This window comes from Strigops habroptila, chromosome 3 (assembly GCF_004027225.2).
Source record: "Strigops habroptila isolate Jane chromosome 3, bStrHab1.2.pri, whole genome shotgun sequence".
Classification (NCBI taxonomy): domain Eukaryota; kingdom Metazoa; phylum Chordata; class Aves; order Psittaciformes; family Psittacidae; genus Strigops; species Strigops habroptila.
This window is the reverse complement of record NC_044279.2, coordinates 52,365,129-52,586,931: the sequence shown is the minus strand read 5'-3', so window position 1 is coordinate 52,586,931 and position 221,803 is coordinate 52,365,129. Positions and strand designations below refer to the sequence as shown.

Here is a 221,803-nt window from a genome sequence, read left to right as displayed (position 1 = left end):
TAAAGTTCTTTGTGCACAAACAATACTGGTTATGGCTCAGGCAACCAAATATCTTTCTATGATGCATATACATGTTCCTCCTGAAGCCAAATGCAAAGAAACTCTGTGCCAAGGGCAGGCTGTGTAACTTCTGCAAGTCCTTAGTACTTGTAATTGGGGCTGAGACCTATTTACTTCAGCACTTCCGCAGACCAACTTGAAGAGAAAGCTCATCAGTACTCTCTCTTATTCCCAGATACCAGAACTTCATCTGCTGCATTAGCTACAAAAGTTAGAGTTCTTTCAAATGCAGAATTGTCAGTGGTATGTTTAATTTAGTTACTGCTGCCAGGATAAAGTTAGCAGGATTTAAATTCTGCTGGGTCTGGTCAGACCATGGAAGAGAAAAGATTTTCCATAAGGTTGTTGATCCTGGTGGGATCTAGTGCCAGTCAAGCAGTTTCACTGGGAAGTACTAATTTCTCAAAAGTATGAGAGAGGGAAAACTGTTCATTCAATTTCATCTTGTGAAAGACAAGAAATCTTTAAACTTCTCATTGAAGTAACCCTTGTTAAAAAAAAAAAGAAGATAATATATATGTAAATCAGATATAGGAGTTGTATTTAAAAAAAAAAAAAGCAGCACCCCCAAACTTTCCATGTGTTTGTGATGGAATCACTGAGGCTTAGGAATAGGTTATGGGTGAAAAAAAAATAATCATAGTTTGTCCAGCTCTAGCATAAGTGTTCTTAAACTAGTGAAAAGCATATATGGAAGTTACGAGGGGTAGGAGTGCTCCTGAGAAGCCTAGCAGAAAAAATCAGAATATCAGGTTATTCTTGTGCAGTTTTAAGGCTGGCATCTGTAGAAATGGAGAGCATTTCAGAGGACATTGTCACCACTGCCCTGGGTCACAGGGAGGAAAGTTTTGAGGTGAAGAGCTATTGCTCCTCACATGAATGCCAATGTCGCATGATTAAACTGGTCAAAACACCTCACCATCTGCATGAATGGCTCACTTTGGGAGCAAACAAAAACTCCCTCTGTGCTTTCAACTAAAAGGCAAATTGTATTCCTTTTTGAGAGGAACCAGGCAGTTCTCTGCTGCTTCTCTTTTGCCATTCAGCTATGGATTCAACACAGTGAATTGTGGGCCCTTTTTTTCCTTTATTACTCATTCAAGACATCTCTTATTGCTGGACAGTGCTGGGAGAAGTGGAGGCATTCTATGCATCTCTGTTTCTTCTGCTACGGGACCACAATAACCCTAGGGAGAGAAACCAAGTTTTAATTAGCACCAGCCTCACTTACTGCAGTAGGCCTCTGTCACCAGTTTTCCTCATCCTCACTTTAATTCCTTATTGTAGCTGGCTCCAGATATTAAGTTCACTGATAGACGGATTTGGGTCACCCAGGTAATCAACTGTACAGCAGCTTACCTGAAGCTGCAAATTACCATCTGCTGGAAGAACAGCTTGCAATATCAGAGTGGACCAGAGAAAAAGAGTGGAGAGAGGATAAAAGGCAATGTCTTCCTCTTCCCTTTACCATCACTGGACTGCCCCTTATTTGGTGCCCTCAGTCAGACTGACCTTTCGTAGCTGATGAAAGCTGACCCGATTGCAGCCTAAGGCTTCACAGCTGCAGACAGGTCTTCTAATCAGATAATTGAATGAGGCAGGCACTAGCTTATCAGGATGGGGAGGACACGCAAGAGCATCCACAGGGAGCCACAGTTTTCTGGAACTTCTGAAAAGCAGACACATATGACTAGTATTTTCCACTGGCAATGATGTGGATGAAGAAATCTGTTCAACAAGCAGGCAAGCATTCCTGCTTTCATCTCTTCCACCTCAAGTAACAAGAAAAAACTTGTGGATCTAAGTGTCTCAAGAAAGAAAGAGGCTTAACATAAATACGCTGGCTTTCAGACTAGAGCAATTAGTATTTTTTTGCTAACGAGCTCCAGATTATTTATTGGAAAACTGCTTGGTTATGGGATCAAACTCATAGCACAGGTATCTCAGTGGAATTGAATAAACAGAACTGTAGTAAGACTTTACATCAATTCAAGAATATGTCTCATACTATGTGGCTTTTTTTCACCTCTCTTGCTTGTAATTTTGCTTTCAGGCATTCATGCCAGTGTACGGACTAAAGTAGGTACATAATACATCCCATGAGAGCTTATTGGTTTTTCTTACAGAATATAGTTATATGTACTTCTGTATGGTCTATATGTTATTATTCAGGCCTGGCTAGTACCTGTGTATTCCAAGCAAAGACAAGGCCCTTTTTACTCAAGGCCAGAAGGAGCTTCTTCCTTGAAAATCCTATCATGGAAACAGAGAAGCAGGAAAGAACAAGAGGAAGGGAATATTATAATGCCTCCCTTAATAGATTGATGGGTACATAAAGTTTTGGCCTTTACCTGCTGGCACATGAGAACCAAACTTTTTCAGGCAGGCTGCTCCAAAAGAGCTGTCTTTTGTGTAAGGCTATAGTAGTGCCAGTAAGGCAACAGGCTCAGACTTCCTCCATGCAGGTTTCAATGGCGTTTCTCACAGCTCAGTTTCATTTAGTGCAATTTAGAAAAATTTTTCCCTGGCAGAAGAGCCTTATCAAGCCTATAATTAAATACCTGCTTAGAAAAGAGTTGTATACTCTAAGAGTAGTAGTGTGACAGCACATCAGACAGCGCTGTACATCAGACTTTTGCATTGACATTCACCAGCAGCATCCAGGCTTCCAGGATCATTGTTTTTCAACTTCTACATACCACTTGTAAGTCTCGATGGTTTAGAGCTACCTTCGCCTTTCCACCAGTTGATTCGGAATGCATCCCACCACTTCAGAAGACCGGCTGGATCACGGAGCATGCTACAGGATAGATATACAGAAACAAATGGATTTGGGGAGGAGTCTTCTTAATTATTAAAAGAATCTAATCTCTCTGATAACTTTTACAGACTTGCATGCAGCACTCCTCTACAACAAGTGAAACACAATCTGGCATATTTATATTATTATATTATTTGTCGCAGCTCTGCATGATCAACTAACACAATAGCCAGGTACCCCAGGAAACACAGTGATGCCAAGATATGATGGCCAAGATATAACTATTGGAAAATGTCCTTAAAATAGATTACAGACCCAGTTCCATTTTAGCCAGCTGGGTACTGCTTCCTATCATATTGCCTCTGGCGTATATTATTTACTACCTGTGCTAACTGTATTAGCTGTAATGGACCCATCCTTATGGCTTATAGGAGCTAGTAATTTGAACCCATGCAAGTAGAGCTTTGTGTCGACAGGGATCCCGGCAGGACCTGGCTCTACATTCCTATACTATTCCACAATTACTGGGTATGCCTTTCTGTGTTAGCATGTAGTTGGTGCAGCATATAATGTGGATATAAAATAGCATAATTTTCAGCAAGTTTTCTGCTCTCTGTCCAGATTAATTCATTATAAAATATCAAGGCAAAAATCAGTTCAAGAATTCCCTTGGAGTATTCTCTGATCCTACTTTGTTAGCAAAAAGTTGCCAGGAGCTCTATGTGATTGCACCATTGCCCTGTACCAGGTAAGCATGAACTACATTGAGATCTGTGCTAACATGGACATTTGATCAAACAGATCAAGCAAAACACAATTAATTTGTTCAAATGGATGGTTTGGTAGTGGAATAAAAAAATTGCAGGCACACCACCCAAAAACTCTTATGCATGGGCTAGTGCACAAACAAAAATCTATATGAAGTAGCATCCCTCCTGCTAGAAAGCTTACACACAGCAGCTGAGAACACCTTTTTATATTATTATTTTTTTACCAATTTCTACAATCTAGTAGTTTTCAGATTAGTCAGTTCAGAAGCTACAGCACCTAGGATGTTCTCTGTTTTGTAACTGAAGTCAGTTTCTAAATGGAGTTCTGTGATTAGCATAAAATACTAGCAGGGTGAGAAGAACAAGTATTTGAGTGGGGTGATTTAACTTTTCCTATCTGAAGACATTATTCTATGTAAATACTAAAATAAGCATTGAAAAAGTATTCTGTCACATTTAATGTACTTTTCTTCCCTGTATGCATGAAGAAAGACCCTAATCATTACTTTTCCTCTTTTGTCAGGGGTAAATTATAGTGCAGAAAAATTCCACAGTATAAAGCTGCTCAGGATGGAGTCAGAGGTCCTGACCACTCTCCCTTTTAAGTAAAATAAGCTACATAACATTAGTGTAGGTTACACGTAAAATTCCTTCTATGTCACTTCAGTTCAGCCAAAGTAAACAGATGAACAGAGTCACCTAATTTAATCTCATTCTCTTTGGTCTGCCCATAGCTGATTCACTAAAAGGGTAACTATCTAGTGGCAATCTGTCTAGAGTTTAAAGCTGCATGTATATTTCTTAGCCTTTCTGGGAAAGTTTTACAGCACCCAGCCCAAGTTTTAGGACACAAAAGCCTCACTGCTCCCTGTATAAACTCGATATCTTTGATAACATAGCCACAGTGCATCAGTACATCTCTCTGTGATATAGACAACTATATCTTGCTATTCTTGTCGGTCATGACGTGCACAATCCTAATTCACAAGCTAGTAGAAGCACTGTACTTTATTCCGTTATTGAATAAATCCGTTTCCCCCTCTCACACTAGATAAACTGTCATAGTGTCATAAATAGGCTAAAAGAAGAAAAACATTTGAACTCCAAATAATCACACATCCCACCAATTATCAATAGCAAATAAAAGTCCCTTTTCCAATTATCAGTAGCAAATAAAAGTACTTTCTCAGATGGTATTAGTCATCAACAACTTTTCTTCCCAATACATTGCTTAAATTGTAAGATTGAAGGCTAAGCAGGATCTGTCACCTGCTCTGATTAGGCAGTTGATTGATTACAAGATAATCCACTGAATATTTCATGCAAGAATGACAGTGTTGCATCCAGGCAGTAAGGTAACTTGAGTAATTGAGGTAGAGCCTTATAAAAAGGTTTCTGCACTTACCTCCTAGCTGGAAGCACTGTAAAGCTGTGCAGATATAAAGACACTCTTCCCCACAGAAACCACCTCCAAGATAGTCTAATCCTTGAATAACGTTTTTTTTTAACAAAGCTGGCTCTGTTGTAGAGCCCTGGTTTTGCATTAGCTTTTTTTCTTCCTCTCCTCCACTTCCTCTCCACTGCCTTCTGGGGAGTTAAGACAAAATGTGCTGCTTGTTACATTGCTTGTTGAGGCATTATGGAGCATGAAGACAAGATGTCGAAGTTACAGCAGAGAATTGCTATGGCCTCTCAGGTCATGGGAGTTTTGCCTTTTCCCCTGTCATGATGATAATCACCAAAACAGAAGGTCTTGCTAATAAGCTTCAGTCTGTGGTTCGTGTAAAGCAGGATCAAGCCAGGGTGGAAATAGCTGCTAGTGCTGTTCACTACTTAAGCCAGTGCAGAAGCAGATTGTGCACATGATCAGCATAGCCACACCCTATTAGCACTGGTGCAACTTCCAGCCAAACCTCCAGGCAACATGGAAACACACACACCCGGTAAGTTTATTCTCTGCTTTATTGTTAATTGCTGCCTATGAAGTTGAATAGGTGGAAAGGGGGTGGGGAACAGAGAAAGGAATACTTTGAAAGGACTTCTCTGTCTTCTTTCAGGATATTTTCAGAAAAAAAAAAGAAAAAAAAAAAAGAAAAATCTGTGGCCCAGGTTACGTACAGACAGCTCAAAGACAAAACACGTAGAGTTCACTTCTCCTGAAGCCTCAGGAGTGCAGCTGTGGGTCATTGTTGTGGTCCATGTGGAAAAGACAATAACTAGGTAAATGCCTTGTGCTGGACTTCTGCAGTTTCCATCTGCATTTGCCTTATTGCAGTGTAATGGGGGGAGTGAGCAATATCCTTTTTCAGGAGACAATATACAGCAAGGAGCTTTCAGTTCCCATACACAAAGAACAAATCCGCTCAGTGCATAAAACCTTTTTGTTTGAGTTCCCAGTTTACAAATTTAGAATAATGCCCAGTGTTGATATTGTGTCACTATTGTTCTACTGCTGCAGTCAAAAGCTCTGTAGTTATTTCCATTGTTATCTCATTGTTTCTGGAGCTGTAGCTCTGCTGTGAACTCTGAACTGTGAACTTCCTAAAATTACTTGTATAGCAGACCACAGTGTGCAAAGAGACATTAGATTTAATGCCTACTGCTGATCTTTATTGAATTATTACAGTGTCCTTTTCCTATCTTGGGTCCTTCATTGTCTATATATACTTTATTTCAGAAAAATCAGGTGTTTTCTGTAATCTTTACATGTAGAGTAAGATTTTAAAAAAACCAAAACCCGACAGGAGGGGAGTCTGTAAAGTTATACACACAGTTGCATTATATAGATACAGCTCCATTAAGTTTCCAGGTAATGCAAACATTCATAAGGAGGCTCAGGTTTTTTTTTTATACCATGTGGCTCCCACATCTATCTCCACAACTGTACTCTGTTTCCTTCACTCTTGACTCTTAAGGTTAAGGATTTCACCCTTTAAGAGACCCTTTGGCTAATAGTATGTGCCAGAGGTGAATGAGCATCTCTATTAACTCAGGTGCACTCCTCCTGCTCCTAACGCTGGAGGTGACAGCTCCTGTGCACAAGAGGCTACTACAGGAGCACAACCACAGATTTTTACATTAGTGCCTGTGACCATAGCTATTCAGGTCAGTCAAAGCCAGCAAAGAGCCATGCTTCCTCTTCCCTGCCCCTGTCTGAGGTGCTGCAATGATGTTTTTCTGGCGGCAGATCAGGGGCAGACTGTCCGGGCTGAGAGCTCATCTTCCTTCTAGGCATTTAGTAGCTGAGTCCAAGGCCAGCTTCTTCACCAACTGGAGCTGTTGTGAAGAAAGCTGGAAGTAAGGGCCTGCCCTCCTTTCCTCTGGGAACTGCTTTCAAGCTGAGGCTTTATGGCTCACCCCTGCCTGTGCTACATCTTGCTGGGGGATCACTGAGCTGTGTCTGACCCTGATCGCTGTCTCCAGCCCTGATCCTGACCTGGACTTGCTGCTCTGCATCTGGGGCTCCCTGTCAGCAGGGTCACTCACTGCTCTGTCCTATCATGGTCTGCTCCAGGCTCACCTTTCCCCATGGAGCAGATAGCCATAGGCCTCCTTTTCCTTAAAATGACTGCAAGAGTATTGTTGTGTATCATCTGCATCAGGAATTCTTACTTTAAAGAATCAGTGAATATGCATTCAATTAAAAGGCCAGAGGGTTATGGACAAGTTGTTTTGTTTACTGCATATTAACAGCTTCCTGACTCATTGCAGTCTCAAAGGGCATGGTGATATAGGAAGAAGCTCAGCTTGTGCCAGAACTACTTCTTGTGCACAGCTCTACCAAACTCAACACAGCTACAGTAGAGTGTGGTTTCCTTCGCTGTGTCTTCAAGACTGCTATTAGTGCCTTTTAAGTATCATAGGAATTAAAGACAGACAAGGCTTTTTGGATTTGTCTCTAATGCAGCATGGTACATTGTACAATATATTAAAGCAAATTTCAGATTAGAGGGTATGAAGCCAACCATGAATAGGTGGAACTTAGAGGAAGCTTCTGGAAAATGAAACTGTAGGTGTGGCTTGAAGGAAGTAACAAGGGTTAAGACAAAGTCAGAGGTGGAACAGTCCTGCTAAGGCTTAAAGCAGGCAGCACAGCCCCACACAATTCACTGTCTCCCTTCCATCTTCAGCACATTGTCCCAGTCATATGCCCTATGCTAGCAGACTACTGGGGAATAACATTGGGGATGCAGCCAAAGGGAAGAAGAAGTAGAGCTAGAAACAGAAAACATAATTTTTCAGGTTTGCCACTTTCCACAACTGAGTTTCCACCAGAAGATATAAGATCCAAATTTGCAGCCTGTGGTTTGAGTGCTCCTATAGTACCTCTCAGACTGCAGATGGGAAGGACAAAACCGCTTATGACAAATGCTTACTAATACCTTTGACAACCTGGATGCACCTACCTGTTTGAACCCCGTTCCAAAATTCAGTTTGAAATGCCACATCCTGAGCCTCCAGGGCACTCAGCAAGGGGAATCTCTTGGGCAGGAATCAATATCTCAGTCATGTCCCTTTACATTTGGCTACACATAACACTGTTTCCCCTTTCCTTCCCAGCCTCCAGAATATGATCAGAGAAGAAATACTCTTTATAGAGAGAACTGTCTAATGCTGAGTTTAGTTATGGGACTGATTTTAGTAGAAGCAATTAGGTAGTAGGGAACTAAACAGCTAAATAGTTCTTAAACCATCCCAAAGAAAGAAATGTCAGATATCTGAAATTTAATGGTTAAGTTCTATCCTTCTTTTATTCAAATAAGGAGTCCAAGAACACTGCATTAATCTAAATTATCTTTACTAAAACCTACTGCACCTCTTCCTGCAAGTAATACTGAATAAGAAATGGATTTCCTATGTAAAAGTTTATTCCTAGACATTTTCTCTGGTGGCCTGTTTCCTTTAAGCTGGACCAAGGCTTATTTAATTAACAGGCATTCACTTGTGTCTGAAACTCTTTAATTGAAATATTAAATAATAAGTAGTATTTTAAAGATAGATACAAGGGGTGGCAGCTTAAAAAAGAAAACTGCAGTGTGATGAAAGTACTTGCATACTTGTACAGTGTGCCTAGCTGTACTGAAATCAGTAACTCTAGATATGCATGTCCAGAACTAAGAAGTCATTATCTTAGCGGGGACCTAGAGAACACATGTATAACCACGGGACATCTTATTTACATATACTTCTTTCAAAGAAGATACGTTTAAGGCAAGCTACATAGAAACAGTAAATTGAAGTAGTTCCTTTTCATACCTGTATGGAGGGTAGAAGGAATAACAAGTTTGTCAATAATGCTCCTAAATTGCAGACAGTTCAAAAATTCTCGCAGAGGAGTCTTGTGCGAACACAAGTATACTTCTGTGGTGTCCCATTTCTGATACTTCACTGCAAAAAGAGGAAGATAAATGAAAGCAGCCCAGTGCCTGTGTCCTTCGTGGCCAAACCATTGAGAACGTATTCTGCAAGCAGTTGTGCCTGTGATAATCTGATCATCTGGACCACTCAGATCAGATAATTGGCTGTTACTCAGGATTTGATACAGAGCTCCTAATTAGGTAAACTCCCTTACTTCATATTTTCCCAGCAGTGTGGTCCTTTAATACACCCTCTCAGGCTTGAAAGACTTTTGGCAATATAGTACGTGCAGCTTCTTCATCACTGCACTTGAGACAGGGAACTGGAAGCTCAAATGGTGAGGTCAGTTGGTGCACATGCGACCAGCCTTTAAGTTCACAAAGAACTGAAGCAACAGAGTGTGGGGAGACTGAGTGAACAAGTAGATGATTACTGGCTGTGAATTGGTGCTGGAACTAGACCTGGTCACTGATCTCTGTCCTGGAGGTACCTTGTCTTTGGAAGACATTTACAACATAATGAAGTTTGACTGCAGGGATGCCTCCCGGGCTGTTTTTCTAGAATGAGTGTAGTTCTTGAACGTTTGCTTTCCAGGTTGAATTCAAGATTCACTCACTGCTGTTCTCTGGGGAGATATATATATACACCAAAGCTATGCATGTGACATGTATAAAAATTTATGTATATGTGCACATACAGATGCACACAGCTTGTTTCTATCAATACTAATTCCTCTAGAATATTTACAGAATGAGAACATGTAAGGCCAGATGTTGTAAAGGCTTACAGGGTAGAATGAGGTCAGGCAGCATCTGAAGCAGAAGCCCCTGAGGCGCTGCAGTACCACAGGCAAGCAGTGTCAGATGTGGAACTCATTCAGAACAAAACATTTTGGTTCAGTCAGTTTGATTTGGGAAGATGAAAAGCTTTTGGGAGAACAGGAGTCTTCCAAATACAGATATGGACATTGTATTTCCATCAAAAAACATATTCTGCCTGGAAGAGCCTGACTGCCTCACCAGTAAAACTCAGGTTTGTGATACAGTTTCTGAAGGTTGGGAAACATAATGGAAATGAAATAATTTCATTATAAATTAACTGCAGATTTTTTTATATATATATATATTTCCCCCCCCCCCCCCCCCCAGGCCTAGTTAAAAGGACTGGGGAGAAAAAAAGGTCTTTAATTGGCTGTGCAAAGGTCTTGTGAGATATCCCAGGCTCAGGCTGAAAATACTGGAGAAACATTATGTGTAGCCGTTGGGAATGAAACCTTCACTTATTAATTATTTTCCTTGGAGTTTCCCATGTGGCATCATTATGTGATTCATTAAAGTAAACCACGTGTGAGTCTCCTTCAGAGATCAGAAAAGGAAGACTGGTGAGTCAATCTACTGTACTGCTCAAGTGCTGCAGGACCTAATCTATAACTGATGGGAAACAGAAGAATAATCATAACATTTAGGGGTCAGGTCACCCTCTCTCCAAGCACTTTCCTCTTTAGCATTTTAGTGGCTTCTCTCTTAGCACATGATTGCGTGTAAGTAGATTCAGCCTGTGTGGAGGGCATAGAAGGGCTTCAGTTAAATAAGGGGTAAATATGACTTCCAGATTTTAGCAATACCTTATGGATGTAGTGTCTCCCTGGATATACGGGAGCCATTGAATGTTCCAGTTATTTCTTCTTCCTGGGGAAGTCCAAAGTCCTGACCAGAGAGGCGTGCTGCTCTGTCTCTTTAGTGGAAATGAGACTAACTACCTGGGCAGATGACTCTGCTACATGTCTTCTCCCTGTTAGAAAACTCTAATGCCTGAAGGACCAAGGCATAGTTTTCCTCCTCCATAAGCTTCCCAAAAAACCTATGGGTAAAGATCAATCAATCCCATTTCAGTTATGGCACCACTAGAGGGGGAAAGAGTATGAAACATTTGTACGTCAAAACAGTTTCTGTACCTATTGCTTTTTATCATAATTTTTTCACTGGGCTGCTGCCTATGTTGGATTGACTTTTTTCACTTCCTACCCGCGACCAAGCATTCTTCTCATACTCTGTTATTTCTGTACCCTACTCTATGGCAGAGATATAGCTTACCAGTGGTGGTGGTGAACAGGGAGTGGCGTGTAACTCCCCACTCCCTTCAGACTCTCCATTATGCTGCATTGTGACCATGTAATTTGTCAATATAAGAGATGAGGAACAGGATCACGTCTAAAACTAAAGGGTTCAAGACATTAGTCCCTCAAGCCAAAACATGTAGGTATAAACTTGGATGTATTTTATGAGAATTTCACTCCATTACATGGTCAAAACTTAAGAGTTCTTAGTGGAGAATGACTGTTAACCAGAAGTTTGTACCTGTACTTGATGCCACTAGATTTGCTCACATCATACTAGAACTGACACACACTCTATTTCAGGCCTAGTTGTAAGCCATAAGCAAATGTGACTCAATTAATTTCCAGTCACTTGGCTTCCATCTGGCACAAATGCTGCACCCAGAGAACCAGCGTGCAGTCACTGAAGACACACAGCTTGCTCATGTCTTGCAAGGTGCTTAGGTAGCTGCAAAGCTCCTAACTTTCCAGCTCCTAACCTTGTGACTGAAGTGCAGGAGTCCAAATGCTGTTGACTAACCAGCGTAGTGCTGAGCTAAGTGTGGTGCTGTATCATTGTTCTCCCTTCCCCAGCAGTTCACACAGGTAAGTTAAGTACCTGTTGTTCCTCTGCAGCTGTATGCACCCCTATACATTTACTGAAGCACATTAACTGAAGTTAGATAGTGTCTATTAACTGCACTATTTCCTGTTCTTTTAAGAAACTACCTGCACAAAACCTGCTTTATATAACAATACTTACATCTTATTCTCAGACCTTCCTCTAACCTCCTCACACCCAACTCTGAATGGACAGAAGAAAGCAAGCTCAGCGAGGGACTCTTTTTCAGCATACAACAGTAAATACCTCACAGTTCCTCAAAACCGGACTTCCTTGCACAGCAGCAGGATCAACGGAGCTTTTGAAGCATCGAGCTGTATGGAGCCCTTCAGCAGTTCTGTAAGTGTTACTTTATGTTCATTGGCTTACCTCTAAGGCCTCTGAGGTAAAGAAAAGACTTGGAGGAGGGTGAGCAAATCCATGATGTACTGGGAAAAGTGACTATGCAAGTAAACTGATCCTACAACCTTAGGTAGTTCAGTAGCTCTCTTAGTGTACAGCAAGAATGAATTACTACTGTAGTAGTCTCACCAGGCTTTTCTTAATCATTTACTTTATTCCAAATTTTTCAGAGTAGGAATGGGGGGGTTGCTGTTACTTCTAGGGTAGGAAAAGATGTGCGGGTTGTTGATTAAATTGGTTATCGCTATGAAAAACCCTGTTCAGGTTTTAGTGCGGGCTGGATTGGAAGGTGGAAGTGTGTGTCTGCAGCGTTCAGAGCAGAGCTGTTGTTAGAGGAGACACCTCTTGGGATACGCTTGTAGTGATAAATTTACCATTAGAGGACTAGAATAAAATTGTCATGAAATGCCGATCCTACCTTCCCCGTTTTCGTATTGCTTGGTGTGCTGGCTACTTGTCTTGGAAATTTCAAGAAGCAATGAATGTGGGACTGAAGATGGTAATTTAAATCACTGATTCTGACTTTTACAGTGGCTGTGAGAGGGAAAGAAATATCTCGATAGTTCCTTCAATGACATTTTGGAAATAGCAATTTATTTGTGTTCCTCCCTAGTATGGTCTTGTGCCAGAATGTCATGTACTGAAGAAAGCAGGTGAAACATAGGGACAGAAAATGTCCTCACTGAAATCTGTGGGAATTTTTATTTGTTTTCTGTGCAATAGATGTCCATAAAAGGTGGATAGCACTTTGATGCTGAGAGTGAAGAAAAGATCTAACAGAGAGGGAGAGAGATAGGCGTTGTTGTATCTCCTCATCCTATTATTCTGTGTAACTCCAGTAACATCAAATGTTGCTATGGTGCTCTCTCGGGTGGCCAGGATGCAGCAGCTGACTACACAGCGTAATAAACAGGAAAACCTCGTAGTGACTTTTCATGTTTTCCATCCTCCTTGTTTCCTCTCCTGTGTTTTGTTTGGGCTTTTCTTTTCTGCCCATGGTCTCCAATAAGGGAGGAGTGGATGCTTAGAGCTCACCTTCTCTAGAGTCAGCTACTGCATTGTGCTGTGCCAGTGACCTAGTGGTGGTGACATCATTACTTCTGTGCTGTATAGCGTGAAACTCTCGGGAAGAGAGACTAGAAATCCTCAACGGGTTTTTCTTCACTGTGACAGAGATGGATCCAGGAGGTTTGCATGGACTGCCTGTGAGTACTACATGAAAATGTATCTAACTGGGAAATAGGGAATTGCAATAAAATGCTGTCTCCCAAGCAGTTTTATATTCTGCCAGAATGTAGTGCTGAGTGTAAGTTTAGATATGCCTAAAGGGACTACATATACAGTTTACACATAAAGTGTGTGATAACTGTAATGTGCAGAACAAATTATTTGGTGATAATTTCGTGAAAGAATGAAGGATAAACCAAGAATTATTTAGCGATATGGTGACTGAAGGCTGCTTTGTGGGAAACTAAATGAAGCAAAGCAATGAAAACCAAGAATCTGGGAGATGTTTGGGTATATAATAATACACACATTTATATAATACCTTCAGAAATTTGTATTGTGTTAACAAACAAGAAAATTGCCATACAGCATGCTTGATTCATTTTGCATCCAGGACTACTAGTACATGTAATGGAAGAGGACTTAGGCAGAGAAAAAAATCTGTAACTTGTACCTGTCAAGATTTTGCTTGTTTAGTCACCTATGAGAACCATAAATGTCTGGAATTTGGTTATGGGCTGATTGCCTGTTTGTTTGTTTGTATCTTGTTCCCCAATCACTGGAGGGCTAGTGTCACTCTAATGAATGACACTGTAGAGAGCTCTGTGAAGGGCTTCAAACTACAATATTGAGCTGGAAATGGTTGGTAACAGTTTTGGAACAACTAGTTTGGCTATTTTAGTGAATGAGAAGTGAAAGTGAGCACCTTACATGTGGTATCAGAATTAAACATCAGTGCTGCAGAATTGCTGTTCAGGCTGGGGCACATTGGTGGGGTTAGCACAGGAATGGCTTCACCCTGGAAGGATTTGGAGAGTGGAGACAGGGAGGCAAGGGCAGTCCAAGGGGGTGGCGGAGGGCAACATAGGCAATTTGGATGATTTTAGTCATTGGTTTCCTTTTGCAGTGCTACTGGTCATTCACATAGTCTTTTCATAATATGTTAAAATACAGTTCAACTAGCACTGTTAGCCATCCATTGGGTGTATCCTTTCTAATCCTTGGTATTTGCCAAAGTTTTTCTGTCCAGTGCTATCCTTCTTGCCCTTGTACTAGATTGAGGATATTTCTCCTGTTCCAGTTCAGATTTGTTTCTTCCCTTTCTTCCCGCACAGTTTTGTGCTTCCTTCCCCTGCCCAGATTTGCTTCACAGCACATCCTTTCTCATACCCTGTTATGTGATTCTTATTCTCACTTCTCCATCCTACTTCAAAATGCAGGTGTCTTCTCCTGTATGTTCGGTGTACGTGCAGGACAGAGGCACAGCATTGGTGTGTGCCTCTGTACCTGCTGGTCAGGTAGGTATCCCATGCACTGGGATAAGGCCACTATCTTCAGCCACTCTATTTTTCTTATGGTCGGAGGAGTCAGTGTGACCTAATTTGGCCAGCAGAGTGCAGGTTTGTAGGTCATAGCTACCCCTGGCTGACCTCCAATTCTAACTCCATATGTCTTTATGGGCTTGTGTGGAGACAGACCTTGGGTCTGCCTTCTTCTTGAGCTTGTTATCTTTCATGTCTGTGAGACTCATGTGTTTCTCTTCCAGATTATAAACAATTACCTGGATGGGACACAGGGAGGGTCCATGGACAAGGCATTCCCAAGCGGCATGCATTTCAGGGACAGCAAGAGAAAGGTTGACTACGTGTTAGCCTACCACTACCGAAAACGCCTCACTCAGCACCTGCTTGGTGTGGGCTCACCAGAGCCAACACGTGCATCTGCCTTTATGGCCATGGTTTTGAATGGAGGGAATGGGAAGGGCCGTGCTGAGCCGCAGCGGCAGGATGGTGGCCAGTGTGCTCTGCAGGAGCGGCCAGAGCCACTGGGCATGGAGGTGATCGAGCTTGGTTCACTGGACACTGTGGAGGAGGAGAAGCGGCTGCAGCGGGAAGAGTACGAACGCAACCTGGTGGAAGCAGGGCTGGAGATAGAGAAAGACCCGGAGGTAAGAGGGGAAATGTGCTCCTCACATGCAGCACTGGGTGCCCTAACGGGTAGTGGCCACTTTGATGTTGGAGGTGGCTATGTGCAGGGTGTAACCATGGCTGTGCTGTGCTGCACTGATGGGGCAGCCTGGTAGTGACTGGGTGCCCAGAGCACGGCTGATGCTCTCCCTGCTAGCAGGGAGGCCAGGAGCCTGGCTGTGGCCATGTGTTAGGTCTCAGCCTGAACTGCCTTCATTCCCGCCTGCATTAATTTTAACTGAGAGGCAAATCACATCAATGCCATCTCATAAAAGTGTGCAGCTTTCCAACTCAGCATTTCTGAGCGCCCCACTATCGCTTCTGCAGTTGCAGCTAGTGTAGTATGTCCTGGAGGTATGTCTCATGGCCAGCTTGAGTTGCTAATCCTGAAGACAGCATGTTACTGTTTGTCGTGGTTTGAGCCCAGCCGGTAACTCAGAACCACGCAGCCGCTCGCTCACTCCCCCCCTTCTTCGTCCCCTCCGCTCCCAGAGGGATGGGGAGGAGAATCAGAAGAATGTAACTCCCACGGGTTGAGAGAAGAGCAGTCCCGTAACTAAGGTATAATACAAAACCACTACTGCTACCACCAATGATAATAATGATTAGTGAAATAACAAGGGGAGAGGATACAATTGCTCACCACCCACCGACCGATACCCAGCCTGACCCGAGCAGTGATCTCAGCCTTCCGGGTAACTCCCCCCCATTTATATACTGGCCATGATGTGCTGTGGTATGGAATACCCCTTTGGCTAGTTTGGGTCAGGTGTCCTGTCTCTGCTTCCTCCCGGCTTCCCCTCCTCCCCGGCAAAGCATGAGACTGAGAAAGTCCTTGATTGGAATAAACATTACTTAGCAACAACTGAAAACATCAGTGTTATCAGCGTTGTTCCCAGGCTGAAAGTTAAAAAACACAGCACTGCACCAGCTACTAAGAAGGAGAAAAATGACTGCTATAGCTGAACCCAGGACACTGTTGAACAGTAGTTCAGTATTGAACAGCCCCTGGTCAAATGCTGCCTCTGCGGCAAGCTCCTATTAGGCATCTGCAGAAATATGTTGTACAAGCTATTTTATACGTGTCTAAAATATGGTGGAAAGCCATGAAGAAGATGGCAGAGGTGTTTCTATGTTGCTTGGTCCTTACTGCCTGGAGAATACGTAGTTGTTATTGTTCAATGCACTATTAAGTAGCAATTTCAATCTTACTTCAGCAGCAAACATGTTTCTTTATCTAAGTGTTCTTATGGCATACAGCGAACACACTTTTCTTACAAGAATTATTTACATTTTAATATTGTTAAAATGAAGAAAGGCAGTCAAATAATCTGCTGGAATACAAAGCACTGTTAAGACATTTCATATTTCCTCAGAATAACACGATTTTCAGTATGATTCTTAGCTTTCTTCCCAGCAATATGTAAGTTTTGTGTTATTTCTGCATTTCAGCCACAAAATGAACAGCTCCTACAGTGCAACAGGAGAACCTCCAGCCTTTAATGTATCTATTATCACTACATGTGTGTGATGTTGAATAGTGCTGTGGTTGTGTCGGCTGGGAGCTGTGGTTAGGTTACTTGACTGCAGCCAGTTGGGCAACTGAGCACGAGTCTTCCAAATCCCTTTTTGATGCACTGAGCACTGTGCTATCTCTCTGGACCTCTTTGAAAACCACAGATATTTATATCCGTTGAAAGAAAGTCCCTGCTGGGTTCTTATTTTAGGTGTTTTGTTGTTTTTGACACTAAATTTAAGAAACTCAGGGCTTCTTTTCAGAGGTGCTGAGAACTTGCAGCTCATATTGCTTTCAGTGCAACCAGTTAGCACTTCCGAAACGTGGACCAAATCAGAGATTGCATCTGAGAATTTGAGTCTAGTTGACTTGGCATAGCATATGTACGTTAAATTGCTGGCAGGAATAGAAAGAAATAGAAGGACCTTTTGACTCTTAACATTTCCTTGCTCAGTTTGCTAAGTTGCAGGTGGTTATGGGTTGTATTTCACTGCACAGCCTGGCTGAGCCATGCTTGCACTGACCAGAAAAAAGTGATCTCAAATCCTGATTCTTTTATGCTAAGCATTGGTTCAATTAGGATTCAATACTGCTAACACATGACTACCTTACTGCTATGACTTTTATAACCAAATTGCATAAAACCCATGAGAACAGCCTTTTCTTTTTTTTTTTTTTTTTTTTTTGAGGCTTCTTTCAGCTCTGAATTTCATCAGAACCTGAAAAGTCTAACAGGAGATTTGGATTTGATTATTTGACTCATTACTTATCCAAAGCCCAGCTGGATTCCAGTTCTGGTTTGGGCTGCTTCCAAGTGATGATGTGTGGTCTTAAATAATATTCAAAGTAATAAATGATGTCAAGAAAAATTTTTTGTTATGGTTTTACATCTGAAGAAGAAAAGGCTTTTTGTAGATGAACTGGAAAGTGCTGAGGAAATTGTTTGGTGACCAGTTCTTCTATGAGAAAAATGAATTGATTTTGAAAATACAAAAAAATGCGATCCCATCACCTCTCCATCTGTATATGGGTATGTATGTAGTCACTTCTGCCCCCCCCACCCCAAGCTGTCTAATCAAAAAGGGAAAGTTTTCCCTCTAGAGTCTCATGAGAAACTGAAAGGGACTAAAAACCCTGTAGATGAGGCCCTCAGTGACATGGTTTAGTGGTGGTCTTGGCAGTCCTGGGGTAATAGTTGGACTTGATGATCTTAAAAGTTTTTTCCAAACTAGTTGATTCCATGGTTCTATGATTCTATGATTATCCTTTTTCTTTCCTGCCCAAGACATGTGATTTTTACTTCTTTGTATTTTTCTCACTTCAGTATTTGTTTGTTTTTTTTTTTTTGTTAACTCCTGATAAATCATACTGAAGCTGCTGTCTGGTATCTTGCTGTGAATTTCATAGATCATGCTGATCAGGCATATACGCAGGGTACAGCTGGCCTTATACATCGATTAAAATTGTATGTTGAGCTGATATGAGAACAGCTTCTGAATTTAGTCCTGGGAAAAATATCTGTCTATAGGTCCATTAAACTCAGAACAGTCTTAGTCACAGTATGCTGTATTTTTGGTGTGTAACACAATGGACTTTCAACTACTACATTTGTAGTGGTTTATGCTGAACGTGCATGTTTTGTTGTGTTTTTGTTTTTGTTTTTCCCCCTTTCTTTCAGTGCTAGTAGGACAAGTGGGTCTTTCTCATATAGTATTACTGGAAGTTGAAACATTTTCTAATTCATATCTCACTCTTGCCATATGTTCTGGACCAGGTCCTGAGACGAGGGTGATCTCCTGCTCAGAGAGCTGGCTGCAAAGGTAACTCGTAACAGTACTCCATTCTGCAGCTTCTGTGTAAGGGATTCCACTTTCAGAACCTTGGGTTAGAGCTGGCCGCAATTTCTTTACTTTATGTCACCTGTACATACAGTCTCGCAAAGACAATTATTCATATAAGAACAATAGGATATCCTGAACACAATCTTTTTCCTGAAATAACATCCAGTTTTACTTGAAGCAGTAGCAATAGATCGGTAGAGAGCAAAAGGGTATCTGCTGTGTCTGTGGTCTTCAATGAACAACTCTGCACTGTCCTTTCTACCTACTATAGGTGGCCTATAGTAGCTATACAGGTAAAAAAAATTATCTTTGATAGGGCCTATATTATAGTTCTGGTTCTTATTAACCTTATTGCCTGAATTAAAAAACCGTAAAGAACCCCAAACCAAAACAAAACAAAAAAGGGATCGAGCCATTGTCTTGTTTAATGATATTGTGGGAGTCATGACAGATATATTCATTGAGTAATACAGCTGATTCAGCATTTAAAGAGTTCTAAGGACATCAGTCTTTTTGTGACTGGAAAGTTGCTTAATCTATGATCTCAGTTAACCCTACTTTGTAAAGACTGTAAGCTTGATTAGCCTAAGTGAACTCAGTACAACATCTTTTGCATTGGTCTACTCAGTCTACTAACCTCACAGTTAGAAGTTCCTCTAGAAGCTGCTTTTGTAGGCTAAAACTATTTAGACGTCGGGAAGTTCATGTCTAAGAACACAGGATAGCATTATGACAATATAAAAGCCTTTATTTCTACAACTATGTTTTTGAATAAATGGGAATTTCCATGATATTAATATGCTTGTTAACATATGATGTTAATATGTTTGTTATATGCTGAATAACTAGGGACAAACATGTTTCTCATTAGTATTGTCAAATTGTGTGTAAAAGAATAAAGACAAGAAAATAAATGAAGATATATGATTTGTATGTGGACATGGGAATATTACTGCTTTTAAATATTTGGAAAATAAGTAGGCAAGATTATGGTCTGTCTTCGTATCCACACAGTTATTATTTGTGAATTAAGGAATTTTTTACTAGTGTTTGGCTTCCTTAAAATTTCTATCATTTGTTATTGCTGCCCTGCAGAGAATGTTTGTTCTTTCTTAATATAACCTTAATTTTTTTTATGTTTTCCTATTTTTAAACTGAGATATTGTTTTGCATGTCCAAGACAAAGTGCACAATCACAACGGACATGAGTTGTACCATGCTTCCTGGTAAAGTCGTACCTGATCCATAGCATGTATTCATGTGTTATAACAAATACTGCCACCATCAAATTTTAGTCTTGATGTTTTGTGTGTCAGAGACCATAAGTGTCAGATCAAGTCTGATGAGCTCTTTGGCTGGATATCTTTTCTTCAAATCAAAATATTTGGGTGGTCCAGTATAGCTTGTGACTATGAAAACAACTGAATTAACATAATTTAGGGTTACGTGAAAGTAGTATTTGGCGGAAAGAATAGGACAGAAGAGGAGACTCCCTCTTCACATCTGATGACAGCAGCATGGCAACACAGAACTACTGTTTTGCATAGTTTGCTATAAGTAAAAATAATGTTTGCATCTGTGTCTGCCCTGTTTGATCAGTCTAAGAAGTTAGATAAAATAAGCCTGGTCCTGACGCTTGCATGCGTATGTAGAATTAAGTATCTTGTACGTTACAATATTGTAAAGTGATAATGTAGACCCCACTAATACAGATCCTGTAAACACTTCTGCTAATCTGCATAGTGTTAAGCATTTGCAGAATTTGCTTCTTCTGCTCCAAAGAAACACAGTTAAAAGTACAATAAAGGTCTTTTTCCAGGATGTCCATGCCAGAAGCCAGATTCTTTGGCATGTCTTTGTAAACTGCAGAGGAATGCCAGCAAGTCACATTTATTCTTGTGAGCTAGCTGCCAAATCCCTGATAGTCATCTCCAAATAAACCCTATTTAACGCTAGTGACATAAATCAAATTTTGCATCAGATGATACACAAAAAATTTCCTGGGATAGGACCATATTAAAAGTACCCTCTTGCATACCCTTAAATATTCCATCTTTATTCCCAGGAAAGGAAGTATATACCATTGACATTGCAGGCAGTTCTTGGGATTAAATTTGAGTTGTACTGCTGCTTTAATGATGACAAATGCAACATGTACTGTATTCAATTAGTATTATGTATGGCAAAGCATATTAGGAGTAGAATAAGAAGACACTGGAGATGCGCCTTGGCATTCTGACAAAATAGGCTCATTTTTGAGCACATTGGAAATGAAATGTACTTAATAACATTTAGGAGATGAAAATATCTTTTAAGGGGAAGATGATGACAGTTATAAACCAAGTGTAAATTCCCTTCCAAGAAGTTCATCTAACTTGATTTTTAGAGCTAGGATAATTTTAAGGATGTCTTATTAAAAACTCTTGGTTACATTACACTTTGAGGTAAGGAAGTCCTTAAGGTCCTCAATGTATCAGCCTTTGCAGTACTATTGATAACTACACTACTGATGACGGTGGTTATGACTGGAATTTTCTGCTTGATATTCCAAGGCATGGGTTTAGGTTTTTTTTGTGAAGAAGAAAAAAAAACCCCCAAACTCAAAATCCCACCAAAAACCAACCACAAAACCCTAGAAACTCAACCAACCAAGCCTTCTGCCCAAAGTCAAACAGCCCCTAACCAACCAACCACCTCCATCCCTAAAAATCCTGAACCAAAGAAAGGCTTATAGTGTTTCAGCTATATATTATCTATGGGATTAAATTGCAATGGTTTGTCACATTAAAATGCTGCCCATTTTCCAGAGAGAGAAGGCTTTATCTTTTATCTTCGGTCAGTTTTAAAGGACAAGAGTAGTCAAAAAATGTAAGGGTAAATTATTCAATGTAGAGGGGCCTTTTCTTTCTCTGTCTGCTCCTATCCCCACCTCTAGCTGAGGATGTTTCTGTTGAGCACTGCTATCAGTGTTCTTACTATATGAGTTATTTTCTCGAGTCTGCTATATTCCCTAACATATGTAGATTATTTAAATGTTAATATTTTTCATTGTGAAAAAGTGGAATTCCAGTGGCCAAGAGTTTAATTTATTTGGATAGACCTTTTTTTCTTGACAACTTTTTTTTGGTATAAAATATTTCAACTTTTAGTTACAAGGTTATGGATAGTGCTTAATTTAGTAGTAATTAAGAGCCTGAAAAAAATGATGTCTTTTTACAAAATCTATCAATATGTGAGTTGCAGATAATTCCAAGAAAAATGTCTTGTGCTGTTATTACAGTGTGAGACATCTTGCTGGTACTCAGTGTAAATGTTATAGTTGCCTCAAAATGTTCATTCATCTAAAGTGCAGAGGAAAGCTTAATAGTAGCTAACATTAATTTTAAAAGGATAGTGAAATTTAATATAAGTCCAAGACCCTTATCCATGTTAATGAATGCCTCCTGAAGCCAATGAGAATGAATATAGAGTAATGTAGTATTGGAAGCAGACTGGGGTCTTTTGTGCTCTAGGTCTTTGGACTTTTTATTTCACTCTGACTTAGTACAGTACTTGGAATAAGGCAGTACTTCTTTGGAGGCCTCTTAGTCTACCAGTTGTATAAATATTTGATGGCTATTTTTCAACGACTCTAGTTACAGAAGCATTAATTAGCTAAAATGTGTTCTGCTCCTGTATGTTACTTATATGGGGCTGAAATTTAATACACAGCTCTTATAAAATTAGAGTTGAATGGGCAAGGCAAGGTTTTCAGTGATAGTGAAGTGGATGTGATGAAAATATTGGCAAGTTGATTATTTAAGGGGAAATTATGTCTTCATTTTAGAGAGGATTTTGGAGCGGCCCCATGGGAGTCAGGTGTGGTTCAATCAGTATTGAAATAATGATCCATGATAACAGGTGGCTAGATAGAATGGCTAGGCTGTCAAAGCTGAGAAGTCCATACTATGAATTCTGTTTTTTAATGATTGTGTTGTGACTTGCATAAATGGGAAGACACATTCATTCTGTATATTTTAATTAACATCCAGACACTTAACACTAGTCAAAATGGCTTCTAAGAGATTTAGAGAAAATTGAAGACAGATACAAAAATGGGCCTATATATATTTCTACAGCTCTTGGGCCAGCAGTGATAAATCTCATCAATCATCTGGAAGTTGGGAAATGATGACATCAGTATCCTGAATTTCAGATGGTGGCAGATTTGGGGTGATATTTACAGTTTCCTATTCTACCAGAATTACCTGGTAGAAATAGCAAATAGCCTCCCACATTTTTCTTCATTTCACTGTGTCCTGTGTCAAGCTCTGTCTCCTGCTGGAGGAACAATTTCCATTTTTACAAACTGATGTACAGATGAAAAGTCCACAGAACTGGCTATACGTATCTGCTATGGCATAGCAGAAAGACAGCTGGACACTTGTAGGAGAGGGGATGGGGAGTAACAAAATCAGCTGCTTGGCTTCTTCACAGATGAATTTGTGAAAACATTTTTTAATTATCAGTGGTCTTGTTTGCAGCAGAAATTTTAATCTGCAAATTAAATCCATGGAGACAGTTTGAAGAGCAATACAGGAAGTCCTGGAGGGATGCCACACTGCACTGATGATGCTGCAGTAGCTGGAGTGCCTGCAGAGGAGACTTGGAGGCTGAAGTAGTGAGAAGCTGTTTAGGCCAGTGCAGCCTGAATAGCAATTTCATGAAATTAAAGTAGTAAAACATAAGATAGTTTGGGATTTTGGTACTGGGTTTTGGTGCTCTTCTGTCCTTCTAAAGGACAGAAGTCATGCTGCTGTTAATTGGTATGAGGAATCATCTCCTCCACGTTGGGTGAGGACTGCCCCAACTGTAGTACCTGCTGCATCTCCACTATTCTTTGGCAGAAGCATTAATCCTGAATTTCAGAGATTCTTTTGGAGGGAAAATGGGACTGACTTTGTTTTGGTGCCTCCAGGCAATGCCCTACTTTGTCTATGGCAAAAAACAGACCTACAGGTATCTCTGATACCAAAGCAGTGATCACTTCTACATTTCTGCTGATTGAATAGTTGCTGTATGATATTGTTATTTTTTGGAGCATTGCTTCTTGGTCATGATTTCCTACCTCATTCAGAGGATGCAGGGAGGTCTGCCTGCAACTCCTTTGTGTAAGTGAGTGACATTGAGAATTCTACAAGGAGTGGATACAATACGGAGTTCTTTTTCATATGTTTTGGACTCTTCTAGTTTAAAAAATGTTGAGCACCTAATTGCTCTTAGCAGTGGAAACTGTTAGGAACTGTTGGATATATACCAACAGTTGTATGTACCTGGAACACTTCAGCACTTCATGTTTCTAAAAGTAGTTTCAAGAAACTTCTTTTTCAACCTGGCAAGAGTCGCATTTATGTTTTCCATTTTTAAGAACAAATAGAAAAATTTCGATATACTGTCATAATTCATAGCCACCCTGATGGCATCTGCATTCTTGCAACATTATGATGCATTCAGGCAACTGCTCACAGAAGCTTCTCTCTCCCTTTCAGAATGACCCAGCAAGTCTATGTAGATGAAGGCAGAGTTCTTGTTGTTCTGCACTAATCAAGATCACTTCCCTCTCTCCAAGTGTGGTCTGGACTATAGAATCACAGAATCATAGAACAGTTTGGGTTGGAAAGGACCTTAAGATCCTCCAGTTCCAACCCCCCTGCCATGGCTGGGGACACCTTCCACAAAACCAGGTTGCTCAAGGCCCTGCCAAACGTACTGCTGTGTAGGACCATGTACCATGTAACTATTATGTACTGTAGCAGACTGTCCTTCAAAGGGGCTTGGCTTGATAAGTATTTTAACATACCACTGATTGGGACTTCTGGAGGAGAAAAGACCTTCAGCTGCAGCTTAGTTAAACTGAGATTGGTTCTCTGTATAAACCATGTGTCTTTTAATGCCTGCCTCCTGGAAAAAGGGAAACTGCAATACATAGCCATATAGAAAGTTGTAATCAAATTGTTTTCAGCTAGAAGTATCTTAGCCAGTCATTGTAAGGCCTTTTAAATCATAGGACAAGGCAAATAACTCAAAACTTCATTACGTATTTATTTCTGTTTTTACAGATCATCAATTACTTCGGCCTGAATAGAATAACAAGGGAAAAAAAATAGCAGAGTGGCATCAGACTGCACAATTCCCATTAACGTTAATGGGACTTAGGTGACTAAATCCCCATGCACAGCACGGAAAATTTACCCTTCAGGGTGAATTATCTTCTTGATACACAGGGCTGATAACTGTGTGCACTCTAGTAAGTCTCCCTTATGAGTATGGGTAGGTGCTCATGGTGACAGGCCAAAGAAAAAATCATGTAAGAGTAGGTATTTATTTCTGTGCAGTTATTCCAGATTAGAATAAATGTAACAATGATTTCATCACCTGAAACAACAGTTGGACAAAATTATTTATTTTGAACAGGTGTATGGATTTTTAGTTGTTATTTTTGTGAGGCTTCTCTTTTTTCGTTGTGTTTTGGGTTTTGTGTTTTTTGGTGGTTTTTTTTTCTTTTCATGGAGATGAATATGTTTGCTGTAGCTCCATACTCAAGCTCTGTCATCTAGGAATTAATTCATCAGTTCATTGCTGGCTTATCCCTTCAATTCCTTGATCTTGGTAATAATTTTGGAGCGTTATTAAATTCACTAGAAGGATTGAGCCCTGCATATTATACATTCAAGGAAGTTCTTCAGGTGGAGTTATAAAATTCCAAGGTCATCTCCCTAAGACTCATAAAAAAATTCATAATTTCATAAGTGGTAAAATTTCATAAGCGGTAAAGCAAATAAAATGTATTTGAGAGAGGATGAGCTACTGATAGGGAAAAAATGAAGCTATGTAGACTGGTATTCCTTCTTATCTTTGGAAATAGCAACCTTTCTAAGGGAAACATGAAGACACCCCTTAGAAACATTCTCCTGAAAATGTAGAGGTAGCCATTACTTTCTGTAGGTTAGTGCCAACATTGAGTACACTGGAAGAACACTAATGTCTTTCTTTTCCAGAGGAGTGCAGTGCTCTTCCCTTAGTCATGGCATTACTTTATCAGCGGGGAGATGAGGAATTGTCTGCAGGCTTTGTCTACATGTTCACCAAAGTGAGTCATGGTTTACCTGGAGTAATTTAGTAATACAAAGAAAATTTAGCATCTCAAAGATAGAGAATATATTCAAGGTCTTGCAAATACTTAAAACGAACTGCAAGCTGGCACCTCTAAAGTGCTAGTTCAAGCTACTATTATTGTTCCTCAATCACTTCAAATGGGGAAGGATATCCCTGCCTATCATATTCTTAGGAGTCCAAATCACCCAGAGTCCTAACTCTACTCTCATTGAAACTAGCCACAGGATGTGAAGGATTACTTATCCTTTGTTATGCTTTGAAGTCAAGTTTTAACTCCATTGCAGGTCTCCAGGTCATCTTTATTTTTCTGGATTTATGTGTAATTGTCTCTATCCCTTTCTCACCTTACTCATCTCCCATTATCTTCACTTATTTGTAAGCTGTCAACCCCTGATGCCCCTCTGGAAAACTTCTGATGTTCCTTTTCTTTTTTCAACTCTCATATTCCATACTTTATTTTACAGGCTTTGAATAATCATTCTCTATTTCCTTCTTAACACATGCTCAAGTGCCACTGAACCGTGTTAGGTAATCAAGACAAAGTAACATCCTAAAGATCATATAGCTATGGAAGGTCACTGGAAGGCTACTGCATCCTTTCATTGTCCACATTCTGGATAGTGGGACCTAGGAAATTTGACATTATATTCTTTTTACATAGATGTATTTTTAGGTCTTTACTGAACAGGTCAATATACTGTGGTGTCCTGTACCTCTGGCAAGCCTATTTGCTTATGACAGGTCTCTATGAGTTCACTGGATAATGTTTACTCCCTACCTCCAGTGGCACCACTCAGCTTTCACAGGTCAACACATGGTAACTGCTTTACCTCACCAGTGCTTGACCTGCTCACCTATCTCTTTGTGTATTCACCTTTGTATCTTCACACCAGATTTCTGCAGGACTGCTCACCTATCCTCCACAGACCACTACCCTTTCCAGAATTCTCCATTTCTGTCCATGATGTTCTTTCATCTTCATATCCTATACTGGTAGCAATCCCACCACTTCTCAGTACGACTGTGTATCTTTCTTTGGTTTCCATGAAGTCAGCCCTTCACCCTTCCCTGCTGCCCATCAACAACCAGTCAGGCCTACGTGAAGGCATAATGTCCAAGACATCTGCTCGTTTGTGAAAATCTGGGGACTGCTACATGCATGAGGACTTCATACTTCATGACTGCTTATATCTCAAAGGCTTCTCTGCAAAGTTTTGTTTCTCCCTTATTCTTCCCTGTTTTAAAGTAACACTGTCCCTAAAAAACTGCTCACCCAAAGACGGCAAAGCTCAGCTTCAGTCAGCACCAAAGCTTGATCGAGGGCTTGCTTTACTTTTGAACTGATCTGTTGCAGGAGGCATTTGAGTGTGCCATGGTAACAGCGTAAGTCATAGCTTGCACCACAAGGGATCCCAGTTTGTTTTTCACCTGTAAGCCACAGTTCACGAGTGACTCTCCTGGAAAGTATTTGTTGGTTTAGGGGTGTTATTTCACATCTAGCCACCAACTGGCAAGTTTCTGTAAACAAAAGTCAGCTCAAAGAGGGTTTTTAAATGCTCCAAGATCCTTCCTCAATGCTGTAGTGGCATCAGACTCACTCCTTGGCAGGACAAAACCCACATATCAGGAGACCTGCTGGATTATGTTATTAAAGAGAGCTGATCTTAGTATTAAAAAATTAGTGTCGTTTATAATATACTGATTGGTAACCCTGCCAGTATCTGTATAGCTATTTTGTAGTAGTGTACTTTGCTTCTTGTAATGAAGTCTCGATTTCCATTATTTCATAAAAGATTTAAATATAATGATAATATAAACCAAATCTTGTTAATATTGTAGACTTTTAAGTACCACAAAAGATTGATAGGTAGCTCTAAAATATATTCCTTCACTTGCATGTGTCAGTGGTAATTATATATATATAAAAAAAAAAAGGCATATAATTACAAAGCGCACCAGTGTAATTAAAATCACAAAAATAAAAGTAGCCAAGGAACTATACAGCAAAAGCTGTAGGCCAAATCCAGGAAGTGAGGCAATGGGCATTTTCCTGCTACCTGAAACCTTGAAAAACAAATGGGAATGTGGAAGAAATGAAGGAGCAAGAAGGACATTTCCTTAGTACAAATCTAAGTGCTCTTTCAAGTAGAAACAGGACAGGGTAAATTCATGTTGCCTAACACTCTGCTTATCTAAAGTGCCATATTCAACTATGTGCTCATATAATCAATATGGAGGGATAAGCAGCTTTGAAAACCAAAGTTCATCCTGGCTCCCAGCTGCCTGCTCAGCTCCAGCACTTCGTTCAGAAATGCCAGGACCTTAAGGAGCTGCTGTTCCCTCCTACATGTGAACTGCTCCTGCAGCTTCCCTCCTTTTGGTTGCCTAAAGTGGTAGCACTTGTGAAGACTGGCTTGTAGGCTGAAAATCTGGCAAGATTCATACCTGTGTCTTTGTGCCAAAAATGTTATGAAAGGTCAAACTTTTCGAAGAATAAGTATTTATTTAAAGGAAATACATCTCCCATGCCACTAAATATATAAAGATAGAGAAAGGAATAAAACATAATTATCCCAAAGCTGTCACAGGTCTGAAGATAGGGACAGAACCTTCTGTTCCTGGGTTCCCTGGCATGCTGTTTGGGTTCCTAATATTTCTGGTTTCCAGTTTTCATGTCCTTTATTGTTCAACAGAATACAACAGAAAAGTAGAGGTGAGAATAAGGAGAATGCTAACTTTTCACCAGCAAACAGGTTTTCAAATGTATGAAAACATTCTTATGAAGGGGAATGAGAATGAAAAATGGGAAGTTGTATCTCAGCAGCATGTCTGTCCTTACAGTTAATTTTCACAACTGAAAATATGCTTCCTATGGCTTCTGTCTTCAACATGATTTTTTTTTTTTACCTGCACACACCTTTTGTACTTCAGCTTTTCCTCTTCTCAGTGAATTTGTGTCTTTTTTCTTACTTTTCTCTAAACAGCATTTTGGCAAACGTATCATGATAAGACATTGATGTATGCTTGTTAACTGCAGGCAGGCAAATTGTACTGGAGTAAGATTTTAATGGAAAATACATTTATGATTGATCAAAAGTATTTGGGGATTCATACCAATTCAATTATTAATTTGAGGGAAAAAACCCCAAAGTTAAAAAACCTCCCACACTGTATGCTGTATCCTTTTTCATAGACTGCATTTCTGGTCTGTTTCAAAATGCTATTTCAAGAGGAGGTTTGCCTAAAAACAGATATTAAAATAGAAAAAAAAAAAAATTAAAAAAAATTGGACATTAAATTGGAATCAAACAAATGTTTTTCTTCCTGCTGTTGTTCTAATTTTTTCAAGCATCCTGGAGGCACAGGGCAGGCTGATCTGAGTTAGGGATTCTATGAATCTGCCCTTTTCTGCCCTGAACAATGTGTCTTGCACGTTCCTCTGTCTTGCAGTGCTGACAGGAGTTGATTACTTGAAATGTGGATCCAGCTGAAATCTAATTGCTCTTTAAAACTAAGATTTAGTTTACTGGGAACTGATCTGGCTAAAGAAACTCACTACCCAGTTACATAAATGTGACTACTGGCTCAGGGGGGTGGAGTGGTGGGTGTATGTCCACATGGCTAACGGCAGGGAAGAATTTGGGACTACAACCTTGTAATTTACACCAGCCTGAATTAATGTGAAATGGCAACCTACCAACTGCCTGTGTGCGTTGTGAGCCTGCTAGATGAGGTGCTTAGATGGATCACAGAGAGGGGAGCAGCAGAGCCTGCCTTAGAGAATAACAAAGTATGATGCTCCTGCTCAGGACTCACTCTCAGTGCTATTCTCTGTATTTACACACTGATCTGTGGGAAGCCCGGATACTGCTTTTTCTTTTGGTGGGGCAGGGGAAGAAGGTTTGAACAGCAAGGCTGTCTCTCTGGAGGGTCAAAGTTCAAGTAGGGGTTACTAATTTGGATGTATATATATATATATAAAAAACTCTGTAGATGTATACTGCGCATGTGTATATATATCGTCTATACTAATGTGTGGACTTAAGGGGAATTAAGGCACATTTTAGACTTTCAGTTATATAAACTTGCATATGTGTGTTTGTGCTTCTAGTCAAAAGGAAGCATTGCAATTAGTTGTTTGGGGTTTTTTTTTAAGCCATCTCTATAAATATTTGAAAAGAACTAACACATGTTGCAAATATTTAGTTAATGGTCTTTGTTGAAACAAAACTTAAGAAAGCTCTAAAATCATAATATCCTATCAGTATTAAGAGGTCATTTTGTGTACACGTGAATGCAAAAACACCTGTTAAGTTACCTGGGATTGATACGTGATTCTTTTGGCAAAAGGCCTACTCAATATTTTTAATTGTGAATGATAAACTCAAATTCATATTTTTAACATTTTAAAATCATGTGCAAATGTTATATAACCAGATGCGTGGCTGTGTGGTTACTTCTATTTATACTACTGTTGCGGCATACCACAGATGATAATCTGGTGGTGTTCTGAATAAACACAGAAGAAGATGGATCCTTCCATCTTGGAAAATGTATTACCAAGATTCTCATGTAAGTGTAAGAAAATAGAACAGAGTAGCCAAGATAAATTGCAATGGGAATACAAAGAATCAGTAGTATCTGCTATCCTTTAAAACTCAATCCGACCAAGGAACTTTATGGTTAAAAATATTACAACGCATTAACCATAAACGCATTATTTTGCAATATAAATGCCAGTAAGCATACATGGTAATGGAAGGCAAAGACACAGTTTTCTGTATTGTTTCTTTAGTAAGCCAAAATATGTAGTTAATTTATTGCCATGCCTTAGTCTGCTCATTTGTTATTGTTTGCCAATTACTGCTTATATCTGCTAAGCTTATTTTTGCTTGTCTGTTTTTCTCGCTCCCAGTTTTGTTGAATAACTCTGAGTCTCTCAGGATACTCTTCCTACTGCATACCAAGAACAAAAAGCGTCTTGTGATCAGTATTAAACAGACAGATTTGGTGATGCCCCCTGCAAACGGACCAGTTTTGCTTGAGAGTTTTGCTTCATCTATTTTTACTGAAAACTGCCAAAGCAAGTAAAAAAAAAAGGCAAAACATGCCCCTTTTTTATTTTTCTTTTGATCTCTGTGCTGATATATACTCCCCGTAGTATGGGGAACAAGCAAGAGGAATGAGAGATGTGTGCAAGGCTACAGGGATATGATGTCATTGGTATCACAGAAACATGGTGGGATGGTTCCTATGACTGGAGTCTTGGAATGGAAGGTTACAGGCTGTTTAGAAAAGACAGGCCAGGCAGATGTGGAGGGGGTGTTGCTATTTGTGTCAGTGATAGGCTGGAGAGTATGGAACTCTGTCTGGGGATGGGTGGTGAGTTAATAGAGTGTTTGTGGGTCAGGATCGAAGGGAGAACAGCAATGGGGGACATTATGGTGGGGATCTGTTGCAGGCGGCCTGATCAAGAGGACTCTGTGGATGAAGCGCTCTACAGACAGATAGCAGCAGCCTCACGCTCGCAGGCCCTTGTCTTCATGGGGAACTTCAACCATCCTGACATCTGTTGGAGGGACGGTACGGCCTGGCAGAAGCAATCCAGGAGGTTCCTCGATTGTGTGGAAGACAACTTCCTCTTTCAAGCAATAGAGGAGCTGACGAGGAGAGGTGCCATGCTGGACCTTGTGCTCACCAACCGGAAGGGACTGGTTGGAAATGTGATGCTCCAGGGCAGCCTTGGCTCTAGTGATCACGAGATAGTTGAGTTTGAGATCCTCAGGACAGTGAGAAGAGCATGCAGCAAGCTCACTGCCCTGGACATCAGGAGAGCAGACTTTGGCCTCTTCAGGAACCTGCTGAGTAAGGTTCCATGGGATATAGTCCTGGAGGGCAGGGGGGCCCAAGACTGCTGGTCGATATTCAAGGATCACCTGCTACGTGCTCAGGAGTGTTGCATCCCGACTAGAAGAAAGTGCAGCAGGAGGGCCAGGAGACCTCCATGGATGGACAAGGAGCTGCTGAGGAAACTTAGAGGGGAAAAAGAAGCTTATAGAAGGTGGAAGCGAGGACAGGCAGCTTGGGAAGAATATAGGAGCATTGCCCGGGAAGCTAGGGACCAGGTTAGGAAAGCTAAGGCCCAGCTAGAATTAAGTTTGGCAGGGGATGTGAAAGATAACAGGAAAGGATTCTATAGGTACGTAGCAAATAAAAGACAGACTAGGGACAACGTGGGCCCTCTCCGGAAGCTGTTGAGAGAACTGGCTACCATGGATTTCGAGAAGATTGAGGTTCTTAATGACTTCTTTGCCTCAGTCTTCACCAGCAAATGCTCTGACCACACCACGAAAGTCTTGGAAAGCAGATGCAGGGACAGTGAAAATGAAGACCTTAGGCCCGCTGTAGGAGAGGATCAGGTTCCAGACCATCTTAAGAACCTGAACGTGCACAAGTCCATGGGACCTGATGAAATCCATCCACGGGTCCTGAAGGAGCTGGCGAATGAAGTTGCTAAATCACTGTCCATCATATTTGAAAAATCCTGGCAGTCAGGTGAAGTTCCTGATGACTGGAAGAAGGGTAATATAACCCCCATTTTCAAGAAGGGGAAGGTGGAAGACCCGGGAAACTACAGACCAGTCAGCCTCACCTCTGTACCTGGCAAAATCTTGGAGCAGTTTCTCCTGGAAAACGTGCTAAGGCACATGAGAAACAACGAGGTGGTTGGTGACAGCCAACATGGCTTCACTAAGGGGAAATCCTTCCTGACCAATTTGGTGGCCTTCTATGGTGGAGCCACGGAACTGATGGACAGGGGCAGAGCAGTTGACGTCATCTACCTGGACTTGCGCAAAGCGTTCGATGCTGTCCCGCACAACATCCTTGTCTCTAAATTGGAGAGACATCAATTTGATAGATGGACCACTCCGTGGATAAAGAACTGGCTTGATGGCCACATGCAAAGAGTTGTGGTAAACGGCTCGATGTCCAGTTGGAAACCTGTAACCAGTGGTGTCCCTCAGGGATCGGTGTTGGGACCGGTCCTGTTCAACATCTTTGTCGGCGACATGGACAGTGGGATTGAGTGCACCCTCAGCAAGTTTGCTGACGACACCAAGCTGTGTGGTTCGGTTGATATGCTGGAGGGAAGGGATGCCATCCAGAGGGACCTTGACACACTTGTGAGGTGGGCCAATGCCAACCTTATGAAGTTTAACCAAGCCAAGAGTAAGGTCCTACACCTGGGTCAGGGCAATCCCAGGCACAGCTACAGGTTGGGTGGAGAAGAGATTCAGAGCAGCCCTGCAGAGAAGGACTTGGGGGTGTTGGTTGATGGGAAGCTTAACATGAGCCGGCAGTGTGCGCTTGCAGCCCAGAAAGCCAACCGCATCCTGGGCTGCAACAAAAGAAGCGTGACCAGCAGGTCGAAGGAGGTGATCCTGCCCCTCTGCTCTGCTCTCGTGAGGCCTCACTTGGAGTATTGTGTACAGTTCTGGTGTCCTCAACATAAAAAGAACATGGAGCTGTTGGAGCAAGCCCAGAGGAGGGCCCCGAGGATGATAAGAGGGCTAGAGCACCTCCCGTATGAAGACATGCTGAGAGAGTTGGGGCTGTTCAGCCTGGACAAGAAAAGGCTGCGTGGAGACCTCATAGCATCCTTCCATTATCTGAAGGGGGCCTATAAGGATGCTGGGGAGGGACTGTTCATTAGGGACTGTAGTGGTAGGACAAGGGGTAATGGCTTCAAACTTAAACAGGGGAAGTTTAGATTAGATGTAAGGAAGAAGTTCTTTATAGTGAGGGTGGTGAGGCACTGGAATGGGTTGCCCAGGGGGGTTGTGGATGCTCCATCCCTGGCGGTGTTCAAGGCCAGGTTGGACAGAGCCTTGGGCGACATGGTTTAGGGCAAGGTGTCCCTGCCCATGGCAGGGGGGTTGGAACTAGATGATCTTAAGGTCCTTTCCAACCCTAACTATTCTGTGATTCTATGATATCCTTTCTGATAAACTTAGTTAATGAAATCACTTGAAATGTGGTCACCTCTGAACTCTACATGTATGTTAACGCTAATCCAGCAATGTCAGCCATGTGAGGACAGTGAAGGCTGTGCCATCTTCTGTTATAAGACTGTGTCCTGAGGTTCCTTGTCAAGCAAGCAGTGACTGAAGTCCTTAGGAGCACACCCTACTGAGGCACTCAAAACTTAGCATAATATGAGGGTTTGCTCCAGCAATGACATCCTGTATGTTCAGTTTGGGAATGCTCTTAAAGTAGCCACTTAAAATGCAAGCTAAGTGTGTAACTCTAATCAGGGCTTTAAAAATGACGACTAGATTCTGCAGGCCTTAATAAGACTAGTATAAAGAGATTTTTTTTTTCTCCCATTTATTTCAGAAAGCTTTGACTTAGCATCTATGAGTAGCTATCAAGGAAATACATTGCAGAGTAAATGCATTACAAGACATGTCTAAGGATTGCAGTGCCTAATTTACAGGAAGGGTTTGCCTTAGTCTGTGAGCAATAGGCAAACCTCACAGAACTCTCTTGAGAGTAGCTGGCTTTTGCTATGCAAGATTTGGGTATTCTGTTTCTGAACATGTCTTGCTGTTATTGTCGCAGTCTAGCAGAGTGTGTATGTGGCTTTGTTACATAGTCTCCATTTTCTGAATTTTTAACGTTTATTGGAAAATAATAATACTTACTAATACTATTCAGTGTGGCAGAAGTATAGGAAAAATACAGGAGCATGCCAAAGCAAAGGTACAAAAATGTTCAAGGTGTTACTATATATATATATTTAAAGGCTGTCTAGACAGAGATACTATGTGATTTTCTTAGAGTGTGCTGACGTAAAACAAGCAAAAAGATTTATGAAAATGACAAAATCAGGATTAGTTCTAATGAGGCATAAAATGGATTTTAAGATGTGAATGAAACTACTTACTGCTATCAGTGTATAGCACCATATTTATCTGGTAGTGATTACCTGTAAATTTCAAATTATGTGATACCACCAGGGTTGGAATAACAAGTCTTACATGTTTGCTTTACTAATTCATTTCTCTTGAGGCACAAAAAACTTCATCATTGTATCATGTTGAAAGTTGAAAGTGAATGGCCCACCTGACCCTTACATCTCTAGAAGTGATTTGTTCAGCTTTCTACATAAATCTTCATATTCCACTGTCAACCCCAAAATAAAGTCTTACTAACATACAGTTTTTTTGAATCCTGTTGTGAAATGTGTTGGAGAACCTATAACTTTATAATGTGTTAAGCTTTACCAAACCTTGTTAGAATAACATTTGCTGGCATTTTATTCTTAGAATTGTAATAGAAATTGAAACTCACATTTCAGTTACAATGATTTGGCAACTGTTTTGTTTTTATTTATGTTTCTTTTTACCTGACAGACATCTGGTCAAATAAGCAATATAGCTGATGTCTAAAACCTCCTTAATTTCTGTGTTACAACGGAGCAAACTGACACTTGTAAATCCTGACTGGCTGCTGCCTTCTTTTCTTCTGCAGTGACTCCAAATTTATGATGATGGAAATGGGAGCTAAATCTGGCCAACAAAGCTTATGGCATGTACAAAGCAGCACTGTGATGGATGAATGCAGTATGTGTTGTGATAGCTGTTCTACTAATATCTACTGAGTGATTGCCTTTTGGACAATAATTTTTTGGGGACCTGAGATGATCAGTATAGATGGGAGAGATGCCTGATGTAGTAATAGAGTGTATTGAGGGCTAATTTTCAAAACTGTTGATAGTTCAGCACATCCTATAGAAATCATGAGAAAGTGCTGGCGAATTAGATTTCTGAAAATCTAATGTTGTCCACCACTGGCTGATTTCAGTAGTGATCATCATGCCCTTGTGCGAAGATATTATTTCCAGTGTAGGTACCATGTTAGCTGAGAGAGCTGGGTGTCTTAGAGCTCCAGAAATAGTTCAATACTGCGCTTTCCATCTATGAATGAAGTATTTCTTGGACATTGATTCCCAGGCTGTTTGCCAAGCTTCTCATGTTAGGCTCAGCTGCAGTGTTTCAAGCAATTACTTTTCTTTGCTTGATGATTTGCTCAGATTGCGGGGCTGCTGCCTTCTAACCATCTGCAGAGCCTGCAAGCATCCAGCAGAGCTTATCAGCTTGGCCTTCACGCTTCATCTGAAGCTTGCTTATGCTTCACTGGCGAGGTACTCCTTCTCTAGAAAGTCCTTGGATACAAGAAACTTGTCCCAGAGTCAGTCTGGCTCTTTTATACCCCTGTTGATGCCGGGCAGTTGGAAATGTAGTCTGGTTCCTTGCATTATGTGTGTTTAGTAGAAAAAAAAAAAGGAGACGTTCCTACCTGAATTTAGTTGTCTCGTTTGCTGAAGAGGTACAAGAAATGCCATTGTACTTTTTTGCAATCTATCTTTGCTTTTTGAAGGTGAGTAGTATGTCAGGATTGTAACTGACTTTTAATTCTTTCTGAATGGACATTCTGGATTTAAAAATTAGTACATTATCCTGGTTATTTTCCAAATATTTATCTATGGTGACTATTTAATACAGCATGGAAAATGTGACTTTCAAATGTAAAGCAAAATTTTCCCAGTTTCTTTATATTAACTTCATCAGCATTCGTTTTGCTACAAAAGCATATCACAATTACAGGACATCTTCTGAGACTGAAGAACACCAGAAATAATAATAAAATGCACTGTACAACCTAAAATGAATAGCACCAGGACTGTAAATACAACCTAACAGTAATCAAAACTGTATCATTGTTACAACTAACCATAGTCAAATGCTGTAGTCTGGAGACGGGATGAACTCCCTTGAAGAGCACATGCTTTGAAGAAATTTAAATGATAACATTGTCAACATAGGTAAGGTTATTGGTTATACTCAATGTTGTAATTTTTTAGTGCCAAAATGTAGGAAAAGGAGATATACTGATAGTGACCTTTTACAGCACTCACTTTCCCCATCTAAAGTTAAATCCCATGTTTTCTAATTACACCTAGTAGGTAGACAGTAGCTCACTAGTCTTTGTAGCCCTCAAATAGTTTTTTAAGCACTGATGTATCTTTACTCACCCAGTCTGAGATCTTTTGGTTCAAAAGAGAAATGACTTTTGAAAGCAGGCATGGAGTATGCTGTACTTCAAGTCTTGCTCCTGCTTATTCCTGTTGACAGGTACAAAGAATAGGACAACTTCCCTGGTACTGTGCAGAAGAGAAGTGTTTTTTTCTCAAGTAACCTGAGTACTGTAACGAAACATCATTAGCTTTCCTTTGGTTGATTGATGAAGATGAAAAGATTTCTGACCCTTAAGTCCAGAGGACCAGAAATCCTTTGGGCCTCTGGACTTAAAGGCCAGAAAATTTATTTAATTTAAAAATAAAATTAAATTCTTTTTCCTGTGTTAAGTTTTGTCTGGACTTGTTCTTCCTTCAGTCAGTGATTCCAAACTCCAAATTATATTTGATCTCGTCCCCTTGCTGATAAACCTGCACGAGTCCAGACTCACGTGTGTTCAATTTTCAGGTCATAAGATTTAATGATGCCTGCCTAAATAGCTGTGTTAATTAGGTGTAGCTGTGCCAAATTATATCATCTGATAGCCTAGCCTTATAGTCTCATTAAAACATCAGAAGGAAAGCAATTGCATCATAATCTGTATGATTTATTATAAACTACCCACCAGATTGTAGTATAACCTGAAGAGACAGGAACTGCTCAGGGCGAGATTATGAACTAATGACAGCTCTTGAGTCCCCATTACTCTCTAGCCTTGAGATGCTGTAGAGTGTGATATGGTAGGGAACCCAGGCATAGTATGAGCACCTAGTGAGACACCTGCACCAATCAGGTTCTGCTCCACCACAGAAGAGAGAGCTGTTAACCAACCTCTTTTTTAACTGGCATTGAGGTGACCCGTGTGACAATAATAAGTCGTAGCAACCTATAATCTGTCCAAGGGTGAGGCAGTTATATTGTTTACTGTGTATTTTTTTTTGTCTATGCAGTTAATTGAAAAAGAAATGATAGTGGAAGTAGGAAGTCAGATACTGGGGAGAAAGAAAAGCATAAAGTCCCAACTAGATGTGGCATAATTAACATAAAATGATCTTGTCGTTTGAGACAGTCCATCAATGCAGTACTGTATATCTAACAGTTGCAATGGTAAAATGTGTAGGAAAACATAGGAATTGTACAAACTTTTATGACACTTTTGCTCTAATGTTCTCCTGAAGACAGCTACTTTCAGTTCAGGTAATTTCCCCTACTTGATGTAGTTGCCTATCTAGTAAGCTTCTGTGGATCTCTATTCCAAAATCTGATATAGTTTCTTCTTGAAACATTATACAGTTTTTGCACCCACAAAGTCTTTTGGCAAAACAGAGGTAATACCCATTGCGTCAATACCTGTGTTCTCTTGTTTATTTTGAGTCTGACTCCCAGTAGCTTAGTCTGGCTTTCTCTGAGGCCCTTTAGCGCTTGCCCTGAAAAAGGCCATAGGGAGTCCATCCACATCCCGTCTCCTTATCATGCATGATTTTACAGACTTCTACAGTGTCTTCCTTAAGATTGCTCTTTTCCAGAAGGTAGGGTCTCAGTCTATGCAGTGATTCCTACATAGCTGTCATAGCAAGGCTGTTATGGTGTTTGTTGCCCAACTCTGAACCCATTTTTGGTCCAATTTATCTGTTTGGAAGTGCGGCAACAGGGACTGTGCATTGAGTTCAAGATGCAGATAGAGCATGGATTGCTATGTTCAAATAGTGTTTTTTCTTAGTCTCTATGCCTTTCCTAATGGAACGCGATGTTTGCTTTATTTCTTGGCTTTTACAAGATATTGAGCTGGTATTTTCAAGGATCTTTCTGTTGCAAACCCAAGATGTCATTACTGGCTGGTTTAGGTCAATTCAGAGCCCTATATGTGAAACTAGTTTTAACCCATGGATATTGCTTTATGTTTATTCACATTGAAAGCCATTTGCCATTTTTCAGGCTCCTACTCTCAGAAAGATTTTCTACAATTTCTCACAATCTGCTTCCTACACTAAAAAACTTCATCAGTGCAGTTTGTCTTCTCACTGCTTATTTCGTTTTCGAGGCCACTTATGATGGTGCTGCACAGTGCAGAGTCTGCAAAACCCCTTCAGCGACTTTTTTTTCATCAGTGCAGGATCTCCTCCTACCCAGTTTCCTCTTGTTCAACCAATTATTTATCCACCCCAGGACCTGTTGCCTTATCCAAAATGTGTCACATGATGTTACTGTGCAACTGCCAGTGCTTCTTCCCCTTCTCTCCCTGTTTACACTGAGGCTGGAACTGTCCAGGGAGATTTTGAATTCCTTGCCAGCAAACAAGCCAACCAGAATACTTTTATTATCTTCATCTTAATCCCCTCCCAAATCAAGCATCTGCAAATACAGCCAACCTTCCTTTTACTGCAACTGATCTTTGGTGAGAGACCTCAAAGGGAGTCACCATCCTGGAAAAGCTTGTAGCATATGATTGGAAGAACATACTTGGTAACGAAATACATTTGTACCATCTGCTAACACTTTTAAATTAAAGTAAACCCAACAAAATATTTTTCCTAAGAATGAATTGAAATTAAAATCTTTCAACACAAAATTGAATCATCCCTTTATGTGTTTATTTGTTAATATCCCAGATCAAGTATTGAGTGATGAAGCAGTATTTTAAGGTGGCATTCCTCTGTTTTTCAGTTTGGTATCCTAAACACTTTATTTTTTTTTCTCCATTTTTTTATTGCGATACTGAGATTGAATCTGCTAGAGTGGGGATTCAGTCTCTATTTCATTAATCCCCCTACTGGTAACAATCATGTTATCTGGTCTAAAGGTTGACTTCCATGATCATGCTGCTTCATCTGGAAAATTGTGTAGGGTATAAATCTCTGTGCAGATTAGTGCGTCTCGTTTCCTCAAGAGGAATTACATTTTGCCCTTTATAATGTTAACTCTTTGACCTCAAGAAGTTTGTTGATTTTATTGTTGATAATCAAGTTTGATATGATGTATTTTACAGAATATTGGCTTATTTGCTAGCTAATTTGGCACCGAATGTAGCCAGGCCACCTGATTACGTGTTTTTCCATGGACGCTGACAAAATATAGGAGGTGGTAGAGCAGACACACTCCTCCCTTCCTCTTTGAGGAAGTCTGATTTGGGTGTCGTTTTTTCAGTTTTGCATTTTATTATTATTTCTGGTGTTCTTCAGTCTCAGAAGATGTCCTGTAATTGTGATATGCTTTTGTAGCAAAACGAATGCTGATGAAGTTAATATAAAGAAACTGGGAAAATTTTGCTTTACATTTGAAAATCACATTTTCCATGCTGTATTAAATAGTCACCATAGATAAATATTTGGAAAATAACCAGGATAATGTACTAATTTTTAAATCCAGAATGTCCATTCAGAAAGAATTAAAAGTCAGTTACAATCCTGACATACTACTCACCTTCACTGAGTACTGCAGTAATGCAGAGGTCTGTGCATTTTGTTATTTGGCAGACTTAACAATCTATTCTACATTTGTGCTTGAGTTTCTAACAGCTCATTTTCATCCTATTGTGTGCCATTAAATATTTCCATCTTATTCAGGGGAAGCATGCCTGTGTTTTTAGGCTTCCTGTATCATCCTCCATTCAGAGGCACTTTCTGCCTATAGATGAACAGGAAGATTTTGGTTGGAAAGGTAGCAGTGCCATAAAGAAACACTGCAAAAGATGTGCAAAGTCAACTGTTTCATTCCACAGTGCTTTATCTAAGGAATTAAGGTTATATAGTTTCTTTTAAGGTGTTTTGGCCAGATCTTTCATTCCAAGGTGTTCTGTTCTTTGCTTATACACACTAGTATGTTCTTTAACTGTTGATGTTCAGAGGTGGGAGTAAGAAAGTAAAATAAACAGGACATTAACACCATCACTGTTGGTAGAAATGAAGAAAGAGAAAGGCAAACTGTCAAAATGTGTAAATTATTGCAGCTTTGCTTAAGGTCTGAAATTTGAACTTAAGTGAGTCTGCTTCTTATATTGTTGAGCAGCTAAAAACCTAACTCTGTTAACTAGATGGAATTTACTGTTGTCATCAGTGAACAAGCCTGTGCTTTGCATCTTTTCACTTGTGCTATGTGCTACTGGTTGTCAGGACTGGACAACTTCTTGGAGCTGTTGGGAAGTGCTGCTAGTTATTTGTAATATTTCTGCAAGGGAATATGCAGTCATTAATGAGGATCTTGCTATGCTAGGCACTATGCAGCCATACAGTAAGGTAAATCTGTATCCCAGAGAAATAATGAAAATAGAAAAGGGGAAGTTTGGCAAAAGGTAAAAGGACTATATTTTTTAAAGGAAAATGTGAAAATCATAAGATGTGTAGTATGGCTACTCTTACTTGTTTACTGTATTATTTGAGCACTTCTCAATCTGCAACAAATGTATCTTCACTAATGTCTTTTGATTGAGGGAAGTTCCATTATCTTCACTGACAGAAAGTGACAAAAAGAATTAAATTAGTTGCCTACATTTGGATGGATAACATGAGTAGGGAATTGTTCTGGGCTGGCCTCTCTATGTCAAGATATCCTGGGTCTTGATATCTCACCCAGACCAGTGCACTGCTCTTCCTTTTTATAACATTACTGACATACCTTTTGATATCCATGCTTGTGATAAAACTGATGTTGCATCTTGGATACAAAACATTAAGATCAGCAAAATGCCAATCCTTTTGAAGATAGAGATTCAATACATTTGGCACTAAACATAGACAGCTTTCACGGTCACTGTCTGAATCTGGCAATGCCATGTCATTCTATCATGTGCTATCCATGTAGGGGCCAACAGCTCAGAATTTGGCTCAGCTTTTGTAGAACATATGTGATCAGAGTTCTGAGATAGTGACAAAATATTGCATTTTATTTGCACTATCACATCACATTGTTATTTGCCTCAATTTGCAGGGCTGGTATCAGGAGAGAAGACAATTTTGAACAATTGCATTTGCAGACGTGACTGATCCATTTGGTGATGGAATAAAGGGGAAGATTACTTTTACTGAGCTACTAGGGCCCTTTTTTTTTTCCCTCTCTACAAGCTCTCTCACTGTTGCTTTCCTAGTATGGCTGGTATTTCCAATGTCAGCAAAAGACATCTGATTATATTAACTGAAGCCATTAGAAACTTGCTCTCTGTATGTGTCTGGTATTTTTCTGTCTACTCAATAATCACAGAAGGATAAAATGTTTAAGGCCCAGGTGATTTGTCTTTTTAAGAAGGAAGTTTACATGCTTCAGGTTTTATAATTTATGCCTTTCCATCCCCTATGTGTATTTTTTTTTAAATCATAGGAAAGATTAGCAGTTCCCTCAGACTCCCTTAGACAGCAGTTAATCACTTCTGTTCAGCTTCTTTCTACCCTTCAGTGTTTCTCTCTTCTTCCTATTAAGATACACAGCAGAAATCTATTTCTTTGAACAAGTATTTTAAAATAACTTAATTGCTTTAATATATATCTTATATGTAAATATATTCCTTTAGTATAGTATGAGTGATGAATGATTTAATGATGAGGAAATAATGAGAAAGACTTACTAAAAAGTTGCATTTAGTAGTAAATTTTGTATTTACAGAGTTGCTAGAAGCAGTATGCCAACCACAAAGAAGCCTGAGGTTCTCCCAGAGTATAATTATTGGGTTTGCCCTTTTTGTTGTCTTGACTGTGACTGATAAATACAATGCCTTTAGCATCATATGCTTTAGCTCATATTAATGGTGTCCAAATAAACTGTTGAGAACACTTCAACTTGAGGTGACATGGCTGACACATGACAAATGGGTTGTCTGAATGAGGTAAGGTGGGAGTCAAGTTGACCTGAAGAAATAATGGCACTATGAGAGATCTTTGAGCTGGACATGCAGTATTCCATCCTTTACATGCTGTGCTCTTATGGAGCAACAGGACTCCTCCACAAACTCCTGCTGTAACAGAGAATGCTTCATGGTACATCTCCTTAATCTGTGACCTGTTCCTGCAAGGGCTTGAATTGAGAAACTGTGAACTGGAAGAGGCCAATAAAAGCATGATAATTGTGTTATAGTGGTTAAAAAATATTTCATGTTATGGTTGGACAACTGTAACTGTCAAAGTAGGTGAGAAATACGGATATACCACTAACTTTGGAATGCCAGAATTCTCACTTAATATCTGATTTTTGTAGAAACATAAATTCAATGACAAATCTAAATTTTGGGGCAGAGAAAGCTTTTCTACTTAGTCTAGCTATTATGCTTGTCTAGCCATGTTTCAGAACATTCAGCTTTTAGTTAAAAAGAATAATAATTTTTGGAGTTATCACTAGTCAAATTATAACCAATAGGAGTACATCTATGTGAGAGCTTTCATACTTATCATACAATTTTTTCTGCTATGGCCCTGATGATGATAAATCTGCAATAAATCTTAGGCTTGCAGTCGATGCAGGTACTAATGTATTTTACTGTTAAGGCATGAAAGATAGAAAAAGTCTCCTTGGAGAAATTTGAATTTTATTCAGACTCTACATTTCCACTATGAGACAGAGAAAGATGCAATATAGACTGGTCTTAAAGTCCTGCTTTAAACTACTTGGAATACATGATAGACTGAAGGAAAATTGTGATATATTTTTCTTCATGTGCTGATTGAAAAGCAAACCAGACCTTCCAGATTTTCTTCCATTTGACTTCAATGTTGAGTTTTCCTATTGAAATGGGAAGGCCCAATTCAACTTTACAAAGTGAAGCCAAGATATATATATATCTTGAATAATTCATAACCAACTTATTGAAAAACTTCCACTCTTGAAACTTACTTGAAGAACTCTGAAATATGGAATATAGATTTCATGAAAAAGGGATCATGAGAGCAACAAATCTGTTTGTCATCTGCATAGCAATACTTAGTCATTTGAGCAATATAATCAGGGAGTGCAATGATATAGACATAGAACAATGCATGGCCAAGAATAAAGTCCTGTGGGATGTCAGCTGTAAGTAAAAAAGGACTTGATTAAGGATGGCTGTATTAAGTAACAAGTGAATGGTCAAACAAAAATAATGTTAGCCAGCACATGTTAGCTTTAGTAATACATCTAAAGTACTATGAATAAGCAATAGTGATTGATTGTGAGTATTCAAAATAGAAGACTGACAGCATTTCATTAGAGCAAATATTAAATCATATTTACAAACACATGTACCTTAATAATTTCAGGTCATTAACCAAATGACACCATTTAGTAGATGTCTCCATTAGGTAGTTATAAATCCTCTCTGGCAATGGCAAAAACAAGTTCTAACTTTTGGTAGTGTTTACAATACAATAAGCACCCTGGGAATAAGTTAGTTGAACACATCTTCACCAGCCATCATAACGATAATGACAAAAAGGGCATGCAAAGATACAACTGGAACTACTGCAGGTGAAGGCTTGAAAAGTGGGGAAAGTAGCCTTACCAGAGGAGTAGCGGTATAGGTTTTTATCTAGGTGGCTCAATAGAAAACTAGGTAGACGGTTCATCCCTTGAGATACAATATGAGATTGATGATTTAATTTTTGTTAAATTTCTTTGGTTAACGTTAGGAAAACAGGTAGATGTGGGAAACGTGGTTCTAGTAATCACAAGATAAATATTCAGCAGTCCATTGTTCTGCACTTTTTGTTTAACATGCAACAGGAATCACCTAGTCCTGTTTTCCCTACTTTATTTACTTTGCATTAGTCTTTATTAAAAGGATCTCAATTTCCTATCATGGGGTGATTTTTAGGGCTTTTAAAGATTTTTAAGTCTCTGATTCCTCTGCATCTGATATCACTTAATGAACAGCACAACTTTCCAACATATTTTTGTTCAAATATGCAAAGGTCATATTCTTCATCTGGTCTTTTCTCCCAAATTATCTGACTGATTTTATTTGCAATCTGTGTAGTCATATGAGCCTGAGCTGGAAACAACCAATCAGATCAGACTGTCCTTTCTCTTGCCAATGCGGAATATAGTCCCCCAGACAGAGGACACATGCTTGATTTTGGCCAAAAGCTGAGAAGAAACCTCCTGATCTTCACCCACTGAAATTTAAACTCTCATCTGTTATTAATCTATTTTCAGGAAATGATTACCAGAACATCTGCTCATGCCCAGTGAATTTTTACTTCCTTCTCTTAAAGCATACTTCCCCAGTGGACTGATGGAAGAGTTATTCTGCAGCTCATTCTGCTCTTTAAAATAACATTGGTCCACTGAAGAAATGTTAGCTGAAAGTGATGTAGTGATCTTTGTAGTTCATGTTGCAGCTATCAGGGAAATAAGAGCAAAATAATTACAGCAAGAATAGTAGGATTTCCATCTAACAATTTATTTTATTTTTAAATCAGAAAGCATTATGAAACATTCAGCAAATGCATGTTTGGTGTTCACATGAAGTTGTAAACATGTATAAACTTTGAAAATATTAAATACTGGTTCTAAAATGCTGATGCCAATGTGATATGAGAGGAGAGCCTTTTCTGGGGTAAATGTGCTACACCAGTCTTTAAGATTTAGACATACATTTAGATTGTGACTCTGTTCAAAAATTTTCTTAAAGCTTTTGAGAAAGATAATTTTCTTGGAGTCAATTTCCAGCAGAAAATGCTAAGTTTCCATGGATATGGCATGTGTTCCCAGCTTTGTAGTTATGCTGCTGGTTGATTGAAATTAATATATAGTGACATTAAGCTATGTCTATTAGCTTTCTTTCTCTAGACATGTACAACTCTTTGTACATATAACAGACAGCTACTCACAGGTGGGACAGCTGAACATGTAACCCAGCTATGTTTCTCATCAAGTTGGACACCCTACTTCAGTTTTCTTGTCTCACTTCTAAATTTCAGGATATATGAGGAGGATATACGAGGGAGTCAAAGAGGTTCATGCTCCCCTGAAGTGAGGGGACTGTCCTGATCCTTACACATGTATGGGAGGGAAAATACAAAGTGACAATATGCCCTAGCACTACAGCCCAGCATGCACACAGCTACACAAAGATCATTAATCTTAGCATTAATGAAGCCTTTAAAGTCTCCTTCTCCACTTCCATGTCTTTCCCAAAATATGTCCTCATATCCTCTTTCTAATCTCCATCCCAACTTCCATTCATTTCCAGAGTAAGCATTCATCTGTATAATTTACAGATACAGTTAATTTTTGTGCATTGAGGAAAATTCTCTATCAACATGCCTGCATTTAATTTTCACGGTTTTGTCGGGGTGCTGCTTTCTGATCTTAGAGCGCCTTTGTGTAGCTCAGATGTGCTACCAAGACAGCACCTTCTCAACAGTGCAGATCGCAGCAAATTGGCTGCATGAGGCTTTCTTGTGTAGTATTCTGCCTCTGCACAGCATAGCCAGTTATTTACATAAACATTAGGCTTGTGACTCTCTGCAGAAGTTAAATTTGAATGCTTTGTTCAGGGTCGTTACTCCAACTGCAGATATTTAGGGCACTAAATGTTGGGCCTGTTCCCCTGTAACGAACTACTAATCTGATGGAGTGTCCAGGAAATAAGCAAAGCTGAAAATGGGAGCCTAAAGCAATGTCCACTCAGAGATGAAGAAATGTTTTTAGTTTGTTGGTTCAGATGGGCAAAACCCTCCACTAATTAAGTCAAATTACTTAGAAAATATCTGAGCATGGAAGCTGTAGCTTTAAGGTTTCTGGTTCACATGATTGCAAAATCTGAAATTGTAGTCTTCTGTCTTCATGGTTCACGCAAGCTACACTTTAGGCAGCAGACTGATTGATTTTAGAGCATTAGAAGATCCAGTTTTTAAAGAAAAGGTCACTTGTAAGCCCAGATATAACAGCAGTTGGTTATTCACTGTGATTGACTACTGTTGCATGATTTAGTTGGAGCTGACATCATGAAACCTTTATACTGTCTTCTGTTAATAATATTGAAATGCATTGTTTTCATTATTTGTGCTTCAGAATAAGAGCCAAGGATTGAGTTTTGTCCGTATACATGCACCCTGGCAAGTACTTAGTCGAGAAGCGGAACTCCTTAAAATAAAAATGCCCACTAAAAAGGTAATTATCTTCTATTTTCTATCAACTAGTTGTATGACTAAAGGAGGGGGAATCAGAATGTATAGAAGCCTACGGATTTACTTTATTTTTAAACCAGAGCAAATTAATGGTCAGGTTTATTCTTTCATATTACTAATTATTTTGAGATTATTTAGTATTCAGAATCATAGTTAAGATGGGATTTTCAAAGGGGTTTTCAAAGGCCTCAAAGGCAGCTAGCTGACAGTCTGTGTTCAGAAGAGTGATGTCAGACGTGAGTTTTAAGGAGGGCTTTGAAAGTTGAGAAGGCAGTAGCTAGTTGGATTTTTGTCAAAGAACTTTCCTCAAAGGTGAGGTGCAGTCTTAATATATGATATTATACTAGCTGGGCATTGCCTTAAGATTTCTCTAAAGTCGAGGAATGTCAAGAGAGTCTGTTTTGATGGTATCAATGACTTCATGAATTCAGATTTGCCTAATGTCATTAAAACTTTGACTCACTATCTTCTTTACAATCTTTACAGGCTGCTTTCAGCAATGTTGCTGGAAAACATTGTAAATTCTCAGTAGCAGCTCTCAAAATTCATAGCCCTGCAATGATTTAGCATGTTGGCTAAGAACTTCCACTGAAGTCAATGGAAGTGCCTTATGCTTTCAGTTAGAGATACTCATCAATGGCATTACTGAACACTTATTTCATGGCATTGTCATTAGACTTTAAGGACAGACTGATTTTATTTTCTTCCACGGGGTTGTTTGGGTTTTCTTGGGATTGTTGGGTTTTTTTTTCATATTTCACCCAGCACCAGCTTCAGTGTTATTCACACCCCCTGCTGTTACAATCTGTCACTGTTTGTTAGAAGCTTAGCTAAGCCAATCTTGTATACTCTTACTGTATTGTGTTTGCATCTCAAGAGAAAAAAACAAAAACCACAAACCCAAGTCTGGTTACTTCTCATCAGTCTTTGAAAATTAACATGTTTTGGTATGTTTTGGAGAGCTACAGTACCTTTGTCCTTTCTGGCATATTGATGGATGTTTAGGCCCTTTCTAGAAATGGACCTATATATTCACCTTCACTCTTTTATCCCTTCCCAGCTTCATTTTTTTTGCGCATTTTTAGTGCCTGCTTATTTATCACTCCTTCCCTCTTGGGAATTTTCTCCTCCTAGCTTTTTACAGACACATTGAAGCAAATTTTACACTATTTTAATTGATGAATATTGACATTCTATTCTGAACTAAGGTCTGTCCAGGATCTGATAGTCTCCAATGACTGCCTTAGTCATTCACAAACAGTTAAGCATTCCATTTTCTTCTCTCAATGGGAAAAAAAAGCACTGTATATCATAAGACCCTAAAGACACAGAATCATTTGGTGTAAAAGACATCTAAAAATATTGACAAATTATTTCATTTAACCACTATACATTATTTATAGCATCCTTTCCTTTGAAGCAACAGATTTCAATGAACATATCAGATCTGCGCAGGTTTCATGTTGAATGAGATAGCCTTATAACAGACATTTGTTGAGTAGTATGATAAATATTCTAAGAGTAAATGAACATGCAGTAATTGATTAGGCAGTTATGAAAACAGCATTTAGGTTTGTACTTTTATTTTGGTGTGTAGAGGAAGACAAAACTGAAATATGTATACCATCAAGGAAACAAGATCTCAATTTTCCTGAGAATTCATCCTAGGATAATAGATTATTTTCTGTAACTTAAAAGCAATATGACATTTTTAAAGAGAAGATTGCTGACAGCTCTTGTTGACTACATTATTTTTCTATTATCTCAACTGCAGAAATAGAGCACTACCAGAAAGCAAGAATGACAGGAAAACTATGTTCATGTCTTACCTTCTTTTGCAATTAAGGACAGTTAAAAAAAGAATTTCCTGTGAAGAAAACAAAAATCCACTTTGAAAACCTGAAATTTTATATTTTGGGGATTTGGCAATACAAACTGAAATATTCAGCCAGTAACCACTAAAAAGAAAATTCCATTTTTGTTCAGAAAGACAAAACATTGTTTTCAAAGCACATAAGGTATTTTGTGTGATGCTATTTTTATTTATTCAAACACCCAATGAAACCATAAACAAAGCATTTTCAGTGGAAAGTATTCATCCACCTCTAAACATGATGAATTGGTTGCAAAAACTTTTTTTTCTTTCTTCCCTGCCAAATGTTGAGTCTTAAATCATCTTTCAGGACAAATTACATTCTGTGAAAAGGTATTTTTTGAGCAATTTTATCGATATGATTACTTATGGGTGTGACAATAAAGTTATTTTTGAGGAGTGAGAATGGCCCACACTCACGTATGAGTATGAGAAACAATCAGGACCAGCTGGAAGCAGTGGTCCATTCCCAGAACTATGATGTCTTAGTGAGAATTGGTGGATTGAGTCCCATGACTGGAGTGATGGGATGAAGAGCTATAGGCTCTTCAGGAGGGATAGGCAGGGCGTGCAAGGTGGAGGAGTTGTACTGTGTATGTAAGGGAGAAGTTTGACTGTAGAGCCCTTGCAGTTAGGGATGATATGGTTGAGACCCTCTGGGTGAGGGGATTAGGGAGATGAAAAGCAAAGCAGTTGTTGTGGGTGTCTACTATTGATTGCCAAGCCAGGATGGCAGGACTGATGAATTATTCTATAGGCAATTAGGAGAAATTTTTGATCAGTTAGCCTGTTAGGGTTTACCAGTTAGGGTAAACACCCCTCCTGCATTGACTGATCCCTCTATTCCCAGTTACAAATTCAAAATTATTGCTCTTCCTTTCTGCCATTTCTCTTCAGCTCCCGGTTTAATTAGTAAGGGTGTTTCTTGTATTAGCAATTTGGCACTGAGTTTTCTTCTGGAAGTAGCTTGTGAAGGACAAGAACTTTTTGGAACTGAAACCCATACGGATTCAGGTGCTTGCTGTTATATGGGACTGTAACTTGAGAGAAGGTGCTTATTTTAATTACAGATTTAAATGTGTATAGCAAATTTTTTTTTTTTTTAATTGAATTTTTGGACATGCTAACATACAATATTTATTCAGATGTATGAAATCACAGAAGAAGGGGGAATACTCAAAAAGTTTAATGAAATATGGTGCAAATTGACGGAACCTCTGCAACCCCGGGTGCCACGACAAGAAAATACCAACATGAAAAGCCTGTTTTACCCGTTTTCCAGAGAGAAATTATATTTGTGAGTATTTTAAATTGTGAAGAACAATGAAGAGAGCTATGACTTATCATTTTAGTGTTGTCATTTTTTTCTACCAATATTTCAATCAAAATACAGAAATTTATTGAGTATTTCTGGAAATCCTGAGGAAATATACAAGTTGCTAGATTATTCCTGGATAATATTTCCAAGTGATAAAAGCATATGTCTGCATAAAATTAAATTTATTGAATGCCAAACAGATCTAAAGTAAACGAACATGCATCGGTACTGAATTCAGCATCAGTGGATTAACAGAAATCTAAATTGCAGAGACTTTCTGCCAGTGTTTTAGTTCCTTCTGCTGGATAACAGAAGTGCAACAAATAAAATCTTTATGTTTTTAACTTAAACTGTAAAAATCCTACCACCAAAATCCTGATTATTTGGTTAAGAATATTACTGCCTTGAATTGGAAAAAGAAAGAGCTAGTAGAAATCTGATAATAATTTTCCTCTTTGTAGATTTATTATAGTAATTGAAACTTGACTAATAATATGCAGGTAAGAAATTCTTGACATCTGGCCTTTCGCTCAGAATAATACTTTTGGCCCAGTTTGACATTAAACACTCCTTTTCTCCTCATGGGTGTCTCCTTGTATTTATGTCTGATAAATAAAATTTGGTAATAAATATAATGAGCCATCATATCATTTATTGTCCTCTCTGACAATTTTAATTAATACTGAATACAAGCCAAATTGATTGAGGGGAATAAACTGGGAAGCTAATTTCACATATGATGATTCTAAGGTTTAAGGGAATGCATATTTCCAACGGAATGGTTATTTGAAAACAAGTGAAATGCTGACTGGTTAGTTGCCTGGAAAAGAATTAGGTCAGTTGAAACCTAATAACATAACCTTAGAATATTATAGTGTTGACGGTACGTTATAAGGAAAATATTAAAAGGTCGTGTTGTGTAAACAGTATACAAGCTCTCCTTACCCAAAAGGCACTTTACAATAGTCAATATTTTTGCATTTTTATGCCCACCACCCTTGCAATCCAGGGAGAGCTCTGAACGACTACATCTTAAATAGCACAGTCTATTATGCTGTACTATTTAATCTAGATTTCGTTTAAACCTCTGTTTTTCTTACTTGCTGTGGTTTCTAAATGACTTGTAAATCACAATCTTATATGTTATCTTAGGTTTTACTACCACATCTGAAAACATAACTTTATTATTTTTCTCTTTCAATGTTTTAGGTATAACATTAAAGACAAAGACACATTTTTTGACAACGCTACCCGCAGCCGAATAGTAAGTAAACAAAAGTAACGTATCATTCACTTTTGGCGCTGAATGGGATTTACTTTAAGAGTGAGTATTGTTAACCACGTTACTAATTTCATCAGGTTATGCATTTCTCTGTACCTGCAAAACAGAGGCAGCAAGAAGTATGTAAAAAATACCCTTCTGGAGCTGCCCAGTGGTCCAGGAGTAGCATGTATCATGTTCCTTGTATCGTGTTCCTGAGATCCTGCTAGGTCTCCAGCGGGTTGGAAAGGCAAGATTTCTCTTTACATACGCAGTGCCAATTCCTCCCTAACATGCTATCTTCATCCATACACGGTTGAGTTTCATAGATAATAGCACACCCACTGATCACTTTATGTGTGTCTTGATGTTATACTTCCAAATGTGAAAGATAGACATTTTTTTTTACAAAGTCAGATTTTGCTGTAATTTTTTTAGTGTAAAATTCCCATTTTACCTGAAGTCCTTATGTTTCACATAGTATTATAAGGATGTGACAAAGCAGGATTTAGACTACAAATGTTAGGGGAGTAATCCACTATTAAGACTCGCCATAGCATTCTTAAATGTTATCTAGTGGCCTCAAGTCATGCATTTATATGAGTGAAATATATGGTTTAAACATATGTGCAAATGAACTCTACAGAAGTCTCTTATTTTAAAGCTTTGTTTTATTGCTACCTCCATGATGAAAATAATGATAAAAGACAATTTTTATGTTATATCATTGTTCCACAGGTACGTGAAATTTTGAAACGCACATCTACAAAGGCAAGAAACAGCATGGGTAAGAAGGAGGGAAGATAATTATATATATTGTTTTGAAAGGAATTGTTTAGGTGTCTCACAGGATGTTTATTTTTTTAGCAGAGCACAGAAGTATGCTGGCACATTTTCACAAAAAAAGTAGAGATTGAAACAACTGTTTTTTCTGAGAAATAAAATTGAACTTTCTGTACCATGGTTAGGATAGAACATGGTAATGGGAGCTTGCTTTTCATTTCTACAGGTGCAGTATCTGGCACATAACTTGCATTTCATGAGTTGTTATAAAATTTGATTTGATTATTATATGATCTGCTTTTGAAAACTCAGATGTCAACTACAATATGTGGTATTATTTCTTCCAGAAGCAGATTTTTCTTGCCATTTCAACGTAATAACACATTTTTCCAGGTTATTTTTATCACTGCTGCCTTAAAAATGTTGCCCATAAACGGCATAATGGAATATATGACTTAACTATGACTGTTTTGAAGATTTTGTGTGATACTTTTGGGGTAACTCTGAAATATGTGGAGCTTTTGATTTCTTGAGGTTCAGAACACATACAGGTGTCCTTATTCTCTTTTTTCTTTCATCCACTGTGATGGGTGCCACATATCTCCCTGGTGGCAAAGAACTGATAGTGCTCCTTGTCTGGCACGTTTTCTGGAAGTCCTTCTGAAAGCTTGACCTCTTATGTGCAGATCACATAATGTAATGTACTTGAAAATAGTAACATTCATTAAAAAACTGAAAAGATGGTTGAGAAAATGTCAGGCATTCTCAATTTCTAAACCATTATTCAGCTGGTGTTTTTCTATATTGTGTTTTTCTATGTTTTGATCTGCTCAAAGGCTCTGGTGGGACACTAGAGAGGAAGGCTACTTCATTTCCAGAGAACCCTTTTTGTGACTAGAGAGACCGTTCTTTCTTTGGGAGCTGTGGAGCCTGTGCAAGTAGATATCTTTGAGTGCAGGATTTTAGAGACAAGGTGTTGTAAGGTTTGTAAAACAAGAAGCCTGAAGTGCAGCAGGGACACTAAGCCTGTTGATATAAAAGACAGCCACCAGAGCTGACACTTTCCCAAGGGATCCAGAGAGAATGTATTGAATCCTTTGAATCTTTGTAAGTTATTGGGCTGACAGAAAGCTTGAAAGAAGCAGTCCTGCAAGGACACAGTATGAAGGGAAAGAGCACTTTACCAGTGGGGTTCTCTTTGCCTCTTACTTCAAATATTTTTCTATATTAATAGGTTGTTCTGGTTTATAATGTAATAAAAGCCATCATTAGAGTTCAAAGCACTAGTAGTGATTTTTCACGCTTTTTTGACACTCCAAGGTGAAAATAAAGGCTTATCCACTTCAAGCTCTGGTCAGCTCAAGATCCCATTTGACATGAAACAAATATTTTAATCTTCCCATCTTTCTTATCTTTCTGGCTCATAGCCAAAACGTGAATATGCATCATGTTTGACATAAGTTCACTAATCGTTTTGGTCTTCTGAGATCGTCTCCCAAAAGTCCTGTGCTTCATATGTTGCTTAGGTTTTCTATCTCACTGGTCTTAAGACTTCAAACTACTCATCATAAGTGGTTCAAAAGATGCCTTTAAGCTTTTTAGTGTGTTTGTTTGCTTGGGGTTTTTTTTAAGATTCCATTGCTTATTTTGCAGAGGAGGTGGGACAGTGATGTTGGAAATACTTACAGCAGTCTTTGATTTCCATAAACATATGATTCATAGTATAGTAGGAAGAAAATAGCAACACTTCAAACATTTCCTCATTGATTTTTACACCTGTGTAAGGCTGAATCTGATTTCAGCTCCATGGCATTATACAAGGTAGGCATATTTTCTTCTAGTAAATCTCTGAACCATTGTAAATTTCCAAACATGGAATTCTTTCAGTAGAAGCCCATCTAGGGTGACGTTATTCAAACATGAAGATTTCCCAATTCTATTAATGCATGTAGTGGTAAGGGTTTTCTCTTCTTACCAAGGAATAAATTTATTGGTAATGCCTATCTAGCATCTCTGACCAAAGGTTTTTTCCCAAACATTTCAGAATGATCGTTGTGTAATTTGACTGTGGAATTTTTTCATCCCTAAAGACAAGCTAGCTAGTTACTTTTTACTGGGAATTGAAAGCAATACCTTTTACTGGTCACTGAAAGTCTGGAATAAGCCACTAATCGTAGCTTTAATTGTCATCTTATGGAACAATCACCTGCAGAGACTGAAGACAGAATGGCTCTAAGATTCGTAGATATTGAGAGCCAGTAGTGATCTTGTGTATGTCTGTAGGTGCTGCAGTAGTTACCTTGGGGATTCAGTCGCTAAATCCCTGGAAGTAAGCAGTCAATGAATAGTGCCATGTCTCTGTATCTTCCTGTACCTTTCACCAGACTTCCTGTACCTTTCACCAGACTTCCTGTACCTTTCACCAGACTTCCTGTTTCTTTAGGACTCAACAGTTTTTGTCCTTGTGCATCCAGGATTTCAGCATAATGGTGGACTTCGTGAGCACAAACTGATTTAGATCCTACAAACCAGGGTTGTTTCAGACTCAGAAGGATGGCCTTATGTATTGATATGAGCAAGGGTAGAAAACCCAGCATTTGGTTCAGTGAGAACGAGACCTCATCTAATATTAGTCAATAGAGAATAAGGGTTTCTTCAATCACAAATTTACTTGAAAAAGGAGTTTTTTTATGCATTTTTTTTTTTTGGTGTGTCAGTGGGGATCCATGGTTCTGATCATTGTCAAGCTTCAAGAAGGACTTCCCAGATGCTTTCCTCCTCAGCCACATGCCTCTTTGCTATCAAGATGATAAAGTGGTCAAAACAGTCTTTGCACCACACTAGTTCACTCAAGAAAAAGCACTATATGGAAACAACCCTTTCTGTGAAAACAAGTTTTCCACACCAGGTACCTCTAGGTTGGTATATGCTCATCTTGACATGATTTTGACTAGTTTCCGTAATACAGCTCAGTCCCCTTTGTAATGTCATTAAATGAAATCTGTAAGAATTTTTTCTGTTTACCTGTGCCTAGCTGTTGGCCATTTTAATTTTTTTTTCTTTTAGGTATTGGCACATTAATAGCAAACAATGTTTATGATGCAGCATACCCACTTCATGATGTACGTATATACTATTAAAAATCTAGTTCCCTGATGGTATCACTCAATAGTACGGAGAGATTAGTGTTTATTGTCTGTGACAACGATAATATATTCCAAGTGTGTGATTTTAATATGAAAACTCTTACACTTAAGTACTTATTTCAAGTTGTGACCTAAAAGTAAAATCAACAATGTAGGAACAGCTGAGCAATTTTTTTATTGAATTTGATCTATCTTTACATCATTTATTAAAGCATTTTCTTTCTATAGGGTGAATATGAAGGCCAAAATGATTACATGAATGAAAGAAAGGTAAAATATATTACAAAATTAGTTTCATGTTAGATTGAATGTGACAAATGTGACTTAATCTCGTAAATGTTACTAAAGTGTTAGCCAGTGTTCAATCAAGTAAATGTTTTTACAAATGCATATATTTTTTGCAATGTTTATTTTCCTGCATTTCTGCATGTAAAAGATATGTTGTAAGCCTTTTTATAAAGTCTTCTTATGAAGTATTTCAGTGAATTTAATTTGATATTTACATCTTGAAATGCTTCAGGTTTCCCTCCACATGCATAGACAATATTTTTCAATATGTCAGGAAGCAAAAGTTGTAAAATAACTTCGATGATTATTTTCTTTCCGTAACCAGATGGTACTATAGAACAATGGTTACTAGAATAAAACATAGTTGTATTTTTTGTTTGATTGTGCATTCAATTAAATTACATGCGATATCTATAAAATCTGCTTCCAATTATTTTGCATGTAAAAAGTTTCTAGCTATCAAAAGACTTTTGGAAATATATCACCCACCAACACTCTCCACAAGAGAAATGGAAGCATAATCAAAGACTACGTGAAGTCAGATTGGTTTTATTACGTACGCTTACTATTAGAAATGAGCAAAAACCATTTAATTACTGTAATCCTCTAAGATCCATTCCATATTGTTCTCTAATGTTTGCTCTTTTTCTTTTTTTCCCTTGATATACAAATGGTAGGAAATAAAGAGGGAAAAGTGTGGGAATAGAAAGGGGAGGGGGAGAAGACAATGGAGAAAAAGAGAATGTTTGGATGCCTAAAATATTTACTATACTAGAAATTAAATTGCATATGTTCTTGGTGACTTGTGAATTATTTCATAAATGCTTTTAACTCAGCAGTATCATATGTTGATATGTGCCTTTTGTTGCTTGAAAGAGAGGTAAGAAAATGTCATTAATTTGGCAAAACACAGTGCGGTTCTCAAGAGTGTAATTGACACAAATGATGGTTATTTAAGCATTTGGAATGAAGACAAAATTCATAGGTCATACAAATGAATTTGATTTCTTCAATGCTGGGTTAGTAAAAATCTGAAAATATAATCTTCTTTGTAGTTTTGGTAAATAGTGTTAACATTCTGCCACTAGATGTCTTCGTGTGCCGCAAACAATTTAGTTTAGTATATGGAACTTGTAAGCAGAAGAGACAAAGCTGGAAAAAAAAACTATAAAGAAGCTTGTATATTTATGTCTGTTACTTTGAATGGTTTGTTAATGAAGAAATTGTCTGCACTTGCAGAATTTTCTCTGAGTAAGTGGTAATAATGATACAGTAATGGACTCTGAAAATCAGCTACATAGTTTACTGACTTATAAGGTTAGCAAATTTGTAGAGAAGAAAGGTAAATGAACATTAGTCAACGGAGGAAGATTGGATGCTGTGGAATAGGGTGGAAGAGGGCCTAAAAGGACTAGTGTCTGGAAAAATATTCACCCCACTAGTTGTCTGTTGTGCTGCCTTCTTTTTATTCTGCCTATTAGGCTCAGTTATGAAGTGTTAAGTATTAAAAACATAAAAGCTTCTTTCCAGAAATACATTATTGATTATTCACATATGTCTCTGCTGCCTAGCCATTGAATCTGCTGTAGTATTTCTATGCATAACATCATCTGCTTTCTATCTGAATCTAATAGTCTCAGTGTTTAATTTCCTGAAAAGACCTGATCAAGTTTAAACGAAAAGGGGGCATTTCTGAGCTTTTTTTTTTTACTTTGCCCATTTTTATTTCGTCCATTTTAACTTCTCTGTAGCTTCCATTTCAATTGTCTGTTGTATAACACTGAAAAATTATGAACTGAGCCCATCTAGGGTGCTTATGCCACTAAGGCAGCACAAGTAATTCAGAGTTATGTACCAGTTCATAATATAAAAGATTAATCCTTATTAACACGCTTTAGGATTTTCTTGGAAAAAACGCACAGGGAAACAATACTTTTGTCACATCCTATGAGAATTAGAAATCTGCAGTCAATGAAATCCGCTCTTTTCCTAAGACTGTTGATTGGAGTAAAGGAGTAAAGGAATTTCCTTCTTTCAGTGTAATTTCTGCTCTAGAATTTCAAATTTTTTTTTAATTTACTTTTTTTTTTTTAAAGAAAGCTATTGCACAGCAGCATGTTAATAACTCATCATGAGTATAAATACTGCCTTGGTCTTCTTTAAGCTTCTAGCCCACTGGCAACTTGTAACCCTACATTGCTAGCAATATGTTTGACATTGAGAAATACACGAGGGCTTTGTTACCTACCTGGTAAATACACTGTTGCCATATACTACAGCAACATCCCTAGAATATTAGAAGCAGATTGGAAAGTGTTGCTATAAACTTACAGAAAGTACTTCTTTTAAATAAAGCTGATAAAATACAATAAACTATATTAAGGAACTCTTCCTATAATTCATTTCAATTGAACAAATATCATGAACGGAAGCACATTCCAGTTTCCAGATTAAGCTTAATCTTTTAAAATTGCAGTGTTGACACTGAGGCTTAGTGTGGGCAACACATGTGAATGCCATAAACTAACCTTTGGTGCTATGGCTTTTGGAATCAGAATAACCAGTGTGAACCTGTAGTCTGACATAATCCCATAGCAACCTGTTCCTGAACTGACTGCAATTTTAGAAAGACCTTTGGTTTTGCTCTTCCAATTCCATTCTTTAGCTACGTTCAAAACAGCCTTTAAGTAGTTTTAAGAATTTAATAGCTTTAACTTCCTTGCTTTGCATATTTCAGTGAATGCATGTACCAGTATCATTTATGGAAATAAATAAAATTGTAGGTAATGCTGTGGGGTAATGGCAAGGGGTGATTTTGAATAAATGACCACAAGTATTCATATGAAAATATCAATATGACAGCCAGGGCAATCCTCTTCAACTTCTGTTGAAGCCAAAGAATATCAAACATAGTCTCATCATTTCTTTCCACAAGCATGTGATACTTTGCAAGACTGTGCTCTGTAAGAGCAATATTCTGAAAGCTAAGGCTCTACACTCCTTCAATCTCATTGTCAAATTCTCAGTTGCTTCAGTAGTGTAGGATTTACTTCCTGATCTATGAACAGAAAATACTTTATGCTGTATCTTTAATGAGGATGCAATGGCATAGCTTTGTTCACTTAAATAGTTGCAAACCAGTTTCCATATTTTGAACAACAATACTTAATTGGGTGCACATTTGCAGGACCCAGGTCTGAATTGCTCACTTGATATTTATTTAGTTCTTTCATATAGCATCTGCAGGAGAAGAGGCATTATAAATAGTAGAAAAATGTGATTGGAAAAGCTCAAAATATGTCAAGGTAACTTTGCAGTTACAGTATCTGAAATTTCTCTACACTTATTTTAATTGTGCTGTTAACTTCATAAGGTAGTATAGCATGCCACTACCTGTCAAAATGGACATGCGACAGATGCAGCTACTGGTAATTGCAAAACCTATATGTACATACTCTCCAGCTCCTGCTGGCTGTGTATTCGTGTGTATGTGTTTCTTGGCCTTGCAGCCGTTTCACTTGCAACTTTAAAATTTATTGTCCAATCCCAAGTTTACAGAAGGATAGAAGTCTCCAAGATATCAACTGAGCAATTACTCGCTTCACATTAATTAAAATTTCCATGAGACAGGTGAGAGACGGTCAGTTAGTGCTCACAGCAAGAGAGGAACTGAAGTATGGAGTCATCTCCTGGAGCCAGCAGGTATTCCATGCAGAAGCTTGTTCTTAAAACAATTTCATCACTACTCTTATTTTATTGTGAACGATACGCCTTATTCTAAAGGAGCGAACCTTACCTGTCATATGCTACTCTTTTTCTGGACCCTCTCACTTCTTTTTTGAAAAGAGGGATAAAAGGCTTGACACCTGTCTTTTGAGGTGATACAGATTTATAATGGATAAGTAATGATGTGGTTAATTTAGTTTCATTTATCATCATATTCTGGTTATTTGTTTAATATTTTTGATGCAGTCTGTCCTTCAAGAAACAGTTTTCAATGAGCATGTTGTCTTAGACTGTCTTCAGTCTTTACGTAGCATAAAACTGTGAAAAGAATATAAACAACTCAGGTGGTTCCACAGAAAATCTTACTCTTTTGCATGGGACTGCCCTGATTTTTATTTTCCTTTGAAGATAAAATATGGTGAACAGTCATCTAAAAAAAGATCATGCTGACGTTTCCTCTGAGCTTCATTTGGTCTTCACATAATTCTGGAAGGCTTCACTTTTTCATGTCTTTTCTAATGGATTAGTAATAAATTCATAAATGGTTATAAGATGTACTGCTATGAAATTCACTCTTTTACCACATTGTTAATTGCATTGTAATTTCTATCCAGCTGTTGGCTTTTATTTCAGAACAGTGTGATGCCTTTCACACTGTAATTATCAGTTTCCTTCACAGCCTTTTGTAAAAGAGTGTCACGGGTTTCTTTTTTCTTTTTTGAAAGTTGAACAAAGTTGTGTCACATAGATCACAGCAATGAAAGAGGGAATGAGGAAGACTATCTGGGGTCCCTTGCCTATTGCATTTCAGTGTATTGTAGTTAACATGCTACAGGTCCTGAAATATTTCCTTTTATTCCTGACTTCCCACTAGATTCCTCCCATTGGAAGAAGTTTATATAGGATCTGTGCCTTCCTTTGACATGTCTGTAAGCTGTGGGTGAATTTGCATTTCCAACAGTAAACATCTTGTGTGTCCATGTGCAGTGTGGGGAGAAGAGGGGCTTTTATTTACGATCTACTGGGTATGGTAGCCTTGGGAGCTGAGCAGAAGAGCAGACTGATTTTGGCACCACTACTCTTGGTATGTTTTTACATACCAGCTTACCAGTTTCTAACTCTTACCTCAGTTCACTTCACCTTGGACCTTGAAACACTGGTCAGTACTTCCTGTGGTGTGATTCCAGACATTAAATTAATAGCATCATAGAAGAATTTCACTCTGTAAAGAAGATTATTTCTAGCATCTTTCCAATGATTTCCACAAGACTACAGCATCTTTTGTGTTTCCTTTTGAGCATTCTACTCTAACATCATTATCTAATAAATGTGGTCGGGAGGGGGTAGGCATATGGAGAAAGATGTGTGTTCACCATACTTGCATTGCTGACTTGGTTGGAGTCTTCCATAACTGTCTGAAAAATGTATTTGGAAGTATTTATTGAAGTATGGGAAACTTCTTTTTTTGGTGCATGTATTTCTAACTCTTAAAAGATTTTTGTAAAAACAGATGGGATCACTTTTTTAAATTTAATTTTCTGTTTTGTTTGTTTGTTTTTCTAGTTGCTGTATCGAGAATGGGCAAGATACGGAGTATTTTACAAGTTTCAGCCTATTGACCTCATAAGGTAATACAGACTTGCACAACACTAAGGGACCTGGTTCTTAGCTGATGCACATTAAGTTCCTTCCAGTTACTTCAGCAAATGAAATCTTGGATTAATCAGAGCATTAAAAAGAATGTTCTTATTGCTTTTCTGTAGCTCTGATGATAATTTACTGTAACAAAAATACACTAAACAATAATGTACCTTTGGTTTTGTATGGTGTTTATTCCTGGAAGAATGTCATACTTTAGGTTTTTTTTGGTTTTTTTGTTTTTTTTTAAAGTGTTAATTCCTTCAAAAAAGAGAGGAATTTCCATTTACATTGATGATTTTTTGTTGGAGAGTATGGTCACAATATCTGGTGAATAATTAGAATCTGGTGTTCACATCATGAATCAGTGTGAAAGTATTCGATATTGATTTTTTTTACTCCTGGTTTTACAAGGTTTTATTCATCCATATGTGTTCCCCGTGTTTTTGGTAAATCTTGAATTTTGACATTACAAACACAGAAGCTGGGCTTAAAATAGGACAAAACCACATGCTTTTTAAGGAATTTCCATAATATATGTACAAGAAAGTCAAACCAAAACAAAACAATTTTTGTTGTGTACTATAAATACTGAGTAAAGTAAATGTTTGTGAAAACTGCTGGCATGAAATACTCTTACATAACATATCTGTCTAGGAATAAACAAACTATGATACTAACAAATAAATGACTAGGAAAAAATAATTCTGGATAATCTGCATACATAAGAAAGATGACATTTGTTAGTGTTTATCTTAGTAATAGTCAAACTTCAACTAGCTTTTATTATACGATCTGCCCCTAAGTGATGACCTGGTGCAAGTAATACGGATAATCAATAACCTTCTTAAAATGTATCTATTGTATTTTGAATTAAGGTTTAAATGCTGCAGATGATAGTTTTTCAAAGATTTAACCACTAACTTGTAACTTGAGCAGAATTGCTCTTTATTGGAGAGAGACTTTTCAAATTGCCAAATGGTCATGAGACTGTCAAATCTTACTGAGGTTCTGCAAGGCTTTGAAATGTCCTCTTTTCTTTCCTTCATATTTTTGTTCAGGATTAATGTACATTTTGAATAACAGTTATTCCAGGCCAGGCTACTCTATGAAATCGGTAAACTCATAACAAGAATACAGCACTTGGTATGTTCTTAGTAAATATTACAAATGTTAAGTTAAACTGACTGGCTAGAGGAATTCTCAAGTTTTACCAGACCTGACAGCTCAGCTGAATTAAAAATAGAGGTACATCTGCTTACACTCCATCTTAATTTGTATTTTGCTGTCTCCATTATAATGTTGCACTATACTGATATGATTTCATAGAAATTATGTGGTTTAAACTTCTGTGAGAAAAAAAAAGGACCAGACATGTGCAATTGATTCTCTGTTCTCAGAGATTATTTTTCTTGCTTTTATCTTCCATACTTCACTTGACTGCAAGTTTGACTGTTTCCACTAAAATAAATGTGGTTTTTATTTTCTGGGTAAGGTTAGAGCTTTAGAATATATATACCTGAAGAATTACCACCTTTTTCTTTCTGCAACTGGAATAGGTTTTTGCACTTCTGTACCGTGGGGGGTATTTGAGCTCAGTCTCAGTGTGGATGCTTATTCCCTTGGCAAACATCAGCAACACTTTGTGAATTTTGATAATTTACTGTGATCCCTCTTTCTTAGATTGAGCAGATTATACTCAACTTTTTCCTCATTACGTAGACTGTGTAACTGAACAAGTCTATATTCAGACTTCAATGGACAGAAGCAGCGTTTATTTTGCCTTATGCTCAAAGCCCGTTTTGACTGATGTTTTCAAATACTCTGTTTTGAAACTCTGTTGAAGTATGTTGCTTACATAATATTCACATCCCCAAGCTAATTAGACTTTGTAGTCTAATTTTTAATACAACTTGCAACAGTGTAAATCTTTTAAATTATTCCTATTTCATCTTTATTCCGTAAGAATGCAAATTGAAAGTCATTCTTCAACTGAAGTTCCTATGCTGGAACACTAGGTATGGCGCTGTAGAATTATTATAAATCATGCCTGGTGCCTCAGTACCTTGCTTCTGGCAATACTGTTGTTCCCAGTTTCCAAATGATTGTACACCAAAGCTAGGAATCACATTATTTCTTATGCTCACTCTTGGCACAGACCAGGGATTTTGTGAGGTCTCTTCTATTATCTGATATCCTGAGGGAATGCTAACTGCATAGCCAGTCTTAGACTATTTTCGACTTCTTAGTAACATAAAACCAAATAAAGGACCATCATGATATTCACTGACAGTTCCATTCACCCCTGTGTCTTAATCTGTAAAAGTATTCTGCTATGCTTTATGCACCTCTTTGGGCTATAGAGAAAAGCTATTTTTGTTTTTTGTAAATTAGGAAATGCAGTTGTGAATGAGGAGGCTTTCACCAAATAAGAATATGGTGGGTGTTATGTCATCTTTTTAGAATCCTAGAATCATAGAATGGTTTGGATTGGAAAGGACCATGTAGATTGGATCATGTGGTTCCAACACCCCTGCCATAAGCAGAGATGCCTCACCCTAGACCATGTTTGATGATGATCATCTCTGTGGCCCTTAAGCAAGTCCAGAGGAGGGTCATAAAGATGATGAGAGGGCTGGAGCACCTCTGCTGTGAAGACAGGCTGAGAGAGTTGGGTTTGTTCAGCCTGGAGAAGAGGAGGTTCCAGGGAGACCTTATAACAGTCTTCCAGTACCTAAAGAGAGGCTACAACAAATCTGGAAAGGGAGTTTTTACAAAGGCATGTAGTGACAAGACAAGGGGGAAAGGGTTTAAACTGAAAAAGGGTAGATTTATATTAGATATTAGGAAAAAAATTCTTCACTGAGAGGGTTGTGAGACAGTAGCATAGGCTGCCCAAAGAAGCTGTGGCTGCCCCATACCTGACAGTGTCCAAGGCCAGGTTGAACGGGGCTTGGAGCAACCTGGTCCAGTGGAAGGTGTCCCTGCCCATGGCAGGGGATTGGAACTGGATGAGCTTTAATGTCACTTCCAACTCTAATCATTCCATGATTCTATGATTCTATGTATTTCTATTCTACAGCAAAACAATTTCCATTAAAAACTTTAAAGGAATATATAGTGCGGACCATGCAGATAGTACAGTGTAAACTGAAGGTTGATTTGTAAGGATACTCCCTAGGAGTTCCATGAACCTGTGTAAAGAAAACAGGTTTTTATGATTTTTAAATAAATATTAGAGTATGTTAATCAGAGTTTTAATAATGTGATTTTGGAATTAATAGATTTTCTTTAGACCTACTCTCTGCTCAAAGCAGGGCTGGCTTGAAAGCTAGATCAAATTGCTCATGAGTTTTGAAACCTCTAAGAATGGAGATCACCCAGCTTCCCTGGGCACACTTTCCAGCACTGCACCACTCTCAGGAGGAAGAAATTTTTCCTTCTGTCCAGACCAAGTTTTCCTCAGTACAACATACAGCCATTGCCTCTTGTGTCTTAGCAGTGCACTTCTAATGAATTATGGCAAGTCAAGAAAATACACAGCAATTATAAGTAAAATAAAATTTATAAAACCCCCTATTTCTTGTTGAATGCAACCTTTATCACTTAGGAGCTCTAAATTAATTATGGAGTGTCTATGCTAAGGTTACTGATGTCAAAAAGAGGTGATTATCCTTCTGAGACAAAACCTTATTTACCTCCTGGAAAACTGGCAAGTTATTATCTTCTTAATGGACATCTTGAAACACCTGCAGATGGGAACACATGTATGAACTGAATTTCTGGATAGGGGACCATCATCATAGAGGGGAGGTCCGCTTTTGTTATTACTATGAGATTACCTTTTCCTAGGGAACTCAAGCAGAGCTAGCTCATTTTTAATTGTGGTGGAGGTTATTTTAACATTGGTGCTTCTAAAAGCTTCCAGCTCATCAGCTCCTTCTAACCCATCTAATTTTTCATGTTTTCATTTCTGTTTCCTATTGCTAGGATTTCACCTAACTTCTTAATAGTTAACAGGCTACATTATCTATAACACGATTATTTTCAAAGCTCCAAATGCATGTATATGCTTATCTTGCTGTTAAGCCTAAAACTGGGGAGACATGGTCATTGTAAAGATTAAGACTATGTATATAATAACTCTTCTTGCAAGAGTAAGTTGAAAAGTGTGTTAACCAAAATATTATTTATAGTGTATAACATGTAAATCAAAACTTGGGAGTTTCTGTTACTCAAACTGTCTGCCTAATATACTTCCTCCTTCCTTTTTTTAACTATGTTTTTCTTTGGGATGGAAAATTGTTTCAACTTTGTAAGTAATGAATTCTGGACCCTCATTGCAGTGTGCCTGTGTTGAACCAGTCACCCATTTCCCCCTGATCCTGCACTTGAATGCTCTCTTCCTAAAACATAGCAGCCTGTAGCTTTCTTTTCCTGGCAGTTTTTAAGGCACTAACAGACCTCCAATGTTCTGGAGTTTGGCTGTCTCAGCTCTATATACGGTTGCCTTCACTTTCAGTGTCTTGGGGCCTGTATAGTGCAGTGCTTAAGATAGTCTATCAGGCCCCAGAAGTGTTATTTCTGGTTTGCCATTTTACCTTTTTTCTTCTTTCACCAATCTTCACCACAAAAACCCAAAACTGAGTATATCTGCTTACCCTACTTAGGATAGGGCAGTTTTAAAGAGGCAGTAAAATAAGAAAAAGGAGGTTCTGTTGAAATGGCATTTTTATTGTCTTTCGAGATAAGTTTTTCTTCCTTAGCAAAAGTGTGGTTGAGATCAATTTCTGCTACAGCATTTCCCTAACTTTAGCCATCTATCCTGCTTAATACATTAGCAAATCACTGCCTCTTTCACCACAGTGCTTTGTAGCCACATCTTCACCTCCTGAGAGAGAACATTTTCCTCCGAATACTGTCTAGAACTCTAAGAACTTAAAAATAAAGTCTGTGGTACCCTTCCTAATTCCAGAGGTACGCTGAAATGTTTAATAATTTTCTTATGTTAACACTAGGGTTATTGATCCTCAAAGTGCAGATTCACCTGTATGTTTTAATGCCTCTGCTTCCCTGACACTCTTCTGTTATTATTACAAACTAACCTAACCACAGGTCTGATCTTTATTTTTTATGTAATGTAACCACTTTGGCAGAAAACAGCCTTGTAATATGTGGTTGTGTCACAGGGGTTGAACAAACCTCTTGAATGCTTCGCTCAGAGCTGAGCCTAATCATTCCAGAGTAATAGTTTGAAAGAACCTGGTCTAGTGGAAAGTTTCCCTGCCCATGGCAGGGGGATTGAAACTAGATGATCTTAAGGTCCTTTCCAACACAAACCATTCTGGATTCTCTGATACAGCACCCCACTCTGTGGCGGGCTGACTGACCCAGCAGGTCAGTGTTATACTTCCCTGATTCATGGGATGCTGGAGAGGGTCCCCTTATGCTAGGTGGCTAATGACAGTAAAGAAAACAGTTCTTCTTGGTAAATAACTAAATGACTCAGTTCCCATACAGAAATATGAGAAGACCATGCAATTCTTCCCTGACTGTCTTTAGCAGGTCTGTCTTCAACATTTACAAAGATTCTGAGGCTATATGCAAGGCATTCTTTGTTAGGAAAAAGAGGAAGCTTTAAGCCTGGGAAAGTGCAGTAATTGAACAAACATAACATTAAGTAGAAAAATGCCCATGAGCTCTACCAGTAACTTTGGCAGTAGTCCACCTAGCTCCTTTCCAAACCTCTGCTGAGAACGTGCTTGAAGCAATAATCTGAGCATATCTTCTCACTATAACCCTTTTGCACTTTGAGTCCAAGATCTTTTTATAGTTCCAAGGAACTCTATAACAAAGATTCATTCCCAACATGAGGTGCATTCAACTTACAGTTCATCATCCTTAAAGCACTAGCTACAGTGGGTAGTGCTATGCCAGCATCCACTCAGCCTTGGTGTTGTCTTTTGTGCCAGTTTTTACAGCAGAGAGCTTCCTGGAAAGAGCCAGAAGCAGGTGGGACGAACTCCTAGCTGTTGAGAAAGGAACACTTTCTCCACCATTATAATTCTTTCCCCTTTCCAGTGTCTATGTGATCTCATTATCCCTCACAACCCCAGTTTATTTATGAAAGAATTTTTGTATCATGTCATATATCCATTAAATGGACTGTGTATTAGACGCTAGATGCTAGGACTGTACTTTTCATATGCAGTTTTAGGGAATTTCCCTTCCACCTCTGGGACTTCTCATCACAGGACTTACATGAGTGCTCCAGGTTGTGTTTATTTCAAAGCAGAGGGGTTTTGCTAATGGTACGTAAATCAGTGAAGAATTTATATTGAATTTTCTGCTGGATGCAGGCCTGTGACTGGAGTGTGATGATTTACTTACAGCTCTGCATTTCATAGACTTTGCCAGTCCTGTAGGAAGTGGTTCTCTCTCTGTCTGTTTTGGCAAGAGCTTGGTCTTATTTATCGGTGCTTGTATGAGAGATGGTATTTTAAACCAGTGGGCTTGCATTGCAGTGGTGAGGAAAACCAGATACCTGCTTTCTGATAAACATAATTCCCTGGCTTCAGGTCACTGTCTGAGGACTAAGATTCCTTACTCCTTTGGTGGGATTTTCAAAAGCTACATCCAGCAATGGATGTATGCACCTACATCAGGATTTATGCAAAGCCAAAGCTCTGAAGACTGAAGTTACTGTGCAGCTTCCTGGTGGCTCCCCCTTGGACTGTGTGGTTTTGTAGGCAGCTAGAGTTCATTTTTATCTATGTGCAGAATTGTCTCAGGCCAAGTTCCATAGTGCCTGTATGATAACTAAAATTCACAGCCAGGAACTTGTATTTCTTAATAGACTAGAGTGATAGGTCCCAATCCAACAGTTATCTTTGGAGATGTATCAGTGTATTTTGATAGGAAATGAAGCTTGTTCTTTTAAAATGGAGAAACAAAAGCCAGAAGTGGGAATCCACAGGTGGAAACAAAAGAGAAAGTCCTGCACATTTTTATATGCATGCATACAAATACTGCACATTTTTATATGCATGCATACAAATATTTGTAGGCATTTAAAGGTATGTATAGCTGGGAACTGCAGGGAGTAGAAAACAGTTGCTGCATTTGGATGGTTACAGGTCTGCTTCTCTTTCCTTTAAAAGTGCTCTTGATGTCTTAATCACTGTAGAATGTTCTGGCTATGGCATGGGGGGGTGAGAGGATGTCCTTTTCTGACTCCTTGAGCACTGACAAGGGATTGAGACCAACCCCTGTCAGCACTGTACTAGTCAATACTAGTGCATGGGGTTGTTCTTCCCCAGATGCAGGACTTTGCCCTTCTCCTTGTTGAACTTCATAATGTTCCTGTCAGCTCATTTCTTTAGCCTCTTGAGGTCCCTCTGAATGGCAGCATGACCTTCTGGCATATCAGCCACTCCTCCCAGTTTTGTGTCATCTGCAAACTTGCTGAGGGTGCATTGTGCCCCATCATCCAGATCATTAATAAAGGTGTTAAAAGAGGCCTGGACCCAGTATTGACCCCTGGGGTACACTGCGAGTCACCAGCCTCTAACAAAACTTTGTGCCACTGACCACTACCCTCTGGCCTGGCCACTCAACCAGTTTTCAATGCACCTCACTATCTGTTCATTCCACCCATACATCAACAGTAGTTCTATGAAGATCTCCTGAAAAACAGTGCCAAGTGCCTTATTGAAATCCACATAGACAATACTCACTGCTCTTCTGTCATCTACCAGGTCAATCACTTCATCATAGAAGTTTATCAAGTTGTTCAAGCATGACTTGCCTTTGGTGAAGCCATGCTGACTACTTCTGATGATTTGCTCAGCTTTAATGTGTCTGGAAATGGATTCCAGGATTAGCTGCTCCATCACCTTCCTTATGACTGAGGTGAGGCAGAACCTGTAGTTCCTTAGGTCCTCGTTCTTGCCTTTCTTGAAGATGGTGGATGACACGTGTTTTCCTCCAGTCTTTGGGTACTTCTCCCAGTTATCACCATCAAGCAAAGATTATCAAGAGTGGCCTTGAAATGACATCTGCCAGCTCCCTCAGCACTTACGTATGTCCAGTCTGCTGAAGTATTCCCTGACCTGATCGCCTTCTACCAAGGCTGCATCTTCCTTTCTCCAACCTTTCCCTCTGATCCCTGGGACCTGGGATTCCTGAAGGCTTGAAAGGTAATGAACCAGAAACTCTTGCATGCCTTTAATTTACAGGATGCATTTGAATGTGTTTTGTTTGCCATTTGTCACAGTCTCAGAAGTCTTGAGCACTTGCAGTTTAAATTTTAATTAAACATGTTCTGTATCTCTCTTAGTGTCTCAAAATGACAAGAGGCAAGTCTTGCTATCTCAAGGTGTGCAGTAATACTGTGACTAAAAAGAATTTATTACACTTGGCTTTTATTGGAAATTATACATCTCTTTATTAGCCACTAGATGGAGTCTGTCTGACAGTAGTAATACAGTGCAAATACTACAAGTACTTACTGAAGCAAATGCATGAAATTAATTCAGTCTCTGTAGTAAGGCTCAGCTATATTAACTCGAAAAGCAAGAGAGCTTTCATGAAATATTAGTTATTATAAATCAAAGTTATTTGTGAGAATTCAGTATTTGAGCTTCAAACTCCGTTAACCTAGGTGAAGAAAATTGTGCAAATTATCTTGTGAAAAATAAAGATTAGGAAAGTGAGAATATAAGAGTGAACCTCACCTTTGTTCAAGGTAAAAACTTGGGGAAACATCTCATTCGCAAGTAAAGAACGGCCAGAAAAGCAAGTCTTAATAGGTGTTAAAAACATAGGAAGAAAAAGACTAGGTAACCACCCTGACAGTCTAAAATAAAGGCAGATTCACTGTATCATATTAAATAGCTTATTCCTTATTTGTAGGAGCTTTTAGAGTTATTATGACAGAAAATGTTGTATGTACAACTGAATGAATTATTTGTTTCTTACATAGGGTGTCTCTTGGTGTGCTTAGGTGTTTATAGAGTAAAACTGTACTCCTTTCCTCATAGGTAACCTGTATTAACTTACATTAGTATTGACTCAGCCTCAGGTAGCCAGGCTGCCTTCTGTGGATTTTTAATTTGCCAGGTTTGGAGGATTACTGACATTTTAATACTAAAGTGTGCTAGAGAATAAAGTAAAGAAAGGTAAAGAGAGACACTGAGTGTATCACCTAGTCTCAGAGACACAGAACATTTGCAGGCAAAGATCATGACATCAACAGAATAATATAATCAGGCACTTAATACTTTCAGACGCTAAGGACTGCTTAAGGTTAAGGACTGCTATCACTGTACCTAAAGTGCTATGTATGAGTACGTTATTATTTTTATATTCCAGCATGTCATATTCTCTTTGTGTCTAGCTGCCTGATAAGAGGTCTCTTTAACTGTGGGAATCTGGACACTTTATGAAGGCCATGCGCTAATCAAATAATGCTCTGTAGAAGCACTGAAGCATTCTCCTGTAATGGAGAGAAGAATGCAGTTATAGTGCTTCTGACTAACCAGCATCAAGTTGCTTGCTTATGCAATTGGTAGGTAGTCAGCCTTGATTTCTCTCTCAGTCACATTACATGTCTATTTATTATGCTTCAATTGCTCCTTGAATTACTGTCAGTAAACAAAGGCTTTTTAATTTAATAATTCACCACCACAGACTATGCCCTTTCAGTTGTATTCTGACAATTTCTTGGAGTGGAAGCCATAAAGTTTGTGAGTCTCAAGCTCAGTGAGTGGCTAGTCCTGGTTTTCTTTATAGGGTAAGGTTTCATCTTTTGCTATTTTAAATTGCAGTTAATATACAAATTCTGTGATTCTATTCTAGATATTTTTCTCAGGTTTTTGAATACATTAGAATTTGAGAAACTAAATATTCCCTTTCTCCATACACATCACCTTCTCCATAAACAGTACCTTGTTACTGTATTGATAGCACTTATTTCTTAAGAGCCAAGAGACTAGGGGAAAGCATAGCTTTACATCTAAAAAAATTTCTGTTCTCTAAGGAGTTGCAATATTTTGACAGTGTTTTTTTGTCCTATAATGGTTCACAAGTAATGTTTCACAGTGTCCTGGAAGAAAATATATCTTGGTTGATACAATCTGTAACTTAGGTGGGTTTCGCTCCAGACTTCCCATACCACTGGAGGACACAGCAAGTATTTGTTAACTAATGTTTTCGAACAAGAACTTCAACTAAAAGGGATTAAAAGGCCCTTTTGGCAGTTTGCTTCGTTCTGCTTTCAGGCAAAAAGGGTCAGATTTGTAGTTTCTCTGTTGGTCTTTGGTGAATGCTCCTTGTCAAAAACACTGCAGATGACTCAGTGCATTACTTGCTAGAGAAAATACACAGGGTATGAAGTCTTTCATAGATATCAAAAACCAGGATGTGGCTCTGAACATTTTTCCAGGTCTTACTGATCTGGTACCAAGTGTTCCAGAGTGAGTGAGCGACATTTGCAGATGTGGTCACAATCATGAATTTTAGAACTAGCTTTCAGCATTTGCGTTTGGTTTAGAGTTCTTGTACAGGCTTATCCACTATTTTCACAAACCCTCAGAATCACTCTCTACTGCACAGTCTTGGTCTCCATCTCCAGTTTAGGGAAAACCACATGCTCTTACCTTGGACAGAGGCTCCTTTCTTTGCTATATGCAGAACCAGTTGACCTTCCTAATGAACTTTTTCTTTCCTGCCTTGGACTCAGCTGTATTGTAATTTAACTGAGGTTCTGTGATTGTTTTTTTTTCCCTCCTCTTAAAATTTTAATGAAAAAAGTTTTTCAGTCTCTTGGCAAGTTGTTCCAAGGGGTGTTGTCTTCTGCCAGGAGCCTTTCTTGGCTTCCATATTGCTCCATTTGGTGCACTCTTTGTATATCTGGATTTAGCACTGATACATTTCTTCTTGGGACTGTCTGCACAGAATATGTGCATATATGCTGTCAAGCACAAACACGGTAGAAATCTCTAGGATCTCTGGATGCACAGCAGCCTCAGTGCTGCTGCTGAGCAGTAATTCCACCCAGGTGTCCCAGATGGTTGTAATAAATGCTTGAATCCTGCCCTGAGAAAATTTTCAAGTGGAGAAAAAATGACAAATCCAGGAAAGCTTGTACATAGGCAACTCTACTTGGAGTGAAACGGTGTGGTATATGGAGGTATTATGTCCTGTTCCTGGTTCAGTTATAATGACTGGCCTTTTTTCTATACTTCAGCAGTCTTTCTGAAATAAATCTACAGTTTTGAGATGGAAATTTCAATTTGTTGGTAACTGTTATTTCAGAAACAAGGAAAAATATCCTATGTTCTGAACTTAATAAGTGCTAGAGATTAGTTCTATGCTCGTAAGGGTATTCATTATTCTGCTTTTGGTTTAATGGTAGATTTTCTTTTGGTGACAAAGCCCCCTGAAAGAATTAATTGTATTCCTCTTCAACAGGTTGCTGTTTTCTCCACCGTTTTGCCACAGCTGTTCATAGACCTACACTGTGAACTGGCTTGCTGTGGGTCAGAGAGGGAATGCACACCTGTGCTGGAAGCTGGGGAGGGAAAGAAAGTTTTTAAATTGGCTCTGGTAGCAGAGATGTTCTGACATGAAACTGTACTTTGAGAAGACTGCTTGTCATTTCTTCTGACAGCAGAAACACCAGAACTATGCCCAAAATCTGTGTGAATATGTTTATTTTGAAAGCATAAGTAATACATGTGACTTGTTTGACCATTTGTACAGGGGAAAGCCTACCCAATAAGTAACTGTAAATTAGTTTGGTTTTGCATAGAAACTATTCCACCGCTGTAAGTGTGATGGAATGAATTGTGGCAACCATGAAAAATCAGCTGGCCTAGAATGGCATGTGGAAATGCAAAAACTGAAAAGTTTTGAACAGATTTCCCAGTTAGGTGACTCAATATCAACAGTGTCTTTTCCTTGCTTTTTTTACTTTGTTCCTGAACAGCTCCAGAGTTCTTTCCAGTGTGTGTCACGCACCACATGCTTTATTCACATTCCAGGTATCCCACACTTGTTTTCACAGAGTCAAATATAGGGGTTTTTTAGTTCTCTCTTTCTCCCCCCTTCCCCAAATCTTAGTCAATTTATAAATTGCACAACTTGGCATGGAAGCACTGTGACCAACACGCAAACATGGCATTTAATTATCAGTTATTCTTTTTGATGTTGGTTTGGCAACCGGACAGACAGAAGTGCATTGCAGATGTCTGGTTCAAGTGTTATATGAGTGAAGCAGAGGGAACTGAGTAAACATTTTTGCTGTGTCCTTCTCAATACTTATTCTAATTCTGCTATGAGAGAGAATACACTTCCTATAGGTGGTTGTTATATTTTTTAATGCTGTTTCTGATCACTTGCTCGAAGTACAACTTTTGTTCAGCTTCTGAAGGAGTTAGGATGATTTGGCTAAATCTTTCCTAAAATACACAATTCTTACTCTAGAGAACATAGTGCTTGATAGGTGGCCATTTTACCAGTGTTCGAAAAGTCTTGGAAAGTGAAAGGCACAAAATTTTGCCTTGTACTGTAACAACATACAGAAAAAAATTCTTGGCTGCTGCTTCTGATAGGTGCAGCACACGTTTATTATCAAAGCCTTTTACCCCTTGCTTTGGATGAGAACTGCTGTCCTCATTGCATATGTATATATAGAGGGACATTTCTCTACCTTAGCATACACCTGATGTGGAAATAAAGCTCATGCAATACAGAGGGCATACTTTTTTTTTTTTTTTGTGGCACTCTGCAGTGGGCCATCCATGAGCATACTTTGGAAAGTCCTTAACTTTGTCTGGATATATGTGATCTTGGTGTGAGTTAGCTACTGAGCCAAAACTCCTGTCTCAATTCTCCCCTTTTTGCATGGCAACATAAATCATTAGTAATTCCTTGAGGATAATAAAGTAAAACTGGATTTATCCCAATGTAAATGAGAGAAGATGGCAAGATCTTGGTGTAAAACTTGTAAAACTTCCTTTTCTTGATGTACATCTTACTCTACCCTTAGAGAAAACATTTTCTTCCCTTCATTCACTGCAGTCATTCTATTTTTTTTTCCTTTTTGTGTGAAAATATATAGGGTTACTATGTTCATATTTGAGAAAACTTATAATTTTGTTTTTTAAGTGAAATAGCATTGCAATTTGCTAACATGAAACTATTAACTTGAGTAGGGGTGGAATGCCTTCAAACTTTGTGAAAAATATGCCAGTGCAACTTTCTTATGAGATTTTTAGAGGGGTGCTACAAAGAAAACCACTACATGGTACTAAAGTCTAAGCCCAAAATTGCTGTGTGTAGTTGTTGTTACAGGTGGTCACAGGTGTCTACAGAGACTTGACTCCTATTCAGAGCAATGGGAGAACAATTCTTAGGATATGTCAAAAAAGGAAGGAACATATCCACGTTCTGTTTTTCTGGCTTGATAACTCAAGATAAATTCAGATTTAAATTTATCATCATGTTTCCAAATAACATCATTGTTTCTCCTTAGATTATTTCACTTTCTGACACATTGGTGGACTGAGCTTGGGCACAGCAATCTTAATTATTTTTCTTTTTTAAAACAGTTAAGCCACAGAACGTTGTGCAGTTTTCTTGGCAACTGCTTTTTTCCATGCTGCCAGGATATTGTTGAGCTTCTCTCACTTTCTCTTGGCATGGATGCAAAGACCAACCTTGTCTTTATAGGTTGCAGATTGAATTTATCACTGGAAGGCTTAAAAATTCTAGAGGAAGCCTCATGAGCCATAAGCTTCAACTTCATGGACCCTAGTCAACTGCTCTTCACTCTAAAGTTTCTGGCGTCTAATTCACTTTAATTCATTTTCAGTGGTAATTTGTGTCCCTTTGTCAAAAGAAATAGAACAGCTTAGATGATTGTGAATTATTTTCATGTCTGCTTTGACCTATTTGGAACACTTTACTAGCTATGCATGTTGCCTAACTCTACAAATAAGGAAGCAGTAAGAAGATAATCAGAATATTTCCCCCTCTCCTTCTTGTTCCGTGTTGTTAGGATGCATTCAGTAATGTTTGCCTTACTGGCAAATGCAAAGTGTCACTTCCCAATCAGGAGGAAACTGGAGAGCAAATCGATTTGCCCTCTGCCACTTCAAGGCCATTGCTGTTATATGTTGACTCATTCGTTCTGCCACCATAGCGTGAACGTATGTCTCTCTGATTCAAATGCAATGAGTGCTCTCTGTATAGTTGTTTTCTGTCTAGCATTCCTCCATATTATTTTATGGCTTGGATATGCTTCTAGCTGTGTTGCTTTTTATGTATATTTAGTTTTATTTTAGTGATAGTGAGGTTTTGAGCTCTTCGAAACTCTCGATGTTTTGCAATATTTGTAATAACTCCTAACACTACTTTGGAATGATCAGTGAGTTTCATCTATGTTTAGTTTACTTCTTGCAGTGTGATTCATGCAGATGTTGGGCTGAGTACTAACACAAATTTATCAACATCTACAATAAACTTTTCTTCAGAGAAGAAGCTGGTTGTTTGGTGTGGTTTCTTTTTTTTTCCAAACTGGCTGTCCAAAGACTATTAATTAGTCAAAAATACTATTTCTGAAAAGCCAGTGCTTAGTGTGCAAGTAAAACTTCCTTCTTTAACAGGAACTCAAGGTTGCTAGTCTTTTAAGATACCAAAGGATGTTGTCAATATGCTCCCATAAATGTAATTTCCATGGCTCTTACCAATTGATTCCAGAACTACAGAGGCAAGGAATGATGGCATATCTAGATACTCTTCTGAAGAGACAAATCCTTTCCAATGTTTTCAACTAAACATTTGGTTGAAATTCTGCTATTCTTAATGGAAGTGAGGGATATTTCACTGACTTCACTTAAGAGATGCAATAGCTGTGATCCTTCACAGGCAGGTATTAAATGTATATCACAATGATACAGGACCGTCTTTAATTTCTCAGAATGGAGAACCTCAAACTACCTGAATCACCCCCTTCATTTGGTGATACTGACTTCAAGATACTTAAGGTTTTCATCCATGTCTTTCTTTGACAATTAGTATTTTGACTTTCAGTGTTTATTTAGAATCTGTAAAACACATTTGAAAATTATACAATTATACCCTTGACACGTAATTTTTTTTTTTTTCTTTTTTTTCAGAAAGTATTTTGGAGAAAAGATAGGACTTTATTTTGCATGGCTGGGTTTATATACAGAATTCCTCATTCCATCTTCAGTAGTCGGGATTATTGTATTCCTTTATGGATGTATAACCATTGAGAGTGACATTCCTAGGTAACCTTCTCTGTGATCAATAATCTGTTACTTGAAAATTACAAGACTGTGCTTTTTGTTTGTAATCCTTAGCGAGAATAACGGCTTCTAACATGTCTGAAGAGCGGTGATGTATCATTAACAACCCTGTGAGCATAAGAAATACACATGCATTAGGTAGATGAGACATTTGAATGACACACGTTTATTTGGCTCTTTGGTTTTGCAGCTCCTGAAACAGAAATGTTCAGTTTATTGCATTATTGTAAGTTCTTTTTTATGACATCCATTTGTGTTTTTATGAATGCTCATATCAGAAACATTCATTATGAATGCTCACCCAGTAAGACATTGTGCAGAACTCACTGAAGTTACTACAAATACGTTGTCCGGATTACTTTGTTCTTGGTAAAATCAGGGTATTTACACAAGTAAGATGAACAAAAGTTAGCAGATTTAGCATATTTGGTATCCACAGCATTCTCCTTGACAGTTACAAAGAATTGTTGACTTTTGTGCCATGTCCTGAGGGTGTTATATACTAAACAAAACCTGCCAAATTGACACAGTGATGTTAATGCTAATTAAAATGCATTAAAATGCTATTTAATGATGGTCAATATAGGAACAATCATAATCACAGTCTGCTTCTCAGTGAGAAAAACTCAACACTTCCTCTGTTATCTGTCTCTGGTTCTTATGGAGGCAAGGTTCTGGATTACCAGTATTGCTGGTCACACTCGCTGTGGCAGTTCTTGCATTCTCTCAAATGAATTGGCAACTTTTAAAGTTAAAATTGGCAACTTACTGAAGTAAGACATTATTACTGATAGGTAAATGAGTAACAACACATCTGAGTCAGGGTTTGTTTTTTTTAGCTTGAACTCAGTGAGTCTTGGTGGGCTGTGGGAAAGCTTGTGCTAACATTTAAACTTAAGTGAGATTTATGGCTAAGATGCATCTGCAGCACCCTCTACTGCCTTTTGAAATAGAAGAGAACATTACTTTAATGATATGATAGCTGGAAACAGCTGTATGCCTTTCAAAGGATATAATATTAAACATACTGATACTACAGTTCGAATAATTCTTTTTTTCATTTGATGTCATAGAAAAATGCTATTTAATGCTAGCCAATATAGGAACAATCATAATCACAATATGCTATCAATGAAGCAATGTTAGAAGTCTTTCTTTCGCTTACAGTCGTGGCAAGGACTCTTGAGCTTTGCACCACTTACTTCACTTGAATAAGACTGTACAGCTATGAAGGTCTTCCACATGCAAACCTTGTGAAAAAACTGGAAAGCATAGTCAGCAGTGTCAAGCAGGCTTATTAAAGAGATAGTGATGATGATTTTTTAAAGATTTTTAGAAACTGTGTAAATACAGAGCAAATAAGACTAAGAATTAAAATAACAACCTTAAAGTAAGGTCTGTAAGAATCTCTTATCTCACATTTTCCAGAGGACAGCAGAACAAATGCTGTAAACTGAGGGAAAGGAAATACAATTTAACATCTGAATATATGAGGCAGAAGTGGAAGCTTTCTAGTTTTTATAAGATTTACTGTTGGGGAGGGGGAATTTCTCCCCCCTTTTTTTTTTTTTTTAAGTTTTGAAAATTAGGTTAGCACTCTGTGCTAGAAAGACAAGGAGCTATGAAGACCAAGAATACCACATCCATATTCAACATTCAAAGTTGAGAATCCTGAAAAGTAAAGGTATCTGATTTCTTGAAACCACTGTGCACACAATATCTGAACACCCCTAAAACATATCAGTATGGGTGTCTAAAATAACTCCTTACACTTGAAGAATTTAGCCAAAACCTAGTGATATAGTTGAGAATTGGTGTTAAAGTCCTATGCTGGGAAAACAACCATTGCTCTTATAAACGCCTCACAAATAAAATGCAGGGTAGAGGTGAATCTCAAAGAAAATGTTGTGAAATATAACATCCCTGCTAAGAATGAGATGGTTGGCTGGTGTAAGTCTTTAAAATTCAGTACACGTCAGTTTACATCAAAACCTAGCATATCTTGCAAATGATGTTGCAGATCTATTCTGTCTGTGACACAGACCAACCAACATGCCTGGGTGCTGGTTCTGGCTTTTATGCAGACTCATATGGCCAGTCCTGATACACAAAGTAGCACAGTATTTGACATGGATTTTTGTGCCAACATGTTAGAAATAAGTGTTTTATCAAGGGCACAGAATTCCTTTTACTGTGGTTCATCTCAGTCTTCAGTGATGCAGTCTTCTGTAATTCACTAGTACAGTGTAGTGATTAGATTGGTTGCTGTGTTGCACTGGTTTTCTGCTAGTAAATTGCCTATAAGTATTTTAATATTCCAGGGCATGGCAATGTGCTTTGAAGAAACACACAGCTTCTGTTCTCTACAAGTGCAAGCCACATATTCTGCAAAGAGCTTGTAATAGCTATGATATGCTGCTTGATATCATTACTGTATATCACCCTTTTCTGAGTCATAATACTCAATTTGTGCACTTGTCATTCATAGTAATGAAATGTGCGACCAGCGCAATGCCTTCACCATGTGCCCCCTATGTGAAAAGTTCTGTGATTATTGGAACCTCAGCTCTGCTTGTGCTACTGCTCGAGCTAGCCACTTGTTTGACAACCCCGCCACAGTCTTCTTCTCCATCTTCATGGCTCTTTGGGGTGAGTATTGCTTTGCATGTTAACAGTGTCATTTGATCTTTGGACTCCTGTCAGAAGTGAAAGCTGCAATGCACAGCAGTAGAACAAATAGTAGCCTTACGTATAATGAAGTGCTATTAGATTAAATGTGATACCTATGGCTTTATGAAACTGATAAGCCTCAGAAGGCCAGTGCAGGGCTGTCTGTGCTGATACTGGAGAAAACAACATTACGAGACTTTCCGCTGTCAACAGCAAGCTTGCGAGTAAGTGGAGAGGAGTTGGGTAGTTCAGTAAAGAAAAATGTGTCCTTTCTGTCTCTACTGGCTTGTTTAATGGCACTTCTAATCCTTGCTATGTTTTTTCTTTATTTTTCTTCATTTTCTGTCCACATAGAATCATAGAATCATAGAATAGGTAGGGTTGGAAAGGACCTTAAGATCATCTAGTTCCAACCCCCCTGCCATGGGCAGGGACACGTCACATTAAACCATGTTGCCCAAGGCTCTGTCCAACCTGGCCTTGAACACTGCCAGGGATGCAGCATTCACAGCTTCCTTGGGCAACCCATTCCAGTGCCTCACCACCCTTACTGTAAAGAACTTCTTCCTTATATCTAATCTAAACTTCCCCTGTTTAAGTTGGAATCCGTTACCCCTTGTCCTACCACTACAGTCCCTAATGAACAGTCCCTCCCCAGCATCATTATAGGCCCCCTTCAGATAATGGAAGGCTGCATGACAAGCCCCTTTAACATCTTCTGCATTTGGGGCCAGAATGTATTTGGGGATTGGTATGGTGGAGGCAGCTGAAAGGGTTTAATTTAAGCACAGAGTGCATTTCCATGTGGGACAACTTAGTCACATAATTTTATAAAAACTTTATGGGATTCCAAGAACAATGGGAGTATTATTGTTTTAATTATACTATGTTCTAAAGTATTCCATTTAAACAAGCTTGGTTTTCTTCAATGGCAAATATACCCTGTTTTACTGAGGATATCAAAACACTTCATAAACACTAATGAGTGCATTGTAATATTATTCTTATTGTTCTGGCCTCAGCTCTGCCCTGAAAAATGCTTGTGTGTATTATTGCTGGTGTTATGCCCTCATTCACTCTAATCTTGTTTATTCTGAAAGTTAAAGATGTTATTATTGCTACTGTAAAATGATTTTTTATTTCACTATACATTGTTCACAAAATGAAATTTTAATTCTTCATATGAAATTGAACAAATATATTATTTTATCACAGCCATTCCTCTGCAATCAGTGTGTTATGCTTTGCATTGAAATATACATGCATTGAAATTCATATACTTTGAAATTTCACAGCTTGTTTTAGAAATAACTGGTTGGTAGCTTGGTGTTAGGTACGGATAGCATAGGGTTTTAAGGAACTTGCAGGCAGAACAGAACATAGAAGGAAGAGGTTTTTGTTTACAGTTCCTGGAAACCCTTCAGCAGGAGTTAGAAAATATGTAAGTGCTATCACTGAGAGAAATGACAAAAGATGATAAATTCATAGACTCTCACAATGACTTATTTTCTTACTTCAGATTGCTGCCAATTACAGAGTAGACTGGCAGAATAAGATTAGCAGTTTACCTGCTGCCATAAAGCATGCAATACACTGCCTTGTCCAAGTTTCAATGTGGCTGTTTGGACAGTGTGTGTATGAATGACAATTTATGTACTCTTTCATAGGCAAATAATATTTTCCTGACAGAGAATCTGTACTGTAAACTTGCATCCATGCAAATGATCATTTCCATGCAGCCTCATCCAAAACAATCGTATTTTAGTATCAGCAATGCAATGTGCAAAGCAAAATGTTGATATATTATTGCACTAAAACAAATTAGTAGAATCTGTCAAGTAACAGAAAGGAACAAAAAGTTCCGTATGCATTGCTTTTCAAAGAAGGCATGAAAGAAAAACAAAATTCTTTCTGAGCTGTAGCCCCCCTTCAAAAATATTTCAAATAGATTGGAAAAGTCTGTTCTTGGGACCACGATAACTGAGCTTGTCAGTGAAAGAAAATTCAGCCATCACACACAAAGAACAGAAAAGTGAAATAAAGTATCCTTTACTAACTCTGCCCAGCTTGCCTATTAAGTATTAGATTACACCCAATTTGTTTCCTTACTACTAGAAAACTGTACTGGTTATATCTAGACCTCATTCTGCTGAATGACAGATCTCATTCACGCACCTAACCAGCTTGCCTTAGTATCTTGAGTAAATGTCTAATTCTACACTGAATAAATGTTGCCTGAATGTTTTGTTGTAGGATATAGTATAGTGATGTGTAATCTGGCGTGTCTTATGACTTAGAATTGTATACTTGGAAAGCAAAGTGTGTTAGTTTGAGCTGGCTTAATTTCGTGACACTGTTGGGCACAAGAAGGGTTTCATCCTGCTAGCCTTCTCCCGTTCAGTAAAAGGCAGATGACACTATATGTTAATATCTTGAAATGAATCATGCTTCTACTAACTGATTGTGATGCCTCATAAAGTATCTTTGTGATTCCAGAAACATTGTTTGCAAATGACCATATTCACAAATGACAGAGTAATGCCTAGTTAATTGCATTTAATATCACTGGTGTTCTGGGAAGCTGAATTTCAGCTGTCAGATGCATTTATTAGAAGAACAGTTGAATATAATGGAACTGTTTTTCTGCTAGTGTAAGTCAGTGCAATCTTGTTGATTTCAGAACAGCTACTGCATCTAGCCAAATAAATTCTTACATAGCTAAATGTGGAACTGACTTTTTCAATAATAGAAAAAGTGGAATGAGTAATAGCATCCTATAAAATAATCAAATGTTTTTTGTATTTAGGGTATCTAAAAATCCTTGAGTTTTCAGAACATGCTAAATATAGCTTTTATATGTCCTCTGTAAGGAAGGAGCAGAGACTTAATTGCTTAATGTCTGGATTTACTTTCAGTGTTCTGCCAGTCGTGTGTTTAAATGATATTTATTTCTTGCATTGTAGGAGGATATCTGTGCAGAAAATATTGGCAGCTAACTGTAGAAATAAATTCTGCCCTGTAAGAGTCAGGTGATTTTAATAGTAGTCTAACTTTTCCAACTGTTATCTTACAGCTCACACCAAGTGCAGGTGCAGACAAAGGAAGCTGGATCTAATTCTACACTTTTGTGTGTCTTGTAGAACTATCTACAAGATGTTCAAAATGATAGAAACACTGCTATGACCTAACAAGATTTTTACAATCCCCTTTTCACCAGCTGAAAAGGTGAAGCATAAGAAAAATATGTTTATAGATACAGCTTTTATTAGTATAGTGGGTGGTTTTGGTTGGTATATACTGGTTTAGTATTGATATAGTCATCAAAAATAGGTGTCCATGAGTCAAAAGTAAGAAGCGTGATTTCTAATAAATCTGTAAGTTGATAAATTATGAACAGCTAGGCAAAGGGCTATCTGGAAGATAGTTATGAAAGGAAAATCAGGAGACTGTAAATATGAGACAACAGTACAACATTTTTTCCTTCATATGAATGAAAAAGGAAAAGTAGGAGACTGAGGTACTGGCCAGTTCCTTAGAACAAAACCACTCTGTCTATGCAGTAGAAAAACATTCAACTGTACCACTATAACATATTTCAAAAGAAAAGTTTTTTTCTACATATTACTGAGGGTCTTAGTTTACATATAGGTATCAGTGATTTACTTCAGTAGAAGGCTACACCTACCTTATTCATTTGTTTCTGATTGATTAGAAACACTGAAACAGCAAAATCTGTTTGGCCAGTTAAGGGTGTCACAGATTAACACTTAGACCTAATTTTCTTTCATTGTATGCTTTATACTCATGAATTATAGAATGACTCTTGGTAAATTGAGATGATGTTCTTGGGGTGGATAGCAACAAATATGGGATCAGTTCCATTGTCTGACAAGAATTTACTGGTACCTGTGGGCAATCCATATTGTATCTTTCTGTATTTTATTTGTAAAAAGAGAGTCATTATCGCTTCCATGATTTGCTGGTATTCTTTCTTTAAAATTGGGCCAGAGTTTGTTTCTTAGTGCTTATTTATAAAGGGCTGAGCATAATGGGATTCAAATGTCATATTGAATTTATTGAATATATCAAATATTCAAATATAAGTAACACCCTAGTGCATTTGGTTAATAATTTTAGGGTTTTTTTTTTTTGGTTTTTTGTTTTTTTAAGCTACTATGTTCCTTGAACAATGGAAACGTTTGCAGATGAGATTGAGTTACTTCTGGGATCTAACTGGACTGGAGGAAGAAGAAGTAAGTTTCCTCTCCCTGTGCTGATTTGCTATATACATTTTTCTATATCTGAATATATGCATTAATATTTAGATTTATCATGAGCATCCTCCAGCCCAGTGCAATTTGTAGCTAGGTTTTTTCCTAAATTACTATAGTTTATACAGTTTTGAGTACCAATATACCATTAAAAAAATCATCACCTATGTCTTACTGGTCAGCACTCTAATTTTAATAACCAATGTTGAAAAGGGCTGTATGATAACAGTAGATCATTCTTTGCTGAGAAGGCTCATATGCTGTTGCACAGAAGGCAGTAACAGAATGATACAGAATAAATTCTTCATCATATAGATGCTACTTCATTATGCATAACAAAAATTGTGACTATGATTGCAATGTGTCAGGGTAACATAAATAATATTTGCATCCAGGTCTGTGGTGCATCTGTGGTACCTTAGGCCCAAATATCCTGAGCTCTAGGTACTCACCTATAGAGCTGTTGCGAACAACAACAGATGGAGTTAGTTTCTCAAGAATAGTTTTTACGTGCTTTGCAATGAGCCCGTGGGGCTTCTTGTTGTACCTAAATTGACCAAAAATTGCTGGTCAATTAGCATTTACAATGTCTCTATATTTTTTTTTTAGTTCTGCCATAAATATCATACGAAGAACAGGACCCTCCGTTACATATCCTCTAGCAATAGATGTGGCTCTAAAACAGGGTCATATCCAGTAATTCAGATTTGCAGCAATTAGATTCTCTTTTATCATTAATGGTGAGCTGAGCACCTGTATGGAACAATTCAGTGTGCTTTGCTCTCTTCATTGACTTAATAAAATGTGGTCAGGAAGGTGAGTTGCTGGCCTATCTTGATTTTCTGGGAAGATTCATATCCATTTCTTTGTGTTCCAGCACAGTTCCTTAAACAACAGACCATCTACAACCCTCCAGTTCTGCTACTTGAGCTCAGCTCAAACAGGATGTAGAGTGCAAATAACATAGAAAAAAGTAACCTGACATCATGAACTCCATGATGTAGCATGGTCATAAAGTTATTCCACTTTTGCCTATTCCTCAGATAAGAATCATTGGATAAAATGAAAAAATAATCCTGAGAACAAACAGCAGACTCCAGTGTTCCTTTTATTGCATCATGATGCCATAATACAGCCTTTAGCAATGTCTTTAGTGTAAGGGAGACCTCCCAAATATTCCTTCACTGATGGCTTGAATACAATCTCTTCTATTTTGCCTCTGGTTTCTCAGCTTTTTCACTGCTGTCCATCCAGTTATGATGTGGGTGATGCTCACAGTATAAACCAGTACGCACAGTTTGTAAGTTGTCATACAAACCAAATGCATCAGCACATAGGAAGTTGCTGCTTGTCCTGTATGGAATGTCATACTGCTCCCTGGGAGAACAGAAATTTTGTACTAATTGCAGGCTGGAGAGCAAACTCTTGCCTCTGCACCATACTTGATGAACCCGCCAGATTTTATTGAATTTCAATTTCATCACTTCCAAAACGCAATCCTAAGATTTAGCTTGATATTTGCAAAATGCTGTGAAATAATCTGTAGATTTGTGAGATCCTGTGATGAAGAGCTCTGAAGTGGTAAGAGTTTGTGGGCAGGAACTGTGGGATCAGCAAGAATCCTCTGTTTATGACAAGTGAAGGAGTGCCAGACACATCTCAGCACAAGTTGAAGAATTAGGAATATAGTATAAAAATAAGGCTGGAATGGACCTTGAGGGGCCATCCCTCGTGCATGGTAGGATCAACTCTACTTAAATCATTATGAGAAGATATTTGTCTAATTTGTTCTTAAATAAAGCCATAAGTGGAGATTTCACTTCCTCCCTAGGCAATCTATTCTAATACTGATCTATCTGTACTGCTAACAAGCTTTTCCTAGTGTCTTAAATCTCCCTGCTAAATGTTCATTTTTTTTCTTGTTCTTTCTTTCAAAGATAAAAAGTTTACCTCTGTCCTCTTCATAAAATTAAACATAATATTGTATCTGCCTGTCAGCCTTTTTTTTTTCTTTAATATGAACTGGCTTCTGTTTTTTTAGTCTTTGTTCTTAAAACAATTTCCTAGGCATCTGTTTATTCTTGCTCCTTTCTGGACATTTTCTAATTGATCCAACTCTTTCTTCAAGAATAATACTCAAAATGGATGTGTCTCTTGACCTGACATCTTAAGCAAAAAACCATGCTTTGTATCATCTTCTGTCAGCTCTTGGTACTTCATGAAAAGTACAAAAGTTAAATTAGGTTTTGTTCAGCTTGTATCCATTAGATTCATAAATATGAGAATAAATTTGTAAGACAGACACTGGCACCATGTTTCAGTGGTGGTGAAGTCTTTCCAAGTGTTGAAAATTATGTTGGAAAATGGAAAATTGTGTCTAATTAGGTTAGGCCAAAAGGAACTAGAAGTGGAATGCACAGGATCATTTAACAGAGAGCAAGAAGGAAAGGAATAAGGAAGAAATTCAGAGGGCTTAACAGTTTTAAGACTAGACGGAGTTAAGTCATTTACTATTATCATTTTGTTTAGAAAGGGAAGTTATGGAACCAAAACAGGAAGGAAAACAACCATAAATGTTGAAGAGCTGTGAAGTACATTGTGAGAGTTATATGGAAATAAATGTCTTCAGTGTAATTTTTGCAGACTCTTGACTGTAAAGTTTTCAGTAAAATTACTTTCTTTAAACACACTGGGTCAAAACTTTTGCTTCAAAAGATTCACACGAAAGATTAATTTAGTTCCCTTATTTGTAAATATCTTGGCAACAGCAGTATGAGAAAGCAGACTCCCTAAGGCTTGCATGCATATTTGACTGTACAGACTGGCAGCTGTACAGACTTAGAGCATTTGCTTTTAAATCCACAAAAATAATAGGTAGCATTGGGTACTAACTGTTAAATAGATAATTATGTAGAAAAGCAATTGAATGACTGATAACTAGATGGCAGAGGGAAAGAACAACCCAGACCAGAACCATGAAAACACAAAAAGCCTTGGAAATACCATGCATAAACCACACAATATGTCATGCAAGATGTGTGTTTGTTTAACCTGATCAAACAGGTTGTGCATTTGTTAATTTTTCAGGTTGTGTCATAAGGAATGTAGGCATCAATAAAGCAGGGGTAGCGGCGGAAGAATTCATCCGCTCTTCTACTTGTAAAGGAGCTGATGAAGAAATACTAAGCGGATTCTAATTAATGATGTGGAGAGTAGAAACTATTGGCCTCCCTTGAATCTTCAGAAATTGTATTTCTACCACCTAGGATGTTCCTGCTTTAGGTTTTCTGGGTGGAAGAGATTTTACCCCACTTTGCCAAAGTCCTGTGTAACTAGGAATAGAAATGCAATTATAAAAGATGAAATCTTAGAATGTGGACCATAACTTGGAAGAATAAATGGACAGAAAGTCCACACCTAACTCAAATGACAGCGAGTGGACATCTTGTTGTTGTTCAAATAGTCATGGTATTACACTGTTTCAGTACAGCAGGAAGGAACTTGGGTGTCTGTCTTCAGTAGAAACATGTTTGGTAAGTTACAATTTTAAGTTAAAATCCTGCTCTCTGTAAAATGTTAGCAAACTTTTTTTGCAAACTCCAATTCCCAAAGTTCCTCTTGTTCCTCCTTTTGGTATTTGATGACTTTAAAAAAAAACCCAAAACAACAAAATATTGAACCCTTAAAGAAAGACTTTAAGATACCCTGTGGATTATTACTGAGTTAAGATAAAATAATAAAGAAGGTAGATTGGGTAAAACAGAATTGGATAGCAGGCAGAGTTGGTGACATTAAATATGTTTACAGATACATCCCATTCACAGTTTAATCTCAGATTAACTCGATCTTCCCTACTACATTTCAAAATTGGTTCTGATCTGATTAATTTGATGTTTTCACTTTGTCTTCCACCTTGCAAATTATAGGAGCAGACTCCTGTTCTGAAGTTCTAATAGCGTCTACTAAAACCGGAAGTATAAGACATTTTTGTTTGCTTAAAAAATGAAGGGATGACATTAATAAAATGTCTGCTTACAGCTTAGTCCTCTTGGGGAAAAAGTGTTCAGTAATGGAAAAAGGAGAATGTGTAGCTGCAATATTTTGTGTTATCTCAAATCTGTCCTTTCATCCTCCCTATATTCTGAGGTTTCTTGTTCCAATGAGATCTTCGTTTTGGGTTATTTTCCCAGGTGCATTGTCTTACATTTTCCCCATGCCTATTCTGATCATCCTGTTGAGTCCATGTTTCCAAGTATTTTTTATCTCTTTGTATGTTTTTTACTACCTTTTCTTGGGTTTCATCACTCTTTCCAATGTATCTTCTGTCACATTCTTAAATTCTTGTTAACATTATTTATTTAATGATCCTAGGATAGCCCCAATCTTCTGAACAAGTCCTTTCAACATTAGATTTAAGTGCTGTGTTTAGGAGAATGAGAGTTTTATTAAGATAGTTGGGAAAGAGATGTTGAAAAATGGATGTTATCCCGCAGGCCTTAGAGGAAACTATTTAGTACCAGCTGTTGCTCCATTAAAAAATTACACATGAAGGCACACTGTAAACATGTTTTAATTTATAAACTAAAAGAACCGAAGCATGTGATAATTTTTTGCTTGCCAAGAAGTTGGTAAAGATATATTATTACTTTTTTTTTTTATTTCCAAGACTGTTGATCCAGAGATGTGTCACAATATGCGGGGGCTTAGGCTGATCTTCCTCGTTTATTATTTCTTCTGCCAGACATATCAGCATGCTTTTGTTTTCCTTCTTGTATTCCTTTTCCATTATATTTGCCTCCTGTGTGCTTTCCAGGATTGAATTTTCTACAAACCTCAAAGCTGTTGTGGATGTGATTCTCTCGCTTCTAAAATTCAGGGTTTTTTGGCGAAGATTATTATCTATGGATTTATTTACCTCAGTTTATAGAATTAAGAGTCTGGGTTGGTTTTGTTTGTTTGTTTTTTAAATATGTTGGCCATGTTATTCTCTGAAATCTCTGTTTGAAAGATCTAGTCTCACAGGGTGAAGCTGCATAAAATGCTTCAATATTTCACTGATACCATGAGGTAGAGATTCCCTCCCTACTTTCATACTACTAATTCTAGTGTCTCACCCATCACCTGAAACTACTGACTAAACCTGTGGAGAAGTAATTCCAGAAATAAAGTAGACAGTGTTTGTGGTGAAGGGGACCAATTAATTAGGTACGTTTTCACATAGTATAATCAGGGCATTGGGCAGGGAAAGAGAAGAATATGTGGGTTAGGAAGTCCCTTTTAGCAATGATGAGCCATTAAATCACCTCATCTGTAGCGTGCAACTTCATTTATAGGTTGCAGCTGCATAGCAGCTTAAGCCAATCTATCTCCACACTACCACGGTGTTACTATCCCAGCCATGCAATCTTATTCTTCCTTTTACAGGCATGCTGGCAATCATACAGCTGAGTGGTAAACAGTTCAGACAGCTGATACAGCTGAAGGGTAGCTGGGACTATGAGGAGTTTTTATCCTGGTCATACCATGCAGCTGTAAATGCACTGGTGTTGCTGTAAGGACAGAAATGGAAATGTGTGGCTTGTGCAAGGTGAATTTGAGTCTGTGAAGATGGCAGCCCAGGCTTAGATTGGCATATGCTGCAGTGAAACTCAAGCCATTAAACTCAAGCATCAAATATAAAAGCTTTTGACTACAGTTCAAGCTACAAATTCAACATTTGTGTTTGCTTCAAGTAAGGTATATTCATGGACATTCCTGGCTGTAAATCCAGTCATTCGGATGCCGCGATTGAGAGACGGGATGCAGCTTGATGCAAGCAAGATGTCGTTTTATTACAGTTATCCATATACATTTATACTTGTCTCTACCTAGCATGTCTCATACTGATTGGTCTATCTTTTACAGAAGGCCTGCAATCCTAAGAAACACTCTAGGCTTCAGATTAGAAATTTTTGGAAATTCTTCCCCAAGTCTTTTCCAGCAAAAGTAGCTTCAACAGTCTGTATCATTTTACTCTGCTTGACATAAGCATTATTGTCTTTAAGCATCCAATCAGAATAGGAATGTTGTTAGGAACTCTGAGAGGTCATCTTCCACTTCTTAAGTGTTCAATCATAATGAAGGCTCTTCAGTGTTCCTCCTCCAAACCTCTTCCTTTCAGAGAAGCCAGGAATCTGATTGCCATCTCTTAAGAAGTATCTCTTCTCTATGACCTTATCAAAAAACCTGCTTAGTTTGACAGCATTGGATGAACCTGCAGCCAGGTAACGAGGATTGGTGTAATCCAAATTAATCTCTTCAGCGTTGAAATCCTCAGCCAAGAAAGCTGTTCTGGTCAAAACTTCATTCCGCTTAGTTTCTGGGATCTGATCCAGCTTAGTTTCTATTACCAGCAGTGGAATCTGGTTATCAGCAAACTGTTCACGGTCATAGTCCCCATTTGCCACAAGAACTCCTGTTGGAGCGACATCTCTGTTGAGTGCTTCCAAAGACCAGCGGTACAAATTCTGCAATGATTTCTTATTGGTTAAGTCATGCACTAAAATTATCCCATTCAGCAAGTTATAAAACACTGTTCGTGTGCTTTTCACACTAGTGGCACTACCCACTGAACCTCCAACGTCCCACAGCTCAATGTAGTAGGTCTTCTCTTCTGGAGTCCCCTCTTTGTAGTCATGGATTCGAACATCCACCGAGCAGCCCACCGTCCAGGATGGGTTTCCCAGCACTTGGTTTTGACATAAGAGGTGAACAAGCAAAGACTTTCCGACACCAGAGTCGCCCAACACCAACACCTTGACCCTGTCCAAGGCCGCCATCTTACCCCCGGCTAGCTAGCATAAGACAAACTATTAATCAAGCATTTACCTTCCTCCAGCAACATCTTTTCTTACACAAAGAGTTAGCTCCTCTCCATCAAGGTCGGCTACTCCCTTCTCCCTCAACCTTTCCAACCCGTGATTGATAAATAAACACTGGGCCATTCTTTTTCAGCCAAGCTTTTATCCTTATCTTATTCCTCCCATGGTTTACGACCGACAAGCTCCAACACGTCTCCTTCTATCAGCTGAACAGCACTGGGAGTCCTGCTGAGAGTAGCCAAATCCTGTCCCACATTTGGATATTTATGGAAAACAATTAAAAGAGGCACTGGTGTGGCTGAAACAAATTAATAAAGGCTGAATAAATATTTATGGTCAAAGAGATTGTTAGGTCAGATTAGCTAAAGTATACCTATTTCTTGACATTAGAGGGAAGACAATGCTCTAATCTGGATCATCGGTTAACTTGCAAAATCCACTAAAGTTTAGAAAGAGAGTGGTTGGTCAGAATATACATCTTCTGGAACCAGGCAATTCTAGGTATTATAAAGCTTTTGTTATCTTGCCTCTGATATATGTGTTTTAAGATGTTTTAGGAAGTGTACCTATAAGTAGTACATAGCGTCCTATTGCTTTTACCTAGTAAGACAGGTTGCCTGTAAGCCATGGGTTCCAGGTGCACAGAGCCTGAAATGAAGAAAACTCCATGGAAATAAAAATTCCAGAAATATCATAAATAGCTAGTGCCGAGATAATACTATTTCATAAACAAAAATCACTTAAAAATCTGAGGCCATATTGCAAAATTTAGGTTTGCAGGTAATTCTCCAAAGCACTCCTACTGTTCTTGCTCAATGGGAGCAAACAAAGGCATTATATCTATCTATTTATCCATCTGGCAAATATATTTCCTTAATAGACCCTATGGGTTATTTTGGTTTAACTACTTCAGATTTATGTTGCTTTAGAATACCTTTGATAGCCATGTTCCTTTCTTATACAATGGATTTCATCTTTTAATGTCCCTAAACTTGGAAAAACGTTAGATGACTTATTCAAGCTTTTGTTTTAATTTTACATAAATCAAACTTACTGTGCAAGTGATCTGAGTTAAAAAGATTGCGAACATCTACCAGTGATCCCTTCATATGTGCTGAAATATAAAAGTACTTTTCCTTGGCTGAGCATCCCATTACTAGGAGAGTCTAAAACAGATCATTGGTGTGAATGACAATCTCTTCTTTAGACTTCTCACCCACTACCCACTGTTGCCATCATCATAAGAAATAATTAAGAAATAATGTTTTGCAATAATTAACCCTCTTGCAGCAGAGAAGAGCTAGGGTCTCTGTTTTACTCATTCCAAGTTTCCATCTTGATCTGGGTCAGCAGCTGGGTCATTCCAGTTCTCGTTTGTGGAAGTCTACCTTCCTACTGGTGCCCACTGCTTTGCTGCTCCGCATGTGTTCAGCATATCAGGACAAGGCTGCTCAGTGAATTTGCAGTGTTTTTTTGACTTTCCTTAAAGTGTAAAAATGAAGCAGTAGGTTGGCTTAATTTTTGCTTTTAACTCCTCTGGTCTGTTAATTTGGGATAGTTTCTAATGTTCTATTTTTTTCTTAGCAATCATAGAATAGGAAGGGTTGGAAAGGACCTTAAGATCATATAATTTCAACCCCCCAGCCAAGGACAGGGACGCCTCACACTAGACCATGTCACCCAAGACTTCATCCAGCCTGGCCTTAAACACTGCCAGGGATGGAGCATCTATCACTTCTTTGGACAAATCCAGATGTGTTTGTCATGCATGCTTTGTGAAATTCCGTTATCACTTTCTTCCTAAATCAAAGAAAAATTAAAGAGAGATCAGCTTGCATTATATATTCTTATCAAACTGAATCATAACCTACACAGTATTAATTTGTAATGTATAATGGATACACATTGTGTGTTTGAGGCAAATCTTGGAGAACATTCTCAGGGAAAACTCCCACTGACGTCAATATGAGTTTTGTCTAAGTAAAAGTTTCATGATTTGGCTCTTTGTTTTCAGGATGGGAATTATCGTTTTCTACTCTGAGCACTCATTTGGCCTCAAAGTACCTTGGCTCACATGGTTTTCAATAAGTGTCTGGCAGCTGTACTGGCAAACTTCCAGCATCATGGGATTCATATTTATCCCTACATGGACATTTGGTCTTCAAGTCATCACAACTATTTCTAGCTTATTGTCCTAACTGTTGAACTCTTCCCATTTTCAGACAAAGAATTGATTCTGAATCACACTCTCTTTACAGCAGAGTGGAATTGTTCCTTCACATCCACGTATATATGATCAGGATCAAGCATCTCTAAATCTGTATTGTAAAGAAATGCTTCATGCAATATACTCATAAAAGGAATATATAGATAAATACATTCCAGGAGGCACTGTGGTTTGTTCAGTCTAGGGTAAGATGACTTGGCAGATTCAGTGAAGACAGATCAACTAATTTTCCCAATCCAGATGTAGGTATATGAAATGCAGTTAAAAGGACATTGAAATGTCTTACTAAAAAAACTAAACATAACTTGACCAAATTTGAACATGACATGCACTCAAAGCAAAACTATCAATAGCAAAAATGTAAGTTACAGTACAATGTTTTGCTTGGCATTTTATTTTCTCACCGTGTTTCCTTTCAAGCCAATTTTCAAAAGTTGCTCTGACCTCTGGCAGCTGCTCCTGGTGTCCCAGAATGCTTTGCTAAGCAGAAAATAAGAAAAAAGAAAGCAAGCCAATTCAGCTCTGCAGGTGCTCCCATAGTGTGATTTGATCTCAGTTTCTTACAGCTTCATTTATCTCATTTCTCTACTTTCATCAGGCTGTCTCTCTCATGTAGCCATCCATGGCTGATGCCTTTATCCTTTCTTATCATTTAAGTCTAAAGATGTTTCTTCCATCTGACCTCTGAACCTTAAACACGATACAAATTAATGCAAATCAACAAGCTAGGGAAAACTTACAAAACATCGAGGTACAGGCATTGACCACAGCATCTTTGAACACTTATTGTTGTATTGTTGCACTGTATGTTTGTTTTTCCCTTTCCCATCCTGCTCACCACCATTTTTGCTGCTAATGAACTTTAGTAATGTCAGAGATTTCCCGTGCCTCATTATTTCTTGGAGTTCCACATGCACACATAGCACTTTGTAAGCAATAACAACAGTGACCCTTGTGACGAGAAGTGTTATAATTGTTTCTGAACTTCATTCATTGCAGTATTGATTTTTACATGAGGCATGAGTAATGTAAAAGAACTCTGTGATGCGAAGAGTGTCACACTTGCACCCTCAGAACATGTTTTATTAATTTGAATAGTACATGAAATTACTAGTGTAAAACAAACTGTTATGCTAGCAGTTTTGTTATAGTTGGTGTAGCATCATAGTGCAAGAGTCTCAGAGACATAGCAATACCTGAGCTTTAGAGAAAAAAAGTTCCCTCAAGCCTCCCATGTTAGTACCAGACTCCCTGGAAGCAGTAGGATACATTTCTGTATCTGCTTTTAGGACAGACATACATGTGATTTGTTCATAGAGTTCAAAAAGGTAAATATTCATTTAGGGCAGTTATTTAAATGATAGTGTGCTCACATACCTATTCAATGTTTCAGGAAAATCTCATGATCAGGATAAAAAATACATTGGAAGTCTCATTATGTCTATATACTAGTGTGCAGCAGCAAATACTCAGGATGGTGTCTGGTGTAGTGAAAATGTTACAGAGAACAGAAAATGACAGCATGCTTATCCCCCCAAGGAAGACTGCTGCAACCCCTGTTTTATTGTCCATAAGGATTAATTACTTTTAAAAAATAGTTTTTATATTCTCTTCACTGCCATCGGATTCGTTAAAAAGGGTTAGTAAGTTAGTTTAGTGACTGGACTGATAAGCATATGTTCTAATCATAGTAAGATTGGACGGTATGACCAATGCTGTAAGAATAGCCCTTTTGTGAGAGGCATAAAATCCAAATTCCAGGCTCTGAATGAATTCAGAACTAGGTGGAATGAGGAAATACATGTCATTTGTCTTTTTTATGAACTGCTCTCTTTAAAATCGTGGTAGGTTTATTTGATTTATGCTCTAATTTGGAAAATAAAAATATAATTTGCAAGGAAACCTTGAAAGGTTATTAAGAGGGGAAGCTGCGCCAGATCCAACAGCCCAAGAGAGGCAAGGCAGCCACAGCTCCGTGCCCCCAACCTGTAGTTAGGCTAAGCAGTATTCCCAGTAAGCATGTGTACACACAACATACGTATACACCACATACATACATTGCCAGCCACACAGCCACACATGCAGCAGCCACACAAGCACAGACAGCACAACCTCCTTATCCTGCTCCTCTCCCTGTCTGAGCAGGATGGAGGTCTGTTAGTGATAACATAATGTATGCACATCTGTGCAATGAAGATCCCTCCAACAGCTGGGCTCCCTGTGTTCCCAGTAGCTGCCAGTCTCCCCAGTTGCTGGCACCCAGAGGTATAAACCCACAATGCTACAGCCTCTCTCTAGTTGCTCACATATATATCCTGCTCCATCAGAGCTGGCTGGGACTCCCCTGGTCTCTCAGCAGCCAACCCATCCTGGTCATGAGCTTGAAGACGCACACACAGACATGTACATATACACTCCAGTGGGTCACACTCCTGGAGACCTGCATACCCTGTGGTCTATTTAGCAATTGGTTGGTACTCCCTTGGTCCTTCTGATAGCCAACTCCACTATGGCCTCACCTTTAGAGAGTCTCACCTCCCTGGCTCCTGGCAACTTCACCTGCTTGCTAGATACTCCAGCTTTATCTCCACTAGCACTTACATACTCAGTCTCATACCTGCACTTGCTCCAGTTGCTGGTGGGCAGCACCCCCATACAGACCAGCAAACTATTTAGATGTGACCGGCCCTTTTTATCCCCTTACCCTTCTATTTTTCCACAGCTGGTCCTGCCCAAGTGGTCTAGACCCCTCCCTTCTCCACTTTTATTTCCTTCCCTAAGGACGACTAATAAGTACTGTGCAACGCATGAATGCTCTTCCCCTGCATTCCACAATGTCCAAAAAATGCTGTGGTGTTGAGTCGTCTTGATGGCTTGTGTTATGAATAAGTGACCAGAATTTTTTTTTTTTTTCTTTTTCCCTCTTCTTTTCTCTTAATCATAATCACACATTTGGTTGGTTTTCTTGTCTTTCAGGAGCATCCCAGACCAGAGTATGAAACCAAGCTGCTTCAGAAAAAGCTGAGAAATAAAAACATCACAATAGAAAATTCAAATGAAGTAAGGTGCAACTTATTCTTTTCACTTATAGATGTGAGTTTCGTTATACTGTGATTATCTTTGTCTCTGATGGATAGTTTGCAAAAGGTACTTTTTGGTCCTCTTTATCAGCTTTATAAGTTACTTGCTAGGGGTCTGGTGTTATGCAGCCCTACAGTGCCACCGCAATGTTTTGAGGTCATCACTTTGTTAGCTCTGCAAAGTAAAGCAGTTTGCTAGGAATGTGGTTGACAGATCATTCAGGATCTAATCTGCAGAGTGAATGATTAGGAAGATAATCACCACAGGGATTCATTGCTATGATCTAGAATTTCAGTACTACTTTGACAATAAAGAAAACTGCTTTTATTGTAGTGATTTCCTTTGCTTAGATAACAATGGCATCTTTAGTCATGGTGCAGTTACACAGTTGTGACCTTTTGATAGCGTTTCCAGTATAAGTGGAAAAATAATAATTGGTTTATCATTCTTAGATTGAAGTGTGTCAGGGTTTTCTATGACTATTTCAAACTTAAGAACAAACACTATTTTTTTTCCCAGTCCCCTCTTGTAAAATGCTGATAAAGATCTATTTCCTAAACACTCATAAGTTCCTGTAGACTTGGTCCATTAGGCTTGGTCAGCCACTGATTTTTCCCTGTATATCACATGCACCAGCAAAGCCAAAGTATTCCAAAACCATGTCCAGTTCCAGGTAGGAGGAAACAGTTTAGTTTGTTTAAACATTTAGAGTATCTGAAGTGGAGAATACTCCAGTTTTCAGGTTTGGTCCAACAAATTTAGCCCTGCAGCTTATGAAAGAACTGAACTATCCCTTTCTTCTGCTGATGACCATCAAGATTGTTAAGTGTTTCCAGTGGATCTTCCATCTCGATGAGACTTCATTTCACCTGCTGGTCCCAACCAAACTCCACAGATGACAATAGAGATTCTAAATTACTTTAATGGGCTTTGGATCTTACCCAATACGAGCAGGGACTCTCACATGGTAGTATGTAGAGGTCTTCCTTTAGACATTAAGGAGTTCTCTAGGCCTTCCAAGAGAGATATCAAAGGCTGTAAAAGATGGGCAAAGCAGCTGCTGCTGTTCAGCTTTTTCTGACTTAAAGTAAATGAAATCTGGAAACAAGTCAGCAGTTAATGTTGTAGCATATTAGACTTTTGTAGTCATGAGGCAGTGATTACCTTGCTTAAATGAGACACAAATTACAACATTAAAAATTAGAAATTAATGCAAAAGAAGCAACGAAAAATGTGAAGTGTAGGGGGAAAATGGGAAAGAATTAAAGATCAAGCACTCTAAACATGGGAAGAAGCCCTTTCAGACACCAAGAAGGGAAAGGCTTTCCTAGAGTATTTTTTTCTCCAATTACTGTTTGTGCCCATGTGGATGGAAAAATAACACTCAGAAAAATATATTTGTTTTGAATTTTTGGGGCATCTGCATGCTGACTTTCTCCAATGTCCTTACCAGAGACAAAATCCTATTTTGGAAATTGATATAGGCATTTTGATCTGAAAAACTCCCAATTTTCAGTAATATTTAATTCTGAAGTAATTTTGGAAACATAAAATAGTTCATTATTTCATTATATAGTCGTTAAAGTATTTTCTGGTAAAGTTTCCCAGAGTCACCTCAATCTCTTTTCTAAACTTCATTAAAAATTAAATTACTTTGACATTTGCTATCTTACAGTTACTCATAGAGAGCAAACAGTTCTGCATATGTCAGAAGGATTCATTTGGGTTGATTAAGGTAAAATTCAAATAAATGCATTCATCCTACAACTTACTGACTATCATATCTCCCTGAATTACTGAAATATAGTCAAAACATCTGAGCAGTTTTCCATCAGTCAATATTTTGCTTACTAATTCTGTTGCAATCGCTTTTTTTGATTTGTGTCAAATTTTTTCCAGCAAACAGCACATTAGTCTGGGTTTGGAAGATGTGTTGTGCTGTGGTTTGTACCTCAATATTATAAGGGTAATGTTTGTGTGTGAACTATCAAAGAGGGAACAGGCCAGTTCTTTAACTGAACTGTTGAGTTAAAGGTAACTGTGGAAATGTACCATTACATTTTGCTTTGGAAGATCCTGAAAAATTAGACATTAAAAGTGAGTATTTAAGACTCTAATAGTTCTTCTGACTAATTTTTAGAGGTTTTAATCTTTTTCCTCCTTCAGATGGCTATATGTTATACTCATTGCAAGGCCATTAGCTTAGGAGTTTTGCATGGCAGGTTAATATTAAGGCACAGGTTTCTGTGAGGTCTCTGGCTCAGTACTTCTGTCTTGTTGGGTAGAAGCCAAGGGTACAGGACTTTTATTATATTAATAGTGCAGATCTAATGTTTGGACAGGCATCAAAGTAGAGGTCTCTCTGTAGTTAAAGATTAAGTCGTCCTAATTTCTTGGGTTTGTATGAATACACAGATTCCTGTGAGGTCTCAGTCTCATCGTATCTTGGTTGACAGTCTAATGTCATGGCACAAGTCTCTGTGAAGTTCCTGCCTGAATATTTTTAGCTAACTAGTATAATTTAGTGGCATGTCTTTTGGCTGTAGCTGGTCAACAACTGTAGTGTACTGTGTTGATATCAAAGGACAGGCTCTGGCACCACTGCTTAAAACTTCTCATTACTTATCTAATATGAAGTCAGAAGTCTCTAGTTCAGCAGCTGTGGCTTGTTGGGATAGAAATGATGCCAAAGCTGTGGCTATTGTGAGAATACTGATTTAGAGCTTGCTTAAAGGCATATATTTCTATAAGATAACTGGCTTTTTTCCAGTATGTTAATTCCTCTGTTCCGGTTAGGATGTGACTAGTTTTATGGCAAGAAACTGAACTTTTATGTGGAAAGCTCTGGGTACAGTGCATTTTTCTTTTTTACTTGCCTTAAACAATGAGTTTCTGTGAAGCTAATTGGGTTGTTTTTGAAATGAAAGGATAGGGAGTTGGTTATGGGCTGGTTTTGTGATTGCAGAAGAAAACTGACACCACTTACATAGTCTCTTAAATGATAACTTGGGAATACCTGTTAAGAGGAAACGTACTTCAACATACATTTTCCCCTGTCTGCTGTTGAAGTCATTAACTTTAATGAGTGTGGAAGATGCCCAGCACCTGTCAGTAAACATATGAGTCACTCTACCCAGGCAACAAATTCCAAATCAACTTGATGAGACTGGCAATAGAAAGTATTACAGATCTAATGTATTACTTGCCTAATGGGGTTTGTGTTATAGAAGATAGCTCTCATACAAATACTACTTGGGGTATTTATGCTACTGTAATAAGCAAAGAACAAAATTTCAGCCTACACCAAACTGAGTGGTTCAGGCTGTTTTAATAAATATTTTATTGGTTATTTTGAGAGTGGGAAGGAAACTGTGTGGCCTCTGAGCCCTTCACAAAAGATTGGTGTGAAGTTACTATTACAATAACACCCTAAGCTTCTAGTATTTCAGAAGAGAAATCATTTAAAGCTAAAGGAGTTGAAACATTTACATGAAATGCCTCAGGTTAGGTAGGGAATGCATAAACAGACAGTCCTTATGAAATATGACATTCATTAAAAAAAAATGACAAGTTCTAAGGGAATTATTCTGGAAACCTCTAATGATCTAGCTTATAATCAGTAGCATTATCTGATTCTTTAGAGTCATATAAATAAACACTTACAACGTAGAGCTTCTTGATTCATGTACATTAAAAAGCTTCTTCATCCTTACAGCAGAGATGAAGGCTTATTTGTGCATGCATGAATGCCTGTCTGATAATACATTCATGCAAATATGGCAGATGCAACTTTCGTAATAAAAAAAATTAATACTATTTTTTTGTTCTTCTTGCTTCATACACTATAACGCTGAAGATGTGGATAGAAATATTTAACAAATAGTGTAAAGTTGCTGCATCTGCAGAATGTTAACTAAAAAAGGTGTTGGATATTTGTAATCTTCTGATAAGTAGTTCCTCTCTCTGTGCAATACTAATGTTCGCAACGGAAATACACGCAGGTCAGGAAATGAAAATTGGTCTTGTGCCTGAAAACATGCAGATGGGTCTAGATCCAAATCTCACTGGTGCTGATAGAAAGAAAGCCTTCCAATCATTTCTGGGAGAGATGGATCAGGCCCTGACTCTTTTTCATTAAATGTTCAGCTGATCTGGCAAACATGATGCAACATCATATATATTCTTATCATTTCTATTTGGCAGGAAACTGAATAACTCATTCTACATATTTCTGAAGGAAAATTTTCTTTATAGAAAAAAAAAGGTTTGTCTCTTGGCTCATATTCTTACTTGGAGTAAACCCTGGGAATAATAGAATCTGGCATTCTATCTTGCCTTTAATTCATTGCCTTTAATTCATTTTAAATAGGAAAGTGGCAGAATAAGTTATTTAAATTGTTCATTCAGCTGATAATTGAAACAAAAGAAAGAAATCTTTCTGAATCATTGTTTCAGTTGACAACTGAATTAAAGCAGGATGATTTGAACAGGACGATCTCTAGTGTTAGGATGATACAGGAAAATATAAAATAGAATCGTATATTGATGATAAATACTTCATATATATACTTTTAGATTTCAGCACTGTGAAACATGAAATAGTAATTCTTGCTACTAGTTGGTTCCTTACCCAGTTTTTCATAAGCAAGTCTCCCACAAGGCCTAAGAAACACTTCAGATGTTGGAGTTCACCTCTTTATTAAGCAAATCCTTGATAAGATTAACTAAAGAAAAAAAAATATATATATATTTTTATATATTAGCTGTAACTCTGTAGAAGAAACCAAGATAATTGGTCATAAACACTAATTTGAATAATCAGAACTGTGAAAGTACTATGAATAAACGCAGAGTTCCTTAATCACTAATATTGAGATAATTTTTTAGCATTTATTGGGCCTTATTATTAATGTGATAAACCCAGCAATTTTGATTGATAGAGTATTTCTTAAATTGGCCAGTGTCTTTCCATCCTCTTTCGTTACTTTATTTTGAAAAGTAACTTCTATGCCCGAGATTATGGAATGGTAAGAGGAGTATGTAATAACTGATGTTTGGTTTTGGTTTTTTTTTCTTTTCAACTTATTCCTTGCATCATTAACTTTTTTAAATAAAAAAGGAGAATAACTGAAGATAAATGGGGACACTATGATGGATAATCTTAGGGAGAGATCTCCTTCTCTTTATTGTAACTTATTGTAGTGTATCTTTATTTGGTTGTCTAATTGGATCAAGTCACATTTGAAGGGTAAATAATAGAATGGTTTGGGTTGGAAGAGACCTTAAAGATCCTCTAATTTCACCTCCCCCCCGCCATGGGCAGGGGCACATTCCACTAGACCAGATTGCGCAAAGCCCTATTCAATCTGGCCTTGAACACTGCCAGAGATGGGGCATCCTGTTCCAAAGTCTCACCACCCTTACAGTAAAGAATTTTTTCACAGGAATGTTATAATTTTGATTATTTTGAAGTTTGAGTTCTGGGTTACACCAGTTTTATACCAGAGTATTCATAAGCAGTATTTGTGTCTTCAAAAGACTGTTGACATAGTCTTTCAGTGTGTTCTTATATAGACGTGTGGATTCTTTGAATGTAGGGTATACGATGTCTGTTCAAACCCCTCTTCCCTATTGTTGTCTTGGACTTCGGTTATCTTTTTATGGAGCAGTGTAAAAAATGCTAAAAATGTCCCACTTGGCCCTTGTGTCTCTGAAAATCTCAGGTGGTTTTTGTCATTTTTTATCAAATAAATGAACCCAGGGTATAACCACATTCTGTGCTCCAGTATTCAGAATTTTATTCCAGTCAACATTCAGAAAGAGGTAGCTCTTCCAATACTCTTGATATGAAAAAAGAAAATGCTTAGAAATATACCATCATAGAATAATTTCAGTTGGAAAGGTCTTCAGGACTTATCTAGTCCAAAATCCTTCACCCAAAAGAGTGTCAGCTATGATATCAAACCAGGTTGCTCATGGTCCAGTCTTATCCAGTCAGGTCTTGAAAACCCCCAAGGATGGAAATGGTAAAATTCTCTGAACGCTGCCTGACTGTCCTCATGGTGTAAAAGCTTCTCATTATACCCAGCCTAAACATCTCTTCTTTCAACTTATGCCCATTGTCTGTCATCCTCCCAGCACACACCACTGTGAAGAGCCTTGCTTTGCTTTCCTGATGACCTCCTTAAACAAGCTGAGCAGGTCTTATTCCTTAGCCTTTCTTCATGGGACAAGTGCTTCAGGGCTCCCTGCTAGACTCACATAAGTTGAGCAATTTTTATTTTTTTTTTCTAACTCGATGAGGAAGCAATCCGTCACCTCCTCCATGTCCTTCTTTAAAGATGTTAAACAGGGAGTCCTAGTATTGACCCAAGCAGTACCCCAGCTGTTACAGGTCTCCATGTAGAGCATGATTCATTAGCTAATACCCTCTGAGCAAGACCACCAAACTTGTATGTTGCTGAATTCAAGGCTAATGGCATTGACAAGTCTCCTCTTGTCTACAGGTCTAGTTATTTTCACACAGAAAGCAATCAGGTTGGTACGCATGATTCACCTTTTGTAAATCCATAATGCCTGTTTGCAATCACCTACTTTACGCACTCAGAAAAGGATTTTAAAACCACTTTCCAAGACACCAATGCAAGGGTGACTCCTTGATTATCCTCTTGTGCTTTCTGTAAAGATGGATACAAAATTGTTTTTTCTTCAGTTGTCAGGCCCCTTCCCTGATCTCAGTGTCCTTTCAGAGATGATAGAGATCAGCCCTGCAATAACATTGGCCTGCTTCTCTAGCTTCCATTCCTTTTCTCCAAAGTTACAGGTAGACAAAATCAGTGCTTATCTTTTCTAAAGGAATAAATCATCACTGTTTTGCCTAGGCACCAATATGGTGTTTAACCAGGAATACTGAATGCTTTTTTATTCAACTGTTGGAGACTGAACAGGGCAGATCAGAGCCAGGATTTTAAGATAAAGGTATCTTATCCTTGTAAGATTCTTTCTGCCAAAATAAAAATTAGTGGTCTTTATCAGAGGAAAGCTTTGAACCTAGAAACAAGAGAAGACAGGGGTGCTGCTTGTTGGTCTAATTTGTGTTACTTATTAAGAATTTGGCTCAAGAAAGCCTTTTTTCTAGGGCATTAAACAACTATAGCTTGCGTTGTTTAATCATGTAACTGGGACTCAAGCATACGATTAAAGTTAAGCACATGCCTCAGCATCCTGAATTTGGATAGAATTAAGTGCTTTTTTGAATTCAGGCCTAAGCTTCTTATTGACAGCATTAAAGATGATGCAGGTCTCTTTCCTGTTAAACTGAATGGAGAGACTCATTCCTACAGATTCTATTCATCAGTACTTGAAATTAATTGGAGTTCTGTCCGAGTAAGTAATAAAGTGTTAGTCTTTAAGTCTGCAGTTACTACAGATGACTTACTATCGCATTGTACCCAGTCAAAGACTATAATAATAGGTTAGAGCATTACAGCAAAGTATCAGGTTAAAAAATAAATCTCCAGAAGTCTGCTGTGTTTTAATTTAATGCAGATACTTGAACTTAAGAAAACTAGAGTATTTTCCCTTTCCTGTGTGCTGGTGACAAACTCCTATATCTTGGAGTATATTTTCTACCTTCTGTTGAGAATATTTATAGGGTAAATTTCAAGCTATTTATCTCCAAGGTCAAAACAGAAGCCCAGATTTGGGACAAAATTTACACAGATTGGCTGTGGAAACAACAGTCAGTTAAGTTAGTTGCCAAGAAGTTTTTGTTTGATGCATACTGCAATCCTGTCTGCAATTTTAAAGAAATAAACTGCGTTTACATTAAAATCCTTTGGGTATCCAATGCATGAAGATTGAAATTCCACATACTCCAAGCTTAAAGAGCTAAAGAAGTCAGCTTGAACTGCTCAACTTTTGCAGCTATTACCATGCTTCATTGGAAAACACTGGCCCACTGATCTTCTGATTTTCACAATTCTCTAAATTTAGGGATAAGATAGCATTGTGCTTGGAAGCTCATTCACACCATGGCATTTGATGCAGTAGATATAAACTTGAATGCTTATCAAGTTATTCAAGGCAACTTTTTCTCCTATTGATGTCATCTGGGTAGTGTACAACTGAATTTAATGAGAGTAGACTTCTAATTATTAATACCCGATGTCAGATTCATTTCTTCTTCAAATCTCTATTATTCATTTAGTCAAAATATAAAGCTTGTTTGCATGCATGGACTAATGTAACAATACCATACTCCAATTCTAGCCTCAAACACTGGTGCATAGCTAATGATATAAATAAAGGTGGAATATTACCTTTTCAAACAGTGAAAATAAACCCCTAGTGCATCTTCTCTTCCATTAAGGATTCCACTGAAAGATAATGGAGTGGTATGCCTTTACTATTATTACAGCTATTCCTTCGTAGGTAAGCATAACTATTCAAAATTCGGTCCTCCACATGGTTGTCTTCTATTGTTAAAGTTCCCTGAAATCAAACCAGAAAATCAAAGGAGGACTTTAAAAAGCTTTTACAACTGTCTGATACCAAAGTGCAAGAACAGTTTTAAAGATCTGCTATCTTTGCCCCAATTGCCAGCTTTAGCTAAAATCTTATGATTAAAATTAGTCATGTTTAAAATGGCCACCTTATTGGTGTAGCAGTCCAGGCGTTTTTAACTCCCCTAAAGGCCCTCTCCCTCCCAAACAACAGTGAAGATAATCCTAATTGGTTTAAAATGGGATGGTCCTTCGAACATCAGTCTGGAATCCTCCCTAACCCATAGACACCAGTTGCCATCCTTTCTTGGATAATAAATTACAGTGGCTTAGAGAAAGCATAGACAACATAGCGGACCAGGTGTTGCACTCTGTTTTGCTTCTTTGGACTTAACTTCTCTGTTCTATGCGTGGTTTTCTTATTGAGATTAATTGCCTGGAAAATAGGTTGGACCTCTTTCCACCTGTCTCTCACACAGCAAATGGATCTTTAAAATTTAACCTACTGTAATATTTAAAAATATTTAACATCTCAGATTCTTTTGTTTTACAAATGGTGTACCAAAAATACAGCTTCAGTTCTGTCTTCCTCTTGAAGCATTACAAAACCCATCCTTTAGTTAGGTGTCTTTTTTTTTTTTCTTTTCAGAATTCAGAGTCCACCCAGTGAATTAACTTTTTTCATCTGTTTCAGCCTCTTCTGTCACACCCTCACTGTTTGGTTTCAGCCCTTCCGTTTTCCCCTTCAATTCCTATTTTCAGCAGCTCCTAATCATGGCCTCATCTAGTCATATTCTCCTCCTCCCCCAGATCCTTTTCTTCTACTCCATCTCTAGAAGTGTGTCTTTATTTTTCCATCCTCATTTTGCATCGCATAGCTTCCTGCACGACATCCTTGTCTCTAAGTTGGAGAGACATCAATTTGATAGGTGGACCACTCCGTGGATAAAGAACTGGCTTGATGGCCACACGCAAAGAGTTGTGGTAAACGGCTCGATGTCCAGTTGGGAACCTGGAACGGGTGGTGTCCCTCAGGGATCTGTGTTGGGACCGGTCCTGTTCAACATCTTTGTCGGCGACATGGACAGTGGGATGGAGTGCGCTCTCAGCAAGTTTGCCGACGACACCAAGCTGTGTGGTTCGGTTGATACGCTGGAGGGAAGGGATGCCATCCAGAGGAACCTTGACATGTTTGTGAGGTGGGCCGATGCCAACCTTATGAGGTTTAACCAAGCCAAGTGCAAGGTCCTACACCTGGGTCGGGGCAATCCCAGGCACAGCTACAGGTTGGGTGGAGAAGAGATTCAGAGCAGCCCTGCAGAGAAGGACTTGGGGGTGTTGGTTGATGGGAAGCTTAACATGAGCCGGCAGTGTGCGCTTGCAGCCCAGAAAGCCAACCGTATCCTGGGCTGCATCAAAAGAAGCGTGACCAGCAGGTCGAAGGAGGTGATCCTGCCCCTCTGCTCTGCTCTCGTGAGGCCTCACTTGGAGTATTGTGTACAGTTCTGGTGTCCTCAACATAAAAAGAACATGGAGCTGTTGGAGCAAGCCCAGAGGAGGGCCCCGAGGATGATAAGAGGGCTAGAGCACCTCCCGTATGAAGACATGCTGAGAGAGTTGGGGCTGTTCAGCCTGGACAAGAAAAGGCTGCGTGGAGACCTCATAGCATCCTTCCATTATCTGAAGGGGGCCTATAAGGATGCTGGGGAGGGACTGTTCATTAGGGACTGTAGTGGTAGGACAAGGGGTAATGGCTTCAAACTTAAACTGGGGAAGTTTAGATTAGATATAAGGAAGAAGTTCTTTACAGTGAGGGTGGTGAGGCACTGGAATGGGTTGCCCAAGGAAGTTGTGAATGCTCTATCCGGGGCAGTGTTCAAGGCCAGGTTGGACAGAGCCTTGGGCGACGTGGTTTAGTGCGAGGTGTCCCTGCCCATGGCAGGGGGGTTGGAACTGGGTGATCTTAAGGTCCTTTCCAAACCTAACTATTCTATGATTCTTTGACTCTAACCATAATTAATGACCTCAAAAAAGATCAGATGTTATAAGGCAGCTTACAATTATAAAATATTTTTGTACATGTAAAGTTGAAATAAAAAGTTGCAAAAAAAGAATTCTGAATGAGGCTTTTAAAAAGAATGTTAAAACAATTGAAAGGTCTTTAAACATACTGATAAAAACCGCCACAAAATAGATGATGTATCTATGGAGTAAAAATGGGATTCTAATTGCCAAAGACAGTACTTTTTCTCCAGTGTGCTGATGATTTTAACACAATAGACAAAGGCAGGAAATCTAGTTGGAAAAACAGAATGGGAGGATATCAGCTGTATAATCTGTATTTAAATTTGCACCAGCACAAGCTAAGGAATGAATGACTGGAAAATGGTTTTCCTAAAAACGGACTTGGATGCTCTGGTGAACAAGTTGAACATGAGCCAGCAATGCGCCCTTGCAGCAATGGCCCGCATCTTCTTAGTAGGCATATTGAAGTGTGTTGCCAGCAGATTAAGAGAGGGCAACCTTCCTCTTTACTCAGTTGAGGTAATACCACTTCTGGAGTGTTCGCAATTTTGCATCTCCCTGTACAAGAGAAACGTGCGCGTACTGGAGTGAGTCCAGTGAAGAGTCACTAAGCTGATTTAAGTATTGAAGCATCAGGCATACCTTTGTATGAGCCTTTGTGAGTCTGAGGGGTGAGATTATTGAATCTCGGGAATAAAACCACCAATGTGTTCAAAAACCTGAATGAGAGGGATTAAAGCAGATGGGGCTAGACTCATCTCAGGGATGTCCAGTGGGAGGCAAGAGGTAATGGGCACCAACTGAAATACAGGAAGTTCCATTAAACATAAGAAAAAGCTCTCTTACTGTGGCTGGTCAAACACTGGAACAGGTGACCAGATAGTTTGTGGAGTCTCCACCCCTGGATATCATTAAAACCTAACTGGACAAAGGCCTGAGAAACCTGCTAAGAGTATTGGATTAAGATGATCTCCAGAGACCCCTTCCAACTCCATCTGTTGTGCAATTCTGTGAAATGCAGAAAATAAATGATCCAAGCAAGTGCAGACAAATTGGTTTCACCATAATAGGCACATTTTGGAAAAAATTTAATTTGAGGTTTACTAGAAATACTCGAGAAATGGTTCAAAATGTAACGTGGGTTTACTAATGGCAAATTAATAACCATGCCATCTAAACTGGTGTCTTTCTTTAATAATATAATTGATTCCTTAAGGAAATGAAATATAATGTACTTCAGTAAGCCCACATAGTGTTTTGCCACAAGGGGAATATCACATATTTGATAGGTTATAAATCAGTATATTTCACTGGAACTGACTGGAAAAACAATTATTGGAATTTTCATTAAAAAGAAAAAAAAAGACTGATTTTAAAATGATTAATTTGGCAATGCAACTACAGTGCCTTCCAGCCACTGCTGTTTGGTGCTTTGTGCCTATTCTTCTCTGCTCTCATTCATGGGATGATTTCCATCACCCCTTTTATTCTTTTTTTTTTTTTTGTTTAATGCACCAACCTTAGAGCACAGTGTGCTGTGAGTAAGGAGGGCAGCTGCTTACGACTCCAAGGAAAGAGAAGAGCATCTCTCTGTGGGTATCTGAAGAAGGGATGTCCTACGTGCTGTATGCCTTCCTACTCCTGTTCCTGGCAGATGGCGAGGGGTTCATTGCATATCATTAACGCTGCAGGGCTAAAGGAGATAATTTCATTGTTTTTAAAGTTTACAGGACTACCTGTGAAAGAGATGGGATTAGAACTCAGGCCATGTCCATGTGTTCTTCTCTAGTTTATTTCTGTTATTGATTTTTCATTGTTTTCATTTCAGGGGGTGTACCATAGGACTTTTTCCCCTTTATCAGTGTTGTCCCTTCTGGTCCTAATATTTCTCTTCCCCCAACCCCATCTCCTTTTCCATACAAACCTGCAGCTAAGTCTTTCTAAGCGTATAGCACAGCTTCTTTTTCTTTCTGTGCTTCGTCTTTCCAAGTGTTTAGGTGCATACCTGTTGATTCGTCCAGGTGAAATGAGATAAACTATCAGGCTGTGTAGTGAGTGGAAAAGGTGTTATTTTGAATTTGTCTGTATGAGCTTCACATATTTCCCCTCCTCTGAATCTGTAAAGGGACTTAAAGGTGCTATTCAAGCCAGAATTCTCTGAACAGATTTTAGGAATTCACAACTTTTGAATATCCAAATTTTCAACTTTAACGTTGAATTACTTTTTGATGTAATTCATTGTACGGAAGCATAGAAGCTGCTTATATGGAACAATCTCTGTCTTAAAAATGCATATGCTGAGTCTTCTGCTGCCTAATTCTTATAAAGCATAAGTTCACCTTAACTCTTTCTTTACCATTGCTGCAACATAGGCTGGTACTGGACTGTGTTTGCCATGTGTCTTTTAACAGTGTGAGACACAATTTTTTTGTTTCATAACATTTATAATAGCTGCAAACTAGAAAGCAGAAATGAGACTTTTAAAAAATGCAGTTCTAGCTTGTCTGCTGGTGAAAAATTGATCTACCTTTGCAGTTCCAAACGTTTCAAAAGTATTTAAAATGTTTGACCAAAAATTTTTGTTCCTAAGACATTACCAAATGTCAAGTAACGTATTGGTTCCTTCTACTCTGCTAGATCCTAGTGTGGCCAGTCAGTAGAAATAGGAGTATTGGAATAGTTTGTGTAGGCTCGAATTGTTAGAGCTGAACTTTTGATTCTCTGGTGAATTTTAACAGCACTATTTGTATCTGCTCATTTTTACCGTTTTAAACAAATGTATAATTCACATTCTTGTTTCTTTCTAGTGGCCCAAATAAACACTTCATTGAAATATTGTTTTCAAAATCTGTGTCTCACAGAAGGCTACAAGTTCAGTGTAGTACTACCTTCCATTAAAGGCTAGATTGTGTAATTGTAAATGAAGTCTTTTAAGGTTTTCTGATGAGTTTAGAAGCACAGCTTAGACCCTTGCTTTGAAGTGATTCTGAACATCCTGCTGCCTCACTCTTGCATCACTTATGACTGAGTTTTGGGGCAATCATTGCAGGAAAACAAAGGTAATGGGGTGTGGTATTTAAATGCATTTCAGTTACATGTGCAACTGCATTGCCTGTAATGTTAGGTGGACTGATGTGATGAGTCACTTCTATTTGTCTAAATATTTTAGGGTTTGGAAGCAGCAGTTATGACATCCTAGAAGTGTAAGACAGAAAGGGCTTCAGTGGTTGAATTGTTAATGGTACACAACTAGTCTACCTGATATTCACATAAAGGTATGCCCAAGAGAGTACTGGGCATTAGTACAGCTTTCATGCTTCCTAACTGTTCAACAGAGCCATCAAGATTGTAAGAAACTGCTGGCTGCTGGCAAGGATAGCTATCATTTTTCATATGATACCTAATGGCAAGATCATTTTGAATGGGAAGCGGGTCAGCCAGCTGCCTTCAGAAGTGTTTGGTAGTGAAAATGACCATACTGAGGTGAGGAGACTGCTTTAAATCCCTGGATGGCTTTTGATGAAGGTATAGGAGGTAGAAATTTCAGGTAAGCAAAGTAAAACCCAGCCAGCCACATGAAACTTAAACAAGAAACGCTGGCAAGCCTACCCTGAAAACCTGGAGCGTCCCACATTTACAGCAAGCAAGTTCCTCCAGGTTTCCCATTTTGCTCCTGGAGCTTTATACAGACACGGTACTCTTCTGCATGCACTCAAGCTAAATGTGAAACAGCCCTTAGGAGTGTCTCAGTGCAATAATTTAGCAGCATGCAATGAAATGCACTAAGGGTTATGCTCTATTTCAACTGAAGAATAATTGGAGTCCATACAGCATGCCAAAGCATTTCACTGCCAAGCCAGCCAAGTGTGTTGCCTGCAGTTTTATAACGAAGAGAAACCATGAGTCACTCACTACCAGATGCACTGTGCTGATGCTGGTGGAACCCAGGTATTCGGCAGAGGTGGCTGCTAAGAGATGATGGCACATTCCTCCTTCAGTTTCAGAGGGTCTACATCTGAGCTGTTCTCAGGGAGGGATGTTGCTCATGATCGACAAGCTTGAGGTATAACGCTCTAATCCCAGCTGTCAGGAATGCAGGCCAGAGCATAAATTGAATACAATTAGTTTTAATTTTATATATGTCTACGTTTTCAAAAGGGCTTAACAGCTGATAGCTCCCACTGAGAATAGAAAAAGCTGTTGGGAGCTGAGCACTTCTGAAAATCTAGCCAGCTGTACCTTTTCAAAAAGCATCTCTTATTTTTTCTTTTGCAAGAACTGAAATGGTGAGCTCTTCTCAAAATTTGGACCTGAGAGGCAACATCTGGAGCAGGACCATTTTAGGGTGCCTTGGCTTTTTTTTTGGATGGCTCTGTAAGGTGAAGACGTACCCACATCATAGCCAGGCTCCAGATCCATTGAGAAGAGGTGATTGGGATATTTCCAGAGATGAAGTATCAGGTCTCCTGTGCCCATAGGTAGGTGTAATGCTCAAAGCTTATACAGACAGCCCTAATGTATCCCTTCCAGACATATTTCAGGGTTCTGTTATATCCACTAAGAACATACAGGGAGGATAAACTATGGGATTGAGTGCTCCTCTCTATAGAAACAGAAGGATGGAGGAAGGCCATGTTGTCTCTCTGCCTTAGATACCTCATAAAAAGAAGAGAAAATTATTTCCTTTGAGAGACATTTTAGGGAGCACTGTTTGAAGAGCTATTCTTTGACTGTAAATAACCTAGGAAGCAAGCAACAAGTATTAACACTCCACCAGAGCCTGTAGAAATCTAGGGGTCTGATGTGAGATGCTAGTCTCCCAGCATTACTAGCCATGCTAGATTTCTTGTTTGTTTTTACCTCTTGCTTTGAGTGTTTGATGGACAGAAATTGCAGGTGCTCAAAGTGAATAATTGCTTTTAGAAATACTGCCCCAGGGTAAATGTTCTGTTGTTTTCAAAATGAGTATAGTTATCAGTTGAAAATTGAGTTAACAAAGAGAATGCAGCTATGACTAAGCCAGCTGAGTACCATGTATATAATTCTGGTGAGACATAGTGATAAAATGGATTATCTATCAAACAGGAGGCAGATATGGATGAATGGCAAGGTAGTACTGCGAAACACCTGGGGTTTAACATGTTCTCTTGTCTTGTCAAACTTGCAATAGGTATTGTGTCCCAGGTGGGAATTAGGAATTCAGGAAACATTGTGTTATTTATATACACATGCTATCTACTGCAACAGTAGTATCAAAATATCTAGGCATGAGACAATGAAGCTTCTTACTCCCTGCTCTTCTTCTGTCTGTGTGTCATGGTTTGAGCCCAGCTGGTAACTCAGAACTACACAGCCGCTCGCTCACTCCCCCCCCTTCTTCCTCCCCCCGCTCCCGGAGGGATGGGGAGGAGAATGGGAAGAATGTAACTCCCACGGGTTGAGATAAGAGCAGTCCCGCAACTAAGGTATAATGCAAACCACTACTGCTACCACCAATGATAATAATGATTAGTGAAATAACAAGGGGAGAGGATACAATTGCTCACCACCCACCGACCGATACCCAGCCCGACCCGAGCAGTGATCTGGGCCTTCCGGGTAACTCCCCCCGGTTTATATACTGGGCATGACGTGCTGTGGTATGGAATACCCCTTTGGCTAGTTTGGGTCAGGTGTCCTGTCTCTGCTTCCTCCCGGCTTCACCTCCTCTCTGGCAAAGCATGAGACTGAGAAAGTCCTTGATTGGAATAAACATTACTTAGCAACAACTGAAAACATCAGTGTTATCAGCGTTGTTCCCAGGCTGAAAGTTAAAAAACACAGCACTGCACCAGCTACTAAGAAGGAGAAAAATGACTGCTATAGCTGAACCCAGGACACTGTGATACTGCATCTTCTCTCAGATCTGCTGAGAATCTGCTGCTGTAGATAACTCGGCTGAAGAGAATACTGATTTTAAAGAAATACTTCAGTAGTTATGCTCTTCAGTCTTGAACTTCTTGATTATGTTTGCAGGGAGAATATCTCACATTTAAAATTCAGTCTTCTGTGTGGATTTGCCTTATTGATGTTTCCTGAGAGTGGGATTTATATTTTATTTTTTGTTTGTTTGTATGTTTGCTTTTTAATTGGGTAGTGTAAAGAATATTCATCGTGCCTCCCAGCTACTGTGCTCTGCTTCTTTTGTTCTGTTTTGTTTGAGCCTGGAGAAAGGTGCTGAAAGACCTTCTGAGGAAGAATTAGCAATGAACAGTCAAAGCAGTGCACCACAGTACCAGGCAAGCAATAATTCACAGAAAAAAAAGGAAACCCATAAACTTATTTGGTTTGGGGGTATTTTTTTTTGTTTTGTTTGTTTTGGTTTGTTTTGGTTTAGATTATGAGTTGCTAGATTTTGCTTTTAGTTTATTATATTTTGTCATATGCTGACCTCTAACATCAGAAGAAACGGGCCGAGCAGGTGCTATCTAACACTTCTGGGATGAAAGGCATTTTTTGTTTAAAAAAAAAACCAACAAAAGCCAACAAAATCTGCTTGCATTTTGGCCTTTCAGTGAATGAATAAGGAACATTTTACAAAGAGGTAGATCAGACCAACTAGAACTTAGAAGAAATCCCAATGATAACAGCAAGGCTGTTCAGCTTCACAACAGCTTGATAAGATCTTTAACCCCTTGCTGTTCTGCATAGAAAGTCTCCCCAAGTATAAGCATGTTCAAAACAGCCCAATCATCCTAACATCAGAGCAAGCTTTTGGTTTTTTTTTGCTTTCTTGAACTTGCATAGTTTTTCTATGGACTCCAACTGATAGTAATTAGAAATATTGTCAGATAAACCAGTGAAAAGACAGGGAGCTATGGTGCTGTTTTGTTCTAAATTATGAAATGATTTGCTTACGGAAAAGGTTGGACAATACTGGCTTAAGGGTTACTCCTTACCTTTGTTTAAATATAAATGATGCACTTCAGAATCTTTTTTAGTTAGATAAGAGTAGAAACCTGTATCAAGGAACAAATATTATTTTGGAACGCTTGGCAATGAAAGTTTCTGGAATTCTTTTTTTTTCCTGCAAATATAGAAGCTCAGATTTTTGAAACAATAGCACAATAAGACATTTTTCTCTACAAGAAAATGTTATAGACCATGTAAGGATTGGTATGATCCGCAAGCTGATGCCAGGCATCTTTGCAAAAGGTAAACACAGCCTAAAGGTTACATAAGCCTTCAAAAGTATTGGCAGGATCAGGAAATGCATAGTCTGATGGTTTGGAAAAAGGAAAGGATGCTGTCTATATGCAGAAAAAAAAAAAAGCAATAGTGCCATTCCAGTCATCCATTGCACAATGATTTCTTTGTCACAACAGGACAGTATTATCTAAGGAAGATTCTGGAGAAAGAAAAGATTGCATGGGAAAAGAACTGCAACAACTACTTACTGTCTGTCCAGTAGCTAATTGTCATAAAAAATTACTCAGGTTACAGATTTTTTTTTTTATTTTTACTTTTTAACTTACCTTTACTTATTGGATTGTTGTTCACCTGGAAAAGCTGCCATTCTTTGCTTATCCGTCTAGGTAGGTATTACTTCTCTACTTCCTGTCCATTTCTTTCAGACTTTCGTGCTGTGTAAGAGTTATAACCCCATAACTCTCTTGATGGCTCAACTTGTCCCAGTATATATATGTCTTCCTTTTACTGAGGAGTCGAAAACAAGATATAGGTCTTTAGATGCAGTTCCAGCAGAGCTAAATAGTTGGAGAATTATCTTCCTTGACCTGCTGGTTATTCTTTTGCTAATACAGCCCGCTCTGTGATTGGCTTTCTTTGCAGCAAGGGTGCACTACTCATCTTTCCTGTTTGATATCATACAGGAAACTTCAAAACAGGTGGAAATACATTTACCACTTGAGGGAAGTACTGTACCAGCAAATGAGATAAGGAAGAGCCTATTTTTAGAAGCCGGCATATCATGATATTGCTGGGGTTTTCTCAGTGTGGCTAATAGCATGATGGAAAGTTGCTCGAAAGTTCTTCAGCTAATTAGCATTATCTTTTCATTATTAAATCAGCAATAGCTTGTAGATTTAATTACCCCATTTTCATTTCTAAGGCTAGTACTTCATATTGACAGATGGCAATGCATACAGTAAGTTTTATGTGGTGAGGAAGAAAATGGTTCGTAGTGAATGTAAAAAGCTCTTGTGGAATGGAGAGGTATTCCTTAATTGGGTTGTATATCATCAGGATTTTAATAAATTTGATTAAGAGTGTGATTATGCTATTCCTTTCTCCAGAGACCTTACTGAAGTCAAAGGGAGAGCTACAAATGGAAATCTTGCAAGACAAGGTCCTGGCATGAGAGACCATTAAGGAAAGTTTTATCCTAGAAAGCAGACACATAACATCTGTATTTATCACAGTGTTAAAGTTAGGTGTGTATAAAGATTTTTCAGGGTATTAAATACATCCTTATCTGTAAAGTAAAAATTACTGGCTTTACCTTAATTGTTCAGTAGGAATTACTCTGTAGCTGAAGTCCATTGAAGTGAGTGGGTATTTTTTCATTTCACCTGACTTAGAGTCAGGTTGTTAGAGAGGGTGATGGGACAGCTGCTATAACTCTTACAGATTTTCATCAAAAATAGCTTATGAACAAAGAACATAAAAGTAGAAGATTTTCAAAAGGCTTTTGCATGTACATGATTTTACCACCAGAACTAACCTTGCCAACTGGGGACTAGTCACAGTAGTAAAATTAACCAGATATAGAAGGAATTAGATCTGTGAATCTTAAGTATTGTGTCAAAACTCGAGTGTTTCATGTAATTTACTGAGCCAGTTTATTTTTGAAAAGGAAAATGACAAAATCAGTATGTATTTTATTTCAAATGTATTGATTTCAAATTTTTGTTTAAAAGTTAGTTAAGTAAGCTTTTTACTCAATGGCCTTCAATTCATTTCTGAGGATGTGGAATTTTTCAGAAGTAGAAGGGAAGAAATAGTTCTTATTAGTATTTAATGTGTATATTTTAAAACATTTTATGTGAAAAATGTGCTGGCAGTGAATTATCTTGGAGTTAAAGTGCATAATTAACTTTTTCTGTATGTGAACATTAATGAACAAGTTTGTAAGGATCATAGTCCATTAAGATCATACAACTGAACACTAAAAAGAAGCCAAGTAATGCCTAATGTCCTAATGAGTCTTGGTTTTCTTTTCTGTACTGAAATCTCCTTTAGATGATTCTACTGTTTGAAAGGTTAGGCAGTGTTATGTTTGCAGCACTGACATTCTCACACTGCTGCACAATCCATGCTTAAAAACTAGCAAAGAAAGAACAAGATGAATTTGGCTTACAGTTAGGGGTGATGATAGGAAGACTGAAAGACAAGATATGAATGAGCCAAAAAATGACAAAGCTGTAGTCAGGTGTGACTTCAAAATGTCATTTTTAGAAACAAGAGTGTGTTTTCATACAGCTCTAATTTACTTGTGTTATTGTGAATTAAACAGCAGAGAAATGATGATGAAAACAGTTGGAATTCCATTCATGACTCAGTCTGCCCTTTACATTCTACAAGTTTCTATAAGAAGGAAGTTTTCATTTAACATTGAGGAAAACAGTTCCTTTTAATTTCCTTAAGTCCATGGATGATTTCAATGTGAGCTGAGCCTCAGGTGACAAGTATTCAAGATTTTATTGTGAAATTTCATGTCTGATAGACAGAGTAAACTTATTTAATTTAGAAGGAATATAGAGTGAAATGTAAATATGAGAGGCAGAGCTCAGATCTAGGAAAAGTATGATCTGCCTATTGCAATGAAAGTCATAAAAATTGTCTACTGTCAAATCGCAACTATAGAAATAACTTTGATACCCCAAAGCTCTTTCAGGCAAAGTATAGTTTATCATAGAAATGGCTACTAATAAGCTTACAGCTCTATTTTCATAAACAGATATGAGGAAGATAAAAATTACAGTTATTTGTACAACCTTGATTATCTTGTGAGTAGGAATAGTGTTTATTCACATTGCCTTCTGCAAACAGCAAGAACAGAGCTCTCACCTTTCTGGAAACATGCTTCTGGCCTGCTATTTGACCTCTTCTAGTTGTTGGAAATACATATCAGATAATTGGCGGATCACAATTGCCTACGCTCTTAGGCACTCTCTTTTACTAGTAGAAGATGCAAGCAAAATCACTTACTATGCTATGGTATGAAAGTCAGCACTGGAGAAACTGAGTATAAAAACATTCCTTCTTCATTGAAATGCTTTTTTATGCTGCATGTAAAGCCCAATTTAAAAAGAGCCTTGCTATCATATCTTAACAGCATTGGGATACCTTTAGATATATGCTCGTATATATGCGGTCATGTCTGAATGTTTGTGCATGTGCGTGTTTGTAGGAGGAGAATACGCACTTTTAAAATAGTTCTTGCCTAAGAAGAAGATTTGGGAGAAGATCCTCTTTTTTAAATGTTCATTTGTTACCTTGAGATTAAGACCATCTTGCTGGCCCACATGTGCTGGTCTGAATCTAGATGCTGTCTCCAGATCCCTGCTTCTGGCAAATGGAGTTTGTATTTTGCACATATTCAAGCACATACTTATGTTTCTGCTTAAACATTTTCTGCATACCATTAGCCTCACTCTGCTTGTCAAAAACGTGATCATTTCACTGCAAAGTTCTCCGCTGAACATAAACTGAAATAGTAATGAAGGTTAGAATTATGTCAAAAATACATGGGCTTTCCTGAAATTTCAGTTTCCTATCAATCATCATAGATAATATATGTGCATACAAACTGTAATTGTCCCATTAATTGTAATTGTCCCAGCCTGTTCCTGACTGATACAAGTCACCACTTCTGAACAAGACATTGATCTCTGCTAAACTACTATAAATCAGGAGTAATTCACAAGCCATAACTGAAAGTCCTTCTAATTTATATATGTGGACCTGAAATCAAAGTCTGACCCACTGCATATGTTGAAGTATAAGAAAAGCAAGCAAATCAAACAAAGCAAAATCAGTAGTGAATAATGAAGATTTCTTTCACATATGAACTTTACAGTTTATGCCTTATATTTTTCAGTTTTCATGTTCTTGGTGATGAATTTTCTTTATAGAAGTCAAAATCAAAAAAAACCCCCATGATTCTGAATTTCCAGAATTGTTTAAACATGTGGAAGTGAAGACTTTAAATTTTGATGTCTTGTTAATATAATATTGTAATAGCTTAAATTAAATATTTTTTTATTTCTTAATTAAGCTGATATTATCCATATTAACTCTTTCACTGCTAAAAATCTAGTCAAGTTAGCAAGTTATGCAGTTACTAATCCAAAGCTCCACAGAAGATATTTCTGATTCACGTGCTATGTTTCAATGATACATTTTATTTTTGCATCCAATTAGCAGGCATTTGCCAAATACAGATATGTCAGTAATTCTCTACTAAACAGGGACAAGATTGTCATATGTAATCCTGGAAAGTTAAAAAAAAAAAATATTTCACTTGAGTAATTGTTTCTTAATGCATTAAATTAATGTAGAAGCAGAGGTGTATGAGATAGATTGAAATACTTCACTTATAACCAGACTTTTCTGTATTGATTAGGCAGAGGAATATCAGATTGCTGGTCAATTCCTAAATCTTCTTTCTGAAGCATATTCTCTCAGAGAGATAACTGCTGTGCAGAGAAACACAAGATTATTCCATCAATTCTTAATCATGAGCAGTTATGACAGAAGGGGTCAGCTCAGAAACATGCACCGGTTTATTCTTCAGTCCATTTTTCTAGCTAACTACTGTGCTTCATTTTGTGTGTTGGGTATGCTTTTCTTCTTCTAAAATGGGTAAATGTTTGGTTACTTCCACTAGAAAGTACATTTAGCTAGTAGACCAAAGTCTCCAAACAATCTGACTACGTGGTAGCTCCTTGAGTGTTTTTTGTACCAGGACCTTTTTTTTTTTCTTAACTAAATGTGCGTTTTGTCTTATTTGGTCACATTAGTGGAAATCAAGGAGTACATATACACTTTGATAGGTATTAGCATATGTCTGCATTTCTGTAACATAATGATGCACTCTAAATCAATTAATGTCACACAATACAGTAAAATATGATCAATGTCAGTGACAGGTTTTTTATTTTCACACAGTAACTGTATGTATTGTGAAATCATGCCCTTCAATTCTTTCTTTGTAAGAAAGGACCCATTGTTTTATATGGAACTTTATTTCTGATGATCTTATATGTATAAAAAGTCTCATATTGCTGATCCCTTTATACTGCTAACAGATTTATTTGGCTGCAGCATTAGACTGGATAGTTATTTTTCCACAGGGCATCTGGACCTCCTGAATAAGTCATGCTTTGATGTGATCCTGTTGTTGAAAAGTGATTCTGTTGGAAAGCATTCTCTGTGCTATGCCTCCTCATTTGGGAGAAAGATTATCATTGACTGCTCTGTATTATATAAAATCGTATATTTGCAAAAGTTTCTGTAGCAAGTATCACATCTGAATAGATGACTGAGAATAGGGACTGAATGATTTCTATTACCATTAAGCAGCTCCTTGCAGTTACAGTTACACTGAGTCATCTTGGGGAGAATCATTATTTCTTTCTCTGAATTTATAACCAATAGAACGTAAGTTCAAGGGTCAGAAATAGTTTCGCCCTTAGAGGTATATAGAGAAATGTCCATTCTGTCAGCACTAGAATATACATGCATGTGCTTTAAAGATGATTTTTTAAATTTTCTTTTTTTTTTGTCCAAGCAGGATAAAACAGCTTTGAACAAAAACCGAGGGCCTTCTTTTATTCTATGTTTTCACTTTCAGTACTGTTTTCAAATACTCAAGGAGAAGCACAGACCAACTCTAGCTCCATATTCAACAGCATTCAGCTCCAGTTTCAGCACATAGCCAAACAAAGCTTATGCTTATGATAAGTTGGAATAATTCAAATTTCCTCCCAAGTCCTGATGCATTTAAATCTAAATGAATATTATTAAATTGTACATTTTGGCATGAAAATGACATATGAAATGCCAAAATATATTTTCTATTCTCTTTTGTTATATACTCACAAAGAAAATGTAAACTTAGAGTAGTTGGATCTTGCTGTAACAAAGATAACAAAGATTTTGCCAGCAGCCTTTGGCAAAATGGAAGCTAGGGAAAAGAGAGCACACATAGCCCAGATTTTTTTCAATCAGGAAAGGAATATTAAAGAATAATTTTAATTTCTCGTGTGCTATTGTCCTTTATTAAATCTGAAAAAGTGAACATACTCAGAACAAATCGATGTGTATTTAGAAGCATGGTGTCACCCTTTGGCCCACATGTGGAAAAGCATCAGAACTCTTTACCCTTTGTTCATAATTCAGGGGAGTATGTACTAATCTGAGTATTGAACTGGAAGTTCAAGGAACTGAAGTTCCAGCAATCTCTGAGCTAATTTCTCTTCTGTCCAAGTGTGTGAATGCAGGGTGAGAGAAAGAAACTAGAATGAAACTTTCCCTGCTCTTGAACTTTGATATAAGTTGACAGCTGTAATTCCTTCATCTGTATTCCCAAAGCTTTTACATAGTTCTATATGGAAGAAGGAGAAACAAATCTAGCACAATTGAAAAGTGTAATCATTAGCCAGATGGATGAGCAAGTAGCTGATACTGTAAAAAGAGACTTATTACAATTAACATTTTGCTGACTCTACACCTTTCCTATGTCAACCATTAGGCATAGGGCACATTTCTATATTAATACAAGTGTTATCAAACTATTAAGCATGGACTAAAGGTTTGCTTCAGATGAGGTATGATGTCATAGTTCACAGTGCTGTTTCCAGAAGGTTATGAAATACATCAATAGTTATGATATGTATGAGACCTACAACAGAGGTTCTTCAGAGGGTTAATTGTTACTTTAGGCTACAGATTCCGCTAACTATGAAAACATTAAAAAAAAAATTAAGTAGGTGCTTTCAGATGAGTAATATTATTCTGTGGCTATCCATCTACATAATGGCTAAATGGTGAACAGAGACTAGGTAAAGTGTGGATCCTCCTGTATGTAGGGAATCCAATAGGAATCCAGATAGCACAGACAGTATCAGGAGATGATCTGGTAACCAAGTATGCAAGAGAATGAAAGCACCAGTCAGATTAATTGCTGTGTCTTTCTGCTTTTCCGTATTGTAGCACATGGGAAAGAACACAACTGTGTTACAACTGAGTTTACTGCATATCTGCTTGTGCAGAAAACTCAGTTGCAGAAAAATCAGGTATAGCATATTGTGTCCCTGCAGGTAAAGGATTTGCTTCAGTGTACTCCTTTTGAGTTTTGTCAGTGATCGTCATTGAACATAACTATCTTTGTCTAAGCTACTGAATGTTCAGGACCCTGAATTCAGTTACAACTTGCTTTAGCAGAATGAGAATGCTGAAGTATTGAATAGTACATGTTATATGAAACAGATATCAATTTAAAGCAACTGAAGTTAAAGAAAGAAGTTCCAGTTCTCTCAGAACAGTGTTACAGTTTGGAATTTGAATGTAATGACTGGGGTCCTCTATTCCAGAGCATGATAATTAATTTCAGCCACAGTGGGGCCTTAGCGGTACCATTGTTAATATGACATAGAATTTTGAATCCACAGAACTTACAGATCAGCTTTATCACTGTATGTTCCTTCTCTGTAATTACATTCATTTGGCAAGCTATTTCTTCTTACTATAGTTATGATAAAAACGTAGTACTTGATCTTTCATTACTATTCCATGAGGTAGACTTTTGCTGTTTTTCTCTCTCTAGCTTCTTTATACAAATATAGACATAGATTGTGGTGGTACAGAGAGTACTTTTCTATTCTGCTAAAAACTGAAAAAGATTTTCTGAGAAATTATGTCTGCATTTGAAAATGATGAATTTTTGCTCAGTATGATGCCACCATATATGCACAGGTTTGGTAGAAAGTCTTTGCAAGTTTTCCTTCTCTTCCTCTTACCCATTCTCTGCTTACCAAACAGTCTCTTCAAGGCAAACAGGCATCAAGAAGCAACTGACACATCTGAACAGCATTCCATAGTGTTTCATCACTTTTCTGTCCAGATATAAACACCAGAATTGATACAACTCAGGGTCGTACTACTACATTTTGGAGACCTAGTCAAGGGCAAGACAGTCTTTCACAAATCCACAAGGTATGAAAGGCTATAGTACAGCACCAGTGAGTTTTGGCCTGGGATTCAGGTAAGAACTACCTTGGATGCAGTGGTCCTCACAGTTCCTCATTGCTTTTTGAAGTGGTTATTTCATCAGCAGCTATTGAAGTGGTTGGAATATGTTGAGTGCAGTACCTCTGCATGAAGAAAGCACAGAGTGCAGGTCTGTCAAACCATTTTTGCAAGGTCAAATGAGCTGAAGTATTTTTTTTCTGTCTTCAATCCCAAGAAGTATATACTATATGGAATCTTACTATTACCAGTAGGCATTATTTGACATGACAACACATGACGTGCGTGGTAAGCATTAAGAGCAGGGCAGAGCATGAAACTTTGAAATCTCCCTGTGACATTTTCTTTCTATAGACACCTGTTAGTACTGTGTTGGAAGAAAACTGAGAGCAGAGCTGTTAAAAAAATATGTAGAGTTGAAACCCATCTCCACTGGAAAATATTATTTACTGAAGCTATTTTTATGTAAAACATGTCTTTATTATAATGAAATATCTTAGTTCAATTTTTATAGAGTGTGGAGTTTCCAACTGCTGTTATTAAATGACTCTTTCTTTCAAAATGCAATTTATGTTAAAGGGTTTTTAAAAATAGAATAAATTAAAACAAAGTATTTTATGTTGTTGACGTAAAACATTTGGTTCACAGTAATTAAAAACACTTTTGAAAACAAACACTTTAGCTTTTCATCCTAATTTAGGACATATCTCCTGTGTTCTTTTTAATTTTTCTGAAACACTATAAAGCTTTCATTGGAGAAAAAAAAAATCACTTTTTGCCCATTTTAACTTGCTTAAGTGCCTATGAAGCCTAACTTTATACTGCCACCTGTTCAGAACAGATCTTTTGATTCCTTTTCTAGATTGAGGTTGACCGTTTGGTCTATATCTACTTCATTATTCATATCCTTACTCATCCAGGTTAGAAGAGAAGAAAAGGAATAGTTTTGCTACCATCATTAAGATACATTTTAACGGACATTTTGGAAATTAATGGAATATTCTACAGAACTCTGTGCCAAATTACCATCCCTATCAATGAGAGATTCCAGTCTAAGATGAATGCTTGAAGAGAGCAGGTGAACAACATGGACATGTGAAGAGGAACAGTGAAAAAAAAAGTAGGAGGTGAATGCATGTGTCGTAATGGAACCACTCATTCTGTGATTCTGCAAATACAGTAGTAAGGCTGGGAAAAAGAGGGAGCAAAGACAGAGACTTTGCAAAGAGAGGCAGAGGCTGATGTCTCCGAATGAAATAGGATTTGATATGGAAGAGTGAGGTCTGTGCTGGAGGTTCTTTAAGAGGAGGCCACATAATGTATATAGAGAAATGGGACTAAAAGAGTTGTAAGAAAGGAATGATGAAGACAAAGTCATTGGTAGGATTTCTGGGAGGCACCACTGCATAGATTCCTGTTCCTCATTCCAGAGGAGTCTTCTGGTGGGAGGCAGGGCAGAGGAAATACCTGTCTTGCTAAAGAATAAGGCAAGAATGAAAAAATGTGCACTCCAGAAGTTCTGTGACAAAGGGGCTTTGTGGTGTCTGGCTTATTTCTAGAGTAGCAGAATTCCACAGGGCTAGAGATTATGACAAAGCTTCTTTTGTAATTGCTGGGGAAACATCCCACCCACTCATTGTCCCCAGAGTACATTCTGGATTCAAAGACTGGCAATCCATACTGATCAGCATTTCTGAATAACTTGCTTTGCCTGAAGAATAGCCACCTGCCATCCCTGGAGGTACTGACAATAGGATAACTCAGCAAAAGAGAAAGAGGCAGGTGTGGGTGGTGCTTATGAAATTTCTCTGAAAAGCATGTACCTCAGACATGCCAGGTTCCATGTCTTATAATAGTAGTAGGAAAGTGGGAGATGAAATTCCTTGCTGGGCCTCTGAAGGCCCCAAGGTGCGATCTTGGAAATTTGGATGTGGAAGATTTTGTTCACTGAGCTCACTAGTCTCCTTTGAACCTGTCAGGGTTGTATCACTTCCAGACCTTTGTAAACCAGATTTCAGGGTTCAGTTGACCAACCACACACAGGCCATGCCTGGCAGGATTAACACAGTGTTAGTTTTCACCTTCTTTAAAATACAGAACAAACAGTTCATTTATTGAGCAAACAACTAAACTGTTTTCTTTTGGCTGTTTCCCCTGCTGCCTGATGAAGCTCATCTGTGGTGAAATAAATATTAGACTTAAATCCCAACAGAAGAAAATACATCTTTTCTTAATAATCCGGCACATTTAGTCAAATTATTTAAAGGTTCCAGATGCTTAATCTGTTGCTAATTTGTTCATTCTTATTTGGACTTAAATTCAATTGCTTTATTTCTGAAGGCATGATTCCATCGTACTATTCACATGAATATTAGTTCTGTTATAACCCTATAGGTTGAGTTAGACTTTTCTACAAGCAAGAAAAATGACATTGATGCATTTTAAGCAATAGGCGATGCAATTAGAATACCTCCATCTATTTGCAGTTAGTGAAATTTGCCCAGTGCCAATCGCATGAACTGTGTAAACTGGTAGTAGCACAGGTTCACAAAAAAAAAGAAAACAATAGTGCATCTAATATCTATCTCCTCAGGACTTCAGGAAACTTGAATTACTTGTAGTAGTAGATTCAGCTTATCTAAAGTATCTGGGGCAAGGATACTACATTATCTTGCATAAAAGGACCAGCGAACAAGCTCTAAAAGTTGGAAAGAATACATTTCCAACTAGAAACCATAGACCACCAATTAAACTCATTGACTTGCATATATGTGTGTGTATTTGTGTGTGTATTTAGTTTGTGGAACTCAATGGGAAGTCTCCATTCTCATAAAGCCTCTAGGTGAGCATCACCTCCTTCAGCATATCTGTCCTACAGTTCCTGAGGAGTCATGGACTAGTGAAAATACAATGGGATGAAAGGAGAATTCAACTCCCTTAGAAGAATAAGAACACAACTCCTAAAGCAGGAGCTAATGTCTGAGAAAGCAGATATTTCCTTTATTCCCTCAACCCATGCCGGTTAAGAAAGTTTTGTAATCTTGCTGATTTGGATGGACTGTAGCTTGTTGGGCTGATATTACTAGATCTGAACCTCTGGGTAGTCATGATTTTGTCTGGGACATGGAGCTCTGAGGCCCTTGAGCAATCATTTCATTAGAGTGGTGTCTAGGTTGCATAACTTTGTAGACTTAGCACTTCTGGGTTTTGGCATGATACCACGTGACAGGATGCCTTAGATCATTGATTCAGGATCTTGGCTTATTAGAAAGCATATTTTCTTGCCTGTAAAGTCTACAGGTTAGGTCCCTTTGCTTCATCTGTTGGTGTTAAGGACACAAGTTATGTTATCTGTTGACTGAGGAAGTCATGCTTCCAAGTTGAAAGGAACCCACCACTGTTGGATTTGCTACTTAGGTCATGTGAAGATAGAAGATTTTGTTGGGAATGTGGGGTTTAGCAGCTCTGTTGGGTTGCCTTGCTATCGACAAGTGAAACCAGCTTTGTGAGGTGCTGTCTCAGCTTGTCTCTCTAGCATCTTTTCTTTGTGTCAGGTGGTGGCTGCTGTGGAAGCCATTGGTCTGGTATATCCAAATTTCCTGGTTATATTCCAGGTATTGATTTCTCTGAGGTAGCCATCATGTAATAAATAACCTCTTTCATTTAATAAGAGGCACGTCTTCAGGGCCATTGTTCCTCTGAAATGATGCAAAGATTGTTGTATGTGCTCACAGGAGTTAGTGTGTGATAGTACCTCTACTTATATTCTACCAGTAACCACAGGCAACAACTTCAATTTCTAATTTCTCTTACTGATAATTCAAGGAAAATGCATGAGATTTACCAGCATTTGTGATTTTTTTTATGAAGAACCAGAAAAAGAATTAGAAAAAGTTCTCAGTAACTTAAATGAGTTTATGACCACAAAGTTCATAGGCGTGACATAAAAAACAAAAGGCAGGAATTAAGCTTAGAACAAAACCCATGAAGACATGTAGTTGCCTCGCTGTTCTCCAAAGTAGGACCATGTATACCCAGTGCCATGTCTGCTAGATGTTTCTTTAACCTATTCTTAAAAATCTTCAGTAATGAAGATGCCACAGCATCCTTAGGGAACTTGTACCTATGCCTTTTTGAAGGATTGAAGGATTTACTGTTCCAAAAACTTACTTCATGTTCAATCTGAGCCTTCCTGGTAGTAATTTAAGCCCCTACTTACTTTTTACCCATATTAGCAATAGACATGAAGACTGTTCATCCATTTCCTTTACATAAATTTATTTTAGAACACTTTTTTGCTTCAATTTTTGTATAATTTGATTTCCTCTATTACCCAAGTTATGGAATTTCACTAACCGAATCCTGTAACAAATCCATAACAACTGATGGAATTAAAGCAAATAGAAAATTATAGAAAAGCATATGGCCTTGATTTCAAAACTGTAAATAATGGACAATTCCTCAGTATTTCTAAATTCCAAAGATCTTTTTTCCTTCTTCCCTTGTTTCTGCAGGTGTACCAGTGAACAATGCATGTTCTATCAAGGGTGAAAAACAAACATGCCCTTTGCATTTTAAAAGAGGTCAGGCACTTCGAATGAAGCACGAGTGTGAAGTCTCTACACAAGTTCTCTCTGCCCCTGTACTGCCTTTCCTCCCATTAACTCATGGTTGAAGGGGAAGTTTAGAGACTGTACTACACAATGAATCAATCTGGGGAGACTTTGTTTATTTTGGTACTGTTTTGTCTCATTGGGCAACACAACTGTGTTTTGTGTGTGTATGTAAAGACAATATGGAGCTCTGACATTTCAGCGAATGCCTGTCAGAGGTCTGGTTGCCCAAATCACAGGCTACTTAACTGAAACTTCACCCAAAAGCAAACCAGTAATGTAGGTGGTGGCCTAGGCCATATCTGTAACCTTCATTTCAGCCACATATCATATGCTAGTCAGAGGAACAGGATATGTAATTAAATCCTTTATATCAGATTTGTGTGAACAGAGCATTCCCAACCAATCCCTGCAATTTTCGCTTGGACAGAGTCTACCTTGAAAGCCTTCCAACAGTCCAGTGCAAAGCAGTTGCAGAAAATGAGAAAAAATATCAGCCTGCATATTTCCAGGAATCCATCAGTGACTTCAGACTGAAAGCTGTTTTCTAGAAGAAACTATTTTTCTTCACTTTTGTTGAAATTTCATTATGACATAAGGTATAAATGCAAGACTCCACATCACTATAAATGTTTTGTGGTCTTCAGAATGTAGTGAGGATGGTGTCAGAATAAAAAGAGATGTAGATAATCACTGTTTACATGGAAGTAATACACTCTTCTGTGCTCTGCAGTAGGAGCTCTGAATCTTCTGCACAGGCCAGTGCAGTGGATGGTGATGCTCCAGCATGGAAAAGATATTTCAGTAGTATAAAACCACAGAAGATGCATGGCAATAAAATGCTGCACAAGTGGCCTCCCTTGATTGGCAGGTGTCTATTTCTCTGAAGTATTTCTGTTCCTGTTCCCACAGCTTAGCTAAATGACCTGATTTATGAATAATCTTAGTAACAAGATCTTGTCCACTTTCTGTGACAACACCAGAAGCTCAGAAAATCTTCAGCTTGGTATAGAGACTTTGAGTAAGTCTCTAGGGGGAAATGGAGCATCCCAAATCACCCTATTCAACTCATGACTCTTTCCAGAGGTCCTTTTGGTGGCCTCATATCCAGATATCTTGGGGATCCTTTCTCTAGTTCTAGAAATATCACAGGTAGGGTCAGCTGAGATCTGTGCTTACGCACTGGTATTTATATACCCATGCTGTTCTGTCTCTCTCCTACGTGTAAACAACTGCCATAAATGTAGCCTCATCCCTCATTATATATGAATGCCAGAGGGGTTTTTAATGCAATTCATTAGAAGGCTGATTTTTTTTGCACACCGCTCACTTAGTTCCCTCTGTAGAATTCAAATATGTTCAATTTGCTCCCATGCAGATTGTGCATGTTTTAAAACATTCATCTCTCTGCTACCTGTGAGGATGACCCAAGTATAAATTATCACCATTTCTATTCTCTCCAGATTAATTTTCATGTAGTAACTCATTGCTTTCCAAGAATCTATTTAATAACACTTTTTTCTTAGCTAAACATTATTGCAGTTTCTAATTATCTTCCTAGTTGTATCAGCCTTAACTTCTCCTATCTGAATCTCATTATGTTCAATGCTTGTATTTCTGACTTCTCAACAGCCCAGTATTTAAATCTCTGTCCTCTTTACCTCTCCTAATTCAGTGTCATCTGCAGATTCAATTGACATGACTTTTAGAGTCATTGTGTGTTAAATACAGGACAAACAGTATACTGATCTCTGACTAGATACCATATTGCAGGTTCACGTATAGGTTGCCAATATTTCCACATTTTTCTGGTATGGCACCACAGAAATTTATTTTGTTGATATACCTACTCCATTTTTTTTTAAACAATAAGAAAGAATCAGACAAGCATTTTCAAGAGAATGAAATGTGAAACATTGATTCCCATGTTTCAAATCTTGCTAAATTGTTTTATATTAAGTCCAACTGGGGCATTTTAAGGCAACTTTCAGCATAACTACATTTTGCTGCCAACTACCAACACAACAATTTCTTAAATAAAAAAAAAGATGAATGATCTTGAATGCTGGTGGGAAGGAGCTCCCTGGAGATCTTTGTGTGATTTCTGTACAGTTTTAGCACATATATACAACTTCAATAAATATTACCTAATTCAGCCTAGTCTGTGAGTAGTTATTATTTCCCTGTTTGGAAATCAGAAAGGATTTGGAATTAGAGTGCTAGCAACTTTTGCTCTCCATCTTATATTTAGATATGGGAGTTCTAAAAAACTTTCTATGAAATTGTCGGCTTAATGGAAAGCAGTTAAGATGTGCTTGTCAGTCACTTTGGTCTAATATCTCTATCCCCCTGTGTTGAAGAAAAAGAAACAAACCACAACTCAAAAAACCAAAACCCCCAAACACCAAAAAGTTGAGTGACCAGGCATTGTGATTTGGTGGTTTGAAATTACAACTTTAGGAGTGCTGGGAAGTATTGTATTTCATGAGAAGTGACTGCCAATTTTATTGTGTCAAAAATGTATGTAATTTACAAAAATAAATTTATCATTGAATTTACATTTTGGAAAATTTTAACTTGATACAGACACTGGTGGTTGTAATTCCCCGAAATCTCCCATTTGCTGACTGTTTACTCAGAACTCTTCTTTGCACGTCATCTTTATACTATTGGCAAAAGTTTGCCTTTGTACTTTGTGTTCTACAATCTAGCATTAATTTTTATAGCATATTCAAATGTTAGAATGCAAACTTAATAAACATTTTACAGTTGGTAATAAATGCTCTGGAGTCAGGGAAAGAATTTAGCGTAGCCACATCCCCTTTTAATTCTTTCCCTACTTCTCAAACATTTCATTACTAACTTAAAAATGTTACTAAAATTTATACCATTACGCTCTCCTCTGCTGCTGGTATGATCATTCACAGTTTGTGTAAGCTAAATTTGAAATTGCAACCAAAGGAAACCGATAATGTGTTGCATGCTTTTTTCTCCCACTTTGTGTGGGGGATAAGTGGCTTCACATGGCGTAAGAAAATGGAGAATCTGGTTTCAAGTGGGCAATGCCAAAGCCTTGGGATGAGATTCTGCTTCACTGAAGTCACTGGGAATTTTGATATTGAATTCATAGATGCAATAATTTCAGCATAGATGCTTCAGCCTCAGACACTGGCCCAGAGTTGGGCCAGACAAGCTTCAAGGAAACATAGAAAGGGCATCTTTCCTTGGAGTCTAGCACTAAATGCATCTTATGCAGAACTGAAATCATATGCTTAGTTAAATTTTTTAATTGTGTTCCCTTCACATTAAGGGAAGTAATATATGCAGTTTAGAAAAGCAACAAGACTATGAAATGTTGCAAAGAGACTCCCACATAAAGAATTGTAATTTGAGCTTTGCAAATTGCAAAATTGCCAGCTGGCTTAGTTCCACTGGGCCCAAGTTGCTTATATTAAAGTGTGTAATGGTGACTGAAAGAGTGGTTTTACAGATAAATTTCAGGTAAACTGTTATCTATCTGAGGCAAATAGACATGAAGTTACAAAAGATAACTTCATTTTGGACCTTTTTATATTCTAGGGAGAGATACTGCAAGTAGCTGCGTGTCTGATTGTGCAAAAGGACTTAAACAGAGAAGACAGTTCTATAGCTAAAACAATTTAGAGAGAGAAACTTTTAAAATCACTGCCAGTATTAAAATGGTACTGAATTATTGGAACTAGTAAAAGGCCATTTTTTTTTTGTTGAAAAATTATACTGGATGAATTGTTTTAAAATGTGCTGTGTTTAATATTCCATTAATGTCTCCATGAGATGTTCACAGTTTACACAAGAAAGTGTGAAACCAGCTTAGGGTTATGGTGCTCTGGATTTCAGGGTACAAAGTGGTTGAAAATCCAGTTAACCCCAGGACAATGTAAGGTAGTATTACTGATAATTGATTTTTTTTTCTACAGCCACTCTTTGAAACTGACCTTGTTCTCCCTTTGTTTTACATGCCCGATAGGTCCATGTCTAGTTAATATCAAAGCGTATTAAATTGATCTAATCATGCAAATTAAAGTATATATGTTTGGCTTAGAATCTGCCTTTCTGATGCATGAGTATATGTATATAAATATATTTTAAAGTCATGTGTGGCACATTCGTTACCTTCTTTCAGAAACTTCGGCAGTTACACCAAAAAAACCCCAACAACTGAGCAGGTGACATGCCGTGAACTTAATTTGTGGCATTCCGCTACCATCTTCCCTACTATGACAGCCCTGTGTACCACTGTTAGTCAGTTCCTTTGGAAATCCCACCAGATGTCTAAATGTATTTGTACATCTGTCCCTTTTCCTTCTCAGGATCAGACACATTATGATTTATTAATCATCTACAAAGAACATTGATAAACAATGAATATTTATGACTACAGATGTAACCCTATTGTTTGTGTAAATTATAGTGTTTTTCTGGTAATGTTCTGAATGGCTTCAAGTTTACATAAAAAATTCATACTTTTAAAGCCATATGTTAAACTGTCATTGTAAAAAAAGAAGTGCTGCCAGTTTTCACTTGAACCATATGTAAGTATCAAGAAGTTGATTTTAAAGTGATATAAAGACTAAACACCTTAATGCCGTTTACACAATAATGATTGCAATATGCTACAGTGCACTAGATGCATTAAGATGAATGTCAAAGGCAAAATAATTTTCAAATACAGCAGAGAAAGGAATAATTTTTATTTCTGAATAAACTACAATATATGAAATTAACCAAGTCTATCTTTACAAGTTTAAATTACAGTGATAGCAGACCTCCAGCCTTTTGTCCATATTTCTAAATGAATGAAGCAGCTTGGAATACTTTTCTGAAATTACTGCAAGACCATTAATTTTTTGTCTTTGGAATTTCAGTAACACTGTCATATGCGTGTGTGATTTTGAGATCTTCTGAGCCTACCTGCCTACATACATAGTTATCTCCTGATATAGTCTAGGTCCATGCTGTTGCTGCAGAGGGAAAATTAATAAGAAATCTAGTTAGCATGTTGCAGCTAACCCTTATTCCAGCAGTACTGACACGGTTGAGCAAATGGCCCCATTCACCATGCCTTGGAGAACTTTATCAATGTATTTCATCTATGAACTCTAGCTCATATCTCAGTTCTAATTTAATAATCAGAACTGGTTTTTATCAAGGTATTCATTGCATGCATGTGATGTACATACACAAACACACACATTTAACTATGTGTATATATATATGTCAAGTGGTTTATATATACACATACACATATGTATTTCCTTGGAGAAAGTTCAGAATATAACATTAAGAGTGATAAGGACTAGAAAGTACTTGGATTAGCAGAGCCTTTTCACCATTCCACCAGAGCCTCTGTTGACAGGGAAGAAGCTGGTGTCTTCTTTTCTGTCAGGCTTTCTTGTGCTCCATGGCTGGAAGTATGACCCTGACCTGACACAATAACCATCACATCATATATTTGGTCCTGTGGAAGGGATGTGTGTATCTTGAGGCAAAGGGGCTTGACTACTCACACGTGCTTTCATAAGACTTCTGTGAAAGGCCAAGAGAGTGGCCCATGTCAAGGCTGTAGCCTGTGGGAGGTTTGTTTCCAATCATTTTGAAGGGGAAGAAACACAGCTGTGGGCTTGACTGATTGCTCCCATTCTGAGTGAGTGGTCTAGGCTAGCAGAAAAGCCAAGAAGTGATCTGATCACAGTTTGTAAGAACCTATAGCAAAAACCCGAAATCTGCCAGTAGATGCTCTTAACTGACAAAGTTGCAGCTGAATGCCAAGGCTGTAAGATGCAGATAGGCAAATTCAGCTTGGAAATAAGCCATACATTTTCAGCAGCTCGGATAATTAGCAATTGGGATGACCTAATAAGGCTTGTGACTGACTGTTCATCACATAAATGCTCAAGCTGTCATTAGAGGTTTCTCTAAGAAGAAAAAAAAAAAAAGGTTAGTTAAAACACATTTATTATCCTTGTAGCAAAAATAATCTCAAGGAAGTTCTGTGTCTGCAGAGAAGACCAAGACTGGATAGTTAATGTTGCTTAGCCTTAATTTCCGTGATCCTAGTAATGAGCCTGCACACACTTCTCGTAGCTCTCTATTCTTCATTGCTTCTACAAATGATTTAGAGTGTGTCCATTAAGCTCCACTGAAAGCTATTCTGTGCTATTTTGCATGTTTCAAAGATAGTAGAAAGTTTTTAGTTTCAGGTTTTGCAGTCTTTCAACTGCCCCAAATGAGTTTTGGCAGTTTATTTTCCATGTGCAAGTCAGAAACAGAACATTGCTTACAAAACAGAGCCATCTATACTGTTAAGATGCACTTATTGCTTACTAAGTGAGAAGAGTAGAAAATGTTGATCTCTCTTTTGATGGGTCTTTAACTAAAAGCTCCTTCAGCTTCTGTGGAAGTGTTAAGGTAGAACTCCTAGGGACAGATTCAGACTGGGATAGACACAGGCATTGGCAGATACCCAGCGTGGCAGCAGTTTTGTCTTTCCTCTCAGAAATTTGAGGGCTAATGGTCCCTAATACAAGCTGGAACAGTCCCGTAAACTTATCTGGAGTTTCTTAGCTGTAATTACCACTGTGGGTCACTGCAGGGCCCCAGAAATGCTGATGTACCTTGATTGTGACTCCTTTTATGTTGCCACCCTCGAATCAACTGTCTTCCAAAACTGTCTGTGCAGAAGGCTTTTTCTGGCTCTTAACTTCTTTCAACCTCCAAATAGCTCCAAAATATCCTTTTCTCCTTGCTTTTATCTTCTTTCATGCCTAAAGTGAAGTTATAGGGGCCCTTTATTTCAGAAGAAGCTTATTTCATTCATTGTCTTAAGCCTGCAATACACATGCAATATTTTGGGTGTTATACAAATACAATAGAGCTGTATTTGATACCACGATCCTAATTTCTAGATGCTCATTTGGACAGCACAATTTTTACACAAATTAAAGCTTTTCTTTTCTACTAAGAAAACTGCCATTATAAACATGATATTTATTTGTCTGAGGCTTCTGGGAATATTTAGATGTGAACTTCTGGATTTTGTAATCAGAAACATAATTCATAGAATCATAGAATCATAGAATGGTTAGGGTTGGAAAGGACCTTAAGATCATCCAGTTCCAACCCCCCTGCCATGGGCAGGGACACCTGCAGCTTTTTGCTCTTGCTAGCTGTTCAAGACCTTAGGAAGGCAAGAGAGAGGGGTCCTGGATTCTGTTCTTCCCTGAGCATCTTTAACGAAGTTCCAGTCAATTATTGCAGCTCTGTGCAGAACCAGTGAAGTCATTGGGGTTGCTCGAGTGCAACCACACTTGAAGAGCCTGAATTTCAAAACTGGAGTTACAAAGCTGGATGCAGAAGAGAGAAAGTATGTTGCTTTACTCCCCAAGTGCAGGTTGAGCTGGCAAGGCTGATGGTTAGAAACACCTGTTTTGAGGAGGTGTTCTCTTGTGGGAAAGTATAAATAAATAACTGAAATACTTGTGATCCAAGCAAACTGGCTGTGGTTTGATTCACAGAGAACCATAGAACTGTTTTCACAAAACTGCCTGGTGCTGTCCAAGTGCAGTATATTTCCAGGTTTCCACAGATCACAGGCCCATCTAAGGATGCAGAGCTGCACGTGTTGGATCTTTGCCATGTTAGGTAACTCATAAGGAAATAAACCACCTAGCATAAATTAGATGGTGTTTAATTTTGCTTTAAAAATATATTTTATTTTTAATTTTCTAATAGGAAAGAATTGTTTTCCTGCAAGGAACACATTCAACACCACATTAAACATTAAAACAGGACAGCATCACTACACCCACATCAACTATTTTTTTCCTCCAATACAATTGCATCACTGTATTTAAAGAAACTGAAAGAAAAATTTTGAAATAATCTGTTATTCTGTCTAGTTCGTCATAAAAATATAATCTCTATTGTGAGATTTTCTGTCTGCATATAAATATTTTCCTGCAATACAGTTTCCCTTAGGGAATATTCCACAGTGTAACATGCCTGTTATTGAAATGGTTCTTCAGATGATCAGTTTCATCTTGTTATATCTACAAATGCATACACCTCTTGGACTGCTCCAGAAGATTCCTTGCTTGCTTGGCTGAGTTTACACCAACCTTGAGTAAAGCTTTCCTACCCCTGTCTAAAATCGAGGTAATCTTCTGTAACGTGTGTTATTGATTTGAATGGAGCATGTGCTATCTCTTATGAGAAATCTATACGTGAATTACACTAATTAAAATAAACCACACTTGCTGCAGTGTGCAAATCTGGTATTTTGATTGAAGACAAGGTGTTCTTGATACCTCACAGTACAGTCTTTTAGCGGCTAGATGGCACTATTGCCAGAGTGTAGAATCAGGTACTACAGAAAATACCAAATGAATTTACAGATTTGTTTTTCTTAGCAAAAGCTGTAACAGAAAATACCTTTCAGCTGCCTACTATATTGATTTAAATGTCAAGATTTTGTTTGTGCCATGTATGCTGTCTAAGTAACTCAGTAATATTTTCATCCAGCTTTTTTTTTCTTCTCACAATGACCTAGCAACTCAGGCATGATGTTCAGATCTCCCTTTGGCTAAGGGCTACAGTGAATGGCAAACTCATGGCAAAGTCAGTTAAGGTTAAAGGAAGCACATACATAAAAGAGAAAGCTGACTAGATAGCATATTGATCTCCTCTTCCCTCTTCTATCCACTTGTCCTTTCCCGTGTACACACTCTCCTTTCTCCTCTTCCTAATTTCCCCCTTTGTGTCATTCATTGCAAGAAGAGACTGGGAAAGCACTGCCAGAGTGTCTATCACTCCACTGAGCTCAACCTGCGCTACCTTGTTCAGTGTTCAAAAGCAAACGTGATTTTCCTTATGCCATTGCATCATCACCATAGATGTACTTGGGTGCTGGTGCCCAGGCACTGGCAGTGGTGGCTGCAGGGGTGGCTTCTGTGAGGAAAGGCTGGGGCCACTCCCATGGACCCATTACAGGACACAGCTGAGCCCTGAGGCACGTGGTGGCACCTCTGTGACTGCCTGTGTAAGAAAGGATAAAATGCTGCCTGACAGTGAGAAGAGAGAGGGGAAAGTGTGAGAAACAGCCCTGGAAGCACTAAAGTGAGAGTAGGAGGTGGGCAGGAGAACTCCAGGTGCCTGAACAGGGATTCTGCTGCAGCTCCTGGAGAGACCATGGTGGAACAGGTATTTCCCTTTAGCCCATGGAGAGCCACGATGGAGCATCTACCCACCCTGCAGCCTGTGGAGGACCCCATGCCAGAGCAGATGGGTATTTCCTGAAGAAATTGCAGTCCCTTGAGACCCTGCAGTGCAGCAGGCTTATCCAGAAGGACTGCAGCCTGCGGAAGGACCCAACCAGGAGCAGAGAAACAGCGTAAGGAAGAAGGAGGAGCAGGGAGGAGCTGTTATGGACTGACCCCATAACCCACCATTCCCCATCCTCCTGCACCACCTGGGGAAGGAAGTAGAGGAGTCAGGAATGAAGGGCTGAACTTGGTGGTGAGAAGAAGCTGGGAGGAGGGTGAAGTGGAAGGAGTTTTTGGTTTTGTTTCAATTTCTCACCATCCGAATCTGCTTTAAATAGTGGTAAATTAAATTAATTTTTCCCAAGTCATTCTCGTTTGCCCATGATAACAATTGATAAGTTATCTTCCTGTCTTTACTTCAATCCAAAATCTTTTTTATCTTCATTTATCCCCTGATCTTGTTGAAGACAGAGAATGAGAAAGAGGCTGGGTGGGCATCTGACAGCCAGCTAAGGTCAACACACCACAAGAGAAAATATTATTTTTGTCCTGTTTAGCAAGGTAATTTGTTTTTGAGACAGCTCATATTTCATTTAGTTGTTCCCAGTAATAAACTGAAATTTTAAGAATCGGATATGCTTCTAAATCTTTATTCCAGGAACTTATTTAATTTAACTCATCAGACACAAAGTGCTTTTGAAAAGTAATGATTTATGTAAAACAAGTATTCAGGTGCTAAACCTAGGGTCCAAAATGACTGGTGATAACAGATGCCTGTGTGTTTTTAATACACATGATGAAATTAAAGAGGGCAAACACTCTAATAAATGCAGTCCTTAAACTCTCCTGAAGCTGAGACCCTTAAATGGATTAATCCTAATGTCTCTTAATGCCTGAAATTGTAGGCTTAAGCACACCTTAGCCTCTGATATTCATCTCTAAAGTACATGTCAATCATTGCTCAATTTTCCTGTTTTTTCTTCTTCTTTCCTGCAACTATTCAGCTCTATTTTATAAAAATAAAAAAGAAAAAAAAAAAAGGGGCGGGGGGGAGAAGGGAGTACGGCAAACAGGGCAAAATTGCTATTTCTTTGTCATAATGGACAACTGTTTCTTAAGGTATTCCCTGATTTCTCAGGGAATTTTAAAATTGCTAAGGTGTTATCAGGAGTCTTCCGGCAAGTGATGATTTGGTTTCTTTTAACTTGGAAAGCCAGTGGGTCGTGTCAGAATCCTGGCTGATGTTTCAAAATACAGTAAATGTCTTACATCATCAGAAATATTGAACAAAAGACCCCAAAACATGAAAAATCTTAGTCAGTTTGCCACTCAGGATTTGACGAGCATGGTTCATGATATGTGAAAGTTTGATCTTGATATTATGATGTTTTGTTTTCCAAAATTCTTACTGCTAAAGATATTTGAAATAATTTTCTTAGGTATTTTTACCTCTTCCTGGCCCTTTTGTATAAATCACAATTTTCTTTCCACCTCAGTGTGGTTATAAAAAAATTTATGTTTTCCTTTAACTGCTTTGGCTAGTGTTAACTCATTCTGCTGTTTTGCTTCTTTAGTGTTTTTCCCTCAGTGGAATTTTTAGACATGGTGTCCTTCAGGCCGCCTTGGAGTATAATCACTTAGACCTTCTTTATGTCCTGTATAATTGCTGAGTGGTAAAAGCCAAAATGAAATGAAATGCATCTGTGCTTTCACAGAAATGCTATTTAAAGTAGCCTTCCAGCTAAATGATGGACTCCATTTATGTACTGTATGGAATATTTATGTACTGCATACATTGGGCCAAATTATTTGTGCTTCTGCTCGGGTTTGCTATGACCCAGTCCTGCCAGCATTCTCCCAAAGGAGACTTGCTTAACTTGTCTGTTCGAACAGCTGAGCTGAGAAGAGGGAATGCTGAGTAATATTACTTCCCACAGTGTTTGAGGCACCACCACAATGGCCATGGATGTGTAGACAGGATCATATCTTAGGTCTAATTCCACATCCCGGTAAACTCTGTGAGAAAATTCATGGCTGTATTTCTGCATGTGGAGTATATACTGGATTCCTAGTGATACTTTGGGAAAGCCTGCTACAAAGGCATAATACTCCCAGATTTTTATCTGAGGATGATTGTGCCTTAAAAATGATTTGTTTAAAACCTTTGACCTGAATTCTAATCTGATTTAAATTCATTTAAATTTGGAATAACTCTGGGTTAAGTCCAATGTAAGTGAAGTACTAGTCCATGGGATAGCAATGGTGCTTCACAGAAATGGAAACAGCAGCTGGCTCTGTGTCCTTAGTTAATTTGATTATATAGTTTTAGTTTAACTTACACAAAATAATGACCTTATTATTATTTTAAGAAACCTATTTTGAGAGTAGGGAATGGTATTTCTTATATAAATCCATCTTCAAATATCTTCTTTAGATGTACACATTGCTAAAAATGGAGTTGAGTTTGTTTGGTGAGAGTAAACGTATACTAGAATTCACTGATTGCAGTTGCTTTAAATTATGCAATGAAGAGAGAGATGCTGTTTGCACATGAAGAAAACAAATTTGGCAGCAGAGATCACAGAGGGGGCTTGCCTTTGTAATTTCTCTGTAGAGCAACTAAGAGGAGAAGGTTTGGGGTATGTTTGAAAAAACTATCTTAGGGCTACACTTAGCTAAGGTAACCATTAGGCAAAAAATCTGGGTTCAATGGTAATAAGCATTCTTTTGATGATTTCTGTCTCAAGCTCTATTTTTCTCATGTTTTCCAAGAAACAATTCAAAATAAATGGTTGAATCTTGCTTTGCCTAAATGTAAATAAAGGTGAATCTCAGGGCTATCTCCTGATATTATGAAATTTAGTAAGAGCTGAATACATTTTTTCAAAAGCTAAAATCGTAGTTACGTCTATTTTCTGATTTTTGCAGACATTCTCTATAAGTCCCATTTACCCTCTTACCCTCTTTTCTCTCAAAGTAAAATCTGCTTTAAAATATCAGTGTTCTAAATCTTATCATTATCTTCAAAATTATAAGAGGATTAGAACAATTGAGAAGTTTTTTCAATAACACATCTTCCTAACTCTAATATTTGTTGTTGTATAGTTCTGTAATGTCTTATTTTATCTTTGTGTTTTGTCACAGGATGAGAAGGAGAAGCTGACATGGAATGACCGTATGCCTGGATATGCAGCAAACTTTGGATTGATTTTATTTATGGTAACATAATCTACATTTCTGCACGTTTATTAGGTGTGAGAAACTTTGCAATGAGCATCTAGAGTGGAATCACAAATTAGTGTTCTCACAGATGCTAAAGATCTGAAGAAAGCTAGGGTTATAACCTCCAGTTAGTGAGAAATATGTGTCCTACTAGGGAGATTCATAGAGCTCAATGCCTACCTCCAACTTTATTCTCTTTTTCCAAAACCTGCTTATGAGAGGGCTGTTGGCTGGATGACTTGCTGTAATGGCAGCAGCTTGTTACTAGAGGCTGCCTCTCCCACAGGGTTTTTGCTCCATCCTCTATTATCTGGTGAAGGGAAGCCCACTGTTTATTTGCTTGTGCACCCAGTATGCTCTGTCAGAATGTGCGCCCAGTATGCTCTGTCAGAATGACATTCAGGAGTGTTGAGTTTACTGAACAGGCGACATATAGGTGAAACAAATCTGTTGCTGATAAGTATTTGTCCAACACTCAGGGATGAACTATACTGTAGTCAAGGAAGACCATGGTATACAATCCTCACTTGAGAACAAAAATAAGGTGTGCAGGTCAGTCAGCTGTAAAGTGTGGACACCACTCTCCTAGCAAAGTTTCCAACAGATCATAAACACATCATCAAGATGCTAGACTTTGTAAACAGCAATAGGAAAGCCTGGCTAACAAACCTTAAGTTACATTGTTAAAGATCCCATTATCCCTCTGGTTGCAGAAATTACTGAATGAAAGCATGTACTGACACCTACAGCCTGTATAAAATGTCAATAAAATATGCCAGTTTACACCACAGGAGCATCTAACATGGGAAATTTACTTAGGGACTAAGTATTTACATTTTTTTATTAATTTTTTAATTTTTTAATTTTAATTTTTTAATTTTATTAAATTATTTAAATTATTTTAAAATACTTAAATGATTTCTAATTTGCTCAAATTTGCATATACTACAGCAGGTGTCCTGTGAAGATTTAATTTCCTTTAGTGACAATCAAAACCATTTTATATTCACATTGAAGTCAAATTAATGTCTGCAGTTTTATAAATGCATGTGTATATGGAGATAAGTATTGTATAGTAAGTATATTTTCTGTACTTATTAGGTGTGTCATTCATATATATATGTATGCACTTATAACATTTTGAGTGAGTTTACAATCCTGAGGTCATAGCAAGCATTTGCATTTACAACCTCTCAACAGCATCAGTTGAGACTTTGCTTAAAGCAGAGTATACTGACTAAGCATATAGCCCTGATTTAGCTTTTACAAGCCATCCTTTTGCAGACAAGGCGCTTGCATGTGCTCTTGACTTTAACCACATGTTTAAATCTCCCTTAAGCATGAGCTTAAAGTACTTTCCGGAGTCATGGCTTATGCATTACACTTCCTGCTTACTGTAACGCCTCAGAGAGATTTATAAAGATAAAATGTAGAGCTTCAATCCTTCAACTTCTGTTAGTGCCTAGTGGTACTATTCTGGCTTTCACCATTTGGCCATGATGATTTTTTTAGAATATTTTGAGCTTTACTAAGTTGTAAGCACCTACAGAGACACCTTACAAACCATGCATGAAATTCAAGTCAGCTCTTGATGAGAGAAAGCCAACACCCCTTTCCAACATGGAGATTGCAATCTGCTCTTTACTGTATGTGGTTTTCTTTTTTTTTCTGCTAGATTAGTTAAACAGGGATTGGAAATACCAGACTTAAGTTTACTGTCAGTCTGTGCAATAAAATTGCACTGAGAAAACTACCTCTGTTATTCACACAGGCGAATATTTTCGCTGTATGCGCTACATACATAATAAGTAATGAAATCTTGAATTTAAGTGCGCATGTGCACATATACAGCACACAGACATAGAAGACTGACACAAATATGCACATACATGCACTGCAATTTCTAGTGCTGCAGAAGTGATTGTCGAATTATTAATACTACCTTTCCCAGGCCCAAAGGATCTGGTAACACAAACCTGTAGGCATTTTCCGTTAGGATGTCTACATTGCTATAGAATGATTCTGTTGTGTTCTGTCCCTCCTTCCTCCAGCTTTACATGCCATAGTTGCCCTGATGATTCTTGGAGCTGCTAACAGTTTTCTTATTGTAAAACCTTTTCTCTTTATTTTTCATTTGTGTACTTCTTTTGTGTACTTCACTTTCATCAATCCTCTTTCAAGAACTGTGTTCTGGTGTTTTATTTGTTGTTTGGTTTGTTGGGTTTTTTTATTGATTTTTTTTTTTCTCTTTCTGGCTTTTCTTTTGTCTTTATTAAGCTAGGCATGCTGTTCGTTTCTTTAAAAGTGCCGGTTGAATAAAATGTTGGATTTGGTTCTCTTGCCCAGTTGGTCTTGGTCGTTTACACCACCAAATAATTCCAAAGATCATTTTACATATTTACGGCTGCTTTAAAATCTGGTCACAGTTCTTTTGTTGTACACAAAGCCGCACTTGACTGCAGAGGGGGCAGAAGATCCAACTTAGATTTAAGCAATGTCTTTTGCAAGCATTTTAGAACCGAAAGTCACAAGTCTTATTTTTCCCAGTAAAACCAGTGGAAGCAGGAGGTCTAAGCTTAGCTGGGCATATACATGTTTGCTTTGTCTGTGACTATAATAACATACATCACAATTTAGAAACTCCGCATTTAGAAAGTTCATGTTGTAGCAAAGGTTTCTGAGTATGGGGTGAAAACATTGGTAGCTGTTGGAAGAGAGCAGGATGACATGGAGCAATGCCATCACTGGAGCCCTTCCTTGTGTTCATTGCATTTGGCTCAGAGGAAGAAGAAAACAAATTAGTGTCATGGTACAAGAGTTTAGCCATTTCCTTCTTTTGGACCTTGTTACCCTATTCTTATTCACATGGCATAATACTTGACTTTAGAATAGCCCTACTGGGAATAATTCAACAAAGAACTATTTGGACATTAAATTGTTACCCTACTTGGATGAAGGTAGCAGTCTAGCCCATAGGGATTTACAGCTTCCTTCTCAGATCTAGTATGCTTTCCTGTTTGTTTTCGTTCATACCAGGCTTAGTAGGTGACCTTTTCTGCAGCCAATTTTCACATCTGTTTCGAAGCAATTCAGTCCTTGACAGACTAGTTTAGATCATAGAATCATAGAATAGTTTGGATTGGAAGGGACCTTCAAATGTCATCTAGTCCAACCCCCCTGCAATGAGCAGGGACATCTTCATCTAGATCAGGTCGCCCAGAAACACATCTAGCCTGGCCTTAAATGTCTCTAGGGATGGTGCATCCACCACCTCTCTGGGCAACTTGTGCCAGTGTTTTACCATCCTCATTGTAAAGAATTTTTTTCTCACATCCAGTCTGAATCTTCCTTCGCATTTAAAACCATCACCCCTCTTCCTGTCGCAACAGGCCCTGATAAAGTCTTTTCCCATCTTTCTTATAGTCCCCTCTTAAGAACTGAAAGGCCACAATAAGGTCTCCTTGGAGTCTTCTCTTCTCCAGGCTGAGCAATCCCAACTCTCTCAGCCTTTCCTCACAGGAGAGGTGCTCCAGTCCTCTGACCATTTTTGTGGCCCTTCTCTGGACCCTCTCCAACTGGTCCATGTCTTTCCTGTACTGAGGACTCCAGAGCTGGATGCAGGACTGCAGAGGGTTCTCACCGGAGCAGAGTAGAGGGATAGAATCACTTCCCTTGACCTACTGGTCATGCTTCTTTTGATGCAGCCCAGGATATGATTGCCCTTCTGGGCCACAAGCTCATACTGCCTGCTCATGTCCAATCTTTCATCCGCCAGTACCCCCAAGTCCTTCTCCTCAATCCCTTTGTCCTCCAGCCTGTATTGATACTGGGGGTTGCCCTGACCCAGATGCAGGACCCTGTACTTGGCCGTGTTGAACCTCATGAGGTTCACATGGGCCCATGTCTCGAGCCTGCCCAAGTCCCTCTGGATAGCTTCCCATCCCTCCGGCATGTCAACTGCACCACTCAGCTTGACGTCATCTGCATGTTTAGTGAAGAAACTGTCTGCTGTAGTAGTGGATAGAACTGGCCAGGTGAAATGTTGGCAATGACAACAAAATCTAAAGTAGGCACCTGAACAAAAGGTGGCTGTCTAATCTGGAATTTGGGCAAAAGGTATTTTTAGGAATGAGAGAAATGCTGTGAAGATACAGGAACCATTCCCTCTCAGTGACTATCTGGGGAGTATGAAGTATACTCTCAGTTACTGTGCAGTCCTACAAGCCCTTCTCAATTTTCTCTTTTGTTGGATGCACAGATAGTGAAGAGTCCTGAAAGAATATTTTTCCTTTTGTGTCTAAGCAGATATTTAAAAATGTTTCGGTGACTGAGGAGTTTCTGAAGCCCTGGTACTTTTGCAAAACAAGTATCTTTGTTCTTTAAACAAATAAAACATATTTTGGGGTAACTTTGTATACCTTGCTACGGCGCTGCATGAACTAAAAAGGCTGTGATAGTGGAGCCTCCTATAGTATCTCATCCTCCACTAATCTTTCTCATCGCTATAGTTCCCTGATATCCTTTGATCAGGTTTAAGAGTTTGCTATTCAACTTCTATGACCTAAAATTTCCTCTTTCTCTATTTAGTGATGACTGTCCTTGATGACTCTTCTTCCTGTACTGTTAAGACACAATTTCTAAGTGATGTGTGGAGATAGGTGTCTATGGGAGCCCAGAGAGCTCATCATCCCCGGAATGATGATACAAGTTTACTTTGCTGGTTTTCCTTGTCCACCACAGAGAAAGGAAACAGAAGAAGAGTATTTGGAAGGTGAATAAGAGGAAACAAACTTTGACCCAAACTAAGAAAAAGAAAAAAGCTTAAGGTGACTGTAGAGGTGGAAGGTGAATTAGATTACTCTCAGGCAGTGCTGTTTTGTTTTCTCTCTTTAATGGGGATATTACTCGCTAATGTAGTGATTGCTTCTGCAAAGGGCAAGTTAGGAAAAAGTCCTGATCTTTGTGTTCCTGTACCACTTCTGTCATCGTAAGAGCTGAGCAGATAGCTCTAAATGAATCAGATTTTTGTCTGCATGTTTCGTAGCTAAGTCAAAAGAAAAAAAGAGAAAAATAGGCACAAAAATTAGAACGGTTTTCTCGACACAATAAAAACTATAAAAGGAAAGGAAATAATATTTTATGTCCTTTGAAATGTTTTCAAGTGTTTTATGTTTAGACTTTTTTCTTTAGACCAATATTTGAATTAAAAATATTAGCATGAAGGAAAAACTTATCATTGATCTACATTTAATTTAAAATTAATGAAGCAGTTCTTTAAAAAATTAAAATTAGATGTTTTATTAGATCTAACATTTTGTTACTATTTTCTCACAAAATGTATTTGCGAATTTCATATGATATGTCCAGGAGTTTCTCTAAATCATTATTTTTTAGTATGTTTACTAGTTCTCCATTGAAACAAAATGTGTCTAGGCTTCATCTTCAACCTTTAGTATAGCTCTGATTCTTGTTCTGGTTCTTCTGCAATAAGAATTTTCCATGAGACAAGCTTCCTTTGTATAAAGGACTTCAACAAGCTATTGCTGGGTCGTTAAAATGAACTATTAAGCTTCCTTAAGTGTGTGTTGTGTATCTGGGCCCCTAGGCTCATTGAAATAATTGCAATAGCCTAATCTTTCACATTTAGATAGTCTCTTTCATCTGAAGATCTCAAGATGTTTTACCTAAAATAATGAAGGTACACTGGAATTCTTGCCAAAGGCAAAAATGAAAGAGAAAAATGTACCCTCTCCTCCTTTCCTGCTATGCCTATGAAAATTTGTTAATTTTTATTGTTATTTTATTGATTATTTTTTCATTGTGGGGTGATGGGGTTTTGTTGAAACCAGAATACCACAGCCCTGTGAAATTCAAATTCTTCTTGTGGGAACTTGACCTTAAGTAGCAGGACTGACTTTCCTCATACCATGGGTCAAAGCCAACCCATGAAGGCTGCCAGGATACCAGCTGATTTCTGGGACAGAAATGTAAAGTGAAGCCCTAGTAGCCCTGTTTAGGTCAGTCTTAGAATAATAACAAAGCAAACACAACTGGAGGGTAAGGTGCCGCTTCTGCTATGCAGAGGTGAAGCTGTTATCAGCCAGTACAGTCCACTTACTTGACTGCACACACATGTAGGCCCTACAGTCCAAGACACCTATTGCCAGATAAAAGTACTTAATATCTGCATTTGAACCTGAAATACCTGAATTTCGCTAGTACTGCACGAATAATGTGTGGAAATTCAATCTGAGAGGACATGCACATCTTCAGGAACTGTACCAGTTCAGAGTTCAGAACCGCTTTTCATCATTATATCCCTGTTAGAAAGCTTTGAATTCTCACATTTTAATTGGATTATCCTTGTATTATTGTGTTGCTCTAAGAAATAACCACACAATGACAATTCCTGGAACAAACCCAACATATCAGTCAAAGCTTCTGTTTAAATGCTAGTATCAAACTTGAACTAATCTATCTGTACATTTGTTTGCAGATTATGCTGACATTTTCAGCAGTGTTTGGTGTGATCGTATACCGAATTACTACAGCAGCAGCTTTGTCATTCAGCACAAATGAGACAACCAGGTCAAACGTTCGAGTGACTGTGACCGCAACTGCTGTCATCATTAACCTCGTTGTGATACTGATACTTGATGAAATTTATGGAGCTGTTGCCAAATGGCTGACAGAAATTGGTAAAACTATCTCACCATGTTCCTCATTAGTATATTACATGCATTGACATGAGAATATGCAAGGAGGTTCTAATAGGAATAATTCCCACTGAAGAGTGACAGTGAAAATATTCAGGCCTATGGAGTAAGATGCTCAGACATGCGTCTGTGAACTAGGGGTCTAAGCCGCAACATGCAGTGTGCCACTAATAGGACTAACTAGCCTGGCCAAAATGCCATGTTAACACAGCTGTGCTATTTCCAGCATCTCAGCTGGTATTTCTGCATTACACTGGCTCTGAGCCAAGATCCACTTATCTAGAGCTGGTTGAGAATTTTTGACCTGGTATGTATTTTGTTGTATATCTTTACCTCTAGGAGCTGGGTTTACTGAAGGGCATTGGGTTATTTCAAAATGCTGGTCGCTCTGGCAAAGCTACAGTGGCAAATGTTTACTATGTTGTTTTGCTGATGTGATTTTTACCAGGTCCTTACCATTCAAAGGACTTTTTTTGCCATTATAGGAGCATGCCTGTGCTGGACATTTTTATAGTAATATCTATTTCAGTTAGAGGTTGGATTTTTTTTTTCTTTTAATGTCATATTGTTACAAACCTGGCAATGTATTTAAGTCTTTTAAAGGAGATTCATTCCTTTGACTACTAGTAAAAGGCTTTTAGGCTAGAGTTTTGTTTTGTTATACACATTAGGCTAAAGGTATTTACTAATAGGAGTTTAGGCTGGGGTTTTGTTTTGTCATATACATTAAGCCAAAGCTGTTTACTGATAGGTCTCTAACATGAGATTCTTGTAGCTGTCATTAGATATTCTTTCCCACATTTTTATACATCTCTAATTCTAGATCCTTCAAAATCTAGGAACATAATGTCAATTATTCAAAACACTGAAAACCAATTTGCAACCTCAGATGCCCTTAACTGTAGCAAGTGCTCTACCTGTCAATTTTGGGTATCTAAACTTAGGCATTCAAGTTAGAAACTTTTTGACACCTAGATCCTGACTCAGTCATTTTAAATTCAGATTCCCTACTTGTAAAACCTACAGTGATGTGAAGCTGGCTGGAAGTAGCAGACTTCAGATTGAAATCTTAGGAACTCTTAGGCTTGTGTTTCTTATTCTCTCTTTCTCAGGACACTTTCAAAGTCACAAACGAAAACATCTCTTTTAGTCCTATTTTTTGAAGAACATCATAAACTAAAGTTTTGTAGCTGTCAAAATAGAGGTCTAATCCTGAATTTTTAAAATACAGTCCTGTGGTTTTACCAGTAAGGATAGCCTGTTAGATTAGATTAAATTCATAAATTATTTGAAAGAAATGGAGACAAAGCAATTAATTTTCACAAAATGCCACTATATGGGGTTAATTTATTTGTTTTTTTGTTTACATCAGGCTTTGAGCAGAATATGGCAGGGTTACACAAATTAACTCTGTTCTAGTGTCATAAGGAAGCTCGGGCTTAATGTCCAGGCCAAAACTCTACCCAGATTTTCAGCTCTCATATAACTGACAAGATGCTAACTCTGTGTGACCTGATCATTTCTGTCCACTGCACCTGCCCAGGTAAGAAAGGGCACAATTGTTAAGGCATGGCAGGGCTGTGTATAAAGAGTAGGAAGAGATGAAGGTGAGGCTTCTCCTTTCTGGCAGTTTCTAGGCAAAATTTGGGAAGTGCAAAGCACTGCCATTGCCTCTCTGAGGGAAGCATAGGAGGAAAATCTCTCCCTTTGAAACATACATCCTTCTAAACTGTAAAAGAAACAAACATTTCTTACTTACAGCTCTTGTCAGCATAGGTTTTTATTCCAACATAAAGTAGACTTGAATCTCTGTTCAAGTGAAAATTTGCAACTGTATGCACAAGAGTAGTACCACTGATAGCAATTCCATTCATCATAGGACCAAAGTAATGGATCTGCCTCAATACCCACTGAATCAGTGCTTGGGGGTAAAATGGCAGCGGTTTTGTTGTAATCAATACAGAGAGCTCACACAGCAGTTACTAGGGCTCCACACACCTCTTATGGACCCAGCAAAGTGGAGCACTGATGCCCCCTTATCGCAGATCAGACTAGCAAAAGTTCATATTATACCCTGGTATTGACAGGTTGAATAGGTCATCTTCAGTAATCAGGTGGTGTCAGACTTAACCTACAGCTTATTTGCTCACCAATAACTCCACTCAGGTCAAGGAAAAACCAGTCAAATGGGAACAAAATCAAAACTGCTTGTGTTTGTGTCTTAGAAAGGCAGCAAATCTTTCAGTGAGCTAAGGCCCATGCCACAGATATTTCAGCTCATTCGCTACCTGGAAAGCTTCAGCTGCCCAATTTTGATGTAACATGCTGCACAAACGACGACATATTATGAGTGTATCAGTTTTTGGGGGAAAGTTTTCTCTCTTCTTAATGCACCTATTCTGGCTGGATGCATTTCTTGTGTAGCAGACTCCACTAGCTAGAGGACAAATTCTGTGCATGCCTCAGTATGGTATAGTATATCTGAGTATGGGGAGGGATTGAAGTGCTGAGTGAGTCTCTGGAACCATATATGGTGTGCAAATTTTCATCCAGAGTCTGAGCTCATCTTAGTGGGAGCTCTCCATAAGGCAAAGGCTAGGATTTTTCTCCCTCAAATTAAAAGCTGCACCACTGTTGTTCAATATTCCTGTTGCCCTGAGCTGTTGTCCAGCATTTGGGATCAACTACAAATTGTTCAAATCCTTTGAACGTTTAATTCAGATTTTTGATACATATAGCTGAATGATGGCTTACAGCTCATCAGATTGTATGTTGATATTTTATGAAAATATGGTTGAAAGTATCATAAATAAAGTTCATCAGTGGGGACTCATTAGAGTTTTGCTATTCTTTAGTGCCCAAATTAACACCATGCTTCTTTCAAACAAAACAAAACAAAACAAAACAAAACAAAACAAAACAAAACAAAACAAAAATCCAACAAAACTACAAAGTAACTAAAATACCCAAACTGTGCCCCAAAACAAAACTGTACAAGTACAGCAGTATTTTTAATGAAGTCCTTAAAGCCACAGCTCTGGAGCTATGTTTTCACTTCACACTTCGATTGTGCTACAGAAATTCAGTCAATAACATACCACAATAAAATTATTTGCTCTCACATTAGTTAATGGCTCAGGATAAACATGGCAATACAAGAGTTTAACCTATATAGAATCTTTAAGAGTATCCTACCGTCAGTTTGAAAAGCTCCTGTCTTACACCTGTGTGTTCTGTGCTAGAAAATTTCTGTGGAAATTGGAAATAAATCTGGGAACAGAGTAATGAATACTCAAAATATTTAAGACACTTTTTTACAGGTTATCTAAAAAAGTCTAGAAATGTAGAATATAGCGTGAATAGAGAAGCATTAGCAAAAATGTGCATTTAATTTTGCATGGCAATTAACAATTCACATGATGCTTTATTCAGAAATGTAGTCTTGTGTTTAGTGTTAAGTGCATTAACAATCTCATTATAGGAAAATGGCTTGTGCACACAAAATTAAGAAGGCTTTTAGGGTGTCTTTGTACGTTGCTTTCATCATTCATGAATTAAGAATATTAATGCTTTGTTATTTCAGTTGTGTAACTGATATATATGTTAGTAGATATATGCTTATATACAGTTAAAGCTGTTTGTATTGCTTAAGTTTTGTACAATTGAATATCAAAATTCAATTATTTTTTCCTTCAAACTCCAGATAGCTAGGAGGAGAACCATATAAATATGTAATAATTTTTTGCCTATAATTATTATTAATAATATTTACATTATATTAAAATACACTTAATGCTATTATATATTTAATAATATAATAGATGTCAGAGTAAATGACAGAAGTCTGTGCTAAGATTTCACAGATGCGGCCTGAAGCAGAGAAAGGTGATGTGGTCTGCCCAAGTATCTCAGTAAGGCAATGAAAGAGACTGGAATAGTGAGATATCGTCAGGTCCAGGCCAGGTGTCAGGATTTGTTGGCTTTTTTGCCATCGGGTTATTCGATGGACAGCCAAGAGCATCTTGGGATAAGCTGTCAGAGGCTTATCAGATAATCAAGTTCTTTAATGTTTCTATTAATGAATCTTCAATTTCCATCTGGAAATGTGGGAAGACTGGAAATCAGAAATCAGTGACAGAGCTAGTGTGCATTGGTACAAATTAAAAGTAGAAAAGCAAAAATAGTATTAGCTCAAAGTTTGCAGTTTGGGTTTGTATTTGGGGATATCAGGGATGTTTACATATTTACTAATTGATTTCTCTGCTTTGTTCCCACTTCCTTCTCCCAGAGGTACCCAAAACAGAGAAGAACTTTGAGGAGAGACTGATTTTGAAGGCATTCCTATTGAAGTTTGTGAATTCTTATGCACCAATTTTTTATGTTGCCTTTTTTAAAGGAAGGTAGGTTAAATGTTTTTTAGGTACAGATATTTACGTATATAGATATTTATGTATATATATGTCTATATTAGTGGATCTGTGTTTAAAAATAGGCACAAAAGGCTACCAGTCTGGGACTGGTCACCTTCACCAGCTATGAAAAAATATCATAAACAGGGTTGTCTAAAGCTTGCTTTTTAATGGTGGGGCGTGATGAGTACTGTTCTGTCTCTGTTCTAAGTAGAGCATTGTTCTGAAATGCAACAGTTTTAGTTTTCTTTCTAAAATAGGAATAATCCACACCTCAGAAAATAATACTTTTTAGTTAAAAAAAGTGTTGCACTTATGAGTGAATGGTAGTGCATACAGGTCTTCACTTTCCACATTTTAGCAAATCTTTCTTGAAGCATCATTTAGCAAAGAAAAATTTTCCTGATTAATTTTGAATTGTAGAACTACATTATTACTTTCTGAACATTTTGCACTATTTGCCTATATCAAGTTAAATTAAGAAATAGTTATAGTCAACTGGAAGTTGCATGTTTTGGCAAAGGAACTGATTGACCAAAAACCTAATTCAGCTGTCCTGCTAAATAAGTGTGACTTCCTATGGGTTCAGGATCATTGTCTTTTGGGACCCACTTATCCACAGTATAACACATGCTTTTGAATGGGAAGTTTAAAATTATTGTTTGCTAAAACTGTGACCAAAATGTTTGAAGTATCCTCTGGATTCTGTTTCATGCCATTTTTCTGTTCTTTTTGGGGGCTGTAAAGTTTGTTAATCTATACTCTTCAATAATCCTACTCAGCATCATTGATTAAAGAATTGACACATTTTACTAGCAGTTGTAAATGTTCTAAAACATTAATGAAAAATATTGCTAATTTCTTTCTTTTTTAACCATATTTTTGTGTTGTATGATTATAATAAAATCAACCTCACTGTTTCTCCCTGTGTAGTTGGGAGAGCCTTGACTGTGAATAAATGTGTAAATAATTCCATTCAAGGCATTACTCAGATGCAATAGAATGTGAGGTAGGATATGTATTCACAGTTTTCTTTGTGATCTCAATCAAGAGAGGGATATTATTATTATTCTTCAGCATAGAAAAATATTTCATTAAGATTATTTCATCAAATAATGTAGAGAAAAAACATTTGTAGAGTACTACTACTTCAAAATAATTTTAAATAATTGAAGGTGAATAGGTGTTGAGTCAAAATTCATGTGAAGTAACTATTTGTGAAACTTATTTTAGCTAATATGTTTGAACAGTTTTGTTGTTAAAGTTAACTTTGTCCTATTTTTATATTATTTCATATATTGTTATTGCTTTCAGATTTGTTGGCCGTCCTGGTCGTTATGTATATGTGTTTGATAGTTATCGAATGGAAGAGGTAAGTACATATGAAATTCAAGAGGAAAAATCCTTAACAAAAAGATGTGTACAGTGCGTTTCACTAAAGTCCAGACAATAAGGAGAAAAAATAGAAAAACATATTAAGACAAGATGCTAAATCTTCAACATAAATAGAAAACCCTCAAATTTTCCACCTGAGGCACTTCTATGTTCTTTCTTTCTGCAGTTTTGGATAATTCATGATCTTTCTTAGGTGAAGCTTCACCATTTCTATACTTTAAAACTGGGCACAGAGGCACAAACATTACATGATTTGAATGATGCCCGTGGGAAACCTATGGCAGAGCTGGAACTTGAATCTGGCTTATCATACTGTAGATCACTAGAAGCCTAGCAATTTAATAGCCTAAAAAGCTATAGCCATTTTGTGCTAAATCTGTAAACACTTCTTTTTTTTTCTTTTTTTCTTTTTTTTTTTCCCCCCAAAATTCCTTCTAACTGCTGTGGGTATTCCCTTGAAAATCGATAGACATACTAAAGGCTTTACAATAAAGCTTATGCATAAGTCTTTGCAAGATTGAAGACTTTCTTCTCTCATGGGAGACATCAGGTTGGAAGAGTATTGGTGATACTGCATTATGTTTATTACATTGATTATGTAGTAAATATTTAAAAGGAAATATACTAGCCCCAGGGCACAGCAAGTTATTTCAGAGCTCTGCACATTTTCTGTAATGCAGTTTTATGAGTAGAGATGAAATACCTTGTTAAGCATGGAATTGAAATGATCGACAAGCTCCATGCTCCTGTGCAAGGGCGTTGGGCACATATAGACATCAGTATGTCTCCCAAGTGGGTACTTTTAAATTAATATTTTTAATCCCTTCACACTTTATGGTTTTGTGTAATTACAGTGTGCTCCAGGAGGATGTTTGATGGAACTCTGTATTCAGCTGAGCATCATTATGCTTGGAAAACAACTGATTCAAAACAATCTGTTTGAAATTGGAATCCCGTATGTATCCCAACTTCTCCATTACCATGCATTACTCCTGTGACACAGTAAATTAAAGGCTTGATCCTTATTCAACTGGATGGGACTTTTGCCACTGCCTTCAGTGGGTTCTAATTGAATGTGATGATAAATCACATTTTTGGTTGTAGTGAAATGATCTAGCTGTATTTTATGTTGACTAATTGGCTATATCTGCAGTAAATGGCTTGAAGAAAGTGATTGAATATATTAAATAATGGATCTAAATTATTTTTAGAAACCTGGGAAAACAGGCAAGGTATCCTAGATCTCTTGGGAAGTTTTAGAGAAGCTTTCAGGGTAGCAGTATCAAATACAAATTATTATAAAGTGAAGGAGAGATGGCATGGAGAAAAGCAATAGTTCTTAAAAGATGTCAAAATGATCACTTGGTTTATGACTATGCTATGGGTTTACATATGAAGTCCACACATTTCTAAGGTCCCTGTATGTCAGTATGTCACTGTATGATGCAGGAGCTAGAGTATGGGAAAGACGCTGACATGCTGCTCAGAGCCTGTTTGCCACAGGATGCACTGCGCAATGTCCTCTGCTCCTTCTTCCCAACAGGAAGAAATCTCTCTTGGTCTGTCTTCAGTGTCAAGGAAATCTTCAGGCACTGAGAATCCACTGAGAATGCCCTGTTCTCCTGCCTCTTGGGAGGTTTGCTCTTGTTTCTGTTAACTGAATCATCCTTGCTGGTGGCAGTGGTCTGTGAAATGTTGTACTAGATGAAGTCTCTGGCTTAGACACAAGCCTCGGCTTCACTGAAGTTAGTCAGAGTCTTTCAGCTCTGGTGGCAGTAGCTTTTGGATTATATCCCTAAGGAAGGCCTTGAAGATACTAACTAGAAACAAAGATGAGTGATGCTTGAAAGATTATGAAATATTTTTATATAAGCCTTTTTCCTCCCTTTTCCTAGCAAGAAGTAATTTAAATAGAGAGCAAAATTTCCCAAACAAATCAAATGTGGGTTATGGATGGTTTCATTATTCTTGTGTCAAAGTTCAATAGGGAGGCCTGTTTTCTGTCTGCATCTCGTTGAGTTTACAGTTTGTTTTGAGAAAAGGGTGGTAAATCATTCCCAAAATATCTGACATGTTGAAGGCTTAAAGCTTTCTCAGTGTAAACCTGGTGTGATTTTTTCCTCCGTCTTCCAAAAACTTACTGCTACTAGCCTTTTTTAACTGTGATTTTATGATGTTAGAAATACTGTATGTATTATTTTTGACTCGTGAAAGCAGAGGCTGATCCAGTCCAAACAGAAAATTCCTGTCACATTATTTCTCAGTTCCCTCACTACAACTCTTGGTGCAAGAATGTGACAATTTCATCCCATTTTTCTCCATCATTTCTGCTCCCCTACTCTTCTGCCAACAACCTATGGTGGCCGCAATTTTTAAAACTGAATAACTGTTTAAAAGCAAACATACTTTCATTCTCTCCTTCCCAGTGAAATACCTCATTTTAGTTACAATGCTATCTTGTCATCTTGAACTCCTTTTTTTGTTTGCATTATAAGAAAATCACATGCATGTCTGTAGGGTTCACTGGACCTGTTAGCACCAGAAGAAGCACTGTGCTTTACTGAACACTTAAGTTAATTAATTCAGAGTTAGCCATCTATTTCTGTATGGCCACTCTACTGGTTTGGACTAGACCCTTAATGGTACTCATCTGCCCCACATACACAGGCACACAGGCACACTGATCAGTCAGATTTTCAGAAGGTTGTGCATAGGTCTGCCGGACACACATGATTCCAGACCAGTAGGGACTCCAAACATGCATGTGTTGCACAAGTAGTAGTTCTGTGTCTCACACATAATCTACTATGTCTATACATGCTGTTATTAGGTGATGTGACAGATGTATGGATAAAGATACCCTCACTCTCTGCCTTCCAGCCTTCTTGTCCGGCTTGTTGTCTGGCTTCTTTTCTGGCAGTGGTGAATGCTCCTTCCCTGGTGGTGTTCAAGGCCAGGTTGGACAGAATCTTGGGTGACATGGTCTAGTGTGAGGCATCCCTGCCCATGACAGGGGGGTTGGAACTAGATGATCTTAAAGTCCTTTCCAACCCAAACCATTCTATGATTCTATGATTCCTACTGCATCCTATTCTCTCTGTTCTGCTACCTGTTTTCCTTGGTAATCTCCTACAGTCCACTCATCTCCTCTGTAAGATCATCCTGTTTCTACCAGTAAGTTTTTATTTTCCTTTCCAGGATATCTCTGTCTTCATCAGGCCCCTGTTGTATTTTTCAGTGTCTACTTCTGTAGAGGCTATGCACTGTGATGAACAGTCCTCCGGTGACAGAAAGACAGATCAAGCTTTTCTATGTCCAGTTTCAGCAGCTGCACATTTTCTCTCCTCTTGCCTTGTGTCTCTTTGGAGAGAATGAAAGAGTGAATAACACAGATTCTTCCACTGGCTCCCTGTATATTCACTGAGGGCAGAGTACAAGTGCTGCAATCAACCTTAGCCATATGGAGAGGCAGAAGGGACAATCATAAATGGTGATTTCTTCTTCAGAATCTGAACTGTCCTCTATATGCCTGTAACATGGAAGTATCTCTCTGCTAAATTATATGATGACCCAGATTGAAAGAGTTTTTTGCCTTCTTGAAATCTTGGGATTTCAGGATTACTTTCAGAAAACCTTCTGACTTCATTCACCAAAAAAACAAAGGAATTTGAATTGCTTTGCAGAACATCACAAAACCTTCCTCCCATTTGCTGTCTCTTTCCCTGAAAAACATACTACTAAGTAGATGGGAAACTGAGTTTATAAGCAACTGCCATCCATTATGTCTCTAGCACCCTATTGTTGCAGCAATTGGGAACCATCACTCAGTGTCTTTGTTTTGGATTATTCATGGTCAATGCTAGTTGAGGAATTACAGAGTTAAACTTCAGAGGGCAGCCCTGCATTGTTTGGCATCATGGGGACACATACTATTTTCTTTGCTGTTTCCTTCAACATTTCTGAAGAAACTGCTGCATAGCTATGACGGATGTGATTTGCTGGTCTTCTAAACCTTTCTGTGATTTCTTTTTCAATTTCTGCACCCAGGAATATCAAAACAGCTAGGTAAATGCAACACCATTTGAATTATGGAAAACTAAGCCTTCTTAAATTGAAATGTGTGTTTTGTGGGGCTGGAATTCATAAGTTTAACAGATGTAAATATGCCACAGTTCACTCAGATGTGTCACATACCGTAATTCTCTTACTGTTGCCACAGGAACTGACCCTAAAAGGCTGCAGGGCTTGAGAGCCTTAACCTTTTTTTCAGTTCTGTTTTTCTGAACTTATTGAAAAAATTCCATGTGGTTATTTTATTACTCTCTGTCTTCGACTTTGGTGCTAAACCCTCAGGGTGAAATCCTGGCCCTATAGAAGTCAATGGCAAAACTCCCATTGACTTTTGTGGAGACATGAATTTGGCCTTTTTATTCAGCACTACTTAGTTCAAAATGCATTTGACTATGCTGGATGAGAATACCAAGAGTTAAAAAAATCAGTTTAAAGACACCCTTTCATGGCTACGATCCTCTATGCCACTTTTCACCTTTAATATATTGCTGTTAATTAATGGGGTGGGGGGGTTTCAGAGTTTGTTGGTTTTGTTTTTTCTTCCCTGTTTTTTGGTTATTGTTTTCTTCTGTTAGAGAAATTGAAAATCCCAAACACAACTTAAACTCCTATAGAACCCAGGAAGCCTGAATGTGCCAGCAAAGCATGACTATACCGTAAACTGTGGAATCAAATGAGAGATTAAAGTCCTTTCATTCTCCCCCTGAATCCTTCTTGTACCACCTACGTGTGAATATGAGGCCTCTCCTTATGTGAAGAGACTGTAGGAATATGACTGAAGAAAAGCCTGGACCTTCAGTACTCCATTCACAGCAAACAAAAATATGGGCAAGAACACAAGAGTCTGAGCCACTGCACTTCCTTTTCTCTAGGTACAAGTGTTCAGCTATTCAGTCTTTTCAGTCTAGCTTTCTCCCTTTACCCTTTTCTATCACGCTACAAAGGCAAAAATGCCAACAGGAAGGACAGCCTTAAAACCCACTTGATATAAATCATTCATCCCCAGCAGCTGGATTTTAGGGGTTTTCTGTCTTTTCGTATAGTCTATTTGCATCTCTTTCTAGCAAGTATTGCCTTGCAGTACTTCAAATCCAGCCCTTGGTGACTGTCACAGGTGATCTGCCTTGCAGTACCCAAGAGCATTTGGTAACTGAGAGTTTTGAGAAACTGGTAGGCTGATCCTCAGTTCCAGTCTTTCTGGCAGCCTGTGGTGGAGATGCACCATGAGGACTGCATAGCCACTGAAGACACAGACTTGTGCCTCTGTCCTATTCCAACCTGCCCGCTGCTGCCCTGCCTCTCCAGCCTCTATGCTTTCCACTCTGTCTCACTGAACAAATTTCTCATTTTTCTCAGGTCATCATCATGTCTTCCCCTAGATTCCCCAAATCCTGGTACTCCTTTTTGCTGTATAAACAGAGCAACTGTTCAGTCATCTTTCTGATTTTTTTTTTAAAGGAGGCTAGTGCTAGTGCACCATGTTCTTGCAGCCCAGCCAGGATCACATCGATTTTGATGTCTCTCTGCTTTTCCTCATCTTTTTCAACAAAATCTCGTGGATTCTTCAGGGGCGGGGCATTTTCCTGTAGCAATTTTATGCTCTCTTCAGATGCTGGTTACTTTGCACAATACCATGCTTAGTGGTTATATTAGGAATTATGAACAGCACAATTAAACCACGTTCCCACCTCCTATTTAACACAAGGGTTTGGTGCCAATCCCTTGTGAGAAACTTCAGAGTCATTTTTAAATGCTCTAGGCATAGCCTTCTGACAAAAAACTGTTCATTTTCTTTCTCCCTGATCCTACACCCATTATTTTCCATACTATTCAGTCTCCTTAAGAATGTATGTTGCTTTTTAATATTCACTGGCAAAACGACCAGAAATAATGGCTAATCTATAGTATTCTCTGTCCAGATTCATACGGCTACCTGTGAGGTCATGAAACCTTGCTGCATGTGCTTCTTCAGCACAAAGCTTCTTGGAGACTCATCCTGAATGAGCAAATCTACCTCTTTCTCACTGCTGCCTGGCATGCAGAAAGCAGAAGCTAAAATAGCTCTTGATTATCATTGTCTGTCAACTTCGTTTAAAAATGTTGATCTGAGGAATTAAAAAGCAGGTTTCACAAAACTGCATTTAAAAAGCTTACTCAGTTTTAATAACACAATCATATGTGCAGCTATAGAATTCTGCAAAACTCATTTTCATTGCTCTACTGCTGTATAGTTGGAGAATAACACTGTGCAAATCCCTATTTTCTGTTCCTTTAACTTTCTGACACATTTCTGTTTGGTCTCAAACTTCACATGCTTGGATATGACACAAAGGTACATTTTTTTTTTTTTGGTGGAATATTTGAAAGAAATAGTTTGGCTTGTTTTCAGCTAGTTGATCCTTTTAAAAAATGACACAGACATAAAAAAAAGAATACTCTTCAAAGCTTAACTCAAAATGGTTAAAGGTGCCACTCCTGATGCCTGACTTATAGATGGGCAGATGAGAAATTAAAAATTATTACAGAACCCTGGATTTAGTGTATTCCCAAATAAACACGAAAAACAACAACTATTGTTTTAGTTACTGGGTTCTCAAGGGAGTTAAATATATGCATTAAGCTCCGTAACTTGACTCCATGGTGCTCTAACCAGAGTATTAGATCACACATATGCAGACTTCACATCTAAACACACCCAAATTTTATCTCAGCTGCTGCACAGTGACAGCGAGATGCACCTCAATCTCATCTAGCCATGGAAATGTGAGCGACATTTATAGCACATGTCCTTTTATTGGAACAGAAATCAGAATCAGCACTGTCTTTAACTCATTGTTCATTGTCCTCTGAGAGTCCCTCACATTAGGAAATTAATTGGGATATGCTGGAAGAGCATCCTGGGAATTCTTTGGTTGTTTTAAATCCTGCTCCCAGTCTCCCACCCTCTGAATACTATATCACCTCTGTCATGGACAAGTTCCCTTGATTGCCATAAAAGGGGGGAGGGTGGGGAGGGGAATTTTAATGTCTTGAAATGGCTGAATTTGAATGATATAAGAGGTAAATGTCTTTGTAAGGATCCGTCTAATTCCTTCTTGTGGAGTATTTTAAAACTCCCCACCCTTTTATTAAAACTGTGTAAACTGAATATTCTGGGTACTGAAAGTATTTGGTTAGCCTCATTGTACCTGGGTATTGACAAAGTACTGAGAATATTACTATATCGTATATGCTTTAGCTGCACCTGGAATAAAATCTGGAGTTGATCTCTTAATTTGTGCAGGTTTGTGATCCTGGCACTGACAGTACCTGATGCAATCTAGGTCGAAGTGTCTGCAGATCCCCATTTCCTCCATACAAGTGATGAAATTGAATTGGTCCTGTAAACACTGGTCGGTGTAGAATTTCTGCAGCCACTGTGTTCATTTCCAGGCTGCTATAGAGCCTTGTGCTATGTGGTGACACAGTGTTCCTGTGTGGCTCAGTGTGTATTCAGGAACCAAGCAATAAACCTACGCAGAAAAGCCTTTAGTGTGTTTGCCAGCTAGCCTTGCCCTGCTACTTAAGTTAGGGTCTGAGAAAGTGGTTCTGCTTAGCTGGAAGCACAAATGAAAACCACTACCCCATACAATCCTGTCTCCAGGCCACACACCTCTAGTTCAAAGGATTTATCACAAGCTGTGGGGAAAATGTTTGTGGGAGAGCCCCGCTTAGACTGTTGGCAAAACATCACTGGGATTAGTCTGGATTTTCACTCATATGGCACATATGTGAAGAACTATAAAATAATGTCATACATATTTGAGAAAGATAAATTTAATCTGCAAAAGGAAGACGTGCAGTAAGTATAAATATTGATGTTTTATGCTAATTTACTATATTTCACTTCCTTGATTTTGAAGAAATATCTCAATCTATTGCATTTCTTTCCATGGGAATTTCTTAATGTGTAAAATAGCATGAAGTTATTGATGCATATGCATTTAAAATGTCATTTCTGGGAGGGCACTGGGAATACTTTACTCTTCTTTCAAAGATAGATTCATTCTGCTCTAGGATTTTACTACTTAAGAAATTCATGTATATGTCAGCATTGTGAAATATGTATCCCCATTTCAGTGAGACAGTGGTTCATACTACTATTCATGCTGAGATCCAAAGGAATACTTGCACAAATAATTGCTCACTCATGTGGGTAATTGATAGTCTGGCCAAAATGAACTATGTTATTGTAAAATGCGGTCAAAATGAGAAACTCTGATACAGCCTCTTCTGATCTAAAGAAGGTGAGAGACATAACTGATCTGTATTTACTTAAATGTTTTTGCTTTTCTGCTTCAGAGGCAGTGAAAACTCACCAGCAGAGTTGGACTTGCAAGATAATCAGGGGTTTCCAAGTCTCACAATACAGTGAGACTTGGTTATCTGGTAGCTCAGTGTTCCACCTTTATACACACTGGGACACGTCTGAAGGAAAATTCAGAACCTCTAAAACTCTTATGAGAAATCTCTGAAGGAAGATTATATGATTGTGCAAGTAAAGCATCTAACTCACAGTGAAGTACATTTTTCAGGGTCTATGTAGATGTGCATAATTTGCCTTATATATGATTGGTATGCTCTCAGGAAAAATAATTCAGAAATTTCACATAAGCATTCAACAAATGTTTCAGGTTTTATGTTAGGAGTTATAGAATTATGTAGTTTCCAGTGGCTTCCAGTGAATTCCAGTTCTTCCCCAGTGAGTTTTAGTGAGGGCTGCATTGTGGAGTATTAAAGAGGTTGTTACCACATATATCCCAAGTGACACTTTTCTAGCACTAATTTGTTACTGAATCCAAAGTGACTAAGGTAAGGTTTCTGTTTGTGCTGACAGGAATAGTATACCTCTCTGAGACCAAATTCTGCCGACCTTGCTGAAACTGTCTTGTGAATCTGATTCTTTCTGTTACTTTAAACCCTGTTTGCATGTTATGTAGAAGCAAGGAGATTGCATTTCTCCAGGATGAAAGGCCATTAGTAAAATTAAGACATTGCTTATACTTAACATTTCATTGGTACATATTTTATTGTCTTTATTAGCTGTAACATCATTTTAATTAAAGAGTGCTTCCCCTTTAAGATTCCGCAAGCAACATTTTTTTTTTGTCTATTTAGATAAACTTAGGTATATGTGCTTGTGATAGGAGAGCACTGGAATTGAAGAGCTGCAGGTGTTTTCTGGTGGTCACAGGGCTGGCTTTAAGTCAATAATATTCTTTTTTGGAGCCCTGAGAGGCTTGAGACCTATCAGTATCTTGGAGACACTTCTTTTTTTGGTGCTGCAGATTTATTAGCAGAGGTGCTTTTTTCTTTTTGCTTTGAACAACAAGCAGGTTTCGTGCTTAAAATATTCAGAAGTCCCCAGGTTTAGGAATGAGCACATTATTCCAGCACCCTCTTTGGAAAAATGTCTGGTCATTTTGACCTTAAAATTATACTATATTGGAAATTCCCAAGCTTCATGGTGAGAGAAACATTTGCCTGTCTTAGATATGTGTTATGAAGATATCACATTACCTTCTGGTATATTGTTTGTTTCTTCCTTTCTTTCTTAAGGGAGAAATGATTAGTGAGTTGTTTTTGAATGTATTATTTATTATCAATATTTAGGCCCAAGGTGCCTGAGCTTCAGGAAGATGTCCATTCAACATGTATCTAGAGAGAAAGTTATTAAGAAGTACTGGGTTCAACACCATTATGCTGTTGTAACTTTCTTCTTGTCACAGGAACATAGGAACTGCTTACTCCAGCAGCCTGTTGCCTGGCAATTAGCAATATCAGAAATTTAGAGGATGGTGTAGACTAAGCCTATGGGACACCAAAGTAACATGATACATATTTTGTGCTGCTGTGCAAAGACTTGGGCCAAATCTTGTAGGGTTAGAAAATAAAAGGACTTGTTTCAGTCTGAACTTTTGTTTGTCAGGAAGCTAAAGAAGCTCTTCAGGAAGCTGAAGGACGAAAGAACTGAGCCAAAAGAAATGGACACCAACCGGTCAAAGGACCCTCAGCAGTGGGATCTCGATTACACTTTGGAACCTTTCACTGGGCTGACTCCGGAATACATGGAAATGAGTAAGTTTTCCAAATTCCCTTTCCCTTTCTGCAATAGCCATAGCTTTACATAAGACCAATCACCATATATCATACAACTGCATGTCATAAATTGGCATGATAAAGGGGGAAAAATAACAAAATACTTTAGTTTGCAGAAATTATATGCAAGGTAGCAGGGCTGTGAGACTACCACATCACCAGCATAGCAGCAATGATGAGTCCTGGTATCTGTTTAATACTTATACTGTGAGAGTTCAGTGTTCCCGGCTGAGAAAAGAGCATAGAAATCATTCAGCCACGGAAGGACAGGATAGCTAAGGTTGGAAGGGACGTCTGGATATCATCTAGTCCAATCCCTTGCTCAAAGCAGGTTCAGCCAGAGCAGGTTGCTCAGGGACTTGTCCAGTTGAGTTTTAAATATTTCCAGGGATGGAGACTCTACAACCGTTCTGTACATCCTGCTCCAATATTTGTTCACCCTTACAGTAAAAAATGTTTTTCTTACATTAAATTGCATTTCCTATATTTCAGTTTGTGCCCTTTGCCTCTTGTCCTTTCAACAGACACCCGTGAGAAGAGTCTAACTCTGTCTTCTTTAATCCACCCTAGATTGGTAAAATCCCCCTGAGTCTTCTCTTCTTGTAGTACAACAATCCCAACTTTCTCAGCTTCTCCTTGCACATCAGATCCTCCAATTCCTTAATCTTCTTAGTGGCTCTTCACTAGATTCACTGCAGTATGTCCATGTCTTTCTTTTACTGGGGAGCATAGAACTGGAAAGAGCACTCCAGGTGTGGTCACAGTAGTGCTGAGTAGAGAGGAAGGAATTCCTCTCTTGGCCTGCTGTCAGTGCTCTTCCTAATGCACCCCAGAAGGCCATTGGGCTTTGTAGCTATGGCGTATTGCTCATTCATATTCAACATGCTATCCAACAGGACACCAGTCATTTCCCTCTCAATTGTTTTAACTCACCTTAGGATCTGGCTGTGTGTTGCAGCCTCTACTACTTTATCCCCTTCTGCACATGATGATACTTTGTTGAAAAATTCTCCTTTAGGTTTGATTTTTTTCCACACATTACTTCAGCCTGAGATTATTTTTCCTTCTGGAGACTTTAAGCAAGATTCTTTGCAATTTTTGAGTTAAACAATGATGAAAAATTATAGATATTTCCCCTTGTAAACATTTTCATGTGTTTTTATGCTCAGGCATAACTCAAAAACATCTACACTTTAACATCCAAAATTTCCTGGTTAGCTAGTTCTCTCTAAGGACAAGGACCTTTAGTTATTGGTAATAAACAAACGGAATAAATACAACCATTTATAAATATTTAATTTCTTGACCTTGCACATCTGTGGTAGTTGATCTTATTAATTCTGGGAACTAGACCACATGATCAGTTGCAGCAGGAATGGCTAATTGCAGCGAAAGCCACTGGTAGGTTAAGGAGGAATCAGACTTCTTCCCAGTATACAACGGGCCAGAGACTGCTGAGTATGCTCTGTGATAACTGAGAGATGTGGCTGACTGATACAGAAGCATGAGGGAGCCTTGAATGTGTTATGAACTAAAATATTCCACCTTCCAAATATTACATGCTGGTGCTTTCTTCTAATTGTAGTTGGACCTAATTAAAGTGTTCAGGTGTGGGAGGAAACTCCCATTGCATCTGAGATGATTCCGCCACCCTGATTTGAGATCTCTGTAGGAGATTACCCTTGATTCATTGACAAGGACACCACTTAGATGCAAATGCTTGTCTTGTTGGAATAACTTGTAGTATCAGGGTCTAAGCTACTGATGTTATAAATCACTGGACACTAAGCCTGTATTTTAGATTAGTCCCTTGTGCCTAGATCATAAACAATGTCGAGTGCCTCAATCTGCAGTCATTCAGGGATAATGAGATAGATGCCCTACAAATGAATGGATGAATTACTAATCTAAACGTTTGTTTACAACAGGAGAATTAGCTTCTCAAGTGAAGAGACTAGCTCACTGTAGAGCCTTGTAGTGTGCCACAGCAAGCTATGCCCTACCCGTGGGATAAAAGACAAATGTGCAGCAAATGAAACCCAAGCTGCACCTCCCCAACCTGCTTGTTGCCCCATGTCCATATCACTGCACTCAGCTGTCAGATTCACTGTGGAGTGACTCAGACCACCCACGCTGGCAGGAAGCACTTTGTACAGCTCAGCACTGAACCTGTCAGCTGAGATTGTTGTGAAGGGCATCAAACTGAAATGGTGAGGCAAGAGGCAGTTACACAGCTTATTTACCTATTTTTCTAAATTTGATTTGAGAGGGGGAGGGAAGGGAAACAATGCAGCAAGTGCAAAGGAGGCTATTTTTTTTCCACTGAATTGCTTAAAAAGGCAGAGTGACTAGAATGTAAGAAGAGGTATGATGCTAAGGAGGAGAAATCTGACTGCTGTTTCAGAACTTAGTTCTGAATCTTCACACTGATTTAGTCAGGCATGCTCCCACTGGTATCAGTGGCTATCTGCTCAACCAGGAATGAAGCAGCTGAATAAGAAACTGCAGACTGGGCTTACTGTAGCCTTTGGGTTCCCCAATCCAGATGATGATGGGTTTTCATGCAGAAACAGGCATAGATCTGTGTGTGAATATTCACTACATTTAGGTTTGTCCTGCCGGGTGCTCCTCCTTTTAAGGATGGGTGGCATCTTTAAGACTACAGAGAAAACCTCTGGCCAAGCTGAGACTTTTGACTCTGGGTCTACCATTCTCTAAGCTGTAACCTAATCACAGGCAGTCCTTGCCTTTTGTACCTATACAGAGTCTTGTAGACTGATTTCTATCAAAAGTGTTGACATGTGTCCTTTCTGATGGAAACCTGAAGTCTGGCCCACTCTTCAAGTGGCAAATCGTATTTTCTCTTTGCATTAAGCAGATTAGCCCTGGTAAGTCACCACTTGTCTGAGGGATAGTGTTTGGACTGATCTCAGGATGTGTTCTGCAGTATGTATATCTGCTACAATTTAAGGAGTTTTTGATGATAACTATCCTACTTCAGTCTTGGAATGGCCATTTGGGGATTGGAACTAGACGAAATTGAGGTCCTTTCCACCCCTAATTATTCTATGATTCTATGATTTCCAAGCTGCTGAGATTTCCGTTAGTTCTGATTTCTTATACTAGGAAGCCTGAAGCCTTGGAAAGATCAGAAAGGCCGACCATCTGTGTCATGACCACCCCCATACGGAAGCAAAGATGGGTTATAGTTGTAGGTGACTCCCTTCTGCAGGGACCAAGGGTCCAATATACTGGAGAGAGCCCCCTCTTAGGAATGTCTCCTCCCTCCTTGGGGCCTGGGTTAAGGATATCACTAGGAAACTTCTTAAACAGGTATGACCCTTAGACTATTATCCATTACTGCTCAAGGGTGGTGATGAAACTAAAATGCATAGTCCAAAGTGATCAAAAGAGGGCCTTGGGACGTTTGGTAAGGGAATCTGGAGCATAGGTTATTTTTCCTTTTACCCTTCCAGTTGCAGGTAGTGACATTGAAAGAAACAGATGGACACAGTCTTTTAATACACATTAATAACACTAGCCACGTCTCTGTGGCTGGTGTCACCACTGCGCTTTTGGGTTTTTCAATAATGGGATGGCCTAGATAGCACCAGGCTTGCTGGCATCAGATCAGATTCACCTTTCTCAAAGGGGGAAGACAGTCTTTGCTGATGAGCTAGTGGGGCTCCTTGGCAGACCTTTAAACTAGCCTTTGACAGGCTGTGGGATAAAACGCCAAGGTTAGAGGGAAGAGGTGTTAATAAGATCCCTTAGCCTGTTGCTCTGAGATGTACTGGCTACACCAGAGCACACTTGAAGTCTTATGGAGATGAGCCAGGGACTCCTGAAATAATAGGAGCCTACAGGGAAACATCAGTGAAATACCTCAAAGGAATTAAGAGGTGTTCCTCTAAGAAGGTGACTTGGCTGACAGCCCTTCTGAAGTGCCTTTACACCAACATGTGCAGCATGAGCAACAAACAGGAGGAGTTGGAGGCCACCATGCTGCTAGAAAGCTATGACCTAGTTACCGAAACTCGGCGAGATGAATCCCATGACTGGAGTGTGGCTATTAATGGCTACAGGCTGTTCTGTAGGGATGGGTGAGGAAGGAGGGGTGGAAGGGTTATCCCCTACATCAAGAAATGGATAGAGAGTGAAAAGCTGCTTCTGAAGAATAGCCACAAGCAGGTTGAAAGCTTATGGATAAGAATTAGAGATGGAGCCAACGAAGGGAACCTTGAGATTGATGTCCACTACAGGCCACCTGATCAAGGGAAGCCTCTTGATGAAGCCTTCTTACTCCAGCTACAAAATGCATCACATTTACATGCTCTTGTCTTGCTGGGGGATATCATCCACCCTGATATCTGCTGGAAAAGTAGCACAGTGAGCTGTAGGCAATCCAGAAGACTCCTGGAAAGCATTGAGGATAACTTCTTAAGCCAGGTTGCCCACAGAGGTGGTAGTTGCCCCATCCCTGGAAACATTCAAGGTCAGGTTAGACAGGGCTCTGAGCAACCTGATCTAGTTGAAGATGTCCCTGCTCATTGCAGGGGAGTTGGACTAGATGACTCCAAAGGTTACTTCCAACCTAAACAATTCTATGGCTCTATGATTCTATGATTTAGTTTTAAAAAACCCAAAGCCGGCAAGTCAGGCAGACTTCCATTGACTTCAATATCATTTTACAGATGCCAGTAGTGTGGGAGGAAGAGGCTAACACTCCACCATGGCAAATAAACCCTCAAGTTTTCTTTTGGGGAAAGATTTTGTGGGTCATTTCTTCAGTGAGCTGAACTCTGAATGTGATTTTAGTCAGCAGACTGTGCTGAACTTCTTTCTTGAATGGGCCTTGTCAGTCAATAGCATGTCTGCACATAGTGTTGCTTTGCACCAGTGAAATTTCTGATGACTGTTTGTTTTGATATTATTGACTGATATATATATATTTGTATTTTTTAGCAGACACTCTTCAGCAAAGACACTCTTAATGTTTCTGCATGATCAGAAAATTTGGTTCAAGGAATCCTGAAACATAAATTGTCGTTGTTAACATGTGTCAGATTTGTCATTAGTACTTCCTGTTTCTAAAACTGTGCAATGACTTTTGACCCAGCCTAATATATCAGACCACATGCATTCCCAACGTAGGTAGCATGTATAGCAATTTCCTCATCCAGCTGGTAGTAAGGTTGCAACATGTGTAACTAGCCTGCAATGATAGAGTTGTCAAGGAATTGGTGTTTAGAGTAGCAATAAATATTGCTAATTAAACAAACTTTACGAAATTGGCTCCAAAACCAGATAAATTATGCATGTGGATGTCTGAAATTTATACCACTACTGTTTTCTTGAAAACAAACTGACATCAGCAATGACTTTTAGTTTCTTATTTCATTCGGTCTTCCCTTCTCCAGACTAACCGGTCTAAAAGTCTAAAGTTCATGTGGCAATTAATTGGAAACATTAATTTCTCAAAGAGAGATAATATTAATAAAGTGTTTCATCATCCAACTTATGTTAAAAATCAATGGCAAAACTCCCATTTGAATTTGAAGAAGAAAATGATCAGATCCAATATTTGTAGCTACCAACTACTGTAAGGATTAATCTCAGAAGTTTGGAAGAATTTCCCCTAAAGCAGGAAAAGCCATCAAAAAGGCAATGTGTGAGGCAGAAAAAGGAAAAAAAAAAAAGGAATAATTGAAGAGAAACCTGCATTTTTCTATAATCTTTATAATGAGGATGGATTTGAAAATACCAACTCAGCCTGTTGTGTGTAGGCTTGTTGTATATATTTATTACCAAAAAGTAAAGTAGTAAATTATAGATTTTCTTGGTTTCTCAGGTAGGTCTGGTTGTATATTGAATAGTTCCTTCTTAGGACTTGGGAAAATGCTTGGCACAGGAGTGATTCTTCCATCGTTTACTTCCAGTAACAATGGAAGTAAATCCTATGACAATCCTATGACAAATATTACTGATAAAGAAGTAAGACACAAGTGCAAGAGAATCATAAAAAATTACCTTCCCTTATGTTAGATTTGATGTTAAAAGTGCTAGGGTTATTCACACTACTCAGAGTGTAAATCTGGTAGAACCCGAATGATACTGCCCATGGAAGGATTTATGCTGCAGACTGATTCTGTATCCCTTACACAAACACAAGAGCACTAGCCAGCACTCTCCAGATCCATAATTTAAAAGCCTTGATCTGTGCTCTTATTAGTAATTTGGAGGCCAGAGTTAGAGGGACAGCGTGTGCTATGTCTTTGTTGGGGTTGGGTTCTGTTCAGACCCTGTGCACAGAACAGCTTCTGTGAAAGGTGGACTTTTGAGAAATGCTGTGGTCCAAGAGACTTCTTTTGATGCTTTTTGTTTTTTATAGTTTTTGTCTCAAGGCCAAGCAGCCTAAGCCTGGATGAGATGTTGCAGATGTGACATCAGCTGTTGAGGACCTCATGGGCTGGTTTTGCCTTGCCTCTTGCCTGCTTAAGTCAGACAGTAAGGGTAACTTGTCCTGAGCACAAATAGTATGTGGTTTGGTTGTTTTCTGTCATTGGAAATAGAGTCTGTGTCACTGACAGCACATCTGGTGTCCTGCTTTGATGCCCAAGGAGAAGGAATGATTTCCCATGTCCTTCTCTTCCCCATATACACAACCTGCAATCATTTTGTTCACTAGCTTGTGCCATGAGGCTGGGTGATGCTCACCTCTGTTGTCTCCAGGCTAGCCTACTAGGCAAGTAAGAAAGCTATGAAAGAGGCTGGTTGTCCAGAGGTTTAACTCTTGTCAAAGTTCTCTTTAGCCTTTTGTCTCCAATAATCACCCAATTCAGGTAGGCTCCTATATGGAGTCATAGCGTTATACATGAACACTAAAAGAGCTTTGTATAGAGACCTTGTGGTATGAGAGTGAATGTAAAAAAAAGTATTCCAGAGTTGCCATCATGTCTTCCAGCCAAAAATAGGATGTCTTAGTGTCAGCTGTCCTTGATGGAACAGTCTTTGTGAACACCCAAAAAGTACTTTAAATGTTTCCACTGTGATGGGAAAGGTGCCCACAGAACTCCAGGATGCTATGACTAGATTACTTCTGGGACCTGAATTGTACAGCTGAGATTCACTTTGTAATCAATACAGATTTATTTCTACAAATACTGACCAAACTAAACAAGTACCTTTAAATTGTTGAGAGTTTTCACAGGCTGCTTGTTTTGAATGATTGTTTGCTAGTTTACTACTCAAGACCACCTAAATTATGACATGCTTGGGTTTGTTTTCGTGGGGTTTTTGCCTGCTTTTTGCATCATGCATCATTCATACTTTCATAAAAAGGAGGCTAGAAGACTGAAGAGATTTCAAGGTGGCCACACAAACACTTCTGGCATAGAGTTTTCTATGAAGACGTATTTACAAAATTGTCCAGAAGTCCTTTGCATACCTTGAACATTCTTTCATGAACTTGAAAAAAATTAAACTGCATTTTTCCAGGCAATGAATAAAGGGGCTGCAAACAGCATCAAAGCAAATGTGTGAGTGGTTTATACTTAAAGCATTGCAAATACCTTTTTTTTTTTTTAACAGAATCCTCCCAACTCTTTTCCTGCTAAATTCACTTAAAACAAATAAGGCATATTTTGGTGCTATGTATTTTTTTAAGCATTTCACAGATTTTTGGGACATTAACATCTGCTTTTATTTCCTTGTTAATTCCTTTTCCTGACTCTGAACATAAAATATACAGGAAAGTATTATTTCAAGGATAGGATGTTTGTATGCTTTGAAATAGCTCCATCTTAGTGTATGTTAGGATATACGCTTCATCTTGAAGCAAAAAAATGAGAATGAAAATCAAAAGGCCTTTTACATAATACAGAGATAACACTTTACTGTGAAAATATATTGTCAACAAGAAGAGAAAAGCAGGAATGTCAGTCAGAAGACTTGCAATCTGCACACAAAAAAAGATGCATGCAAGACAAGATCCTGGAGAAATCTGTTTTGTCAGTTAGTTGTAGGCTGTGACAGCACCGCCTAAGGAAATTTTAAAGTAAACAGTTGTTCTATGTTAGCTTCCGATTTTCACAAAAAGTGCAACAGATTCCTCCCAATAGTGGAGAGAGAACTTGTACAGGGATTTGCCTAAAAAAGAAACCACAATGAATAGGGCCTCAAACACATCAACCTTTTTTTTTCTATACTACTACTTATTTAATTGCGAACTATAAATCACATTTAGATTTATTAGTTTAATCTTATTGGGATTACTGTCTTTGTGTTTGGGCAGCATGATTTTGATTTCTTTCCTCTTCTTCTACTTAGTTTTCTGGGGTAATAAACCTCTCCCACTTCCCTGAAGTATTACTTTAAATAAGGCAGCATTTTTAAAAGGAAATGGTCCAGTCTCATAAATGACATTCACTGCTGCTTCCTCCTGCTTTCCATGGAAGACACAGCCTTTTCAGACTCTAATTATACCTAAACGAGATTTACCCAGATGAGGTAGATACTGAAGTGCCACTGAAAGAAGGTAGAATTAAGGATACTCTGCCCACCCCTAAACTGAAGAAGCTTGTTTAGAGTGACTTGGGTTTCTGCTACATTATTCCAAGCATCTCTAGAGCACTGAGACTTTCCAGAAAAACAATTGTGTCAGCATTGTGCTTTTGCAGGGTAGCATTGGTTCCTTAGCGCCTTAACAGATAATTTGTTTGCATGAAGGCAGGTCATCCTATGCCCTAGAAAACAGCCATAATTCACTCAGAAAACAATGTGGTCTTTTTGTTTATGTGTATATTATACAATAAGTGCAGAGCTAAACTTTGTCATGCTAATAGTCTAGTACTGGGAACCAGATGATGTAAAATGTACCACCCACTTCACAGTGAGAGGGTTTTCTTTGGGTGGGTGGTTGGTTGGTTGGGTTTTTTCCACTGTGGAAAAAGCCAAGCTTGTTAGCTGTGTATCTGTTCTAGGAAGCATAGGGAACTCAGGCCTGTGCTGCATTGCAGTACTACTTGTCCTTTAGCACCAATGGGCTAGTGTTTCTTTCTCCCAAGCTACTTTACCCACATTGAAAACCCAGCAATAAAAAAACCTGACAATAGCATTTAAGTCCCCTAGGACTTAAAGAGGGAGATTTCTAACTCTGGAGCGTATAACTGACATAAGGAGGGATGAAAATGCTATATGACACCAAAGGCTTATGCATCCACAAAGATACTTTGCCTGTTACTGCTCTTGACAGATTGCCACCAACTTTTCCAAGGGAAGCTGGAAGAAACAGTGACAATTTGTATATTTTCTCCTCTTGCTTGCTTGTGTATCGTTTTACTTACAGGCAAAAGGGCAGGGAAGAACAGCATAGTCTTAATCAGTTAATTATGTATAAATGCAGAAGAATACACCCCAAACTCTTTGTCCTTTATTAGATTTATTATTTACTTTGGTTTGTGATTGTGCTGGAGACTGGAAGCACTATTAGAAACATGAATAAAGCATACTGACAAGCCTTTCTCTCTTTCATAGTCTTGTTTTCTGATATTTGTTACTGGGACCAAGTTGTGAAGTGGTTTTACGGGTTTTGTAATCCATAAAGCTCATCAATGATTTGCTGTCAGCTGCATTTGCCAGATTCCGTTAGAAGATATAAAAAAAACCATTGCGCGTTTCTCTTCCAGTTATCCAGTTTGGCTTTGTCACACTCTTTGTTGCCTCCTTTCCTCTGGCACCTCTCTTTGCTCTCCTGAACAACATCATAGAAGTCCGTCTTGATGCAAAAAAGTTTGTTACTGAACTGAGGAGGCCAGACACAGTAAGAGAAAAAGATATAGGTAAGTAATTAAAAAAAAACCAAAACAAAAAAACAAAGCAGTGAAGATAACACCAAAAATTCAATAAGATAGAGCAAAAATGATGAATCCATTAATAAGTTCTGTTTTCACTTACAGGAATTTGGTATAACATTTTGAGTTGTATTGGAAAGCTTTCAGTTATCATTAATGTAAGTATTCTGTTACATCAGTTTCTAAACATAATCTTGGGAGCTTATACTGTCCTCAGCATGATTTAAAAGTAAAGTCTCGATTGCTACAAAATACAGTAAAATTTAAATTATCTGGTTCATTCTTGTGGAAGTGTAAAATATGATCTAATTACCAACAAGATGACCATTCACTCATCTCATTCTTTCCTTGTGTTACGTAGAACAGGAAGCCTAATTCATATAAGAACAACCAGTGAAGGGGATGTAAGCAGGCGACAGTCCAGATAATTGACAAAGATCAACTTCTTTCATACCTGTGCCTTTTTCTGTTACTTTGCTAGCGTAACTGCTGGTATGAATAAAAAGGATGTAAATATATCATGTCCTAGATTCTAGGAGCAGAAATTCCTTAACCAGATAGCACTAATATTTGTTCTGATTTATACAAGTATGGTTATACCCCTAAACATAATTTCTACCAGAGTGAGTATTTCTGTAAGAGTAGCTTTTTTTTTTTTTTCTTTTGAGTTGGGTTACACCCTCCCCGAGATACAACATCTTAATGGAAAAATGTATTCTTTCCTTGAACATGAATGATTTCATGAACGTAATGCGTGTCTGGTATACAGATATACTACGTTTATTGTATTCCTTAAGTAAGATCTTTCTGTATTTGATTTAAGATAAAAAAGACTCCTGCCCTAGAAGTTCAACTATAATACTGTCTAGTGGGTTTTGACCCACAGATCATAAACTCATAGAATTTAGTTTGGAAAAGACCTTTAGGAACAATGAGTCCAACCATAAAATATCAAAGGTATCAAAGCATGTTAGAAAAGCAGATGATTTTCATTATTGAAGGGGAAACTTGTACAGAGGTGTTACACAGTTTATTTAGTACAATAGCTTGCAGCAGAACAGCACTCTGTAGCAGTATGTAAGCTATCATTACAACTGGGATAACTATAATACCTCCAGAGCAGCAGTGGTTTTGATTCGGGTAGAGCATTCTTCACTTACGGTTCAGCAGTTTCCAGGATTTAAGGTAGGAAATGTGTGCAGCCCTGCACATACCCATAATTTTGCTGTCAGGCATAGATTTGATGTTTCCAGCACTGGTCTGTGTTGCAGTCTCTTGGTCTTATTTGAATATAGTTTGCAGATTTATGATCCTTGATTATTTTCTGTGTCAAACAAACTCTGAATATCTTTATTTCCTGGGGATTCCATTAAAATATCAGTTAGATGCTTTTTCTTGACAGAAATATAAATACCTGTATACCCAATTTAAAAAAAAATACTGAATGCCCAGGTCTGCTTCTGCATCTGAATAAGACTGATGCAGAGGAACTGTTTAGCAAAATGTAGTTTTAAATGAATCTAATGAACTCCTATTGATATGAACTAGATACTTCAGTGTCTGGTTCACTTCACAATAATACCAGTTTTATACCTGCATGTCAGATGTGTGGTGCAGAGGGGGAAATGGAGGGTAACTACCTTACACTCAGTTGGTTTCTCTCAGATAACATTTTGTATCTACATCAAATTATAACAGCCAGCTATTATGTCCTGTTGTAGTTTTTTTAAACTAGTGATAAACCTTCTGATGGCCCCAGGGATGGAAAGAGTTGGAGAAATGCACATTACATTAGTTGCATGGGCTACTCTACGCTCTAAGAAATGCTGCACTTCCTAACTACTACTTTCACCTAGAGATACAGAGCAGGTTACTGTGTGTTTATATATGTTCTGTACCAGGTCTGGCTATTTAAGTCGCACTTCACTACTCTAAACTTAATTTAATGTGAAAATTAAAATCTGAATTAGCTTAATCAGAAGCACATTAGACATAGATTCATGACACTGTTGTTTGGTTGGGGTTTTTTTGTCTCTCAGGCTTTTGTAATTGCTGTCACATCCGATTTCATTCCACGCCTCATGTATCAATATGCATACAGTCAAAATGGAACCATGCATGGCTTCATCAATCACACGCTCTCATACTTCAATGTCAGTCATCTCAAGGCGGGAACACAGCCAGAAAACTCCCCATTTGCACAGGATGTTTTATTCTGCAGGTAAAGTACTTCTAATAAGAGTTTGCATAGTTGGAGGGTCTTTTGTCAGACAAAAATTTTCCAAATGAGAACTGATGATATTTGTGGATTTAAACAGGTTGTTTTAATAGTACAGCTTTTAGAATATTAACACTATGTTAGAAGTCTCTTAGAACGTTTTTCCCAGTGCATTGAAAGTCCAAATAAACAATTTAGGCAGACTTACACGAATAAAAATATCCTTTGTTTATTGAAAGACATAACTTTCATTAAAAAAAATGACTTTTTAAAATGGACGCCCACTGATTAGAACCAGGCTGTCTTTTTCTTTATTAAGTTCAGTGCTTACTTTACTGAATTTTCAATATGTTCTGCCCATCTTTAAAACCTGCAGCATTCCCCATCTACATGTTTTATATGTCAGATTCATCTTTCTTGGACTGGGGAAACAAGGCTTGACTTCCTTTAAAATATGATCAAAGTGTCTAGCCTGCTGCTCCTGTAGTACAGGTAACTAATGAGTACTTCAAGTTTGCATGAGAAATCACTAACATGGTTCCAGGGCTCTGAAAGTAACCTTACTTTTTAATAAAAATATGCAGAAATTCAAAGAGCTGTTTTAAGGCTGCACAACTGCCTAAAACTGAGCTCCTCGGGTCAGTTATATTTACCAGCCTGCCCCACCTTCTCTTTAGACTTCCTTGAAATCACACTCTTAGCCCCTGCAAAGGCAAGAAATCATCACAAAACTTGCTCTATTTTCTTCGGAAGGACAGCCTTCATTTGTATGGTTTTTATTACACACAGGTCTTTAATTGGTCTCCCTTGTTTTGATGCACAATATATTTGCATGTATTTGCTGTCCTTTTCTGATGTGTGGCAAGGTTTTTAAATCTAGTACTCCTGATAGTTGCCATCTGAACCTGTCCTGGTTCTAAAACTAGTTTCACCTCTTTCTTTCCCAGCCTCCTTTCTCAAACTCAGGTGTTCGCTCTCATGCTTTCATTCTGTGGTTTTACTCTGGTAACAAATTTTGGCTAAGGTGCCAAAGGTGGGATTCCTGAAATCTATCATCATATCCTCTCATCCTCCGAGCAAGGGCACAAAATCAGTTACCAAGCAGAGCAGAATGATGAGACAAATCTTACAGCTGATATTCCCATACAATCTAGCATCAGATTGACCTTTTCTTGCAATACTGGCTAATGAATACTCAGATACTGGCAGAAAATACTGCTAGTATTGTAGATATGGTAAATATGAAGTAGTGTTTTCTGGTTAGAGCTGCAGAATTCTTTTTTCTTTTCTCCAATTCACTTGAATTTGTTGTCCTTGATAAATCTGTATTTAAAATTCAGATAGATTTCTTCATTATCACTTCCAATGAGCCCTACTTTTCTGCATATCTGACATTCAAAGTTTCTAAAGAATTTGTATTTACAGAGTAGATAAAGATAGGTAAGGCAGCTGGAAAGTTTTTATATGGTTACCATTAAGTCATAACTATTAGTCTCTTCCATAAATGAGCAAGAACAGCACTCAGCTTGACATATAAGGCTTGTAACTAATGCTACTTAGGATGCACATTTTTGTTCTACCAAAATCTTTGTCTTCATGTTAAAGTTGGGGAGAGAAAATATTTCAAGTAAATCAATCTTTCTGATTAAAAAAAGAGCCCTACATAATTCTAAATATTTGCTGATTTTACCCTTATAGAAATAAATTAATTTAGAAACAAGCAGTGACTTAAAAGCAAAGAGAGAAATTGACTTTGTCATTATCTAACAGGTGTTGTAGATCGCCCTTCAGAACAGGTCACTTCTTTTCACTCATTATTTAAGGGATCATATTCTAGCTAGGTTCCTGAAATAGGCAAAAACTTCCCTTGCTTCTAAATGACTGCACATTTCTAAATGTAGACTACATACCTATCTCCCATGAAATCAGGGGTTTTTTCCATTCTGATTTTATTAGGGAATAAGATGTTTTGCTCAAGTAGCTTGAGAAAAGGTAGATGGAAGTTCATGAGGCCTACAAATCAATACCAATCTTAGAGAATATGTTAAATATTGTAATGTAATAATTTTCAAGAAAGAAGTCCTAAAGTAGGCTTTATTCAGTGTAGCTTGCACATGTTTATCTTCTGCCGCTGTGCAAGCACACTTTAATCATACTTTGGATCCCACTGATTTTAAGCAGGGTGTTTATCTCATCCAACTATAACCCACAAAAATTATTCATCTCAGTTCCTTCACTGGAAGAAGCAGAGTAAATGTGGAGAGAAATCTGGCCCTCTAATTCAGGCACTGCTCTTAAGATTGCCTTTGGGGTGTACCTACCTTTTCACTTTGAATACAACGGAGGCTAGGTGCACACATAAGATTCCTAACTTTGAAGCAGGTAAAGAGAGAGCATGTTGGCTGGGTCATCACACTCAAAGAGTTGGGTCAACTGCCTGATGTCCATGTGGAGACCAGTAATGAGTGACAGATATGGTAAAGCACCTTAAACCTGGGGCATGTCCTCTTGTCTCAAAATGTTATTTCCTGGGAGCTCTGCTATTCTCCATTTCAGTAGGTTGCTAGGAGTTTTTTTAGCATAATCTTAGATGTGAGAGTATGCAGCACCTCTGTACTTTTTAATAGACTTATAAAAAAGTCTGTGAAATGATTTTCTCTTTTCAGTTCCCAGCAATTTTTACTTTGTATCCCCAAATTAGTGTTTTCCTTCAAGAATCATGATCTTTATGGTTCTCCTACTTCACTGTGATTTGGCTACTTTCACTTTGCTGCTCTTTACCTGGTCTCAGCCTCTGGCCTCTATTTATGATGTATGACTGCCAGTGTATTTTGAAATATATTCAATCCCAACAGTGATGAAATGCCCTCCTCAGATTGACATGGATTCAACAGAGCCAAAATAAAAGGAGAAGGGAATAATCTACACTAGATATAAAAGTCATCCCTGCCTGATAATATCAAGTCTATGCCACTGAGGAAAAAAAAAAAGAATAAAATTGATTGCAAAGAAGGGGCATATCCTAAAATTTGACCATGGAATAGTCTGAATGAGAAACGACTATGAGAGCATTTCTGTTCCATTATCCTGAAACAATTGAGAAAAGATGTCAGCATCCATATTCGCTGTTTCTCATTATCACCAGCCTCATTTGAATTTTATCAAAATCTCAGTTTTGGCCAGAGCCATCACTATGATAAAATATGGGTTATCTAGCTTCTGCCCCAAGAGACAGGGAACAAACACTGTCCCTTAAGCTGGAAATAAAATCTGTTTTTCTGTTTCTGGCAAATATGTTGGGAACAAGCTGACCTCTTTTATTCTTAGATTTCTGTGACCTCTGGAGATAAACGTGGTTACCACAAGCCCGCATTTTGCTCCTTACGGGCATTGCGGGAGATTAAGGTATCTTAAAAATAACCATAACAAGCCAGAAACAACTCTCCCACCAAACATCCAGAAAACATTCTTTGAATATTTTGAGCAGCATTTTCTAACAATGCTGTGAACTCTTTGACATTGCTTCCAAATAAACATTGCTGTAACACCATTCTGATGCATAGCATTAGTTGTAATGTTGTTTTTCAGAAAAAACAACATTTGTGTAGCTGAAGGAAAATTAAAAGCAAACCTTGCTAGGTTATGTGACATTTTTATTGGTTTAGCCCTTTTAATCTTTATAATCTGGTATGGTATTGGAGTATATGAAAGCATGCTGATCACACTGAAAAGAAGAAAGCAGCAGATAGATACAGAAGCATTAAAGGGACTTTTCCCTTAACACAAGTCTGCTCCAATATTCAGCAAATATATAGAATGTCTTTGAATGAATTAATTTTCCTAATGCCCTGGGGCCTGTCCTCTTTCTTTTCTCAAAATGTTGTTCCCTGTGGGCTCTGCTACTCCATCTCATCTACTCCCAGTGATCAGTTGTGGATTCTAATGTTTTCCCCTGAGCAATTCTTATATGCTCCTGCATTGCTGAAGCACTACTTCCTTCTGATTCAGTCACGTTTTCTTCAATTTCTTGTAAAAAAACAGCTGAAAAAGTATATCAAACAGATCAGCTTATTTGGACTGTTTTGCATTTCCACCTACATATACATTTTGACTTTTTCCACCAGTCTTTCCCCACGTAATATACTTGGGAAATATACTAGCAGAATTCTCCTAGCTCTGGCTTCAGTTCTGTTTTGTCTAAGTCTTGTGTGGTCCTCTCCATCCATTCCCTATCATTTCTGTGCTTTCAGTATGCATTTTTTTTTTTCCCTCAGAACTTTCCTGTGCTCTATTCTTAAAGCACATTGACTACTTCCTATTCTTGTCCTTTTTCAATGGAAGTAGAGTCGATTGCTATTTTTGAATCACAGTAATCTATGCAGCGTGGGCAATTTGCTGTTCCTGGCATACCTGCTGAATCAAATGTTTAAAGAATGAAGAATTGAAAATGTGAGGGAAAAGATGGCCTTTTTAAAAAAATAAACTATACATTGGTTAGAAAGGGCCCGGATTATTGCACTTTGAAGTCCCATGTGTCATAGAATGATTAAAAAAGGAGGTGGGGAGGAGGCCCAACTACCTTGTCTGTAGCTCTGAAAACACATCTCCCTTCACCATAAATCATTTGCTAGTGTTCTGTTGAATGTAGATTTCGGCATCATAAGCAGTGTGATTTCCAGCTGAGCCAGGTGAATTTTCCTTGGAGTCTGATGTCCTGCAACACTTACATAGTTTGTGAAGCTCAGAGTACATTAAATGGAAATCCCACCACAGTTGGTGACCCTTCCAGGTGAACCTGGGACCCGTTTCAAGACTGGGACTGATTTACAGTGCTAGGCAAAATCCACACCAAACTCAGTGGTTTTCCTTGGCCTTGATGTTCAAGCACATTAAATTCAAGGGATCTGACTCTGGCCCTTGCTGCAGCTCCTGTACACAGATCTGAGCAGCATGCAGGAGTCCACACTGTACAGGAAGGTATCAGAGGGGGAGTGTCACAGGACAGGCACAGCACAGGACCAAACAGGAATCCTATGTAAGACAGGACAGAGGGCTCAGCCACTGTGCATGCACCATTGAACAAAACAAATAATCTAGGATCTAATGCATCAAAATAGTGCTTCCATAAATTAATACAGCCTCAAATTTAAAGGGGCTGTATCATCCCTCTCCCCATCATGAGTTGTACCTTGTGCCCTTTGTCTCCAGAAGGTGCAGCACAGCATTACATCCAGCATTTCAGACTGAATTTCTTGGGAGGGAGAGTGCGGGATGTAGGGGCTGTGTGATTGGAAATGTGTAATTTAACATGCAAAACCATGCGGATAGAACCTGAAGGTAATTTTGGTAAGCGCACCTGCAAACTGGAACTGACAGATTTTATATATGAACCTTCTTCATTATCCCCCAACGGAGGCTTTTCCACAGTCTAATGAATCTTACTGTCAGGACGGGTTTTGTGGTATTCAAAACAGATTTTCCCTCTCTTAATTTCATCCCATTACTCCTAGTCAAACACTGTGAACAGCACTAAATTATCCCTTTCAGTCCTAAGGGCACAATTTGTGCATGGTTATCATGTCCAACTGTGGCTGTTCCTTACCAAAATGTGCCCTTCTTTAATCCTTTCTGGTGAGTCAGTCTCCTCAGCCCCTGGATTGTTTTGCTGAACTTCCTTCAATTTGTTGCTACCTTTTTCTTTTTCCTTTTTTTTCTGTCTGAAATGCCCGCAGCTGAATGCCTGAATGCAGCATTCCAGGTGTGGTTTTACCTGAGCTGTTCAGAGAAGGGCTAATTCCCCCCAGCACCATTATGCCTTTTGTTTACACATCCACAAGTCATACTGTCCTGCTGCCATATTTCAGACTTGTGTTAACTTGCTGGCTACTGTAAGCTCCAGGCTATTTTCACGGCATTTTCTTTCAAACTCTATCCTTTCAAAGATCCTTCAATTATTTTATTTTTAATTATTTTCCATTTCCCCAGATTATTCTCATTGTGTTTCCTGTCTGTATTTCTTATTGCTTTCCATGTTTCCTGCTATTTGCAAAACTTTCCAATTTAGGAGCATCTGTGACTTTTATTAGCCTGTTGTTTACTTCCAAATGATTAATGATAATGCTAAAATCATCAGTCTTTACACCAAACCACTAAGGCTCTGCTTTATCCCGTCTAAGGCTAGACAGTTAATTTAGGAAGTGCCCTTCCCATGGCTCCCTCTGTCGTTAATGCAATGACAAGAACCACCAAAGTGTGAGTCAGATTTTATGTGGGCTGAATTATAACCAATATTAATCAAGGTTTAGGTGAGACGAATGCAGGCTTGTCTCCCTTAGTGTGAAAATGCCTTGAACTACCTCTGTGCTTTAATTTCAACACTTTATTCCCTCTACACTGAGATCAATTTAACATTAAGGAAAAAAAAAGGAGACACTTGTAAATCCAGGAAAATCTAGATGTTCCCAGCATTAGAACAATGTTCTGATTTTGGTTACAACTGTGAAAACCAGATGAATCTTACTAAATTCAGTGGAGATGATAGTCCAGCTCTAATTCTGGAATTGTATTTCATAAGGGTTGAAGTAGGAACATCTGGAGGATTTGATTCTTTAGGTTTTGTGACTGGAAAATCATGTTAATCAAAGCAATTGGTGCAGGAGGAGAGCACTGGAACTGTGTGATAACTGAGCTGTCTCCATCAACAGGTTCAAAGACTACAGAGAACCACCTTGGTCTCCAAATCAGTACGAGTTTTCTAAACAGTACTGGGCAGTCTTATCAGCTCGCTTGGCTTTTGTTATCCTATTTCAGGTAAGTTTGTTGAGTTGCTGCAATTTCAGTCACAGAAATATCATAACAAATGGATTGAAATGCATGTGCCAAAGAAGCCCATGTCCAACAGATCTTTTCTGTTCTCAAATACTCAGCCTGATGTGCTTTCATCCAGCCTGCTGAGGTGTCAGTGGGCTGCAGCACAGGTTCTCCCTTTGGAGCACTGTAGCATACTTCCTCAGCAGTTTCCTCTCCCTTCAAGGAAGGGAAGCCTCACAGCCTGTGTTAGGCCTTGACACTAACAGTGATACCTAAAATGCCCCAGGCTTTTGAATGCTTCAGTTAAGTAAACTTTGTCAGCTATTGTACTCTCAGGGGCACCTTTAAACATAAATGCTGTGTAGGCTGGTCAAGTGCTGTACTTTACCTAAAGCAAGAAACAAACAGAAATAGTAAATCCTTCAAGGTCTTTTGTTACTTTCTACAAGTAAATAAAGTAAATTCTCCCCAGTGTGGAGATTTCATTGGCAAGGGATTTGCTATCGTGACTTGCCTTCCCAATGGCAGAAACCTTCTGCTCTCTTCCATGATCTGGGATCCCTCCACAGTCAAATTGGCCCTACCCCTCATATTGAAATCTGCCTGTCTTTTCTCCTCACCTGCCAAGTATTCCTAAGTGTGACTGTGAGTCTTGCCTGGCTTATATTGCCATCTTCTGCTTCTTTGTTCTGCCTTCAGTAATTTTCCACCACTGGCTGCAAAACATTTGAAACCAACTGGTTATGCTGGGTTTCAAATAGCCTGCCTGTTCTGCCAGAGTACATTCCCTGGCTAGTTAGCTCCATTGTCTTAAATGGGGACAGAGGGTTCATGCTAATAGCCTTGTCAGCAAATGTTCTCACACATTTTGAGGCACTACACAACACAGCAGTTTTTAAATCATTATGATGATAATATAAACCCCAAAGCATAATTTATCTATCCATTTCACAAATAAGCAGAACTTCTTGCCCAGTCTGCTTCTCTGCCTCTGTGTTATGAACATCACCTGTGATGACCCTGACACTTGAGATTCAGGGTTGTGGCTTGCACACTGCAGAGTGTAATAAAATCCTGCTTGCCATCAGACAGAAGGATTTGAGGGCAGAATGACTATCTAAGTTGTCTGCTGTCTGCTCAGGCCGTATTGGAAACACATGGGTTTGATTGTGTTGGAGGATGCTTTCGCTGATGCCGTTATAGTAATGGACTCTGAACTCAGTCTCAATGAATTTGATGTTGAGAACCAATCAATCACCTTTAGACACCTATAAGGAATAAGGCTGTTTTAGCTACTTAGGCCATGAATCGTTTGAAGAATCCAAGTCCTTTCCTGTTTCAAACTTCACTGTAGCACGTGTTTAATTCAGCCTCTCTGAAGAGGTAGTGTTGTACACAAACATGAGCTGTTTCTGGAACTAAGGCCTTACTCAACTGCTTAATACTGCACGCCATCAGCAAAATGTGTTTGATATCTGCCTCACAGCTGTAGCAAAGGTTTCTTTTTGCTCTAGTGTGAGAATTTTTGATTTTTCATACTTGCTTCATGTCTGTTGCTGTGTTTGCAGAACTTGGTGATGTTCCTCAGTGTTCTGGTTGATTGGATGATTCCTGACATCCCCAAGGACATCAGTGAACAGATCAAAAAGGAGAAGAGTGTGCTTGTTGACTTCTTCCTGAAGGAAGAACATGAAAAACTGAAGCCGATTGAAAGTTTTATTGCACGCGACAAGCAGAAACACAGAAGTGGGACCAAAGGTGGAAAGATCCGGGCTGCCAGCTTCTATCAGTTTAACCGAAGTCCAAAAGGCAGCTTTGCCTCCTTTAGCTCTCAGCACACAGAAGTATGACTCCTTAGGGAAGGGTAACATACTATGCTCACCTCTGAGATACCTGTTTACTGTGTGATGCAATTCTGAACCTGGAGCAAGGGAGGGAGAGACAGACAGACAGGGAACAAAAAGGAGGCTTCTTTTGCTTCCTTAGAAACTCCATATTCAAAGTTCTCTGTCACATTTTACATGCTATCTATCTGAGCTGCAGCATTTTCAGACTTTATCAGTGCAAGACAACGGTTATACTGTGGCTGTAGCTGGTCCTTGTGGTGATGCATGTGAGTTGGATAGGCACGCAGGAGTTCTCCTCACTCATGCAATCTCCGCAGTAGGACCACAACCATTGCTCTTCCTGCAGAGACCCCATGGGCCACAGGGAATAGAAGGGACACTCCTGCTCTAGTATCTATCTTTTAGCAGATCTGACCAACCATTGCAAAGTGCACACAACACATGCTCTCATGGCTTGTAGATGCCAGCAGATGGTTTGTATACACGTGAAGTCTCAAGTCATTGTGCCTTCCTAATATATACTGCCACTTGGTGCTGCCTCTGTAGAGCATGCAGGGCTGGTGTTAAGGGCACAGAGCTGTGGGAACAGAAGCAGTGAAAATCACTAAGCACTTTCATCTACAGATATATTGTGTTTTGCTTAGCAGGATCTTGAATGCATGTGCTAATGAGCAGAGAGGCCACAACATACCTATAAGAATGAAGTAAAGCTGCTAGGACCAGGGAAGCTCATTGTTATTCATTGTTCTGAACAAAAAACCCCCGAAACCCTGCATGTTTGATTCTCCTCTCACTCAGACTGGGAACTCAGCCAGTATCAAGAAGAATCACGCCACTAAACCAACACCACTGTGAAGCTGATGAGTGAGAATGGAATCAAGACCTGTAAATCATGTGGCATGTTCATGTACATTGAGCATAAAGTAACAAAAGTTGCTGCTGTTGTGCATTTATTGTAAAGTAAAATATTTTGCAGAACTGCGTGTTATTGAAAGATAAACATATTCACTAACCAAGCTTTCATCTACAAGCATTTAATGAATAACTTTATTCTGTTATGAAAGAAAATAAAACTTTCTTAAAAATATCTGTTTCTTTTACTGCAGATTCTGTGTCTAGCTTGACTTGAAATTCAGTCTGGATAAAGGATTTTGTTCTCATTTTGTCTTCTGAACAGTGCTTTCAAAACCATCAAACCCCACGAAACAAACAGCAGGCATCATATACAATATGATTGTTCTTTAACAATGTTCTTTAACAATGATGGTATTGTATATGTTTCATATTGTATATGAAGCCTAAAAATTTCATTTTTCTCTTAGAAGGAAAGATTTTTTTTCTATGAGAATTTTTGCTAATTTAATGAGAGATGTGAAAATAATTATGGTTTGGTTATTTTTCTCATTCACTGCCTAAACTAAAGAAAATGAAAATATGAAAATGGGAGAACTGTTTCGGGGTGGGCTGAAATTAATAGTTTCACTTTTAACATTTCATTTAGGGTTATTTATCCCTTGTATATAGCAGATAAAATTTGAAATTATAATGTTAACTTGAATAAGATTGCAAGTGTTTAACTTTGTTGGAAAAAAAAAAAAGCCTGACCTCTCAAAATGTTTGCTTCTCTTTCCCCTGTCAAAATTAATTTGCTGAATTTTAAATTAATTCAGAGAGAGTTCTTCCACCTTCTGAAACTGTTTTTTTTCTTTTTTTAATTAATAACAATTTGCTAGGCATATTGCCCAGTTTCAGTTTGTTTATATACACTCAACACTACAAATACAGCTTGTAAATGTGCAAAAATATGTAGCATTACAATGCTTCTCCTTTTTTTTAGATATATATTATCTAAAACAAACTATTTAAAAAGCTCCTGACACAATGTACTGAATATACACTGTTGGCCGTGTATATATTTGGTGTTCCTAATTGACTGAGATAGATAGCAAAATTTTAGGAAAACAGCCTTCTTGAACACATTTTAAGCTTTTTCTTAGTATAAATAACTCACAGTCGCCTGTGGTCATGTGAACTACACACTTGTCAGGCCCTAAAGTCATGTTACTGCACCATGGGGATGCTCAGATGATGGGATCTGCATGGACAAAACATAGCTATTAGAATTTGGGTAGGTTCCCTCTGCAGTCGCCAGAGAGAGAAAGACACCGCCAGCCAGGTACTGATCCTGTCTCAACACTGCTGTCTGACATGGGCAGACGGGTCACCTCTGAGAATGCCCATCTCTTTCTCTGCTCTGTAACAGGAGTCCCAACATCTGCCTTTTAAATTCTGCACTTGGGCTTTAGTTTGCAGAAGACCAGCACCAAACCTCCTGAGTCAGAGTGCTTAAGATGTTTAAATGTCTGAAAGAATTAGATTCCCAATTTATCATTCTTGTTTTGTTTAGTTTTAATATTGCTAGGTGCTTGAATTAATATTTTTATTAAGAATTTGGCTGCCTGCTGGAAATTTATGACAGGGCTGAAACATAAACCTTGGTTTCCCCCCTCTAATATTAATATTTAAATGAGGGCGCTGTATCTCCTTGAAAACAAATTGTCTCATTTTACTTTCAAAAGTCCAACAAGCCCTGTTGGGGATTCCATGGTCTCATATATTAAGGCAGTCAATATTAATGACATCTATTCCCTCATTTACACTAGTGGGTATTCTGCTGGTTGATCTGGGGATTTTGAAATACAATCAACTTTTTTCACTCCAGAAATGCGTCTGAGGGCGACAAGTGTTATATTTCCAAACAGTAGAAATATTAATCTTGCCAGACCTTTAGATTATCATAATGGTCCTTTTCTTTATCAAGGTATGTGGGAGTGCATGCAGAAATGGATTTAGAAAGAGACTAACAGGTTACACGGCACCCTCTTTTCCAGTGGCTTGTTTGATGAAAGATATTCAGAGTTAAGTTTCTTTTTAAAATAGAACTATTTTTGTACACTCTCCCTCTACCCAAGGAAATACCCTTTGGTCTTTTTAAAACCTGTGAGTCACTCAAAAACAGACAGAAAAATGCCGTTCCAAAGTTGAATGCATTAAGCTTTGTTACAGAGAATTTACATAACAAGCAACTGAAATGCTTGCTGTGGCCCAAAAATGATAATGTGTTTCTAGATTTCCTAGCAAAAGGAACTAGAGAAGATGGCAGACATACGCTGAATGTTCTCCTGAGGTTTATATATTTCACCCAAACAAGGCTGGGAAAGTGGCATAGCAGCAATCACGGCTGACGTCCAGATGGGATCTACCATGATATCACAAACAGCTCAATTATCCTTATCTGTGATACGGTTTCTGTTTTTCTCTTAAACTTAAGAGTTCCATTCACGGGGAATTCCTGCAAGTTTGGTACTTGACTCAGGTGCAGTCCCTGAGGATTGCATCCTTTGTTGCATTTCTATGGCAACCTCTGGATTCTCCTGACACTGCTTCCCATCAGCCCCTGTAACTGTAGATCACTGATCGGGCATTCATTCATTCCCTGTTTCTAACTTATCTTTTTCGGACAAAGCAAGACTTTATCTGATACCTTTTTATCAGCATGATACTTGTAAGTCTACCCACAAAGCACTCCCTTACCAGAAGTTGTGTCTCAGAAGCAGAGAATAACTTGTTCAAGAGGCGTGCATGGAAACCTCTCTCTAGGGAAGGAGAGAACAGGGATGCAAGTAGAAACACAAAGGTAATAAAACCTGTGAGTTGTTGTCACTCCTTGCTTTAGCAATGAAAATGAGCTAAAATCTCTGCAAATGAAAGGAAGAAAAGTAAGCAGACAAGAAACGGCATAGATGTTTCTGCACATTTACTTCAGAATTTCATAGCTCTTTGGACTGTTCTAACTATACAGTAAGTGAAAACCCCAATTAAAACAAAGAAGCAAACAAATGAAAACCCACATGTCTTTGTACGTGAGTAGCGAATACCACACTGAGTGCTACACCAAGTCATAAACCACCATATCCACACTCAAGGCTTCACTAATAGGAGTTGCATTAATAGGAATGTACATAATAATCACATATCCAATCAGAACAGTGTGAATAGGAAGTAACAAAAGAGAGGAATGAGGCTTGCATAAAGCCTTAACACAGATATAATTGAATGTGACATTGTAATTATCAGGCAGTGTAAGGTGTGTCACCTCTCTGTGCCCAGCAGAAGCTTATGGTGGCTGAAAGAGTTTGCTGCTCCACTTACCACAGCTTCTTCACTGGACTGTTGGCACAGGTAGTTTCAAACAGCTTTCAGAAGTTATTTAGAAGAAATTGACCCAGATTTGAAGGGGCTGCCTGCTCCTGAGTCATGTTATGCTTAAATACCATCAGCCACAGAATCCATCTGACCCATGCAGGCAGATGAATCCACTCACAGTGGTTATGCTTAGTTTTAAAGAGGGCTTTCAGGAACTGAGTGAAGCTGCAGAAATGTTAGCTCTTTCTGTCATGCCTTCCTCATGCAGACTTGCCCATTCTTTTTAATCATTGGCACTAGATGCCTTTTTTGATGGGTATTACTTCCTTTTCAGTCCTCAGCATTCTCAGTATGCAGAAAATACTGTTACCTAGACCTCTTCTGCAATTTGACCTTTCATGACATTCAAAACTAATGAATGTAGTCCAGAAAAAAAAAATGTAGCCTGTGTGGATGTATGTCTGTTAAATTACTGCTTGGAAATACCCAACTCAACATGTACAATATTTACCACTGTTAGCAATAAACTCTTCTGACTATAATAATGTAACATCTGTTGCTGTTATGCAGTCTCACCCTTTAATTAGGCACAGATGGTCTTCGTATTCCCCGTCTGGCCTAATTCTTTTGCTTTTGAGAAGAAAATATGAACCAGTTTTGTTTGTGACCTATTCTTGTAGGTAAATTCCTCCATACCATATACTGGTTAAGACACCTTGTGTGTCCAGTACACAGGATATACCAGATATATTTCAGATATAACAGTAGAAAGTGCCCTTATTGCACTTAGAGGTACAGAGAGAGGAAGAGGGTGTACACTGGAACTCCAAGTTCTTACATTGCAAAGTACATCAGTACATGGTTCATCTGAAAGGCCCACAAACAATGGAGGTTGAAGAATATTTGCAGCAAGAAAACGAGTATATATTCTGTATGCCCTATGTGCAACCTGTTCAAGGCAGGTTCTTGCTTTAGTTATTTATTAAATGTGAGTTAACCCTTCTTAAATCCCTCCGTACTACCAAAACCCTGAATATCCCCTACAGTTCCTACCCTTTGCCCATCATCTGCAAAAGTACTCAATTATTGATTGATTATTAAATTATTAATCACTGCGTTAATTAACAGGCTGCTTCACTGCCTCTTTCACACCACCAATGAAATTGTTAAAATCAATCAAATTCCATAACAACTCCAGAGACAGCCCGATAATACATTTTATTCATACATAATGATGTAATTAAATCTTTTTATTTATGTGTATTTTCAGTCTGCTTGTCAGCACAATCCTGAAGCTTTTTTTTTCCTGATTCTTAAGAAAGTCAATAATAATAACTCTGCTACTCGCATGGACAGCATTTTCTAAGCTATTCCCACTGATGTTCTAGTTCTACAGATACAGTTTTAATGAGCAAACTAATTACTATCCTAGGGTTATGTTATATCTGTCTCTAATATGGCCACTTGAGACAAGATCCCCAGATTCAAACCTCACTGCAAACAGTGGAATGCTTTTGGCTTCAATACCCCCTTGATCAGAGAGTGTTTCTTCTATGCAACTCTAGGTACATCTTTCAACCAGTAAGGTAGAGAAACGTGCATCCACAGCAAGCTCTTACATTGCTATGGTCTTCAGTAAGTCCTACTATGTCAATGCTACGGAAAATGTGGGCAGTCAGCAGTTTGGGATTTGACCCTGCATTTTCCTCAGATGGGATCACTCTTCAAAACTCTCTAGCAATTTTGCCTACATTCATACTGATGTCTTGTTAGGGCTGGCTTTAGTAAACTCTATTTTCAAAACAGTTATCATTCTGAGCTTCCATGTGGCATGAATTTAAGGCAGACACAACCATGATTCACTTTTGAAAACTATGACCCTTGAATTTAAATATGAAAGAATATTGATCCACAATATAGCTAAATCTACATATTTTATGTAAGACACACAACTTCTGGTTACAGGGTGCGTGTTATCCCATGCTATAGTGTTTGATCTCAGTAAGTTCAGGGTGTGAATAAACAGGAGGTAATGTGATCCACCTTGGAAAGACTATTGCAGCCTTCTAGATGAACCACGCATTTTTGGGAAAGACAATTCTGAAAATTAAAGTTTTTAAAACTAGAAAGAAGCTGATTAAGGAGGTGGAACTAGGGGAGCAGGAGAACAGCCCTGTGAAGCTGTGAGAACAAGCTGTTCTTGTTCAAATAAAGGTGTCTGCATGCTGTTTGTTGGTAGACACCTATGTTTTGGAACTTACCAATATTTTATTGCAGTCCATAGCCTCATCCTTTGCTGGAGCTCCAACTCTCATAACAGGATCAGAGGAAAATACTCACTAGTGCTAGTGTTTCTAAATTTTCCTGTGTAAAATATCTTAGTCCATTCAGTAAACTGTAGAGGCTTTAACTGAGCACATACAGAGGGAACTTCTAACATTTTCAACCCAGCACTTAAACTGGAAGTTAGCTCTATCCTAATGAGCCAATTCTTAATAAGATTATTTTCCAAAAGGTTTTCCAGTAGCTACTTCTTTAAATAAGGGAAAAACAATAATGACAATAAAGTTATCTTGACTCTTACAGGTGTGGTGTAAACTTTCCTCTGGCATCTCATTTTTTAGCTTCTTTTCCATCTGTTCTGAAGCTTTTTTTAATTATTATTTTGAAAACGACAGTTAAATATGACTGGTTCAAAATTCAAAGTTCAGCTAATTCCACAAAGCATCCTTCTGTTGATGCTGGGAGAATTTTTTTACTTGTTGTTGATTTGCTACATATAATCTTTTGAGAAACAACAACATATTTTCATGAGAGTTTGGAAACACTGAAGGTCAGTAAGAACACAAACCTCTGAGGACATTTAGATTTAGAAGAGTATTCTTACTGTCAGGGCTCTGATTAAGAGCCTGAAAAGGGGGAGATTTAGCTTACAAACTGTGCACTTTGTTATAAAACTAAAACAAATAAACTGTAAAGACTGGATTAAGAGGTTTCTTTTTTCTTTTTTTTTTTCTAAACAAGAATAAATAAATACACTCATCATGTGACTTGTCCCTTAAAATACCATGTAGAACTGGTTCCAGTAGATGGAGCAAGAAAACAGAAGGAAAACAATGTTACGTACCTAGGGTACTCAATGGAGGTGGACAAATTCATGAGGCAGGACATGAAATGCGCACACATTCATAAACTATCAGAGGAGAAAGTACTTCCAAAGCTACTCCATGGATTCAAGTTCAGTCAGAAATACTTTTCATGTAACTGACCCTGAAAGAAGGTTTTGGGTTGTTTTTCTTTAAATTAGCTAAGTAGAGGAAGAAAAATAACCACTTGGGATTTTCTCCAAAGCCAGGAAGGTAGATTAATTATAACTTGGCTTTAGCAGAGATTAGGACAGCTTAATCCTTCAACAAAAGCTAATGCTGTGAAAAAGTATTCAATGAGACAAGCTTTACATATTCCATATGATGTTCAGCCTGTTGTTTTCTACTGCCCCTCTCTCCTGACTCTGCGTGTGCTGTATGTTACCTTGTTTACAAATCGGTCATGCATCCCGGTGAGCATCGTGTGCTGCAGGAAACACGGCTGGAGGCCCTGCACAGGCACAAATCATCTGCGCGGCAGCTCTTGGGAGACACTGTAGCACCTCAAGAGCCAAAATAATGCCAAGGTCTTCATTTGGGATTATGCTGGACTTCTTTCTTTCCTTTTGCCCCAAGTTTACATCTTCTAGGAAAAAAACAAACAAAGCAAAACAAAAACCAAAACAACATTTGTTTTTTTGACCTCTCACTCAAATCAGTGGTTATTTAACTGGACCTATTTATCACAGAAGCCTCCGGCTGCCGACCAGCAACATCGATGAGGCCTGTGTCCCATCACTGGCCCAGGAAGTCTGTGACACCCAGCTTAAGGGAAAGGGGAACATCTGTGAGCATGGCTCCTTTCCCTGCTGACAGTGAGGAGGAGGGTCTCCTTCCTCCTCCAAGCTCAGGGGAAGTCAGCCCTTCTTTTTGCTTCTTCCCTAACTCCTAAAGCTGAGACTCAGCCCTGTGCTATCATATCCAAGCCCTATGTGATCATCCCCACTGGCAGGGATAAAAACCCAAGAAAAATATTGCAAAGATGCTATGCTCCTTTAAAACTGCCTCCTTTTTAAAAGGTATTTTTCACAGAAACCTTTTGTTTGTCTGTGCTTATCAGGTGGGAGGAGCTGAATGGAAAGAGGTGCTGGTGCTAGCTTTTGACAGCACAGCTGCCCCAAATCCATGGCTGGCCAGGCTACTACCAGTGATTCAGGTGGAGCATGCAAGTAGTAGAAACATGGCTCCTGTGCTGGGGCTTCCATCCTGGGGCAAGCAGCAAACCCATGTGAGTGCCAGGGACCATGTGGGAAGCCCTTTTGTCATTTCCTTTAGTGGGTCTGCCTCAGCTTCAAGGTACTCAGCTGTGATTTGTGATCACATTGATGCATGCACATGTGAAGTCAGGTCTGCATCAGCCCTGGCAAACGATGGTCTATGTAGTGCATTATAGACAGCAGTGGTTCTTTCTGTTGCAGGTAACCCCAGAAGGTTTGTATGGTTTCCAGTTTTCTCTTCCTTTTGATAAAAATGTCTCTTCTCCTTCATCAGGTTCAAAACCTTTGGAAAGGCAATGGATGCCTTGTCTCCACAAAAAAAACCTTTAGTCAGGTGTGTCCTTGAGGTCCAATGTGGCATCTATCAGCTGCAGTCACAGACGGAGCTGAGAGGTCTGTTCTCCAGCTACATCTGGAGAAGGATGTATGAGAAAGGCAATGGAAAGGTTCCCACATACCATCCACAGGCTTCAAGTGTGTGTGCAGATGTGCACTTATATCTGAGTGCATGGGGCAACACGAGGAATGTGGACACCTGCTATGAAGAAGTAAACACAGCTCTTCGCTTTCTTTCCCTCCCCCTTCCCCTTCAGCAAAAGCAGAAGACATCTGAGTGATGAGAGTTAGCATATCAGGAAGGGAAGAGCGCCAAGGAGGCAGGACATCGTGCTCACATAGCATTTTACAGCTGTTGGCTGCAACTGCAGGAACAAACAACTGCGTAGAGACCTTCCCAAGCTGTACAGGACCATACCTTCTGTCTAGGACTGGGAAAGCAAAACAGTGAGCAAGAGATATGAGTGAAGAACAGAGAGATGTTTGACACTATTAATTAGTCTATATCTATAGAAGAGTCTATGTCTGGACATAAACATTTCCATTTTCAAGTTGTCACATAGTTAACCATGTCAGTCATTCAGGCATTACTGTCTTGCAGAGCACATCCTAGCAGGGCACTGATGGCACATCTCAAGGAAGCATACTGGGAAAGCTGCTGAACGAGGATTCTGCTCTGAATGTCTGTAAATAATTTTTAATTAATACCAACTTGGGGAAAAAAAAAAAAGTGTTTTGCTTGTAGATGTTTGTGACAGAAAAGGGTGGGATTTGTGAAATAAATAATTCCTTTTGAATTAGACACCAGGCCTAATTAAGAAATACCAAAGGGACAAGGAATCAGAACATGGAGTTTAAAGGAATATCTAGCTAAAACATAAGATAAAAGTAGTATTTGAGACTATCAAAATAAACAGCGTGTGTGAATGTTTTTCTTGGGATGAGCCAAGGGAAATATTTTCCTGGGGTTTGGCCCATGCAACATGTAACAGATGAAACCAATCTGGTTGCTCTTTTGAATGAAATACACAATTAGTGGATAAATTCAATGAAAAGGAGATACAGTTGATGCTAATGCAAAGTCTGAAAGTCATTTGAACTGTAACACCTTGTAAATTCTGATGTTTGGAGTCTGTCTTATCTTACAATTACCTTTGTTGCTGGTGTAACTCTTTAGAATCCAAGGGGCTAACACCTGATTTTGCCTGTTTGAAAGAGAAAAAGGCTCCGATTCTTGGAAAAAATTTTAGATATTTCAACTCTACTGACAAGACCGCATTTACTGGAGGATTTTTCTCTGCATTTTAAAGAGAGATGCAATTAACATCTATAATCTGATCCTGAGGAAATCTATTAGTCACAGTCTTGCTCCTCAAGCCATCTAGGCAGCCCTTATGATGTTGCTAACAAGGCTTGCCTAAACCCTAATGGGTTTCAACCCAACAGCTAGTAAATGGCTTAAAACATGCATATGCTGAAGGCAACGCATGATTTCTCAGTACAGCATCATGGATATGAAGACCAGACGCCCCTTTTTAGTGGCCACCTGTTCACCTCCCCCAGACACTGGCAAAATCAGCCACATAAAAAAAGCGGAGGTGAGAGGAGACTCTCACTCAAAAAAAAGATAAGAAAATACAGATCCCATGTTCTGTGCTGCTGCTGAGACACACTCCCCATCTGTTCCTGCTCCCTTTCTGTGTAAACCCAGGGTAACTTCAGTTAACTTTGCAGAATTACTCTGGCTTGATAAATGAGATAAAACAAAACACAAAGTGAAGGTGAGATATAAGTGTGCAAAATGCCTGTGTGGCATTTGGTGAATATTAAATGCAGAACAGGCTACAATCCAACGTTATGCTTGGACACTATAGAAACTTTAATAGGTTTCTATTAAAATACAAAATGTACTTCTATCCACAGCACAGTAAATCTGTGCTGTTACTGAATTTTCTAATGCTACTGTTCAGGAAGGATGGTTTTTTAGGATGTGCTTGTGCATATCCGTGGTTTGTGTGCTTCCTGGACACAAAGCTACATGAAGCTGGGAGAAGGTTTGGGAGCTTATGCCAGTAACACATGAAGAAATGGTGTTATAAAAATACTGTAATGATCAAAAAACCCCGTGCATTTCAAGTTAAGGAAATTAAAACTTTACTGTTAAACCTAAAACAAATTCAAGAACGCTAATACAAAAAAGTCCCAAAAAGTTAAAGCATATTCGAATTCTTAGTTTTATTGGAAAAAAGTATGTGCAAGACATGTTGAATTTTAAGATAATTTCTCTTAATGTGAGCACTGAACTGTATTAATGATAATCATATGACTATTGAATAAAACTATAACCACACTAACTTGTACATTCTCAAAAAAGTCATTCTGTACTTAAAATAAGAGTGTGAACAGATCTCCTGCTGTGGCTTAACACAAGCATCCAGCTATGAGTGATGGACTGTATATTAACAGTCTGTGTATAGAGAAAGAGGAAGGAATTGCGTCTTGAAACTGAAGGCAAAGCCTAAACAATAAAACAGGAATAGAAATACCAGGAATGCATGGTAGCTTTGTTTCTGCCTCTGTCCAAAAAGATGAGGGTAGAAAGAATATTTTGTGTCCATTCCTTCTCAGCTGAGGCAGAAACAGAGCTATCCCACATTACTGAGATAAAGAAAGCACAAAAAGGCACAGAAAGATTTTTATCTTTCCCCCTGTGCACATCTGCCTTGTGTTATCCCCAGAATCTCAATGTCAGAGCATCTGAGAAAAGGAGTTGGAGTATTATCTGCACTAGCAGAACTGAACATTTGCAGGTGGGCTGCCTGAGGTGTTGTACGTAGCACTTTAGGGACAGCACTGCTTGCTGAATAGGCTCTTGCTTGGAGACGCCTGACCTCTACATACAAGCAAGTCCAGTGTCTGATTTTTGTCATTTCCTCTGTTATAAACATGGCAGTATTGTCCCATCTTAGGCTCTACACATAGTTGTGAGAGCAAATGACAATATTATATTTCCCTCCTCCTTTCTTCTCTTGACGTAGTCTTAGAGGACTTAGCTCTATTTCTCAAACTACCATTCCTATACATGTATGCTAAGTATATATTAATACTCTTTCTTGACAGAAAGTGTTGTATAGGTCGGATCCTTGGCCTGGGGCAACTGAAAGAAGTTTACTGTTGTAAATGTGAGTAAGAAGATTTAAACCAAATGACTCTCTTGTTGTTAGCTCAGATCAGTTTGACTTGCTTCTGTTCCCCCAATACCCATTTCTCCCATTTCCAAAAATAAGTACAAATTATCAGAGAGAAATGTAAAAGGTGGATTGTTTCCTTCTCTACCTTAGAAGTTGCTCTGTAAAATGTTATATATCCCACAAAAAAATTATTCAGAAATAGTGCTGAGCATTATAATGAGGGAACGAAGCATTATTCCAGCCAGCCTTTGAGCTGTCTTGGGATCTCCTTTCTATATTAGCATAACTTGCTGTAAAAACTGAGACCAGCTCTCCCTTTGCCATGCATGGTATTATTCAAGTGAATCTATACTCATCTCAAAGTGTCAAAGAAATAGGCCTTTTAATAATGGCTAAGTGCATGGTTAATGCATTCTATTACGTGGTAACTAGTTATGGAAATGTGCCAGATTGTGGTAAATGGAAAAGGATGAGGTAGGTTGTTTATTTATGTATTACATACCATAGTTATCACATGCATTTGAACCTTTTTATATTCCTTTTACATTTCCCATTCCTGTCCTATTTTGAATGTTTCTCACAGGATTTGAAGTAAATAGATAATAGAAACTGGTTAAGCCTTTGCAGTGGTTGTATAAACTCTTTTGTGTCTGTCAGTTGATCTGGGAACATTATTTACAGCCATAAGAGATACTTTTGAAATTACGTACAAGGAGACTGTGTGTCTGGCTGCTGGAATATGACAGGTAGCTCATTTTCTTCCTCTTAATTTTTAAAAAAGGTCTCTACTTCGACCACATGTACATCTCATACAATTATGGCAGAGCTAAATTTCCAGATGTAAATGTACTGCTTCCATCACACGTTACTACTGACGTTCAGCACTGGTTATCCAAGCTTTCATCTCTTCATCTTTAAAACACTGCCATCTGTTGTTTCCAGACGGTTCAGTCTTCTGTTTATCCAAAACTTTGTCCAGGCCATATGGAAAAAATATCTATTTTCAATTAACCATCATATTTTCTTAAAATATACCAGAGTGATGAGAAAAAATAGGCATTACTTACGCATTGATGTTTGTGAAGGACATGGTAATTTGTTATGAACTGTAGTTTCAAGATTCTGACCATGTGGTGATTCAGTATGCTCAGATACCACAAAAGCTGGCCAATTTTGTAATAATGCAAACATGCTTAAAGCATTTGAGTGCTGTTATCATATAGAGATTTCCTTGGTACTAGCATATTGATCTAGTAATTTCCATCTGAAACTTTTCTATCTATCTGGGCCTTTTTCAGCATTTTTCTTCTGTGGTCAGAAATTTCTCATGTCTTGCTACAGGCTATGTGTATTGCAGATTTTAATCTGATTCCATAAACTGCTGATTAAGCTATTCAAAACCCTTAGCTATTATATAAATTTTGTGATGTTAGGAATATGTTAAAATGTCTGAATGGCAGTTCATGTTGCCTCTATGCTTACATGAGCAAGCAGTACACACCATGATGCAGCTCAGATGGGCACCTTACAAGCATTTGAGAGGTGGGTTCCTTCAGACTACATCCAACCTGGTTCTCTGGACTTCCGGGAGTGGGGGGAGGAAAAGGCGGGGAGTCAGCGAGCGGCTGCATGGTTCCAAGTTACCGGGTGGGCTCAAACCATGACAGGACTAAAGCCTGTTAATGACTGGAACCCTTCAGATATAGCTCTGGATGCCTCTTCCAGGTTATTTTCCCCTAAAAGTAATCCCAGTTGTACGCTGTGAGACCATACTACAGTGTGAACTAAAGGGCAGTAAGCAGAGACAATGAGGACATTACCTTCAACACAGAGCTGAAATGAAGGGGGTAAAATAAGTCAGTAGAGGTATTAATCTAGGAATCCATTTCAATGAGATCAATTCCATCTTTTCTTTCCTGAATCTGTATTTCTGATATAAATAATGTTCAATGTTAAAAGTGAAGGAGATACTATGCTTGGGCGGAAATAGGTTTCTTCAGAACTAAAAAAAAAATATAAAAGGATGCTATTCTTAGGAACGGACTATGCATGTCATTCCCCAGTTCAAAGGAATATTTAAAATGAGAAGTTGAGTTTCCATTCAAAGCCATCCTCTTTGATGCAAGATAAAGGCCTGCCCTTCCATCCTTCAAACAACTGCAAGATTTTCTCCTCCTGAGTTACAGTCTTGTCCTCCCAGCTGCCCACAAGCACCAGCCTCCCCCAGATACATGCAGATTATGGCTCTGTAAAGTGACCCAAGTTGAAACTAAGGAGGAAAACAGGTGCCAGGTGGCTAGAATATGTGACAGTCACTGGCAAAACCAGAACAAAGTTATAGTGATAAAGATGCATATAAAAATGGGGAATAGATGCATCAGGACTCAGGCAAAACACCCAGTCAGAGCATGATTTTGATTGTCCATTTGTGTAAAAGAATATGGGCTTTGGCTCCTGGTTTAGTAGGGCACTTCATGGCACTAGGAAGGAAAGCCACCTCTGTGGATTTTGAGGCAAAATATTATAATGGCTGAAGACGGGATGGTATAGAACTGTCTGGATGTTTTGAGATGTTCTTCAGCTCTAATTTTACCAGTCATCAGTGCGGGCAGCCAGCAGGGAGAAAAAGAAAAAACTGTGTGGGACAGATGTGGGAAAGCCTGTAGCCAAGATCAAAATCTAACCGCATGCTAAGTGTACATATAATACTAATGTCAGTTGTATTTAATTAATCAGAAGATTAACAAGCCTTAGTTGAACACTGTTTCCTTTCTGGTAGCTGCTTACATGCTTCTTCTCAGCTTGAAACAATGCTGGATATATTTTTTGTCCTTCATTTGTGGTACTTCATCCAACTTTCATCCACTTGAGAGTGCTTAACTGTATATCCACTGCAGCTCTAGAAAGTAAAATTTTGTGAGTGCTGTGCAAAACATGCTAACTTTGATGTAAGACATGGAGAACTTAGTATCTTCCTCTGTTTATTTATATAATTTATTATTTTTTTAATAGTCAAAAGAACCCCTTACCAGGTGGACAGTTAGAATGATCTTAGGTTTTGGATTTTCCAGAACCTTTAAGATCTCTACATCCTTCTATAAAGATCATCTCTGTAGAATATCATGCTTTCTATCAGCTCACTTTACTCTCATAACCTCATTCAGCCTCCTCCAAAACTACTTGTTTTAAAAGTCTTCAGTGTTTGTATCTTAGTGTCAAGGAAGTGGAGATCCCTGAGCGATATTCCACCTATCCATTTTTGGGACGATTTTTCACTTATTCTCTGGCAGCAGTGATCTTAGTGTTGGAGTATATTGTACTCACAAGCAAATAAAGTCCTTGCTGTGAATTTACAACCAAAAAGCAATGGGGACTGATCAAAAATAAAATATATGTATATTTTTTCCCCATAGGAAACTGTAGGTACAAGCATAGGGTGCAGTTCTGGGAAGAATTACCCAAGCCAGCTCTGTATGGAAACATAGATATCAAGATCAACAGACCATGTCAGCTCAGTGCTGACGTGTTTACAAAGGAACAGTGGTCCAAATCACAGAGCTTGCTAGAACTTGCTAGAGGGCAAGAGGCTGAGGCAGGGGCCCAAAGTGTCTTAAGGAAATAGTCCTCTAATGTTAGCCACATTTTGCACTGGCAGCACAAGCACTGTGCTTCTCTAATGTAATAATAATATGTTTCTCTTAGCTACAGAGACTAGAAAGAAGCCATAGCAAGACAGGATCAGTCTGATCTTCCTTCACTGTTTTTCCTTTCCTTGGTAATTTGAAAAATGGCATATCGTGGTTGAACTGCTTTGTGATTTTTGGATGGACTTTTCCTGTGGAGGCGAGAATTATTCTCTGAAACAATTATGAATCCCCAAATCGTTTACTGCCCACGGATGAGTCTAATGGCAGACACATTTTCTCCATGTCCCTGATATGACAGAGAGCATGCTTCACCTAATACCCTTCCAAATACCTCACCCTGCTCCCTGAAGACCCTCCTGCTGCTCTGGAGTTATCAGCGCTAATGTTATTGATACTCCAGTTACCTCTAGAGTGTTAGTAGGTGTTCTGGTGTTCATAGGTAGGAAAGCTGAAAACATGGCACACATCCGCTGTCATGGTGCACAGCCATGCTCAGGAAAGCCTTGTAAAAGAGATTCAATGGACTTCTAACTGAGTCTACAGTCAGGCAGGGCTGGCATGAGGCAACACTTTTGATTTTGAAAGTGTGTTGCCTGCAGGCCAGGAAACACAGTGAGGTCTATGTTACCTTCAGTCCTCTGGAGATTTCATCTCTTTGCTATTTGCCAGTCTCTTGGTACAGGTAGTTCATGAACATACAGGCAGGACTGTTGAAAGAGCTGCATTGCCCCTGGGTCCTGTTCCTATTCAGATATACAAATTACTAATTTTCCCTTTGTCCTCTTATTTTCCTTCAGGTACTTTCATAACACAATTTTGGTACCACCAATCTTTTCTATGTTGGCCCATCCCTCCTGATGGTTGAGTCATTAGATTTCGATTGTCTGCCTGACACGAGTAAATAAAGCATCATCTCTTCAAAGGGACCTTTCTCCCAGATTCCTGTTTTGCCCAGTGGTTTATGACAAAGACATTGCCATGGGAAGCACAGGTTCATACCCAGTTGTTATGAAAAGTGCGAAGAGTCACTTGAGGATTGGTTCCCTTACTCTGATACAGTCAAGTCCTACTGCCTGGAGACATTCTGGGCTATTGGAACTATCCTCATGGGACTGTCTGATTCCCTTGTCTTCCACAAGTTCTGTGGAAGACCTATGCCTTTCCATAAAGACAGATGGGAATGAGCTGTGTCATGCTTGGAGAACTCAAATGGAGAGAGACAAATACATAATACAAATGAGTTGAGTTGTTGGTGTCTCCTTTTTGCCCAATTTTCTATCTTCACAATGCTATAAATAATGCAGTCTGTTTCATCTGAGGGCTTCTTGGCAGTATTACCCAAAATTGAATTTTACTGCCTTACAGATGAGAAGTTACAGGACGGCTACTTCTGCCACAGGAAGAGAGGGAAGGGAAGAATATGAGGGAGCTGGGAGGAAGCAAAAAGAAAAGCCATGGAAAACTGGGGTTTCTAGACCTGTTGCCACAGGGCGTGTGAAATATATAGGGATGGTGAGTGCTGTTTCTCCGTGGGGCTGATTCTTCTGCAGCAAATATAGCTTCACAGTAGAGATGGAAGGAGGAATTTAAATGATTGTACAAGTACATCACCTCAGTTGACAGCCATCCGAGGAGGAGAGTGGGTATTTGAAAAGCTTGTAGAAATGTGTGTGCCTATGGGATTTCAGTCAATGTAGTTCAGTATGGATGTGAGGTAGGTGGTGCACAGGCAGGAATGATGAAAAATCTGTGACAGTTGATATAGAAAGCTGAGGGAAAGAAGAATGGGAAGGAAGCTTATAGTCAAACACTTAATAAACAGGAGAAAAATGATGATATTAAAGATTCTGTGAGTGTTAATAAACTCAAACATTGCTCAAGACTGAAAATCAGAGAGGGTCAAGTTTTGTTTTCTTTAGTTTTTTTCTAAGTAAGTTGATCTTTTCAAGTTATTTAGCTGCCCAGAAATGGAGGAATATGGATTTTGTGGCACTAGGTCTTAGATAACTTGAGAGTTTTGTCTAATTTCACATGTGTCTTTAGGCATGAAAATGTTTTTACAGATGCTCCTCACAAGGTGTTATTGTGGTCACAAGTGACTGGATAAATATGGCATCTATTTGCTCCACAGATCCTCTAACTCAAGCGACAAATGTTGGGCTTTGGCAGACCCAAAGTAACAGACTTTCAGTTTCCTCATGGCTGTGGGAGTCAAGCTGGGAAAAGGAAAGAAAATGTTGAGATTTGGGGAAATTTGAGAATCTGGCAATGAGGACTGGGGGCTTGTGAAGCTGATTGGCTGCCCATCTTGTAGCATGTCTCAAAGCCTCTGATTAACTACTTGAGATATCCAAGTGTCAATCTCATTCTGCTATTGGCAATATAAAAATAATTCATGGACACATGTTAGGCATCATTTCTGTTAGCTGTGTGCTGGAAACACCTAGGAGATTAGTGGTTAGTAAAGTCCCTTTATATAACGTACTTCATGTCCTGTACTAATTTAAGACTCCCTTTTGCCTGCATAAGTGTGTATGACAAGTGAAATTCACTGCTGCAGGGTATTGCCAAGGCAAATGTAATGTTAGGGGAAGACAGAGAAACATTAAACTAAATCAGGTTTGCTCTGACTGGTGCACCCTTATCCTTGATAGATCTTTTAACTTAGCTATGGTACAAAATATAACCATTCTTCACGGCAGTTTGAATGATGCTGTACCAAAACTTGGAAAAAGCCAGTGTGAGGAGAAAAACTCGCAAGCATGTCAGTCTCTGTTTCAAGATAAAACTCATCCATATGTTTCAGATTCCAAAATATTACGTTTCATAATGTAAAATGTAATAAGGGAAAATAAAAGGGGTTATGGTAATACCTACCTCCTCTCTCAGCTGCCAACTCAACATTCTTGTCAAGTGTTCTTTACCTGAAAAATATGAATTTCTGCTGAGGCTGACACACTGTCTGGAAAGAAAATCCACATGCAGGGCTGGCAGTTAGGTGGAACATCGTTTTTACTGCAAATGCAGTAAGTGTGTGAGTGAGGAAGAGATTGGCTATGACTTAGAACTAGGCAATGATCTAAGAATACAGGAACACTGTTCAGCAGAATGAAATATTCCTCTGAAACCTTCTTCTGTGTCCTGTGACAAAAGAGTGTATTTGGGTATGGTATCTTTGCAATGACATCGCCAAAAAGTCAGAACCTTGTCTGCACTAGGATCAATCCAACATTAGCAGGAGACACGGGCAGCCTTGTTGAGCATGCCTCTGCTGAATAACCTTGTGGCCTTATCCCCATCACCCTGCGTCATTCCTTTACCCTGTCTTGTGCTTTATCCCCTGGCCCCTTTGTTCTGTCTGTAATTAGTATGTCAGCCTTTCAGGGCACTGACCACATCCCCTTATCTCCGTGGAGGCTTTTGTGACCTTAATATAGATGAATGGAAGACAATGACCTCTCTCATATCATTGCTTTGGATGATTTTGGTGATTGCTCCTTTCCGATCTAGAGTATATTTAATTGTGTAATACATAGACTTCCATCTGGTTTGCATATCCTGAATAAGCTGTTGAAATGGGATGGTTTTGTACTCAGCTGCATTCCATGCAAGGGTTTTGTAAGCTTTGGTAGATTGATTAAAGTGGCTATAACCCCTCTCCCTATCTTCATTATGGTGAGAGTCAGTGGAATTTGCCTTGGATGAAACCAATACGCTTCAGCACTGACTCCTTTCTACTAAAGAAAAACAGAGCACAGCAATGGGGCGTGGGAGGTGAACATTTTATTCCTGGTCTGGTCAGTGATCTCCTGTGTGACCTTGAGAAAGTTGTTTCACTGCAGCAGCTCTCATCCTATACTTTTTGTATCCTGGCTATTGAGATTTGAAATGCTTTTTGGGGCAAGGATTATTTCTGTATGCTTATGAAGTGGCTCACCAGCCCTTACTCTGGTTGGGATCTTAAAGCTCTTTTGAAACATTCCTAAACCAAGAAGGTTTACTTACATGAGAAATAGCTTCTAGTGACAAGAAAAATAAGTTTTAATATAGATATTGAAGTGAAGGGACAAACAGAAGAACAGTAAAGCTGTGATGCAGAGCCTGTCAGTTACCATAAGTGGTCATGTTACTTTAACAAAAGTTACACAAGTTTCATAGTCTGCACAGGCAATTCAGTTGGTAATCAGACATTGCATTAAAAAAAACCCCAACAACAACAACAACCAAACAACACATATTCACACACAAAACCCCAAACAAAACCACTCGCTTTTTTGGTAAACAACTTTCTTTTCTTGAAATATTTGCTTTTTGTAATTGTAACAGTGAAATAAATGTATTGGCCGGTGCCACAAAAAAATTAACCAAATATTGGCAAATATTAATTAATCAGACATTTCTGTCACACACAGCAGCTGTAATTGGGATAGAAGAGGTTAAAGTTCTCAGATGACTATTATTTTATCAGGTTTCTCAGGGTAGCTTAGGGAAGTTATTAGGGATTCTTTTTATAGGGAAATTGTACTTTAAATCTTTTTTGTGCAATGGTCTGAAACAAATCTCTTAACAGAAAAGAGGTCTCAGTCCCCATTAGATGTTGGAAATCATTTTGATAGAGGCTGGAAAGTCAGTTCTATGCTGTATGTCCCTAACCAGAGCTTTTAACGCTTGGATCTTGCAACTGCTTGCATAGGCAAAAATTAGTAGGGATCTGCACCAGTTGCAAGACTGGGGCCTCAGGGAAAGGTTAGTAACCAAGCCTGCTTAAACAGACTTGGAGATACCAATGCCTAACAGCCATGCAGCCAGAAAACATCTGTATTTTCAACTGAGCATCTAAAGCTAGTTGTCTGCCTTTCCAGAAACAGCCCCTAATCCTATTTATGACCCCGTGACTGACAGCCATCTGCATTCCAGACAAAGTACAGAAGAGTTCTCAATTACAGGAAATATGTAGAAAGTTGCAGCAGGTTATTTGCTCATTAGACTTCCCCCTCAGTGACTGTGGGAGTGCACGGTATGTTGGTAAACCCTCCTGCTGCCGATCATTTGTCTGTCATAATGTGATCAGCCATTCATTCACAATGAAAAGCTAATGCCTCAGGAGAATCCAAAGGTTGAAGTTCAGCTTGGCTTCTTATGAAGATAAAAGGGGCAAAGCTAATTCTGAACGGATGTCATTTGTGTATCCATGCGGCTGTATGTGCTTTTATCTTTTTTAAAACCTGTCCAAAGCTGCAGCCCTTCTTAGTGTATAAAGATTTTAGTGTCACTGAATTGCCTGATAAAGGGTAGCAGGAGTTTCTTCTCTTTCTTGATGTCTTCTTCTGGGGGGACTTCCAAAGAATTGGTTAATGGAGCCCACCAGGCTCTGTTCTCAGCAACCACATAGCAATATCCAGTTCTAACATGGTGCTTCTCAATTGTACATCATCCTATTCCCACTTTACAGGTGAGGAACTGAGATACAGGGTGAAACATGACTGGGTCAAAGCCATGCTTCTTGTCACTGCTGTACTAGAAATTCAGGCCCCCATTTCCCAGTTTGATGCTCTCATGACTGCTGCTTTTTACCTATTGGAAGCATGAGCTAGAAGTGGTAATTTTATGTGTTTCCACTACAATTTCTAGAAAAAATGAATGAAATTTTGTTCTCTGTGTTGGCTTGTTTCCTCAGTGATTATGAAGTGCTGCACAGTTCTTGTGTGAAGATTCTGTGGACATGGATGGGATATAGACGATAAGAGAATGAAATAAGACCTCTGTATGATTGCAGAGGTCTTCTTCAGACAGAAAATGTAGAGTCTATGCAAGTTAAATTTCTTCCTTGGGATGAAAGAGTGAATGAGAATGAGGCATTAAAGGAAGGGACTGGAGCACTGGTTGCATGTAAACAGGTCTGAGTACTATACTGATGTGACTATCATTATATTTAAAATGTGGTGATCTGGAATTTCAATGTGAATGAATATGTCTGCAATATCAGAGAAGAGTTTATTCTGCTTGTTTGATGCTACAGCATAGATGGAAGTTACTACAAAACATTTCTGGTCCCTAATAGGTAGATAAGTACTAGAGTAATGGATAGTTCATGTATGGGAGCAATGGGTATTTCTCAGGAATAGAGAACAGAGAAGTACTGTATGCATTCACAGACAGGATAAATCGCAAATCATTATAACCAATGGTGTGATTCTCCATGTGCATACATGTTTCACAGTTCAGTGGCGTTCTCAGTCCGAGTTAACTGCTCATAGTAAGGCCTCACATGCCAAGCATCTGAGTTAACTCCAGGAAAAGCATGCCGTGATTGTGTGCCCACTTCAGACATGAAAGACTATGCAGAGGCACAGCAGAAAAAAGATGTGAGTGTATGCCTAAATAATAAGTGTCCCTTTCTTTGGAAAGCTTTGATTAAGCACCCAATAGTCGTGAAAATGGAATACAGAAAATTCCTTTGGAATCTGCTTTAGAGATAACATTTCTCATTAAAAACACTAAATCTGGCATCCTTGCACAGATCAAGGTATATATATATATATATATATATATACTTCTTGCTTCATCTGGCAAGAAGTATCAGTGTTCTCTCTGGCTGTGTATGTACAAGCAATACCTAAGGAGCAGTGAGGTACACTAAGATGAACTCTTTGGCCACATGGATGTCCTGTATGCTAACAGCCTGTCTGTGTGTTCCTGCGATGCTTTACCTAACTGGGAATCAACACCCTATGAAGCTGTATCATCTGGCTCATTTGGGATGTGGAATTACATGTATTTCAAAAGTGGTCTCTGGGTGTGCTGGGCTATACTTTTAGGTTTGCTGACTGAGATAGGTAATCTGATCTTGGTAAACTAGATATGCTTTTAATAATACTGTAGGAACATGCACATTAAAACTTCTCATGGAGCGCAACTGCTTCTCGATGTTGAGTTAAAGCAGTTCAATGTGACATTAAACCTAAGCTGTATTAAATAACTTTTTGTTTCTTGACCTGAACATAACAGTGCTTCAGATAACTATATATAGGCAGTGGAAAAAAATCATTGCTTATAACTAACATTATTTACAAAATGCTCTAAATAGGGCTATTTTCCATTGCCATATATAGAGTCTTTAATTGGGTTGGAAAGCCAAAAGCCCTACAGAACTCCCCTTATCATCTCTGAAGCTTGGACATCAGAAGAGAGGAACTGTTATGGCAGTACTTTGTACTCTATTCTTGGCTTGCAACTTGACCCATACCTCACTGAAGCCAAGGAAAGTCTTTCCATTGACTTCCATGTTACCTGGAGCTGCCCCAGTGATCCAAGACATGCCTACTTCGTTGTTTCTTTTCAGACTTCAATATTTATATTTATTACCAAGAGGCAGAACATACAGAATATTAAGCAGAACACTGAAAATCCTTTACAGACTATCTTCACATTAAGAGTGAAGCATATATAGATGCTTATGACCTCTGTTATTTTTGGAATGGTTTTGGCAGTTCTGTGCACAGTAAGAAGGAGCTGAACATTCACTCTCTGTGCTGAATAAATAAATCTGACCACAACAGTGTTACAGGGGAGTCATTCCAATAACACTGTAATATCTACCAAATCAATGTCATGGTTCTGAAACAGAGGTATCCAAACCCAATAAATGTGTATGATTACTGTCATGATTGTTTTATAAGTAAGTAAGTCCCCTGGAGAATGGGGAAAAAGAATCAAACTGAAGTACTGAAAGTTGGAACATGCGAAGTGGGAACACATCTTCTGTTCTGATAACTGTGCACATGCTGAGAAGGCAGAAACATGGTCTTCCGAAGTGTGATAAGGGGTCCAGTCCTTGCATTCTTACCTAGCTCCCAGCCCTGCCTGACAGGGATACAACTGTCTCTTTCCCATGAAATGCTAGGCATGCCTGAATTTAAATAAATAAATAAATGGAATCCAGGTGAATTCCTACCCCACTTGCAATAAATAACAAGCTGCTATGGATTTCTATCTTTAAAGAGAGCATAAATCATTGTGTCTCATATTTAAAAAATTTTCTTAACATAGAACTGGACAATGCTAAGATAAAAGAGCGGAAATAAAATCCATGCAAAATATTAACTTAAAAATGAGAATGAATTTCACTCTTCTCTATTTCAGATAAAGGTATAATACATGTGAAAGGAAGAAAATTATTAGTTATTGCCCATCTGTTATGAAAAGACTACTTCTGCTCATTAGGGGACTGTAGAATTCCTCACAACTTAAAAAATGTATTTCATTTGTATGCATCTACATATGAAGCACTTCTACAGAAGTTCCATTTCAAGTAGCAAAATGAGGGATCTAATCCTACAAAATCATCTCCAGAGATCCTTTTAAACCTGTGAACAGTGTCACCATATAGTAGTTTTGCACTGCATAGAGCTGAACACATGTGTAAGTCTTCATATAAGTGGATCCTGAGCATCTTGGCACAGATGACTCTTTTTTTCCACTTATGTTCTTGAAATTATACATCGGCACTGAATTATATGGAATACAGGACCCTGACCCCATGTCCATTTAGGTAATAATAAAGACATTCTAGCAATTTTTATATATATTTTTTTTAATCCCAAGTGAGTTTCATTATTTATATGAAACATATAAGAGATAAAATGCTTGAGTCTCTGAGACTGGAATGTTTTGTCAACTAAGACCTGACATCAGGGAAGCTAGTGCCAAGCTGGCAACCAGTATCCAAGCTTCAGCTGGACTTGAATTCTTCTAATTGCCTGTATTGCTGGTAGCTGACAAACAAGGACATAACCAGCAGTGTATAAGCTGCATGCCATTCATTAATTTCCTCTCATGAGCCAGTGTGTCCCCAGAGACTTTCCTCTTCAATGAGATCATTGCCCTGTAAGGAATGGATTTAAAATGCGACTATGTGGGAACTTTGATGTATGCCCTTGAAGAAAAGTTCTTGCTTGTGGAAAGCTACAGACTAATGTTTCTTGTCTCTCAGCCTCTTCCCTTCTCCCATCAAACATCAGATACAGAAAACAAGTGGGTAAGCTCCTTGCAAGCAACTGCTGTTTTCCACTCAGTGTTTTCTCCCAGGAATGCACACAGAAAAAATGTACAGTCGTAGACCTGCACTCTGATTTCATAGATGTGGGGGTCTGAGATCAGTCCTGCAGATCTAAGAGCAGGATTTTCCCTTTGGTCTTTGCATCTTGGCTGAGTTCTTGCTAAACCACTTGGCCTATATATAAGAACCTAATCCATGACGTCCTGCCGTGCAGCCGGCAGCCTTAAGTTTCTTCTCCACAGAGCTTTGAATTACTAAGTTTGTTAGAACAAGTGGCTAAGTCAGAATGGACGCTGCCTTATCTAACTGATTGCATTTGGAATGGCTTCATGCTTCATAGTGCTTTACAGATGCGTTTTTAGAGAGTTTAAACAAAAGACAGCTACCAGAGGATAAGCTGTTTCTGAAGACATTTGGCTCTTGCAGCGAATTCATATGCCAAAGAAAACTCTGTGTTCCAATTCTGTGAGAACCACTGGAAACATTTCTCCTGCTGTTGTCTGCTCCACTCTGCTTTCTCAAGCAAGTGCCTATTGTCTTCAGTAGACAGGAAATCTCTCCTATAGCTTCTCTTTTTTCCTCCATCAGGGCTGCTTTTTTTGCTTCCTCATTTTTCCTTTTGCAAATATAACAGGTTTCTGCTGCAAACTACTTTATATCTTCTTCCTTATCATGTTGCTTTTCAGCCAACAGTCTTTCAGAAACCTTTCTTACTTCTGAAAATAATATGTGAAGAGGCAATTTCACATAATCTAAAATAGCTACCAGAAAATTGTATGCTAAATAACATTTCCATTTACTGTAGAGCATTGCCTAACACAACCCTGACTGCAGGAAGTTGCACACTAGGCATCAGTATATATGTGTGGTATAAGCATCTAATGTGGGATAAGTTAGCATTTGATACAGCAAAGATGAATGTTCAAACTTCAGCACAGTAAAAAGAGATATATGCTTACTTAACCAAATTCTTATGCCTACATATATTCAAGGGAGCACAAATTCAGCTTTTAAACAATTAAACCAAACTTTGTAGAAAGCTATAAAGTGACCTGTTGTATCAAAGCATAGTTGTATCATGGAATAATCTTATTCTGCCTTCATGTCTAGAGGGACGTACACTCTGAGTTGCTTCATGTTAAAGCAATGAAGAAAAATATTTTAAAACTTTTTGTCTTTCCAGATAGTAAATCTTTTGGTACCTAATTTTTCAGGAGTATGTCTCTGGAAAGGGCAGCCTGGCTCAGAAAGCAAAAGGTTTCGAACTTGCTGAAGTTCGTTAGCCCTGTTTATCTACTACCTCACCCAGAGATATTTAAAATAATCACTGGAACGTTTCCTGTCTAATTTTCTTATCCCTGTATGGTAAATCCTTCCCACCTGTGTTAATGCTTTACAAGGAACCTTTGTTTTAATGACAGGGTATAAAGAAGTCCCCTTAAGAGATTGCCTTTGAATTTCTATTATTAAGCAGTCTTAAGGTGATAAACCTAACCCCATTAATTGATTGCAGAATACATGAAGTCTTACCCTATTAGTAATGTTTGAACTGTGTAAATTGCCATGTGTTCAATGTCTGTCACCCCACCCTGCTATCTTCAGAGTTGTTCCTGGGAATCGGATTCAGCCCACAAATCCCTTTCAATCTTACTCCACCACACATTGCCTTCAGAGTTATGCTTCAGAATGAACAAAGTATAAGAAAAAGCAGATTCAGGCCCAGATACTCATTAGGAATCCAATTTTAAGTTACATATGACAAGTTTCCATGACATGTTAATAACATGTAATCAATTGTGACACGCTGTAAAAAAGCTACAACCCACACAGCTACACAAAATGTGAAATGGGAACTACTGGCACTAAGCATAGGAAACTGGAGTCTAGTAATCAGCCTCACTTAGATGACTGTGAAATAATGCAAATTAATGGTGTAAGTAAGAGCAGAATGAGTCTCACAACATTTCAGGGCATTTCAGTTAGTGGGGAAAAACTCGCCACATTTCCTGAGACATACTGTAGTGAATGAAACTTGCAAAGCAATTCCTCTGGTGCTAAGATGTTTGAGAAGGTCATAGCCTCTTATGCCTGGAGACAATCAAAGATGGGTGGTTTATGGGTTCTGTGCAAGTCAGAGTTATTGCATATACACAGTTTTATTTGGTGATACAAGTTTAATGAAGTTTTACAAAATAAAATATCTCCCATAAGCTCTAATGTTGATTTCAGATTTGTGGAAACCTGAGAAGAGTATGGAGGAAAATCAGTGATGGGAGGAAAATTATGGCATTGGGAAAACTGCTAAGATTAATTTTTAATCATAGGGAAAAATGCACACACAAGAAAAAAAAATAGTGTTTCAGTTCTGTCAACTCTTAACTACTTACATTATTTAATATAAACAAATAAATCCCATCATCAACCCAATAGCTGCATCCCTGTGACCGTATAGAACAGTCACTTCAGAGCAAGTCTCAGTCAAAATTTGTTGCCTATTCATATCACATAGCTGCAGAAATACACTACTAAGTGTCCTGAAGTAGTGATTCCATCCAGCTTGCCTGAAAGGAAACCTCAAATACGTTGTTTAGGATGTCTTTGCAGTGCACAAAGGGCTGAGCACACTGTATAGGCTTCAACTGTCCTATGCAGCCATGCTGTGACGGTCTTGGGCAGCAAGGGTAAGAGGGAGCCCTCTTTTGAAACCCCCTGATATTGCTTCAGTGTCTTCTGCTTTAAAGTCTCCTTCCCATCTAGGTAATTGTAAGAATAAGTGCTAACACTTGAAATGCTTATCAGTCATGAAAGTTGCTGAATGCTGCAGACAAGGAAAATGTTATTTCTCTGATAAACTGCAGAAAATCAAAGAGCACAGGTATGCATAAGATCACTTTTCCAGTGGTAAGCTTATAAAGATAAAAGTGATACCTTATAAAGATATCATTGGGGTGTTTCTGCTCCCCCTTCAAAAATATTGACACATATTGGCTGTGTCTCTGTGATTCAGGTATAGAGGAGAGGGGTGTTGTAAATCAGTAGCTGAGATTACTTTCACTTCTTTTGACAAGTCCAAAGTGCTTCGAATTGGAAGGGGCGTATTACGGGTATCACACTGAATACAACAGAATATTGGAATGAATACATAAGTAGTATTTGTTGCATCAATTTTTAGACAAATTTTTGCTTTTTGCTTGGACTTCTAGAATGTATCTTAACACTATCGAGTGGTCAGGGTAACTCACCAGTGGGGGAAGTAACCATGACTGTACCCTACTCCTTCTGTGACACAGCTGTAACAAGAACTATGCTGGGACATCTCCTTCCTGAGTAACTTTTTGTGTGTCAGTAAACACAGTCCGGCAGACTTTTATCCACATACTTAATTGTTTGTACAGGAATACACAGACTGAAGTCAACAGGAATACTCATATGCTTAGAGTTAAGGACATGCTTAAATATTTCCGGGACTGGGGCCTGCCTTCTCCCAGTGGAGAATTATGCTCTTACACAGGCTTTTCCCCCAGTGTGCTTGTATAAATCTGGCCCTTTAAGTTTTACAGAGCTGAACTGCTCCAGTCTTACCGTAGCCATTTTGCAACTGCTGACTGCTGGGTGCCTGTTCTGCCTCCTATCTGGTTAGTACCTGTTACGCTTTTCCACAGCCCTTTCCTTCTTATCCCTGCATCTCACACATGTGACTGAAAAAGGTTCATCCAGAGGTAAGTCTGACTTTTCTTTTGTGCTTGATTATGGTGAAAATGCTGTAGCACATCATTTGCTAGTATTAAAAGAATGTCCATTGCCTTGAAAAATTGTTTCTATTCTTTAGCCAATACTGAAGAGCAGGGTCTGTTCCAGCAAGCAGCACTTTGCCAGATTACATTGATTTAGCAATCTTCCATAGGATCTTTCCCTTGCAATTTTAAGGAATATTTTTGTTTTCTCTCTAGATCAGGCAGCTTAGTGCTTCACTGTAAATACTTAAAACAGGTGCAAGACAGGTACCCTTTTTATTGCATAAGTACATTTCATTTTGCGGTATTCTTGGATTTGAAAATAAAAGGCAGAGGTAACAGCTGAAGTTGATAAGAGGCACGATAGCTAAAAGATATGCTACATCTCAAACATATGTCAATAGATGCCATTCTCAGATGTCTTTCATGCATTGATTCATCAGATAGTATCAGTAAATGTTTCCACCCTTGATACATATCATGTCAGCTAAAAATCTGGATGCCACTGAATGCTTTACAGCTAGTTCCTGGAGTAACATTGGAATGATAAGGGCACTGGAATAATAGGGATATTGGAATAATAACTTTGGAATAAGAAAGAATAGTATTTGCAAAGCTAAGGAACTAAATCTGGAAACCTGATTTCCATCACAAACCAGAAGTTTTAATAGAAAAACTGACAAGCTTGTCTACAAATTAATGTCTGATGAAGCAACAAGGGATCTACATAGTTTGCTTGTATGAATGTGGTTAGACTGCAGGAAATTCATCAGTAAACTCAGAAAACTACCCTTCTCTTCTGGCATGCTAACACCTTATCCCAGTGTGAGTATGTGAGTAGTAACTACTACATCATAAAGCAGTCAGTCCTTATGCTGCAAGATGGTAGTCTTTTTCTTCTTTGTGACTCTTTTAAGCTTTGCAGAGGATTTTGGAAGTGCTGATAAGTCTGCAAGATAAAAAACTGTAGAAGATGTCATTGTTTTGCATTTGTCATGTATTGCAGCATAAAATGAAATTTTAAGAGCTGTAATAGTGCGGAACACTGAGATGGCAGGAAGAAGAGTGCAGAGAGGCAGACAGCATCAGTGACTGTGTCCTGTGCTGCTACAGAATGTGATAATTGGGAAGTGCAAAGAGTGTTTTCATTTCCTGAGCTTGCTGTCTCCTGCATTTTGTGACCTGTGGTTCTTCTGTGGTACTTTGAGTGTTATTAATGCTCGCTCTCAAGCAGAGGTGCCACTGACAGATGAATAATTAACTCCTTGGAACTGGTATAGCAACATCTTGCCTGCATTGCATCAGTTTTACTTCTGAACTGAAGTGTGCAAGTTCTATGCAATTAGTCTGAATCATAGTATATTTGAAGCCTATGCTCTGCATTGAGTCAGCCACTACAGTCATAGCAACCCTAAACTCCAGGGCCAGGTGTTGTCCTCATAGCAATTGAAGCGGTTAGGCTGAATGTTGGGGAAGAACTGGAGTGCTCATCCCTGCAGGGTTCAAAATGCCCGTGGGTTTAAACTACTTCAAACACCATCAGCAATGGAGGCTGCTTTCTCAGCATCCTGCCTTTGGTGCAGGTGACATAGGGAGATTTTTCCATGGACTTGCAGTCCAAATGTTGCCTTTACAGGCAGTAGAAAGCATTATCTGGTACAGAAGAGATGCCTGTTTCCAAGTGCATGCAAATGTGTTTTGATGTTCTGCCTTCCTACTCCTTGGCTTGCGTTATGGGAACAACATCAATATAGTGGGAAATCCTTTTAAAACGTCTAATATTTCATTGTTACTTTGAAGACTGCTGCTCTGGCCTGTGGGACAGAGCTGTGTTGCCATCTCGGAGGAATGCAACCGTGCCTTTCTCCACACGGAGCTGCCCTGGCTGAGGGCCTGGCAAAGCCTATTTCTGATAAAGCAGACGGTATCTTTCCATTCAACCACCTTTCATTCAACCACTGAAGGAAAGTTTGTTCTGCCTTGCTGTACAGCTGTTATTTTACAGCTCTGTGTTCCCAGATGAAGGAATCAGTTATATTTTTAACTCACAAAATGTCTTTCCCATTAGCGCTTTCCTATTTGATCTGCGTGGGTGGCCTTCAGCTTCTTGGCCTCAACTATTCCTTAACCTTAGTCAATCTTCTTGCTAGTTTGTCCTGTTCCCTGCCCAGCCCAGAAATCGTTGATTGTCTTGTACCCAATTCATCATCTCTATTGTAAACTGCACATTTTTATCTGAGTGTACTGGCATTTTGTTCCCACTGCCAAATGTCCAAAGAAATTGCCTCTTGTCCCTTGCTTCCTCCTGCCCTCCCTCTCTTTCTCCCTCTCTTTCTCCTCTCTTTGAAGCTGTTTGCCCTGGGATTTCCATCTCCTACGTGCACTGTCTCTTGTTCCTTTTCATTTTAAGTCAGGGTTGACAGCTTTAACTTCATTTTTGGAGCTCACACTTGTGCTGAAAACATCTGGGACTTCCTGTTCACAAAACATCTTAAATCAAAATGCTGGTCTTGTGCTTCTCAGTCCATGCTGCTTTCTTTTACCTAGCTGGGGTGTGTAGGCAAACCATACTGGGGACAAGCCTTCCAGCTCCTGGGAGGTTTCTGGAATTGCAGAGCACAGTATGTCTATAAATAAAAAAAAACCAACGGAACAATCACAGCCATCTCATAGTCAGTCTAACACTAGGGGTAAAAGGGAATCAATAAGTATATAAATATATATTTACCTGTCATGAATTATGATATCTTTCATTATTTTAAGGGAAAACTCATTTCTTTAAAGGCTATACTCAAGTTTTCTGAGCACTTGACTCTCACAGTGCCAAAAATCTCTCTCAATTAGCCCAATCCCCTTTCTCCTGATATGCAGTTCCTATTTTTTAATCTGGTGGACAAGCAAAATAGTCTGCAAATGATGAGGTTGCGATCCTGAAAAAATGTAATATAAGCTCTTTTTGTCCCTTTTTTAAAGTCTTTGATGAAATCCATCACTCTCTAAGCCAGGGATGCCCAGCCTGCAACATACAAGCTGTTTCCAGCTGGCCAAATAATTCATCTCACAGTGTGGTTTTGTCCACTTTTCTTTAGAGTCCCTCACATGTGGGTGACAGACTAATAAATTAAGCTGGATAACTAATTAGGAGGGAAAGGAACAGAAATCTGGTTTACCCTAAGTAGCACCCAATAGCTCCACTTTCATTCAGAATTGGTCAGCTTTTCTTAGAGAATCAGTTGTTTGTTGTGTTTGAGATGGTAACTTTTTCTTTAACTATATGGCATATAACCTCATAGACTTCCCTGTATTGGTTGTGACAGTTACCCAGCCTTCCAAGGCAGCCAGGAAACACAGACGCTTCCATCCAGAACCAGAAATTAACTGTAGAGGGAAGAGAGATGTGAAAGCAAGTGTTAGTGCTATCTTAACAACAGTTTGTCAGCTTCAGTGACAGCTATTAGTCCTTTTCTTTTAACACCTCTGGATCTCCATAGTGAAAGATGCTCCCTTATCCTGACAGCAAGGATGACATTAAACAGCATTTAAGTCAAAAGTGTAGGAAGGAGCCACACAGGAAAATGCAGAAAGGAAATAGCCAAAGTACTTCCATTATCACGCATACAGTTAAAGCTTCTAGAGTACTAGTCAGATCACATGAGAGAGAATCATAGAATCATAGAATAGTAAGGGCTGGAAAGGACCTTAAGATCATCTAGTTCCAACCACCCTGCCATGGGCAGGGACACCTCGCACTAAACTATGTGGCCCAAGGCTCTGTCCAACCTGGCCTTGAACACCGCCAGGGGTGGAGCACCCACAACCTCCCTGGGCAACCCATTCCAGTGCCTCACCACCCTCACTGTAAAGAACTTCTTCCTTATATCTAATCTAAACTTCCCCTGTTTAAGTTTGAAGCCATTACCCCTTGTCCTTCCACTACAGTCCCTAATGAACAGTCCCTCCCCAGCATCCTTATAGGCCCCCTTCAGATACTGGAAGGCTGCTATGAGGTCTCCACGCAGCAGAAGAGAGTAAGTGTTTGCTCATCCATTTCTCCCAGTATCTACTCTCCTCTGATGCTAAGAACCATGAATCTCCCAGGATCTCTCATCATGGTCTGAAACAAATTCTGATTTCAATGTTTGAGAGGTCTCCTTATCTGTTTCCTCCATCTGCTGCCAGTGAAGTAGTGTCTGTGCTGGATTATTTTGCACTAGGTTGGGAGGAGATCTCCGAAGTGCCCCATTAACAAGTACTTGCCCTTCTGCTTCTAAAGAGCAAGTCAATGTTTCTCTTCCAGCAGCCATCAAGAATCATGGCTAAACAAAACCTGGGCACAGAAGTAAGTCTGCGCTGATCATTTGCATGGCATTTGCTGCCAGCAAGACAGGAGACTGACAATAGCTATTTTTAATGCAAATGGTGGCACACCAATGCTTGTTTCTAGGATGTGATTGCCAGGGTTCTCCTGTTGGTGATAGCAGTGGATCTAGATTTAAGTACCTCTTAAGTTTACCTTATCACTTTGGTAAAAATTCTCCCATATGTGTGAAACTAGGAGAGGAGGAAGGGGCAATCTAGTTGCTCAATTGGCACCTTACTTTGTTAGGCCACTTTAGGCCTGACTCACTTCACTCTAGCAGGCATGCATGTGCTTGGCCCCACAGCACCTGATTAGGCACCTTGATGAAACGTGCTGATGCATGTGAGCTGGGGTGGTCAAACTGCAGATCTGTGTCCCATTCACTTCCACCAAAGTTATAGCAAGAACCACTTCTTAGAGAGGGAGCAATAAACTTTTAGACTCCAAATTTAAGGCAATACTGAGCCTAGCTACCAACAGAAATGGGAAAACAGGAAAATAGGAAAATAGGATCTGTTTTGCATATAAGACACTCCATTTGTAAGTGGAGGATACTTAATTTATTCCCTTTTGTATGCAATATGCATTCAGCAAAACAGTATGAGAAGGCAAAAGTGCTTATCTTTGCTTGGGATGACCTAGGTCTTTTACTATGTAGGGAGAAGAAACATTATTTCTGTGGCAACGGCACTTTTAGTCTACATTCTAGATAAGCAGTCTTATGCTGGAGGAATCTCACAGCCTTCTGTGTTTGCTTTAAATTTTCCATCGAAATTGCTGGAGCCATCTATCAGCAACTCGGAAGGGTATAGGACTGCATTGTAGCAACTTGCTTAAGTCTTGGAGAGGGTGCATTAATGGTGGAAAGGATAAACTCAGAGAAATAGCAGGGAAGTTTCTTTGGGCATGTGCCTAGAATATTCATCTGCAGTTGTAGCAGTCTTCTAAGCAGCTGTATGTATAAGTGTCACTGGTCAAGGAGAAACTAATCTCAAATTATTGCCCAAAATATTTTCTCATTTGTTTCCTCAGCACCTTTTAGAAAATGCTGTTGTCAAACCTCTCATTTGAAGGGAAGTGTCCAATTTGCCTTCAAACATGTGACATGGGCACCTGAATCACTAAGGTGGTTTTGATAATTTCACCCCGGGTGTAAAGCTGTTTCCACAGTTACACACTGAATGACTTTTTCCCCTGCACATATCCAGTTATCTTTGCATGTAACTCATATTCCTTTCCCCGGCTCTCCATCCAGGTGATTGCATTCATATCCAAGTCTATTTGAATGACTTTTTCCAGCAAAAACTTGTGAAGTGCTGCCAAATGCTTTACTATACTCTAGATATTACTTTATCTGTTAATTTTGATGATTTTAAAAAACATATGTTTTATTTGGTGTCTTCTTTTCTTTATCCTATAAAATCCACAGCATTTTATTCGTCATGGTTCAATTATTAAGCACATAATTCAGGACCCACTGGAAATTTTTTGGGCTTTTTAAGAACTGACATGGACCTTGGATCAGGTCTTCAATGTTTACAGATTACCTACTGTGCTTTTTTTTTTTTTCCCCTAGGAATTTCAGGCAAAATTTATGGGATGGAAATTACTTGGTTCATTCATATTCATGTTCCATTTGTTTTTTAGTGAACCACTATTATTTCCAGTAATAAAATCACTAAGGAACCTTATTATTACCCTGGTCCATAAAAGCATTGACCATACACTTAGTTTTAAGCACTTGGTTAATCTTACCAACTTCAAGATGACTATTCCCTTTAAAATTGAGCATATGCTTATGGAGTATTTTTGATCAAGACCTATGCGGGCAGGTTGAGTGAACTAAGTCCAATTAAATGAAGCCCAAGCTATGGAACTGGCTCTCAGAAAACCCTGACTGTATTTTTTTTGAATAACGAACCTGTAAACCACTCCCACAGAGATTGTTAGCAGAGATGCACTAAATGTTTTAAGCACAAAATTCTGCCCGACAGCAGAATTTCAGGTCAAGCTATCATATTTTACTTTCATGGGAAAGGAATGGATTTTATAAGGCAGTGATCCTAGTAAAATCCATCAGATGGATGAAGCTTATGAGGAAAAAAAAATGAAAGATGATTATTGCTGTTATCAAAAGCCAGCTAATCTTTTTTTTTCTTAAGATTACAAACTTTTGGATTTCTTTTTTTTTTTTCCTCAGTTTCTGCTTCTCCTGTCGTTGTCTCTTCTTAAACTTCAGTTTTGGCTTTCCAGTGAACGTCTTGGTATCACCTTTTTTGTTTTTGCTGTATTCACACCTCCTGAGCTGTATTTCTTCACTTACAGAGCCTGCACTGTTTCCACTGAGTAGGTCATTGCTTGAGGCAATGAAATGTTTAGTAAACACTTCATGGAATAATGAACGACCTTAGTGCTGACAGAAGTGGACACTTCAGATTATGTTTAGGGATTGTAAAATGTTTGGCATTTACGAAGGTTCTATGGAAAAGCAGATGAAAAGAAAAATCTCAAAGACGTTTTCCAAGCCCACCGAGTCAAGCTTTATGTCCTAGTTTGCAAATGGAGTTCTTACTGAAGGCTGGTAAAGGCGACAAAATTCAGGATGTGATGCTTATCCAGAATGAATAATTTCAGTTCATGTTAGGTTGTAGTTCTGGAGTGTTTCTAATGTAGTAAGTTATGTTAATGATACTCAACATTTGCTTACCTAAAAGTGCTTAGGAAAGCCAAAATGTGAAGTTCCTGGTAAATTAAAAAGATCAGGTGGGCATCTCGTGTTCAGCAGGGCTGGTTTCTTAGTTCTCTAAAGCAGTTTTGGTTCTGAAAAAAAGCATCTTCACTGATCTTGTAGTGTGCACATGCTGTCTTAAATTTCCAGTGTTTCTTGTGTTGACAATAGTTACAAATTTCAGAATTTAATTCTGAATGCCATTACCTGCAAATATATCTTTTACTTCTTTCTCATAATTTCTTCAAGCAAAACAAGGCCCAATGAAGTTTACATCTGAAGCAAGAAGTAAATTTTGAATGCTATGTATGGTGGTTCTCAGGGAAGGCTATTCAGCTGGTGCCATGGAAAGCCTCTGGGTTTACCTGGTGAGCTGCATTAAATCAGTCTGAGATCTGAAAACAATGTCCCTCCATGCAGGGCAGATATAGTTTAGAGCTGCTATGGCATTGAAGTGTAAGACCCCCGTAATCTATCACTAAATAATTTGATTGGTATTCATCATGTAGCTATGCAGGCAGCAGCTATGTAGTACACAGAAATTGAGAATCTGATCAAGTACAGAGCTCACCACCTGCTTTAAAATGTCAAAGGCATAATTCTAAGATTTAATGTATCAGTAAAATCTGGGACTAATCCTGCTGAAGACAGACATTAAACCTGTGTGAGATCAGAATAGAGTTAAGTATTTATTAGTTGTATTTGTGGTGGTTCCCCCTATATGGATTACTTAAACACTTTCAACTATTCAGATTGGCTTTCTCTATACATTCTGGATGCAAGCGAAACTATTTAAGAGTGAATATTACTTAGAAAACCACAGTCACTTTCGTCTTCCTCTTTAGTCTTTCACTAAAGAAAAAGGTGTGAACAGGTCCAAATCATTACAGGACAGCCTTGATATTTCTTAAACTTGATTTATGAAATGGCAGTGTGGATCCTTCTTTTCAAAGATTCTATGGGAGGAGGTGTAGGACCTGTGTCAGGATCAGCCTGTGAGATGATGGAATTGACCTCAGGTTCTCCTTACCTGGCTATTTTGAATGGGGAAATGTGTTGTGCAGTTATGTTGCTATTGCTCTCCATTTTCATGCCACTGGCAGCCCCCCCAGTCTCCATGCCATTTAGAAAAAGAGAAGGAACTACAGAGACAGCTGTAGCTGTCTGAACCCCTCTCCTCAATCTAGTTGTGATACTCCAGTGCTCTTCTTTTCCACTCACATATAAATGCTCCCTGCAGCAGCATCTGTGTTAGAAGACTTCACCACATATTTTTGTAGTAAGCCACCAACATAATAAGAAGAAACATGAAAGGAAAATAGACTACTGAATGACTCTACCAAAGAACTTTCCTCTTTCTGTCTAACTTCTATTCTCCAGAGCTCTCATATCCCTCTGAGAAAACTACATGCAGCAGGTCTTTCCCAGGAACCCATATCTTCAATTGCTTTGGAAAAACCCCAACAAAAAAACACATGGGAGTTTGAGAAAAAATTGTTCCCATGAGAACTCTCCTTTGCATAACTGCTGTTATTTGATTATAGTGGGAGAAGGGGTTTTTTTCGCCTTTACCCCAGCCTAGGACAAGTAACACGTCCTGACGTCAAGTCTCAGGAATCCAAGACAGACAAGGTTATTGACCAAGGGGATATATGCCTCTGATCCTAAGGTCAGGAGAATCATGATGGCTACACAGTCTATTTTATGTGTTTGAGGGGTCTAACTTTCAAGGAACCAATGTAACAATTCTTGCCATACCCATCCCATTTCTTCTACACTTCAGCTCTCCAGTCAGCCAGTTTCTACCTCCTTAAGACTTCAAACATAGGTCTTTGTGATATCATGGCAGAGACACTGTCACTGTGACAGCTGAGCTCTCACTCTCTGCAGAAAAGAAAAATTTCCTTCCTGGAAGTATTTTCCTCAGGACATATATTCAAGGATATGCTCTGACCTGTGATTTGGCTCATATTCTGAGGTTATGGTGTATGCTCTGTCAGCAGTGTAGAAATGAGGAAATTTCTATCTTCTGAACTTAATGGGAATCACATTAAGTAGATTTGTGCAATAACAAAGATTTAAAAAATTACACTCCATATGAGCAGCAGGCTGTGTCACATGAATCTGACTAAAGATATTTGTAATAACTTGACAAAAGCTGCCATTCAATATTTTAAAACATGTTTAATCTCTGAGCCTGAGAAGCAGATTCTGTCACTTTCACACTTTTGGTTTAACTATCTACTGTACGAATGTGGACTTGAAACTTTTGCATCTCCCAGACTTTTAGAGCCATATTTCTGCTCCATTATCCACATAGATTGCACACCGCAAACATCTACAAGCAGTAAGTTGAGGTGATTATTATACAAAATACCACATGTAAAACAAAATCAAAATTTACATTCAAATTCCTTTCTCAGACACTGAGAACATAAATGGGAATCAACAGAAGTTTTTTTTTTACAGTGCTAAACACAGTATTTTACTGCATACTTCCATTTACAGTTGTTTGAGTTTTTTTCTTTTGTAAATTGCTGCTAAATATATGTGTATAGATCATATCAGACAGTCCAAAACTTATTTTAAAACCTAAATCCCTGGAACTAGACGAAGTAATGAACAATTTTCATGCCGTTAATGTTTAAATCTTGTTTAGTGTGGTGGATAATACTTTCAATTTAGGCTCCCTCTTATGCATTAAGTTGAATTTAATACCTTTTGGGCCAAATTCTGCCCTCACTTAACAGCTTCATAGTCCAAAGTGCTGACAACAGGTGCTGCACAGGGCTAACTGAGAGCAAGACTTCATCATCTGTGCTCGGTGAGCATAGTTAATTCCTAATCAACACAGTGGGATTGATCCCAATTAATAGAGGTTCATTTTCCTTTGAATTCATATTTCAGATGATCTCATGGTATTTTATTAACCCTTATCAGAGCAGGAAAGAGCCTTTCTTCCAAGGTTACAGTTGAACAATCTCTCTCCCTTGCTTTCCTAAGTGTCTGTAAGATGTTTGCCACCCAACAGCTATGAGTGGTGGGGTTTTTTTTAGCGTTTTCTCCCACCTTCCATGGAAATATTTTTGCTTAGAGAAATGGAGCATTCTACCTTCTTCCTTAACAGCACCTCTAGACAAATTAGTGTTTTCTGTCAAATGGTCTCAAAGTAATTTACAAATAATGGTGATGGTTTATCAATGATGCTCTCTCCTTCCTGTGACACAGGTAAATACTAACAACATGCTGTGTTTGAGAAAGGAGACAACTGACATCCAGCAGCTGCAGCACCATTTTAGAGAAGGTCCATACAAATTCATGTAAGGCACGCTTCTGGGCAGAGAAAATTGTGAGCTGTGAAACCATCCTGTCAATGGTCTTCTCAGCATCTCAACCCTTGGATATGCAAGAAGCAACCTTTGATTATGCAGTCCTTTATCACACAACTTGCAGCTCAGATTTGGGAAGGTGCATGTATATATGGCGTAGGGCTGCCTCAATCTCTTTTTACTCCTTGGCCGTTGTGTTCATAGCCACTTCTCAAGCATGGTTTAGAGCAGCTTGGTCATGATCTCACCTAATTGTGTGACTAATGGCTCCAAAATAGGACCTTGTGATCAAAATGCCTGGAAACATGAGGTCATGACATCAAAAGGCCAGTTCCATAGTGAAACTATGGCTTTCAGGTGCTGTTGGCTTCAAAACTCAGCTGTAAAACAACGGAGAAATCTATATTTGGGGACCTTCATGGAAAGCATTACCATTTGCTGTTCATGAGAGGTACCAAAACAGCTAGTGAGTGAAAAAAAACATAAATAAAATTATCCAGATTGTGAATATGATACGTTTCGGGTAAAAATACATTTTTTTGCCACAGAGTTTAATTGAGTAATTAAACTAGGAATGTCATTGCTGAGTTCTGAAATAACCTGCACAGAACTCCACAGACCTACAGTGGTAGTGAATGGCTGACTTTCCCAGGAAAGTTTTTGTTATCCTTATATTGTTTGACTTTTTTACGCCACATCTGTGCTTGCCTCGTCATTCTGCCATCTGCTGTAACAAAATACAGGCAAAGCTTTTCAGAAAACAACCCCTCGACAGTTTAAAAACACTCCAACCCAGAGCACAGGCTTTTACTTCTCACAAGCTGTAGTGCTTGTTATCCTCTCCTCCTCCTCCTTCTCCTGCTCCTCCTCCTTCCTCACCCCCCCCCCAACATGCATGATGAATTACATACGCGTGTACCAAGTCTGGAGAACACAGAATCCCATTGATTTTGCCACAGTTTCTATTAAATGAAAAGAGTGGTTATGCACTTTACTTCGTTGCACAAATGCATTTTCTGAAAGGTCAGAAACAACAGGTCGTTATCATTAAATTTTTAATT

The 221,803-nt window shown here is 38.6% G+C and overlaps 2 protein-coding genes across 2 annotated transcripts; one reads left to right on the top strand and one right to left on the bottom strand.

Annotated features, from left to right (window-relative positions):
* Positions 1–13,219: 13,219 nt before the first annotated feature.
* On the top strand, positions 13,220–181,961 carry ANO2 (anoctamin 2). Its single transcript, XM_030480569.1, has 26 exons — positions 13,220–13,273; positions 14,842–15,058; positions 15,116–15,243; positions 46,828–46,926; positions 49,962–50,113; positions 51,344–51,398; positions 52,134–52,182; positions 55,245–55,300; positions 55,553–55,594; positions 60,902–60,966; positions 76,159–76,293; positions 78,800–78,960; positions 83,152–83,234; positions 91,406–91,417; positions 95,316–95,399; positions 138,264–138,332; positions 144,832–145,033; positions 149,340–149,451; positions 150,775–150,832; positions 151,710–151,810; positions 160,895–161,043; positions 170,751–170,903; positions 171,021–171,073; positions 172,955–173,136; positions 179,838–179,943; positions 181,512–181,961. Exons 1-26 carry the CDS (start codon positions 13,244–13,246, stop codon positions 181,791–181,793), a joined length of 2,835 nt encoding a protein of 944 aa, XP_030336429.1. The 5' UTR covers positions 13,220–13,243; the 3' UTR covers positions 181,794–181,961.
* On the bottom strand, positions 89,220–90,071 carry LOC115605725 (rab-like protein 3). The gene has a single exon (XM_032919830.1). The coding sequence runs from the start codon at positions 90,068–90,070 to the stop codon at positions 89,360–89,362; it is 711 nt and encodes a 236-aa protein (XP_032775721.1). The 5' UTR covers position 90,071; the 3' UTR covers positions 89,220–89,359.
* Positions 181,962–221,803: the final 39,842 nt, after the last annotated feature.

Bases quoted from the DNA above. Each gene is read 5' to 3' on its own strand.
- ANO2 (XM_030480569.1), top strand. From the start codon at position 13,244: ATGGATCCAGGAGGTTTGCATGGACTGCCT. The intron at 52,183-55,244 runs GTAAGAAGGAGG...TTTTTCTTTTAG, and splicing joins AAAGGCAAGAAACAGCATGG to GTATTGGCACATTAATAGCA. The intron at 149,452-150,774 runs GTAGGTTAAATG...TATTGCTTTCAG, and splicing joins GTTGCCTTTTTTAAAGGAAG to ATTTGTTGGCCGTCCTGGTC.
- LOC115605725 (XM_032919830.1), bottom strand. From the start codon at position 90,070: ATGGCGGCCTTGGACAGGGTCAAGGTGTTGGTGTTGGGCGACTCTGGT.